Source organism: Tachyglossus aculeatus, chromosome 17 (genome assembly GCF_015852505.1).
Source record: "Tachyglossus aculeatus isolate mTacAcu1 chromosome 17, mTacAcu1.pri, whole genome shotgun sequence".
Classification (NCBI taxonomy): Eukaryota; Metazoa; Chordata; class Mammalia; order Monotremata; family Tachyglossidae; genus Tachyglossus; species Tachyglossus aculeatus.
Window position 1 is genome coordinate 22,688,925 of NC_052082.1, and position 269,382 is coordinate 22,958,306.

The following is a 269,382-nucleotide window of genomic DNA, read 5'->3' on the forward strand; positions in this document are numbered from 1 at the left end:
ATAAATTTTCTCCCACCATGGCAGCTGCAACCCCCCTGCCACCCCCCCACCAACACACACTTCACAGATCATCACCCTTTCCCCACCCTCAGAATTCTTTCTCACTAGCTCCCCTTCCTTGGTTTGAATGAGCTAGTTAGGTTAGTGAAGAGTAATGGATGCACAGGTTTATTGAATTTGAATTTATGCACAACTCAATGAGGCCAAAATATTTTTTTCCTACACTCCACACTCTAGCACTAATGCTCTCAAAAGAAAAGCAAAAATTTAGGGAGTTCTATGAAGAGAGGTAGTGTAATTCAAACGTTGCTCAGGGAAAAGTACTTACAAAAGCTGTCAGAGAATGAAGGAATAACCACTTATCCAGCCCGTGCTGAGTCTGCTTCCCTCGTAAATTCAGCTCTACAGCAATTTCTCCATGGGGCTCACGTGAGAGAAATGTAAGCAGATCCCGAACTTCATCAACCTTCAAATCATCACTTTAACTGTACTCCAAGCCTACAGTAGGGGAAAAGCAAATCAGAATCCCTGATGGAAGTTTAAACCTTGAATGTATAAAGCAGTCTTCTACATAGCTCAGAGCACTTCTCAGATATCACCTCATTTGTCTTCTCAAAATGATTGCCCCCCTTTCCCTACTCCTATTATATGCCAGCCGTTCCCTACATAACCCACCATTTTGTTTCTGAGCACCTTCACCTCCAGCTCTGAAATTTTTCATTTGAAAGCCACATTGCCTCCACTATATATTACAATTACTGCTTCTAACTGCTCTGCCCTCCTGCTCCAAACTGTGTTTCTGAGTATCTTTGATGCTTTGCTTTCTGCCCTCTCTCATCACCCTCATCTATACCGAGCCTGGGTGATTTCATCATCCATATTGGTTATTCTTATGGCCGTCCGCCTATTGGTTTAACTCTGCTGACCACTTCATTCACCCTACTTCGGCCACTTAACACTATAAACTCTCCCCGGGCCTCATACTCGCCATACACTATCTTTCTCCAAATTGGACGTACCACTCTCTAGCCTCAACCTCACCTAATCCACACACATTCCAAAGCTGCCCTCTTACACTCCCCTCTCTGATCACTCCTCAGTCCCATTCACTGGCTCTATTTCTGCTTCTCATAGTACTAGTAGTAGACACCATATTTCTTAAGTAGAACAGTGTCCTGAGCATTGGGAAATACTACACAGTTGAAAATTCATCATGGTCCCTGGGTGTCCCTTAAGGAAATTACAGTGAAAATAAGGGAAGTGAGAAGGGATGGCTGACAGACGCACAACTGACTATCCCACAAGACTCAACTTTTGGTCTCCATACTTTCCTCGCTCCATATTCCCACCCTTAGAAGTTTATCTGCACACACAGCTTCACTTCTGTTGAGAGGACCTCCCAATTTACCTCACCAGCCCCAACTTCGCTCCTGCTATGCAATCTTGCATTTCCTCTTGCTTAGGGGATGTATTCTCAGGGATATCTTGCCAGCAGCTCAAACTCAACATGTCCAAGACTGAATTTCCCATCTTCCCTGCTAAACCCATTCCTCCTCCTAACTTTCCTATCTGTGCTGAAGGGGTAGAACCACAGCCTCTACTCCATCCCACCTGTGCAGCACAGTTGCCTAAAGAAGGAGTCAGCACGTTAAGGGGTCCAAGCGATCCCATTTTCTGGAGACGGGTGAATTAGAGGGGTCTCGCTGACCTGCAGAAGCAGGGAGGGAGGCATCCATGAGCCCCTCAAGCCCCCGATTTCCCCCTCCTAATATCCCATGCTTCTCTACAGCAGCAGGACACCCATCTCTGACTTCTTGAGAAGTCTGTGGGAGTGTCTGAATATTTTAGGGTGTTCCCTTGCGGAGTCCTCTGGATGGCGGTCACTGGGAATGCCATGCTCTTCTTGCCACTGTATGACTGCTGCTTTCAATCGACCTCCAACATTCCCTGCTTTTCTTTTGTGCCCATGGCTCCAATGCCCTTTATGATGATTATCTGATCATCCTGTTCTTGTCTAATTCAATTTTCCTTCAAAATAATCCCTCATTGCTTCTCTACTGTTGCCAGCCACTGTCCTGATCCAACACTTGTAAATGTCCCATTCCATGCTTCTGCTCCCCTTATTATTTCTGCCCAACAATTTCCCCCCCACACACCAAAAAAAAAACCTCAGATACCCCCCAACTCACATAATGACCTCAACATGCATTAGGGTCTCTTTTTCAATGTTTTTAAAAAATAAATTTGCTTCTCTAAAATTGATGCAAGACTGCTTAATGCCCAAATCTTAGCTAGTGGTGAAGAAACCATAACGTCTCCAACTTTGATCCAGTGCTTCTTGCAATGATGTATAGGATTGTTTAGTTGTCAAATCACAATAGCTGCCTCTACAGGCTATATGTTACATCATGAAGTGGATGTAACCTGGGCATTCAGCACTCAATAAATATGATTGAATGAATGAATGAATACAGGATGTTATTTGATAATAGAAAAATGTTATAATTTCTCAGTCCTCCCGTCTCCCTCTCTATAAGCTTTATGAAGGTAGGAGTCACAACTTTTACTCTTATCATACTCTCCCGTATGTGTAGTACAGTGCTCAACATGTTACAGGTTCTGGAAAGCAGCAGAGCCCAGTTGGAAAGAGGACAGGCCTGAGATTCAGGAGACTTGGATTTTAATCCCAGCTCCGGCCTTTTGTGACCTTAGGAAAGTAATTTAGCACCTCTGGGTCCCATTTTACTGTAAAATGGGGATAAAATATCTTCTCTCTTCCCCCTGCGAGCCTGTTGTGGTACAGATATTGTGTCTGGTCTGATTATCTTGTATATATTCCAGCCCTTAGCATACAGTAATGAAATATATTAATGAATAATAAATGTTCTTAAAGTACTATTTATTGATTACACCTAATACCCATTTGTCATGATAGTGTATTTTTAAAAGACCAGATGAAATACTATCAGTGATAGGGGGGGCTAGAAAATAAGTGACTGGAAAAGTAGTAGTAGTAATAGTATTTATTAAGCACTTTGTGTGTGTGTGTGTGTGTGTGTGTGTGTGTGTGTAGAGCACTGTATTAAGGGCTACGAGAAAATACACATGTGAGAATTAGACATGGCTCCTGGCCTTCATCTATCTCGTGAAGAAGGAGGAAAAAGTCAAAAGTGTTTTGATTTGTCAACTCCATGGAAGACTGATTAGTCAGGTTCAGATTGCTAGTTATGATCCCCGACTCAGACCCAACATCCTGTACAATTTTAAAAATCAAAAGCATTTCAGAGTCCACAGCAGCTCACTGGCTAAGGAGAGCCATAATCATCACTGATGATGATGATGACAATAATAACAATGATAATAATAATAATAGTATTTGTTAAATGCTTACTATGTGCCAGGCACTATACTAAGGGCTGGGATAGAGACAAAGTAATCAGGTTGAACACAGTCCCTGTCCCACGTGGGGCTCACCGTCTCAATCCCCATTTTACAGATGAGGTAACTGAGGCACCAAGGGGTTAATAATAATAATAATAATAATGATGGCATTTATTAAGTGCTTACTATATGCAAAGCACTGTTCTAAGCACTGGGGAGGTTACAAGGTGATCAGGTTGTCCCATGGGGGGCAGGGGCTCACAGTCTTAAACCCCATTTTACAGATGTGGTAACTGAGGCGCAGAGAAGTGACTTGCCCAAAGTCACACAGCTGATAATTGGCGGAGCTGGGATTTGAACCCATGACCTCTGACTCCAAAGCCCATGCTCCTTCCATTGAGCCATGCTGCTTCTCTGAGGCACAGAGAAGTTAAGTGACTTGCCCAAGGTCACACAGCAGACAAGCAGAAGAGCCGGGATTAAAACCCATGACCTTCTGACTCCCAAGCCTGTGCTCTATCCACAAACTGGATTTATATAGCTCTTGTCTTCTAAAGGGCTCAGATTGTTATCAGGTATATAATCTGATTTATTCTTATGAGGTTCTTATGCTGCATCATGGCCTAGTGGAAAAAGCATGCAGCTGGGAGTCAGAAGACTTGGTTTCAAATCTAGACTCTGTCGCTGGCCTGCTGTGTGGCCTTGGGCAAGTCACTTAACCCCTCGGTGCCTTGGTTGCATCATCTATAAAATGAGGATTTTTTTTTTGTTTTAGAAAAACCTTTTCCTTCTCCCTCCCTAATGGGATGGGGACTGCATTTAATCTGATTTTCATGGGCTTGGAGCACAGTAAGAGCTTAAAAATACCATTATAATTATTAGGTAAGGGAAGTCAGGTGTTATCCCAATTTTTCAGATGAGGAAACAGAGACAGATGGCTCAAGTGACTTGTTAGAGGTCACACACCAAGGAAGAGGCAGAGCCAGGAAAGAAATCCACATCTCCCAAGATCTGACTCAGGTCTCTTTCTAGCACAAGGCTCCTTTCGGATTAGATAATGAAGCTACTGGTAGTCGGTTGTGTTTTAATCAGTGTTCATGGCTGTGGTCCAGAAGACTAGTCAAGTGACCAAAAATCCATCCCACATCATCGACATGGAAAGATAGTTTCTTGCATAACTCTACTGTACTCTCCCAGTCAGTGCAGTGCTCTGCACACGGTAAATCCTCAGTAAGGACTCTGATGGACTGTTGCATGTGTACCTTCTAACTGACATGAGGCTGGAGAAGGGAGATGAAGGACTGCAGTTTGGCTATTTGCCACGGACTCTGCTCCTCGTGACGGGGTCCCAGATTTGGGGATTACAGTTGGAGGGTGGAGAGAGAGGTTGGGGAGGGTCAGGATCACTGTCACCTCCGTACTCCGTTGCCTTGTTGCAGCAGCTATTAACTTCATGGGTGCTTCTGGAACTATCAATCAATGGTATTTATTATTATTATTAATAATAACAATAATAATAATAATGATGTTGGTATTTGTTAAGCGCTTAGTATGTGCCAAACACTGTTCTAAGCTTGGGTTAGATACAAGGGTCTCAGGTTGTCCCATATGGGGCTCCCAGTCTTAATCCCCATTTTACAGCTGAGGTAACAAGCACAGGCAAGTGAAGTGACTTGCCCAAAGTCACACAGCTGACAAGTGGTGGAGGTGGGATTAGAATCCGTGACCTTTGACTCCCAAACCCATGCTCTTTCCTCTAAACCGTGCTGTGCATAGAGCTCTGTACTAAATTTTTGGGAGAGTACAACACAATTGGTAGACATGCCCACAATGATCTTAAAGTAGGAGGGGGAGACAGCCCTTAATATAAATATTTACAACTCTATAAACTCTAGGCAGTGTGGCCTAGTGGAAAGAACGCAAGTCTGGAAGTCAGAGGATATGGCTTCTAGTCCCGGCTCTGCCACATGTCTGCTGTGTGACCTTGGGCAAGTCATTTTGCCTCTCTGTGTCTCAGTGACCTCATCTGTAAAATGGGGATTAAGATTATGAGCCCCATTTGGGATCGGGACTGTGTCTGACCTCGTATCTAGCCCAGAAGTTAGTACAGTCCCTGGCGCATAGTAAGTGCTTAACAAATACCATAGTTATTATTATCGGGGCCTGGAAATACTGAATACACACAAGTGGTCCCATTTCCAGGGTCCCAGATGGCAAGAGGGGGCAGGGGTAGAGAGGAGTCATTTTATTGCCCCAGACCCACACAAGCCTAACGCCGGCTCTGACCAGCTATCACAGCCACGGAAGCATCACCTCCTCCTTTCATTATTCCTTTACAGTACAGGATTCTTGGTGAATAAAAAAAAATTCCAGGCAATCAGAGAGTGTGCCCAAACAGGATGAAAACAGGGCCAGGAAGCCCCAGAAAATGTAAGAAAACAAGTCGGACTTTTCAAACCAAAGTGATGTGATGAAATACTGCTTCGCATCAGTCCCCTCAAGCCCAGAGATCAACGGGTTTAATGCCACCTTTTCCTTCCATTGTGCCACGGGGGTGATTTCTATGCCTGGGGAAGTCAAGCAGGCCTGAACCCTAGACACTGGGCTGTCATTCATTTGCCATGTGGCTTCAGTCACTCTCATGTCACTCTCTCCCCAGAGCCTCAGCACATGGGAGTAACCTTGTCTTTTAGACTGTGAGCCCACTGTTGGGTAGGGACTGTCTCTATGTGTTGCCAATTTGTACTTCCCAAGCGCTTAGTACAGTGCTCTGCACATAGTAAGCGCTCAATAAATACGATTGATTGATTGATTGATTAACCTAGCCTCCAACCTAGTGCATCCGCTCGTTCTGCAGATCGAGAGAATGTTCAGAAGTGTTTAGAGCTCCTTGAAATAAATACAAGAGAGGTTTATTCAAAAGAAGCATCTTTCTGTACAAGATAATTAAGGACCCATCTCTCAAGTTCTTTAGAGTCAGTGGACTGTAGATCTAGTATAACCAGTACTTTGGAAGAAGACAAAATTACTCGCTTGTGTTCCTTTTTCTATGCAGGCTGTAATCACTACTTACTTCTCTCGCTGGGAGAATGGATAAGATTTACTGTTGGGCTGCTTTAATCTATAAAGGAACTGACATTCAGAGCAGAATATTCTTGCTCCCCCAAAAGATATTTAGCCATTTCCTAGTGATTTCCTAGGGTAACATAGGCTACAGCTTCTTCTCAATGAGCTACAAAGAGCACGACGACCCATTCTTACAAATAATGGAAAAACAGAATAAACCTCCTATGCCAACCTGAACTGGTCAATTCTTAAGTTTGTCAATAATGTGTGGGTTTTCAACTGTTGTTGCCTTGGAAGGTCTGGCAAGAAACAGTTGCAGATGGGAAGCTCAGACAGAGATCTGCAAAGGCCAAGCTTCTGCTTTGAGTTCCTTGTGGGCAGAGATTGCGTCTACGGACTCAGCTGTGCTGTACTTTCGCAAGCGCTTAATATAGTGCTTGTGTACAGTAAACACCCAATAAGTACCATTGAAGACCAAAAACATACCCTTCCAAATGTCATTAAAGGTGACTGCGGTTCCCTCAGTAATTGGCAATGACAGTGTGGCTAATGAATGAAAATAAAAGGCAATAACTAGACAGGTGCAACCGTGATACAACCACTATGTGTCCCTCAAAATTGTGGCTGTATTGCGATGGGCTCGATGGTGGGGTACACTGTATTGTGGGGCACACTTTCCCATAAACTTTCATTCGATGCTTTAGGTTTGGTACCAGAACCAAGCTTGTCACGGCCTCATTTCTGTATGTTTCACTAACTGCAAACAAGCAATACACCCACAGACAAAAATACCCAGTCTCTGTCTGTATCCCTACCCTTATCCTACCTGCACCCTTCTAGCTATTACTCTCTCTGTATTGTGCTCCCACTTCCAAAGAATTACCTTGTTCTTTACTTTCCCAACTTCATCCCCTCACTCATACAGTCCCCCATCTTGGCATTCCTTCCCCACATCAACTATTGCTCTGTCTACATTCAAACTCTTAAAATCCCACCTCCTTCAAAAAGCCTTCCCCCATTAGTTTCTCCCTACCTCAAACCATTATTTATTACATTCAATTTCACTGCCCTAGTTGTAAATATTTTTTTGTTTTTCTTTCCCCATTAGAGTAAGCTCTTTGTGGGCAGGAAAGATATTCACTTTTATGGTAACTGTTACACTACACTGCACCGTGTGGTTCCTCAATAAAGAGCTGTTCCCCAGCACTTAGAAAAGTGCTCGGCACATAGTAAGTGCTTAACAAATACCATCATTACTATTAATAAATGCTACTGCTACCCACTGGGTAAGGCCAGCCTTTGATTGGTAGGCAAATTTTCATTTAATTACCTTTGACTATCATAGAATTGCTCAGAACCTTCTCTGGTCTCTTTCTGCATCACTGAAGCAGCTTTTTTTTAATGGCATTTGTTAAGTGCCAGGCAGTCCTGAGCGCTGGGGTAGATACAAGTTAATCAGGTTGGACAGAGTCTATGTCCCACATGGGGCTCTTAGTCATAATCCCCGTTTTACAGATGAGGCAACTGAGCCACAGAGTTTAGTGACTTGCCTAAGATCATGCCCCCAACAAGAGGCGGAGCTGGGATTAGAACCCAGATCTCTCTGCTTCCCAGGCCCGTGCTCTAACCACTTGGAAATATGGTTTCCCTTTGCCTTTTGCTCTGGCTGCCCATCCTTAAGTGCCTAGAATGGGAGACTCAAATCCTGGTGATGCTGATCTTCCTGGAAGAAGGACTCCTGCTTTGAAATCCAACAGCTTTCCAGCTGTTTCTCCTTAAGGTCATCAATGAGGTCCCTTTCGCATAAGGTTGAGTGGAACGTCAAATTACTTTAGGCCCTGGAATTCAGTAAGAAAAGGTTTCTGGCAGCAATAATAAAGTTTCAATTTGAAGGGTTTTGCAACAGAAAACAATCAAAGCTTCTGAAATTTCTATTGCTGCCCTACATCCTGACCCTTTAAAAATGGACCTCTTTAATGCTCAGTGCCTCACTTGATGCCTCTAAAATGGACTGATGGGTACGTTGTGTTATTAATAACCAGACCGATAGAAGAGAGAACTGCATTTCCCTCCCTTTCCTTGCCAGCAGTATTTTTTCCTGCTCCTAACCTCCTAAATGTTTGAGGCTGTGGTAGAAGACTAAAGGTTCATTCTATGGAGCCACAAGCCATTCCTTTTGCTGTTTTCCTATTTTGCTGAAGATTGTCCCAGGATTTGCCCATGCTTCTGCATCTGGATGCCAATCCTCTTGTGAACATTTGGAGGTGTTTCCTTCTATGGCTAAATCTATTGGGGAATACAAATATATCCATGCCATTACTGAGCACTTACTGCATGCTGAATACTGTCATAAGGGCTTAGGAGGGTACATCAGAGTTTGTAGACACGTTCCCTGCCCACCAGGAGCTTACAGTCTAGAGGGTGAGACACATTAAATTACAAAAGATACGTAAGTATTGTGGGGCTGAGGGTGGGGTGAATATCAAGTGGTTAAAGGGTACAGATCAGAGTGTATATGCAATGCAGAAGGGAGAAGGAAAAGGAGAAATGAAGGTTTAATTGATACAGGTAATTTATGAACAGGCTAGGTATTTAAAAAGCAAGCCTTCGTGGTATTTATGCTTCCAGGTTACTAAAATAGAAGGTTGAGGTTTCTTACTACTGTGATATTTGTTAAGTTCTTACTATGTGTCAAGCACTGTTCTAAGAGCAGGGGTAGATACTAGTTGACCAAGTTGGACACAGTCCCTGTCCTGCATGGAGTTCACAGTCGACGTAGGAGAGAGAACAGATACTGAATCCCCATTTTCCAGTTGAGGAAACAGGCACAGAGAGGTTAAGTGATTTGCTCAAGGCCACACAGCAGGTAAGTGGCAGAGCTAGGATTAACATTAGTAGTAATTATAATAATAACAGTTATAATGATAATAGTAATTGTGGTATTCATTAAGCATTTTCCATAAGCTGAGAACTGTATTAAGGGCCAGGATGGATCCAGGATAATCAGGTTCCACATGGTCCTATAGTTTATAATTTCACAATAATTATAATAATAATGATGGGATTTTATTAAGCGCTTACTATGTACAAAGCACTGTTCTAAGCGCTGGGGAGGTTATAAGGTGATCAGGTTGTCCCACAAGGGGCTCACAGTCTTCATCTCCATTTTTACAGAGGTAACTGAGGCCCAGAGAAGTGAAGTGACTTGCCCAAAGTCACACAGCTGACAAGTGGAGGAGCCGGAATTTGAACTCATGACCTCTGACTCCAAAGCCCATGCTCTTTCCACTGCACCACGCTGCTTCTCTGGAAAGGTGGTTTCTGATAAACTGATTGTACTAAAATTACCGGTAATATAGCTACATTGACAGATTCCCCGAAAGGGTAGCTGACTTCTACTTCATCAGAAGTAAAATGCAAGTGTCCACTCCCCAGTGACCCCAGTTGGTAACCAGATCATGCCTTCTCTAGCTCCCTCTTCCTTGCCCTCTTCAAACTTTAATCCCCTCCCAATGGCAGCTTTAAAAACGGTTTTCCTTGGGCTCTCTTGTACAGCCCTTTTGCCATACACACTCCCAGAACTTGGAACATAAGGGAGGCTAGTCCTGTAGAGTCACACACAGAGGCCGAAACAGGGTACGCATTTAGAAACACTGTAAGGGCAATTGGATTCAACTCAAAACATATGTCAAGAACTGCCTGCAGTAGAAAACACATTAATAGTTCACAAGCCCTTCCTCCGGATTACGGAGCCTTCACTAGCAATTCTCATTACCCCGGCTTGAAGCTCCATCAGCAGAGGGATACAAAATTATTTAAAACAGAATCTTTTAGGAGATGCTCCAACAAAGTTGCTATCAGGTACCAAATACGTATCTGACCATCCCAGAAAGACTCTCTCTTTCTCAAAATCCAGGAAAAAAGACCAGAAGGGAAACCATTATGAGGAAAAGGAAAGATCTCCACAGCCCAAATCTAGACAAGAATCTTTCACTGTGCCTCATTGTTTCTGAACAATATAACTCTATTAAAACCTGCAGTTTTTCAATTGAATGCATAACCAAAATTTAGAAAAGAGAATCAGTCCATGCAGGCTAAAAATATAGTGCCCTTTTACTTATTGTTTGAAAAAAACTGGAATGGCTTTCATCTGCAGAAAGAAAATGGTGTTTGTAGTAACAATAATAATGGTATTTATTACACACTATGTGCCAAGCACTGTACTAAATATTGCAATCAGATGAGATAATCCCTGCTGCATATTGGGAATCAGCCTAAATCGGAGGGAGAATAGATATTGTATCACCATTTTACAGTTAAGGAAACTCAGGCACAGAGGATTAAGTGCCTTGCCCAAGGTCACCCGCAGATAATAGATGATTAGAGAAGCAGCGTGGCTCAGTGGAAAGAGCACGGGCTACGGAGTCAGAGGTTATGGGTTCAAATCTCGGCTCTGCCAATTAGCTGTGTGACTTAGGGCAAGTCACTTAATTTCTCTTTACCTCATCTGTAAAGTGGGGATTAAAGATTGTTAGCCCCCCATGGGACAACCTGATCACCTTGTAACCTTCCCAGCGCTTAGAATAGTGCTTTGCACATAGAAAGCTTGTAATAAATGCCAGACCAGTGTTCTTTCCACTAGGGCAATGCTACTTTCCAATATAATCCCAATGTAAAGCTTAGCTTTCGTTTGTCATTAATAATTGAGTTGTCTTCTGCCAAGCAGAATGAATTCAGATATTATACCACATAGGCAATCATCTTCCAGAGAATGTGGTGCAGTCTAAAGTTCTGGGACTCAGACAGCTCATCCGAACATAATTAAAATGGTCTGAGAATCTACAGATTAACAAGGTACCGTGTTCTATTACATATTATTTTTAATCAAATTTTTCTAACTGCTTCGGACAGCATGGCTCAGTGGAAAGAGCTTGGGCTTGGGAGTCAGAGGTCGTGGGTTCTAATCCCAGCTCCGCCACTTGCCAGCTGTGTGACTTTGGGCAAGTCACTTAACTTCTCTGTGCCTCAGTTACTCATCTGTCAAATGGGGATTAAGATTCTGAGCCCCACGTGAGACTCAGACCATGGGACAACCTGATCACCTTGTATTCCCCCCCAGCCAGTGCTTAGAACAGTGCTTCGCACATAGTAAGCGCTTAACAAATACCATCATCATCATTTAAAATTCCAAACACAATATTCTTGGAGCCCAGGAAGTAAGCCTGAAACTTAAAATAGGATAAAGGAGAAGGGGTAAATAATAGCCTAAACCTTACAATTTAAGCTAAACCAGTCTTATAAATAAGCAACAAAAATTACAGCTCATCACCCTCAGGGAAATAAAATAAAATGAAATCAGCATTTAATTTTACTCAGCTGGCATAAATGGCTCACAAAATTATCCCAGAGGTGGACTTCACCAACCTTTCGGTTACATTCTAGTTTTTTGCTTATGTCAAAACACTTTTTTGACTGAATAAAACTCCTGAAGGGCAGCCTCAGTCTGTGCTATCAGTTTTGTTCTTCAGCGCCATACTGACGGGGAATGGGGAACTTACATCTACTGCACTAGTAGATGCCGTGGTCACTTTTGAATTGTCTCGATGCAATCAAATCAGATCAATTTGATTTGATAGAGCAATTACTCTATACAGGACACTGCACTAAGCACTTGGGAGCAGACAGTAGAGCTAAACACATTGCCTGCCTTCAAGTAGTCTGTAATCTAGCACAGAAGACAAACACTAAAATAAATTAAAGGTAGGGGGAAGCAATAGAGTTTAAACATGGATATAAGTGATGTGAGGGTGGGAGTTGTGATGAGCACAGATGTTCTTTAGGAGAGAAGGAGTAAGTGAATAGATGACGCAATCTGTGAGCCCGCTGTTGGGTAGGGACCGTCTCTATATGTTGCCAACTTGTACTTCCCAAGCGCTTAGTACAGTGCTGTGCACACAGTAAGCGCTCAATAAATATGATTGAATGTATGAGGTAAAATAAGGAGATGAGAAATAAGTTGGGAAATACTTCCTTAAAATGGGAACAGTACCACTCTAGACTGTAAGTTTATTCTAGACTGGGAGCCCACTGTTGGGTAGGGACTGTCTCTATATGTTGCCAGCTTGTACTTCCCAAGTGCTTAGTACAGTGCTATGCACACAGTAAGCACTCAATTAATACGATTGATTGATTGATTGATTGATTGTGGGCAGGGAATGTGTCTACCAATTCTGTTATATTGCACTCTCCCAAGCGCTTAATACAGTGCTCTGCATACAGTAAGCGCTCAATAAATGATTGATTGGTTCCTGTCGGAGTGCTTAGAACAGTGCTTTGCACATAGTAAACGCTTAATAAATGCCATTATTATTATAAGGGTGCAGGGTTGGGGGCAGAAGGGAGAATTCCAGGCCGGGGGCAAGGGGTCCACGGATGAGATGAGAGCAAGGTACAATGACTAAGTAAGTGGGTATCAGAGAGGCAAAGTGTTTGGGATGGACTGTAGTGGGAGAAGAGCTTAGAAGAAAAAGCACTGATGGAGGGGCCTTGAATCCAAATGATGGAGTTTTTTGCTGAATCAAGCAAAGGCATTTATTGAGTCCTTACTGGGTGCAGAGCACTGTACTAAGCATTTGGGAGAGTTCAACAGTTGGTAGACGAGCCCTGTCCTCAATAAGCTTGCAATCACAATATAACCATCAGAAAGCCCGAGGTCACCTATAGCACATGGGATTTCTAGGAAATGGCAGCCTGATGAAGGATGCCTTGCGGGGGTGGGATCTAAATGCATGCACCTTGTTTTGAAGTGATCCTTCTTCACCAGACAGAAGCAGCGTGGCACAGTGGAAAGAGCACGGGCTTTGGGGTCAGAGGTCATGGGTTCAAATCCCGGCTCTGCCAATTGTCAGCTGTGTGACTTTGGGCAAGTCACTTCACTTCTCTGGGCCTCTGCTACCTCATCTGTAAAATGGGGATTAAGACTGTGAGCCCCTCGTGGGACAACCTGATCACCTTGTAGCCTCCCCAGTGCTTAGAACAGTGCTTTGCACATAGTAAGTGCTTAATTAATGCCATTATTATTATTATTATTATTATTACCACATGGGTAGATGAGGGTATGGCAGAGGCCAGGCAATTGCTAGGATCCGGCATTCAAATCTGCCTAGAGACACAACTCTGGTGAGGTGCTGTACTGTTCCCTAGAACAACTGCCAATGCCTATGCTCCTGTTATTTCCTAGCTCCAAGTCTGTCCAGTGTGTGGATAGCTCAATTCTTTTCTTTTTTTTTAAATTTGGCTGGGATGGAGGGGTGCTAGAAGACTTGGAAGATAGCGGGGAAGGGGGAATGTATTTGCTTTTCTCAAGTGAGTATTAAAGATCCCCTCATCCCTTACTAAGCCTATAAATGTTGTATTCAGCAATAGCCTTTTTTTCATGGTATTTGTTAAGCGTTTACTAACTGCCAGGCCCGTACTGAGCACCAGGGTAGATACAAGTTAAGCAGGTTGGATGCAGTCCATGTCCCACATGGGGATCACAATTTCAAGCACCATTTTACAGATGAGGTAACCAACTTGCCCAATGTCACACAGCAGACAAGTGGCAGAGCTGGGATTAGAACCCAGATCCTTCTGACTCCCAGTCCTGTGCTCTATCCACTGGGCCACACCGTTTCCTATCTCTTACCAAAAGAGCGAGGCACAGTACTGTGTGCTGCTATTGAGGTATCAAGGAATACTTTGCTCTGAAACTATAGACTTTACTGATCCTTCCACCTCATTCAATAATACTTATTAAGTGTCTGCGTGCAGAGCACTGTCCTTAATTTGATATTATCTACCTGCTTGGGAAACAGAATCATAGAATTATTTAACATGATCCCTGCCTTCAAAGAGCTCAAAATTCCTGCCACTCAATACAACAGAAAATGTGTGGAAGGCCTCGTGCCAACTGCTAAAAATAGGACATGTCATTCCCCTTAACCACTGCGGTCTGAACAATGCTGACCTGAATGGCAAGAGACCAGAAGAGAGATAATAATAATAATAATAATGTTGGTATTTGTTAAGCGCTTACTATGTGCAAAGCACTGTTCTAAGCGCTGGGGGGAACACAAGGAGATGAGGTTGTCCCATTTGGGGCTCACAGTCTTGATCCCCATTTTGCAGATGAGGGAACTGAGGCACAGAGAAGTGAAGTGACTTGCCCAAGGTCACACAGCAGACCTGTGGGGGAGGTGGGATTCGAACCCATGACCTCTGACTCCAAAGCCCATGCTCTTTCCACTGAGCCACGCTGCTTCTCTATTCATTTACTACTTAAACTTTTCATTTACTACTAATTTATTACTACTACTAACTTTTCATTTACTACTACTACTAATTCATTTACTAATTAAACTGCAAGCCCCATGTGGGACAGGCATTATGCTCTGCCTGATTGACTTGCATCTACTCTAGCCCTTCAAACAGGGCCTGACGCAAATACCATAAAAAAGTAAAAATAGTTTATAATAAGTAATAATAGTTTATAATATTATGGACACAGTCTGTCAGCAGCATAGCTCAGAAAGAGCACGGGCACGGGAGTCAGAGGTCATGGGTTCTAATCCCGTCTCCGCCGCTTGTCAGCTGTGTGACTTTGGGCAAATCACTTAACGTCTCTGTGCTTCAGTGACCTCATTTGTAAAATGGGGATTAAGACTGTGAGCCCTACATGGGACAACCTGATCACCTTGTACCCTCCCCAGCACTTAGAACAGTGCTTTGCACATAGTAAGCGCTTAACGAAGGCCATTATTAGAGAAGTAGCGTGGCTCAGTGGAAAGAGCACGGGCTTTGGAGTCAGAGGTCATGGGTTCAAATCCAGGCTCTGCCAATTGTCAGCTGTGTGACTTTGGGCAAGTCACTTAACCCCTCTGTGCCTCAGTTACCTCATCTGTAAAATGGGGATGAAGACTGGGAGCCCTCCGTGGGACAACCTGATCACCTTGTAACCTCCCCAGTGCTTAGAACAGTGCTTTGCACATAGTAAGCACTTAATAAGCACTTAAGACTGTGAGCCCCACATGGGACAACCCCATCACCTTGTATCCTCCCCAGCACTTAGAACAGTGCTTGGCAAATAGTAAGCGCTTAATAAATGCCATCATCATCCTCATCAATAAATGCCATGAAAAAAACTTCAAACCAAAGGGAAATTGTGCCTAGAATGGAAGCTTCTATTGAGCAAGATCCTGTTCTAAACTGTCTTCATCTGAAAATTTACCCCAAGGGTAAGAGACAGTGGCTTGCAGAACTCAACTCTACAAGGAACTGTAACATTTCTTTTCAGAGCTGAACCTAAAACAATTATATATCAGTCCCCACAGTATCCTTGGTTCATTCTCTCTCTTTCTCTCTCCACACCCACTGCTCACCTTCGCTTTTAAGGCCAGGTTTCTGAACCACCCTTTGGCTGTAGCATATATGCTTGACCGAAGGGGAAGACAGGAAGATCAATATAAACATAGCTATAGTAGTCCAGACAGAAGGTGCTGCAAGCCAGGATCAGAAAAGTGCCAGAAATTGGACTTGTGATGAAGAAGAGGTCAGATTTGGTAACTGTGTGAATATGAAAGGCCCCCAAGTTATAACTGATATAGGAAGCGGGGAAGTGTTTTGACGAGCAGAGTCTTCCCATAAAGTTTGAAATACAAGAGTGAGGTAGGGAAAAGAATGGAGTCTAGCTAAATCTGAGTATTATCAGCAAAGAGGCTTCAGGAACAGGTGTACAGAAAGAGGAGAGCTGCCTGGGAATTTCATTTTAAGGATACCCTTAGTGAGTGGGACGATAAGGACAAACCTTTAAAATAACAATTTTCAAAGATAACATTCATTTTACCCCAAATCCCTTATCTCTATGAAACAAGCCACAAATAAAGCTATTGAGCATGCACAACTTACAAATTTGAAAGCCTTCATTTTTTAAGTGTCTAACTGCTGTGGTGACCAACTAGTGGTGACTCAGATTTGATTCCAGCCCGATTTTTCCTTTCCAAAGCTCACTCCCCTTTAAAATTCTGCCTGTCAACACCAAGCTCAGCATGGGAAGGCAAGCAGGTAGGGAATAAGGCAGTGGTTTTTTGTTGTTGTTGTTTTTAAATCTGGAAAATCTGTGGGATGGGTGAGTGTTTGTCCATTACGTGGACCGACAGAGCTTAAATTCAACCTACCTCTCATTTCTACGGCAAACACCATTTTATTGTAAGGATCCCAAGAACAATTATCCAATTGCTGTGCAAAGTTTCCCACTTTAAGGAAAGAGAAATAAGGAGGTATATACTACATTAAATGACACCAAAGCAATGACTACTTATGAACATAAAAGGCTATGACTACTAGAGTTCCTTAATTTTGCCTACATTTCAAACTCCACTGAGATCTATTTATAAACGATCAAAACCACAGGCTGACCAAGAATCCCGTGGGAGGCCTATAAGGAGTTGGTGTCACTTTCCTCTGCCTCATAAGCCCTGTAGTCATTTGCACCTTCAATTGGGCTTCCGCAGTCCTTCCTGTGGGCTCCTATCCTGAGCCTACATGAGTCAAATTCACCAGTTTGATCAACTTTTTTCTATTTTTCCCTCCACTAACTTCCCTACACCTTTAGGAATCACCACAAGGAAGACTGCAGCTCAACTTGGCTGAATTTAGCAATAATACTTCCGATGTTAAAGCCTTCCACTAAGTATCATTACACTTTGGCATAGTTCTATTTGGGAAAACAAGGTACGAATATATGTTCCACGTCTTTTGAATACACAGCACCTTCTATGAATACTGAAATTGCCCTCTGCTCCATCCATGCAATTATTCTCTTTTTCCCTAACACAATGAAACTACTAAACCGGTGGAATGTTGCCAGGAGCTTTCACCATAATTCAGAGGCAACTTAACCAAAAGGCACAGTTGAAACTGGTTTTTGGAATGAATGGGTTAGTTCAGGGACCGGAGCAGCTGAAGGCTGTGTACAATTAATGGCATTTGTCAACACCCGCAGCCTCCTCTATAGAACAAGCAATCTCTACATAGTGCCAGCCTCCAGCTTTGGGCACCTTAAGATCCACATGACCTGAAAACAAAAAGCAAGCCTGAGCCGTGCGCTGCAGAGCACAATGGCACATTTTAGTGACACTGGCATGGTTATAATGCAACCTCTAATCAATGACAATTATCTAGAACAATCCTGTTAACATTAGCACTGTGGCGGGTCACATAGGCTATCACTGCTTAGAGGTATAATGGATGTCTTTAAAAACAGGAAGGTTCTCAAATGCGAAACCCCCAAAAGCATGATATTTATACATAACCGCACTGACAATTTATCCTACATTCTTTTTAAAGTATAGTAAAAATATATGTAAAACCAATTTTCACACCCAAGCCCTTTCTTTCTAACTAGCTTTGCCTGAATCTTTCAGAGTTGCTCAATTAAGTTAATTATGCAGCAAATGATGATTTCAGCTGGCTCTGCAGACAGACAACACGAAGAGATCCGAGGAAAGTTTCATTAAATAAATTTATTTGTTAAAATAATTTAACTCCAAATACAACTGTTGTGTTTGCATCGAGTTCTATGTACAATTCTTGTTTTATTTGAAACATCAAGATTTTAACAACTGACATTGTTACAAAACGATAAACCGCTTTTCCACTTTAAATGGTCAGTTGTATTAGAGCTCAACAATTAACTGTGAAATATATTTACTTCACCTCTGGGAAACCCCAAATCAATAATGTTAAGTCTGGTTCCGAAACCCGCTGCAGTCATTCTTGAAACCCTGATCGAGAATTAACAGCCAGATGCACTAGACAGTAAAAAAACAAAACAAAATTCCCCCTCTTTAAACATTTGATCTGTTTGTTGAGGAGGAGGTCCACAATTAAAAACCTAACCAGTGTCAGGGCACAGACACTGGTAAAAACAGAAAATAAAAAAGAACATTATACACACACATACATATGTACACATACACACACATATACACACAGAGGAGACCCCTGAAAACAAAAATGCAGACATCTCTGGGCAACATTCTTGACTCAGGAAAGCAAATACCAGTAGTTTTCCCACAGAAAGAGTGATGGTAACCGCAGCATTGGGACTTAGAAAGGCTCATTTCTAGTAATACAAACCAAGGGGAGAAAGTGATCAAAGCACCTTTCAATAGCTCAGGAAATAATTCTAAATAGTAACACTTTTGATCAGCTGCTGGCTTGTTTTACTTAGGTTGAACAAAACATAAGCGAACAGTTACCATCACTATCACAGCTTAAAGGAATAAAAAAGTTGCAACATTTAAAAAGAAAAATCAGTAAACCTAAAAAAAAAACAAAAAGCCTGCCGTCGTAGAAAAGTACAAAAACTCTACAGGAACAGCTAAAGAAAGATGGGTCTTTGGATCAAACCATAATTTTTTTAAGGCATGTTAGAAATACTTTCACTTATAATAATTGGTAGTCTGATCAGGGTACAAAATAAAAGTGACCCAAGGCAGCCAACTTCCTCAGGATGGCCACCATTTCTTGTGGCCACTTAAGGTCACTCTTCTTGTCCAAATGCAACTCCGATTCACTCGAGTTCAATTATATTCACATCAGATGAAATACCAACAGTGCAGGACAATCTCCTTAGAGTCACACAATAAAGAGCACAAGAGCATTTACACGGCATGATGATGCGTGGTGCTTCGTCACTAAATACATAGGACTGTGATGAAAAACATGACCAGGAAGCAAATTCACTTCTTACTAAAATTTTTACGTTATAAGCCCATCCTACGGTTTTCTGTCACGGATTGTCTCAACTAAGAAACTAAAAGTTTTGCTAATCCTTTCCTCTTTACATCCTACTAGACCACTTGTGTAATAGAGTTCACTTTTCTTGCCTGCGTAAACAAGCCACAGAGAACCACTATGGACCTTGTGTTGATGATTCCAACTCTCAGCTGCTGGGGATTATTTTATCCAGGTAACTGTAAAATAAGGTAAGTCTGAGTAGTCGCAGATCTCACAAGTTCAACAGAATTTATGGAAATGCCCTTGGTTCAGTTGGCAAGGGGTGCTGCTCGCACTCTGAAGAAAAGCTGATAGTCTTGAAATTGTCTTATGTGCAAATATACGGTTGCTGTTTTATACGAACATGGTCCCGAGGGAAGGTGGTGGAAACTGCTAGAAAGAGAGCAACTATGGATTAGGGACATAAAAGGAAAAAAATCACGGCCCGATCTTCATGCTTGAAACCTTTTATTTCCTTGTGTGATGTGGATAAAGGATTACAGGCAGTCAGTTGCTGCTGGCTCTAGTCGCTTCATTCCTCTGTGCCTCAGTTACCTCATCTGTAAAATGGGGATTGATACTGTGAGCCCCACTTGGGACAAGGTCTGTGTCTCACTCCATTTGCTTGTGTCCACCCCAGTGCTTAGTACAGTGCCAGGCACACAGTAAGCGCTTAATGAGTAGCATAATTATTTTCTGCTACCTGAGTTTTGGTCAATCTATCAATCAGTGGTGTCGCTCGAGTGCTAACTGTGTGCCGAGCACTGTTCTGAGCACTTGTTCGGTTGTTAAACATTACCTGCAGTTTCCCTATAATGTGGAGTCTCCAAGAACACACCGCTGTGTTAAGGAAAACTTACATTATAGTCCTTGGCTCCATGTCCAATTCCGTGTGCATGGGTGCAGCTATTTCCTCCGACACCATCCTGTGCTGTAGCCAGAGACACATGCAGTCGTAAGAAAACGGTTCTCTAAATCGGCAGTTGGGTGAAAACAAGGGCTCTGGCAAAACGGAGTACGCTTCACCATCTATACGTTTTCTTATTTCAAGACACTTGAAATAATTCTAATAGTAAGTTACGTGAGTGGCGAGAGTAAGACTCTTCAGTCCCGTTGACACCACTCTCTCTGAACCTGTGCAAAATTCTACCATGTGTGCACAAAACCCAAACTCCACTCCTTCTTCTCACTCACTGATAAACATATGACTACAGCTCCTGCTCAGGATTGGGTAACCAAAGGGACACAGGCCAGGGATATTACAGTTTGGAAGGCCAATTTTATTTGCAAAGGTCCAGGCTCAAGGCAATTTTACCAGCATTTAAAATTTCAGTTTTGATTGAAAAAAAAAGAAAAAACCCTTCAACATGTGATTGTAAAACTTCCGAACAGGTATTCCTGTGCCATTAGCCATGCAAATGATTACTATTTTACTGTTATGATAAATAAATGTCACAACTTGAGCACCTTGTCAAAACAAAATTTTCATTCCCATTCTATCTGCCATTTCACTAATCATGGCTAAACTGTTGCCTGACAACCCTTGGGGGAGATAATTAAAGATAAATCTTTCCATTGGTTAATTATTTTTTCCATAATTTAGGGTCTCCTTTGCATCAAATAGTTACTCAATTAAGGAAGAGAGCTCTAAAATAGCAAACTCTGATTTTGAAGGATGGCTACCCAGTGATCACACCACAAACCATAGCCCTTGAAGGCAAGAAGGAATTTGTTGTCTATAGCAAACTTAAAAATGCAGACTATTTGCACTGTCCCATGAGAGGTTTCCACAAATGGGAACACCTGGATGCAACATGGCTTCATTTTCCTTACAAGATGGAACTAGTTTATCTACTACAACACTCCTTGTTAGTAAGGCTAAGCAATTTATTTTCATCACAGTTGCTTCCTCCTTGGTCGGTAACGACACTTCCTGCATTGTAAACAGAGGGTTTGTTTGGTTTTCTGGCCTGATCAAAACCTGAAGAGGTCCCCCATTTTCAGCAGCAAAGCGGATGATTTTACACATGCTAATCCCCAACTGTGTTTTCCCACCACAAATACAGACCTTTTTCTTTCAAGGATCAATGCAATGACATTGTTCCATGTCACAAAGTGAACAACAGTCTCAGTTTGGAAAACAAGTAATAATACACAGGCCTCAGAGAGAACTTCTCCCTGGGCTGCTGTGAGCAGTTCAACTGAAATGACCACATTTGGCTGAGTAAACCCGGCCAGAAAGTACCAACAGAAGCCCCGAAGTAGCAGACGGCAAAAGATATCTCCCTTGCAGATCTTCGAAAATCAGGATGGAATTGTTTAACTGGGAATGGTCATCGCAGGTCTTCTCATTTCTCCATCTAGACTGTTCCTAATTTATGCATGAGCCGCTACGATTTGAGACAACATCAACATAGCTTTCAATGAAATCACCCTGTAGATCGACTGGCTATGCCACAAAGTTGCAGGTGCGCAAGGAGATGGTGATGGAACTGTAGTTACCAGACCCAAATATATTCAGAGACAAGGATTGACATTCACTGCTCAGCTCTGAACGAGTATTGCTGCTTCACTAGAGACTCATTCCACACATCTTGCAAACCAGGCAGTAAAGCAGACAGAACTTCGTCATCTTACAAAAAGTGGACGATGGGGTCCGGGCTAGGTCCAGAATTTTTATGCTATTGGATGTTACATGCAGAACAGCATGGATCATCTTTGTCTGGCTGAGCTGCATAGTTCATCTGTCTGACAATTTCTGCAAAAAGCTCATCCACCATTGTTTTACTTTTAGCAGATGTCTCCATAAAGGGGCAGCCCCACTCTTCGGCCAGGGCTCGACCCTCATTCGACGAGACTTCTCTTTCACTCTCCAGGTCCACTTTGTTCCCTACCAAGATCACTGGCACTTTCTCATACCTACGAGGAAACAAAAGAAATAACAACAATTAAGACTTCTTCAAAACTGCTAAGTGGGCAAAGAGAATACCATGTTTATATCGGATGATGAGAGCACATTTCACATGTTTGCAAATACTGATCTTGGACAAGAACCCAAATTAGGTAAGAGTCATAGCTTACACACATCATGAAGGCCCACAGGGCTTTGCGCAAAACAGGTAATAATGCTGTTGATTATAAGCGTGACAGATGAAAATGGATTGTTCTCCTAGACCTGATTCACTTTGGGTAGTTCTTGTCCTCTATTTGCAAGTTCTGGAACAGCCTAGGCTTGCAAATATCGGGCAAGGATGGAATGCCTAAGGAACCCTTTCACTTAGAACTCTTTTCCAGGAATGGCTTTTGAGTCCAGCCTTTGTCCAACTTCAGAGATAAAAATCAAAACCCTAGAGGTCAAGTCATTAGTCCAGAGTGGCAAAGACTAAATGCAAAATTGAAAAACATATTCTTGTCTTCTTACTAATTCTCATCTTATTTGCACTTTTATCTCATTTCAAGTCATGTGAAAGCTTCTGCGTTTACACCCTGATAAGCAGTGACCAGGATACTTTCACTATGACTTTAGAAAAACTGATAAATCATGGGGAGAAAAAAATATATATTTTAGAAGACTCAAGATGTTACCATTAAAATCAAGTTAATTTCTCACTCTATCAGGTCTGGTAACTTAGAAATGAATGGGATTGGTGTATATCCTTCCAGGACTAGCTACTACTACTTGGAAGTGGATCATCATTATCATCAGTATTTACTGAGTGCTTACTATATACAGAGCCCTGTACTAAGTGCTTGGGAGAGAACAATTATAATGATATTGGCAAAATCTGGATCAACACTGAATCTAATACCTTAAACTGAGTAATGGTTGTTTTAATCTAATTAAGTATGTCAACTGGTAGCTGTTGGAGACAAGTGCCCTCAGACTTTTGGGCAATTTGTAAAGAAACAAAACATGCAATATTTTCAAAGAGTGGTCAAACAAGTTGTTGAACGTGAACCAAAGTCAAATAATAAATTAAATCATAACAACATTTAATCCTTATTTTTACCTCGATTAAAAATCTGATAATTATCCCCAAATGCATTTTTTTAAAATCCTCAACAGCTATCCTCTACATAAAACTTGATTAAGGTAGACTGGATATATCCCTATCAATATGTAATTCAAATTAATGGGCCATGTAAGAAATCATTTCCACACTTCAAAGAGAAGTTATTAAGATTTATTTTCTAAAATTCAATCTTGAAGACACTTGCAATGATACTAGAGTAACAAGTACAAAAGACCAGATGTAACAAGCCTGAAAATTCCTTGCCGGCCTCATTTCAAACCTTGATCTCCCTGAAAAATGCTTGCCTGACAGGATGACCTTTTATAGTATTACAAAGAAAATAAAACTTAGCAATGAAGGATGCTCTTTGCCTCTCCACGGAGTTAGGATTGTCCAAGCCTTGAATATAAGACATCACTTGTCCAGGAATAGACAGTTGGGAAACAGTGCAAACTACTCACCTTTCTGCTAGCCCAATAACATGCAGAGAGATACACTTCTCAGTATACAACTCAGGCTTCCCGATTTTTGTTTCCGGACAAGATTTACCTAGAATACTTACTCCAAGAACACCCTTTGTTAAATCCTTCTGGCCTGCTGGGCCAGTCCACTTCTTAACCTCACCTATGAAAGAGGTTATTATTAATTGCCCATCTTCTGATGGTGACTGCCTCCCATACTGACCTCTTACACAAAGTCCTGTTGCCTGTGTGTCCCTGCCAGCCTTGGGCTGAATTTTAGTGGATTCTGAATAGATTACTAATAGGTAGTGAATCTTGACAGTGCATAAAGCTGATCGATTAGGTGGATATTACTGCTGCACAATGGATTTGTCTTTTCTTAAAGTGTTTTATCAATGCTCTTCAGAAATACTTTTTCCCTTATTTCACATTGTAGATGTTAGCTCATTTCCTTCTACAGTTTATCTATACACATGTATAGCTCATTGCTTATATATTTAAGCAGCTGGCATAGTAATTAGAATGTTCTCGATGTAAACAGCCTGAACAAAGCAATAGGCAACAGAAAGTACAATCTGAGCAATTTCCTGCTACACCCACTTCTGGCCCTGATACTTATTTCACTCAACAAAGGAAGTATCCACATACATTGACGTCTTGCAAACCTTTAGAACGCAGGCTGCACCCTCCATGTCAACTGATGAACCTCATTATAATACTAAATACTCTGCTGTATTCTAATAGATTTCAATATTGGCTTAGCAATTTTTCTTTGTTGGGACTGTGGACTCTGCCTCTCGGAGCCTGACATTCTGGTCCTGTAGCCCCGGTATCCCACTGACTTTTGGTTTTGTTTTCATGTGGGCAGGGAATGTGTGTATGAACTCTGTTATACTGTACTCTCCCCCAAGCGCTTATCACGCTGCTCTCCGCACACAGTAAGCGCTCACTAAATACCACCGATTGACGTCTTAGTGTTTTATTTCTGCTAATGTATCTAATATAGCTCTGCTAATGTAATGTGAGTCCCACCCAGGGACAGTGACTGTGCCTAACTTCGAACTGTGTATTTTTTCCCCAGTGTTGGCACACAGTAAGCACTTAATAAACACTACTACTATTACCACTACAGGAAGCTATCGATGACCTTGAGCTCAATTCCAGTGTGTTCTTGTGAATAGAGCAGTTCTGGGAGTCAGAGGTCCTGGGTTCTAATTCAGGCTCTGCTACACACCGTTGTATGACCTTGGGCAAGGCACTTAACTTCTCTGTGCTTCAGCTTGATCATCTGCAAAATGTGCATTCAATACCTTCTCTCTCCTATTTTGACTGTGAACCCCATGTGGGACCTGATTACCTAGTATCTACTCCACTGCACAATACAGTGCTTGGCACATAGTAAGCGCTTAAATACCACTATTATTAATTCTCCGGTGTTTGGGTTTACTTTCTGGGATTGTTTAGCGCTTGGAGTAGAACCATCACATTAGGAATTCCTGGTCCAAAAGTTTGTTAACGCAGAAGGGAGAAGCAGCATGGCCCAGTGGAAAAAGCCCAGGCTTGGGAGTCGAAGCTCATGGGTTCTAATCCTGCCTCCATCACTTGTCAGCTGTGTGACCTTGGGCAAGTCACATCACTTCTCTGTGCCTCAGTTACCTCATCTGTAAAATGGGGATGAAGACTGTGAGCCTCACATGTGACAACCTGATTACCTTGTATCTACCCCAGCACTTAGAACAGCGCTTGGCACATACTAAGCACTTAACAGATACTAACATTATTATTATTAATGTTCCTCCTAATGTGCATTTCAGAAGCTAATTTAGGCACTAGGACAAAAAGACTATAGCACCTTGAAATATATCCTATTCTTAAACAGACATCCTCTGCAAGTTTTCCATTATATATTCCCTTCTGTTATTTGCAAAAATATACTAAAACAAGACCGCAAATGTTTTAAACATTTGTCAATTACATTGGTCTTTAAATTGGAAGTCCATTTCAGGCACTTTATAGATGCATGTTTATTTTACAATAGTTATGACAACAAACCAGCTAGAATGATGACAAATATGTATGTATTTGATGTCTAACTCTTTAAATAAGCAACTTTATTAACCTGGTATATTTTTATCCTGGCAAGAAAAAGTTATTACCAAAACATTAAGTGCTTACTTTAGTCAATAGTTGAAAGGTGGGTTTCATTACTTGACTTTCTACTAGGAGATTTCCTTTCTTAAATTCCAACAAGATGTATGCATATAAAGTTATGAGGCTAATTCTCCAGTTACATTTCTGGCATTCCTGAAAGAGGATTGTTTATATTATTGTTTATAAATTGTTTATATTAATATCTGCCTCTCCCTCTAGACAGTAAGCTTTTGTGGGCAGGGAAAATGTCTACCAACTCTATTGTACTCCACTCTGTCAAACACTTAGGAGAATGCTCTGCACACCGGAAATGCTCCATAAATACCCATGGCGATGATGACAAAGTTCTGTAAATGTTAGTTCACTTTATCAGCCAAACGGTCACCGATCAGAAGCCGTCTGCCTTCATCAGGAAGCTCTCTCTTGCTCAACTATATGTTTGAAGTCTGATCTCAAAACCTTTCTGCTTCCACCTGCTACCAATTTTATTTTTCACTCTACTGAGGAGTCCACAAGTATAATTTTTGAGCCCTGAAAATTGAATACTGAAATGATCTGGGAGAAGGTGGAGGGACCATTACTTCCAAACTGAGTTAAGTGTGGGAAGCTATTTGTTTCTTAAAAATACCAAGAAAATCACCAGTTCTTATTTAGGGCCATCTTCCCTTCAAAGAGTTCAAACCCCTTTTCACTTCACATGTAGAGATTAGTGATTGTTATTACTGTGTTTATGATGATGAAATGGAAACCAGAGCAGAGAAAAATGAGTTGTCTGTGGTCACAGTAATCAATCAGTGGCTAGACCAAGAATAAAACATACATAATTTCGGTCCAATATCATCTCAGATACACAATTTTAATGTTCTCGTTCCTTATCAAGTGCTGCCCATGTACTGAGAGTTGGTAAGAACCTTGACAGAGCCTAGGATATCCACCTGGCTCACACCTCTCCTGGCCCAACCTTTTCCCTGGCTGTGCCTAGCTCCAAGCATCAAACCAAATCAAAAGTTGAGTCTGAGGCCAAACTCGAATTAGGTCTGGGCTCATCGGAGGTGCTATGCTACTTCACCCCACTATTCCTGGCAGATTGTTACCCTGCCTCAGATATGGTAGTTTCCTCCGACGCTTCCTTTCTGCTGCCGTGCAGAGGATGTGATCAGGAAATTAGCGGTCGGAGCACACTTCAGGCCACCAAGAGCCACTTCCCATTCAACAGACTACTACCATTTTGCTTGTATCCACCCCCGCGTTTAGTACAGTGCCTGGAACATAGTAAGCGCTTAACAAACACAATAATCATTATTGTTATCGTTAATAGTCGGTTGTCCGAGAGCCGCTATGTTTAGACACACAAGAAGATAGGTAGAATATTAGTGATCAAGCTTCAGTCAGCCAAACATTAGGGTCTAACAATAAACCCAAAGATCGTAGTGTTAACTGGCAACGGAGAGCCTCACATACAGCCAAAGGTTTTCATCAGAATAGAGCTGAATTCCATCCCCAAATCATGATTCCTAAATGTCACTGCTTCCAATGGCCCCTCTAGGAAAAGAAGAAAACCAAATCAAGAAGGCTAATATGATCTTAGGGACAGTAACGAAATTGAATGATGCAAGAAAGTGACATCACAACTAAAATTAACCACAGAAAGCAGAGCCGGCTTCTGGAGCAATTAGTTTCTCAACATTCTCATGAGCCTTCTTTAATATCAAATGGCAAGATGGGCTCACAGTCAATAAGGTTCTGGAATGTAATTGGTGCCCATGCACTGAAATAATGCTCATTATAACACAGTTCCACTGAGTGGGGCATATGAGGTGGCATTGATGATAACACCTAAGCAGATGCTACTTAGCCAGGTGAAATAAATTAATTGTATTGTCCTAAGCAAGAGAGAATACAATGCAACAGGGCTCCCACCGTTTTGCATTTACAGTACCTTTTTTTAAAAGACTGTCAACAGATACTAACCTGATTTTCTACAATGCTGATGAAATTTCCTTTTAAGGTCTGTAGGATTGAGTCCTCAAATCTTTTACTGGTAAGACCATTTTTATGATGGCAGAAACAAGTTGGAGAACAAGCAATCTACCAGCTCTACAGATTGATTCACTCCATGCCAAGTTTTCTATTACATGTTCCTAAGCGCCAAGTACAGCACTATGTACTATGCACACAGTAGGGGTTCACTGCTGAGAAGGATGATGCTTACTGCAACACAGTAAGCGTTCAATAAATACGATTGAATGAATGATGAAGTTTCACTGAAAAGAAAGGCCAAAGGAACTTATCCGCTATTTTGCACACTCCCCATAAGCGCATTCTGATCAACTGATTTGCCTTAACCAAAATTTGAACCTTTGAAACTCAGTTTCTGCAGTCATATGAAAGGAAATCTTGCTCCAAAAAGAAATACAACTTTTGTTTTGTTTTCAGAGCTGCATATTATTGGCAGGCAGTAACTTTTTATTATCGAATAATTGCCTGTAATACCTCGAGGCCATAGTCAAAGTCACCTTAAGATAACACAGGTCAGAAACGTGTCAGCTTCTATGGTCAATCTTCAATCTGTACTTAATTTCCTAAAGCCACCACACAGCTAGTGTGACATGATTCTGATGCTGAAGACTGTCTCATGGCTCTCTGGAGTTAATCTACTATTTTGCCCTTAAGATTAAAAATCCCTGCTCATCTCTGTTCCTCTCACTCGAAGAAACAGTTGGGGAAGATAGAAGGGATTGGCTTTTTAAAGCATACTTACCAAATATACTTGAGCTAAATGAAAATAAAGGTTGATGCGTGAACTAACCCCTTAATTATTTAGTAATTTCCAACACAAAAACAGGAAGCAGGAAGGTATTGCTAGAAGACACCCAAAAACCTAAACAGGCGTTTACACGCAGAGAGCATCTGACAAGTGGCCTGGGTTCTAATCCTGGCTCCACCACTTATCTGCTGTGTGACTTTGGACAAATCACTTAAATTCTCTGTGCTTCAGTTACCTCATCTGTAAAATGGGGATTAGCACTGAGAGCCCCGGTAGGGCAAGGGCTGTGTCCAATCTAATTTGCTTATATCTATTCTAGTCTTGGTACAGTGCCTGGCATATAGTACGTGCTTAACAAATACCATAAAAAGTGGCAATTTTGTTGATGGGTGAACTAAGCCAATATTTGCAGAGCCCTCACTTTGAACAAATAACAATTTTAAACACCTAAGGACAGCTTCATGGCACAGATTGAGAATTTCATTGAAGGTAAAAATGCTCCTGCAATTTCACCTTTTTGGTAACTTCTATCTCCAGCATTTTTCTATATTCTGGAGCCTACACTTATAACTGTTCCTTCAAAATAGATTTTCCCCCTCCTTCCTTCCCACCCATAGGTTTGATTCCCCGACAACGCCACTGTCTTTCCTGTTCCATTTCTTGGCTAATAAGTTCCACTCCATCACTTTCTTTTACGATTCGGGGGGAAAAATCTATTTATTAACAACTTGCCTAATACCATTCATTTTCTCATTTCAGAGTTTTTCCCTTTTTGAAACCTAATGCTCTAGCCTGGAAGATTGACTGATTAATTGATTAATAGCATTTATTAAGCACTTACTGTGTGCACAGCGCCATACTAAGCGCTGGGGTGGATACAAGCAAAATGATGGTAGTCTGTTGAATGGGAAGTGGCTGCTGGTGGGCCTGAAGTGTGCTCTGACCACTAATTTCCTGATCACATCCTGTAGCACGGCGGCAAAGAGGAGGTGAAGGAGGTGCTGGGGGCTAATACTGCCATATCGGAGGCAGGGTAACAATCTGCCAGGATCTTTCTGATTTCTGGGGCGATCATCACCATCACTGACAGCATTGAATGAACTTCAACTATGTGCAGAGCACTGAACCAGGTGCTTGGACAGAGAAGGTCCCAGTGATAGCTAACCACTCAAGTGATAAAGCATTGTAACTGGCTACCAAGAAAGTGATGGTGTCTCTAGCCCTGGAGATCATTAAGAACAGACAGTCACCTGCTCTGAATGGTTTGGTCAGTCATCTGAATGGAGGCAAGGGGTTAGATTTCTCTTGCAGGCCTCAGATCCTATAAATGAGACCAAACAACATTCCCAACTCCAAGGAAGGGGCGGGAGAGAGAGAGAAAATAAGGGGGGTGGCGGGGGACAGGCAATAATTCTATGCAACCGGACAGCCCAGCGTGAATGACTGCTGGTTTAGTGAGCATATATTTCTGCAGACAGCCACTGGAAACATCTCCCCCAACCTGCATCCTCCCTCAAAAGGACAATCAGTACAGATACTATTTAGAATGATCAATTGTTTTTGTTATCTGAAACGTCAAACTTTTTCTTGAACTCCTGAAGTGCTGTTTTACTGTTGAACACTTTTAGTGCATGCATTTCCTGATAACTGTGGGTTTTCTACCTATATGAAATGTCTTGCCCTTGAGAAACAACTAGTTATGACTATTAAATCCTGACCCAAGGATAAACATCTATATTTGGAAAAATGAATTTTGATATGAGGATCCTATAAAAATGAGCAGTTTATTAGGTCCTTTTTAATCACAATGTTTACCATATAACTACATTTGTATTATGCAACTAATACAGTTTGTTAAATAATTAACAATTGTTATTTCAACTTAAGATCAGATCTACTTAGGAGATAGTTGGAAACAAAAATAACGGCCCCTGGTTTCCAAAAGAGAGCTACATTGCCGATGCTGACAGTCTGAAGAAGCGCTTCTAAAGCAAGGCAAGACAAACTTTCATTAAATTCTTATTTACAACAGCAAAAGGGGTTATGATTTACTTCATATAGTAAACCTCTATTGGAAATTGGGAGACTAGGGGATCGTTTCAGCACTAATAGAATGCCTTGATATGATAGATTCAAACATGAGATTAAAAGCTCTGAGGGTACTCGGTCTGCATAAAAAACGCTGAATAAGTAGCCCTAAGAGTCATTCTTATTCCATAAAATCATAAAGCAATTCACATTAGAACTCAATATCTCAGACTTAAGTCTAGATAAAAAAAGATATTCATGTGACAAATTTGTCTTGTACTCAATTCACTCAAAAAAGAATTACAGGACGCCCCCCCCCCCCACACACAAAAAAGGGCCTAATAATCTGTAGAAAATTTTTTAAGATAAAATAGCATAAAAGGATGGTCAGCTCTGCCATTTATTTGTAGGGGGAAAATAGTTCTTGATTTCACCATAAAAGTCTATTTATAGTAAGTGAATTCCTTTACCGTTCTTGACTCTTAATACCATTAGACTCGAAAAGTCAGGGACAGGTGTGCAATAGTAGGTATCTAGAAGGAAAGTTAGCAATGTTAGCTGATACATCTCCAAACCTTTAGGACAGGGGGCAAAAATGGCAACCACCATACTGCTCCTCCAAGCAACCTGCTGCCACTGCTGAAGCAAAATACTGGGCAGGATGAAATACTGGTTGGATCTAGTAAGGGCAATTCTTACATTCTTCAGTATATTCTTAAACTTGAGAGTGGTCACATGGAGGATTTGCTCTCCATCAGGTTTGTTTTATTTAACCTCAACTATCAGCAGCCATTAAATGGCTGGAAGGACAGTTGACAGGATGAGTGGGGCTCCTGACATACTCAGGCTTTGACAATTAAGGTAAATAATAGCATCAAGGGCAGATATAAAATAATCTTCTATTTAGCCAGTATACCCTTACCTAGAATTACCCATTCAACCATGTTATATAGATGACTTTGTTCTTTGTTTCTCCGGTCTTAATTTAGCTTTCCTTTCTGTTTTTCCATTTATCTTCCCTTTGTGTCTGTCAATAATTCGGAATAACGAATCTGTGCCCTGGTGAACATGTGCTGTATCCTCCCTATCTCCTTTGGAGGGTCCTAGCCAAAGTCAGTCCCTTTCTCCTGTTTTTTGAGAAATGGCAAACAAGGTATATAGCCAGAGGGCTTTCTTCAGGATCCTGAAATTGGTCCTACTCTAGGGACAGCCCTGACGAGGACTGGGGGGTGCGGGGAAAGCTACTAAAGTAGAGAAACACGGTGAAGACCTGGAGCTACTTCAGGCTTAGCTCCCCAAAGGTCATCATCACATCATCAATCGTATTTATTGAGTGCTTACTATGTGCAGAGCACTGTACTAAGCGCTTGGGAAGTACAAATTGGCAACATATAGAGACAGTCCCTACCCAACAGTGGGCTCACAGTCTAAAAGGTCCTCGAGGTTGGAATGGGCTGCCCCATCTCTGATCTTCCCTACTCCCTCCCAACTCCCCTCTCACCTTGATTAGATCTCCATCTCTGGGCCATGACTTAATTTGGCTTCCTGGACCAACTGGCCCATTGTTGGTCACGGCCTGTCCTATTTAACCTGCAACTTGAGAAAAATGAACCAAAGTAAACCTCTGTTCCACAGGCAGCTATGTTTTTATCTCCAGGAAATTAATTTTACTATTCAATGACTTTTTTCACACCTCTTCCAAAGCCTCTGGGAAAAAAGTATTTCCTGTTGTATCCCCGTGTTTCCTCATTTGTGTCACCAGGCACATGCCTGTATGTGTTCAGCCTTGTTCTTGTCGCATACTATCTCTGTCATGCTGCCTGCCCCTGTAGGTGGGCCCAACTTCAAAAGGTGCCACGGTGTCAGGAAGGGAAAGAGGAGAGGGGAGAGAGATCTTATTCCCCAGGACAAAATTTTCAGTCACGTGGGGGACAGGGTCCCAAACTGCCTGTTCTTCTAAAATAGCTCCTTCAATACTTAATAACTACTGGATTCTAAAAAAGGAAAGCTGTCCTTTTAGCTTAGAAAGTGTGTTTTGGTGGGGACATCCCCTCTCTTCTCATAAACTGACATACAACCTCTGTAAGCTTTGATTTCTTAAGTTGTTCAGTTGAAAAAAAATATCAAAAATCAGGCTTTGCAAACTTACACATATATAAGATAGCTCTGAATCGGCTACTGGCCGTCCAGATGTCTGGCAGGCTTTCTTGGAATGAGTCCTGGTCCTGGACGTGAACTGGTTTTCACTATACCCCATAATGAGACTTTGGCAACAGAGGATTCTGCTTCATGAAAGCACTTTCTCTAAGATAATGAGAGCCTTCAACTTTCACACAAAAGATTGGGCATAAAGTTGATCTCTACTTAGTCGTCAAAGCAGAATAAATTAACCCACTCTATTTCATTCAGTTGTAAACTTAATTTGCAGATTCCAAATCCTTAAAAATGACTTGAATCAAAACAACAGTCTAGGAGAAATACTACAATCTGCCAACTGCTCTGCTCTTTGCCTTTTCCTACTTTTCTCTAAGCTTCTGATAACCAGACAGGTCTTCAGGGGCTTACATTCTGTTTAAACTTTATATTGCTGTAAACAGACTGTACGATTTGAGTTGTCTTGTATAAGATCCAGGAGTTTCTACTGAGGTTGGCGATAGGTCCTAGTCACTGGGCTGATGGCAGAAAGGGAAGGCAGAGACTGGAGGCCATTCGCAAATTCCGGACCCCAAACTTCAGCCCGACTAAAAGAAACTAATGCTTCATCCGCCCCAAAAGAGGCTCTTGGTACCTGATACTGTTGCCAGAGGCTGTTTCAGGAGGCTGGGACAATAGAAAGTTCAGGGGTTTTGGACGGGGAATTATTGAGGAAGAGAGTAACCCAGGTGGAGAAAAAAACTCATTCATTCAATCATATTTGAGCGCTTACTGTGTGCAGAGCACTATACTAAGCGCTTGGGAAGTACAAGTTGGCAACATATAGAGAGGGTCCCTACCCAACAGCGGGCTCACAGTCTAGAAGGGGGAAGAGCATAGGCTTGGGAGTCAGAAGACATGGGTTTTAATTCTGGCTCCGCCACACTTATCTGCTGTGTGACCTTGGGCAAGCCACTTAACATCTCTGTGCCTCAGTTACCTCATCTGTAAAATGGGGATTAAGTCTGTGAGCCCCACATGGAACAACCTGGTTACCTTGTATCTACTCTAGGGCTTAGAACAGTGCTTGGGACAGAGTAAGCGCTTAACAAATACCATAATAATAATTATTATTATTAGAGTTGGTAGATAGGCTCCCTGCCAGCTCATGGCAGAGGAAAGAAAGAAAAGAAAGGTGCTACATCAGAACCAAGCAGGCTGAATAATCAATCAATGGTATTTGAGAGCTTACTGTATGTGAATAATTCTTAAAAGATCATAGGGTCCAAGAATTGTCAAGTCGAGAAGAAAACTATTGGGACTAGATTATATTTTAGGTTCTTTTGGCCTCATATTGATGCTGGCAGTCAATATCTTAAGTAAGTTTAAGAGAGGATTTTACCAGACCCGCACATCTACAATGCTCTTCCATAAAACACATTTTCATTATACATTTGGGATAAAATACACCTAAAAAAATTGGTTCCTTCTCACTGCCTGGAACTCCCTCCCCCTTCAGACCTTGGGCAGGGAACTTCCCTGCCAACTCTGTTATATTGTGCTCTTCCAAGTGCTTAGTAAAGAAGATTTGAAGGGCTATTAAAAGTTAAGGAACAGAGCAAAAAAGATGGGCCTATATTTGAATGTCTAAGAAAACAAAGATCATGACAACTGAAAGTTTTAACACATTCGTAGTGGATGGAGAGAAGATTGAAATAGTTGACAATTTTTCTCTCCTGGGATCGATAATCAATAATAAACAAACTAGCAACCAAGAAATACGCTAAAGATTAATGTTAAGAAGGCTTGCTTTGAAGAGCCTGGAAAAAGTCATGAAACGTGCTGACGTAACAATTACCACAAAAATACAAATGATCAACGCTATGGTGTTTCCAGTGACAATGTATGGGTATGAAAGCTGGACAGTGAAAAACCAGAATACAAAGAATGAAGATCCTTTTAAAATGTGGTGTTGGAGAAGGCTTCTGCGAATACCATGGACTGCCCGGAAAACAAACAAGTAGATTTTGGAGCAAATTATACCAAAGTAGTCTTTGGAAGTCCAAATGACAACTTAGATTAGCATATTTTGGACACTTCATCAGGAGGACTAATTCTCTGGAGAAGACACTAATGCTAGGAAAAGTCCAGGGAAAACGTGGAAGAGAGAGTAGCAGCTACATGGATAGAGACCATAACAACGATAATAGAAGACCATTAGAAAGGCTGCAGATTATGGCAGAGGAGAGGAAGTTCTGGAGAAAGTATATCCATGGAGTCGCTCTGAATCGGAAATGACTCTAGGGCACTAAATAATAATAAGTGCTTAGTACAGTGCTCTGCAGACAATAAACAATGACTGATTGATCTTCAAAGCCCTCCTGAAATCCCATCTTTATTTTCTTCTTCCCAGGTCACATTGATTTCAACAGGACACCTTGGCACTTCTGTACTGCTAACCTTAGCACTTGAGTACTTATTGATTTTCTTTACTATTTAAGCACTTATTTATTCACTTACCCACTTTCCTATTCTCTTTTTCCTAGCTGACAAGAAGGTTCTGTCTTCCTCCTTCACTAGACTGCAAACTCCCAGGGTGGGGGAACGGGGACACAATTGTGTCTTTAATTGCTATTGTACTCTCTGCACACAACAGGTGCTCAATCAACACAATGAACAGAACAGCCTAACATCTAATTGTACTGTAATAAACACATGTATAACAAGTAGAAGAAAAATAATCACTTCAAGCAAAATCTACACAGTATATGCTGTAAAAACAACAGTCATTCACAAAGGATAGCATGAGGATAGACAAGATAACACACGTCTACTAGCCAGATAAATTATCAATTGTATTGATTGAGCTCTTGCTGTGAGGAGAAAAGGGAAAGCTGAGGACCTTTAACAGAAATAGATGTTGGCTACAACTTTGATAAAGAGGGCTCATCTTCCCTGACTTCACTCAGGAGTTGGATTTGCAATCAAACAGCCCTTCATTTCTGATCTCCCTAATATGTCCACAGTCAAGCGACTGATGACATTACACCTGCCTCTCTAGTAGAATTTTGCCACTATCATTCACACACGATCCAACAATGCCAAGATCAATGACGAAAAATAAAAACTCCACATAGACTCATGGAAATGGTAACCATATCTGGGCAAGGTAAACAAATCTGGGCAAGTTAAACAACTGACTATTTCACCTCAGTGAGCATGTCAAATATCAACTTTTAATCAGCACAATTCTCCAATTCCCAGAAAACAGAAAGACGTCACAGAGACAGACAAAGGTTTAAAAGTGGCCGCTCGCCATTCACGTTGCTGGCCACCTGCAGACCGGTAAATTATTTCAGTGTCTTTAACACTGAAATTAAGATATTTGTTCAGCACACAGTGTAATCAAGCACTGTTCTAACCCCTGGGGTAGATATAACTTGATCAGGTCGGACACAGTGCCTGTCCCACTTGGAGATCACAATCTAAGTAGGAGGGAGAACAGGTATTTAAACTCCATTACTTTTTCCTGCCTTTACTTTATGCAGAGTCATGTCCCTAACTCTGCTATAGTCTCCCAAGCACTTTCTCCCCAGATACACAGTAAATTCCTTGAGGCTAGGGATTATGCCTTCTACATGCTTACTACATACAACAGATACTTAATAATTACTGATGAGCATTGGAGGCTGCTTTTTGATGTAGTTATAATACATCAAAAAGCCGTCTCCAGACTAGATGTCTGCAACGTATGGCGGGACAACTTCTATAGTGATATCTGACTTTTTGGAACCCAATGCCAAAGCAGAATATCCCACAGCACAGGGCACCGCTACTGCAAACTACTTTAAAGTTGTTTAAAGCCACCCGGCTCTTTGTTGCATGTCACGGAGCAGGTTGGCAACTGAGAGTCTGCCCGGAGCTCTCTGCTGAGAGGCGCCAATTCCAGGACATGGTGCCCTTCCTCTCAGAACCTATGGGATGGGCCTATGCCACTCAAACCACTTACCCCATGACATTTGGAGCAAGAATCCCTGCCCCACTCCGTGCTGAAGCACTTGTGAGCTTGGCAACTCTGCAAAATCGGGAGGGAAGGATGGAGGCCGGAGCAGGAGCAAGGGCCCGTCTTGGACACCCACCACAGGGCCCCAGAAGCCCCACACGCAAGTAGCTGGACCTGAAACTCATCACCGGCCGCAGGATGAGATGCTGTTCTGCTTCGAGCTGGAAAAGATGAGTACGCACTGGTTCCAGACGGCTCGCTCAGCCCCGGTGGAGGAGGTGAGAGTTTCCTATCCTTTGGGGAGTCTACGTGGTGAGGCAGGGGCTGTGACACTGCCGCCCATGCCCAGCTAGGTGGGCAGTCCCCACTCACAACCCTGGGGGGAGAAGGGAGTGAGAGGAAGGAAGGACAAAGGAGAGGGAAGAGTGTGACAGTGTCAGCCTCGTGTGTCTCTCCTCTCATCCCTCTTCTCTACTCCCTTCCCCAACTGGCAGCAGTATCTGTTGCTGCGAAGCACCTACGTGATGCAGTGGCATCACACTGTACCATGAGCAGTGTGACAATCACGTCATGCTCCAGCCCCATTAAAACAAGAAGCCCGGGCTGGGGGGAGAGGGTGCGAAGGCATTAATGGTTTATCCGACCATGCCACCGCCATAGAGGGTGAAGGCTGGGGTGGGGGGCAATGGCAATTTAAACTGCAGGGTGGGAATGAGACACGTAAAAGTTGAAGCAACAACGAAGCAAGCCACGTTATCATGGATCTAGGTTGTAGGACTGGGTCTTGGTAGATTAACAACTCAAACATTGCTGGTCCCCGATCTAAACCTGCCAAATGGTTCCATGAAAAAGCTCCTGATGAAGGACGACGCCAACAAGGGGCTCTGGAACAATACTGCAACGAGAAACCCCAACTGCAAGTCCGGACATGCCAAGTGCATAAGAAAAATTGGTATGGCAAGGATGAAAGACCAAGACAGACTTGATGAAAATGACTCTGAACACCAAGAAAACTACTTGGAAATAATACATTGTTAACATCGCGCTTCCACTGGAAAAGAACTAAAAGAAGGCCTGCTTGCCTGCGTTGGTTGGACTCTGAAGATCAGGTTAAGAATGCCAAATCACAAGTGGGTTACCGAGCATAAAGAAATCCAGGAATAGGCCAACTACACCAACTCATCACAGCATGGATGATGAGAACAGATATTGCTGTCTTTCTCAGAAGGAATCTTTAAAGAGGTGGTAACGATTACAAACACCTTCTGACCCTGCCTTCGACCGCTAAGGCCGAGTCCCTTGGAAACACAGAAAATCCGTCAAAATGTCAAGGCTTGGCCTTAACTCCAACTTTTGATTCTTGCAGAAACCTACACGAAAAGGAGGAGATGTAATGCTTAGAAGTCTATACAGGCTATTTCTGAATGTATCTATCCACCACTGAGGAAACGTCACCATTATCACTATCTTAAAGAAGAAAGGGGAGCAAATAGGATGGTGGAAACTACCCAGGTATCTCACTACTCTCCCCTGCCAGCAAGAGTCTAGCTAGACTCCCTCTGGACAGATAATTGATGAATAGAATTAATCGTGTCTTTCTTGATTCTCAATTTGGACTCAAACTAAAATACAGCCCAACACATTCAGACAAGTGCAGGGGGCAACACTACGACCTTCTATATCGTTTTCAAAGCTCTTATAAAAGCATTTGACAGAATCAACTGCAACTGTTACACAAACACTAAGAAGTTCACTCTGATTCTTAGGCTATTCTTCAGGAGTACAGTTTTAGTTGAAGGTGCCCTTCCCCATTCTTTCTCCATTACTGAATGAAAAAGTAGGTCTGGTCAATAGCGCCCTTCTCCTATGTTCATCATCATTATCATCAATCGTATTTATTGAGCGCTTACTGTGTGCACAGCACTGTACTAAGTGCTTGGGAAGTACAAGTTGGCAACATATAGAAACAGTCCCTACCCAACAGTGGGCTCACAGTCTAAAAGGGGGAGACAGAGAACAAAACCAAACATACTAACAAAATAAAATAAATAGAATAGATATGTACAAGTAAAATAAATAAAGTAATAAATATGTACAAACATATGTTGCTATGTTGCTTCTGCTTGTGCATTTGGATCGGGAAATCAATGGTACTTACTGAATGCCGTGTGCCTTCATTTCTGAAGATGATGCTACCAAGATCAGAACCTATCCACCTATGCAAGAATGGCTAAGGGGGGAAAAAAATGCATGCCAACATACTGCCTACAAGAGTGGTAGTCCCTTGCTGCTTCTATCAGGCTTATTACATTTGGGGTCTCTATTTTTGCACCAAAATCTATTATATTTTCCCAGAGCCAAGTACAGTGCTAGGCAGCTAAACATACAGTAGATTCTCAAAACACAAAATTGATTGATTTGAGTTTGTCTCTTGGTATCCAGATCTGAATGAAACTTTTGCTCAAAGAGCAATACCTCTCCCAACTGCTGCAGCTGGACTGGTCAGTCTGCTCCAGGAGTCTGACACTAGCCCACTGTTAATAACACAATTTTTGACTTTCTGCTTCACACTATGTTTACACAGTTTACTCTGCTCTCTCACCTCCCGTATGCTCCCTCTCACTTTACCATATAGGTGCTGCATTATCCTGTGGCCATCCATTTTTCTCTCATGTCCCACCTGGTGGACCTGGGGGTGTGAGCAATACTTCAATGCTGGGGACATGGTTGAGCCCCTGGACCCTATTGTTGGCAATCTCATACTGCCACTTGACACTGAGCATTATCCACAGATGGAGCTGGTGAAACTCCTCTAGCACAGGATGTGTCTTCTAAAAGAGGTCCAGGTCCCACAGCCGCTTGGGAGGTTGGACTCTACAATAGCCTTATACACACCCAATGATGAGGGAACAGAATCAATTAATTGTATTTACTGAGCACTTACTGTGTACAGAACACCATAATGAGCACTTGGGAGAGTACATCACTCTCATACTGCCCACAACAATCTTATAGTCTAGAGGGCACACAATCAAAAAACCAGAAAGACTTTTGGCAGGGTTACAAGACAGATTGTGGCAACAAAGTGTGAGAAGCAGCATGGCCTAGTGGAAAGAGCACGAGCCTAGGAGTCAGAAGACCCAAACTGTAATCCCGGCTCTGCCAGTTGTCTGCTGTGTCACCCTGGGCAAGCCACTTCACTCCTCCGGGCTTCCATTACCTCATCTGCAAAATGGGGATTAAGACTGTGAACCCCATGTGGGACACTGACTGTGTCCAATATGATTAGCTTGTATCTAACCCAGCGCTTAGTACAGTGTCTGGTAAAACACAAACCTCCACCTCCACGTGAATTTGAAAGTCTTTAAGACTTCTACTGTATTCTTCCAAGAACTTCAAACCTTGCCCAGGAAGTTTGAAAATACCACCCTTGCATGAGAAGATCAGCATTCAAGGAGGCAAAAATTGGAAACACTGAAAATGGTGACCGCATTAATGCATCAAAGGAAAATCTGTACATGGACTGCAGTTTGACTACAGATCTTTCTGCCGCACAACACAAGAATGTATCCGCATCACCAGTGGTATTTACTGAGTGCTTACTGTGTGCAGAACACTGTTTTAACTGCTTGGGAGAGTAAGCTACAACAGTGTTAGAGATACATTACCTGTCTACAACAAGCGTCTAGTCTATAGTCTAGAAAACAACTCGGGTGGTCTCTCATACTCAAAATTCCCAATCATGCTTCAAGCCTCGTAACCACCTATTTTATCACTCAGTATATTCATTCATTCATTCATTCAATTGTATTTATTGAGCACTTATTGTGTGCAGAGCACTGTACTAAGCGCTTGGGAAGTATATATGTTTGCACATATTTATTACTCTATTTATTTTACTTGTACATATCTATTCTATTGATTTTATTTTGTTAGTATGCTTGGTTTTGTTCTCTGTCTCCCCCTCTTAGACTGAGCCCACTGTTGGGTAGGGACTGTCTCTATATGTTGCCAACTTGTACTTCCCAAGCACTTAGTACAGTGCTCTGCAAACAGTAAGCGCTCAATAAATATGATTGATTGATTGATTGATTACAAGTTGGTAACATATTGAGTCGGCCCCAACCCAATAGCGGGCTCATAGTCTAGAAGGGGGAGACAGACAACAAAACAACACATATTAACAAAATAAAATAAATGGAATAGTAAATATGTACAAGTAAAATAGAGTAATAAATAATAATAATGCCATTTATTAAGTGCTTACTATGTGCAAAGCACTTTTCTAAGCACTGGGGAGGTTACACAGTGATCAGGTTGTCCCATGGGGGTCTCACAGTCTTAATCCCCATTTTACAGATGAGGTCACTGACGCCCAGAGAAGTGAAGTGACTTGCCCAAAGTCACCCAGCTGACAATTGGCGAAGCCGGGATTTGAACCCATGACCTCTGACTCCAAAGCCCACTCTCTTTCCATTGAGCCACGCTGCTTCTCCTCTGTACAAACATATATACAGGTGCCGTGGGGAGGGGAAGGAGGTAGGGCGAGGAGTATGGGAAGGGGGAGGAGGGGGAGAGGAAGGAGGGTGCTCAGTTTGGGAAGGCCTCCTGGAGGAGGTGAGCTCTCAGTAGGGCTTTGAAGGGAGGAAGAGAGCTAGCTTGGTGGATGTGTGGAGGGAGGACATTCCAGGCTAGGGGGAGGACGTGGACTGGGGTTTGACGGCGGGACAGGCGAGAACGAGGCACAGTGAGGAGGAGGAGCGGAGGGTGCGGGCTGGGCTGGAGAAGGAAAGAAGCGAGGTGAGGTAGGAGGGGGCGAGGTGATGGACAGCCTTGAAGCCGAGTGAGGAGTTTTTGCCTGATGCCTATATCTAGTCCCTCTTCTGTCACAAGAGGCCACCTTCACTATTCCAACCTCTGCTTCATTCACAGCTCTCCTCTGTAAACTCTGCCTCCTTTCTGATTCATCTTTCTTCAGTGAATGTGGTGAGAGACCCCTGACCTGAGTCCACTTTGTTTGCTCAGCTAGGCATGAACAGATAACACTGCTATAGCACACAATTTAAGATACTTTGGGTACTTCTGATTTGATGCGATATAAGCTGCATGATGCTTCGCAATTCATTGGACATATTAAATTTTATCTCTAAAGTAACATTGGGTTTGAAGAGAAAGGGTACCTACTGAAGAACAAAGAAGCACAGTTCTGGACATTTTTATGGGAAAATGTTTACATTTGTCTCCGAAAGGTTTACTGGGTGAATAAAGGACCCCTAGAGGTCAACAACTCTAGTCCCTGTCATCAAACCAGCCACTTCCTATTCTGAAGCAACGGCCAGATGTCTTCATCTGCGGACAACTTGCTTCCCAAATTTCCATTGGAAATCTAGTGTTAAACCACCTTTTCAATCACAATGTTTTAATCTTATATCTAAATTGAACCCTTCCTGCTTTCTTGATTAGCTGTATTCTTCTGCCTGCCTTTTGAGAGCTATTGGGAGGGGGCTTGGGGGGTGGGGGGGCAAGCGGGAGAGAGAGGGGCTCAAAATTATTTCTAAGTGCTTCCAATATTCCCAGCAAAGAAGGGTGCTTCTTCCTAAGCCATATTTCAAAATAAATGATCTTGGCAGGCATCATTTTCCTACCAAATTCCATTTCTCTGCAATTCTTAAAATATCCCTTCTGCATCGAGCACAAGCACCTCATAATTGAAACCCCACCAGTTCTCCCCCTCTTACATAATTTCCATCTTGCACTCTCCACTCAGCACACCTTCTTTTGTACCTTTCTCTAGGCTTTCCCATCTCTTAACTCCCCTCACACTGTTCCTCCAGCCTGAAATTCATTACCTCCCCAAATCCTTGGTCTTCCTTCTATTCCCACCATTTTTATAGGACTGTAATCTGTCTCATACATTAGACTGTAAACTCCTCAAAGGCAAGAAAAACGGGACTTCTTTCTGTGCCACTCCCCCCCAAGCCCTGAGCACAATGCTTCGAAGGCAGACCCGTCAATAGGCGCTAATTTAATACCAGCCACTTACTGTTAGTGAAGAGAGTGTAATGACATTTGTTCTAATATAATTGCTGCTGCATTGATTTGAAAAAGATAAGTGTTATACAGGGAAACACTGGTGAAGAGGAAAGGAAATACAAAGAAAATAAAAAAGATATCCCCCCCAAAAATGCTTAAATGCAATGTCCCTTTTGGGAACATGTTAATGACAACCCTGCTTCAGATTCTTTTAATAGGGATTAACAGAAAGACCGATAAAGATTAGTAGGTTATTAAGACCAGGAGTTAAAATGACAAGCCTACTTTGCTATTAAGGCATTATCTTGCTTATAAAGGCTCTAGGTAACCTCAGTGACCAGTCTGTTGTGGGCAGGGAATGTGTCTGTTGTTGCCTTGTAGTCTCCCAAGAGCTTAGTACAGTGCTCTGCACACAAAAGCGCTCAATAAATGCGACTGAGTGACTGACTGACAGCATCCGGCATTTCAGAGAGTGAGGATGAGGACTCAGTCCCTGACCATTTGGGCTAGGGATACTCCATCCTCCCCTACTCTCTTCTGGCTCTCCTTCACAGATGGTGCAATCACCAGAAGGGACCTGGAACAGGAACCCCTCTCTCAATCAATCAATCGTATTTATTGAGCGCTTACTGTGTGCAGAGCACTGTACTAAGCACTTGGGAAGTACAAGTTGGCAACATATAGAGACAGTCCCTACCCAACAGTGGGCTCACAGTCTAAACGCTCTCTCCAACACTCCAAGTATGGAACTGTATCGATAAGTAGCAGGGGTAGATAACCCCATGGCCATGAAATTTGGGGTAAGCTGGGGCACCTTCCCTTAGACTACCAACCAGGTTCAAATGGCAACTATTATGTATTGCTGATGCCTCAAGGAACCTAATTCTCTAAGTGCATCGTTTTAAATCGCTGTACTAAGTGCTCGGGAGAGTACAATATAACAATATAATAGACACATTTCCTTGCCCACAGTGAGCTTACATTCTAGAGGGGGAGGTAGACATTAATATGATGGATATCTACATAAGTGATGTGGGGCTGAGGGGTAGCAGGAGGAATGAACAAAGGGAGCAAATCAGGGCTACACAGAAGGGAGTGTAAGAAAAAGAAATGAGGGTTTCTTCAAGAAGGAAACTTGCCAAAAATCAGCCCTTGAACGTAGAGAGAGTAATTGTCTGTTGGATATGAAGAGCCTCCAGGCCAGAGGCCACATGTGGGCAAGAGGTTGGCGGAAAGGAGATCAAGGCACAGTGATTAGGTTGGCAGTGGAGGAGTGAAATGTGCAGGCTGGGTTGTAATAGGAAAGCAGCGAGGTGAGGTAGGAGAGGGCAAGGTGGCCGAGTGCTTTGCAGCCAATTTTGAGGAGTTCTGTTTGATGTGGAGGTGGATGGGCTACCACAGGAGGTTCTTGAGGAGTAGGGCAACACCCACTGAATGTTACTGTAGAAAAACCATCCAGGCAGCAGAATGAAGTATGGACTGGAGTGGGGAAAGACAGGAGGCAGGGAGGCGCCGATACAGCAATCAAGGTGGGATAGGATAAATGCTTGGATTAACAGGGTAGCAGTTTGGATGGCGAAAAATAGGGGATTTTTTAGTGATGTTGCAAATGTTGAACCGACAAGATTTCGTGACAGACTGTGATAGATGAGTAACTGTGGGCTGAATGAAAGGGATGAGTCAAAGAAAATGCCACGGTTTACAGGCTTGTGAGACAGGAAGGCTGGTGGTGCTGTCCACAGTTATGGGGAAGTCAGGGAGGACAGAGTTTGGGTGGGAAGATTAGGAGCTCTCTTTTGGACATGTTAAGTTTGAGGTGACAGCGGGGCATCCAGTTAGAGATGCCTTGAAGGCAGGAGGAAATGTGAGACTGCAGAGAGGGAGAGAGATCAGGGCTGGAGATGGAGATCTGAGAATCATCCACATAAAGGTAGTAGTTGAAGTCACGGAAGCAAATAAATTCTCCAACGTAGTGGGTGTAAATGGAGAATAGAAGGAGACCCAGAGTTAAACCTTGACGGGAACCCACAGTTAGGGTGTAAAAGGCAGCGGAGGAGCCCGAAAAAGAGACTGAGAATGACCGGCCAGAGAGACGGGAGAACCAGGAGAAGAAAGCGTTGGTGAAACTGAAGTTGGATAATGTTTCCAAGAGAAGGGGGCGGTCGACAGTGTCAAAGGCAGCTCAGAGTTCTAGAAGCATGGACTGGAGGCTGTTGGATCTGGCAAGGAAGAGATCATTTGTGATGTTTAAGAGGATGGTTTATGTGAAGGGGTCCAAAGCCAGACTGGACAGGGTCGAGGAGAGAACTGGAGGAGAGGAACTTGAGACAGCAGGTCTAGACAATCCGCTCAAGCCATTTGGAGAGGAAAGGTGGGGGGAGATGGGGCAATAACTGGAGGGAGTCAAGGGAGGCTTTTTTTTTTTAAGGACAGGAGATACCAGCATGTTTGAAAGCAGTGGGAAAGAAACCATTGGAGAGCAAACAGTTGAAGAGGGCAGTCAGGGAGGGGGAAGTGCTTGGATAAGGGTCACAGGGATGGGGTCGGATGCACAAGTGGAGGGAGTAGATTTTGAGAGAAGGAAGGTGATCTTTTGAGATACTGCTGGGAAAGATGGAAGAGTTGAAAAAGGGGAAAGAGGAAGGGACTTGGCAGGGGGGAGCATGGGAGAATTTAGGGAGATCACACCTGACAGTTTCAATTTTCTCAATAAAGTAGCCAGGTCATTAGGGACAGGAGATCGGATAGGCGGAAGGACAGAGGGCTTGAGGAGGGAGTTAAATATCTGAAGGGCAATGGGCCTGCGTGTCAATAAGGACGGATGCTACCCTCTTTTCCCACCAAAACCCCAAACAACAGGTACACTGAGGAAATTTAAAACTCTGATTAGAGAATTCATTCATTCATTCATTCAATCGTATTTATTTAGTGCTTACTGTGTGCAGAGCACTGTACTGAGCACTTGGGAAGTACAAGTTGGCAACATACATAGACGGTCCCTACCCAACAGCAGGCTCACAGTCTAGAAGGGGGAGACAGAGAACAAAACAAAACATATTAACAAAATAAAATGAATAGAATAAATATGTACAAATAAAATCAATAAATAGAGTAATAAATACGTACAAACATATATACATATATACAGGTGCTGTGGGGAGGGGAAGGAGGTAACGCGGGGGGGATGGGGAAGGGGAGGAGGGACAGAGGAAGGAGGAGGCTCAGTCTGGGAAGGCCTCCTGGAGGAGGTGAGCTCTCAATTGCGCAGTAATCAACTTTTACTTTTGAGCCCCTGTGCCAGCTCCATGGGGGGATATGGTGCCCAGTTTTGGGGTTGGGTTGCTAGCCTCCATCACCCCAGGTCTTTTTTGTTTGTTTGTTTGTTGGTTGGTTTGGTTTGTTAAGCACTTACTATGTGCCAAGCACTGTACTAGACCCTGGAGTAGATACAAGACAATCGGTTGGACATAGTCCTCGTCCCTGATAGTGCTCACAGTCTCAATCCCCATTTTACAAATGAGGTACCTGAGGCCCAGAGAAGTGAAGTGACTTGCCCAAGTCACACAGCAGACAAGTGGCAGAGCAGGGATGGGAACCCAGGTCCTTCTAACATCCAGGTTTCTACAAGACCCAGGCAGCCCATATTGGGTCCTTTTGACCTGAATTCTTTACAGCTTTCTGAGCCACCTCAAGATCTACCTCCCTTATTTTCCTTCCCCTTTTCATCCCCACACCTGGAAATGAAAAAGTTGGCACCTATACCTTTGAGTGAGATATTGAATGGGAAAGGACATCAAGTATTTTAAATATTCCTGATTTACATGATGTAATCTATTTAAAATAGCTTATTCACCATACTGAGTTTTGAGTCATGAATGATTAGGGGAATATATTTTTAACTGGCTTAATTATTTAGTTAACGAAATACAGCAAACCTTCAGAGATTTAAAATGCTGATTTCACCATACTGCCTCTGAAACGGTTCTAGAAAATTGCGAAATGAATAGTCAGAGTAGTTTCTAAATGATTAATAATTTGCTCATTTTAAAGTATTTATTTTGTGGTCCCTGGTGACCAACAACCATCCTCAGAAAAAAAGCAAGCTGCCCATTTTTTTTCCTGTTTTGTTCTAATTTTAGGAATTTTAAAATAATGTCCTTCATTTGGTCCTCAAGCCTGAGGTTACAACCATAATATATCAGTGTTTGCGAAGACAAGCTCTCAACTACAAATGAATGTGATCAGCTATTTTAAATACCACATTGTTCACTTTCAGTTTCTAGTGAAATAAAAATTGGTATATCACAGTGATATCAGTCTTTGGTGATAAGTGAAAATTCAAAGATGATGAGAGAGGTAATTCTACTATGGGTGGAGAAGTATAGAGATAAGAAAGCAAATAAACTACCCTCAGTTCTGCCAGAACGTGCGTTTTCATCTTTCAATTTGGATGAAACATTTGAAAAATTAGGGAAGACTCTTCCCACAATGCACATCTTTCTCATTAGAAAACTAGCCCTAAGTTGGCAAATGTAGTCTGGGGGTAGGAATACACTCCATTTACCCCAGCACTTAGTACGATGCTTGGAATATTCTAAGCGCTTAACAAATACCACGATTATCATTACTGTTTTAAGTGTTAGGGAGAAAGGGTTGCATGCAGGTACGTGGCATCGGAAAAGATGTGGCGGAAAAATTCCATCTTGGTTTTAACGCAAGATTCTTCAAGAAGCAACTCTGGCATTACAACAGAACTGACTGGATGCGTGTCTTTCCCAGCTCTTTGTACAGTATGCTGCACACAATCACTGATTACGCCAAGCAACGCACCTACAAAGGGGACCTGATAGTTTTATGACTACTGAACTAAGCTGGATCTTGTGCATCATAATTTGATCTAATACGGGTCTCTTGACCCAAAGCCTCTGGCTGATACAGGAGGCCAGAAACATATTTTCAAGAAACTCAACACCTTCCAATTAGGTAAGAAGGTTCGATGGAATGGTGACCAGAAACATACCCATCACAAAACGCACTTTTCACACCTAAAAACCCACTATTTCTTCTTAGCAAATAAGAAACAAGTATTTACCCCATTAGATCTACTTCATCTCACCAAAGGAACATTTCTTTATCTTCCTCCGTGAATCCACTCGGTCTGTTCACCTCACTTGTTTTCTGGAAATTCATCGGCTGCTCACTGTCAATCAATTCTATACCATAAAGTTCAAGCCTCAAATTGTAGAGAAGCCAAAAGCCGCTCTGCAGAAAATAACTGGGTTCTAAGGCAGTGTTCCTGCTGCATGGCCTTAAGGCCGAAAACCTGAAGTATGAAGCAAAACAGCCTACCAGACCTGCTGCTAACGATCATATTCCCCCCTTCACCTATTTCATCTCCCCAAGTTTTCATTTTCCTCCACAAACCTCCTTTCTAGCTCCCAGTTGCCATGGACTGAAGTCCAAGCTGGGTTGGTGGGCCTTAAAGAAAGCAGTAACAATAATAATAATAATGGTATTCATTAGGCACTTACTAGGTGCCAAGCACTGTACTGCGCTCCGGGGTAGACACAACGTAATCGGGTCAAAGCCTGGCTCTGTCCCAAATGGGTCTCACATTCTAAGTAGTAGGGAGAACTGGTACGGCATCCCCATTTTATATACGAGGAAGCGGGGGCACAGAAAAGTTAAGTGACTTGCCCAGGATCACACACCAGGCAACTAGCAAAGCCCAGAATTGGACTCCTGGACCTCTGACTCCCAAATGCTGTGTTCAAGCCCAAATCTACACCTCCAGCCCTGACCTCTCTCCTTCCCTAAAGTCTCGCATTTCCCCTTGCCTTCGGGACTTCTCCACCTGGGTGTCCCACCGACACCTCAGATTTAACATGCCCAAACCACAACTCTTTGTCTTCCAATCAGTCCATCAGTCGTATTGACTGAGCCCTTAAGTGTGCAGAGCACTATACTAAGCGCTTGGGGAAGTACAATATAACAATACATTCCACAGTCGCTGCCCACAACGAGCTTCCAGTCTTGAAGGGGAGACAGACATTAATAGAAATAAATTACAGATGTGCACATAAATGCTGCGGGGTGGAGGATGAACAAAGGGAGGAAGTCAGGGTGATGCAGGGAGGAGTGGTAGAAAATGAAAAGAGGGCTTAGGGAAGGCCTCTTGGAGGAAAGGTGCCTTCAAAGAAGGCTTTGAAGGGAGGGAGGGTATTGACTATTGGACACGAAAAGGGAGGGCATTGCAGGCCAGAGGCAGGATGGGGGCAAGAGGCTGGTGCAGAGACAGACGAGATACAGTGAGTAGGTTGGCATTAGAGGAGCAAAGTATGCGAGTAGGGTTGTAGTAGGAAAGGTAGGAGGGAGCAAGGTGATTGAGTGCTTTAAAGCCGACGGTATGGAGTTTCTGTTCAATTAGGAGATGGACAGGCAACCGACGGTATGGAGCTTCTGTCTGATGAGAAGGTGGGCGGGCAGCCCACCGGAGATTCCTGAGGAGCGGGGAAACACGGACTGACTGTTCTTGTAGAAAAATGATCTGGACAGCAGAGTGAAGTATGGCCTGGATCACTTTTCTCAAAGAAGTTCATTCCATGTTTCCCCACTCAAGACCCTCCAGTAGCCACCCCTCCACCTCAGCAAAAAGAACTCTCCTCACTATTGGCTTTAAAGCAGTCCATCAGCTTGCCCCCTCCCATCTTCACTTGCTGATTTCCCACTACGGCCCAACCTGCTCACTTTGCTCCTCTCACACCAACCTACAGGCTTACGCGTCGTGACTAATTTAACATCTGCCTCGGCCTCTAGACTGTTAGCTGCCGGTGGGCAGGGGACGTCTACCAACCCTGTTGTATCGTACTCTTCCAAGAGCTTAGTGCAGTGCTCTACACACACTAAGTGCTCAATAAGTACCACGGATTGAATGATTCTTTCCAGTGCGGCATACGGCTTCCCCAGGGCGTACTGAGCACAAGGCACTCGTTTTCTCGAGGCCTCTAATTCCACAAGAGATCAATAGTCCACTTGTTGCCTCGTTATCACCTGTCTACAAGTTTTGTTTTGTTGTCTGTCTCCCCCTTCTAGACTGTGAGCCCGTTGTTGAGTAGGGACCGTCTCTATATGTTGCCGACTTGTACTTCCCAAGCGCTAAGTACAGTGCTCTGCACACAGTAAGCGCTCAATAAATACGACTGAATGAATGAATCCAAAATCATCCAGTGAAAAGGAAGTCTGATGAACTGCGGGGAAGTGGCGATGAGGTTGATGAAGGACTTAATGAGACCGTGAGAGGAATTGGTATAGAAAAGGAAGAAAAAATGCCAGAAAGGTAGTAAATCGGAAAGAGGTGGCCCTGTGTCCCTAGATGTCATCTTGTTTAATTAAAAACTGCTTAGCTTCCATCTCGTTCAATATTTGTAAAATTCCACCCCAAGTCTATTTTCTCATAAGGGATTTATCAATATTATCATTCTACAATGGACTAATTAAATTTGGCAAGGGCTTTTCTTTTTAGGGAGACAACCTCAGTCCCCAAAATGTTCCAATTCTTTGGGTGTGACACATCTCAGCAGTTCCTCTTGGAAGGGACTCTGAATAGGAGAAAGCCTTTGGGGAATATCACCCACTTTAGAGACCATCTAACCTACAGCATTCTTGTTGAAGGGTTCAAGACCAAGAAACCATTTCCACAACTATAGAAGTCCACAAGATTCAAATCCCAAGCCGATTCAATGTATCAGGACAACAAGTTCTCAAAAATGCAAGTCTAAAGAGACTCAGTCCTCACACTACTGGCCGACTAGTGAGCCCGCTGTTGGGTAGGGACCGTCTCTATATGTTGCCAACTTGTACTTCCCAAGTGCTTAGTACAGTGCTCTGCACACAGTAAGCACTCAATAAATACGACTGAACGAAGAAGCCTGGAGGGTTAGTCTCCTCGACCTGTGGAAGTACTCCAGAGCAACGAGCAAACCAAACGAAACCAAACGATGAAACTAAACTGCAACTTCTACAGCCAGCCTTTACTGCTTCCTGGTACCAAGAAGTGTCACCGAGCCTTGGGTTCATTCAAATTTCAACAGAGGACACCATACAAGCAACTAGTAAAGGAGCGCAAAAATTAAAATAGCTTCCAGTTTGCCACAGTAGAAAGGGATGGAAAGGGGAGTGGGTTCGAAATGTCATAGGCATGGGATAGGGTACTTGTATACCTTTTTAAATTTGGAAATTCAACTCCTCCCTCTAATCCCGGTTCAGGGACACTAAAGTGGTTCCCTCAAAAAAATGGCCTCCACTTTCATCCTCTCCCTGTTGCAATTAACAAACGATCACCATCGGTGAACATTAAGATCGATTAATATCCGAGGGCCTATTGAATGTGTGAAATTCTACGGCACAGTTGGTGCTTGCCCATTCAAAGCTGGAGAGCCAGGCAGAGTTAGCTTTATTTAGGACAGATTCAGAATACCACTCAAAAGTGAACGGTTGTCAAACAAGGTAAGCCTACATGCCAACAGTGTGTACAGTGCTCTGCACACAGTAAGCGCTCAATAAATACCATTGATTGATTGATGCCAACTCCATGGGGGCAGAGAGGTAACTGCTCCGTGAATTTCCAACTGTGGGGAAGTAAAGCCACCGCTTTCACTGCCCACTTCTTCGGGCAGGACTCTCTGTCTCACTCATCCCAAATCCGTCACAAGGCCTAAGAGGTCCTGAGTAGGGCTGAAGTGAACTCGGAGGCTGCGAAGACCCCCAAAGGGGTGTCTGGCCCATTATTTCTTTCATGAATTCCAGTCATTTCCAAGCCCCTTCTCTCTCAGCCACTTCTCCTTTTCAACCCCCTACTCTCAAAATTCAAAACTGGCACCTATGAATGTAGGGTGCAAGCAGTGTGCCCCAATAAGAGGAGAGGTAGACCTGGACGACAAATCAACCCGCACAACTTAAGGTGTAAGCTACACTCTAGACCGCCTCACCCAACAAAATCATCAGCGACTCAAGTTGCGGAATCCACGATATTTACACTAAAAAGCAGGTAACACATAGCTTGACTAGCCTGGGTTTTAACTCTGATGGGATGACATTATTTATTTTACTTGTACATATCTATTCCATTTATTTTATTTTGTTAGTATGTTTGGTTTTGTTCTCTGTCTCCCCTTTTTAGACTGTGAGCCCACTGCTGGGTAGGGACTGTCTCTATATGTTGCCAACTTGTACTTCCCAAGCGCTTAGTACAGTGCTCTGCACACAGTAAGCGCTCAATAAATACGATTGATTGATTGATTGACTGAGAATAAGAAAACCCCCCCAAATTGGGAGCACGGATGGAGGCAGATAAACCTTTACAATATCAGGATTATTTCTGGTAAATTAACTTTCCATTTCTGAAAGTGATGAATAAATAGTCTTTTGTGGCCAGAGCGGCAGAAAAATAAAAAACAATGAAAACTTAGTGACCCTTTAGAGACACAAAGCAAAAGAATTATGTAGCATAATATTCTATTTGGAAAAATTTAAAAAAGCCCAGAATTTCCTGGCGCTTGTGTCACTTTGGGAAACTTCCCAACAATGGTTTCTTTTGAATTGGCCTTTTTTACACAACGGGACAAAACTACTCCAGAAGGTTAAGAAATCTCCGCTTCAGAGTCGTACGTGTGCCCGTCTGACAAATCTAATAAATAGCTAGACAGCTGCCACTCTAAAACCGACTGCCCTTATAGTGTGTATATATACATATATATATATATATATATATATATATATACACACACAAGCGCTCAGTACAGTGCTCTGCACACAGTGAACGCTCGAGAAATACGACAATGAATACTGAGTCTCTCCCCGTTTTAAAGCAACCCTGTTAAATATGCAGTTTGGGAATTACGAGGCCAGTAGGAGTTTCCTCGAAAATGCTTTAAAAAAATGAAAAAAAAGACAGAACAAAATGATGTTTGGGTGCCGAATGCAGCAAGGGTAATAAAAGGTAAACCCACCCGGGATGAAAATCATGATTATTCGCAGGAAACCAGCAACCATTCATCACACCAGTCGTATTTATTGAGTGCTTACTGTGTGCAGAAGAAAGCAGCGTGGCTTAGTGGCGAGAGCCCGGGCTGGGGAGGCCAAGGTCCTGGGTTCTAATCCCGGCTTCGTAGGGACTGTCTCTATATGTTGCCAATTTGTACTTCCCAAGCGCTTAGTACGGTGCTCTGCACATAGTAAGCGCTCAATAAATATGATTGATGATGATGATATCTACTGCGTGACCTTGGGCAAGTCACTTAATTTCTCTGAGCCTCAGTTCCCTCATCTGCAAAATGGGGTTGAAGACTGCGAGCCTCACGTGGGACAACCCGATCACCTTGTTCCACCCCACCCCCACCCCAGGCGCTTAGCACAGTGCTTGGCACATAGTAAGCGCCTTCATCGCATAGTAAGCGCTTAACAAAGACCATCGTTATTAATGCTGGATTACTAAACCCTGGAGTGGAGTTTTCTCCCTGAAATGTGACTTTGTCGGGGGGGGGGGGGGGGGGGGGGGGGGGGAGGAGAGGGAGGGAGGCATGAGAGCCCAGGCTTGGGAGTCAGAGGTCATGGGTTCCAATCCCGCTCCACCACTTGTCTGCTGTGTGACCTTGGGCAAATCACTTCACTTCTCTGAGCCTCTGTTCCCTCATCTGCAAAACGGGGATGAAGACTGTGAGCCCCACGTGGGACAACCCGATCACCTTGTATCCCTCCCCCCCGGCGCTTAGCACAGTGCTTGGCACACAGTAAGCGCTTAATAAATACCATTATTATTATTATTGTTATGACTATTCTCTAAGCCTCAGTTTCCTCATCTATAAAATGGGGATGAAGACAGCGAGCCCCCCGTGGGACAACCCGATCACCTTGTATATCTTCCCCGGCGCTCAGCACAGTGCTCGGCACATAGTAAGCGCTTAATAAATGCCACTATTATCATTATCATTCTCTGAGCCTCAGTTCCCTCATCTATAAAATGGGGATGAAGACTGCGAGCCCACCGTGGGACAACCCGATCACCTTGTATCCCTCCCCTGGCGCTCAGCACAGTGCTCGGCACATAGTAAGCGCTTAATAAAATGCCACTATTATCACTATTACTCTCTGAGCCTCACTTCCCTCATCCATTAGTAAGGACTTACTAAAACGCCACCATTATTGTTATTATTCTCCGAGCCTCACTTTTCTCATCCGTAAAATGGGGATGAAGACTGCGAGCCCCACGTGGGACAACCCGATCACCTTGTATCCCTCCCCCGGCGCTCAGCGCAGTGCTTGGCACATAGTAAGCGCTTAACAAAGCCCACCGTTATTACTGTTGGATTTCTAAGCGGCAGAGTGGAGTTTTCTCCCTGAAACATGACTGGGGGGGGGGGGCGGACGTGAGAGCACAGGCTTGGGGGTCAGAGGTCATGGGTTCTAATCCCGACTCTACCACTTGTCTGCTGTGTGACCTTGGGCAAGTCACTTCACTTCTCTGAGCCTCAGTTCCCTCACCCGTAAAATGGGGATGAAGACTGCGAGCCCCACGAGAGACAACCCGATCACCTTGGATCCCTCCCCCGGCGCTCAGCACAGTGCTCGGCACGTAGTAAGCGCTTAATAAAATGCCACTATCATTATTATTATTATTCTCCGAGCCTCACTTCCCTCATCCATAAAATGGGGATGAAGACTGAGAGCCCCACAGTGCTTGGCACATAGTAAGCGCTTAACAAAATGCCACTATTATTATTATTCTCTGAGCCTCAGTTCCCTCATCTAATAAATGCCATTATTATTATTATTATTACCTGTAAAATGGGGATGAAGACTGCGAGCCCCACGGTGCTCGGCACATAGTAAGCGCTTACTAAAATGCCACTATTATCACTAGTATTCTCCGAGCCTCACTTTTCTCATCCGTAAAATGGGGATGAAGACGGCGAGCCCCACGGTGCTCGGCACATAGTAAGCGCTTACTAAAATGCCACTATTATCATTATTATTCTCTGTGCCTCAGTCCCCTCATCCGTAAAATGGGGATGAAGACTGCGCGCCCCACGGTGCTCGGCACATAGTAAGCGCTTACTAAAATGCCACTATTATCATTATTACTCTCCGGGCCTCAGTCCCCTCATCCGTAAAATGGGGATGAAGGCGGCGAGCCCCCCGTGGGCCAAGCCGACTGTGCCTCGGTTCCCTCATCCGTAAAATGGGGATGAAGACTGCGAGCCCCACGTGGGACAACCCGATCACCTTGTATAGGGATAGGGATATAGGCTCACTTCTCTGAGCCTCAGTTCCCTCATCTGTAAAATGGGGATGAAGCCGGCGAGGCCCACGGTGCTCGGCACACAGTAAGCGCTCACTAAAATGCCACTATTATCATTATTACTCTCCGAGCCTCAGTTCCCTCATCCGTAAAATGGGGATGAAGGCGGCGAGCCCCCCGTGGGCCAAGCCGACTGTGCCTCGGTTCCCTCATCTGTAAAATGGGGATGAAGACTGCGAGCCCCCCGTGGGCCAACCCGACTGTGCCTCAGTTCCCTCATCTGTAAAATGGGGATGAAGCCGGCGAGGCCCACGGTGCTCGACACATAGAAAGCGCTTAATAAAACGCCACCATTATCATTATTATTCTCCGGGCCTCAGTCCCCTCATCCGTAAAATGGGGATGAAGGCGGCGAGCCCCCCGTGGGCCAACCCGACTGTGCCTCGGTTCCCTCATCCGTAAAATGGGGATGAAGGCGGCGAGCCCCCCGTGGGCCAACCCGACTGTGCCTCGGTTCCCTCATCTGTAAAATGGGGATGAAGACGGCGAGCCCCACGGTGCTCGGCACATAGTGAGCGCTTACTAAAATGCCACTACTATCATTATTACTCTCCGGGCCTCAGTCCCCTCATCCGTAAAATGGGGATGAAGGCGGCGAGCCCCCCGTGGGCCAACCCGACTGTGCCTCAGTTCCCTCATCTGTAAAATGGGGATGAAGACTGCGAACCCCCGTGGGCCAACCCGACTGTGCCTCGGTTCCCTCATCTGTAAAATGGGGATGAAGCCGGCGAGGCCCACAGTGTTCGGCACATAGTAAGCGCTTAATAAAACGCCACCATTATCATTATTATTCTCCGGGCCTCAGTCCCCTCATCCGTAAAATGGGGATGAAGGCGGCGAGCCCCCCGTGGGCCAAGCCGACTGTGCCTCGGTTCCCTCATCCGTAAAATGGGGATGAAGACTGCGAGCCCCACGTGGGACAACCCGATCACCAGGGATAGGGATATAGGCTCACTTCAATGAGCCTCAGTTCCCTCATCTGTAAAATGGGGATGAAGACGGCGAGGCCCACGGTGCTCGGCACACAGTAAGCGCTTACTAAAATGCCACTATTATCATTATTATTCTCTGTGCCTCAGTCCCCTCATCCGTAAAATGGGGATGAAGGCGGCGAGCCCCCCGTGGGCCAAGCCGACTGTGCCTCGGTTCCCTCATCTGTAAAATGGGGATGAAGACTGCGAGCCCCCCGTGGGCCAACCCGACTGTGCCTCGGTTCCCTCATCTGTAAAATGGGGATGAAGCCGGCGAGGCCCACAGTGCTCGGCACATAGTAAGCGCTTAATAAAACGCCACCATTATCATTATTATTCTCCGGGCCTCAGTCCCCTCATCCGTAAAATGGGGATGAAGGCTGCGAGCCCCCCGTGGGCCAACCCGACTGTGCCTCGGTTCCCTCATCCGTAAAATGGGGATGAAGACTGCGAGCCCCACGTGGGACAACCCGACCACCAGGGATAGGGATATAGGCTCACTTCAATGAGCCTCAGTTCCCTCATCTGTAAAATGGGGATGAAGCCGGCGAGGCCCACGGTGCTCGGCACGTAGTAAGCGATTCTGCGAGCCTCAGTTCCCTCAGCGCTGCTCCGCGCATAGTAAGCGCTCAATGAATACGATCGATCGATTGATCGATCGATCGATTGATCGATTCCCCCCCGCCCTCACCGCTTGACGCGGATGATCTGGTCCCGCATGGGCTTGATGTCCTGGAAGCTCTGCTGGTTGACGAGGCTGTAGACGAGGATGAAGCCCTGGCCGTTCTTGATGTAGAGGTCCCGCATGGAGGCGAACTGCTCGGTGCCGGCCGTGTCCAGGATCTCCAGCACCGACGGCGACGAGTCCACCTCGATCTCCTTGCGGTAGAAGTCCTCGATGGTGGGGTCGTACTTCTCGATGAACGTGCCCGTGACGAACTGGACGGTCAGGGCCGACTTGCCCACGCCGCCCGACCCCAGCACCACCACTTTGTACTCGCGCATCGTCGTCCCACGCCCGCCCCGACATAGACTCGCCGCCGCCGCCGCCGGACCGCCGGACCCGCCGGGACCCGCCGGGACCCGCCTCGGACGCGGGCACGAGCGCCGCGCGCCCGCCGGCGCGCCCCCGACCCGCAGTGCCGCCGCCCTCCCGCCCGCGCGGGCGTGCGCGTCCCCGCCCCGCAGGGCCCCCGGCCGCGCCGGCGTGCGCGCCCCCGCCCCGCAGTGCCCCCTGCCGTGCGTGCGCGCCCCCGCCCCGCAGTGTCCCCGGGCCGCGCGTGCGTGCGCGCCCCCGCCCCGCAATGGACCCGCCCCGCAGTGCCGCCGCCCGCGCGGGCGTGCGCGCCCCGCCCCGCAGTTCCCCCTGCCGTGCGTGCGCGCCCCCGCCCCAAAGTGTCCCCCGGCCGCTTGTGCGTGCGCGTCCCCGCCCCGCAGTGCCCACAGCCGCGCGTGGGTGCGCACCCCCCGCCCCGCAGTGCCCACAGCCGCGCGTGCGCGCCCCCGCCCCAAAGTGTCCCCCGGCCGCTTGTGCGTGCGCGTCCCCGCCCCGCACTGCCGCCGCCCGCGCGTGCGTTCCCGCCCCGCCCGCAGTTCTCCCTGCCGTGCGCGCGCACCCCCGCCCCGCGGTGTCCCCGGCCGCGCGTGCGTGCTCGTCCCCGCCCCGCAGTGTCGCCGTCCGCGCGTGCGCTCGGCCCCGCCCCGCAGTGTCCCCCTGCCGTGCGTGCGCGCCCCCGCCCCGCAGTGCCCCCGGCCGCGCGTGCGTGCGCGCCCCCGCCCCGCAGTGTCACCGCCCGCGCGTGCGTTCGGCCCCGCCCCGCTCTAGTAATAATGACCAATCGTATTTATTGAGCACTTACTGTGTGCAGAGCACTGTACTAAGCGCTCGGCAAGTACAAGTTGGCAACATATAGAGACAGTCCCTACCCAACAGTGGGCTCACAGTCTGGCATTTGTTAAGCGCTTACTACGTGCCAAGCACTGTTCTAAGCACCAGGGGGTTACAAGGGTCTCCCCCTTCTAGACTGTGAGCCCACTGCTGGGCTCCCCCGGGCCTGGAATGCCCCTAGTCCCTCTGCCCATCCGCCAAGCTAGCTCTCTTCCTCCCTTCAAGGCCCTGCTGAGAGCTCACCTCCTCCAGGAGGCCTTCCCAGACTGAGCCCCTTCTTTTCTCTCCCCCTCGTCCCCCTCTCCATCCCCCCGTCTTACCTCCTTCCCTTCCCCACAGCACCTGTATATATGGATATATGGTTGTACATATTTATTACTCTATTTATTTATTTATTTTACTTGTACATTTCTATCCTACTTATTTTATTTTGTTGGTATGTTTGGTTCTGTTCTCTGTCTCCCCCTTTTAGACTGTGAGCCCACTGTAGGGTAGGGACTGTCTCTATGTGTTGCCAATTTGTACTTCCCAAGCGCTTAGTACAGTGCTCAGCACATAGTAAGCGCTCAATAAATACGATTGATTGATTGATTGATAGGGACCGTCTCTATATGTTGCCAACATGTACTGCCCAAGCGCGGCAGTGCCGCCGGCAGCGCGTGCCATTCATTCATTCAATCGTATTTATTGAGCGCTTACTGTGTGCAGAGCACTGTACGAAGCGCTTGGGAAGTACAAGTTGGCAACATGTAGTGACGGTCCCTACCCAGCATTCATTCATTCATTCATTCAATCAATCGTATTTACTGAGTGCTTACTGTGTGCAGAGCCCTGTATGAAACGCTTGGGAAGTACAAGTTGGCAACATGTAGAGACGGTCCCTACCCAACAGTGGGCTCATTCATTCATTCAATCGTATTTACTGAGCGCTTACTGTGTGCAGAGCACTGAACTAAGCACTTGGGAAGTACAAGTTGGCAACATGTAGAGACGGTCCCTACCCAACATTCATTCATTCATTCGTTCATTCAGTCGTATTTACTGAGCGCTTACTGTGTGCACAGCACTGTACTAAGCACTTGGGAAGTACAAGTTGGCAACATGTGGAGACGGTCCCTACCCAACATTCATTCAATCAATCAATCGTATTTACTGAGTGCTTACTGTGTGCAGAGCACTGGACTAAGCGCTTGGGAAGTACAAGTTGGCAACATGTAGAGACGGTCCCTACCCAACAGTGGGCTCATTCATTCATTCGTTCATTCATTCAGTCATATTTACTGAGCGCTTACCGTGTGCAGAGCACTGGGACTAAGTGCTTGGGAAGTCCAAGTTGGCAACATCTAGAGACGTCCCTACCCAACATTCATTCATTGTCGTATTTACTGAGCGCTTACTGTGTGCACAGCACTGTACTAAGCACTTGGGAAGTACAAGTTGGCAACATGTGGAGACGGTCCCTACCCAACATTCATTCAATCAATCGTATTTACTGAGTGCTTACTGTGTGCAGAGCACTGGACTAAGCGCTTGGGAAGTACAAGTTGGCAACACGCAGAGACGGTCCCTACCCAACAGTGGGCTCATTCATTCATTCGTTCATTCATTCATTCATATTTACTGAGCGCTTACCGTGTGCAGAGCACTGGGACTAAGTGCTTGGGAAGTCCAAGTTGGCAACATCTAGAGACGTCCCTACCCAACATTCATTCATTCATTCATTGTCGTATTTACTGAGCGCTTACTGTGTGCAGAGCACTGGACTAAGCACTTGGGAAGTACAAGTTGGCAACATGTAGAGACGGTCCCTACCCAACATTCATTCTTTCATTCATTCAATCGTATTTATTGAGCGCTTACTGTGTGCAGAGCACTGTACGAAGCGCTTGGGAAGTACAAGTTGGCAACATGTGGAGATGGTCCCTACCCACATTCATTCATTCAATCAATCGTATTTATTGAGTGCTTACTGTGGGCAGAGCACTGTACTAAGCGCTTGGGAAGTACAAGTTGGCAAAATGTAGAGACGGTCCCTACCCAACAGTGGGCTCATTCATTCATTCATTCATTCATTCAATCGTATTTATTGAGCGCTTACTGTGTGCAGAGCACTGAACTAAGCGCTTGGGAAATACAAGTTGGCAACATGTGGAGATGGTCCCTACCCAACATTCATTCATTCATTCATTCAATCGTATTTACTGAGCGCTTACTGTGTGCACAGCACTGGACTAAGCGTTTGGGAAGTACAAGTTGGCAACATGTAGAGACGGTCCCTACCCAACAGTGGGCTCATTCGTTCATTCATTCAATCGCATTTATTGAGCGCTTACTGTGTGCAGAGCGCTGTACTAAGCGCTTGGGAAGTACAACTTGGCAACATATAGACGGGGCCAACGGCAGGAGGAGGAGCCCGCCCCGTTGCCAAGGAAACCCGGGAGGGCGCCCCCCACTGGACACTACAGGTCGGGGGCGGGGCCAACGGCAGGAGGAAGAGCCCGCCCCGTTGCCGGGGAAACCCGGGAGGGCGCCCCCCACTGGACACTACAGGTCGGGGCGCGCACGCGCGTCCCCCGGGGGCGGGGCCAACGGCAGGAGGAAGAGCCCGCCCCGTTGCCAAGGAAACCAGGGAGCGCGCCCCCCCGCGGCCCCACCCGGCACTGCAGGTCGCACCGTGGCTCTGTGGAAAGAGCCCCGGTCTTTGGAGTCAGAGGTCATGGGTTCAAATCCCGATCCGCCAATTGTCAGCTGGGTGACTTTGGGCAAGTCACTTCACTTCTCTGGGCCTCAGTTCCCTCTTCTGTAAAATGGGGATGAAGACTGTGAGCCCCCCGTGGGACAACCTGATCACCCTGTAACCTCCCCAGCGCTTAGAACAGTGCTTTGCACATAGTAAGCACTTAATAAAAATGCCATTATTATTATTATTATTATTATTAACTTCTCTGGGCCTCAGTTACCCCATCTGTAAAATGGGGATGAAGACTGTGAGCCCCCTGTGGGACAACCTCATCACTTTGTAACCTCCCCAGATCTTTGAACACTGCTTTGCACATAGTAAGAGCTGAATAAATGCCATCGTTATTATTAGTATTATTAGTATTTGTGCTACGCTCCAGGCACTTTTCTAAACACTGGGGGGATACAAGCTAATCAGATTGTCCCACATGGGGCTCACAGTCTTCATCCCCATTTTCCAGATGAGGTCACTGAGGCCCAGAGAAGTTAATACTGGCCCAAAGTCACACAGCTGAAAAGCGGTTGAGCCGGGATCTGAACCCATGACCTCTGACTCCAAAGCCCATGCTCTTTCCACTGAGCCATGCTGCCTTTCTGAATGAACAAGTGCCTCAGTTACCTCATCTGTAAAGTGGGGATGAAGACTGTGAGCCCCCGTGGGACAACCTGATCACCTTGTAACATTCCCAGCACTTAGAACAGTGCTTTGCACATAGTAAGCGCTGAATAAATGCCATCGTTATTATTAGTGTTATTAGTATTTGTACTATGTTCCAGGCACTTTTCTAAACACTGGGGGGATACAAGGTAATCAGATTGTCCCACATGGGGCTCACAGTCTTCATCCCCATTTTCCAGATGAGGTCACTGAGGCCCAGAGAAGTTAATACTGGCCCAAAGTCACACAGCTGAAAAGCGGTTGAGTCAGGATTTGAACCCATGACCTCTGACTCCAAAACCCGTGCTCTGTCCACTGAGCCACGCTGCCTTTCTGAATGAGCAAGTGCCTCAGTTACCTCATCTGTAAAATGGGGATGAAGACTGTGCGCCCCCCGTGGGACAACCTGATCACCTTGTAACCTCCCCAGCGCTTAGAACAGTGCTTTGCACATAGTAAGCGCTGAATAAATGACATCGTTTTTATTAGTATTTGGACTATGTTCCAGGCACTTTTCTAAACACTGGGGGGATACAAGCTAATCAGATTGTGCCACATGGGGCTCACAGTCTTCATCCCCATTTTCCAGATGAGGTCACTGAGGCCCAGAGAAGTTAATACTGGCCCAAAGTCACACAGCTGAAAAGCGGTTGAGCCGGGATTTGAACCCATGACCTCTGACTCCAAAGCCCGTGCACTGTCCACTGAGCCACGCTGCCTTTCTGAATGAGCAAGTGCCTCAGTTCCCTCATCTGTAAAATGGGGATGAAGACTGTGCGCCCCCCCGTGGGACAACCTGATCGCTTTGTAACCTCCCCAGCGCTTAGAACAGTGCTTTGCACATAGTAAGCGCTTAATAAATGCCATCATTATTATTATTGTTACAAGTCGGCAAAATATAGAGACCGTCCCTACCCAACAACGGGCTCACAGTCTAGAAGCGCTTACTAGGTGCCAAGCACTGTTCTAAGCGCTGGGAGGATACAAGGTGATCAGGTTGTCCCGCGCTGGATTCACAGCCTTCATCCCCATTTTCTAGATGAGGCCACTGAGGCCCAGAGACGTTAAGAGACTGGCCCAAAGTCACACAGCTGACAAGTGGTGGAGTCGGGATTAGAACCCATAACCTCTGGCTCCCAAACCCGGGCTCTAGCCACTGAGACACGCTTCTTCTCCAAATAATAATAATGGTATTTGTTCAGCGCTTACTATGTGCCAAGCACTGTTCTAAGCACAAATAATAATAATGGTATTTGTTAAGCGCTTACTATGTGCCAAGCACTGTTCTAAGCACTGGGGGGGATACCAGGTGATCAGGTTGTCCCACATGGGGCTCACAGTCTTCATCCCCATTGTCCAGATGAGGTCACTGAGGCCCAGAGAAGTTCAGAGAGTGGCCCAAAGTCACCCAGCTGACAAGTGGCGGAGGCGGGATTAGAACCCAAGACCTCTGGCTCCCAAGCCTGGTCTCTTGACAGTGAGTCAAACTGCTTGCCTTATCCCTTATCCGTTTTAGACTGTGAGCCCACTGTTGGGTGGGGACTGTCTCTATACGTTGCCAATTTGTACTTCCCAAGCGCTTAGTACAGTGCTCTGCACATAGTAAGCGCTCAATAAATACGATTGATGATGATGATGATCCCGACGCCTGAGGATGATACCCCACCCCCTCCCGCCGGGGACACCCAGACTGCTGTTCTCAGGCCTTTCATTCATTCATTCAATCGTATTTATTGAGCGCTTACTGTGTGCAGAGCACTGTATTAAGCGCTTGGGAAGTACAAGTTGGCAACGTATAGAGACGGTCCCTACCCAACAGCAGGCTCACAGTCTAGAAGGGGGGAGCCAGACAACCAAAACATATTAACAAAATAAAATAAATAGAATATGTACAAATAAAATGAACAGAGTAATAAATACGTACAAACATATATACATATATACAGGATACAGGCCCCGCCTTTTTCCTCTCCTCCTCCTCCTCCCTCCCTCCCTCTAGCACTGGGGTATATTTGTGCATATTTATTACTCTGTTTATTTGATTAATGATGTGTATATAGCTATAATTCTACTAAGCCCCTCCTTTTTCCTCTCCTCCTCCTCCTCCTCCCTCCATCATTTATTCATTTCATTCATTCAATCGTATTTATTGAGCGCCTACTGTGTGCAGAGCACTGTACTAAGCGCTTGGGAAGTACAAGTTGGCAACATCTAGAGACGGTCCCTACCCAACAGCGGGCTCACAGTCTAGAAGGGGGGAGACAGACAACCAAACAAAACATATTAACAAAATAAAATAAATAGAATATGTACAAATAAAATAAATAGAGTAATAAATACGTACAAACATATATACATATATACAGGATACAGGCCCCGCCTTTTTCCTCTCCTCCTCCTCCTCCCTCCCTCCCTCTAGCACTGGGGTATATTTGTACATATTTATTACTCTGTGTATTTGATTAATGATTTGTATATAGCTATAATTCTACTAAGCCCCGCCTTTTTCCTCTCCTCCTCCTCCTCCCTCCCTCATTCATTCATTTCATTCATTTAATCGTATTTATTGAGCGCTTACTGTGTGCAGAGCACTGTACTAAGCGCTTGGGAAGTCCAAGTTGGCAACATACAGAGACGGTCCCTACCCAACAGCGGGCTCACAGTCTAGAAGGGGGGAGACAGACAACCAAACAAAACATATTAACAAAATAAAATAAATAGAATATGTACAAATAAAATAAATAGAGTAATAAATACGTACAAACATATATACAGGATACGCGCTCCGCCTTTTTCCTCTCCTCCTCCTCCTCCTCCCTCCCTCCCTCTAGCACTGGAGTATATTTGTACATATTTATTACTCTGTTAATTTGATTAATGATGTGTATGTTGCTGTAATTCTACTGAACCCCGCTTTTTCCCTCTCCTTCTCCTCCTCCCTCCCTTATTCATTCATTTCATTCATTTAATCGTATTTATTGAGTGCTTACTGTGTGCAGAGCACTGTACTAAGCGCTTGGGAAGGACAAGTTGGCAACATCTAGAGACGGTCCCTACACCAACAGCGGGCTCACAGTCTAGAAGGGGGGAGACAGACAACAAAACAAAGCATATTAACAAAATAAAATAAATAGAACAGTAAATATGTACAAGTAAAATAGAGTGATAAATATGCACCTGTCTACATGTTTTGTTTCGTTGTTTTGTTTGTCTGTTTTTGTTTGAGAAGCAGCATGGCTCAGTGGGAAGAACCCGGGCTTTGGAGGCAGAGGTCTTGGGTTCAAATGTCACTCCTCCGATTGTCAGCTGACTTTGGGCAAGTTATTTCACTCCTCTGTGCCTCAGTTCCCTCATCTGTAAAATGGGGATTAAGACTGTGAGCCCCCCGTGGGACAACCTGATCACCTTGTAACCTCCCCAGCGCTTAGAACAGTGCTTTGCACATAGTAAGCGCTTAATAAATGTCATTATTATTACTAAGTCACTTCTCTGGGCCTCAGTTCCCTCATCTGTAAAATGGGGATTAAGACTGTGAGCCCCCCGTGGGACAACCCGATCACCTTGTAACCTCTTCAGCGCTTAGAACAGTGCTTTGCACATAGTAAGCGCTTAATAAATGTCATTATTATTACTAAGTCACTTCTCTGGGCCTCAGTTCCCTCATCTGTAAAATGGGGATTAAGACTGTGAGCCCCCCGTGGGACAACCTGATCACCTTGTAACCTCCCCAGCGCTTAGAACAGTGCTTTGCACATAGTAAGCGCTTAATAAATGTCATTATTATTACTAAGTCACTTCTCTGGGCCTCAGTTCCCTCATCTGTAAAATGGGGATTAAGACTGTGAGCCCCCCGTGGGACAACCCGATCACCTTGTAACCTCTTCAGCGCTTAGAACAGTGCTTTGCACATAGTAAGCGCTTAATAAATGTCATTATTATTACTAAGTCACTTCTCTGGGCCTCAGTTCCCTCATCTGTAAAATGGGGATTAAGACTGTGAGCCCCCCGTGGGACAACCTGATCACCTTGTAACCTCCCCAGCGCTTAGAACAGTGCTTTGCACATACTAAGCGCTTAATAAATGTCATTATTATTACTAAGTCACTTCTCTGGGCCTCAGTTCCCTCATCTGTAAAATGGGGATTAAGACTGTGAGCCCCCCGTGGGACAACCCGATCACCTTGTAACCTCTTCAGCGCTTAGAACAGTGCTTTGCACATAGTAAGCGCTTAATAAATGTCATTATTATTACTAAGTCACTTCTTTGGGCCTCAGTTCCCTCATCTATAAAATGGGGATTAAGACTGTGAGCCCCCAGTGGTACAACCCGATCAACTTGTAACCTCCCCAGCGCTTAGAACAGTGCTTTGCACATACTAAGTGCTTAATAAATGTCATTATTATTAATATTATTATTATTAGTAGTAGTAGTAGTAAGTCACTTCTCTGGGCCTCAGTTCCCTCATCTGTAAAATGGGGATTAAGACTGTGAGCCCCCCGTGGCACAACCCGATCACCTTGTAACCTCTTCAGCGCTTAGAACAGTGCTTTGCACATAGTAAGCGCTTAATCAATGTCATTATCATTATTATTATTAGGTCACTCCTCTGGGCCTCAGTTCCCTCATCTGTAAAATGGGGATTAAGACTGTGAGCCCCCCGTGAGACAATGTGATCACCTTGTAACCTCCCCAGCGCTTAGAACAGTGCTTTGCACATAGTAAGCGCTTAATAAATGTCATCATTATTATTATTATTACTAAGTCACTTCTCTGGGCCTCAGTTCCCTCATCTGTAAAATGGGGATGAAGACTGTGAGCCCCTTGTGGGACAACACGATCACCTTGTAACCTCCCCAGCGCTTAGAACAGTGCTTTACACATAGTAAGCACTTAATAAATGTCATCATCATTATTATTAAGTCACTTCTCTGGGCCTCAGTTCCCTCATCAGTAAAATGGGGATTACGAGTGTGAGCCCCTTGTGGGACAACCTGATCACCTTGTAACCTCTCCAGCGCTTAGAACAGTGCTTTGCACATAGTAAGCGCTTAACAAATGTCATCATCATTATTATTAAGTCACTTCTCTGGGCCTCAGTTCCCTCATCTGTAAAATGGGGATGAAGACTGTGAGCCCCCCGTGGGACAACCTGATCACCTTGTAACCTCCCCAGCGCTTAGAACAGTGCTTTGTGCATAGTAAGCGCTTAATAAATGTTATTATTATTATTATTGTCACTTCTCTGGGCCTCAGTTCCCTCATCTGTAAAATAGGGATTAAGACTGTGAGCCCCCTGTGGGACAACCTGATCACCTTGTAACCTCCCCAGCGCTTAGAACAGTGCTTTGCACATAGTAAGCGCTTAACAAATGTCATCATCATTATTATTAAGTCACTTCTCTGGGCCTCAGTTCCCTCATCTGTAAAATGGGGATTAAGACTGTGAGCCCCCCGTGGGACAACCCGATCACCTTGTAACCTCCCCAGCGTTTAGAACAGTGCTTTGCACATAGTAAGCGCTTAATAAATGTCATCATCATTATTATTAAGCCACTTCTCTGGGCCTCAGTTCCCTCATCTGTAAAATGGGGATAAAGTCTGTGAGCCCCCCCGTGGGACAACCCGATCACCTTGTAACCTCCCCAGCGCTTAGAACAGTGCTTTGCGCATAGTAAGCGCTTAATAAATGTCTATTATTATTATTGTCACTTCTCTGGGCCTCAGTTCCCTCATCTGTAAAATGGGGATTAAGACTGTGAGCCCCTTGTGGGACAACCTGATCACCTTGTAACCTCCCCAGCGCTTAGAACAGTGCTCTGCACATAGTAAGCGCTTAATAAATGCCATTATTATTATTATTATTATTGTCACTTCTCTGGGCCTCAGTTCCCTCATCTGTAAAATGGGGATTAAGACTGTGAGCCCCCCGTGGGACAACCCGATCACCTTGTAACCTCCCCAGCGCTTAGAACAGTGTTTTGCACATAGTAAGCGCTTAATAAATGCCATCATCATTATTATTAAGTCACTTCTCTGGGCCTCAGTTCCCTCATCTGTAAAATGGGGATTGAGACTGTGAGCCCCCCGTGGGATAAACTGATCACCTTGTAATCTCCCCAGCGCTTAGAACAGTGCTTTGCACATAGTAAACGCTTAAAAAATGCCATCATTATTATTATTGTCTGTCTCCCCCTTCTAGGCTGTGAGCCCGCTGCTGGGTAGGGACCGTCTCTATACGTTGCCAACTTGCACTTCCCAAGCGCTTAGTACAGTGCTCTGCACCAAATAAGCGCTCAATAAAGACGATGGAATGAATGAATGAATGAGTGAGTGGGTTCGGGACGGCAGCAGGCTCATCGCAGCCAATCAGAAGCCGTCTCCGGGTCACGTGAGGCGCCCCGCTGGCCAATGGGAGGGGAGGATTCGGCGCCGGGCGATGCGCGCCCTGCCTGTTAGCTAGGTAACAACCAAAGCTGCCCCCCGCCGCCCCATCCCCTTGCAGAAGGCGCGCTTCCAACCGGCCAATCATAAACGAGAACGTGCGTGACGACACTTCGGCTGCGGCCAATCAGGAAAGGGCCTGCGTCCGCTCCCGCCCCCGCCTCCTATCGTGCCCCCGCCGCCCACGGGCCTTCATTCATTCATTCAATCGTATTTATTGAGCGCTTACTGTGTGCAGAGCACTGTACTAAGCGCTTGGGAAGCACAAGTTGGCAACGTATAGAGACGGTCCCTACCCAAGAGCGGGCTCACAGTCTAGAAGGGGGAGACAGACAACAAAATAAAACATATTTCATTCATTCAATCGTATTTATTGAGTGCTTACTGTGTACAGAGCACTGTACTAAGCGCTTGGGAAGTCCAAGTTGGCAACATCTAGAGACGGTCCCTCCCCAACAGCGGGCTCACAGTCTAGAAGGGGGAGACAGACAACAAAACAAAACATATAATAATAATAATGATGGCATTTATTAAGCGCTTACTATGTACAGAGCACTGTTGTAAGCGCTGGGGAGGTACAAGGTGATCAGGTTGTCCCACGTGGGGCTCGTAGTCGTAATCCCCGTTTTACAGATGAGGTAACTGAGGCTCAGAGAAGTTAAGTGACTTGCCCAGAGTCGCATAGCTGACAATTGGTGGAGCGGGATTTGAACCCATGTCCTCTGACTCCAAAGCCCGGGCTCTTTCATCATCATCATCAATCGTATTTATTGAGCGCTTACTATGTGCAGAGCACTGTACTAAGCGCTTGGGAAGTACAAATTGGCAACATATAGAGACAGTCCCTACCCAACAGTGGGCTCACAGTCTAAAAGGGGGAGACAGAGAACAAAACCAAACATACTAACAAAATAAAATAAATAGAATAGATATGTACAAATAAAATAAATAGAGTGATAAATATGTACAAACATATATACATATATACGGGTGCTGTGGGGAAGGGAAGGAGGTAAGATTGGGGGGATGGAGAGCGGGGCGAGGGGGAGAGGAAGGAAGGGGCTCAGTCTGGGAAGGCCTCCTGGAGGAGGTGAGCTCTCAGCAGGGCCTTGAAGGGAGGAAGAGAGCTAGCTTGGAGGATGGGCAGAGGGAGGGCATTCCAGGCCCGGGGGATGACATGGGCCGGGGGTCGATGGCGGGACAGGCGAGAGCGAGGTACGGTGAGGAGATTAGCGGCGGAGGAGCGGAGGGTGCGGGCTGGGCTGGAGAAGGACAGAAGGGAGGTGAGGTAGGAGGGGGCAAGGTGATGGACAGCCTTGAAGCCCAGGGTGAGGAGTTTCTACCTGATGCGCAGATTGATTGGTAGCCACTGGAGATTTTTGAGGAGGGGAGTAACATGCCCAGAGCGTTTCTGGACAAAGATAATCCGGGCAGCAGCATGAAGTATGGATTGAAGTGGACAGAGACGCGAGGATGGGAGATCAGAGAGAAGGCTGATGCAGTAGTCCAGACGGGATAGGATGCGAGCTTGAATGAGCAGGGTAGCGGTTGGGATGGAGAGGAAAGGGTGGATCTTGGCAATGTTGCGGAGCTGAGACCTGGCAGGTTTTGGTGACGGCTCGGATGTGAGGGGTGAATGAGAGAGCAGAGTCGAGGATGACACCAAGGTTGCGGGCTTGTGAGACGGGAAGGATGGTAGTGCCGTCAACAGAGATGGGAAAGTCAGGGAGAGGGCAAGGTTTGGGAGGGAAGACAAGTAGTTCAGTCTTCGACATGTTGAGCTTTAGGTGGCGGGCAGACATCCAGATGGAGATGTCCTGAAGGCAGGAGGAGATGCGAGCCTGGAGAGAGGGGGAGAGAGCAGGGGCAGAGATGTAGATCTGGGTGTCATCGCTACTCTCCTTCTACAAATCATCCCACACACTTCTCTCCTCTAATACCAATCTTCTCACCGTACCTCGATCTCATCTGTCTCACTGGGAAGTACAAATCGGCCTCAGGCCACACAAGAAGAGAGAAAAGCCATGCTTATACTCCAATGTCTTGGCCCTCAGAGCATTGTGGGCAGGGAATGTCTTTTTATTGTTATACTTTACTCTCCCAAGCACTTAGTTTAGTGTTCTGCACACAGTAAGTGCTCAAAGCGACTGACTGACTTTGAAAAAGAGCTCATCACTCCTCACTATTGTGGAGCAGGGAGCTGGATAATGTAAACCGAAGGGGGCCTACCTTTGAGATAGATGGGAGTACTGCCCCGTTGCCATCATTATTCTGATCCAAATTAAATATGCTGTCACTCACCAGCTGCTCAATACCCTGGACTACAACTTTAAGTCAAGATGGTGAGTTTGCTTTTCCTCCCAAACTCTAACAAAATCATATGGTGGCTATTGCCAGAACTCATTGTAGCAACTGTAAATGCAGACAGGCCCAGGGTTGACTTGTATCTATTAACTTTGAAAAGGAAAGAAAAGAAAATACAGAAGTGTGAGTGTGTTTGGTTCAGAAAAGGAAGAGAAAGATAATTGCAAGGTAGGGAATTGAAGGGTATAGAAGCATTCCTCTCGGCAGGCCTTGTGGAATTGCTAGGACACGCTGAACAAAAGAAATTCAGGGAAGAAAGATTATGGGCAGTACAGGGGAACAGAGGGAATAGAATCAAAACAAAACTCAGAAGATGCCCACAGGCAAAAAATCGGGATGAATAGAGGAGATGGAGTATCTTAAATAACAGATTAAATAACGAATGAGAGAACAGATAGTGTGAAATAGCCAAGGCAGGTTTAAATAATCACGTATTTCGAAGGCTCAGCTCCAGGAGATGGGGGAAAGATGGGGAAGGCCAAAATTGAGACTCCAATATTGTCTTGTCTCATGCTAACGAGTCGTCTCCGACGCACTTCTCCCAGAACACGCCAAGTCCACCTGCAATAATTCTGGTAGTGTAATCATAGAGTTTTCTTGGTAAAAAATCCAGAAGTGACTTACCATTGCCTCCTTCCACGCTGTAAGTTGAGTCTCCATCCTCCACTCTCTCCCATGCTGCTGCTGCCCGGCACAGGTGAATTTTGACTTGTAGCAGATTGCCTTCCACTCACTAGCCACTGCCCAAGCTAGGAATAGAATGGGTAGGCCTCAGTTTGACTCTCCCTCCCATAGTCGAGACTCGTAGAGTACTGGATGCTCTCCAGGTGTGACCCTGACGGGGGAGACTCCAGTATCAGGCAGAGTAAAAAATTAGAAATTACCGGGAAGTTTTCCTTATTTCATTCATTCATTCATTCAATCATATTTATTGAGCGCTTACTGTGTGCAAAGCACTTGAGAGGTACAAGTTGGCAACATATAGAGACGGTCCCTACCCAACAGTGGGCTCACTTATTTCTCAACAAAAGGGAGCTGAGGCAAGAAATGGGAGAACACTTTGAAATTCTCCATTCATTGAAATGGACAAAATGAGTAATCACCTAGCTTGTCATAGATTATCAGTACATTCTGAATTAAAGCATTATAAAGTAGGCCCCTGATAGATGATATTGAGATAAAATAGCACGAGGCAACGGGTGAGGCGTGATTTTGCCATGCTCGCCAGCCTGTCTCCATGTAACTGTATACAACAACTTTTGGGATTTGGGGTTTTTCCCAAAATGGTTAGTTTTGTCAATAGGAAATTCTATTTCTAAAGCATTGTAGGCAAAAGAAAGAGGTATCATCATTTCCAAACATTTGGCAAAAATTCCATTCTCAAGTAACAGCAGTGTTTATAAATATAAATACATGAATTAATCAATCAGTTAATCTACCTAAGAGCAAACTGCCAGATTGGGACTCCATACTTAACTCAGAAAACAAGTTAAGAATGTTGCTTTTTTTTCCCTGTGATAGCAATTCTCATTATCAAAAACCCTGGAGTGAGTTTTTCAAAGATAATTAATTTCCTATTTTTCAGGATTCTATTCAAAACTTTCCCTCAGATTGTCTAAATACTGTATGTACTTATATGCAGTACTTAATCCGGTAAAATAACAGTGAGTGACAATGATGTCGAGAATTCTGCTAGTGATCTCATGACAATATTATATAAAAGAAAGTATCAGTCATGGTGTCATCTTGAAACCATCTACCCATTCCTCCGTTCCCACTGCATCAAGAACACAACTACTGGTCCTGAGAGCAGAGTTTACTAAATACTGTAATCAGAGAAGGCACAATTTGAAGAGGCCCCAGTGATGTAAGATGTACTTTATTTCTCTACCAAAACCCAGGGGACATCATGATAAATGGCCTCGACTAGCTAAATATAAACAGGTCTCAACAGGATAGTCATTGGGAGAAAAAAACACAGAAGAAGAAGGCATTAAAGTGCATGAAAGGTATTTATTGAGCACTTGTTGTGGGCAGGGCACTCTACTAAGTGCCTGGGAGAATACAGTTCAACTGAGTTGGTAGACATCATCATCATCATCAATCGTATTTATTGAGCGCTTACTATGTGCAGAGCACTGTACTAAGCGCTTGTAGGCATGTTCCCTGTTAATAAAGTAACAGTGTAGAGGAAGAGCTAACAGTCAAGAGGAGGAGCTTAAAACTCTAGAACACTAACTACCTCTTCAGCAAATGATTTCATCCCTAAAGCGTCAAGTAATAATGATTACACTTGGGAAAGATAAAGTAAAGGAAAAGGATAGGTCACCGTGAGTTCTGGAGGTTTTGCTCATGTATTTGTTGGAGGCTGGAGACTGGACCAGTTGACCTCGTAAGGTCTCTTCCAAGTCAGTGATGATGCACTGTCTTGGTTGCTGGCACTTTTTATTTTTATTTTTTTTTGAGGCTCAGTAGAGGAATGAATGGGATACAGTATACAACTAAAACACAGAGGCCATTATTGATGTGAAAGAGACAAGTGGCTTGACTTGATATATCATGTGGCTTGTAACATCATGTGTCCTTAGTATAATCAGTTTATTGTGCAGCTGTCTAAAATCTTTTAAGAAAAGACCTGGCCAAATTATTTTTTATCAATTTCCTTTTCGGAATGGCACAACCAAGGATTTGTAAACAGGATTCTTTCTGAGATACAAGCCACAGTGAGAGAAAACCTACTGACGCCCTCCACCTCCACTCTCCACCGCCCAGCACTTATGTATATAGTCTTACATTTTGTCGCCTCCCTTACCTGCAATTCAATTTAGGGCCTGTCTCCAACGCTAGATCATAAACTCCTCGAAAGCAAGAATTGTTTCAACTTCCTCCAACGTACTCTAGCACAGTAAGCCTTCAAAAATAGCATTGCTCGATTAATTGATGGAATGAGAAGCAGTGTCACCTAGTAGATAGCGCATAGGCCCAGCGCTTAGAACAGCGCTTTGCACATAGTAAGCACTTAATAAATGCCATCATTATTATTATTATAGGCCCGGGAGTCAGAAGGGCCTGAGTTCGGATCCTGCTTCACCACTTGTCGGCTGTGTGACCTTGCGGAAGTGACTTCACTCCTCTGTGCCTCGGTTACCGCATTTGTAAAATGGGGATTCAATCTTCCTTCCTGCAACTTTGACTGTGAGCCCCATGAGGGGCAGGAACTGTGGCCAACCTAATATGTTTTATCTACACCAGAGCTTAGCTCAGTGTCTGGTACATAGTAAGTACTTAACAAGTACCTTTTAAAATATAAGGATATGTACGTAAGTGCAATCGGGATGTGTAAGATCTCCAGTGTTTATTGGATGCAGAAGCATTGAAATGACATTGGTAAGGGAAGATAGGGTGGGGAAATGAATGATTAATCAGGGAAAGTCTCTTGGAGGAGTTAGGTTTTCAGAAGGACCTTGAAGCTGAAATTCAGGGAAGAAAGATTATGGGCAGTACAGGGGAACAGACGGAATAGAATAAAAAAAAAAACTCAGAAGATGCCCACAGGCAAAAATCGGGATGAATAGAGGAGATGTTTAATCTTAAACAACAGATTAAGTAACAAATGTGAGAACAGATACGAGCAAGGGGTCAGCAGCAAGAGAAGTGAGGACAAAGCACAGTGAGTAGGTTGACTTGAAAAGAGCAAACCAGGTGAGCTGGGATGTAGTGGAAAAGCAAAGGGGAAAAGGGGAACTTATTTAACCTCTCATTCAGCTCTCAGGAAAGTGTGAGAGCTGAATGAATACCTGAAAACCAAATGGCTGGGTTTCTGCATGATGGAGGAATAGGCAACCATCTGTGGCTGTTGAGAAGTGGGGAAATGTTTGCAGAAAGATGTTTTGGAAAAAATATCACGGCAGCAGAGTGAAGTTTTAACTGGAGAGAGGAAGAAACAGGATGCAGGGAGGGCAGTGAAAAAGCTAATGCAATAGTCAAGGCAGGGTACGGAAAGTACTTTCCCAGCACGGTAGCTGTTTGGGCAAGAAGCAGCATGGCCTAGTGGATAGGGCATAGGTCTTGGACTCAGAAGGGCATGGGTTCTAATCTCCACTCAGCCACTTGTCTGTTGTGTGACCTTGGGCAAGTCACTTCTCTGTGCCTCAGTTACCTCATCTGTAAAATGGGGATTGAGACTGTGAGCCACAGGTGGGACAGGGATAGCGTCAAACCTGATTTGCTTGTATGCACCCCAGCACTTGATACAGTACCTGGCGCATAATAAGTGCTTAACAGCGTGGCTCAGTGGAAAGAGCCCGGGCTTTGGAGTCAGGGGTCATGGGTTCAAATCCCGGCTCCGCCAATTGCCAGCTGTGTGATTTTGGGCAAGTCACTTAACTTCCCTGTGCCTCAGTTACCTCATCTGTAAAAAAAAAAAAAAGGGGGATTAAGACTGTAAGCCCCCCGTGCCTGATCACCTTGTAACCTCCCCAGCGCTTAGTGCTTTGCATATAGTAAGTGCTTAATAAATGCTATCATTATTATTAACAACTACCACTATTAATATTATTTGGGTGGAGAGGAAGGGATGGATTCTGGAGATATTGTGAAGGAAGACTTTACAGGATTTGGCACAAAAGTGAATTTGTAGGATGGAAAGAGAGAGAGGAGTATAATGCCAAGGTCATTGGGCTCAATAGATGGGGAGACTGCTGGCATTGTCAGCGGTGATCTAGGTCATGTCAGAAGGCAGGTTTAGTAAGCACTTTCTTACCCAGCATGTTGGAGAAATGGGAAGTACCATTTCATCAAAAATTCCAGTAAACTAAGAGTCAGAGCTCCCCAGGAGGGGCCTTTGTGTTGATTGTACAGAGGGCTGCCAATTCATCCATCAACCTGTGGTATTTACTGAGCACCTGGCTGTGTACAGAGCAGGGCCAGGACTGCACAGTTTGAATCAAGTCTGTCAGTCCAAGAACAGACTGAAAGCTCAGGCAGCAGTAGGGAGAGGGCACTGCCTGGGTAGTTGGCTAACACTTAGCAGTTTGGTAAAGATACAGTAGTTGGATTGTACTCACCCAAGCGCTTAGTACAGCCCTGCACAACTAGTAAGCACTCAATAAATATCAGATTGATTGATAGTAGTAGTAGTAGTAATTGTATTTACTGAGAACTTATCGCATACAAAGTGCCGCTATTGCTACTGGTGCTACTATTAATAACAATAATAATAATAATAATAACAGTATTTGTTAAGCTCTTACTATGTGCCAGGCATTGTACTAAGCCCTGGAGTAGATAGAAGATAATTAGGTCGGGCACAGTCCCTGTCCCACACAGGGCTAATGGTCTTAATTCCCATTTTACAGATGAGGTAACTGAGGCACAGAGAAGTCAAGTGACTTCCCCAAGTCACACAGCAGACAAGTGGCAGAGCCGGAATTAGAATCTAGGTCCACTGATTCCCAAGCCCAGGCTTTTTCCACTGCCATGCTGATTCTAAGCACAAAGCACTGCACTAAGCACTGAGACAAATACATAGGGTGGAATCAGAGATGGGGTCTCTTTTCCTCTGGGGGCTTACAATCTAAAAATAAAATGAGGGATAAAGGCTGGTCATCAGACACATAAAGACAGATGAAACAAAACACTAAGTCATCATGAAGACAAAAACAAAAGTGAGGAGGGTGCTTTGGTGGAAGAAACAGAATTTTTGTTTCTATTTTCTTACAATGAACTATGATGTATTCAGCGCATTGTATCTCCCTTCATCCCCATTAGACTGGATTTTCCTCCAAGGCAGAATACACATTTTTTACTCCTAATGTATGTTTCCCAAACATCTAGTTGAGTGTTCTGTGAACAGGTCCTCAAGCAATACTGTAAGCTCGTTATGGGCAGGTCACATCTGCTAACTGTTGTATTGTACTCCCAAATACTTAGTACAGTGCTCTGAACATAATGAGAGCTGAATACAAGCCATTGATTAATTGAATGTGGTTGACTGGTTGCACACTTCTCCTCCTGGATGGTTGGGATGGATCAACTAAAATTGCATATACCAGGAGATAACAGAAATGCTCTTTCTAAAGCTTCTGGGAAATAGGAAAGGGGTAAATCGATGGTATTTACAGAGCATTTACTGGGCAGGAATTGTCTCTCTTTATTGCTGTATTGTCCTTTCCATGCGCTTAGGCAGGGATTGTCTGTATTGCTGTATTGCTGTACTGAGAAGCAGCGTGGCTCAGTGGAAAGAGCCTGGGCTTGGGAGTCAGAGGTCATGGGTTCAAATCCCAGCTCCACCAATTGTCAGCTGTGTGACTTTGGGCAAGTCACTTAACTTCTCTGGGCCTCAGTTACCTTATCTGTAAAATGGAGATAAAGACTGTGAGCCCCACCTGGGACAACCTGATCACTTTGTAACCTCCCCAGTGCTTAGAACAGTCTTTGGCACATAGTAAGCACTTAATAAATGCCATTATTATTATTATTGCCCTTTCCAAATGCTTAGTACAGTGCTCCGCACACAGTAAGCGCTCAATAAATATGATTGAATGAATGAATCCTGAACGGGGTGGGGGTAAATCAATCAACGGTGTTTATTGAGCATTTACTGTACCAAACACTGTACTAAGCTCTTGGGAGAGTAGTAATAGTAGGAATAATAGAATAATAATGTGTTAAGCACTTACCATGTGCTAGGCACTGTATAAAGAGCTGGGGTGGATATAAGATTATCAAGAAAGACCCAATCCCTGTCCCACATGGGCTCACTATCTAAGTGGGAGTACAATACAGTAGGATTGGTAGACTTGATCCCTAACCACAAGGAACTTACAGACAAGAGATCAAATGTTAGTTAGCCCAGCTTTTGCTGCAGAGAAACACAGCCTGTTTCTGATACTGGAGCTTTCCAGTTGAGAAAATAGAGCTAAATCAGCTATTTAATCAGCTAATTCAGTTTAGTTTGGGTGGAGATATGAGTCTTGGAGAGAGGGCCGTTTAAAATTTGGATGCAGTTTGATTTGGGAAACATTTCCGACGTATGTTCTGTGAATTTCCTTTCCTCTTTCAAGGTTTCTGCGTAAGTTTTGAATGCCACATTTCTTGCCAGAATGCTGTGGTTTACCTCACTGTCTTGAGCTAGGATATGGTTTCCTAAGAGATTTTATCTTCGTATATTTGAAGTCAGCATGTCAGGTAGTTACTTTCTGGACATTATGGCAGCCTGCTTTACTTCAAATATGTTTTGCCCTTGATTGTTGAACTAACACATTTTTCCTAAAAAAAATTAAAAATACAACAGTAAACAATTTAAAGCAAAAGAATGCATGGTCATGGGAGAAACATGGATTCTGAGGGCAGAGAAATGTCCCCCTGATCTTAAGCACCAGAAGACAAGTGGTTTATAGAACCAATTTTACCTCTGATTTTATTTTTTCTTAATTCATATCTGACTTAGTTTATTGACTGGAATATGATTTGGAGAGGCGTCAGTATTGGCTTCACTTTTTAAAGGAGTTTTAATTTTTAAAATTTATATTTTCATCCAGGCTAGCGAAATTGGAATATAATTCTGACTTCATGCAGGTCAAGTCAACAAGTATTTATTAAGCACTCTCAGGGGCGTAGCCTTAGATTAAGAGCATGGAACCTCAAGAATTATGAACCATTCTGAAATATGGATTTTAAGGTACCTACCTAATGCGAAATATAAATTCAAAAATGTATTATCTTTATATTGATCTATTGAGGACCCTCCATCATCCAGGGATATGAATGGTTGTGTGGCTAAGGTCAGTAGCCCTGGCATCTTGAGCATAGTAGCTGGGAGTGTGCAGTATAGGATAGAGTGGGGTCAGCAGTGTGGCTCAGCGGAAAGAGCCCGGGCTTTGGAGTCAGAGGTCATGGGTTCAAATCCTGCTCCACCAATTGGCAGCTAAATGACTTTGGGCAAGTCACTTCACTTCTCTGTGCCTCAGTTACCTCATCTGTAAAATGGGGATTAATGCCCCATGGGACAACCTGCTCATCTTGTAATCTCCCCAGTGCTTAGAACAGTGGTTTGCACACAGTAAGCGCTTAATAAATGCCATCATCGTTATTATTATCAGGTGAGAATACATTGCAGAATGAATATCTAGAGGGAAAGGTGGCCGCAGTTTCAGTTTTAGGTAGAATTGTCCCAATTTGTAGGTCTAACCTTCATTCCAGGATGACTTGGGGGCCTGGATGGAGACCCCTCAGTTTTTTTTTTTTTTAATGGTATTTGTTAGATGCTTACTATATGCTAGGCACCATACTAAATGCTGGAGTAGATACAAGGTAATTAGGTTGGACCCTGCCAATATCCCATGTGGGTCTCATGGGTCTCACAGGCTTAATCTCCATTTTATAGATGAGGGAACTGAGGTACAGAGGAGTTTAGAGACTTGTCCAAGGTCACATAAAAGACTAATGTCAGACCCAGCATTAGAACCCATGTCCTCTGACTCCCAGTCCCATATTCTTTCTCCTAGGCCATTCTGCTTCTCAATTTTTCAGTTGCAATAGAAATGGGTCCAGGAACAGTGGCAGCTGTTGCTACTATCACAACCATCACCGCTGTAACTGAACTGGCCCTTATGGGGGTGTAAAGGAGTTTCCAATATAGTCAAATAGCGTATTTCTGATCAGTCAATCCATAATATTTATTGAGCACTTACTGTTTGCAGAGCACTGCATTAAGTACTTGGGAGAGTACAATAAAAGAGAGTTGGGTTGGTAGACATGTCCCCTACCCACAATGAACTGATCACCCTGGTTGTTCCTAGTCATTTCAGTCCATATTACACTCGGCTGCCTGGATCATTTTTCCACAGAATCCTTTAGGACATGTCACCCCACTCCTCAAAAAACTCTAGAGGTTGCCTATCCACCTCTGCATCAGACTAAAGCTCCTCACCATTGGCTTTAAAGCACTCCAACCCCTTGCCCCCTCCTACCTCACCTCACTACTTTCCTTCTACATCCCAGCCAGCACACTTCACTGTTCACACTGTGCTTCGACCTCACCTGTCTCGCCTCCAACCCCTGGCCTACATCCTGCCTCTGTCCTGGAACACCCTCTCTCATCAAATCCAACGGGCAATTACTCTCCCCCCTCTTCAAACCTTTAATGAAGGCATGTATCCTCCAAGAGGCCTTCCCAGACTAAATGTCTCAATCAATCAATCAATCCCTTCTGTGTTACCCTAATTTATTCCCTTTGTTTTCCCCCACCCCCAGTCCCAAAGCACTTGTACATATCTGTAATTTCTTTATTTGTATTGGTGCCTGTATCCTCCCCTATGGGACTGCAAGCTCTTTGTGGGCAGGGAGTGTGTCTGTTTATTGCTGTATTGTACTCTCCCAAGCACTTAGTACAGTGCTCTGCACACAGTAAGCACTCAATAAGTACAACTACCTAGAGAGCCCAGTTTAGGTACAGTCAGGAGATAGCCATTGCCCTGGAAACCCTTCCCCTCCCCTGGCTCCTGATTTGGTGTCTCCCCTACCACTCAGCTGGAGCAGAAATTCTAGGACTGGGTAGTTGTGGTGCTGAGAGTGGAAGCTCCCAGGAGACAGTGAGAGACAGGAGCAGACAGGAGAGGCAGTAAAGCTCCGGCAAATGTCGTGGGATAGCATGGCAGGATGCCAGCTGGGAGTGATGGCCAAAGAAGAGAAACTTTTCTCTGCCGTCAGTCCTGGCTCTGCCCTGTTTCCTTTCCCATCAAGTTGGCGTTATCCTCGACTCGTGTTTCTCATTCAACCCACATATTCAATCTGTTGCCAAATCCTGTCAGCTCAACTCAACCTTAACAATATCGCTAAAATCCTCCCTTTCCTCTCCATCCAAACGGCAACCATGTTAATGGCTACATCCTTGCCAAACGCTCTGCCTCCTGTCTCTCCCCACTTCTGTCTACACTTTCTTTCTGCTGCCCAGATCACTGTTCTACCAAAATGTTCAGTCCACATTTCCTCACTCCTCAAGAACCTCCAGTAACCACTGGAGGTTGCCCATCCACCTCTGCATCAAACAGAAACTCCATACCATCAGCTTTAAAGCACTCAATCACTTTGCTCCCTCTTAACATCGCTACCCTTCTACTACAACGCAGCCCAGACACTTCACTCCTCCAGTGCCACATCCTGCCTCTAGGAATACAGTAGCAAAGGTGTTCAGTAAATTCACAGTAGTAGGGTCCAAAAGTCATTCCTTCTCTTCCACAATCTAGTTCTGTCACCAAGATAAATCACTTGGACTGATGTCTTAAATGTTTACAGTACAGCTTTCCCATTTGCCTTTTCTTTATTATCACCCTAATTATGCTTCTTGCCCTCCCCCTTAAACCATGTTAGCTATTTAAAAAATAATTAACTATATTCACATAGAAGTAGCAGGTGGAAAAGATAAGCCCACTTTACCAATCTAAGGTTATTGCTCACTACCTTCAAATGAGAAAATGAAAAAAAGAGATATTCCTACAGAATTTGGTCTCATCATTTTCCCCAATCATCCTGAATTTGCCAATCAGCCAATCAATTGATCTTACTTACTGAGCACAATTTGTGCAGAGCACTGTACTAAGCACTTGGAAGATTAGAATGTAACAGAGTTGGTAGGCATGTTCCTTGCCCACAATGAACTTTCAGTCTAGAGGACAAGCTTATATTTTATACTTAGAAAGTTAATACAAAACTGCACTCTGTCTTGTAGTTGTTTTGGGGTGTTTTTTTTTTTTTTGGTGGGGGGAAGCTTCTGCACTTTTGTTTAGGTTTTTAGCCAAATTTTAATTATTTCCCATAAAAACAAGAAATACTCCCAGTTTCATCACTGAGAAATTTCTACTGGCCTGGAATCAAGTCAGAGGAAGTCAGCTTTCATACCAATGCTATGAAACAACTAAAATTACTAAAATAATTTGTGACAACATACATTTTGGCCTATGACACCAAAAAAACAATAGTCCAATGACAGGAATTACTGTATGAGGAAAGGAAGCCAATAATTGGGTTTTTTGCCTTACTTACAGAAGCCAATGGGACTAAGGGCAAGACACCTTGTAGTGTTTAAGCCAACTCTTGGTACGAGGCAATGAGAGGGATCGAAATTCGCTCTTGTGACCCAATTGGGGACCATTTGGTGTGATGCCGCAGTAGAGAGAGAAATGTATTGTCGGGAAGTGTTTTAGGTGAAGGGTCAAATTGGATTACAAAGCCTTATGGCAAAAGTAGTGCTAGTGTGGGGATGAAGCATGGTCTAGTGGATAAGACACAGGACTTGAAAAGGCAGAAGATCTGGGTTGTAATCTCAGTTCCACCACTTGTCTTCTGTGTGACTTTGGGCAAGTCACTTAACCACTCTGTGCCTCAGTTCCTTCAACTGTAAAATGGGAATTCAATACCTGTTCTCCTTCTACCTGACTTTGAGACCCATGTGAGATAAGGACTGCATATCTCTACTTGTATCTGCCTCAAGACTTAGAGCAATAATGAGCACTTTACTAATACAATTTAAAAAAGTGTTTAAGCCAACTGTTGGACAAATCAAAGGCCATACCTATAAGAAGGGCAGATGGGCAAGCCGTACTGATAAAACATGTGTGCAGAAGAGGGTGGAGAGAAGAAGTGAGAGAGATTTGCTTCAGTACCCACTGTTAATATCACACTGACATTGGGAATGTGATCAGGTTTGAGAGAGGCATGTAGGGGATGAGCATGGACTTGATGAAAAATAAATAACCAAAGGGGTTAGGGTTTTTTTTAATGTTTTAATGGTATTTGTTAAATGCTTACTATGTGCCTGTCACTGTACTAAGTGCTGGAATAGAAACAAGATAATCAGGTTGGATGTGGTCCAGATTCCACATGGGGCTCACAATCTTAATCTCCCTTTAACAGATGAGGTGGTAGGCCCAGAAAAGTGAAATGACTTACCCAAAGTCACACAGCAGAGTGATGAAGGCACAGAATTCAAACCCAGGTCCTTCTGATTCCCAGGCCCATCTTCTATCCACAAGGTCAGCATGACCTAATTAAGTTTCCAACACCTACTGTCCCTCAGATTACCCCTGTCTTTTAGAGCAACTTTAATGTCTTTTTTCATTCTCTTCTTCTTTCCTGACCTCTGGGGACTTCTACATCCACCTGGACAGGCCCCATGACAACAGCCAGCCATTTCTTTTGTCTACTCAACTCTTTTTCCTCCATCCCACCTCAGCCACACACCAAGTTGGATTCACAGTGGATTTCATCCTCAGAAATCATGGACTCTGAAACACCAATCTCCATCCACAGTCTCCTCAGTCAGTCAGTCAATAGTATTTAATAAGTGCATACTGTATGCAGAGCACTGTACTAAGTGCTTGGGAGAGTGCAATATAACAAACACATTCCCTGCCCACAACTAGTTTACAGTCTAAAGCAGGAAACCAACATTAATATATATAAATGAATTGCAGATATGTACATAAGTGCTGTGAGGGGGGCTGAATGAAGGGAGCAAATCGGGAGAGTGGAGGTAGGAGAGATGAAGGCAAGAAAGCAATTGAGGTAGGGAGGAACAGAGAACGTGAGCTGGGGAGGAGTAGGTGAAAAATGCTGATATGTCAGAGTAGAAAGGTTGGTGGAGCGCTTCAGAGCCAATTGGGAGTTTTTTGCTTGATGTGAAGGAACGGGAAAATCTGAAGGAATCAGATTCTGATTCTAAAATGAAAAAGCGTAGTCAGTTCTCTCTCTCCACCTGGCAAGCACTTAATACATACTATTCCTACTACTACTACCCCAATAAAATGTGTGTATTCACTATGTATTGCTGGTAGAATGCTGTTGAGGAATAAGGAAGCATTCTTCATACAACATGCATCTGTCCAGACAAAATGCATGGGGAGTATCAGAGATTGTCCGCTCCTTGAGGTAGGGATCATGACTGCCACCTCTACTGTACCTCTCCTAAATATTTAGCAATGTGCTCTCCCCAGAGTAAATACTCAGGAAATACTATTGATTGATTGATTGATGGCTCTACTAAGGTTTGGGTCTTGCCTTGTTTCTAGATCCCCTGGATTTGAGTGTTCAACTTAATTGGTAGGAACTTAAAACACTTCGGATAAACTTGAAGTTGACATCTTCTATTTAGTTTTAAAGGCGGGCAAAATAGAAGAGAGTGTTTATGAGGAGAGAAAGTGAAAATAAATAAATATTTTTCATAGATCTGTGAGTGCAAAATTTGCAAATTGTTATAAATGTATGAAACTCACCGAAAAACCTTCCTAGTCTTTCTGCTCTTTTCTCCTATAGGAACAAACCTAAAACCTATCTTTTGGAACATAATTTCCAAGGCCTAAAAAACAGATTTTCACTTCAATGTTTATTTACCCTACAGAGAAATCAGAAACTGGATATCAGTTTGCTCAAGGCACTTCGGTGGGTTTGTTGGTTCTCACGATTAAGTCTGTGTTTTAAACGATTCCAAGTTTCTGATAGTACCTGGTGGAGAAACTCCAAAGTTTTGGCAATGGATAAGAGCATCCCCATTTCATTAAAATAACCAGAAAAACCAAAAAAAAAAGGATTTCTTTTGTAATGTTGGCCTACTCCTGCAAAAAAAAATAAATCCAACAAGGATAACATGGCTACACAATAGAGCCTGGGAACTTCTAGCCTCTTGTGAAAATAGATAATCTGTTCCATGCAACAGAATTCAGCTTGTTTCCTGAGGGAGCCAGCTGCAAGAGAGTGGTACAGTATTTCACTTTTAAACACCCTTTCATCGAGAGAGAAGACAGTGGCACACAGTCACAAGGCTTACCCACAAAACCAATGAGAATGAAAACAACTCCCCAGATGGTACAAGCAGAAGAGTAACCTGAGGAATTGGATCCACCTTCACTCCAGTTAGTACCATTGGGAAAAAAAAAAGCTATCAGGCGCTATATTAAGCACTGGGGTAGATGTACATAATCAGGTATGGACCCAATTCATGCCCACATGGGCTCGTAGTCTAAAATGAAGTGAGGAGGTTTTAATCCCCATTTTTCAGGTGAAGTACCTGAGGCACAGAGGAAGGGAGGTGCCCTGCTGATGGTCACACAGCTGGAAGGTGACATAGCCGGGTTTGAACCCAGGTTCTCTAACTCACAGGTCTGTGCTCTTTCCACTAGGCCTCGCTGCTTCACCTATACTTGGCCAGAGGAGCCAATGTATTACATTTTCTTATCAAAACCCAATCAGAAAGATGTTTCCATATGCATTGAAAGAACACACAATGACCTCTAAGGGAAAACTCAAGAACCTTTAAATAGTTCCATAATTCACCGGAGGCCCTGATTATTTTAACAGGAATAAGGGCAAGTCAGGAGAATGGATTCAGAGAGAAGCTTGGATAACAAAAAATTGTTAATCGTGGCACGGAGACAGGAACACGCCATTAATTTCCAATGCAAACCTAAAGAAAGCTTCAGGGTATCAAGCACATCTCTAAAAAGCCTGCACTGGGAAAGAGATTGTAAGAAAGCATCCAAAGACATGAAAGCATGTATATCTCAGGGCTGGCTGCAGCAAATTATTTTCTAGAGAAAGCAGAATTTGGGAGGCTGACTATGACCTTGAGAAGGATTTTATTTCATCATTGTTCCTCTGGGTTTGAGCATTCTGGAGGGTTTCCTGGGGCTGTGGTAGAAAGAGCTGATTTTCCGCTAGATAAAGAACCCGGGTTGCCCATTCTCTCTTTTTCACACTGAGTGGGTCAATCTTCAGTATTCATTAAAGCACATTTAGCATCAAATTCCCCCTGTCCCTCTGCCAAGGTTCAACACCCTGGACCTTGTAAAACTGGCTTTATGTTACTGTACCAAATAATGGGCCGTATATCATTATTTTGCAGTTTGATTTCACTTTTTCATGACACTGAAATTCTTATGTACACCTTTTCACCAGTATTATTAAGCTTGTAACATTGATTTCTAATCTTCTAACAGCCAAGTGAAAGGATAGGGAATTATACTACTTCCTCCTTGTTGGATTCCCTATCTTCAGCCTCTTCTCCACGCTGCTTTACAAATTACCTTCTCAAAGAATCACTTGGAACACATCTCCCTCTTCCCCCTTCCCCACAGCACCTGTATATATGTATATATGTTTGTACATATTTATTACTCTATTTATTTATTTATTTTACTTGTACATATCTATTCTATTTTTTTTATTTTGTTAATATGTTTGGTTTTGTTCTCTGTCTCCCCCTTCTAGACCGTAAGCCCACTGTTGGGTAGGGACTGTCTCTATATGTTGCCAACTTGTACTTCCCAAGAGCTTAGTACAGTGCTCTGCACACAGTAAGTGCTCAATAAATACGATTGATTGATTGATTGATTCCCCCAAAAACCTCCAATGGCTCCCCATCTCCCTCTGCATGAAGCAAAGTCTCCTTACCGTTGAATTCAAGGCTTTCCACCGTGTTTACCTGTCTTACATATACGCTCCTTCACCCAGTACTGCCTGGATCACAGTTTTAATTCCTCCCAAGGTCACCTTATATCTGCACCTAGCTCTCAATTCTCCTTTTTTTAAAAGGTGTTTGTTAGGTGCTTACTATGTAGTCAGGCACTATACTTAGTGGTGGGTATATGCAAGCTAATTGGGTTATAAACAGTCTATATCCCATAGGTGGCTCGCAGTCTCAATTCCCATTTTACAGCTGAGGTAACTGAAGCACTGAGAAGTTAAGTGACTTGCCCAAGGTCACAGACAAGTGGAGGAGCCAAGGTTAGTAGCCAGGTCTTTCTGTCCCTCAGGCCTGTGCTCTCTCCACCCAGCCACACTGCTTCTCCTGTCCCCACCTCTTTGTTCCTGCAGTTCCCCCAGCAAATTAGCCCTTCCCATCTTTAAAGTGCCTAGAATCCCACCTCCCCCCAAAAACCTTCCCCAGTTGAACCCCAGTACCCTAAGGGCACCAGGAAAACACTCACCCTCATGAATAGTTTATATATTGTGTTCATACACTTATCTGAGCATTGTTATTTTTTCATCGTTTTGGTCTAGATGTGCTCATACCACTTCCTGTTTTATCCTGGTTCTTTGTCTGCTTTTACTACCTGAAAGTAAGTGGGTTTTTTGTCGCTCCTATTAAACTATAAGTCCCTTGAAGACAGGAAAAGTGAGTCTTACTTCCGTAATACTCTACCAAGCGCTTTAGAATGTGTTACAATGCCTAGTACTAATAGACTCTCCATTCCATCTCCCAGCCCTACTCACCTGCCCTGGACCCATGCCAGGCTGGATGTCCACTTGGTCCAGGGGTCAATAAAGTTCAGGTGGACTGGAAGCACAGTGGGAGGGGGAGCACCTTGGGTGAGCACTCCCCCGGGCTCTGGACTCAATCAATCGATCATATTTATTGAGCACTTACTGTGTGCAGAGCACTGTACTAAGCGCCTCACAGTCCTAGGACTGTTCTGCCTTTGCTTGTTTGCCCCAGGATCAAGAGGCCAGGGCAGGACTCAGAGCAGCACTTGGACACCCACCATACAAACCTCCTTCACAGTTCCCTCTGCCTCTGGCACAAACATTCAACACCGCAGGATTGGGAGAGACTGGAGTTTGCTCCCAGCTGTGGAAAGCAGGACACACACTTGTCCCTCATGATTGGCTACAGGCTGAAGGGGCAACAATCCAGCTCAGTGTGGGCAGAGATGGGTCTATTCTTATACTCTCACAAGCATTTAATACAGTGCTCTGCACACAGTAAGTGCTCAATAAACATCACTGATTGATTGTCTATCTAAGTACAACCTGTTTTTTTCCAGTTCCACCAACAGGCCCATCCTCAGGATGGGGTAACTGAGGCAATTCCTTATGCCCTAGTGGTTCCTTTCCCTCCTGGCAATTGCCACTCTAGAGCACTGCCACTTTTCAGGTGGTGGAAGTGGAAGACAGAGAGCAAGAGTCATTGCAGTTTTAAATTCTTGGTTTCTCTCAGGCCTGAATGGCCCCACCAACTGTCACCTCTCCTCTGCTGCTTCCTATAATAATAATAATGGCGTTTATTAAGTGCTTACTATGTGCAAAGCACTGCAGCTCTCCAGAATCCCACTTTGTAGAAGAGGATTCAGGGAGCACATAGCAGCCACTGCCCACATCAGACCCTGCGGAAGCTTAAGCAGCATGGCTAAGTGGAGAGAGCACGGGCCTGGGATTCAGAAGGGCCTGGGTTCTAATCCTGTCCCTGCCACTTGTCTGCTATATGACCTTGGTTAAGTCATTTCACTTCTCTATGCCTCAGTTACCCCATCAGTAAAATGGGGCCCTATGTAAGACATGGACTGTGTCCAACCTGATTAGCTTGTATCTTTTCCAGTGCTTAGTATAGTGTAAGCAATTAACAAATTCTATTAAAAACTTAGTTGAATCATTTATTCCCAGACTCATCCTACTTTTGAGCATAATTTTTGCCCCCTCAAAACAGGGGAGTAGCTGTAGCTATAAAGCAGGTTCATACAAGAATTATATTTAGCAATCATCAATCGTATTTATTGAGCGCTTACTGTGTGCAGAGCACTGTACAGAGTAGCAGGAAAAAAGAGGAGGAGGAAAGGAAGGGAATAGGAAGAGGAAGATAAGAAGGTACTGGAGACTGCATCTCTTTCTTCTACTGCACTCTCCAAGTGCTGCATACAATAGCCACTGAATGACCTCCATTCTCCCTTCCTCCTCACCTCCAGCTTGTGTGTATCAATGAAGAAACTCACTCCCCGGTGATAGCCTGTACCTGTGCTGTTAACACATTGACACTTCTCTTCTTCCTACTCCATCACATGCCACTAACACTGCTTAGAAAAATCATCTTATATTTCCTCTTCCAAAGTTAGGGCGGGTGGAAAGAAATTATGTGGTAGAGGTAAAAATGCAAGTAAATATAACATCTAGCAGTCCCTGTGGATCCAGCACTCTGCCAAACATTGCAGTAGGTATAAGATCATTAAATCAGGCAGTCTCCGTCACAGAGCTCACAGCTAGGTGGTAGGGAGAACAGGCATATTTAACCCCCACTTTGCAGATGAGGAAACTGAGGCACAGCCAAGTTAAGTGACTTTCCCAAGGTCACACAGCGGACAAGTGAAACAGTAGAATCTAGGTCTACTGACACTGGGTGCGGACCTCTTTCCTCTAGGCCATTTCGACTTTCACTTCTGCTCTCTAAATCCTCCACACCAACAGGGCCACTCCTCTAGGGCTTGTGCCTACCTCCCAGACTGAAATACAACCGCAAAGTCCCTTCCTTAGCTTGCCGCCGTGCGTTCTTTTTCAAGAAGGCAGAGGGTCACCTTTTGCAGACATAAGCAGTAACTCTGTGTCTCCTTTGGCAAATGGGTTTCATACCTGTCAAGAAATTTATTTCAACAATAACAAAGAAGGAAGTAGCTTTTAAATCTCCCTGATCGGCCAGGGAAATTTGCTCTCCCAGGAGTAAAAACAAAATTAAGGCTTTAATAATAATAGTGATGGCATTTATTAAGTGCTTACTATGTGCAAATCACTGTTCTAAGCGCTGGGGAGGTTACAAGGTGATCAGGTTGTCCCACAGGGGGTTCACAGTCTTAATCCCCTCTTCTAGACTGTGAGCCCACTGTTGGGTAGGGACTGTCTCTATATGTTGCCAACTTGTACTTCCCAAGCGCTTAGTACAGTGCTCTGCACACAGTAAGTGCTCAATAAATATGATTAATTGATTACAGATGAGGGAACTGAGGCCCAGAGAAGTTAAGTCACTTGTCACACAGCTGACAATTTGCAGAGCCGGGATTTGAACCCAGACCTCTGACTCCAAAGCCCGGGTTCTTTCCGCTGAACCATGCTGCTTTGAGAATAATCATCATTTTCACCACTGATTCGAGTCTTTTAACGTTCTCCTCCCGTGCTCTAGGCCAGGGCCTGCACTCTATGGCTCGTGAGCCGTATATGGTTCTTCTTGGAACCAAATGTGGCTCTGGAGCCCCCTTTGCCAGAATGGGGACAAGGTTTAGGATTAGGGTTAGGGAGGGTTTGGTGTGAGGTATTTTAAAATCATCAGCCAGGTTCTCCAATTAAATTGTAAGCTCCTTGAAGGCAGAGACAGGATCGTTTTATCCTTCATTTCTCCCACACCATGTAGTCGTATCTCTCCTTAGCACCACTCTACATATAGCAAACATTCAATAAATCCTGAGGGCAAACTCTTGATTGGCAGATGTCCCTCAAAATAGGCCGGTGGTTGTTAGGGTGAAAGAAGGTCAGGTTTTGAGTAGTTTTCAAGTTTATTCACAATGAGCCAGGTCCTTGGGCAAGGCACCAGAGTTTCCTCTGCAAAACAATCACAGTTGTCTGGGTCTCTTTCCAGGGAGTGCAGAACACTGGCAACACTTTTGGTCAAATCAAATGGAAATGGACACCGTCCCTCTGAGGAGATGAAGCTGCTGTATTTTTACTTCAACCGAGGATGAGGAAATGGAAGCTCAGAGAGGCAGAGTCAGTCATCGGTGTCACTCAGGATTCAGTTTGGCAGTAGAAATAGGCCCCAGGCAGCGTGGCCTAGTGGATAAAGCACATGCCTAGGAGTCTGAAGGAGCTGGGTTCTAATCTCTGCTCTGTCACTTGTTTGCTGTGTGATCTTGGGCAAGTCACTTAACTTCTCTGTGTCTGTTACATCAGCTGTAAAATGGGGACTAAATGTGTGAGCCCCATGTGGGACAGGTACTGTGTTCTTCCCAATTTTCTTGTATCTACCCCAGTGCTTAGAACAGTGCCTGGCACATATTAAGTGGTACTGATGCCTGTCTACTTGTTTAGTTTTGTTGTCTGTGTCCCCCTTCTAGACTGTGAGCCAGTTGTTGGGTAGGGATTGTCTCTATCCGTTGCCGAGTTGTACTTTCCAAGTGCTTAGTACAGTGCTATGCACATAGTAAGTGCTCAATAAATACAATCGAATTAATTAATTCATTAACTAATACCACAATTTTTAATTCTTGACACCTACTTCTCTGTTAGCCGTTTTGCTGCTTCCAGGAGCAGTGTGGCTTAGTGGAGAGAGCACAGCTTGGGAGACTTTGGTTCTAATCCTGATTTCCTACTTGCCTGCTGTGTGACCTCAGGCAAGTCACTTAACCCCTTAAGTCATCATCATCATCAATCGTATTTATTGAGCATTTACTGTGTGCAGAGCACTGTACTAAGCGCTTGGGAAGTACAAGTTGGCAACATATAGAGACAGTCCCTACCCAACAGTGGGCTCACAGTCTAAAAGGGGGAGACAGAGAAGAAAACCAAACATACTAACAAAATAAAATAAATAGAATAGATATGTACAAGTAAAATAAATAAATAAATAAATAGAGTAAAAAATATGTACAAACATGTATACATATATACAGGTGCTGAGTCCCTTAGCCATCCCTCAGTTTCCTCAGAGGTAAAATGGAGATTCAATATCTGTTTCCCCTTTCCCTTAAACTGTGAGTCCCATGTGGGACTGGACTATGACTGACCTGATTACACTGTATAAACCCTAGTGCTTAGTATAGTGCTTGGTGCATAGTAAATGCCTGAGGAAATACCACGGTAATTATTACAACCTTGTCCTTGTTCACAAGGACCAAAAGTTATATTCAAAGATCAATTTCCTATGGGAAATTCTGGTTCTGCCCTGAACATTCCCCGAGCACGCCTAATGTGAAACTTCAGTCACATATCTGGAGGGACTGCACTGGACAGATGATATTGGTTTTCAGAAATTATGAACCACTATTAGCTTCCACCTTGAACCCCCTTGGGACTGCCTGGGGGCAACAGGATGACTTAGTAGGATGATCAGAATCCCCCTGGGGCAGGGAGGGATTTAGGAGTCTCTCCAATCAATCAATCAATCAATCAATCGTATTTATTGAGCACTTACTATGTGCAGAGCACTGTACTAAGCGCTTGGGAAGCACAAGTTGGCAACATATAGAGACAGTCCCTACCCAACAGTGGGCTCACAGTCTAAAAGGGGGAGACAGAGAACAAAACCATACTAACAAAATAAAATAAATAGAATAGATATGTACAAGTAAAATAAATAAATAAATAAATAAATAAATAAATAAATAAATAGAGTAATAAATGTGTAAAAACATATATACATATATACAGGTGGAATTTACTGAGTGCACACTGTGTGCAGAACACTGTACTGAGCAGTTGGGAGAGTACAACAGTTGGTAGACACGTTCCCTGCCCGCAAGGTGAAGCAGCATGGCCTAGTGGAAAAAGCACAAGACTGGGAGTCAGAGGAGCTGGGTTCCAATCCCGACTCCACCACTTGTCCGCTGTGTGACCCTGGGCAGGTCGCTCAACTGTTCTGTGTCTCAGTTACCTCATCTGTAAGATGTCCAGAGTCCAGGCAGTCAGCTGCATGAGAACAATGCCGAACACCTCCACCTTTGGGCAGCAGCTGTCAATCAGATGCAATTATACAGGCAGAAGGATGTAATCTCTTGCTGAACTGCCACAAAAACACTTCTTTAAAATCCCTTCAATGCCAACTGTGAATGAGTAACCTACCGTTAGTGCAAATTAGCATCAGACATGGCTTAGTGGCAAGAGCATGGGAGTCAGAGGACCTGGGTTCTAATCCCTTCTCCAACACTTGTCTGCTGTGTGAACTTGGGCAAGCCACTTAACTTCTCTGTGCCTCAGTTACCTCAACTGGAAAATGGGGATTAAGACTGTGAGCCCCATGTGGGACAACCTGATTACCCTGCATCTACCCCAGTGCTTAGAACAGTGCTTGGCACATAGTAAGCACTTAACAAATACCAAAATTATTATTATTATTAAATATGATGCCCATAAGATTGTCTGGAATGCTTTCTACTTATTTTTCCATTTGCCCTGAGAAGACACAACCTATCCTATTCCTCTTTTGCTGCCTGGGCTATCAGGGTCTCTGCACTCATAAATCTCAAGTTGGTAGTGTTGGATGGTGGGAGGAGGAGTGAAGTTGTGGTGTTCACCTTTTGAGACATGATGGATATTTCATTAAAAATGTGACAAGTTAAGGACACATAGCAGAATTCCCCTAATCTATACACCAGTCTCAATTAAGTGGGAGCTAGTTAAATATGCATTTATTCAACAGTGTGGGTCTGGAGTTAATGAAACTTGTCATTTATTTCACCTGCCATTAAAGGATAACCATCCAACTCCACTCTTAGGTGTCTTCTTTTGCTTATTTACATGAATTATTTATTTTATGTCTGGAAATTTAATGCACACCATGGAACTGCAAATTACATAATCCATCTTGGTTTTTGAGGGTTGCTGTTTTAAAAATGTAGAATCAGGTTCAGCTATTAGTTTTGTTTATTAAACTGGTAAAATAAATCACGGCCCACCCTCTTGTTACTTCGGACAAAAATCTCAGATGCAACTAGTTCAAGGCACTGGAGGATAGGGTGGAAAACAGTTTAAATGGATGGCAAGTTAAAAAATGTTGTGTCAACTCTAGTTGTCAAGTTGAGAGAGGAAAGTAATTTATCACCTGGGCAAAGGCAGAAATAAGAACACACCAGCCGGCTAGATGGAAACGGTGACTTCAGGATTTTAAATGTCGTTCTGATACAATAAAATTAATTTAGGGTAACTTGGAGATGACTCCTATAAAAATGCAAACCTCGTCATCATCTAGAAACTCAAGGAATTTTACTGAGCTCCATTTGAGGCTTCCACCACTAGAAAGTAGCTTCAAAACTCCCAAATCGTGACATACGAGCAGGTGGCAGAAGCCTGGGGGTGTCTAGTAATCATACCTCTGTTACAGCTTCTCATCCCCGAATTCATCCACATGCTTCTTGAATGTTCTGATGGTTCCAGTCTGCCCAACTTCCTGGGAAATAAATTCCTTATGTTGACTAGCTATAAAATGACAAAGATGTGGCAGACAGGGTAATACCACCAGAGAGGGAATGCAAATGCATAAAACAAGATGGCAAATAGCTAGCTATGAGGAATGGCCGAAAACTGACTGCTGGTTATAACAAGTAGCAAACTGACCATGTGGCCTAAATGATCACATTGAGCTGCCTTCATGGAGCAAATCAGCTGGATCATTGCTCAATCCTCCACTTCATTGGGATGGAACAGGCAGGCTTACTGCCTCCCCGGGCCAGGAATATATCACTATAATTACTACAGCAAACAATAGTAGCATCCTTAAGGAAGAGTACCATAGTCCTGTTCAAAAAGGGTGCTATCAATAGTGAGACCACAGCCATAAGCATGAGTGTCTTTGGGAGAAAATCTGTTGCATATCTACACATTTTTTCCAGGACAGTGCGGTCAGACCCCATTTAATGGCCCTTGCAATTGCGTGAAAACTTCTCGGACACCGGTGGTTAGGGGAGAAAAATACGAGTAGGACACGCTATTGAGTTGTAGCCACGGTAGTGGTGATGGTTTGGGCTGAGCCATCCACACTCTGTTACCTGGTTCCCTTGTACCCAGTGCAAAGGTTTCTCGGGAGATCAGGTGCAGCCTGTGGTCACAGAACAAAATATTTCAGAGGCCTCCATGTCAGTGAGCATCATTAGGCCCTCATCAATCAATTGATCATATTTTTTGAACCTTTAATGTGTGCAGAGCACTGTACTAAGCACTCATGATATAATACAAGTTTCATCCATTTGGTAAGCCAGTCTTGAGTAAGATATGCCAAGTAGCTTAGTAAGGTTTGGGTGGGTCTTTTACTACTTACTATGTGCCAAGCACTATAATAAGTGCTGGGATGAACGTTTCCCAGTCTTCACGTTGACTTTATTTAAGGACAGCAGCCCTCTATGCTAGTCAGCATTTCACAGTACACAGCCAATAATCAACAGTTTCCCTGCAGTCTACTGCTATATCATGTAATTTGAGACTGTACTTCACTGTGTCTCTAAATTGTTCATTCTGCTCTCCTTCCAGTTCACTACAACAAAGCTGCTTCATTATCCTGCCTGGCCATTCTCCTCATATGTCCTACGAGGCCAACTGTGTGGCTATGAACATTACCTCAATACTGAACAGTTGACTGTATTCCAGGACCTCATCGTTTGTGATCCTGTTCTTGTATTTGATGTTGTTATTACAATTTCCCAAGAGTTTAACCCCTTCTCAGGGTCACACCTGAAGAGTTCCCAGTGCTCTACCAGTCTTGACTAAAGCAGGAAGGCACATCCATTCCATTCCTAGCTTGGGCAGTGGCTAGCAAGTGGAAGACAATCTGCTACAAGTTAAAACTCACCTGTGTTGGACAGCAGTGGCACGGGAGAGAATCAAGGGCAAAGACTCAAATTTACTGCACGAAAGGAGGCAATGGTAAACCACTTCCGCATTTTTACCAAGAAAACTCTATGGATACACTACCAGAACGACTGATGGAGATGGGGCGTTCTGGGAGAGATATGTCCATGGAGTCACTATGCGTCAAAGACAATTGGACGGCATAAGACAAGAAAGGAGTTTAACACAGTGCTCAACACACAGTAAGCACTCAATAAAAGCCACTGATGAGGATGAGGAAGAGTATGGCTTGTAGGTGACCCTGATGAAACTGCTCAATAGTTGAATTTGTCTTCTGTGGTAGCTATAAGGCCATTAATTTCTTGGTCCCTAGAGTGTTGTTCTGGTTCCGCTGCGTTGGTTTTATGTAGAGTATGAAAAATTAAAATGTTGTAATTCATTGCCTTTAATTCACCTAGAAGCTTGACCTCATCAGAACTCTTTGAAAATTATGGTTCTATCAATGGTCTATCTAGTCCAATATTCTGTCTCTTATAATAGCACAGAACAATGACCATTGTGATAGCTGTCCTCTTCCCACCCATCTGATAATCCTAAATAAAGGCTTAGTTCAGTACTCTGCACTCAGTAACCACTCAATATATACCATTGATTCATTTACCTATTTATGGTTTCTCCATAAATTGATTAAGCCCCTCTTCAAGCTAGTGATACTTTCTACCTGCAGAATTTCTCATGTTTCACACATTCCATTTGCTTCACATCCACTGCATTTAGAAGTCCATGAGCAGATGTGCCATGAATTAGAAGGAGAAGAACCCTGATTTTTGATTGGTTTCCTGTGCCCGTCCGTCTGATCTCCGAGAATGTGTAGGCTTGGCATTTAGAAGGGTCTGTTTTGATTCTAATTCTTCAGGCTTCAGTGGCCGTCTTCTAACCTGGGGTTGTGTGATTGGTGACCAAACACTTCATCTTCACCCAAACCGCCCTTTCTGTGATTTTGCAGTTTTTGCTCGGGTCCCCTTTCAGTCTTCATCTTTCCAGGCCTGGAAGTCTTAACATTTCTCCTCCTGTCCTCATGCAGAAGCTGCTCTAACCATGGACCATTCTGGTTGCCCTAATCTACCTCCTCGAACACTATTCATCCTTCCCAGAGCAGCAGGAGGATGTGAGAGTGGCCCCACGCAAACTATGAGCACCATAATCAATTCCTTCTCGTAGGTTTTTTAGTCCTAAAGTCTGTGTCACCAGACTGAGGTCGGCCTGTCATTTCTGACTGGAAACCCCATCGTATCTTCCAGTCAGGTTCAGGCAGTAGCCCATGAGCAGATATGCCATGAATTAGAAGGGGAAGAACCCTGCTTTTTGATTGGTTTCCTGTACCCGTCCATCTGATCTCCAAGAATGTGGAGGCTTGGCATTATCTTCTGATTCCTTCCTTATTAGCCATTTTCATGTTTCAGAAGTTAAAACAATTTTAAGCTGATCATTGTTTCATTGTTTTTAGAACCAGTTAGAACGAAAATAGCCATTTTGTGCAAAGGGCACAGAATGTGCTGTGTTCTTCGGAAACCCATTTGCTCTTGCAAAAGCATTGTTGAAAAGCTCTGCCAGGGGCCTTTATTTGACAGGCAGATACTTTGCAGGAAATGTGGATTGGAAAGCATTTTACTGACAATTATACCTTAAAATAAAGTACAAATTTATTTCCTTCACTAACCCTAGCAGTTTGGGCTGGGGGTTGTTATTCAAGTTCTTTTATGAAAGAGAAAACGGAGCTGAGCCAGAGTCTCAGTGTTCTCCTGCTTGCTCTCACCCAAGGCACCATCTTTTTCCTGTACGATTAAGGGCAAAGCTTTGGAAACTGAGAAGGAAAGTCAGTATTTTCCTTCTTTTGGAGCTGTAGGTAGGAACTCCCCTGACACCCTCGTTTCTGGGGTTGCTTTGAGAACAAACTACAGGATACTCTTTTGTTCCTTAGCATGTAACATGGACTGTAGCCCATATCTCCAACTCTCAGGTGGCCTGTGGGTTACTGGTACACATCCATCACGTGGGGGGTTTAAATTCTCTGTGCCTCAGTTACCTCATTTGTAAAATTGGGGTTAAATCTTCTTCCGTCAGGCTTAGATCAGGAGCCTTATGTGGGAGAAGGACTATGTCCAACCTGATTTCCTTTTATCTACCCCAGCACTTAGAACATTGTTTGACACACAGTAAGTGCTTAATGAATGCCAAATATTTAAAAAAGTGCTTAAGGGGAACAGACCCCACTGTATAGGCAACACAGAAGATGGTGCTAAGACAGAGAAGTGAGGGCTTAGTCAAGGAAGGCATCTTGGAGGAGATGTGATTTTAGTAGGACTTCAAAGATGGGGAGAGAGTCAGTCTGTTCATTCATTCATTCATTCATTCATTCAATCGTATTTATTGAGTGCTTAATGTGTGCAGAGCACTGTACCTGGATATGCAGGTAGAGGTGGCTCCAAGTCAGAGAGACTTTGAAGGCCAGAGTCAGTGGCATAAAAAATGAGATCAAAAGGCTGTGAGAAGGTTGGTGTTAGTACCTGCCATACGTAACTATATGTAACCAAGGATTAAATGCTATCATTGGATTTTCCTCCCTGGACAGCATACTGTCCCACGATAAAAGAGTAGGCAAAAACATGGAATACCAGACCAAGAACAGTAGCATGGCCTTTGCCAAAAATGAATCCTATAAACACTTGAGAAGGGAAAGGGCAAAATAATCTTGAGGCAAAAATACATGGAGTTCTCTGAATGGTTCAGTCTAGAAACTGTGGCTAATGGTATAATTGAAGTTATCTCTAAAATAAAAAAATACTTGCCCAATGAGGCCTTCAACTTCCTCTTTCTAAACCTTTTTCAGTCTCCCCAGTGCCTAACTTCAATTCCTCTAATACCCTCTTCCATACAATCCCACCGCATCACCAGTGAGTCCCCATTTCCCTCAGGAAAACCCTTCCACCACCACATTCCTAACTATCTTTGTTCCCTTACAACCTTCCCTTCATCCTCCCCTCCCTTCCTCCATTCTCCCCCTCCTCTGGGCTGCAGGCCTCCAGAAAACTGAGGAAGTCTTTCAACTGATCTCTGACTTAGTCGCAACTCTGAGCCAGTGGTAGGAGGAGAGAGATGAAGACATCCGATAACTGAACAGGAACCCTTTTCAACTCCCCTGAAAGGAAAAGAGATTTTTGTGGTTGGAATGAATCCCTTTTTCGTTGAGCTGACTGGGACACTCATGGCTAATAAAAAAGGCATTGCAATTACTTCAGCATCTATTCGGATTTGAAACCTTGTAGAACTGCACAAAATGAACTCAGATCATTTTCTTTACCTACCCAGACTTTCTGAATCTTTCAAAGGCTTTTTTTTTAATGCTTTCTCAATTCCTCCATTTCATAAAGTGACTTCTAGCCTTATGTCCAGCTTCTTTGGGAAGTACATCCTCTATTGGACCACTTCTTACTGTATCACTGTACAGCCAGAAATATATGTGTGTGTGTGTGTGTGTGTGTGTGTGTGTGTACAGGTGCATGAATGTAAACAAGGAGGAAAAGGAAAGAGATGAATTTATATATTTTGTCTTTAAGGCAAGGATCTTGGTTGTTTTCTTCCCAGGGTGGTCAGTCCCTGTAGATGTGTAGTTATGGAAGGAAATGAGAGATTTCTTACAGTACTCAGTAAAACTGCATTGCAAGTTGGTAGCTTGCTCCAGTATTTCATCTAATCAGTTTGTTCAAAAGTCACTCAGAACCACATGAGCAAAATTTTGTTTTTGGAATTTTCTCCCTCCAAGTGTTAGTAAAACTGAAACTCCCAGTTTCAAACCTGTAATTCTATTAGCAATCTTAACTATTTTCTTACTATTAGCACTTCTGACTTTTGTCATCATCCGTAAGACCCACCCAAAGACCTAATTTAGGTTTTTTTTTAACCTGTCTGTTTGTGTATCATTGGGCAGTGCTTACCTAAGAAGCAGAATTCCGTTTTCATCTTCTCACTCTGCAGCACAGATGAAATTCTGTGGAGTGGGGCAGGCTGATACATATGCTAATTCCTCAGGCTTAGCATCACTCCAGAGCACTTTACTCATTTTGTAAAGTGTTCAAAATCATTGGTACGTCTTCTAGGGTGTGTTCTTTCAGAGCGGTTAGCAAGAGCACCTAATTGATTTTTTTAAAGACTTTTGATGCTGCTGTTAGGCAGTTGAGTTGGCACTGAAAGGACTTGAAGTGTAGTTTAGCACCAACTTCTACTTCCCCTGCTGCATCCTTGGGCACACATTTTTTTTTCTTTTTTAAAATAGTATTTCTAAGCACTCACTATGTGCCAGACACTGTACTAAGCACTGAGGCAGATACAACATAATTGGGTTAGACATGGTCCTCATCCCAGATTGGGTTCAGTCTTAATCCCCATTTTACGGATGAAATAGCCGAGACACAGATAAGTTATTTTCCCAAGGTCACATAGCAGAGAAGTGGAGGAGTCAGGATTAGAACCCAGGTCCTCTGACTCCGTGGGCCATGGTCTTTCCATGGAGAAGCAGTGTGGTTCAGTGGAAAGAGCACAGGCTTTGGAGTCAGAGGTCATGGGTTCAAATCCTGACTCCACCACATGTCTGCTTTGTGACCTTGGGCAAGTCACTTAACTTCTCTGAGCCTGTTACCTCATCTGTAAAATGGGAATTAAGACTGTGAGCCCCACGGGAGACAACCTCATCTGCTTGTATCCCCCCCCCCAGCGCTTAGAACAGTGCTCTGCACATAGTAAATGCTTAACAAATGCCAACATTATTATTATTATTATTATTATTATTATTATTATTATTTCCAATCGGCCACACTGCTTCAAATGAAGAAAAGCCACTTAAGTCTCTTTGGAAAATTCATCACTTGGAATGACTAAGCCTTGGTGACCGCTGGCCCTCAGGATTTTGGCTGACCTTTGTCTGCAAGCCACGTGGGACAGGGACTGTGTCCAACCTGATTAACTTGTATCTACCCCAGTGCTTAGAACAGTGCTTGGCACACAGTAAACAAGTACCATTATTATTATTATTATCCAGGGTTTCAGTGCTGTTGGTGATTAGCAATCAGTTGTAGTGCCAGCAGCCCCCTGAGGACAATTGCAATTGTAACAATGTGCCACGTAGATACGGCAGAGTCTGTGACCGACCTCTGATTTGCATAAGAACCATTTGGTTAGTTTACAAATTGAGCCGGAACAGCAGAGGGTAACACATTTTACTATTTCTCCCACTGCAGCCGCTGCTCTGAAACCTGGAGAGATGAGCCACAGAAGCAGAGGAAACACATCTTTCTGCCTGCTCTGGAGCCTGGGATAATGAGCCTGGGAAGTGGAGGAAAAAGTGTCTTCCTTTCCATTCTAAAGCCTGGGAAAATGAGCCAGGACAGCAGAGGGAAGCACACTTTCCTGCTTCCCCTGCCACAGCCTCCAATCCAAAGCCTGAGAAAATGAGCCAGTGGAGGAGGCCTACAAGCCGCAGTCTTGGAAAATGAGCCAGGACAGTGGAAGAAAATGAATTTACCCCCTCTGTCAATCCGAGCTTCATGGAAAATCCCACCTCCCTCTTCCCCAGCCCCACTCCCTGCTCCACAGTCTGGCAACTTTGTAATTGAATTTACGTAAAGAGCCAGCTGAGAGAGTTTTTAAAGCACTGTTTAATGGGATCGTCTTGAAGGATTTTGCCTGGTTAACATTTGGTGGAGCAAAATCTGCCAAACCACCATGGATCCTGAATACAAAGGATGGTATAAGCCCAGCCTAAACGGAGACAGGTCATTTTTACCTCTGCTCAACTGTATCTTCGTTTCTGGAACCCATGGGATTACCTGAAGCCGCACAGGGCTCTAATTAGCATCTTTGAAAGCTTTGTAGACAAAGGAGTAATTGCACAGAGTCCTCAGAATGTTCTTCCTCTAGAAGTCACAGAGATGATTTCTTCTCTGAACAACATCGAGGAAGCGTCATGCAAATTAATTGCTCTAGAATTTGAATGACCAAGTAGTAATACATCAGAGTCAGTCATCTGTGCCAAGCCCCATACTAAGCGCTTGAGACAGTACATTATAACAATAAACAGACACATTCCTTGCTGGCAATGAGCTTACAGTCTAGAGGAGAAAGAAATGAAGGTTCCTTTTTCTTCTGCATGATCAGTGTTTGGTCAGTGTAGCTTGGAAGCAGAACCAACACATTACGTGGTGTGGGGAGGTAAATGTTTGAGCTTTGACAGGGCTCTACATGATGGAGACTTGAGAGGAAGTTTAAGAATGAGGTGACTGAACTTGGAAAAGCCACCTCAAGTCCCTCATGCTTCCCGTATCAGAAAGCTGCTTTGGGCTTCTGGATCAGGCAGTCTTCAGTTGAAATGAAGACTGGTTATATCGATCAATCAATCAATCGTATTTATTGAGCACTTACTCTGTGCAGAGCACTATAATAAGTGCTTGGGAGAGTACAATGCAACAGAATTAACAGACACTTTCTCTGTTCATAACAGGCTTACAGTGTAGAGGGAGAGACAGACATTGATATGAATCAATATGTAATTTATTTTATATAATTTAAAGATACGTATATAAGTGTCGTGGGGTTGGGGGTGGGGTGGCTATCAAGGTCACAGATCCAAGTGCATAGACAATACAGAAGGGAGAGAGAGCCAGGGAAAAGAGCTTAATTGGGCAAGGCCTCCTGGAGGAATGGGATCTTAATAATGATTTAAAGTTGGATAGAGTGGTGGTCTGGCATATGTGGAGGGGGAGGGAGTTCCAGGTTAGGGGGAGGATGTGAGAAAGGGGTCGGCAGTGAGATAGACAAAATCAAGGCACAGCAAGCAAGCTGGCATTTGAGGAGTACAGTGCGCGGGCTGGGTTGTAGTAGGAGATTAGTGAGGTGAGATAGGAAGGGGAAAGCTGATCAAGTGCTTTATACAAGCTGATCAAGTGCTTTATAGACAATGGTAAGGAGTTTCTCTTTGATGCAGAGGTGGATGGGTAGCCACTGGAGGTTCTTGAGGAGTGGGGAGATGGACGGAACATTTTCCTTAAATGAAAGATGCGAAACAGTGAAATATGGATTGGAGTAGGGAGAGATAGGAGGCAGGGATGTCAGCGAGAAGGCAGATGTGGTCTTCAAGACAGGATAGGATAAGTGCTCGGATCAGCATGGTAGCAGTTTTGATGGAGAGGAAAGGGTGCATTAGAGCAATTTCGTGAGGGTAGAACTGGCAGGATTTGGAGACACTGAGTATACATATATATATATATATATGGGGGGAACGGGGCCGTGTGACACATTCAGTGCTGATGATGCATCTGAGCTGAGAGGTTTCTGGCCTGTGCTTTGAGAATGGAAGAGAGCTTCACATCAGCAGATCATAGGAATTAGAGCCTCAGGATGATGATGAAAGTTCAGATTCTTTCACTCTTCTTTGCCACTGCTTTGGCTGCTCAGCTGGAGCCCTGAGCCAAAAAAATCTCTAACCTTTGATGCAAAAATTGCATGGCAATCGATCAATCATATTTATTGAGCCCTTTGTGTGGTACACTGTACTAAGTGCTTTGGAGAGTTCAACATAACAAGAGTTGGTAGACTTGTTCCCTGCCCACAATGAGGGAAAACCCCTAGGCTCTGGGCTGCTGCCTGAAAATAGAGAATTTGTGGTAATTAAACTTTATGAAGTCTAGGCAAATGCAAACATATTTCAAATATTTCTGTCCTCTGTAGATGAAACTTCAAATCATTCCACAGAAACATTTGAATACAAAACCATTGCCTTTACCCTCATATATTTTTCACTTGAAGATCCTTCAGTCTTTTAAATGACTATTTCTTTTGATGTCCTGTTAGATAAAAATGAAAGGTTGCAGTAACAGAGGGCATGTTTGTCATGGCAGATCTGACAGATTTTAAGTAAGGTTTGTGCCTTAAGAGACAAACATACCAATAGCTTGTTTTCCCTTAATTAGGGCGACATTTCTAAGTTAGTAACACTCAGAGAAGGTAAACAGATAAAACATGCTTGCTAATGAATTGCATTTTTACAGGATTGCAAGTTACGATCATCGATTTTTAGATCTTCACAGAAGCCTGGCCCATGGGGGAGTTCATTAAAAGCAATCTCTGTCTCCTGATCGTTCTAAATGTTGCCATTCCTCTACTTGAAGGTGTGTGATACTATAGGGAGACAGTTGGCATCTGGGACAGGGTGAGAAGTGGGAAGAGAAGAAGAGAGGGAGAGAGGCAGGCTCCAGGGCCTTTGGTCTCACGCCACCTCCTCACCCCACCACAAGTGTGTCTAAATCTTTAAACTCTGTCGCTTCCCCCTACCTGAAAGTCATCTTAATGTCTGTCTCCTGCTAGACTTTAAGTTCTTTGAGGGTGGAGATGTGTTTAATTACCCTGTTTTATACACTCCCAAGTGCTTAATAATAATAATAATTGTGGTATTTGTTAAGCTCTTACTCTGGGCCAAGCACTGTTCATTTATCCAGTCGTATTTATTGAGCGCTTACTGTGTGCAGAGCACTGTACTAAGCACCAAGTACTGGGACAGCTACAAGCTAATCACAGTGCTCTGCATACAGTAAGTGCTCAATAAACACCACTGATTGACTGAATAAATGGATGAAGAGCAAACTTTCCTTAACTCAGGTCTTTACTCCCCACAGCTCAGAAGCCCAGCCCCTCCATGGGACCCTCTAGAAGTTGAGGAGATCAGTGGTTCTTGTCTTCTCTTTTGTCTGGGAAAAGTCCAGGAGCACAGCAGCCTGCAGGGCCCAGAAACAAGCCACACCACCTTAGACCGAACCGAGTCAGAAGTAGCAGCAGCGGCACAGGTCTAGAGACTCAGGACTTTGTTGCTGAATTGTCCTTCACAAGCGCTTAGTACAGTGCTCCGCATACAGTAAGCGCCCAATAGTTACGATAGAATGAATGAATGGTGCCTATTACATGTTTTGCCGTCTGTCTCCCCCCTTCTAGGCTGTGAGCCCGCTGTGGGCAGGGAGGGTCTCTCTTTGTCCTTCCCAAGCGCTTAGGTACAGTGCTCTGCACACAGTAAGCGCTCAATAAATGCGATTAAATGAATGAATGATGCCTGTTACATGTTTTGCTGTTTGTCTCCCCCCTTGGAGACTGTGAGCCCGCTGTGGGCAGGGAGGGTCTCTCTTTGTTGCTGAATTGTCCTTCCCAAGCGCTTAGTACAGTGCTCTGCACACAGTAAGTGCTCAATAATAATAATAATAATAACAATAATAATAATAATGGTATTTGTTAAGCGCTTACTATGTGCAAAGCACTGTTCTAAGCGCTGGGGAGGTTACAAGGTGATCAGGTTGTCCCACGGGGGGTTCACAGTTTTAACCCCCATTTTACAGATGAGGTAACTGAGGCCCAGATAAGTTAAGTGACTTGCCCGAAGTTACACAGCTGACAGTTGGCAGACCCGGGATTTGAACCGATGACCCATGACTTCTGACTCCAAAGCCCGTGCTCTTTCCATTGAGCCACGCTGCTGGGGCTCAATAGATACAATAGAACGAATGAATGATGCCTGTTACATGTTTTCCTGAGACTGTGAGCCCGCTGTGGGCAGGGAGGGTCTCCTTGTTGCTGAATTGTCCTTCCCAAGCGGTTAGTACAGTGCTCTGCACACAGTAAGTGCTCAATAAATATAATTAAATGAAAAATGAAAATGAAACTTGAAAGGGGCTATTAGCCTGAGGGCTACAATGCCCTTAGATACTTCCACTCTGGAGCTACCTGCCATTGGGCTTGCCCTGAAACCCGTGTCAAGGCCAACTAAGGAAGCAGAAGCTCCCCTTCCCTGCTCCTCCTCTTCCCCTAACAGACGTATGGCGAGGGCTTTGGTTAGAGACCATAACAAGGCCGGAGGAACACCTGCTGAAGGGAAGTAGGGCTGGCACACGACGCTGGCATCCTCACCCCACAGGCAAATGGGTCACTCCCCGCCCGGAGGGAAGGCAGAACCCCTAATTCTAGTTTTCATTACACGGATTATTAAACATCTTTCACAATTTCTGCGGGGCGATTCCAAATTATTTCCAGTTGACGAAATTCAGAGCAATCACCGGAGTTTCATTCAAGTATCCACTTTGAATTTTAAAACAATTACCTTTTAGCTAGTTTCGCTAGCCATATTTCTATTGTCAGAGCAGTTCTTCAGCATGAAAGAAAGATTTGACTATTGTAATGCCTTTAAAATGCTTCTTTTATTTCATCAGTTGCACATTATGGAAATGAACTGAATATTACAACCAAAACACACAGTAACATGAATTGGACTGCTGTTTACATGGAAGATAGCAAATGAAGAATTTCTTTGACTTACTGAAAGATTTTATAGAAATGTCGGGGATACATAAATGGTAGAGGCAAATGATTTGGTGACGTGTTGTAACAAACACTCACTGAAAATCTATAGTGAAATGCTGCTCCCAAATAAGTGGAAATTCAGTTTCTTAACTACAGTGTTTACTGAATCAATAGCTCCTCTTAGATTCTGGTGATTTTGTTTTTGCAATTCAACAAAGTATTTAAGATTTATTTCATCATAATCAGACTCTCTTGAATATAAACCAACTTTTGGCAAATAATATTTATACAGAAAAATAGTCTTGGATCCTTTCAAATATGTAATTATTATATAAAATTACATCATAAATAAATAAAAATCAAAATCTGTGTACATATATTTGCACATGTAAATGCCTCCTCCTTATTGTTGTTTGTTTTACTTGTGGTCTAATCGTATTTTCTCTATTATAAATCACAAATTCTGGAAAATGTATACCTTCCTGAACATACATTTTCACATTAGGTCTGCCTGGTGGTACACCTGATATCTTCAATGCTTGATCATTAAAGGGTTGAAAATAGTGGAGTGATAATTGCCCTTTTAAAAAATTAATATCATGAACCATAATAAGGTCACTGAGAAAATGTTTAACACGTATTCTACAAAAATACTTGAACAATGCTGAGAACCTTCAGTTTTAGAAAGGTACAATAAGGTACCCAAGAGGTTAAATGAACCATTATTACAAATGAACGAAACCAACTTTGACTAATATAAGAAAGTTGGAGCGTCAACTACTTTGTTATGACTGAGAAAATTTACAAATATCAATAGTAAGTAATGATAAAATATTAACTGTCAAATTAACAAAAGGTCATGTACATTATTTCTGCACAAATTAAAACAAATGCAACAGTACAAGCACTACATTAGGATTACATTTGGATGTTTCTTTTCCTTAGGGTGTTTAAATCTACAGTTTTAATATTTAATGGAGAGTTGTTAGACAATTGACAACCATGAGCTAAGACAGCCGATACTTTCCTCGACAAATGATGTTACATGATTAGTGCCACTAGTGTTTAAATTAGGCAGTGATGCCAAGTTTAAAATATTTTACATTCAATCTCAAAGGTTTAAGTCAAAATACTGCAATCACTAATATGCTCACAAAGAAAATTGATGTTTTAAACAATCCCACTGAATATTCATTCAAAACAGCTGCTTTGTCTTTAAACAATAATTTAAAAAATATGCAGGTATATGATACATGTGCAACATAAAAAATGTGAAATATGAAATATTTGGTACAATAGTACTTAAAGTAAAATTTAAAACTAACCTTCAGAACAAAATTGAATTGCTCTTACCTTGAAGATCAACTATTTAAAAAAGTAAACAACATTAAAATCTGTTTCATCCATATATATGCATATATGCATGTATCTATATATAATATGTATGCATGTGTAGTATTAAAAATTGTTTTACATGTTTGAGACATAAAATATGCTTCGAAGGAAAATGTTTAAAATATCCTTTCCCATGTCATAATCGGTTGCAACCCTTGGAATCCAACTTTCAGATAATAAAGCAAATAGATTTTTTTCCCGAAACTGAAATTCTGCCTTCTTTCTTTGTAATTTATATAGTAAATTACATGAAATTCGCAGTCATATTTTCAGTGACTAAACTCAAAGCTACTTAAAATAGAATATTATACAGATCTCCTCACTTACAGCTTCAGTATTTTATGGTTCCTGTTTAAAGGAGATACTCATAAACAGGCACCTTGAAGGGGGAATTTTAAAGATTTATCAAGTACAATAAGTTACTGGCATTGACCTCAGTTCCTGCACACTGGATGTACTGTGACAAAATTTAGGCACTTCTCCAAAGTCTCTCTCTCGAAAAATAACATTAAAAATATACTTGTAAAATTATACTCTCAAGACTTTGTTGTTTGGAGGTATGAAGCTCATACCATGCATTTTAAAAAAAATATGTTATTCTAGAATTTCATGATGCAATGTAGCATCTCCAGACAAGCCTAACACTATGCTTTGATGCATCCACAGAATTTGTGCTTTAGCTTAGATTTTCCATAAAATTTTAGATCTCTAGGACTGGTACTTATTTTTCTGTTTTGTTCTCTTCCATCATTCCATCGCCACAATCATTTTCACATCTTGAATTTGTAAAGCACTTATATTTTTTTTCCAGAGCACTTTCATATCAGTTATTTCATTTTTATCCTTACAATATCCCTGTGAAGTAGGGAGTGGAAGGTGTTAATATCGCCATTTTTTACATCTAATAAAATTGAGCACAGAGAAAGTTTACATGGCTTCCCTGAGGTCACACACATACACACAGCAGGTTAGTGGCAGAGTTAGGACTAGAATCCAGGCCTCCTGATTCCCGGAACCATGATCTTTCTCTGGACCAAGCTGCCTCCATCTCACCAAATAGTAAACATCAATCTATCCTTTTCTCTCAGTGGGTGGAACTAAACTACAATAATTAGAATTAAAATTGAACTTGCTCTCACGGTACGTGTCAGTCAATGTAAACTAATTATTGCTAGTTTTGAAACGTTAAGAATCCAATGAAGCCGTTGGTTGGACTTTCTGCATCTGCTATAGCTACGGAGATAAGACAATATTCCTTGGACAGAAACCATGTTTGTTGAACTTTTAAAAGTAAACTTTACCCTTTGTGTATTTATTGAAACATCACAGCTGGTATCAGGTAGGTAACTATTTTAGGTTTGAATATACTAAGCATACCATATTTAATACTCATATATGATATAGCAGCACTAGCTTAGAGTTTGTGATCTGTCCATAAGAACTAAATCTTTAGCATGCAGTTTGTGGCAATTCTATAGAGGAGGAAACAGGATAGTATGTACAGTAACAATGTTTAGTTATTCTTAATGAGGCTTCTTGACAATCCATTCCGTTTCTGTTGATTACTTCAGAATGATCTATTAAAGAAAAGACAATCACTGTTAGAAAGGGCAATAATCGTGAGATGTATTGATCTTCTTTTATAAAAAACTCAACTGAATACTCTGTTTGGAAGAAAGCAATGCCTGCTGCCCTTACATTCTGCGAAAAGTTGTAACACACTACTTGGATGCAGAAGATGTTTTGAGTCATGACATTTTCAACTAAGAGGCGGTTTCTCATTCCAACATTATCTTCTACCCCTCCCCTGACTTGCCCCTTCCATCCATCTGCATTCCTCAGGCCGAGTCGAAATCAAGTAAGCATGTCCAAAAAGAGGTGTTATTTTGCCCTCAGATCTTTCTTTTGGGTGACTTGTCTGCATGTTCCCAAATGGAGTGAAAGAGCAAAAAAAAAAAATAGTTTGTGAATGGACATCGGACTCCAGCTTCAAGATTTCTTCCTTCGTAACTGGCAACAATTCCAGGAGATCGGTCACTGGAGCCTGCCACCAGTCCCTTCAAGGCTCCCTCCTGGAAATCCAGGCATGTAGGGTTTGGCCGAGGTTTCTAAACTCTGAACCCTACTTGTGGTACAAAGCAGCCTGGCTCAGTGGAAAAGAGCATGGGCTTTGGACTCAGAGGTCATGGGTTCAAATCCCGGCTCCGCCAATTGTCAGCTGTGTGACTTTGGGCAAGTCACTTCACTTCTCTGTGCCTCAGTTACCTCATCTGTAAAATGGGGATTAATCAATCAATCAATCGTATTTATTGAGCGCTTACTGTGTGCAGAACACTGTACTAAGCGCTTGGGAAGTACAAGTTGGCAACATATAGAGACGGTCCCTACCCAACAGTGGGACAACCTGATCACCTTGTAACCTCCCCAGTGCTTAGAACAGTGCTTTGCACATAATAAGCGCTTAATAAATGCCATTATTATTGTTATCGTTATTATTACAAAGGCAGTTGCCGGTCAGGCGAGACTACTACTCAACATACTGCTCATCAATTGCACAAAGGTGTGAGATCCTTGACCACCACACATACACAAAAATATTAGCTGTCTCAATTACTCACTTTTGAACTATTTTGTCTGGTAATCTGTCCATGTTAGGGCAATCATATAGGCTTAGAATAAGTGTCCGAGTGATAAATTTTATTGAGAACGTTCCTTTTTGAAACAAAAATTCAACTATCCATGTTCTGGGAGGGCTGTTTATCTTCTACTTTGCAGGCTTCTCCAAACTTTCTGCTGCTCCTGCAGGAGACAGAATCCTGGGCTGGATTCTGAACCAGGAATGACAGTGCTTATGGTCTTAGGCTCTCCGGAAAAACAATTGCTGTGTAGTCAAGGCCTTATGGTCAAATTGTTTCACAGTGGGAAGAAGAAGCCTCCTGGAAGAAGTGTGAAGGCTAGTCTCCTGGAATATCTAGCTATCCTCAAGGACCAGATCTCACATCCCTACCTTTTCCCTCCACATAGTTAACGGAATTTCTAACAGCCCTCATGGACCACTTATCTTTACGTCATCCCAAACCTTCCTTAATCTGCTAATGATTTTTGCGTGCGGAAAAACATTCCATATGCTTTAACACCTGTTGTGTCATGAGGAAGTGTTCCCTTTCATTTCTCTTGAAACCTGAATGCTATATAAGCACTTTGTTCTAACTTCAGTGTTTATCTTGACATTGAAAATATGATGTACAACAATTCATTTTTCAGAGAACACATTCAATTTACAGGCTGGCCTGTTATCTGTGGGAAAATTCTCCAGATGTAATCTTTCATCTTCATTTTCATATTGACATGTAATTGTTATGTGGACTATTTAATTTCTTTGTTTTTTGCCCTTCCACAGAGATTCTTGGCCATTGTAGAGAAGCAGCATGGCTCAGTGGAAACAGCATGGGCTTTGGAGTAAGAGGTCATGGGTTCAAATCCCTGCTCCGCCAATTATCAGCTGTGTGACTTTGGGCAAGTCACTTAACTTCTCCGGGCCTCAGTTCCCTCATCTGTAAAATGGGGATTAAGATTGTGAGCCCCCCGTGGGACAACCTGATCACCTTGTAACCTCCCCAGCGCTTAGAACAGTGATTTGCACATAGTAGGCACTTAATAAATGCTATCATTATTACTATTATTATTATTGTACCAAACCATGAACATATTACCCTCCTACTAGACTAAGATACTTAGGGTATTTATATATTAAAACGACATGCTGTAGGAAGTGTTTTTTAAACACATTTCATTCTTGCTGATCTTCAGAGCTATTTATGGAAAGTCTTACCTGTCAAAAATAAAAGCCTAAATAGAATAACAATTTTGATGCACCTAGGGAGAAAGCATTCTGCAGAAAGCATAGCAATGCATAAATCCCAGCCAAAGGTATTGTTAGCACGTGATATAAATGGGAAAGGGAATGCAGGAATTACACTGGCACAGTGTAGGTGTGCCTATGCTTGGGTCTCGAGTTGAATCTGGTAGGAAGTAGCCTTTTCATTCAATCATATTTATTGTGTGCTTACTATGTGCAGAGCACTGTACTAAGTGCTTGGGAGAGTACAATATAATAATAAACACACACATTCCCTGCCCACAATGAGCTTATCCACTGGCTGCAGTGACCACCAGTCCATGGAGTGTTCCCACCTCGGCCCCCTCAGAGTGCTGGCCCCCATCCTTCCCTGACTGCTGCAGGTCCCCCAAAGAACCGAGATCAAAATGCTTAACACAGTGCTCTGCACACATTAAGAGAAGCAGCATGGCTCAATGAAAAGTGCACAGGCTTGGGAGTCAGAGGTCATGGGTTCAAATCTCAGCTTCGCCAATTGTCAGCTTTGTGACTTTGGGCAAGTCAGTTAACTTCTCTATGCCTCATCTGTAAAATGGGGATGAAGACTGTGAGCCCAACGTGGGACAATCTGATCACTTTGTATCCTCCCTAGCACTTAGAACAGTGCTTTGCACATAGTAAGTGCCTAGCAAATGCTATCATTATTATTATTATTATTAAGTCTTCAATAAATACCGTTGATTGATTGAGGAGGCAAGGGGAGCCTCCCAAGTCTGTCCAGGTCACCTGGAAGGACTACAAAAGTAGTTGTGAGATGAGGCCAAAGAAGCATTGATGAATAATACTCCCCCCATCTTACCTCCTTCCCTTCCCCACAGCACCTGTATATATGTATATATGTTTGTACATATTTTTTACTCTATTTATCTTGTACATATCTATTCCATTGATTTCATTTTGTTAGTATGTTTGGTTTTGTTCTCTGTCTCCCCCCTCTAGGCTGTGAGCCCACTGTTGGGTAGGGACTGTCACTATATGTTGCCAAGTTGTACTTCCCAAGCGCTTAGTACGGTGCTCTGCACACAGTAAGTGCTCCATAAATACGATTGATTGAATAATACCATTTCCTTCCTCCTTCTTCCACTCCCTTTCTCCCCTCTGTTCCCCCTTATGTCTTCCTCCCTTTCCCTCATCTTCACTTCCCCTCTTTTCCTCCACATTTTATCCCCAAACTCCATCCTTCCTCTATGTTCTGTCCCAAAGCTCAGCCTCGTGCTCCAAAAGGAAAGGAGGTAACTCTGCCTGGATACTGATGGGAGATGGGGCTCCTCTGCCATTGCTGCTGGTTGCAATCCCGGTCCTGGTGGGGACCGCCCTCTGGAAGGCCCTGGAGTCAGCAGTTTCCTAAATTCTTGGACGACAGAGCTCAGGAAGCCTGGGCCTTGGGAGCCGGGAAGGGCCAGTGAGCTACCTGAGTTATTGCTCAAAATGCAGGTGGCTAAATCAGCTCTTCTCACCTATTTTCGCCCCAGTCAGATCTGTGGGACCTAGGCCAGGCTGGATGTTAGGGCCTCTGAATGGAGGCTTTGTATACACATTTTGACAGATGACATTGTGGGGTACTGCAAGCCAACTCCTCTCCTGCATGAAGGAGTTTGGGAGAAGTGGCCGTGGGGAAGAGAGGGGTTCCACTTCCACTATCTGGTTACAAGGGGATTCGAAGAACATCATTATGGCAGAAGTTAGGCTCAGGCACTACAGAAATGCAAGTGGCTCAATTTCTTTACAGGAGAATCTAGGTAAGGTGTAGTAACACTACTTATTATTATTATATTTGTTAAGCATTTACTGTGTTGAGCACTGTTCTAAGCACCGGGAAAAGTAATCAGTCGATCATACTTATTGAGCGCTTACCATTTGTAGAACACTGTACTACGCGCTTGGGAGAATACAATAATAACAATATAACAGACACATTCCCTGCCCACAAGGAGTTTACAGTTCAGAGGACAAGTTACTTAAGGTCAGAAAGAGTCCCTGCACCACAAGGGGCTCACAGTCCAAGAAGGAGGGAGAAAAGTCCTTAAATCCCCATTTTACCGATGAGGAAACCGAGGCACAGAGAACTTAAATGACTTGTCCAAGGTCACACGATAGGCATCCAGCAGAGATTAGAGATTAGTACCCTGGCCCTATGACTCCCAAGACCACGCTCTTCCCAGTAAGCTATGCCGCTCCTTATAGGAGTCCTATTAAACATTTGACGCAGGACAACATTTAGACAAGCAAATGTGACTTCCTCTCCTCTGCGTGGCACTAGTGATACACAGAATCACATAACTTGAAGACACTCAAAAGATAGAATCCAACTTTCCACCTCGAGTGGATTCACATAAACCATCTCAAAATTCAGTTATTTTCATCCAGTTATTTCTATCCAGAATGCATCGTCCACCTTCTCAAGTTTCTTCTTCAGTAATATGAATCGTATAACTATTGAGGAGATTCTACTTGACTTGACCAGTCTGTTGTGAGGCCCTTGAAGACTAATGTTAAAAAAAAACCATTTTTCTTCAAAGTCATACAGAAACATTTTGCGGTCAGAGTTCCCTGGGTTATTCTTGGCAAAAAAGGAAGGAAGCCAAGATGCTTAGGTTCTGGAGCTTCGTGATTCTAGCCTCAGGAGCAACCGGGAAATCAGGGCAGCCCACTACAGTGGCACAATCCTTCTGGCCCTTACCTCAGGCTGCTGCTGAGAAGCAGCATGGCTTAATGGATAGAGCTCAGCCTTGGGAGTCAGAAGGACCTGGATTCTAATTGCGGCTCCACCACGTCTGCTGTGTGACTGTGGGCAAGTCCCTTAACTTCTCTTTGCCTCAGTTACCTTATCTGTATCAGCGCTTAGAACAGTGCACATAGTAAGCGCTTAATAAATGCCATCATTATAATAATAATAATAATGGCATTTATTAAGTGCTTACTATGTGCAGAGCACTGTTCTAAGCGCTGGGGAATTTACAAGAGGATCAGGTTGTCCCCCGTGGGGCTCACAGTGTTAATCCCCATTTTACAGATGAGGTAACTGAGGCCCAGAGAAGGAAAGTGACTTGCCCAAAGTCACACAGCTGACAATTGGCGGAGCTGGGATTTGAACCCATGAACTCTGACTCCAAAGCCCGGGCTCTTTCCACTGAGCCACGCTGCTTCTCAGCAGCACCCTGAGGTAAAATTATCTGTAAAATGGGGATTAAGACTGTGAGCCCCATGTGGGTCAGGGACTGTGTCTAACCTAATTAACTTGTATCTACCCCAGTGCTTAGAACAGTGCTTGGCACATAGTAGGTGCTTGTTACTTGTTACAAATATCATTATTATTATTCCATGCTGAAGGTTCTCCATCAAAGCTTGCAACTGAAACAGAATTATAGGAAAAGGGTCAACTTGAAAATTTGAGTTGTTCCTTTCAGTCAATCAATCATACTTATTGATCAATTACTGTGTGCAGAGCACTGTACTAGCCACTTGGGAGAATACAACATAACAGAGTTGGTAGGCATGTTCCCTGCCCACAAAGGGTGGATTCTATCATGCTTTCGATTACTACCTTTCTATAAACTGTACTGTCTCTAATGTCATCCACCTCCAAAAGTTTCTGAGATCAAATCAGATGCTCTAATTCTGAATTTTAGGAAGCATCAGGAAAAAGTTTGCAACAGAAGGGAGCATTTGAAGAGCCTGTACTTTAGGGGAAATGCTTCTTTCAAGTTGCACCACTCTTTCAAGATATCCTCCTGAAAGATGTACATGTTTAAATTCTGAAAAGCATCATAATGGTGAAGCTTATGTTGCACATACATTGGGGTCAAAAAGCACCATGTTGGTGTGAACTGTGTCCGGATGGAACATAGTGAAGGATTGATGAGGTTTGTTCTCATTACAGATTGGACTGCCATTTCTGATTTTATGGGATTTGGACCAATTACTCGACAGTTGGGAGTGGTAAGATTCATCTGCCTGGGGCATCCTGTAAGTGGAGAAGGACTTTCTGTCATCTTCAGGGCCTTCCTTGAGAGCCTCTTTCTGTGGGAAAGAGGGCAGGAAAGAGGGATGCTCTCTTTCCATATCTCATCCAGGGTCATTTTTTTTCTTTATTTTTTATGTTCATTCAAGCATACTTATTGAGCGCTTACTGCTTGCAAAGCACTGAACTAAGAACTTGATAGCATTTGTTAAGCACTTACTACATCCCAGGCACTGTACTATGTGCTGTTGTAGATACAAGCTAATCAACTTGGACACAGATCACATAATAATAATGATGATTATGGTATTTGTTAAGCACTTACTATGTGCCAGGCAGTGTACTAAGTATTGGGGTGGATACGAGCAAAAAATGTTGGACACAGTCCCTGTTCCACATGGGGCTCTCCGTCTCGATCCCCATTTTTTGCAGATAAGGTAACTGAGGCACAGAGAAGTTAGGTGACTTGCCCAAGGTCACAGAATAGACAAGAGACAGAGCTGGGATTAAAAACCAGGTCCCTCTGACTCCTAGGGTCATGCTCTATCCTCTAGGTCACATTGCTCTTGTTAATTGAATCATCTCCCTTAATTAAGTCTGCACCTTTGAATCTAAGAACTTGTAGAAACAGGAGCTTTAAATATACCACAACTTTCAAAAAATACCACAACTTTCAAAAACATTAATAAAGTATATTTTGTTTTTAGAACGGGAAGGCTGCAGCTTCCTTTGAGAAGCTCAGAGTCTTGTTTAGATGGAAATCTGATTCATCCTCATGCTAATTTTCAAGGGGAAGTCATGCTGATTGTGCTTATTTGACCCTCACTCAGAAATAATAGGCACATAGTTTGCCGGGTATATCCACTGCAAATCAGCATTTTAAAAAAGAGTCCAAATAAAGCTCTTGCATATAGAAAATAATAATAATTCTGGTGTTTTTTAAGTGATTACTATGTGCAAAGCACTGTTCTAAGCACTGGGGTAGATACAAGGTAATCAGGTCATCCCACATGGGGCCCACAGTCTCAATCCCCATTTTACAGATGAGGAAACTGAGGCCCAGAGAAGTGAAGTGACTTGCCCAAGGTCACACAGCAGACAAGTGGTGGAGCCAGGATTAGAACCCATGACCTCTGACTCCCAAGCCTGGGCTCTTTCCACTTAGCCATGCTGTTCCTCTTCCTCAAAAAGGATTGTGCATTTCTCCCAGTGCCCATTTTAAAATAACAGTGCAGAAGGGCCGTTAGTGTCTTGCTTCTAATCACCAATTAATTAAAGAAAAACCGGGCACTCAGATCTCCTGACTAAATAACTCAATGCTTCCTCTGAAGTGTTGGCTTAAAATTCTACTCCACAAGTCCAGAATGTTGCTTTTGCCAGAGGTCATCCGTCCCATTCAGTCCAGAAAAGAACCCACTGCAAATGGAATTGCTGATTTGAAAATATATCTTTACTCTTTGGACAACTTTAAGAACCTGAAAATAGGCTCATTATATACTTTCACTAAGAGGAAAAGTTAGAGTGGAAAGAGCACGAGTCCAGAAAAGAACCCATTGCAAATGGAACTGCTGATCTGAAAATGTACCTTTACTCTTTGGACAACTTTAAGAACATGAAAATAGGCTCATTATATATTCTCACCAAGAGGAAAAGTTAGAGTGGAAAGAGCACGGGCCTGGGAATCAGAAACACCTGGGTTGTAACCCTTGCTCAGCCACTTGTCCACTGTGTGACTTTGGGAAAATCACTTAACTTCTCTGTGTCTCAGTTAACTCATCTGTAAAATGGAGGTTAAGACTGGGAGCCCCATGTGGGAAACAGACTGTGTAATAATAATGATAATATCTGTGGTATTTGTTAAGTGCTTACAATGTACCAGGCACTGTACTAAGCAGGGGTAGATATAAACTGATGAGTTTGGATAGAGTCACAGTCTTAATGCCCAGTTTCCAGATGAGGTAACGGAGGCACAGAGAAGTTAAGTGACTTGCCCAAGGTCACACAGAAGACAAGTGGCAGAGCCAGGATTATAAACCAGGTCCTTTTTGACTCCCAAGCCTGTGCACTATCCACTAGGCTATGCCGTTCACCACCTGATTAGCCTGTATCTACTTCAGTGCTTACTACAGTCCCTGGCAAATAGTAAGCACTTAAATACCATTTTTTTAAAGGAGTGGTAATGGTGAAACTACAAAGGAATTTAAGTTTTCCATTACTGGCAAGAGTCTAGCCAGTACTTCTGAACAAACTACCAAGGACATAATCGTCTTTGCACCTAATGAATTACAACGTGGTTTCAGATCTAGATGCACCACAGAATACAATAATAATAACTCCTCTACTCCTACTGGCAATAATAATAACAAAAATATTTATAAAGCACTTTAACTAAGCACTGGTGTAGATATAAAATAATCATCTGTTAAATAGTAACTGTCTACAAGGGGCTCACAGTCTAGGTAGGGGGTAGAACAGATACTGAATCCCCATTTGACAGATGAAGAAACTGAGACAAGGAGAAGTGAAGTGAATTGTCCAAGGTCACACAGCGGGTGAATGACAGAGCTGGGATTAAGCCCAAATCCTCTGATGTACTGTCCGGGCTCCTACGCTGCTTCTATGATCACCCTATACATAGGATCTTTCCAGGACATCAGTTACAGGAAAGGTGTCAGGGGTAACACCAAGTCCTTTATATACTGTTTTCAAACAATTTGCAAAACCATTTGAAATCATCAGTATACCAGGGTTCAGTAAATTGCTAATCAAATTCAAGAATCACTAGGCATTCAAGATTTTTAGGCTATTCCATGATGAGATTACTATTGTAATCTCTACTACTACTACTAGTAGTAGTAGAAGAAGTATACTTGCCTGTCGTGTGACCTCGGACAAGTCACTTCACTTCTCTGTGCCTCAGATTCCTGGTCTTTAAAATGAGGATTCAATACTCGTTCTCCCTCTGATTTAGACCATCAGCCTTATGTTGGGTAGGGACCATGGTTGACCTGATTAACTTGTATCTACCCCTGAATTTTGAACAGTGCTTAACCCATAGTAAGATCTTAACAAATACCATAATAATATTAACATCAAATGGCAGGATAAGACAACTCACAATGAGGTCCGGAATGCAGTCAGCCCACTAGAGCTGAAGAAATGGTCACAGCAACACAGCTCTGGTAGGGAGGACATGTAAAAAGCCTGGATGACAGCATGGGCTGACAGTCTTAATCCCCATTTTACAGATGAGGTAACTAAGGCACAGAGAAGTGAAATGATTTGCCCAAGGTCACACAGCAGACAAGTAGTGGAGCTAAGATTAGTCAGTCAGTCAGTTAGTCGTATTTATTGAGCACTTGTGTGCAGAGTACTGTACTAAGTGCTTGGGAGAGTACAAAATAACAATAAACAGACATATTCCCTGCCCACAGTGAGTTTACAGTCTAGAGGAGGAACTCAGAATCCAGGTCCTTCTGATTCCCAGGTATGTTTTGTATCCACTAGGCCATAAAGTGGCATAGAACTATTCTGTTTTGAGTGCAACACAGCAGACCAGCCCAGAGGGTAGAAAATAGGAAAGGAAATGCTTTTTCTGATCTAAGGTTGGGCGAAGATCAGGGTGCCCAGAGGCAGGCTTGAAAAGAGGCAGATCCTATTTGGGATAAACCCATCAGCATGGAAAAGATTTAACTTCACATGTAAGTAATATGGAAGGCTGTGTCAGTTACACATGGGTCATTTCAGTCATCTAGCAGTCATGGATGGAATCTCACCATCAGTAGGGTCATCGTCAAAAATAAGGTAGCTAAATATAGACGGACCATGCTTATTTTCTCCCCATTTAACATAACAAGAAACAGAGGATAAGATTGCTTTGACGGCCTTGTCCTGTGCTTGCAAGACCAAAATCAGAATTCAGAGCTCCTCACTCCTCCCCTAGTGTTACAGCAAATTCTCAAGATCTTGCTAATTCTACAAGTGGACAGATTTCTAGGAAGGGCTGGATGAGCTTTCAGAACTTTTCCACCCAGTGTTCTTATTGTCAAAATTTTGGCCACCTAAAAACACTTTGATGAATCACATAATCACAGGAAGATACACTGACATTTAAGAAAGATTTTAACTAGGTTGGAATAGTAGTTGTAGTACTAGTTATAGCAGTAGTAGTAATAATACTTTTTGAGCACTATCTGAGTGCAATGCACTGTACTAAGCACTTGAGAAGTCCAACAGAAGCACAAGGCAAGTTTCATACTCACAAGGGGCTTGCAGTTTGGATAAGACTGTGAGCCCACTGTTGGGTAGGGACTGTCTCTATATGTTGCCAATTTGTACTTCCCAAGCGCTTAGTACAGTGCTCTGCACATAGTAAGCGCTCAATAAATACGATTGATGATGATGGTAAAACATTTCCCAAACAAGAATTCACTTTTTTAATGGTATTTATTGAGCACTTACTATGTATCAAGGCACTGTACTAAGCACTGGGGTAGATACAAGATAATCAAGTTGGACACAGTCTCTGTTCCACATAGGGCTCAGAGTCTGAGAGGGAGGAGGATTTATTACCTTTTTTTTTATAGGTGAGGTAATCAATCAATCAATCCATCAATTGTTTTATTGAGCGCTTACTGTGTGTACAGCACTGTACTAAGTGCTTGGAGAGTACATTATAATAGACACATTCCCTGCCCACAGCGAGCTTACAGTCTAGAGGGGGAGACAGACATTAAAATAAATAAATAAATTATGGATAGGTACACAAGTGCTGTGGGGCTCAAATGGGGCAGGGATGAATAAAGAAAGCAAATCAGAGTGACACAGAGGGAGTGGCAGAAATGGAAATGAGGGTCTAGTCGGAGAAGGCCTCTTGGAGGAGACAGGCCTTCAATAAAGCGTTGAAGAAGGGGGAGAGTAATTGTTTATCAGATATGAAGAGGGAGGGCATTCTGGCCCAGAAGCAGGAGATAGGCAAGGGGTCATCAGCAACAAAGATGAGATCGAGGTATATTGAGTAGGATGGGATTAGAGGAGCAAAATGTGAGGGTTGGGTTGTGATAGAAGGGTAACGAGGAGAGGTAGGAGGGGTCCATGTGATGAAGTGTTTTAGAGCCAGTGGTACGGCATTTCTGTTAACTGAGACAGAGAGAAGTTAAGTGAATTGCCAAGGTCACACAGCAGACAAGAGGTGGAGTTGGGAGAGAACCCAAATCCTCTGACTCCCAGACTCCTGCTGTTTTCAGTATCCTTCTTTATGAAGGATGCCTAGGCTTGGAAAAGGGAATTAAATTGTTCAAATAAAAACTTATTTTCTTGTCAGATAATCTGCATTTAGTCCAACAAAGTCCTGAACTGAATTTTCAGTTCCCTTTCTTCAGAGAAAAAAGGAACCCTCCACAGGCGATAATAGCTGCAACCCACAACACTCAAGGACATAAGCAGTATGCTGTGAACATTAAAAAAAATAATAATTTCTATACCTTCTGGATTCTAGATGGAATAGCGCCAGGCACCAGCTGACAGAATAATGGCAGATGGTGCCCAAGAATGACTATAATTTCTATTGGATATTTAGAAGAAAAATCAACCTAGGTTAACTGCATCTGCTAATTAAGTGACACTAATTTTCATCTCAAATCATTTATGGAACATTCTGAGAAATTGAAAATTTTGTCAGATCCAAAGTGCCACAGAGTCACCAACCATGCATGTCCTCCCTCCCACCTGGACAAATTGGGAAAGTTGATAAGAGAGCATTTCACCCGATATACAAATGGGAGGTATACCGAGGAAAGCAAAAGAGCAATCAGGTATGGAATCAAGCGAAAGGGCTGAATCTCGACTCAAATCAGAGGCAATAGCCACTTTATAACATCCTCCTTCTGAAGGAGGGTTTGTGTTGTTCATCATTAAGTTTCTCACTTCAAGATGGCATCCAAAAAGCAGCATGGAGGGGAACTGTCTCAAATGAGTTGCGGACCACTCAACTTTCTTGAATCAAAAATTCCCAAGTCATGCCTTCTCCAAGTGACCAGGCAACTGATTTGGGGCATTTAACTGTGAGTCACACAGACCCATTACCACCCGGGGGTAGCTATTTCAGAAGTGCCCACACTACCTAAACAATGCAGGAAATTCAAATTACTTCTATTAAAAAGCTAAAGTTCTTGGCAGAGATTCTTAGTCCCTCATTTAATCAATGAAGAAAATGGAGCCCAGTGGCTCCAGTGCATCCAAACCACAAAACAATAATAAAAGGAGTAGAAGATTTAAATCAAATCCTCTCAGGAACATCTTCCAAATACTGATTTTGACAAACTTGGGGAAATATATTGGAAAGGGCTAGTGAGATATATCTAAAGCCTTGAGAATTAGATGGCTCAAAATGTATCAATTCATACAAAATTCTAGGTGCTAAAATACAAATAATTGGAACAAATCTTTAATTGTACAAATACATCTACAGTTCTAATTAATTGAACAAGCAAACTTATTTTCACTTTACACTTCTCTTTCTTTTTTAAATTAATTAATGATGGTATTTGAAAAGCGCTTACTATGTGTCAAACACTGTTCTAAGCTCTGAGGGAGATACAAGGTAATCAAGTTGTCCCACGTGGGGCTCACAGTCTTTAATCCCCATTTTCCAGATGAGGTAACTGAGGCACAGAGAAGTGAAGTGACTTGCCCAAAGTCACACAGCTGACAAGTGGTGGAGCCAGGATTAGAACCCACGACCTCTGACTCTTTCCACTGAGGCACACTTTTTCCCCCTGCTCTCTATCCACTGTGAAGATGGTGAAAACCTATCCAGGCAGAAGGGTGTGACAAAAAAGACAAGACCAACTGACACTATTTTCTTCACTGTTTCCCATGAGGGTAGATCCTTGCTGTACTAATAGGTCTGTGCCTTACTCCTGCCTTACTCATTGGGATCCTGAATTCACTAAGCCTTTCATTAAGAAGAGTAACACTTTTTCTAATTGTTGCCTATCAAACTTGTCTGTCTATTGCAGTAGTCTCCCAGCAGTCTTCTATTATGGTTCCTTGTTTGAGACGATTCTTCGTGTTTTTAAAAATAACTTATTCTACCCTCTTGTGTGCCCCCTTCCCGTTCATCAGAGAGCATTTCCTTGGGCATCCTGTTCTCATCCATTCTCCTCATATGTTGTGCTCAGCCGAGCTAGTTTGCTTTGAGTATTGATTCAATGCTGATCGGCTCGCTGCATTACAGTGAGTCATTGTTGGTAACCTTGCCCTGCCATTTGATGCTGTGTTTTGATTCCTAGATGATACAGATGAAGCTGTTTTAGAGACTAAAATGGATATCTTTTCTATCATATGTCCAGATCTCATGATCACTTAGGTGGCTCCTATTATGGCCTAATAAGCGTAAAACTGGTGTGAAGCTTCATGTCTCTACATCATCCAACTCAATCTCCCCACCTCCCCAAATCCATGTTTTCTACTTTGTCTATCTGCATCACTGAAGAGTGTACTATCTAGAGAGCAGATATCTTGTTAGATATTCTATGTTAGAATTAACTTCTTTGTTGCCAATTAAAATCCTGAGATATCTATGGATTTCCTGGGCATAGATTTGAGTGTTACCCTGTTTTCCATCGGAGCCAGGAACAGTTAATATTGGCACTGGGCAAACTCTATGATGCAATTCATAATCATTTACATGTCTTCTTCTGTATGTGCCTCAGGAACTTAGCCCCTGCTCCCGACATACCGGGTGTCCTTCATGCTGCTTCCTGGGAACCAGCACTGGCTCTCCTCCAAACCATCGAGACACTCCGTCCCATCCTGCCTTCCAACACCCCGGCAGGAAAGAGAAAAACAACTGCAGAAGGACACCTCCACAAATCCTTGAAAAGACTGGAGCATGCTACAGTGATGACTGTGTCTATGGGTGTGCTTTGGACTCTGAGCCATAGGTAGACTAAAATTATTCTCCTTTAGCCACAGGACCTTACTGAGTCTTGTTTTTAATTTACACATTTGTCTTTGTGCTTTATGTTGTTTTAAGGACTTATTGCTTCATCACTCCCGATGTGTCCGCCTCCGGTCCCTCCCATTTATATTAGATAGTGAGCTCCTGAGAAACAGGGACCATATCCAAATTCCAACTTATATATTATTTTACAGTGTTTAGTACAGTGCTCGTCACACAGTAAGTACTTAATAAATACTATTACAACAACAACTAATACTGCTACTACTATTCCATCCATTATCCTGGATGACTGATTAAAAGCCTTTTAATTTTACACATAGGCTGTTAGGTTGGAAGAACTGCCCAAGAGGTAGGAAACATTTGCTGACTTCAGCTTATAAATAGTGTATTTATTTATATTAATGTCTGTCTCCCCATCTAGGCTGTAAGCACACTATGGGCAGGGAATGTGTCCATTATGTTGTTATATTGTACTCTCCCAAGTGCTTAATACAGTCTCTGCACACAGTAATCACTCAATAAATACGACTGATTGATTCATTGCCCCCTCAAGCCTGGCAACGCAAAATAGATGGAACAGGTCTGAACCTTTAACATGGCCTTGCTAACCTACCTAGAGAGATCGGCAACAGGATATGCAGATCATCCTGAGAAACATAAACAGTCAGGGGTGTCAAAGCTGAGATCAAGGGATATTGGAGCCAGCACTACAAAAAGGCATTGAGGAAACTCTAAAACCCCTTGGCAAGAACTCAAGGATGATCAGCTGAACATGTCTTCTACCATCAGAGAGGAACCTCTGAATCATAGAAAACTGGCACAAAAGTGAAATCAGGGCTTTAGCTCCAATCTTTGAGAGAGTTCTTTCATTCATTCATTCAATCATATTTACTGAGAGCTTACTGTGTGCAGAGCCTGGAAAGTACAATTCAGCAATAGAGACAATCCCTGACCACAATAGTTCCTTCTACAAAGTCATGAAAAACTGCAAAGAGGTAATGCCCCCTGAAGCATTTTGATACTCACCCACATTCCCACAGCACTTATCCTTACACTCTACTGCTTCCTCTTGCTGTAATTTATTTAATGTCTGTCTTTCCCACTAGACTGAAAATTCCCTGAGGGCAGAGATCGGTAATGCCAACTCTATTGTACTGTTCCAAGCACACAGTACACTACCCAGTACATGGTAAATAATAAAAGTCATTGTTTGATTAATTGACTCGACGAATCAAATAGTCATGGAATTTCCTAACAATATTGGTGAACTTCTTAGGACATCTCTCTGTGTGCTCCAACACTGTAAGAATGACTGCAATAGTATTTAGTTGTCACAAAAATGGTAATTAAACATGATAATCAATGACGGTCAATGGTATTTATTGAGCATTTACTGAGTGCAGAGCATGATACTAAGTGCTTGGGAAAGTAGAATATAATAGAGTTGGTAGGCCTGATCTCTGCTAAGAAGGACCTCACATTTTAGAGGGGGATTTAATTGAGCGCATAACATAAGCCAAAGACTGTGCTAAGTTTCGGGGTAGATCATGGGTTATTTGGGTGAATAAGCATGTGTCCGGACAACAGATGCTTTGGTTTAAAAACCACAGCAAACAGTATGGAGCAAAGCTTTCAAGGACAAAGCAGTTCCATCCTTTTGACCTGCTGTTTTCACCTTTGATTTCAAATGTCTGGGAGGAAATTTATCAGACAAAAGGGTTCTAGTGGCCAAACCTAAGCCCTTATTTTTGACATCTTCCCTGGCCCTTAGTAGACAGGCATCAAGAGCAGGGGAAATGTTTGGGACGAAAATAAAAATTGCATGCTTTTATAAATACTGCCCAAGTCACCTAGTGATTCTTGTGTCTCCCCCAACCTACCCACCTTCTCTGCCACAGTTATGTAAAGTGCCTCAGTGTCTTTGAAGTGGCTTAATCCAAGTTCTCCTCCAAATATCCTGGGCCTGCCGTTCCTGAGCCTGAGGGTTATGCTGCAGACTTCTTAGACTTTTGGCTTCTCACACTGATCCTCTAATTGAACACATAATATAGAATTAGGAAGTCAAAACCATATAGGAACACTTGGGGGCAAATTTCCTTAGTGTATTTATCACATGGAAATTATAAGGATAGGTAGAAAATACAATTTTTTAATGGTATTTGTTAAGTGCTTACTATGTGCAAAGCACTGTTCTAAGCGCTGGATAAAGGGACCCATAAAGATATTCTGATGGCGTGATCATTTGAACCAAAGGACAATTCCTAGGAGAGTGGCTGTTTGAGTCCATTACCAAATTCGACTAATTATTTTAATGGAGAACAGGTTTCCTAGACTCAGCTTAAACTGAGGCCCTCGGAAAATATAATCAGACATGCCAGACCACTTCATTTCTAAGAAAGGGAATTGGGCAAAATATCCTCAACAATATTTCACAGCTATGTATAAAGTTGTTTATTCTGAATGGTTGCTCAATCCCCGAATAATCATTCTATCCTTGTGGAACAGCATTAACAAGTCAGCATCTGCCTTGAGGTGGCATTCAGCATGGAGAGAAAATGGGGATTCTGGAAATATTTGATTGGAGACAGAATGAATATGGGGGTTTAAAAAGAGGGAGGAACTCCCCTAGACTGTAAGTTTATTGTGGGCAAGAACATGCCTGTTTATTGTTGTATTGTACTCTCCAAAGTGCTTAGTACAGTGCTCTGCACACAACAAGTGCTCAATAAATACGATCAAATGAATGACTAAATGATGCAAAGGTTTCAGGCTTGAGAGACAGAGTTTGGATGTCCTAGAAGTCAGCCCTCACAATCATCAAAGTTCAGAAGTTGAGAAGTTGAGAAGCAGCGTGGCTCAGTGGAAAGAGCACGGCCTTTGGAGTCAGAGGTCATGGGTTCGAATCCTAGCTCCGCCACCTGTCTGCTGTGTGACCTCGGACAAGTCAACTTCTCTGAGCCTCAGCTACCTCATCTGTAAAATGAGGATCAAGACTGTGAGCCCCGTGTGGGACAACCTGATCACCTGGTATCCCCCCAGCACTTAGTACAGTGCTTTGCACATAGTAAGCGCTTAACAAATGCCATTATTATCGTTATTATTATTATTATCCAAATTTCCTGTGCCACTGCTGGATAGAGAATACTGGAGAAGCAGCATGGCTTAGTGGGTAGAGCACAGGCGGAGTCAGAAGGATCTGGATTCTAATCCCAGTTCTCCCACATGTCTGCTGTGTGACCTTGGGCGGGTCACTTAACTTCTCTGTGCCTCAGTTCCCTCATCTGTAAAATGGGGATTTGGACTGTGAGCCCAAGGTGGGACAAGGACTGTGTCCAACCTGATTACCTTTTACCTACCCCAGCACTTAGAACAGTACTTGGCACATAGTAAGCACTTAACAAGTACAATTATTATGATTATTATTGATTATTATTAATACTAGACTGGGCTACTGGCCTCAGTGTAGCCCAGTGATGGCACTGCATGTTAGCCAGGACCCCAGGAGACTCTTCCTGTCCCCCATTAATGAGCAATGCCAGTGGTCTTTGGGTACTGGCCAGGCTCAGAAATACCGGTTAGTTCCTGTGCCCCAGTTATCTAACCACAATAGATCAATCAATCAATCAATCGTATTTATTGAGCGCTTACTGTGTGCAGAGCACCGTACTAAGCACTTGGGAAGTACAAGTTGGCAACAAATGGAGACAGTCCCTACCCAACAGTGGGCTCACAGTCTAAAAGGGAGAGACAGAGAACAAAACCAAACATACTAACAAAATAAAATAAATAGAACAGATATGTACAAGTAAAATAAATAGAGTAATAAATATGTACAAACATATATACATATATACAGGATTACCTTTAGAGACATTCATTTGTTGTATGAACAGAGCTGAGTTGATTGCCTGGGTTTCCTGCCAGGCTGCTGCCAAAAGAGGCCTTTCTGCAGGCCACAGACCGACTGCCAGACCCAAAGAAAGAAAGAACTAAAACCCAAAGACCCAAAGACCCCCTGTCCTGCCTCCAGAGCACCCGCAGTTCATGTGAACACTGCAACCAGAGGGTGGAATGATTTTTGTCACTTCCTGCCTAAACAGTCAACCCTGCAGGTTTAAGTGTGGGCTTGTAATTTACAGTCCCTCGGCATGAACACGCAGATGAGTCTTTTGCTACATAAAAAAAAAACATCTTTTCACTGAGCATTCTCAATCACTAAGGTGAGGCCACAGGTCAGATTACAGGTGGCCAACTCCACCTACACTGCAGTGGGGTTCTTTAGCAACTTCCATTGGTGCCAATGAATCCCTCCCTGCATATTCTCAGGGAATCTCTGGCTACCCAATCCACATTATTGCTCTAATGATGAGGAGCTGGTCTCCCTGGGAACAGGGAACAGGGAGCATCCTGTTAATTATCATTCGGGCAAAAAAAAAAAAAGATCTGAAAATACATAAACAAATGAAAAATATGTAGTCCATGTTCTATTCAGTGGTGACTAGCGGAAAGAGCATGGGCCTCGAAGTCAGAGGACATGGGTTCTAATCCCAGCTCTGCCAAATGCTTGCTGTATGAACTCTGGCAAATCACTTACCTTCTCTTTGCCTCTGTTCTCCTATTTTACCTCTTACTTAGACGGTGAACCCCATTTAGGACAGGGACCGTGTCCAATCAAATTCACTAATATCTACCCCAGCGCTTAAAACAGTATTGGACGCCTAGCAAGCACTCAAGAAATGCCAGTTTAAAAAAACAACCTACAAGCATAGTAATATTTTGTAATCAGAATGAGTCTGAAAAATATCATCTCAAAGACTTTCTTACTTTAAAACAACATTAATTATATTCAGTCTATTGAAAAAAGGGAGCATCATATGGCATGCCAGATTTCTAGGGGACCTATTCCTCTGCACACCATTTCTAAGAGCACCATTTTTCTCACACTTTAAAAATCAGAAAAATCTGCTGCACCACATAGATAGAAGCCACAGTAAATTCAGCACAAGATTTTGGATCTACCAGTAGTCATGTAGTTGATTAAAACATGACCAGTATTCAGAGTCCTGAAGTATAAATTCCACAGCTTTGAAGAGAAGAGAAGCAGCAAGACCTACAGGAAAGAGCTTTGGCCTGGGTGTCAGAGGACCGGGTTTTTAAACACAGCTCCGGTCTGTTGTATGACATTAGGCAAATACTAACCTGTATTTCTGAGCCTGGCCAGTACTCAAAGACCACCGGCATTGCTCGTTAATGGGGGGAATGGGAAGAGTCTCTTGGGGTCTGAGCTAACATGAAGTGAAATCACTGGGCTACACTAAGCCCAGTAGCCCAGCCAGTGTTAACAATAATGATTAATTATTAATAATGATGACAATAATAATAATAACTCTGTGCCAAGCACTGTTCTAAGAGCTGGGGTAGATGCAAGTTGTCCCACATGGAGCTCACACTCATTCCCATTTCTCCGGTGCTTAGTAGCGTGCCTGGCACATAAGTACTCAACAAATACCACTAAAAAATAATAAAGAGACTTAAAACCCCAAAATCAACCAAATGCAAAAATCCAGTGACAGTACTAGCAGAAGCAGGAAAATTTACATTCTGGAAGTGATATTTTTCCACATATTAAGAACTGCATGAATGCTGTTCATCTAGTGTGATGACACTGCCATCTAGTTAGTTTAGAAGAAACAGTAATTCAGGTTTCAGACTCCTGTAAGATATGAGTTCTTTCAGTCTGTCACTAAATTGACATTGCTTTTTACAGTCACCATTCCTTTAAAGATTGCAAGAAAACGAGTGGGTTAAATTACCTGTTATGCACAGCACATGGTCATTCATTCATTCATTCAATCGTATTTATTGAGCCCTTACTGTGTGCAAAGCACTGTACAAGTGCTATTTACTGAGCGCTTACTGTGTGCAGAGCATTGTACTAAGCACTCGGGAGAGTAAAATATAATGATTATAGTATTTGTTAAGCGCTTACTATGTGCAAGGCACTGTACTAAGCACTGGGGTACATACAAGCAAATTAGGTTGGACATAGTCCCTGTCTCATGTGGGGCTCACATTCTCAATCCCCATTTTACAGATGAGGTAACTGAGGCCCAGAGAAGTGAAGTGACTTGCCCAAGCTCACACAGCACACCTGAGGAAAAGTCAGAATTAGAACCCATGACCTTCTGACTCCCAGGCCAGTGTTCTAGCCACTATATCATCCTGCTTCTCCTTAACGTAACGTAACAGACACATTTCCTGGCCACAACAAGCTTACAGTCTACATACAAACGGACAATCATAAGCAAAGCCATTGCTAGATCAAATCAATGATCACCTGTGAGCCAGCAAAGTCACAGGCCAATGGGCTAATGATTGTTTGTCTCTCCCATTCTACTGTGAGCAATAGAGTTGATGATACAATTCAATGAATTAATTAATGAATAACATGCTCAATAAATACCACTGAATGCATTTACGAATGAGTAAATCAGAAGGATATGTGGTTGAACTTTTTCTTCTGTAGTGAGGATGGCTTGCATAGAGCCATCCCCACTCTGCCACGCAGTTCCCCTGGGAGCAGCTGTACGTGTGACAAGATAGGTGGTAGAGGCTAGAGACACTTTCTGCGTCTCTGGTTACTCTCAAGCATTAGACACTGTGAATTCCTCCAATTTAATAGATAATTTTGAGTGAGATACTCTCACTGAGCTCTCCACTGGAAAACAAGAGCCATTAGTGTTGGTGGAAAAGACCAGCCCTGGGAACCACCCTCAGGAGAAGATGGTTACTATGCTATCGTCAGCTTTATAGAAGACACAAAGCCCCTGTAGAAGGCATTAGTCTCCTCTGGCCGCTGGAGAGCAGAAGGGGCAATTGTAGAAAGAGAAAGAAAGGTGAGGGTGGTCACCGAATCTTAGGTCAAAAGAAAGAGAAAGTAATGATGACGGTAACTAAAAGGTGAGGTTCTTCTGGGAAGAGTATAAACCTATGATGGCGGCAAAGAGAGCCGATCTTTGAGGGAAGATTTGGGGTGATCAGTCAATCGATTATTTATCAAATGCTTACTCTAATAATTCTGGTATTTAGCACTTGGGAACGAACACTACGATAGAGTCGGTGGACACGCTTCCTAACCACAAAGAGCTTACACTCTATGGGAAGCACAGTACCAATAGTATTTACTGAGTGCATCCTAAATAAAAGCAGCTGGGAGAGTACAAAAGAGTTAGTAGACAGAATCCAGGGGCTTAAGGGACTCTAAAGGAGCTGACCTTTGTAAAAGAGGAAGGACGATAGAAGAGGCTTCAGAATCTATTGCTGCTTACTCTTCTATTTAATAATAATAATGATGACGATTATGGTGATGATGATTAGAACCCAGTTTCAAGAATCAGAGGACAGGTTTTGGGTGGGAAGATATGAGTTCAGTTTCGGACATGTTAAGTTTGAGGCAGAGATGGCAGGAGGAAATACGAGATTTCAGAGAAAGAGAGAGGTCAGGGTAGGAGATAAAGATTTGGGAATCATCCCCATAGAGACGGTAGCTGAAACCATGAGAGGGAATGAGTTCTCCAAGGGAGTGGGTGTGTATAGAGAATAGAAGAGAGCCTAAAACTGAGATTTGAGGGTGTCAGAGGGTGGGAGGCAGAGGCAAATTGAGTCACAAGGCGAAGTCAAATGGAGAGACAATCTGGTAAATCCAGTCCATACTTCACTCTGCTGCTCAGATCATTTTTTTAAAGACATGTTCAGTCCATATTTCCCACTTCTCAAGAACCTCCAGTGGCTGCTTATCCACCGTCGCATCAAACAGAAACTCCTTACCATTGGCTTCAAAGCGCTCAATCACCTTCCTCTTTCCTGTCTCACCTCTCTGTTCTCCTACTACAACCCAGTCTGCACACTTTGCTCCTCTGATGCCAAGCTACTCACTGTACCTCAAACTTACCTTTCTCGCCACTGACCCCTCGCCCATGTCCCGCCCCCGGGTTGGTGGGGTCTCCTTCTTTCATCTCCTACAGACGATTACTCTCCCCACCTTCAAAGTCTTATTGAAAGCCCACCTTCTCCACGAGACCTTCCCTGACTAAGCCCTCATTTCCTCTTCTCCCACTCCCTTCTGCGTCTCCCTGATTTGCTCCCTTTATTCACCACCCTCCAGCCCCAGTGCACTTATGTACATATCCATAATTCAAATTTATATTAGCGTCTAATCCCCCTCTAGAATGTAAACTCATTGTGGGGATGGAATGTGTCTGCCAACTCTGTTAATACAGTGTTCTGCACACAGTAAGTGCTCAATAAATACGACCGATTGATTAAACTTAATCAGTGAAGATTGTCACTACAGATCATTTAGGTTCCCAAATTTTCTTTTCCCTCAATAGCAAGTCATAGGGTGTGAATAGTCGAGATAATCTCCTTACTTCCCCACTTCACTTTGTCAGTGTTAAAAACAACCTATAAATAGCACCAGTTTGACCCAATCCTCAGTATGTTTTCTCACTTTATGTGATGGGAGTTCACTCTCTCTGGGCAAGCAATGCTCTACAATGGTGAAACTAAGTCTCTCAGGTTAATTAGATATGAATACAAACAGTGCAACACAAGACATAGCTACATTATCATTTGCAGTAAACGTTAACTCTAAATAAGTGCAACCTGGCCGTAAATGCTTGCTAAAAACTAATAAAAAAAAAATAAAATTTGATGAATAGACATGAAAAAAAAAATTCTTTCCGAGAATTTTTTTTTTAAGTATCAGCACTCATTTAGAGTTTGGGATTCGTGGGGAAAATAAAGCTTTAAAAGGAGCAAACCTGATTGGCTGTAGCTGTTGCGGCGAAGGGGACACTTGTTGCAGGAGTTGTTGCTGCAGAGACAGTGGCGGACGTAGCGCTGTGCATCATGGGCACTTTCAGGAGGGGTACCATGGAAGCGATGAACAGGAGGGGGGGAGCATTATGGTAAGAGAAGTGGCATTTTGGCATGATATATATATATATCAGGGCAGCAAGCCATCAAGGGTTAAACCAGCAGATGGCATGCAATCACAAGGCAAAGCAAGGAAGCATGGGAGAGAAATAAAAAAAAAGGGAAAATAGCTTATTACAAGAACAATTAAAGGAAGTTTAAAAACATAATCAGTGATTCCCAGAAAAGCAAAAGCAGCTTAAACTAGGGGTGCATTTAGAATCTCAGTTCTAACCGTGGATTTTTCCAAATCATCCCTTATTTGCCCAGTAATAATGGGCCAGTCGTTCGAAAAACACAAACTTCAACCAAGTGAATGTAACGCGATTTTAATCTTTTGCCAATCTGTAAAACCAGAAACGGCTTAATTTTAGGTTTAAATGGGAAAGTGCCATTTTAAATAATGAATCTGTTCAAATTGAGATTTTCATTTACCAATTTCATTTCCTAGATGCATTTCTGCCATCTCATTTCAGAAATGAAATGTTGATTGGGCTGATGTGGTAAGTCATGAATTCATGTTTCCATGTGAGTCGTTTGCTTAAAGAGGAATGAATGTGGATTTCTGTCTTCTATGGGCCCTAAATCAGTGAAGTAAAATATCTTTGAATACAAGTACTAAGGTAGTTTGATATGACAACAAAACACATTATGTTGGGGTTAATGTCGGTTCGGTTTTAAAACGTCTTCTGAGATTGCAATGATTTGATGATTTCAGGTCCTATATCTATATCTATTATCTACTGAAGATAGGGCACAGCAAAGCTCACTCTCCATTGCTACATTTTTTTAAAGTGGAGCTAGTATAATAATAACAATAATAATAAAGGTAGTCAGACATTTACTTTCAAAAATAGTTTCGGAACGAGGAATGAAAATAAACACTTCTGGGAAACTCTGATAATTCTAACATATAGCAGAGAGGAGATATATGCACACCACTATGAAAGTTTAAAACACTGATGAAATTAGCCTGCTTTTCCAAAACAGTAATTTTTTTAAGGAAGCTTGACCACATATAACTATACCAAAAAAAAGTGTTCACTGAAATGCAGACTTCAATTAATGATTTTCCGTTACATTAGAGTGATTGTCTTAGTAGATGTCATACCCAAATATGTATAAATATAAAAACTTCACATAACTAAACAAGCTTTTAGTCCTGGCAATTTTCCAAGAAATATACAGGATCTCTGATACAGGTTTTCAGCAACAGAGCATATATACAGAATATAAAATATAAATAAAGAAGGTTGGAACCTACCAATACTGGTAGCGGGTGTCATGCACAATACTGACCCTGCGTGTCATGCAGTGGTAGATGGAAAAAAGTGAATAAAGGGAAAGAAAAGGGTTAGCTGCTTAGAGTTAACATTCAAAGTGAAATTCAACCACAACCAGAAAACAGCAGTGGTTAGACATATTATTTTAAGTTCATTCACAGTTCATACGGAATAAATGTACCCACATTAATTCAAAAGCTTTTACATGAAAATTAGTCCATGAAATCTAGTTGACCTAGGCTAGTCGTACGTAATTTATTTTAAAAATTGAAAATGCATTCAATAATCATAGCATTTTATATAATTATATTTTGTCTTTTTTCCAGGGGCTCGACATTTTTGATAGACATCCATCCATTTAAAGTAGTAAGAAGCATTTTGTGAATGAAAAAAACTGAGGTCTACAGGCCAAATGGCTGTGCAGAATCAGACATGGGACAAATTCTTGATGAAGCTAGAGACAGAATTCATATTTCCTGACTCCAAGGTCAATGTTCTACCCATTAGACTGCACTACCTGTCCATGTTATGACAGCCATTTTTCACTGAGCATTGTTCCACTTCTACAAGGCTGCCAGCACTGGGAAAATCTATAAGATCTCCTACGTTCCCAAAATCAGGTTCAAATTTCCATGACTAGATGGGGAGTGGCCTAAGATTCCCACTCCCTTTTCCATGTGTCCTGCTGCTCTTGTGATGACAACCTCGTCTTGGCACTCAGTAGCCCAGTTCCACTCCCAGTTTCCCACAGCAGCAGCTCTGCACTAGAAATTGGGATTGAGCTGGAACCAAGTTTGGAAGTAGCATTTTTCCCTCACAAGGTGATCTAGATGTGAACACCTAGGAGGAACAAAATTGCATGGATCTGGCAAATGTGAGACTAGAATGGAGATGAACTTTAAGGCTGCCATCACTTCTTCTCCATGTCCCTCAACTGCCGTATTCAGGGTTACTTAAGGAATGTCAAACATAGAATGATCTACCAGCCCTGTCTCTCTCTTCAAAACCAGAGAGGGTGAACTTTTAAAGCCTTAATTAAATGTCTCTTATTTGTTATGAGACTATCTCCTGTTAGCCACCAAGCCATTAATCTCTGTCGAATGATTCTTCTGTCGATAAGACAGTGCATGGATGATATTTACTGAGCGCTTACTGTATGCAGAGCACTGCACTAAGCAATTGGTAGGATACAATAGATTTGAGTTGGTAGTAACAGGCTCTGCATTCCAGGATCTTGCAAACTGGTGGAGGATCTTAAAAATCTTGTGGAGGAGCTTAAAATCTAAAGGATTGTCATCACCTTAATTTGCATTTAGAGAACTGGAGGCAGATAATTCTCCAAACCCTTCTACTACATTATTCAAGGTCTCTTCAGACTTATTGTGATACCTACCTCTATGCTGCCTTTTCAGAGTGATTCATAATCATCTGCATCTTCTTTGTGGGGTCTGCCTCAGGAGCACAGTCATCCAGGATGACTGTCTCTAAGGATTTCAATGACGTTCACAGCTTGCGGTTCAGAACTTGAAGCAATGTGGCTTAGTGGAAAGAGCATGGGCCTGGACATCAGAGGACCTGGGCTCTTATCCCGGCTCTCCCACTTGTCTCCTGTGTGACTTTGGGCTAGACACTTAACTTTGCTGTGCCTTAGTTACCTCATATGTAAAATGGATATTAAGACTGTGAGTCCCATGTGGGACAAGGACTGTGTCCAACCTGATTAGCTTGCATCTACCCCTGGCATACAGTGAGCACCTAACACGTACCATCAAAAAAAAGGGAATGATATGGTTTTCCCCAGTGTATCCAGAAACACAGCAACTTTCAGGTCCTTTGTTTATCTTTTTCTAAGTATTTTTGAAGCATTTACTATGTGCAAAGCACTCTCCCCTAATCCATTTGACAAGCAAATGCCAATTATTCAGATGATGCTATTTTTGTAGTTCCAGGTATTTTGTCTTTGCCTAACACAGAATTCCAGGAAAAAACCCTAGCCACTCCCAATGTGCCATTCCAAATGAAGGCTGCCTGCACTTGCTTGGACAAATCTCAAATTCTGACTGATAATAATAATAATAATGGTATTTGCCAAGCGCTATGTGCCAAGCACTATATGGAGGTGGTGTCTATATGAAACCATCAAGAATCAAACACAAAATTCGCATTGTTATTTTCCAAATCAGAGTTAAACCAAATACTCTTTTAGTAAAGAAAAATCCTGAGTAGAACTTCACCTGTGGCTAAAAGTTCTTGAAACAAATAACATTTGTGGAATAACACAATATTGATAGCTTGAAGCTCAAGGGCATTGAATATTAAAAATTGAGATGAAATCATTTTATTTGCTTTGGGTGGTTTCTAGAGTTATTTGGGGGAATACAGCTTACACAGATAAAAGAAAATCTGAAGCGAACTGTCATGAAACAAGCCCTCTGTTTTAGCAATGGTTTGAAAATGCAGAAAGGTTTGCTGTCAATAAAACCTTACATATTTTCATATGTAAATATGAAAATGAAGCATATTTTATTGCTGTCAATAAAACCTTACATATTTTCTTTCAAAACATGCATGGAAAAGGTATGGAAGCATTTTTAAAAGTTTAGGAAACATCGTAATATTTCAAACCAAGAGCTAATTTTGTAATCAGTTGTTTGACAGGGCACCCTGGCTTTTTTTATTTTACATTCTTTCAGATTCTGCATTTTCTGATACTCCTGTTAGTGCTCGTCTAATATAACTGTGGCCATCTGAGAGTCCACCATCATAAATAATTTAAAATTCACTCTGTCTTCTCCAAAGGCATGTCAGTAGAAGCAGAAATACAGGGCTCCTAGACACACTTGAACAATTCTAAATGAATCCAATAGATGGCAGATTTACACAGCCACAGCTAATATAATCTGCTTTCTTAATTATTGAACTTCATTCATTTAACCTGGTCTTGAAGTGGATATTCTTTGATAAGGAGTTGCATGTAAGATATATATAAAAATTGTGCATTCTTGATTGGATAATATTAGAATAAATTTCATATCAACGCCTTTGGAATGATGCGTGGCTCAGTGGAAAGAGCCCAGGCTTTGGAGTCAGAGCTCATGGATTCGAATCCCGCCTCCGCCACATGTCTGCTGTGTGATCTTGGGCAAGTCACTTAACTTCTCTGGGCCTCAGTTCCCTCATCTGTAAAATGGGGATTAAGACTGTGAGCCCCACGTGGGGCAACCTGATCAGCCTGTATGCTCCCCAGCGCTTAGAACAGTGCTTTGCACATAGTAAGCGCTTAACAAATGCCAATTATTATTATTATTATAATCCTTTAAGAGGGGGCTGTGAGGTGCTTATATAACTGTTAGAGAATAAAACCTAAGTAACTGAATTTTTGAAGCTTTTTTTTTAATGGTGTGTGTTAAACACTTACTGTGTGCCACGAACTGTACTGAGAACTGGGGTAGGTACAAGCTAACCAGGTAATGCACAGTCAATGTCCAATGTGGGACTGACAGTCTTACACCCCATTTTACAGATGAGGTAACTAAGACACAGAGAGGTTAAGTGACATAGCAGACAAGTGGCAGAACTGGGATTAGAACCCAGGTCCTCTACTCCTAGGGCTATGCTCTGTCCATTACAGTGCTTCTCCAAGTTCTGTCAAAACTTGAAGAAGTTCTGTCAGAAAGGACAGGTTTGGCGCTTAAAAGGCTTTTGCAATAATTTCAATGTGCAGTACTCATTCTGGTGTCTTCTTTTTCTTTTTCCTTTCTTTCATTAGAAGCTGGTAACCGGCATTGACAAATCTTAAAAGTGGCCAAAGGGACAAAATGCACTGGGAGAGGGAAGGACAGAGTAGCGTAGGAAAAGAGGGCAAATGAGATTGGCATGTGCCAGGCTCCCAAAGGGAGATGTTTCAGCCACTCTTCAGGGCCACATGACTGAGGCACAAGTCTTCTCAGTGGGAGATCTAAATTAGGAGTGGCCCCAGAGACCCAGAAATGCCATGTTTTAACTAAAGTGAGTCCTGGTATTCCTAGAGCTGGAACTATCAGAAACTGTCAGTGCATACATACTGCTGCTTCAAGAAAGCAAAGCTCTGAAACTCCTGCCCCTAGTAGAATTTCTATCCATCTTAAAACTTGACAAAGGTCAGAAGTCAACAACTGGTAGATTACTGAGTAGATATGCCTGCCAAAATAGAGAATAGATTTAATACACAGGCACCACCTAAAAGCATGTTCAAAACTACCTCTGGGGTTAACCGTTAGTAGATTATTGCACATAGTGTGGAATGATAATAACCGAAAGCACCAAATGGCGTTTATTTGGAAAGGCACACATGTTGTGGGACATTTCCTTTTTGGAAAACGAGCCGTTCATTTAAATTAGCCTCCATTTTCTTTTTCCTTCTCTAGTCTGTAGGATCTTTGAGGGCAAGGATCATGTCTACCTAGCCTTTTGTGTTGTACTCTCTACACACAGTAAGCGCTGGATAAATACCACTGATGGACAAGTTCAAAAATTCAAGACTGTCTGCGAGACCTTAAGAATACACATGTTCGATCTCGAAGGCAGTGGAGCTGGAACCAAAAAAGAGAGGATGGTAGACAGATTTACCTAAACCACTTTTTACTTTTCAGTGTTCCATGAAGAAACAGACCAACTTGCAAATTCTTCCTGTGATTGATTGCGTGAGCCCTGTTAAGCCCCAGCTGTAAATTTGGAGGTAATAGGAATTATTACCCTTAAAAAGCCCCTTTCCACAAAAAGCAACTGTGTGAAATGTTGGAGCGTATTTTTAAAATTAGCTTCTTAAGACTTGAAACAATTTGAATTCTATTCAAAGTTTTGTATTAGGATCCTCAAGTTCTTCAGGTGGAATTTCAAAAGTTCTGCAAATAACTCTTGGCGCTATGATTCGTCTCTTTGAAAGATGAGTAAATGCCCCCACATAACTTAAAGACATGAAAACAGCAATCATACAAGAACCAAATAAACACAACTGTTACAAATAGAGGGGTTCACTTACCTGTGGGAATAAAGGCAGCATGTTGCTGCAACTGGGCACTGGCTAAAGCCTGTTGATAGTGTAAGACACTGGGATTAAAAACTGCACTGGCCCCACTGCCTTTTTCAAGGGCTTGTCTCTTTGGTAAAGGGTGAAGAGCCCCAGGAGGAAAAGCCTATAAACAAGTAATTTAATAAGACTTGTGGAACAGAAAACAAATATTGTAATTCACATACAGCTCAAATACCGCAGTGTACTTTAAAAAAGAACGGCTAAAGGATGCCTTGCCATGCACTTTAATTCAAACAATAGCGGTGTGAAATGAGTGAGATTTTGTTATTGAGAGCAAAAGCATGATTGTATTAACCTAAAACTGTGGCACCACAACTATGGAGAAGAAAAAAAAACACTTTTAAGCAACAGAAATGGCATCTACTTTGAAAATTATTTAAAATAGTCTAGGGAAAAGGTGACAGTTGTAGGATTAATACCTAGTACTCTTTGTAACTAAAGGTAGTTTTCTGTGTTTAAAAGTTAAAGCTTATATTAAGCGTTTTCTTTATGGAAAACTATTGGCACTTGCTTCGGATGGGTTGAAAAGGTATTAAAATGCGTTAAGAAATCAATGAGTTTTCACCCTCATCATTTATGAAAATGAGATGACTACAGATCGCTCGATTTGAAATATGAATTAATAGGAATAAATGACTGTTTTCAACCGATGTTAAAAAAAGCAATACAAATCTCATTAGTTGGTTTTCTCATAGAGCTACATGCAAAGCGAAAGGTGAAAGGTCAAAGTACCAGGTCTACCGCTGCTTCGAGAGGTCGCTTCATTGCTTTGGCAGTCGACTGAGTCTTTTAATAACAGGCAGCGAGCACATGATGGCAGTGGGCCAATGGATTCAAGCGAATTAACATACAGGTATAACAGCAAGCAGAGGTGCGTCATGGGAACGGCATTGCATTGTGGATAGGTGAGAAGGAAAAAAATATTCTGAATGCAATATACAACATACAGAACACTACGCATGCACAACAACAGAAATGTTCTCTAAAAAATGAATATTACACCTTGAATTAGTATAGAAGCAAAGACGCACCTACTATACCTTAGTTAAAAAAGCATATAAGAGAGTAAGATATAGATGGTTGAAATTCAGGAAAGTTAAAGTAGCAGCTTGCACACACTATTAAGCATTTCTATCTTGCTTCACAGAAATGCGAAAATCGTAAGGGTTAAAGGGTTGACTCAGGACTTCTGATAAATTAGTTCTCCATTAGCAAAACTGAAATCTAGTAAAACCCCAATTATGGAAGTGTAAATGTTTTTATTTCACTTAGCCCATCTCTACGGAGACAAAGAGAAGATGAGATTTGAGCCAATCATTCTTTTTCAATGAATCTTTTTCATGAAAGATTCAGGTAGATAGAGTTTACTTTTAAATAGGTTTTGGATTCCAGATTTGTGTTCCGTGTTTTCCCCCACACCTAACCACTAATTTATCACCAAGTCCATATTTTGCACTCTAGTTGTAATAGTGGCTTGGGTGATCTCTTAACTTACCGCATTACACTGAGAAAACAGCACATTTTGCTTTACCATGTACCCATTTTTCAGAATTTCAAAGTTATCTGTGTTCAGGTAAATCTAGGCCAATTTTTTAGGAATGCTTACTGAGTGACATTAAAGAATAAGGGATTCATTGTGAGAAGAGGAATCAAGGCTAAAAATTGCACAAATTGTTAAAAGTCAGTGGAATATATTTAATTCGTAATCATACTTTATACTGTCTACCTAGAGGAGTACAAAAGAGGTTGGTTTTATTAGAAAACATCAGAAAATTTAGCTAATCTTCCCCCTGATTTTTGTAAAGGATTAATATCGCATGATGACCATTGTGAAAAAACAGTACCCCATAACAGCCAGAAAACAAAACAAAATTTTTGCTTAGCACAATAGGTAAATCCCCGAAGTTCATGTAAGATAGCAGGAGTTGGTTGGTCCCGCCTTTGGCTTCAAATGTGGAATAAAAGATTATGATCCCGAAAAAAAGTGGGATGAAGGGGTTAAGCCACTCCTGTTTAATGGAAGAATAAGGTGAAAAAAATCTCCCCAATTGTGTGTCGATCCTCAGGGGCCTGACTTAATAGCATGGAATGGAGATAAGCCGAAGGGGAGGGGAGAGAGGAGGGAGAAGAAACGAGGAGGGAAGGAGAAAGAGAGTGAGAGAGTGAGAGAGAAAGAGAGAGACTGCTTGTCTTGTCCCCACCATATACTGCAATCTTGTTGTGGGCAGGAAGGCAGCGGTGCTCAGTGGAAAGAGCACGTCTTTGGAGTCAGAGGTCATGGGTTCAAATCCCATCTCCGCCAACTGTCAACTGTGTGACTTTGGGCAAGTCACTTAACTTCTTTGTGCCTCATTTACCTCATCTGTAAAACGGGGATTAAGACTGTGAGACCCCTGTTGGACAACCCGATCACCTTGTAACCTCCCCAGCGCTTAGAACAGTGCTTTGCACATAGTAAGCGCTTAATAAATGCCATTATTATTATTATTACCAATTCTGTTATATTGCTATATTGTACTCTCCTAAGCTCTTAGTGCAGTGCCCTGCACACAATAAGACTTCAATAAATATGATTGTCCTGGAAACCCAGGACATCTCCTGTTGCTAGCATCAAACCAGACTGCTAAGGTCAGAGAGTGGCATCACAGAGAAGCTAGTGGTGCTCATCCCTGGGCTCTCCTCAAAGCAATTTTTCATCTCCAAATCACCGAAATAGTTCCCGGGTTTTTGGTCGGCCTTCCACCTCTTCCTCTTCAGTAACAGCTCACTTGGACAAAACCAAATGCTAACTAACCAACTGGATGGGCAATTGGTTGCTTTTTTGGAGAGGAAGAGCAGCAGGAGAATACTCAGTGAATGCTTACTGTGTGCAGAACACTGTACTGAGCTCTTGGAAGCTTGGTATTGCATTTGTTAAGTGCATACTATGTGTCAAGTAATGTACCAAATCCTAGGAGAGAAATAAATTAATCAGGTTGAACATAGTCCCTGCTTCAATGTAGGGCTCACAGTGGAAGAGGGAGAGAGAACATGTATTCAATCTGCATTTTACAAGAGAAAATAATGTTTTCTGGAGCAGGGTCAGTTCCTCCAATCTACCATTCAACATCTGCAGCGGGAATTTGTTGATGAAGCTTTGAATGAGGAGATCCATGTCCTGCCAAATTCTGGCTAATTAGAAACCTGAAAGCACAACTGGTCTTGCCCCCCTAGTGAAAATTCAACAAGTTGTCCTTTCAGAATGTAAAAGCTTAGCAGCCACCTCAAATGAACCTCTCTCTGGAGATCCCGATCTGACAGAGTGAGAAAAGTTCACTATTGTGTCCAGAAAGAGCAGAAAGGAGGAATGAAAAGAAAAAGAATGGAGATGAGGAGTAGAATGAGAGACAGGATCGAACAACAAAGAGAGAAAGCTTAGTTGCACGTTAATATTCTCATGAGAAGAAAATAACCTCAAACTAACATACGATGGCCAAATTGTTTTGATGAGCTATTTTGAAAGGAGAAAAATACTGAATCGGCACACACCCTTTAAAGTGTAAACAGCAGGGTGCTATAGGCTGCAAATCGTTAGAACTGTTATGTTCAAGTTTATATGTTTAAGAAATAAAAGCGTAAAAATCTGAGAACCAAAAAGCCTTTCTAGGCCAAAGCCTGATTGGCTGGCACTAAATCTTGCCTTTTAGTGTCCCGGAGTGCCACCATCTTGTTTTTCCTGATCCCAAAACAAATCAATAAAACATAGTCATCCGTCGGTTTCTCTTGCTGCCTCCCACGATTCCACATCCCAATTCCCAGATTCCAATCATCCTACATTTTCTGAGCTTGCTTGGGGGGGCGGGAGGGAAGCAGTGTGGCTCAATGGAAAGAGCATGGGCTTTGGAGTCAGAGGTCATGGGTTCAAATCCTGGCTCCGCCACTTGTCAGCTGTGTGACTTTGGGCAAGTCACTTGACTTCTCTGGGCCTCAGTTCCCTCATCTGTAAACTGGGGATTAAGACTGTGAGCCCCCGGTGGGGCAACCTGATCACCTTGTATCTCCCCAGTGCTTAGAACTGTGCTTTGCACACAGTAAGCGCTTAACAAATACCATCATTATTATTATTATTATTATTGTTGTTTGAAAAAGAAAATTCCAGAACCCACAGCCTTATGGAAGCAGCCAGATTTTCAGGCCAGAGAGTGGACGATTTTCACTTAGCTCTGTGTGTGGTCATTTTTGGATGTTAGTTTTCTGCCCGTGTAACCATTAATGTTTGGGCATGTGTTTCCGTGCCCCCTGATGTGCCACCTGTGCCCAGGTGTCCATCCAATTGAGACCCACTGCTTCATAGGCTGAGCCCCCGTAGGGCTCAACTCAGCGCTAGCCAGACTCAACTCTAGGGCCTGCTATAATGCACCCCAGGTAGTGCAAGTTCAAGGGACAAATCCTGAACTGTAAATAGTTAACCAGAAGCCATACTGTGGTGTCTGGGGCAGGATCCGGGCCAGCATTAGACTGCATTAGACTCTCCCCCTTTTAGACTGTGAGCCCACTGTTGGGTAGGGACTGTCTCTATATGTCGCCAATTTGTACTTCCCAAGCGCTTAGTACAGTGCTCTGCATTTAGTAAGCGCTCAATAAATACAATTGATGATGATGATGATGCAAGCTCCTCAAGAGCAGGGTATATACCATTTCCTCTATGGTCCTGAGATCCAAGTACATTGCTCTGCCCACCATTAGAAGCTCAATAACTGCTGTTGCTACTGCCGCTGCCAAGTGACCGCATAACGAGAGTTGTGCAGCACAGCCCTGCCACTGCTGGTGTGGAGGTCAGTGTTAGCTTAGTCACCGGCAGATTCAGGGCAGAAATGGCAGAAAGAATCCTCTCGAAGCGTACCCTTGTCTCGTGTAGGCTCAGTGTGTTTTCATCCTCCTACAACAGGGCACACGCCCCACTGAACATCTACTTTCAACATAAAAGTGGGTTTATTTTCTCCTGATGAGAAACCAAATGGGCAAATTTAAGTCCAGAGTTTTGGCCCTGAAATTTGGAAGGAGAGCAGGAAGTAGTGAACAAAGGCCCCTGAAAGCACTAATCACCTCATTGTGTCCAAGGGATTTATGTATTGTGCTGGAGGAGGTGTGCCAGGGAGGGAAACAAAAAGAAACTAATAGAGCAGTAGTCATAGCAAATTTCCCAACTATTGAGAAGGATGTGGAACGATAAAATATGCACTCAAACATTCCTAATGGGAGAAAAACAACAGCAGGGAAGAGGAGGCAACCCCAGGTTGAATAGGCTTTCACTTACCATCACGGTAGCAGCTGCGGCGGCTGCTTGAGCTGCCACTGCGGCTTGGTTGGCTTGGTGCTGAGCAGCTTTGATTTTGGCCTGCAAATGTGCAGGAGGGTGAAAATATTTGCATTTCTCCCTCATGCAACGACCCTTTATGTAATCCATACAAACGGTTACAGTGTTGTCGTTTGTATCAATCATTGTGCTGTCTGCAGGATGTGCAAAGCGGCAGTCAGTTTCTCCCCGGGCACAATTCCCTCGTTGGAACTCCCTGCACACCTGGAGTATTTGGGGAAGAGGAGGAATTCCAAATGGTGAATGGCCCTTTGTTTGGGGCAGGTGGAGATTACCCAATTCCAGAGTAAAACCATTTTCCTTTTTCATATTTTTTTCTACTCCATTTACCCCCCCCCCCGCCCCGCCAAAGTATTTACTTGTTTTTCTTTTGGTGGGGGAAATGGTGATTTTTTTTCCCCACAGTGTGGCCTAGAAGAAGAAGCACGTTCCTGGGAGACAGAGGTCCTGAGTTCTAATTCCCCCTCTGCCACTTACCTACTGTGTGACCTTGGGCAAATCACCTAACCTCACAGTGACTCAGTTCCCTCATCTGCAAAATGGGGATTCAATGCCTGTTCCCCCTCCTACTTAGACTGTAAGCCCCATGTGGGATCTTGATTATCTTACATCTACCACAGTACTTAGTACCTCTAGACTGTAAGCTTATTGTGGGCAGGGAGTGTGTCTGTTTATTGTTATGCTGTACTCTCCCAAGTGCTCAGTACAGTGCTCTGCACACTGTAAGTGCTCAATAAATGATTGAATGAATGAATACAGTGCTCGACACATAGTAAGCACTTAACAAATGCCACAAGTATTATATGGCCATCAAACCACCTTTCCTATTCTGTATGCCTTAAAAACAATTTTGCTAAAAATCAAGTTCAAGAAATTTGCTGCATCTGTCTTCCAGAACTTCATGGTAATACCATTTATTTATAGATCTGAAGTCTCACTATGCCAAATATGGTAGGCAAAGAGAACTACTGTATCACAACAGATAACAGAGGCACTATTACTGATCACAGCTATTGTATTTAAGGATATAAGGAGCAGTGGTGGTTAAAAAAACTTTTTGAATTTTATAAACAGCTGCAAAAACTTTACTGCAGCACGATCATGTCAATGGATGTTGATACCTAGGTAGCTAGGTATAGCTACCCAACGATGCTCACATACAGAAAGAGTAGAAAACAGAATCCGGAAAGCCAATATGTTTTCGGAGAGAGTAACAGACAGACGATGGCAACAATGAGAATCAACCTTCAGCTAAAATGTTGTGGTGGTGTCCTTACTTCTACAAGGCCGTGAGTTCTATTATAAGAATTACAACAACTGTGGCATTTGTTACACATTTACTGATTGTCAAGAACTGTACTAACTGCTTCAGTAGATACAAAATATTCAGGCCAGGCATGATGGATGTCATAAAGGAGGGTTTGGTGGATCTAGAAAGCTGGCAGGAGTAGAAAATCTTGGCTGCAGGAGATATAGAACCCAATAGTGTCCTATTATTGGCACTGATACAAAATGACAGGTACCAAAACAGTACACTCAGAATCCCAGCAATGCTCACAAGAGCATAGCTCTCTTGAAGGACATGTGTAAAGATCCAGATATTAAGTTTTAAAGCAACATTACACCCCACGTAGGTCAAGTGCATGAGCACAGCACGGAATTAACTTTAAACTTCTGTCACTCCTGCACGTGTAGATAAGATCACAGTATCCGTAGCATCATCTTTAAAAAGTGAAGGACGCTATCAACTTTGGAGAGTCTGGACACTGGACAGACCCTGAAAATTATTCCTGGAGGACTTGCTAGAAGCAGTCCAACACACTTCATATTTTCCCAAAAGGAGAACAATATTCCAACTTTGTCATCTTTTGAAAAATCTGGTGTTCCCAATCCACTGGATTGCAATAGGGTCATAAAGAATTACCACACTTTTTCTAAGCTTCTTCTGCTTAGAGTACAGCATTCTAAATGGGATTATTAGTCTAATGATGAGGATGTTCACTATTGGAGTAAATAAGGGATTAGTTAGGATATTCTGTCTCAGGAAGCACATAAAAATGCCTAGTCTGTATTTGATTGCAATAATAATAATTATTATTATTGTGGTATCTGTTCAGTGCCAACCACTGTATTATGCACTGGGGTCGATACAAGATAATCAGGTCAAACACACTCCATAACCCACGTGAAGCTCACAGTCTAAGTAGAAGGGAGAACAAGTAAAATTGTAAAATTGCCATTTTACAGAAGAGGAATCTAAAGCACAGAGAAGTCAAGTGGTCTTTCAAAGGTCACCCAGTAGGCAAGTGGTGGAGCTGGGATTAGAACCCAGATCCTCTGACTCACAGCCCCGTATGTTTTCCACAAGGCGACAGTGTTTTTCAGGATTCACAGATCTGGGTATTATTGTACAATGCACTGCGTAGGTAACAGAAATCGGTGCAACTGTAATAAATGTCACAGGAATAACAAGATGAATAAATGAATTTTACAGCACAAATTCAAGGAAAACCTCTACAAAAACTAAAGGGGCAAGAGGACAGCTGGTTAGAGTCACAACTGCAGAAGTGTGAAGTGTTCATTTTTAAAATATTTTACACGATCATTTTGTGGCAACCTTTCTGGAAGTTTACAGAAAATCCCAAACACCAGCCTACATTGCACTAACCTACATCCAGGTTTTCTCCAGTTGACTAATGTCCTAACAAGAATGCACCTGAGGACACAAATAAACCGAAGACTTACAATGCTAGGTCCAGAAAAGTTATTTCTGTTTTTTAAGTGTATGCCTCTAGTGGGTTGCATCTTAGCCTCGCTTAGAGAAGCAGCGTGGCTTAGTGGAAAGAGCCCGTGCTTGGGAGTCAGAGGTCATGGGTTCGAATCCTGCCTCTGCCAATTGTGAGCTGTGTGACTTTGGGCAAGTTACTTTACTTTTCTGGGCCTCAGTTACCTCATCTGTAAAATGGGGATTAAGACTGTGAGTCCCACTCACCTGATTACCTTCTATCCTCCCCAGAGCTTAGTACAGTGCTTTGCACATAGTAAGTGCTTAACAAATGCCGCCATTATTATTATTATAGTATATTTCCTACTCTTCCCCAGTACTGATTTTCCAGGAGACCTGGTAGGACATGAAAGAAAACTCCTTTTCAAAGACACACGCTTTAATCCAGAATGTATTTTAAATACCTCTAGTTTGTCTGTCCGAAGGAGTTTCTGAGAAGCTGCTGAAGCAGGGACAGTGACAGGTGAACTTCCAGGAACAATAACAGGTGTGGAGGGTAGAATTTCAGTAGGAACTAGTCCCACTCCTGGGGTGACAGGTGCTAAATAAGGTGCAAAACTAATTGCCGTGTTTGCTCCAATTGCTGGACCAACAGGAAACGTGGGCTGTGAAAGGAAGATGACATATAGAAATGAACAAGAAATGAGTGGTTCTTTATCAAACACAAATCATTTTTGAGGAAACTATTACAAGTGGTCCAGTGAGTCACTGGTACATGGATCCAGCTGCAGAATAATAGCAAAATAATTCTCTATCCCTCTCTTTTTGTCTTTCCCGCCTTCTCCATACCTTCTGCTCGTGTTTGGACTTAATCTTCTTCCCTCTCCTCCCTACTGTGTGGAGAGACAGCCCCCAGTCTACAGACTTTATCCACATTAAGCTAAAATGGCATACTGCCCCTCACTTAACACTCTCTCCTCTTTCATTATGCTGGATAATAAGTTCCTTGTGGACAAGAATTATGTCTATTAATTTGATTGTACGCTTGAGATTTTTTCCCATTTGTAGGCTCTTACAAATACTACTACTACTACTGCCCACTGTAGATGCTCAATAAATACTTTCAATTCCTTCTCCAAAAAGCTAATTGGAAGGCCTCACTCTTACAAACAAAAAATTAAAAAGTGAATTGCAAATTGAGTACCTAATCTTTACATATTCCAAGTGAATCAGAAGTTGAGGCTATGGACCTCAAAACCCAGAGTACTTCCAGTGAGACCCTTTCAAACAAAATGGAGGAATTTTTTTTAAGTATTCCCCGAAAAATATCATTTTACCGTAGCTAGAAAAATTATATTGCTGAACTGATATTTTTTAAATCATACTGTTAAGCGCTTACTGTGTTCCTGGCAGCATTCTAAGTGCTGGGGTAGATATAAGGTAATCAGGTTGGACATAGTCCCTGTCCCACATGAGGCTCACAGTCTTAATCCCCATTTTACAGATGAGGTAATTCAGGTACAGAGAAGTTAGGTGACCTGCCCTAGGTCAAAACCCTACTGAATGCTCATCTCCTCCAGGAGGCCTTCTCAAACTAATCTCCCCTTTTCCTCTGCTCCCCCTCCCCTCCCCATCACCCTGACTCGCTCCCTTTGCTGTACCCTCTTCCCCCCAGGACTTGTATATATATGTACATATTTATAATTCAATTTATTTATATTAATGATGTGTGTATATCTATAATTATATTTATTTTTCTTGATGCTATTGATGCCTGTTTACTTGTTTTGATGCCTGCCTCCCCCCTTCTAGATTGTGAGCCCATTGTGGGCAGGGATTGTCTCTTTTGCAGAATTGTACTTTCTAAGCACTTTGTACAGTGCTCTGCACACAATAAGTGCTCAATAAATACAACTGAATGAATTAATGAAATACACCCGACAAAAGGATGAGCTGGAATAAGAACCCAGGTCCTTCTGATTCTCAGGTCCATGCTCTATCCCCTAAGCCATTTTCCTTTTCATATTTCAAATGGGCAAGGGAAGGAACAATAAATCATAGATAGGTTAGTAAATTTCGCTGCTCTTCATGGAACAGAAGAAAGGCAAGAGGCTGTATGGAAGCATTAGGTCCTGACTGGGCTAAATACACAATCACATTAAACAGTCCCTGGGTCAGCATTTGCACACTGAGCTCACAGATCTTTAAACTTCAAATCTCAAAATTTACTTTGAGGAAAAAGTTAATACGTGCGATCTCAGAATGAAACATAAACAATATTTTACAAAGTTAATTATCTGTTTTTGTATGCGCCCTTTCCCAACCCTATAAATCGTAACGATAAAATAGCTTTTTATAGCATCTGAAAACTGTAATTTGGTTCCATCTAAAACATTCTAGACTCTTAAAGCAACTGTAGGCTGTTCCGGGTGAATTAAAAAGAGATCTTATTTTCAAAGGTCATAAACATCCCCATATGAAAAATGAAGTTTCAGGAATATTTATTTTTATTTAATATAAAAGATGACTACTGGTGCAAATACACGAGGGGCCTTCGTTTTCCCTGCTACTCAGCTTTGTGTAGCCAAAGAGGCCTTTACATTGCCAACTACTGGATATCCAGGTGTTACTTCAGTCCTAATGAAGTTCAGCAATGTTTGTCCACAGTCTGCCTATTTATATGGGTAAGAAATTTAAAAATCTCTTCATAACCAACTTTTCCAGAGTTCCCATTTTCTTCAGGAACTTGAATTTATTTTATCCTAATTATGCATCCTACTCTTCATTAAAAACAAGCATGGCCAAAATAGTGAGGCAAAACTGAATCTATCAAAGGAGCTTTATCATGAGCTTACTGTGTGAAGGAAACTGTATTAAGCACCTGAACAATGGAGCAGTAACACACAATCCCTCTTCTTAAAAAGAGCTTACAGTCTCACAGAGGAGCTTACGTTTAAGACACGTGTTGTTTTTATTAAATCAAAGAAAAAAGAGATTTAATGCAAATCTTTCATTCAAGTTCATCCACTAGCCTTCCTCAAGGAAGAAACCAGGGTCAGGTTCTGGCTACATGGGGGTTCTGGGAAATGGAAGCTAGAAATTTGGGGGCTAATTATGGGAAGGGAATTAATCTGTTTATTGTTGTATTTTACCCTTCTAAGTGCTGATCAGCTGTGTGACCTTGGGCATGTCACTTAACTTCTCTGTGCCTCAGTTACCTCATCTGTAAAATAGGGATTAAATCTGTGAGCCCCACATGGGACAACCTGATTATCTTGCATCTACCCCAGTGCTTGGAACAGTGCTCGGCACATAGCAAGCGCTTAACAAATACCATCATTATTATTAGTAGTAGTAGTCGTAGAGTGCTCTGTACACAGTAAGCGCTCAATAAATACGATCGACTGACTCTTCTCCTGCCTAAAAGTGGGTGTCCCTCTTGGCCCATTCTCTTCCTCATTGCCCTCCCAGACCCACTAGTTAAAGCGGTGGAGGTAAGGGGAAGAATAAAAACATAAAGGTGCTGTTGAGTTAAAAAGTAAGTGCATAAGCAATATCATTATTGGGTTAGAACAATGATGCACTCTGTCCAGCATTCCTTCTCTAACACTAAGCTTGCAAGAACCATATGACTTTTGCCACTCTTGGCACCAATCAATCATATTTATTGAGTGCTTACTGTGTGCAGAGCACTGTAAACACTTGAGCGAGTACACTGCTACAGATTTGGAAGACATGTTCCCCATCCACAAGGAACATCAATTCTAATGGTTAGAGATCACTAACCTTTTCCTCTAAAACTCTAGCACTTCCACCCATAACCTGTTACAGATCACCGTCTGCCAAATCAGCTTCCCACTTTTCATCTGACAAACTAAATCCTCCACCTTTATTTCCAAAGTGTAACTGGGAGGATATTCCTTCCCATACCTATTTTACATTCTCTTCTAATTCCCAATTCAATCGAAAAAGAAAATAACAGTATTTTATGGTTGTAATCACAGAAGGTACCTAGAAGAAAGAAAAGAAACACTCTGCTTTAACAAGTATCATAATGAAAACAATAAAAAAAGGTGAACAGAATGTTCCTAGAAAACAAGTCAGAGAAGAAGAATGCCTAGAGTTGACTTGTTTCTTTTAGATTCAGCTTCACCTTAATTTCCTCCTGTGGATTCCCACCATTTCATGTTCATTTCTGATAAAGTGAACTGAACACCACCACAAGAACCCTGAGGCTTCCTGCAGACTCAGACATTGTTAAAGTTTCTACTCACAGAGCATAGTCTGGTTAACGGTGGAAAGGAGAAAAATAAGGGGAACCGGGATTATAAGGCATAAAACTGGGGAGATGATTCCCCAGCCCTCCTACGGTTCATATGGGGAACTTGGCACTCTAATATAAGAAAGAGGTAGTTTCTCATTGACATTGTTCAGCTAACTCTAACTTTTCCAAACATAAAAATAATATCTTCACAGGTCAACCACAGCTGTCTGCTTTCTGCTTCTGTAGAGATTTCAGATGATAAATGTGACAAAACATTTAGAGTAGTAATAGTAATAGTGATATTTTTTAAGCGCTTACTATGTGCCAAAAGCTATACTAAGTGCTGGGGTGGATGCAGGGAAATGGGGTTGGACACATTCCCTGTCTCATGTGGGGCTCACCAGTCTCAAGACCCATTTTATAGATGAGATAACTGAGGCCCAGAGAAGTGAAGCGACTTGCCCAAGGTCACACAGCAGACAAGTGGCAGACCTTCTGACTCCCAGGGTTGTGCTCTATGCACTCCATCATGCCGCTGCATTCAGATCAATACATACTACACCCTCCAATAGAAGACAACACCTGCAGCAGAAGAGTGAACTCACTACTGGATGAAGTGGTGTTCCTGGAAACATGAATTGCATCTGCTGGGCAAGCATGGCTGCCGCAGTTTTTTGCTGAATCAGATTGTTCCTCCCGTTAATTTCCAGTTGTGTTTTCAGATGTGTTGGTGGATGGAGATACTTGCAATTCTCTCTCGAGCAACGGCCCTGGAAAAGAAACATTTTGGCATTAGAACTTTCTCCTAATCGGTTGGAAAGACAAATAATATTTCCCGACGAATATAAGTATTCAACTGAAGCAGGGAGGAGCGAACTACAGGATCATGCTTCTGTGCTGGTCCAGTCTGATTGTCTTGAGAGCTACAAAAAACACAAACAAAATGAATAGCTGACAAGGTATCATTATAAACACATAATTAAGTCTGTTAATTAGACTGATGGGCACAATTTTAACATCAAAAGAACCTTACATTTAAAAAGGTTGCATTTTATTTTCACAACCCACATATGCCATTTTATTTATCTCTCAGCATCCCAAATATACAACAGTAATGATAAAACAATGATAACAATATTTGTTGATTATGTGCAAGCACTGGGGAAAAAACAAGATAATCAGTTGAGTAACTGGGTTGTGAACCTGTTGTGGGCAGAGAATGTCACTGTTTATTGCTGTATTTTGCTTTCCCAAGCGCTTAGTATAGTGATCTCCACACAGTAGGTACCCAATAAATATGATTGAATGAATGAATGAGTAGACCAGGCAGGGGTGAGGTGGAAGAGTGTACTGAATGATTCCCAGATATCAGCGACATATGGAAAATAAGTTATTTTGGTTTAAGGGTTATTTTTCCTTACCTTTTATTTGATATAGAAGTCCTCCCCTCACATCATCAAAAAACAAGTATAAAGAAGCACAAGCTAACATTTAAACTGGTCTTTATCCATTATCAAAGTAAACATCGAATTTGCTTGCTTTCATCATTTCTCTCTTTCTTCGGAAAAAAGTCTTAAATTATGAAGTAATGACTATAAATAAGCCAATCTACAGATGGCTGCTTTTTAACTGAATCAGCCTTGTGCATATTAAACAAACACCCTTACAATCTTAACTTAAATACAAAAGTATACAACATAAATTTCTGGGACACTGTTAGATTGTAAGCTCTTTGAGGGAAAGAATTGTGCCACGTTAGTAGAATTTACTGAACCACTCACTTAATACAGTGTTCTGCACACAGTAGGCACCCAATAAGTACTATTGATTATTTCCTAGTTTATTTCAAATGTACACTGAGAAACAAATTAAGAAAGGATTGCTACTACTTAGGTAATATGTATGAACACCTTCATTTTTACCAGTATAATTAAGCAAAGTGTAGGAAATAGTTGTCTCCTCACCATAGTCATATGTACTTTGTCAGGAATTGAGCACTTAGTTTTTACCAATTTTAACAACGTTTTCCTTTTTATTGGTCACCACAGTCCACTGACTTTATATCTACGTGAGAAATCCACTGACTTGAAGTCCACTGACTTGAGAAGCAGCATGGCACAGTGGAAAGAGCCTGGGCTTTGGAGTCAGAGGTCACGGTTCAAATCCCAGCTCTTCCAATTGTCAGCTGTGTGACTTTGGGCAAGTCACTTAACTTCTCTGTGTCTCAGTTACCTCATCTGCAAAATGGGGATTAAGACTGTGAGCCCCCCGGGGGACAACCTGATCACCTTGTAACCTCCCCAGTGCTTAGAACAGTGCTTTGCACATAGTAAGCGCTTAATAAATGCTATCATTATTATTATTGATCAGTTGGCTGATTGGTTCAGGCTATGTAAGGCTCTAGTAAGGCAACCGTCTATATACAGAGCAATTTACTCACCTTGACTATGAGAATGACATTTTTCTGACTGAAATAGACTTTCAAAAATAAGTGAACACTCTTCAAGGTTTGGACAATACCTTTTTTGTTTTTAATGTAGTTCCTGGACTAGGTTTGTGCAAGCTTGTTGAAGGCAGATTTGAGTGAAGAGTTCCTGGCCCAACTGAAGCTGCCTTCTTCAAAACAGACCAGTGTTTCATGCTTGAAAGAAACACTAATGGGCATTCTCCTTCCATGCGTAGGCTTCGACAGAATGTCTGGGCATTCCTTCCTCACTTTGTCCAAGCTCTCAAGGCAGGTCAATGCCTACACCATAAACTTATAGTAGGCTGTTTAGCACTCCTGGGCTAGTCAGATTGAGGACCATGGTTAAAATCAAGTTAGAATTTAAGCAGAATGATAGTGATAATAGCAACAACAATAGTAATTAATATTATTATGGTCTTTGTTTGGGGGCACTTTTTTGTTTATTGTTGCATTATACTCTCCCAAGCGATTAGTACAGTGCTCTGCACACCGTAAGAATGAATGAAATTGTTAAGTGCTTGCTATATGCCAGGCACTGTTCTAAGCACTGGGGTAGAGACATAATAATAATAATAATGATGGCATTTGTACATATTTATTACTCTATTTATTTATTTATTTATTTATTTTACTTGTACATTTCTATCCTATTGATTTTATTTTGTTGGTATGTTTGGTTCTGTTCTCTGTCTCCCCCTTTTAGACTGTGAGCCCACTGTTGGGTAGGGACTGTCTCTATGTGTTGCCAATTTGTACTTCCCAAGCGCTTAGTACAGTGCTCTGCACATAGTAAGCGCTCAATAAATACGATTGATTGATTGATTGATTGATTAAGCGCTTACTATGTGCAAAGCACTGTTCTAAGCTCTGGGGGGATACAAGGTGATCAGGTTGCCCCGCATGGGGCTCACAGTCATCATCCCCATTTTACAGATGAGGTAACTGAGGCTCTGAGAAGTTAAGTGACTTGCCCAAGGTCACACAGCAGACATGTGGCGGAGCCGGGATTCAAACCCACGACCTCTGTCTCCAAAGCCCGTGCTCTTTCCACTGAGCCACGCTGCTTCTACTTAGTAATCAGGTTGGACACAGTTCCTGCCACTAATGGAGCTCACAGTCTTAACCCCCATTTTACAGATGAGGTAGTTGAGGCCCAGTGAAGCTAAGTGATTTGCCCAAGGTCACACACAGCAGACAAGTAGCAGAGCTGGGATTAATACCCAGGTTCTTCTGATTTCCAGGCCCGTGCTCTATCCTCTGGACCATGCTGCTTCCCCTGTTGAACACTTACTAAGTGCCAAGCACTGTACTAAGTGCTGGAGTAGATATGAGATAATCAGGTCATGAGAGGCAACATGGCCTAATGGAAAAAGCATGGCCTGAGAGTCAGAGGAACTAGGTTCTAATCCTGGCTCGGTCGCTTGTCCACTTGGTCTTTTGGCAAGTCACTTAATTTCTCTGTGCCACGGTTACCTCAGCTGTAAAATGGGGATTAAGATTGTGAGTCTCATATGGGACAGGGACTGTGTCCTACCTCATTATCGTATATCTACCCCAATACAATACTGGTACATATTAAGTGCTTAAAAAATACCATTAAAAAACTTAAAACAAGAGGTCAGCCACACAGACCCTGTCCCACATGGGGCTCACAATAGGAGGGAGAAGAGAATGTATTCCCCATTTTACAGCTGGGGAAACTGAGGTACAGAAAATTAAATCATCTGCCCTAAATCACACAGCAGGAGCAGCATGGCATAGTGGATAGAGCAGGAGCCTGGGAGACATGGTTCTAATCCTAGTTCTGCCAATTGTCTGTCACGTGACCTTGGGTAAGTTACTTCTCTGTGCCTCAGTTACCTCATCTGTAAAATGCGATTTGAGACTGTGAGCCCCATGTGGGACAGGGACTGTGTCCAGCCTGATTTGCTTGTATCCACCCCAGCGCTTAGTACAGTGCCTGGCACATTGTAAGTGCTTAACAATTATCACTATTATTACTATTATTATTATTGACAGAGCTGGTATTAGGACACAGGTCCTCCAACTCCCAGGTCCTTGCTCTTTTCAACAAGGTCACAGTGGTTCATTAAGATAAGACCATTAAGATGTAATGTTACAGGGACATTGTGGCATATTTAACAAGATGAAAGCTAGATAGAAGCAAATATATGGCACGGAGACTTAGGAGGGTGAGAGATTGGAGTTGTCAGAACCACACAATGTGAAATTGCTGGCTGTGTATTAAAACAAATGGAAATTTGAACTGAGAAATGACAGCAGAGAAAACTAGGGTGGAAAATGCTATAATATGCTATTACCTACTTTTAGATTTCAGCCATTTATTGCAAAGCACAGACTCCAAATCAAAAACTTGGAAAATAAACACGTTTTCCAAGATAATCTGCTTCATTTATGTAATCTATGATGCCGCTAAAATGGAAAATTCAACTAAAATACTGCTGCAAGAAAAATAAAATCATGAGTAGAACACTATTTATTAAAAGATTCAGAAATAGTTTATTCTTCTGAAATATCTTACAATTCCAAGAAAACCTTTAGTTTACCAAGAGGTAATTATTAATAATAATATTTGCTAAATGCTTACTATCTACCAAACACTGGCTAAACAGTGAAGTAGATGCAAGAGAATCAAATACAGGGTCTCTGTCCCTCATAGAGCTCACAGCCTGAGGGGGATGGAAAAGAGGTATTACGTGCCCATTTTACAGGTTACAGAACTGAGGACCTGAGATGCTTAAGTGCCTTGCCCAAAGTCACACAGCAGAAAAGCGTTGGATCCAGGATTAGAAGTCAGGTCTTCAGGTTTCCAGTTCTGTGCTCCACTAGATTGTATGCTCCTTGAGGCTGGGCCCTGTGTCTACCAGCTCTATCATACTTATCCAAGCTCTGCATAGAGTAAATACTCAATAAATACCATGAGCCATTTTTCTACTAGGCAATCCCTTCCCTGCCAAATCTCTCATAAGGCCCTGCATTACTGAAATTTTTACTCATTGGCCTCCCCATTTCAATTCTATCAATCAACCACATTTATTGAGCACTTACTTGTGAAAAGCACTGTGTACTAAGTGATTGAGAGAGTACAATATAACAATATAACAGAATTGGTGGACTTTGGCCTCACTGAAATCTTAGCCACTGTTGCCTTCCTCCGCTCTGCTCCATCCTCAACTCGTACCATTTCCACAGCTTTGTGCCGCTTCTCACTGAACGTGAATGTTCATTACAGGCTCTCTAACAGCTGGCCCTACCCTAGCAAATGATGCTCAAATTCTGATATCATCAACCCTCCAGCACACAAGACTTTTCGTCATTCCCAACCTTCATCTGTTCTCTCCACATCAGAAGTTTAACCTTGCACTTGGCACATAGTAAGTGCCTACTAAACACCATCCTTATAATTCAGCCCAACAAAACACGGGTATCAATCCTGCAAAAAGTGTATTTACAGCCTCCTTCCAGACACAGACCACGCTAAAACAAAACATCAAGGGAATAGAAGAGGCTGAACATGTTTGAATTTATTTTAAGTAGCTTGATTTTCATTAGATGGTTGCCTGATTTTCATTAGGCTTACACTATTTCTTTCAGGCCCTAGACATGTGGGTATATTTTTCTGGTTGCTTCAGAATTCCTTTAACACAGTTACTGGCATCAGAAGTTAATTTTTCCAGGAAAATTGAACATATTTAGACCTAACAAAGTGAATGACAAATCGAGCTTTATATAACTGAACTTTTTCCATTAAACGCAAAAAGAATAAGTGCCCTGCCATGTGCTAGTCATTCGAAATGGAAGATAAAGCAACTAAACGAAAGCATATCAAGGGACTCAATATTAGAAGGATACTTTAAACTTAAAATCACCAGAGCAGCCTTCAAAAATGAACGGGTACGACCCAAGGATATCGGACACGAATTTATCTCACGCAGTTTTCTTTGATTGGTAATTTAGTTCAATTTATTTTATAATACCTTTTTTTCCCTCTTTTTATGAGCAGCACTCAACGTTATTGATGAGTACAGCCGGGAGAAGATGGGGAGGTTAAGGCGTAGAAGCTGTGGAACAGGATGAATGGATTGAGTTTTCTATCATAAATGCAAGGTGAGGCTTGGAACAATCACAAAACTTTGGAACTGAGAACCTGAATGAAGGACTTCATTAATAGTACTAGGGGGTTATGCAATGCCATTTGAATTCTCTCTTTGCTTGCAGTCAGGTTTCTGACCGAGCAGTGGGGACAACAACTGATGAGGAAGGCGAGGGTCAGTGCATTAGCAGGTGAGCACAAGAAGTATACATTCATTCATTCATTCATTCAATCGTATTTATTAAGCGCTTACTGTGTGCAGAGCACTGTACTAAGCGCTTGGGAAGTACAAGTTGGCAACATGTAGAGACAGTCCCTACCCAACAACGGGCTCACAGTCTACATGAGGGAGACAGACAACAAAACAAAACATGTGGACAGGTGTCAAGTCGTCAGAATAAATAGAATTAAAGCTAATTGCACATCATTAACAAAATAAATAGAATAGTAAATATGTACAAGTAAAATAGAGTAATAAATCTGTACAAATATATATACAGGTGCTGTGGGGAGGGGAAGGAGGTAGGGCGGCGGGGAGATGGGGAGGAGGAGAGGAAAAAGGAGCCATTGTCCACCAGGCGAGATTCAGGGATTCTTCAGTCAGGAATCTACCGGGATTATATGTTATTCCCGTCTATGCATTCTTTCCCAGCACTTATTATAGTGCTCTGTACACAGTAAGTGCTCAATAAAATACTGATAGGAGTGAAGCTTCCATTCCTTCTGGCTGTTTCACCCCACATAGCTGTGAGGCCTGGGTCAGACTAGGGGGATGGATAGGATAAAAAAAAAAGAGGTGTCATATGGCAGTGTTGTAGGCAAGAGGTGTTGGAGAGGGAGATGGTAAGGGAAGAAACTAGGATGACGTGAAGGGAAGGGACAGAGCAAGATGACCAGAGGGGAAGGGAGAAGACAACCCATTCCAGGATATTCTCCAAATCAGTCTTGAATCTTAAACATGGGTCCAGAACACTCTGAACCCCATTTTCCATTCAATCATTAATTCAGTCATATTTATCGAGCACTTACTGTGAGCAGAGAACACTACTAAGCACTTGGAAGAGTACAATATAACAAGAGAAGCAGCATGGCTCAGTGGAAAGAGCCCAGGCTTTGGAGTCAGAGGTCATGGGCTCAAATCCCGGCTCCACCACTTGTCAGCTGTGTGACTTCGGGCAAGTCACTTACCTTTTCTGTGCCTCAGTTCCCTCATGTGTCAAATGGGGATTAAGACTGTGAGCCCCCCATGGGACAACCTGATCCCCTTGGAACCTCCCCAGAGCTTAGAACAGTGCTTTGCACATAGTAAGCACTTAATAAAAGCCATTAAAAAAAAGAAGAAGCAAACACATTCCCTGTCCACAATAAATTTACAGTCTAGAGTGGGAGACTGTATAATATATAAATATTATATAATATATAAATAAAATATTATATTATATTATATTAATTATAAATATAAATAAATTACAGATATGTATATATCCGTATGGCTGGGAGGGGTGATGAATAAAGGGAGCAAGTCAGGGTGATGGGAGGGAGTGGGAGAAGAGGAAAGGAGGATTAGTCATGAAGGTATGTGCCTTTAATAAAGCTTTGAAGGTACGGGGAGTAATTGTTGGATTTGAGGAGACGGTGTTCCAGGCCAGAGGCAAGACATGGGTGAAAGCAGGTGGCGAGATCGAGGAACTGTGAGAAGGTAGGCATTAGAGGAGTGAAATGTGTGGGGTGGCTTGTAGAGGAGAGTAGCGAGGTGAGGTAGGACGGGGCAAGGTGATTTAGTGCTTTGAAGCCAATGGTGAGGGGTTTTCGTTTGATGCGGAGGTAGATGGGCAACCACTGAAGGTTCTTGAGGAGTAGGGAAACGTCCTGAACGTTTTTGTAGACAAATGATAATACTAATAATGGGATTTGTTAAGTGCTTACTATGTGCCAAGCACTGTTCTAACAGCTGGGGTAGATACAGGGTAATCAGGTTGTCCCAAGTGGGGCTCACAGTTTTAATCCCCATTTTAGAGCTGAGGAAACTGAGGCACTGAGAAGTGAAGTGACTTGCCCAAGGCCACACAGCAGATAGGTGGCAGAGCCGGGATTAGAACCCACATCCTCTAACTCCCAAGCCCGTTCTCTTTCCACTGAGCCATGCTGATCCAGGCAGCAGAGTGAAGTATGGAGTGGAAAAGGGGAAGAGCATTTTTCTGTGGCTAGCGAGAGCTTTAGATGTTCCTTCATCTCCAGAAAAATGGCCAAATCAGAGTTCTGGCTGAGAAGTCTTGTTACTTTCCTTTCAAATTACCATCCAGAGCCTGACGTTTCAATAGACTCCCAAAATACCTTCTATTACTAAAGCGGAAGCCCTCCAAAACAGTGAGGATCTGGCCACATGCAAAGACTTGACACGTCTCAAATATCAATGATGTCATCACACTACTTCGGATAATGAAAAATTGCCAAAACCCCATGACCTGATGGAAATCGCACATACCCTCCCACTACACACCCTGCTTAACCACTCACACATTGATTGCTCTATCTTCCGCTCCTATCTCTCGACTGTCCCATGGCTCCAGTACATCTTTTGAAATACTGCTTCATTATGTCTCTAAATTGTTTCTTATCTTTAGGATGTAAATTACTAAAGGCAGAGACCTTGTATTTCACTTCTATTTATTCTCTAAGTACAGATCTCTCTCTTCCTCCCTTCAAGGCCCTGCTGAGAGCTCACCTCCTCCAGGAGGCCTTCCCAGACTGAGCCCCTTCCTTCCTCTCCCCCCTCGTCCCCCTCTCCATCCCCCCATCTTACCTCCTTCCCTTCCCCACAGCACCTGTATATATGTATATATGTTTGTACATATTTATTACTCTATTTATTTATTTGTTTTACTTGTACATATCTATTCTATTTATTTTATTTTGTTAGTATGTTTGGTTTTGTTCTCTGTCTCCCCCTTTTAGACTGTGAGCCCACTGTTGGGTAGGGACTGTCTCTATATGCTGCCAATTTGTACTTTTCAAGCGCTTAGTACAGTGCTCTGCACATAGTAAGCGCTCAATAAATACGATTGATGATGATGTAGCATGGCTTCCCAACTCTGCCACTTGCCTGCTGTGTGACTATAGAACACAGTAGGTGCTTAACCTGTACCATTTTTAAAAATGGCTCTGCACTATCAAGTAAAAACTTCTCATTATTGGCTTCAAAGCTCTCCATCACCTTGCCCCTTCTTACCTCACCTCCCTACTCTCCTTCTACATCCCAGCCCGCACACTCCGCTCTTCTGGTAATAGTAATAATGATGGCATTTATTAGGCACTTACTATGTGCAAAGCACCGTTCTAAGTGCTGGGGAGGTTACAAGGTGAACAGATTGTCTCATGGGGGGGCTCACACTCTTCATCCCCATTTTACAGATGAGGTGACTGAGGCACAGAGAAGATAAGTGATTTGCCCATAGTCACACAGCTGACAATTGGCGGAGCCAGGATTTGAACCCATGACCTCTGACTCCAAAGCCCGTGCTCTTTCCACTGAACCACATTGCTTCTCACTGGTTCTTCTGGTACTAACCTTCTCACTGTGCCTCGTTCTCACCTGTCCCACCATCGACCCCTAGCCCACGTTCTACCTCTGGTCTGGAATGCCCTCCCTCCTCACATCCACCAAACTAGCACACTTCCCCCTTCAAAGCCCTACTGAAAGCTCACCTCCTCCAGGAGGCCTTCCCAGACTAAGCCCTCCTTTTTCTCTGCTCCCTTTGCTCCACTCCCACTCTCCACCCCATAGCAGTTGTGTATGTATGTACATAGTTATAATTATAATCCTATTTTTATTAATGATGTATATATATCCCCCCACCCTACCTCCTTCCCCTCCCCACAGCACTTGTATATACTTGTACAGATTTATTACTCTATTTATTTTACTCGTACATATTTACTATTCTATTCATTTTGTTAATGATGTGCATATAGCTTTGACACCTGTCTACATGTTTTGTGTTGTTGTCTGTCTCCCCCCTTCTAGACTGTGAGCCCGTTGTTGGGTAGGGACTGTCTCTAGATGTTGCCAACTTGTACTTCCCAAGCGCTTAGTACAGTGTTCTGCACACAGTAAGCGCTCAATAAATACGACTGAATGAATGAATGAAAGGATAAACACGACTGAATGAATGAATGTTGGAGAAAATATAAGGTATGTCTAAATCAAAATGGGAAGGTTAAATATGCACGCAGTCAAGATATTCATTCTGAGAATGGTCCAGTTTTTGAAGAGGAACATGGAGCCGACCATGCTGATTCACTGATGAACTTCAAACCACTTCCTCAGACACCTCCAGCAGAGAGATGGAAAACTTTGAAGGGGAAGAAGATAAAATGCACTTGGATCTGTACCCTTTGGGAATTTGGTATTCATTCCACCCTCAGCCCCAAAGGACTCAGATCCTGCAGATCCATAAATTATGTATTTACATTAATATCTGTTGTTTTCTTTCAACTGTAAGCTTGTTGTGGGCAGGGAACATTTCAACCAACTCTGTTGTATTGTACTCTCCCAAGCACTTAGTACAGTGGTCTGCACACAGTAAGCACTCAGTAAACACTATTGATGGATGGATTAATATAAATAAATAAATTATGGGTATGTACATAAGCACTGCGGAGCTGAGTGGGTGAAAATCAAGTCCTCGAAGGGTATGGGTGAAAAAAAACCTAAAGTCAATATAACTTGATCCCATATTGTTACTTCAACACCTCTTCACCTGTGCACTTGAGTCCTCACTGCCTAAATACATAGGTACTTAATCTATTCCCCAAGATAGCACGTATGTCCATCTCTTTAATCTCTATTGTTTTCCCCTATCTGAAATGTTTTTTAATAGCTATCTTCCCTGCTAGAATGTAAACTATTAAGGGCAGAGATAATGTCTTCTAACTTCATCATGCTCTCCTGAGCACTTTACTAAGTGCTCTATACAAAGTAGGTGCTAAATAAGTATTCCTGATTGACTGATTATTCTATACTTATCAAGTGACTACTATGGTGCATTTCACCAAGTGGGTGCTCAATAAATATTCCTACTACTACTTCTATTATCAGATTGGGTAGGCATTTAAAGATGCCTTGGTGCCACACCCAAATCTAATATGAGTCAAATTTACTCAATCCTTGATGGCCATCACCTTCTGCTTCCCATGCCACTCCAAAAAGAGCTTGAGCATCTAATTCAAATACCTCCAAATGGTTCTCTGGATATGCATTTCTATGAAAATCAAGCCCAAAGAAATTACCAGTGAGAAGCTAATACACTAAATTTCTCCTAGGCTCATTGCCTGATATCATTTAGGACCTGGGTGCACTCTCATTGAAAAATAAGAATATAAATTAAAATAACACCTATGAAAAACAGGCTCAGAGTGGGGAAGAAATCAGGTAACAAATGTTTAAAAATTATGACAAAAAAAACCCTACCAACAGCTCACGGTGTTGCTTCTGTGGTTCTTAAGGCTGCAGATGTCAGCTGCCATCAGATGCATCATCTATTTCTAGATGTGTTTGACAAGGAGGTGAACATTTTTGCCGACTAATAGAATTTTTTTTAAGTCCATCATAGTGTGAAATACAGAGACTGCTACTGGTGAAGAAGCTGCTTTCTTACCAGTTGTTGTGGAACACTGAAACTCCATCTTTTAAATATTCTGTTCCAAGACCAGCTGTTCATCTAATTCTGGGTGACTATTCACTGTTGTGACTATTACTCTTCTTACCTTTAGGACAAAGATACCTCAAAACCTAGGAACTCATTTCACCACCACCTTTTTGCAGATGCCATCCCATTCTGTCACTCAGCCAGGGGGCCAACCCCAAATTTAATTTGCTAAAATTGAGGGTGAGGAACTGAATCAAATGCTCTAGTCTGTGGATCACTTGGGGAGTTTGGGTTAGAGCTGAAGAGGAGGAGCTGTGAGATTTGGCTTTGATTTAATCTTCTGATAGAGAAGCAGAATGGCCTAGTGGAGAGAGCACAAGCCTGGAAGACAGAAGGACTTGGGTTCTAATCCATGCGCCTTCATTTATCTGCTGTGTGACCTTGGGCAAGTCACTTAACTTCTCTGGACCTCAGTTACCTCATCTGTAAAATGGGGATTGAGACTGGGAGCCCCACATGGGACAGGGACTGTGTCAAACCTGATTTGCTTGTAATAATAATAATAATAATAGCATTTATTAAGTGCTTACTAAGTGCAAAGCACTGTTCTAAGCGCTGGGGAGGTTACAGTGTGATCAGGTTGTCCCACAGGGGCTCACAGTCTTAACCCCCATTTTACAGATGAGGTAACTGAGACACAGAGAAGTTAAGTTGCCCAAAGTCACACAGCTGGCAATTGGCGGAGCCGGGATTTGAACCCATGACCTCTGACTCCAAAGCCCGTACTCTTTCCACTGAGCCACACTGCTTCTCTTGTATTCACCCCAGCACACAGTACAATGCCTAGCACATTGTAAGTGCTTAACAAATGCCATTGTGAAAAATGATAGTCTTTTAAAAAATTAGACTTTCTAGAGTTTGGATCCAGACTGCTATCATTTGGGTACTGCTATCATTTGCTATCTACTGCTTTTGAGCTACAGTAACCCATTTCGTTGGATATGTAGAGACAGTGGTGATGGCTGCTGTTTAGACATATTAGTTATGTGGCAGTAGATACCTAAAGTCCAACTGCTCCCCTGCCAGTGGGTCCAGGTCCTTCTGAGGGAACCCCCATCCACTGTTCCCCAAACACCATCATGGGATAAAAATTGGCCGATGATGGAAAGTGGTGCCAGACTGAAGAGGAAGACAGAGTTAAGAGTCATGAGGAATTTAGTAAAGAGTGATTTCTACTGTGATTGTTTCTCAATTGTTTATTTTATTCTCCCCTCCACTTTTTTTCCCTCTGCATCTCATCTTAGACTATGAGCCTTTTGAGCACCCAGAAATGAATCTGAATCAATAACCAATGCTTCATACATTTTTAAGTATATAATCAATGTTACTGATGGGTTACTTGCAATATCAATCAATCAATGGAATTTACTGAGTGTTATGTGAAGATCTGTAATCAATTTATTTTTTTACTAATGTCTGTCTCCCCCTCTGGACTGTAAGCTCATTGTGGGCAGGGAATATATCAGTTTGTTGTCGTACTGTACTTTCCCAAGTGCTCAGCAGAGTGTCCACACAGTAGGCTCTCAATAAATACGACAAGGAAATGCAAAGCACTGAACTAAGCTCTTGGAAGAGAACAATACAACAAAACAATTTCCATCTTATTAGTAACCTGGAATGTTTGGCTGGACTCTAGTTTGACTAGACTCACTGTAGGCCTAGAATCAGAATCTATTCATTACATCTTCTAGTGCTAGATTTCTAATCCTCTGTAATGACTAATTTAGGTATTATTTTATATCTAAATAAAATGATTTACAGGAACAATAATTTGTAGGTCAGCCTCAACTCTATGATTAGATGAGTCAAAGTGTACACATAGATAGCTTTCTCTTTCTCAAAAATCAAACACTAGGCTCCCGCTAATTACAGCACTTACTGTGGTGTCCATTATTCAAATCAGGGAGAACAAATGGATAATGAGGACTTAGTGAAAAAAAGTTTAAAGTCACTGTCTATCTAGAGTAGAAAAAGTGTCTTACTGAATACAGTATTCTAAGATAAATGAGTTCTATTCAATTCATCAACCATAGTTACTGAGCACTTACTGCATGCAGAGCACTGTACCAAGTGTTTGGGAGAATACAATGTAACAGAGGTGCTAGGCACTTTCTCTACCCACAAGGAGTTTAGAGTCTAGAGGGGAAGAGAGACATTAAAGTAATTTATGGATGTGTATAAGAACTGCGGGGTTTAGGGTGTGTGAATAAAAGGTGCAAATCCAGTACACAGATCTCCCCCTTCTAGACTGTTCTCCCCCTTCTAGACTGTGAGCGCATTGTTGGGTCTCTATATTTTGCCGACTTGTACTTCCCAAGCGCTTAGTACAGTGCTCTGCACACAGTAAGTGCTCAATAAATACGATTGAATGAATGAATAAATGAATGAATGATGCAGAAGGGAGAGGGAATAGGGGAAATGAGGCCTTAGTTGAGGAATGCTTCTTAGAGGAGATGTGATTTTAATAAGGCTGAGGAGGGTGATGGTCTGTCAAATATGAAATGGGTATGAGTTCCGGGCTGGAGGCAGGAAATGAGCAGGGGGTCAATGGTGAGATTGAGGTGCAATGAGTAGTTTGGCATTAAAGGAGCAAAGTGAGTGTGTTGGGTTGTAGTAGGAGAGCAGCGAGGTGAGGTGAGAGGGGGCAAGGTGAATGAGTGTTTTAAAGCCAATGGTAACGAGTTCCTTTTTGACACAGGAGTGAATGGGCAAACATAGGAGGTTCCTGGGGAGTGGGAGACATGGACTGAATGTTTTGTTAGAAAATGATCCAGGTAGCAAAATGAATAATAGACCGAAGTGGGGAGCGACAGGAGGAAGAGAGGTCAGTGATGCATCAGGGGGTGATGCAGTAGTGAAGGAAGAAGAGATAAGTGCTTGGATCAATGTGGTAGCAGTTTCTAATGGGCAGAACATTCTTATTTTTGTTAAAAGAACCAGGGCAACTATCTCCAGAATGAAGATAATAGTCAGGTGGATGCTTGCTCCCAACCACAGAGAAATAGCACTGGAGGAGGGGAGAGGGAAGGGTTTTTATGGTACTTTTCAAGCAATTATTACCTGCCAAGCACTGTACTAAGCATTGGGTAGGTAGAACAGTGCTTTGCACATAGTAAGCGCTTAACAAATACCATCATTATTACTATTCTACAAGTTAATCAGTCCCATATGGGGCTCACAATCTAAGGAGGGAGAACAGATTTTACAGTTGAGGAAACTGAGGCTGGAGAAGTTAAGTGACTTGCCCATGGTCACATAACAGGCAAGTGGTGGAGCTGAAAATAGAATCCAGGTCCACTGGCTCCCAGGCCTGTGTTCCTTCATAATAATAGTGATAGCATTTATTAAGCACTTATTATGTGCAAAGTATTGCTCTAAGCACTGGGGAAGTTACAAGGTGATCAGGTTGTCCCATGGGGGGCTCACAGTCTTAATTCCCATTTTACGGATGAGGGAACTGAGGCACAGAGAAGTTAAGTGACTTGCCCAAAGTCACACAGCTGATAATTGGCTGAGCCGGGATTTGAACTCATGACCTCTGACTCCAAAGCCCGGGCTCTTTCCAGTGAGCCACGCTGCTGCTCTTCCTTATACTAGGTCACCTACTTCCCGTTAACTTGTTCGTCTTTGACTCTGCTGAACAACTCTACTGCCAGCTTTGGATGTTTCCACCATTGTCTGCTCTGCTATCCTACAGTTATCAACTAAATATGAGTCATTAAAATTGTCACTAGCCATTTCCAAATTGCTCATTCTTGCCTATGAGCCCTATTATGTATTATGGAAGGGTACGGTAGGGAAAAGGGCTTGGGGGCTGGACATAATAAAATGGGATGGAAAAATCCCAGCTGAGTACTCAAACCCTGCACTGGAGGTTCACTGGAGCTGGATAATAATAATGATAATAATGTTGGTATTTATTAAGCACTTACTATGTGCTAAGCACTGTTCTAAGTGCTGGGAGGGATGCAAAGTAATCAAGGTCATCCCACGTGGGGCTCACAGTCTTAATCCCCATTTTACAGATGACGGAACTGAGGCACAGAGAAGTGAAGTGAGTTGCCCAAAGTCACCCAGCTGACAAGTGGCGGAGTCGGGATTAGAACCCATAATAATAATAATAGCGGCATTTGTTAAGTGCTTACTATGTGCAAAGCACTGTTCTAAGCTCTAGGGTAGATACAAGGTATCAGGTTGTCCCCTGTGGGGCTCACAGTCTTAATCCCCATTTTACAGATGAGGTAACTGAAGCTCAGAGAAGTTAAGTGACTTGCCCAAGGTCACACAGCAGACATGTGGTGGAGCTAGGATTCGAACCCATGACCTCTGACTCCCAAGCCCGGGCTCTTGCCGCAGAGCCACGTGGATATTAGTCCATTCCCTCCATCAGCAGTTCATTTCACTATGACACTGATGAAATAGACTATTCATGGTTAGAAAATGGCTGGGAAATGTAGGACCGATGGAGGAAGGAATCTAAGGACCTGAATCCTAGAATAGGAACCTGGGAAGCAGCATAGTCCAGTGGAAAAAGCACAGACCCAGGAGTCAGAAGACATGGGTTCTAATCCAGGCTCTATCACTTCTTTGCTGTGTGACCTTGGAAAAGTCACTTAACTTCTCATTGCCTCAGTTACCTCATCTACAAAATGGGGATTAAAATTGTGAGCCCAATGTGGGACAGGGACTGCGTCCAGCCTGATTGGCTTGTATCTATTCCAGTGCTTAGTACAGTGCCTGGCACATAGTAAGCGCTTAACAAAAACAATTAAAAAAAAGAAACCTGAAACCTCCCCTCATGGAGCCATTCTGTGCTGCTCTACTACATAAAAACCCACCATTTGGGTATTTGTTATACATTCACTGATGATAAAAATAAGGGCGATGATGAGAGAGAATGATGGTGCAGGAAGGAGAAGGAGGAGTGGTGGAGGAGGAGGTGGAGGAAGGTAACTTGAGAGAAGACTTTTCCTTCCATTTTTAGGTTTCTAAAACAGTAGGATGGTGATGAAGATCCATTCTGGATTTTGATGGAAGCTCACGTAGGTGTCTCTACTTAAATCCAAAGGACATCTAGGAATAGTATTGAAAAATTATTTTAAATGTTCTCAATGAGATCCCTAAAATAAAAATACCACCAAATATACTCTTCTTCCTCCTAATTATGTGAACTACAGTTTCACTAAAAATTCCTTAAATGTACATAGCACCTTTCTTCCAAGTAGCTCGAAGAGTTTCACGTGTACCCCTTCATTAAAGAGAATCTTTATTCAGTGATGAATGTGGGCAGCCTACCAAAGTTAAAAATGTAATTCTAGCTTTCCCATCTATGGTCCTTATAGGCACAGCAACATCCCTTGAGAGCTTTGAGAGGAAATAAATTCTTTTATTACCTCTGCTTCTTTGGTTAACGCAGGTTTGGGCCTCTCCCTCTTGGAAGTTCTCTACCCTGTTTGTTGCTGTTGTTGTTTTATTTCGTTTTTATGGTATTTGTTAAGTGCTTACTATGTACCAGGCACCGTACTGCGATAGAGTCAAGACAATCAGATTGGACAGAGTTCATATCCCTCATGAGGCTCAAGTCTAAATCTCCATTTTGCAGATGAGGTAACTAAGGCACAGAGAAGTTAAGTGGCTTGCCTAAGGTCACCCAGCAAACAGGCGGCGGAACCAGGTTTAGAACTCAGGTCCTCTGACTCTCGCACTCATGCTTTTCCCACTAGATCACTCCGTCTGTATGTTTGACGTTAAAACATTTGTTCTACCTTCCCACTCTGGTACTTAAGTTGCCCACTCAGCCTCACTTCTAAGCGCTGTGACTGTTGGCATGGTAGGGGTGGCCGGAAGGGCCAGATGGATGATCAATCAATCAATCAATCAATCTTATTTATTGAGCGCTTACTATGTGCAGAGCACTGTACTAAGCGCTTGGGAAGTACAAGTCGGCAACACATAGAGACAGTCCCTACCCAACAGTGGGCTCACAGTCTAGAAGGGGGAGACTGATGACAGAGTAAGCCCCAGTCCCTATCAACTGATCTTCCCCTAGGTGTTCCACAACCCACAAAAGAATCTTTGAAACTACTGGGAACAACTGCACTTGCATGATATTTAGTATATTTGCAAAAAGGAGAAGATACAGTCCCTTCCTTATGCCAAATGAAATGTCCCTCTGCAGGCTTACTCCAGCCTACTTTCCCCTCTACCTAGGTGGGAAAGTTAGACTGAATGTAAGCAGCAGTTTCCATATTATTCTCTACACCATTAATCAATTCTGGGTTTTCTACGATAAAATGGGATATAAAACTAGTCTGGCAACTGAAATACAAAAGGCAAAAATGTCCACTGTTATTAGTTCCAATACTGGTCCCCCACAAACCTTTTATCAGAGCTATTAAGAAGCAGTATTGTACAATTTGAATTTTAGCTCCTTTCATTTCCTCAGCTCACTCCCTGCTGGGGGTGTTAATTAGCAGTGAAATGGCCAAAGGCAGAAAATGTGGGTTGACAGAATCGGTCACTGACTAAATGCAATTTCCATTTTCAGAAACCAAAGTAAGAACTTTAGATCTTTCCCTTACAGTTTCAACCCGTAGCATAGAAATGTGTCATTTTTTTTTTGTTTTTGAAGATGATACGCTCCAATCTGTGCATACAGCCCTGTTTACCCCAAATAGTGTCTTTGAAATGTTTGACTGTCCATTGGTCTTCTATAGAAGAGATTTTTAGAACTGAATTCTTTCTCTTCAATTCCGAGCCCAATTCAGTTTACCACATGTATTTAATGATAATAATACCAATGATGGCATTCGTTAAGCGCTTACTATGTGCGAAGCACTGTTGATATAAGATGACCAGGTTGTTCCATGTGGGGCTCACAGTCTTAATCCCCATTTTACAGATGAGGTAACTGAGGTTCACAGAAGTTAAGTGACTTGCCCAAGATCACATAGCAGACATGTGGCGGAGCCAGGATTAGAACCCATGACCTCTGACTCCCAAGCGCGTGCTCTTTCCACTGACCCATGCTGCTTCAGTCTAAATTTCAGTCTAAATTCAGTGTGTGAGGGGACCTCGATCTTTTTTTTTATTGTGATTTCTTCATCGTCACCCAGCTTGCTCTATATTTCCACTGCAGGGTTTACAGGGCCTCTGTTTTATAATCATGAATAGCTGCAAAGTGTTGTTGAGACATTTATTACTTTCTTTCGAGTAGTTTTTAATTTTCTCTGAGTCATTTCCACCGATCCCATCCTGATGGTGTCTCCTTGCCGTGCCCAATCTTGAGGGCTGCCTAATGACAGTATTAGAGGCAAGAGTAGTCGCTGTCTTGAAGAAGCAATCATTTTATATATTCATTTATACTTGCGTAGCTGGGATTTCTGGCTCCAAAAGGGCTGCTATAATGTCACAGAATGTCTTACAAGTCTCTTTATCGTACAAAAGGGACTATGGACTAGCATTGGTTGTATCGGTAGCTTCATTTTGGACATGTAACAAAAACTATGGTATTTGTTAAGTGATTACTATGTGTCAAGCACTGTTCCAAGTGCTGGCGTAGATACAAGGTAATCAGGTTGTCCCATGTGGGACTCACAGTCTTAATCCCCATTTTACAGATGAGGTAACTGAGGCACAGAGAAGTTAAGCATCTTAAACTCAAGGTCACACAGCAGAGAAGTGGTGGAGCCGGGATTAGAACCCAGGTCGTTCTGATTCCTAGGCCAGTACTCTATCCATTAGATAGAGAAGCAGCGTGGCTCAGTGGAAAGAGCCCGGGCTTTGGAGTCAGAGGTCATGGGTTCAAATCCCGGCTCCGCCGATTGTCAGCTGTGTGACTTTGGGCAAGTCACTTAACTTCTCTGTGCCTCAGTTCCCTCTTCTGTAAAATGGGGATTAAGACTGTGAGTCCCACATGGGACAACCTGATTACCTTGTATCTACGCCAGCACTTGGAACAGTGCTTGACACATAGTAATCACTTAACAAATACCATAGTTTTTGTTACATGTCCAAAATGAAGCTACCGATACAACCAATGCTAGTCCATAGTCCCTTTTGTACGATAAAGAGACTTGTAAGACATTCTGTGACATTATAGCATTCTGTAAAATGGGAATTAAGACTGTGAGCCCCCCGTGGGGCAACCTGATGACCTTGTAACCTCCCCAGCGCTTAGAACAGTGCTTTGCACATAGTAAGCGCTTAATAAATGCCATTATTATTATTATTATGACACAGCTTTTCTGTTTAGGGCAGTGGGAAGAGCAATTCTCCACCTGAGGTGAGGAGTGGGGAGAGCAATTCCCCATCTGGGGTGAGTCCTATTTTAATCAGGGTTGCTCAGATGCCCAGGGTGTCACCGAGTGCTATTGCTGTCTCACTAAGAGACTGAGTAATGGATATCTGGACCTGTGAAAGACTTGTATTTTGCGTAGGGAAAAGTGCCAGGAGGAGCACTTGAGTTGTTTTTCAGCACTGATGATGGTTGGAGATGAACCGTCGACGAACAGGCTCCCAAGACTAGGAAGAGAAGCGGCGTGGCTCAGTGGAAAGAGCCTGGGCTTTGGAGTCAGAGGTCATGGGTTCAAATCCCGGCTCCACCACTTGTCAGTTGTGTGACTTTGGGCAAGTCACTTCACTTCTCTGGGCCTCACTTCCCTCGTCTGTTAAATGGGGATTAAGACTGAGCCCCTCGGGGGATGACCTGATCACCTTGTAACCTCCCCAGCGCTTAGAACAGTGCTTTGCACATAGTAAGCGCTTAATAAATGCCATTATTAATATTATTATTATTTCAAGATGGTTGTTTGAGGCTGGGGAGCTGCCCATGGCCATGGGACGGAATTCTCCTGGGCACCCTCTGCAGCCACCTGCCACCATCCCGCAGCCAAGTGTAACGAGACCAAAGAGAGCAGAAACCGGTTTCCCGGGTTGCAAGGGGCCTCTTTTTTAAGGCTTTTTAAGGCTATTTGTCATTGTTCACCATCTCAGTGTGATCTCCTCAGCATAACATTGTCAATGCAAAGACTTTATCCATTTAGAGTTTAAAATCCCCTAGCCAAGCCAGTCCATCCCGATTCCTCCCTGAGATAATCATAATTCCTTCTTCTGTGAAACAGCATGGCCTAATGGAAAGAGTCTGGGTCTGGGAGTTAGAGGCCCTGGCTTTAAAATCCCTCGTCCCCCTCTCCATCCCCCCACATCTTACCTCCTTCCCTTCCTCACAGCACCTGTATATATATATATATATATATACATATATATTTGTACATATTTATTACTCCATTTATTTATTTTACTTGTACATATCTATTCTATTTATTTTATTTTGTTAGTATGTTTGGTTTTGTTCTCTGTCTCCCCCTTTTAGACTGTGAGCCCACTGTTGGGTAGGGACTGTCTATATGTTGCCAACTTGTACTTCCCAAGTGCTTAGTACAGTGCTCTGCACACAGTAAGCGCTCAATAAATACAATTGATTGATTGATTGATTCAAACATATTTATTCTATCCCACCTCTACCACTTACCGGCTAGGTGACCTTGGGCAAGTCACTTAAGTTCTCTGTGGCTCAGTTCCACCATATGCAAAATGGGGATTGAAAACCTTCTCTCCCTCCTACTTAGACTGTGAGCTCTGTGTGGGATCTGATTAACTTGTGTATACCCTAACACTTATTACAGTGCTTGGCATATAGTAAATGCTTAACAAATATAACAATTATTATTATCTTAATTGCCCCATCTCCCTACCAGTTCCACGTCCCCTGTACTTACTCGGATCCCCTCAGCATCTCTCTCCCATGACTCCCGCATCAGAATGCAAAAAAAGTTTAGTTTTCTGTGATTGATCAGAATTTATTTTGTAATTCTGCAGCCCTTGAGCTCAGTGAACATTTCTTTTGTGATGTGGACAGTCAAGTTGTCCTTGGTTTTCCACTGTAGGCTCAGTGTATTATTCTGTTGCTATACAATTTTCATGGACACCTCTTTTCATTTATTCTACAGATGGTGCTCGGTGTATATTTTAGATCCACAGGCAACACTGCCATCCACTTTCTATGCCGTTGTTGAATGTGGTACTCAGATCCACTGGGAAAACTGCTTGGCTCTTTGAATGATTGTTTACCAAAGAGGGAGAGCCAAATATCTGTGCTTATTTGCCCCTGAGCAAAGCTGTCTATGAAAGTGTGGATAATGATAATCATAAAAATAATAATAGGACTTGTTAAGCACTTACTATGTGCCAAGCACTGTTCTAAATGCTGGGTAGATACAGGGTAATCAGGTTGGACACACTCCCTGTCCTATATGGGGCTCACACTCTTAATCCCCTTTTTACAGATGAGGTAACTGAGGTCCAGAGAAGTGAAGTGACTTGCCAAAGGTCACACAGCAGACATTTCTAGACTGTGAGCCTGTTGTTGGGTAGGGACCATCTCTATATGTTGCTGATTTGTACTTTCCAAGCGCTTAGTACAGTGTTCTGCACACAGTAAGCGCTCAATAAATATGATTGAATGAATGAATGTGGCAGAGCTAGAATTAGAACCCAGGTCCTTCTGACTATCAGGCCCGTGCTCTATCCACAAAGCCATGTTGCTTCTCACTAAGTCACACTGTTTGAGGATGGAAAAAAGGAAAGGGTGACAAAATAAATGTATAAATCCTCAAGTCTAAAGGACTTTCGTATCATCACAAACATCCTTATAATTTATCATTTGGCTCCATGATAAAAAAAATAATAATTATGGTATTTGTTAAGTGCTTACTATGTACCAAGCACTGTTCTAAGCACTGGGGTAGATACAAGGTAATCAGATTGGACACAGTCCCTGCCCCGCCTGGGGCTCACAGTCTTAATCCCCGTTTTACAGATGAGGGAACCGAGGCACAGAGAAATTAAGTGACTCGCCCAAGGTCACACAGCAGATAAGGGGTGGAGCTGTGATAAGAACCTATGACTTTCTGACTTCCAGGCTCCTGCTCTATCCATTGGGCCATGCTGCTTCTCCATCCTTTCTTCTTACATCCCCATTGTGTTCCTCTTGCAGAGGATTGACTGTGTATCCCTTAAGAACTTTGATATGCACCCCAATCCTACAATAGTTAAGTAAATAGTCTTAACCTCTTATTATTTCCCGTATTCTTAATCTATTGTACTCTCTGTTTCCCCCGTAGACTGTAAGATCCTTGTGGGCAGGGATCATCTCTACCACTCTGCATTGTACTTTCCCAAGCGCTTAATGCAGTACTCTGTCCACAATACGCCCTTTTAGACTGTGAGCCCACTGTTAGGTAGGGACCGTCTCTATATGTTGCCAACTTGTACTTCCCAAGCGCTTAGTACAGTGCTCTGCACACAGTAAGCACTCAATAAATACGATTGATGACGATGATGAGTACGCGCTCACTAATTATCATTGATTGATTAACTGAGTGAATGGGGGATGAGTATGCAGAGCCCCATCAAGCAAAAGACTCTAGCATCACTACCAAACATGTGTCACCCCCACCTTCTCCTTGAGCCAAGGCAGAGTTGACCACTCAGGCCAAGCCTCACTGGTTTGTTTTAAAATCTCACTTAATCAGTACTTATCCTACTTATTGAGCACTTAACCTGCTCCTTGCAGAGCACTGTATTAAGCATTAGGGAGAGTACAGTGAAGTAGTTCCACCGGCTCCCCACCCTGAAAGAGTTTACAATCTAGCCTGTAAGGCACACACACGCATTATACAATTACATTGAATATATAAATTGAGATCTTTAAACATGGAGGAGACTTCCAGCTTAAATATTAGCACAAACTCTTCCTCAATTTACTGACTACTGAGAAAATGCCTCAGGTTCTCAAAAATGCCACCATCATTACCTTCTTCAAAGAAAGAAAGCAAAAGCAATGGTAGGCAATTATCGAGGTGTCTCTTTGCTCTCTATGGCCGGCAAGACACTAGACAGGATCCTCCTGCATTGACTGCTATAAAATATCATTTACCAGATGATCCCAGATTACAATGAAGCTTTAGACCATAGCATGACACAGTGGACATGATCCTTCCTGTACATCAGATATGGGAGAAAGGCAGGGGAACAGAGTCACGACCTCTGCAAAGTTTTCATAGGTCTTACCAGAGCATTTGAGCGAATCACTTAACATAATTTATTTGTTCCTCGGTTATCTCATCTGTAAAATAGGATTTACATGATATTCTCTTCGTCTTAGACTGTGAGCTCCATGTGGGACAGGGACAGCATCCAACCTGATTATTTTGTATCTACCTCAGCACCCAGCTTGGTACATAGTAAGCCTAACAGGTACCGTACAACTTAAGAGATGTCGCCTCAATAGGCAGCTTCGATAAGGAGACATCAAGCTGAGAGACATTAATGACAAAAGTTGCACTGGGTGATGAATCAGAGGGTTCTAGTTATTAATCATCTAGTCATGTCAGAAAGTGGAGTGACTTTGTGGAAATTTCATTGGCCTAAGAGTCAGAAGGACATAGGTTCTAATCACGGCTCCACCACTTATCTACTGTGTGACCTTGGGCAAGTTACTTTTTGTCTCTGGGCCTTAGTTGATGAGGATTAAGACTGTAAGCCCTGTGGGAGAGAGACTGTGTCCAACCTGTTTATTTTGTATCTACCCCGGTGATTAGAACAGTGCCCAGTACATAGTAAGCGCTTAACAAATACCATTAAAAAAATAATCATCATCTACTAGTGCTTAGAACAGTGTTTGTCACATAGTAAGTGCTTAACAAATACCATCATCATCATCATTATCTCTTTGCAAGAATGTCAGTTGATGCGTTATTAGTTGTCATTACTGACCCCTCATCCCCCCTCCACTAAAGAAAGAGTAAAGAACTTCAACAAACCCAACTGCTGGTAGTAAAATCAATCAGTCAATCAATCATATTTATTGAGCGCTTACTGTGTGCAGAGCACTGTACTAAGCGCTTGGGAAGTACAAGTTGGCAACATATAGAGATGGTCCCTACCCAACAATGGGCTCCCAGTCTAGAAGGGGGAATGATCATTCCTACAGAATTCCTACAGAATGATCATTGCTACTGAAAGAAAACTTGCCAAGAAACTTCCTAATTAACAACACTTTCTTCAATTAAGGCAGTTTCCAAATCTTTAGAGATCTAGGCTTCTTTATTTGTTCATTGGAGTTCTCCAATCAATACAGTCACATGAAAAATGGCCCCTAAATCAACCCCATGTTGAATTCATCTTAAATGCATCTTACTGTTCATTCTTTCCCAGTATTTAATATAGGGTTCTGCACATAGTAAGTGTTGAAAAAATACTATTGCTACTACCCCACCTACGACTTTGGATTTTTCTTTAATCAATGTTAAGTATGGTTCCTCTGGGCCCAGAACTGGAAAAAAAACCAAGTAATCTGGTATAGCCTATAGCCAGACCAGCTTAGAATAATAATAATAATAGTATTTTTTTAAGCACTTACTATGTGCAAGCCTGTTCTAAGCATTGGGGTAGATACAAGGTAATCGGGTTGTCCCATGTGGGCCTCACAGACTCATTCCCCATTTTACAGATGATGTACTTGAGGCACAGAGAAGTTAAGTGACTTGTCCAAGATCACACAGCAGACGAGTGGCAGAGCCGGGATTAGAATCCATGTCCTCTAACTCCCATGGCTGTGCTCTTGCCACTAGGCTATGCTGCTTCCCTATAATAATAATAATAATAATAGTAGTAGTATCTTATCAGTCAAAGTTCAGCAGACCCCATCTCAAACCAACACTGGAGAAGATGGAACAACCCAGGTGAGGGTGACTGCACTGCTAATGTCAATCTAGTAACATATCAACCTCATTCCGTTTGCACCAAGGCCAAAATAAGGATATTAATGTCCCAGTGGATGTTCCAGCTCAACTGGCACTCACTCCCACCCCAATCCAGTAGTTCACTGTAAAAGTACAATGTCCTCCCCTCTAGCTAAATGCCCTAAGGACTCAATATGTGAATTTAGCAAATTTAACCTGCTTTTATGAAAAACACTGAAGAAATAATAAAGGTGTGAAAAGCAAATATCAACTCCTCCTTACCCAGTTGTATTCATATTTTAAATATTACAGGGAAAAATAATCTCACTTTGTCTCTGCAAATTGAATTTAAAGGTCAAAAGTGGACATGCACATTGTTCAGTTCCAAGAATTCTGAGAACCAGGGAACAGTTTTTGTCATAGTTCTTTCTTTTCCTCGCCCCCAGAATGAAACTTCCTAAATAGGTGAGGTATTCATATCACCTCGTCTCTTAATGATTACACTACAAACTGGGAAAAGGTTAGGAATTTTTGAAGAAGTACTAACTCATTCAGATCAGTTTGATTCTATACAATAAATTACTGCTCTCTGAGGGCAGGGACCTTGTTTTACTAGCTTGCTGTTGTAAATTCTGGAAGTACCCGGGAGAGGACTTTATAGTGATAGGAGCTCAATAAATATTACTGATGATGACCGATGATGTTCTGACACATTAAATCTTAGCAGAGCTGTCCACTCTTATTAATTCCTTATTTAAGGAGAAGCTGGACTAGCTCGCTACAGTATAACTGGATTTGTTTCAACATGAATACACAGTTCTATAACATGTGTTTTCACTCTGCATTTTAGCTTAGTACAGTGCTCTGCATACAGGAAGCACTCAAATACATTTGAATGATTGACAGAATGCTGGGAGATAATTAAGGAACATACTTCTGACATTCCATCGGTCAGCTGTATTTATTGAGCACTTCCTATATGTAGAGCATACTCCCAAGAGTATTCTCCCAAGCACTTAGTATGGTGTTTTGCACACAGTAAGCTCTCAGTAAATACAACTGAATGAATGAATGAATGAATACAATATAACCATGTGACAGACACATTCCCTACCCACAGTGAGCTATACTGCCTAACAGGATAGAAAGCGATGCCATCTTTTGGCTCCACCCTCCATCCTGGGCTACAGCCTCTCCTTCAATCTTCACAATCACTCTGTTGCCTAAACCTTTCAGTTCTTCCTCTGAAACATTTCCCAAATGCTCCCGTTCCTCTTTTTCAAACTGCCATAACACTGGTCCAGGCACTTACCCCAAACTTGACTACTGCATTAGCCTCCCCACCTCCTCCCTCCCACACCCCCCACCCACCTTCTATCAGGTGATTTCATCTCTCCCCTCTCCAGTTCATATTTCATTCGGCTACCTGGATCATTTTCCTACATCACTGTTCTGAGCACACCTCTCCAATCCTTGAAAACCTCCAATGGTTGTCCAACCTGTCAGCATCAAGGAGAAACTCCAGATCACTGGTTCTAAAGCACTCAATCAGTTCTCTCCCTAATACTGAACGTTGCTTACCCCACAATACAACCCAGATCACATGCTTCAACCTACTCATTGGGCTTTGTTCTCATTTCTCCCACAACCAATCTCTAGTTCACACTCTCCTTTCAGTATGTACGCTGCTCTCCCCATCTTCAAGATCTGTCTGAAATCATATTTCCTCCAGGAAGCCTTCCCTGATGAGTTTCTTATCTCACCACCTTATCTCCATCAACTCCAACTACTACTTCAGGACTTGGGTACTTACACACCCACCACCTCAGCAATCAATCAATTCAATCAATCATATTTACTGAGCATATACTGTGTGCAGAGTACTTGGGAGAGTACAACATAACAGAGTTGGTAGACACATTCCCTGCCCACAACAAGTTTACAGTCCAGAGGGAGAGACAGACATCAACATAAATAGATTACAGTACATAACTGCTATGCGGCTGTGGAAGGGGTGTTTAAAGGTGCAAATCCAATGATGCAGAAGGAAGTGGGAGAAGAGGGTAGACATGAGATAATTAGGTTCACATTCTAAGTAGCAGGGAGCACTGGTGTTGAATCCCCATTTTGCAGATGAGAGAAGTGAGGCACAAAAAAATGAAATGACTTGCCCAAATCACACAGTGGGTAAGTGACAGAGACCGGATTAGAACCCAGGTCTTCTGACTCCCATGCTCATGTTCTTTCTACCGGGCCACACTGCTTCCTTTCACTGAGTGTGCAGCATCACACATGTGTACAGCATCAGGCCCATTGAGAGTTCTATAATGTGAGGTTCCAAATGTAATATTCACCAAAAAGTAACCACTACAACACAGGAGAACTGAGAGTACTTGTAATTTGATAGGCCTTCAGGTATTTTCTTGGCTTCTCCATTTGATATTTAAGAAAAGAGAAAAGATGCAGGAGAAGCAGCGTGGCCTAGTGGATATAGTATGGGCTTGGGAGTCATCAGGACCTGGGTTCTAATCCCAGATCCACCACTTGTCTGCTGTGTGACCTCGGGCAAGTCACTTCACTTCTCTGTTCTTCTTCGGTCCTTCTTCAGTTACCTCATCTGTAAAATGCGGATTAAGACTGTGAGCCCTCTGTGGGACATGTACTGGGTCCAACCTGACTAGCTTGTATCTTCCCCAGAGCTTAGTACAGTGCCTGGTACATAGTAAACACTCAACAAATACCATGAAAAGGGACTACAGTATTTCTCGGTAATAGCCAAAAGTCTACCATGAGGCCATGATTAGATAAGTAGGTAAAATGCTCCACTTAGAAATGGAGTGGTTAGTTGCCCAATATCTCCATGCACAGAGATGAAGCAGCTGTGTATACAAACAACTATTACTGAATTTAATTCAGCAGATTTGCCTAATTTCCAAAGTGCAGCAACAGTCCTGGTACATTCTGGAAATGTGGCGCAGAGCAGAGAGATGTGTTCTTAGAAGGCTGACAGGGGAGTAAGTGAAAAAACAAATCAAATTGCTACAGATAAGATGATAGAAAAAGTTACAACTACAAAAAAAAATGAAAATAGTTGACAGCAGTGGACAAAAGGGTAAACAGTAAAGTTTTTTCCAACTGAATACCCTTTAACTTCCTTGATTTTTTCAATCACAAAAGATTTCAATCCTAATATTGTAAAACCCGGCATCATATAGCTAGTCTTTGTAAGACTACAAAAGAGAACTACATTCACAGCAAGTTGCTTACTTATCTCTCATCATTGTACTTCAAGATTACAGACTCTGGCTCACAGCAGAATGTTACAACTTGAAACACTTCCATAATTACTAGGATACGTTGTTATGCACCACTGAATTTGCCTTTATATTATTAAGAATAAACTCCAGAATCTCCTCACCCAAAGAGCCATTGCAGGTGAATGAAAAAAGCAATCCATCCTTCTTGATAAATGATTCAATCATCATTTTAAAAGCTGCTTTTTTCTTCCTTATAATCCCAAGGTAAATTCAAGGAACTGAACTTCATGGAACAAAGACCACGCAGAAAAAGGAAGTCATTCTCAAGCCACCGGTGGTCATCTCATCAAATCCAAAGTGTTCACTAGCACAGGATGCAGGGCTGAGGACTCTCAGAAAGGGTTAAAGTATGGTCACTACCTTCCAGTTGCTTACAGTCACAAACCAACAGCTCCAAAAATTATAAAAATACGGATGGCTTAATTTGTACCAGGGCCCTCAGAACTGACACTGTTCTCATTGCTTACTGTCCCAAGTGCAGTGGCTTGGGAGGAAAACCAGAGAGCCAAGGGAGGCTTTAAGGAACATAAATTCCTCCATTTTTCAGACAGATATCCACAGAAAAGCGGTCCAATGAAGCATCTTCCTACGGCAGTATGGCAGCACTTTGTCCTGGAAGCAACTTTAAGGATGACTTGGGCCTGCCAGGGTTAATGGTGCTCCAGATTTTCCTGGTGCACTCGGGAATTTAAGAGGGAAATAGTGTAGCTGGGAAGAGGTGTTGTCTTCAAGGAACATGTCTACCAAACTCTGTATATTGTGTTCTCCCAAGTGCTTAGTACAGTGCACTCCACACAGCAAGTGCTCAATAAATACATTTGACTGATTAATTAACATACTCCCATGAAGGTGCTAACTGAAACCACATGAGCAGATGAGTTCCCTGACTGAACGAGAGCCCCAGGATGCTTGACATCTCTGAGAATTAGTGCTAGAAGAAGAGAATCAATGGGATACCGAGCGGCCAGGCAGAAATGTGATGGTGTGGCACAGGGAAACAGCAAGGCCTAGTGGATGAAACATGGGCCTGGGAACCAGGGATCTGGGTTCTAATCCAACTTGGCCACTTGCTCGGCCATTTGTCTGCTGTGTGAACCTGGGCAAGTCACTTAACTTCTCTATGCCTGTTTCCTCAAATGGGGATTCAATACCTTTATCCTTCCTACTTAAACTACGAGCCCCATATGGGACCTGATTATTTTGTAATTACCCCAGTGCTTAGAACAGTACTGAGCAAAAGTAGGGAAGAAATAGTAGATGAGATTGGGCAGGCTGTAAAACTAGAACAGGAAGATTTCAAGTGACACTTCAAGAGTCTGGATTAAGACTGACCGTTTGAAGGTTGGATTTGGAAATTCTCCCTTTCTGGGACGGAGGTATTTCCACCCTAGAGGGTGTTAAAGAAGTTAAGCAGATTTGAGCGAGAGATACTATTCTTAGATTTCCAAAACCCCTGGACTAGGAGGTAGGGAATATTATCTTGTGCAGAGAACTGACTAAAATGAAGGAAACAAAAGGGAAGGGATGAACAGCCACTTTTCAAGATGGAAAAAGAAAAACTGTGGGATTCCCCCCAGGTCTATGATAAAAATAATTTCCCTTAATATATGCAGGGAAATCTCAAGTTTGCAGCTTAACATATCACTCTGTTGGGGATAAACTGCAAAAGACCTCGCAATGTTGAGTAAATGAACAGAAATGTGGCAGATGAGCTTCAATGTGTGCAAATCCAAGATATTGCACCTAGAGACCAATAATTCAAATTGCAACTACAAGATGGTAAGCCCAGAGTGATCTGTCACGGTGCAGGAATCTTAAAACGTTTGTGGGCTATTTCTTAAAATCACTGGTTCAATATGTAGCAGACGACGTAAAGATCAATAAAATGCCATGCATCATCAAGAAGAACACAGAAATGAAACAAAAATCATTTTGGCCATTATATGAAATGCCCACACCTGGAACACCGTGTTCATTTCTGATTGCCATATCTTAGGAGGTACCGGGAAGGACAATGAGGGAGTTGGACAAACTTCAGTAAGAGGAAAGACTAAAAAGATTACACATTTCAGTGTGGGAAGATGAAGTGTTACAGGGGACATGAAATCGGTTCTCAGATTCAAGGAGGCTATAGAGATGCACTTGCTCACCATCCCACCCTACCTGGGTGAAGGGCCCTTCACTAGTGCTTGAAGCTGTTAGTTGTGTAGGCTGAAAATATCAGCAGATTCCAGAGGAGTCACGTTGCGAGGCCGTGTGGCCTAGTGGATAGAGCACCAGCCTGGGAGTCAGAGGACCTGGTTTCTAAGCCCAGCGCCATCACTTGTCTGCTGGGTAACCTTGGGCAAATCACTTAACTGCTCATTGCCTCAGTTTCCTCAACTGCAAATGGGAATTCAATACCTGTTCACCCTCTTATTTAAAGTGAGATACAGGGCTTATGTTCGACCTGATTAACTTTTATCTACCCCAGCATTTAAAATAGTGTTTGACATTAGAGTAAGCACTTAACAAATAACATTAAGAAAAAAGTCCTCTTTGCCATCATGGTGTTCCTTCCAGCAGCCAAAACCAGAGTACCGGGCTGGCTGCACCTCTGTCAGCCAGTGATGGCCCTGATTATCTCTCATGTTCTAACCAAACTGCGAGCCCTAGAATGCACTGCACTCTGAGACAACCATGAAACAATCCCAACTGTCATCGACTTCACTCCCTCCCCATGTCATATTCTAGACTGTGAGCCCGTTGTTGGGTAGGGACCATCTCTATATGTTGCCGATTTGTACTTCCCAAGCGCTTAGTACGGTGCTTTGCACACAGTAAGTGCTCAATAATACGATTAAATGAAATGAATAGCCCCCTCACTAAAAGGGTTTATGTCCCCTAGGGCCCAGAGAAGCAATACCCCTCCATGTCCCCGTCACTTATGGGCATCTTTAATCTCCTACCCTAGATTTGAGGCCCTGCACCAGGTAAACCAGCCCTTCTTCTCTCCCCCACCAAAAAAAACCCCTGTAGAGACAGCCTTAACACTTGAACCCAGAAATGTCACATAGGAATCACTACCTCTGGGAGAGAGGCGAAACGGGGATGGGAGGGCATAACGGAGTCTACTTATCTCCCCTATCAGAAAATTATAAAACCTGTGGTATTTGTTAAGCTCTTAAACTATGTGCCAAGCACTGCACTATTCGTTCAATCATATTTATTAGGCACTTACTAAGTGCACAAAGCCCTGAGGAAAATACAAGATTATTGCGTTGAACACAGAAAAGGGGAAGCTAACCCTTAAGTGACTGGGCAAATGCCCAGATTCCCTCTAGATCAAACAAACCCTGATTCAGACACCCACTTTCCTGTTTTATAGGTCCGCATGGGCTGCTGGAAACTGCTTCTGAGTTAAAGGCTCGGAGCAATCGCCAACATTTGTAGAGTGAAAATGGTCAGTCTACTGAGGCTGTTGTTAAGTCCCACAGACCAGACCCAAAAGATCCAGGAAAAATTTAACAGAAAATCCACCTTGGCCTTCCTTTCATTTCTTCTGACCAATTCTTTCTTTAATTGGAAAGTCTGCTTTAGGTGCTCAGGAGTGGTTAAAGTCCAGAAACACTGAGATGGAGTTTCAGAGGGAGATTCATTCATTCAGTCGTATTTATTTTAAATCAACCCCATGTTGAATTCATCTTAAATGAACCAACTTTTAAAGAAAGCAACAAGACACACCTCTTGAAAAAATAAAAATAGTCACAGTCCAGTACCATGAACCTTATAATTTTGTTAGCCTTAAACTTGTTTATTTTCAGTTTCTGCTAATACCTTGCACAACTTGCCCACTATTGTGTTTGATATCTAGTGCCAGATGACATTTTTAAGCATAATACAATTATTCCAGCATTCAGTTGAGTGGCCTGCAGGCTAGATCACAAACAAGTTGACATTCATTTTCTGAAACGGAGCAGTCAATAAATGGGTATGCATTTGTGTGCTGGATATGCAACTGGTTTTGATGAACAGTAATAGTAAATCTTTCATTTCTTCTTAAACTAAACTGAATCACATCAATATGTTGGAAATTGTTAGTTGTACATATTAGTTATATAAGATTCTAAGGTACTTAGAAAAAAAAATAGACAAATGGCACCAATTATTCCATTAAGTGAATTTTCCTGAAAGCAAACTACTGACCAGAATTTGGTAAAGGAAAACTCTAACAAAAAGAAAACTTCATAATGAAAACAACGTTAAAGTGAAGGAAGAGTTATTGTGAGGCAAAAATGATCTAAGACTGAAAACAAAACTTTCTGAAATAACATTCAATTAATGCACATTTTTAATGATTCTGATTATTTCATCTTGGTGCTTTCCTTAGTATACTGCAGTATCCAAACTCCTGAAAACAGTAATAGACAACATATTGCTCAGCACTCTGCATACATTGGGTCACACTTGTGGTTTATCACAGGAACAAATGTTTTTCATTTTCACTTTGCTATCTGTCAGATTGCAATGATCCATTCAAAATGGCATTTATAATTCATCTGGGTCACGGTAATTCTTGGCAATGAAATTATTGAGAATAAATACATGAAGTGATTTTCCCTATTATAGTGCCATTTATCCAAATATCTTACACTTTCAAATATCAACTGAGCCTCCCAGATACAAGAATTTTAAAAAATACTTTCTCCAATCTCACCGAAATCATTCCTCAGTATACTGGCAATTTGTATTTTTTATACACCACTTACTGCAATGACACATAAGCAATTTAACAATCATTAAGATGGTGGAAGAGAACACAGTGTCACTATATTGTCATCACTCATACATAGTGAATAAAGACTGAACTTTTCAACTTGACTCCTCATTTTTCCTATGCCGCTGCTACTGACATGCTAGACAATGCAGGTATTTTTTCCTAGCCTAATCATGCAACTGCCAATTCTCTTTTTGAATTTTCTCTTCAATTCCCAGTGTCAAATAGTTTATTGACAAATTTCTCATTTTTCTCCTACATTAATTCTGAGTCCACAGTATAGGAGAAACGTCAGAATGATATTCTGAGTCTGCACAGCCATCTTTCCACCCACATTCTGAAGCAGCATGTGGTAGTGGAAAGAGGATGGGCCTGGGAATCAGAAGATCATGGGTTCTAATCCAACTCGGCCACTTGTCTTGTGTGTGGCCTTGGGCAAGTCCTTTCACTTCTATGAGCCTCAGTTCACTCCTCTATAAATGGGGATTGAGACTGTGAGTGCTGCGTGGCCCAGGGACTGTGTCCAACCTGATTCACTTGTATCTACCCCAGTGCTTAGTACAGTGCCTGGCTCATAATAAGTGCTTAACAAATACCACAAATATTATTATTATTCTTCCAATTATTAATCAACGGTATCCACTGAGCATTTACTATGTTCAGAGCACTGTACTAAGCTCTTGGGAGGGTACAATGCAACAGAATTATGTTAGTTCTCTTCAAATTCTCCAGTTCCCTTTGGTCTTCAGGCTTGGCCTCATTTAAGTCTATTCCTCCTTGCCCATATCTTTCCCCTTACCATCTTGCTTTTCTTCATTCCCTCTAACCATGTTCTGTCTACCTTCATTCCTATCTTTAGGCATGCCCCTATTCATCCTAAGTAGAAAATAACATCCCCTTACTAATTATCTTTCCTTTAAATTAATTCAATCATATTTATTGAGCATTTACTGTATGCTTACTGTACTAAGTACTTGGAAAGTACAAGTCGGCAACGTACAGAGACGGTCCCTACCCAACGCCTTCTCCCAAGTCCCTTGCCCATGGATCTTGACTACTGATTCTTCCACCATGAAAAATGGATCAAGCAACAAATATCAAAGCAGATGCTTCTTCTCTCTCAAGGGATACTGAGCACACATGAGAGCTGTGTGTCATGATAGTGGGAGGCTTGAGTGAGGATAGGCAGAGAACTTGGTGCTTAAGGAGATTCTGCCCCCAGACTGGTTCCCATTTAGCACAGCTCAGAGGAACACTAGGATGTGCAAGGTGGGTGGTGGCTACAAACAGTGGCATCAGGGACTGGTTCTCCAACAGTAGTAGTCTTAGCATGGAAGACTAGACTCATTAATAATAGTATGGTTGAGGTAGTGAGGGTCCAGGTCAACTTGGATGGAAAATCTCCAATGTCTAAACTAATCACACTAATCTCCCTCCCTTACCTTATCAAGCTTTTATTGGGTGAATAAAGAGTAGCAAATGGAAAGATGGCATTGCTATTTCAGCCTCTGCTAAGGTCACTAGTGTCTACAGCATCGTTCTGCTCCAAGAAAGTGCTCAGCGAGCGATGACGGTGACATTGATAAATTAATCAATCATATTTGTTGAGTGCTTACTGGCTACAGAGCACTGTACTATGCACTTGGGAGAGCATGATATAACTGAATTGGTAGACATGTTCCCTGCTATCAATGAGATTACAGTTTACAGGGTGAAGGTAATGAAGGTGATCATCATCATCAATCGTATTTATTGAGCGCTTACTATGTGCAGAGCACTGTACTAAGCGCTTGGGAAGTACAGATTGGCAACATATAGAGACAGTCCCTACCCAACAGTGGGCTCAGAGTATAAAAGGGGGAGACAGAGAACAAAACCATATTAACAAAATAAAATAAATAGAATAGATATGTACAAGTAAAATAGAGTAATAAATATGTACAAATATATATATATATATATATGATTTTCATCACCTTCCCTCTCCTTACCACTCACAGAGATGCTCATGAGCAATGACATTAACAAAAAACTGACAGGAGTAGGGAGAAAGAGGGGAAGTAAGGAACTTAAAAATCCATGAGCTGAAATGCACTGTAAGGACTGCATAGTAAAATACTGAATTGCATTGTGTAGATGGCATAGTGAAATACAGACTCCAACCATACCTTCATGAGACTCCTTTTTTTAATATTGTGTGTTAAGCACTATGTGCTGGAAACGGTGCCAACTGCTGGGATAGATACAAGCTAATCAGGTTGGCCACAATCCCTGTCCCACATGGGGTTCACAGTCTTAGTTCATATTTTACAGATGAGTTAACTGAAGCACAGAGAAGTTAAGTGACTTGCCCAAGATCACACAGCAGCCTTGTGGAGGAGCAGAGATTTAACCCAGGTCCTTCTGACTCCTGGGCCCATGTCCTCCCCATTAGGTAACACTGCTTCTTGACTAAGTAAAACTAGGTTCTCCTCAAAATCTAAAGCACTGAGGTTTCTTAACAGTTTCTCTGCTTTCCCTCAAATCAAAAGGCAAATTCCAGACAATATCACTGAGGAAGTGTTGAAAAATGGCTGAGCATAACACAACTACATTACCAAATTCTCAAAGTGCCCAAGGTCAGAATGGAAGATCAGCTTCCAGTTGCCTAGGGGACAGATCTGGGACAGGCTATATATTCCCCTGAAATGCAGTTTCACAATCCAAGTTGAATATAGATGGTCCCTACGGAGATTAGGTCACTAATGTAACTTCTGAAAGTGGGCATTGACAAAATTCCTGAAGGCCCCGCAATCCATCCCAGCTAAGACAGAAATCTCATCGTTATCTTACTTCACAGATGGGGGTGGGAAGTGGGTATGGGGAGATAGAATTGTGCCTGGCAAACAGAGAGGGGGGGCTTCAAGGAGAGATTACTGGGTTTTACAGGGGGAGCACGTATAAGACCCAACAGGGCTTCTTCACCTGCTGTAAAATGAATTTATTCATTACATTCTGGATGGCTCCTAACAGTGTCTCTCCACCTAAGACAGGCGTGGTCCCATGCCACCACTGAGGTCCTTTCAACCTCAGTAATCTCCCTGAGGGTCGCCAACTATGTAGATCCACATGTTTGCAATACAGAACAATGGCTAGATTCTCTCCAAGGCCCACATTCTTCCCTTTTGTAAGTTAAATGTAACAAGGTACAATCCACTAGGATATCAGTGCGTGTCGTAGGTTTGCTAAATCCCTGAAATCAAGGTTGACTTTCACAAGTCATACACATAGATGTTCTGGACATATGTGAAGATTAGTTTCCTCAAACATGAGCATCATCTTCACTGTCTACATGTAATATTATAAGGTTGAAAAAGTGGTGGGCCGCCTCAGAAAATGTACTGGATTTTAAAATATCTTAGTCACAGTTTCTATGACAACCAACCTCTACTCACTTGTGTATTACAGAGTCTTTTGTACTTGGTCACAGGAGGGTTCCAGAGGTTAGGGGCGTCAGAAAGATGACAATTCAGCAGACTTGAAATGGTGGTCGGGGGGGTGGGGGAGTGTGTGTGTGTATGTGTGCACGTGTGTGTGTATGTGTGCACGTGTGTTGTGGGGGAGAGGAGCAGAAGTGCAGAGGGAGAATGAAAGGAGGATCAAAGAAGTGAGATCTGGTACAGTCTTAATCTCCATTTTACAGATGAGGTAACTGAGGCACACAAAGAAGATGAGTGACTTGCCCAAGGCCACAGAGCAGACAACTGGTGGAGCCAGGAATTAGAAAAAAGGTCCTCTTACTCCTCGGCCCATGCTCTTTCCACTAGGCTACACTACTTCTCAGCATTCATACCTTCTCCTAGACACCACTTTTTTGTTTGAGCCACGGGAGCAAACAGTGATTGTGACCATGAAGTGTTATTGCGGAAGTTCCACAAAGACCCAGGCAATTACTGCAGAGGATATAGAAGTTGGTCCAATCTGGTACAGTCCATGGGATGTTATTCTTCTGCCTGGGGAATGGTAATAAATAGTAATAGCATTTAATAGTAATACTATTTTTTTAAGTGCTTACTATGTGCAGAGCACTGGGAGAGAGAACACAGGTTGGACTCGGATCCAGACATTGTCCCTCAAGGGGCTCACAATCTGTAAGGGTCTTTGGAGAATCAATCAATCAATGGTATTTATTGAACACTTACTGTGTGCAGAACACTGTACTAAGAACTTGGTAGAGTATAATACAATAGAGTTGATCTGTACCTTTACTGTGAGCCCATGCCCTAAGCAATGTTAGCAGATAAGTTCCAACTCAGAACCCCTGAAAAGTGATTTGAAATTCCTTTACCTGACTTTACGCTGTAATGATAAATGTCACTAAACTATTTTTAATAATATTTAATACTTGAGGAGTTGTAATATGAAGATGTGTTTGTTCATGAGATTTCTCTTTAGTGAACAATTTGTCCAATTTAAGTTGAGCTGCAGCCTTAATTTCCTGACAGAGTACCTGCTACCAGGCTAAAACCTCCTGAAACCTCCTCACATCTTTGAATTCCTCGCTCCATGAGTGCCTTCTAATTCGATTATATTTAAAGATTCATCAACTTCCATGAAAACTGATGAATTTTTTTTAAGCTTTTGTGGTGATGGAGAAAACACAGCATATTTCATCTATTTTGCCATCTTCCAATGATACAGTGGATTAGTACAGCTCTATTCTATTTATTTTATTTTGTTAGTATGTTTGGTTTTGTTCTCTGTCTCCCCCTTTTAGACTGTGAGCCCACTGTTAGGTAGGGACTGTCTCTATATGTTGCCAATTTGTACTTCTCAAGCGCTTAGTACAGTGCTCTGCACATAGTAAGCGCTTAATAAATACGACTGATGATGATGATGATGATGACATCTGCTCAATAAATAGCACTCATTGAATCAACAAGGTTGATAGGGTCTTCAGATCACTGTTTCCTCTGAAAGAAACATTGCAGCTAAATCATCTAATTTTAAAATATGTGGCATTTGGTTACCTGTTCAAGTATCTCTTCAATGCCTTGAAAGCCTGACACAAACTATGGGCAAAACTTCCTCCAGAATCCATTCATTGCTAATTGTTTAATTTCAGGCCTCAAATCACTCCATTTTAAATGCTATAGTGATCATTCATTAAAGATTGGGCCAGCTTCAATATCATCTGCAGTAATTGCCTGGGTCTTTGTGAGACTTCCATAATAACACTTCATGGTCACAATAACTTTGCTCCACTGGCTGAAACAAAAAAAAATGTTAGTGGAAAGAACACAGGCCTGGGAGGAAGAGAGTCTGGTTTCTAATTCCTGGCTCCACCATTTGTCTGCTCTGTGACCTTGGGCAAGTCACTTATCTTCTCTGTGTGCCTCAGTTACCTCATCTGTAAAATGGGGATTAAGACTGTGAGCCCTTTGTGGGACAGGGACTGTGAACAACCCATGACCTACCCCAGTGCTTTAGGACAGTGCCTGGCACATAATAAACTCTTAGTAAATACCATTAAAAATAAATGAAAATATCAAAGATATCTAGAAAGGAAATATATCAAGTTAACAGCTGCACAATCCAAACCTTTTCAAAATCACCAAGTCAAATGAATTTGAATTACAAAGAGTACTGAGTGAAGGTATTCTGAAAAGAGTACACTAGTTTTTGTCCAGATTTCTTGGAAGAAACTTGCAGTGGAAATTGGCACACCTCCAACTAAAGAAATCTTAATGCAGTCTCAGGACTTTTGTCTGAGAAGAACAGAAATCAGAATGGCAAACAGATGACCATTTTCAATTCTAAATCCAGATGAGAAAGCCCTCCCATTAATTTATGGCACTATCTTGCATAAAGTCCAAATATTGCGAAAGGATGTCTCATGTCCCAAGTTAAGGGAATGGCCTAAAGAGTACTGAAACTGACCATCCGATTCTATGACTATATAACAAATGATTATAATAATACTAATAGTACTTTTTAAGTGATTACAATATGTCAAGCACCGTGCTAATTACTGGAATGGATACAAAATATTCAGAATGGACATAGTCCCTGTCCACATACAGCTCATAATCTAAGATCGAGGGAGAACACGTAGTTTACCCCCATTTTGCTGATGAGGAAACCAAGTCACAGAGAAGTGAAATGACTTGCCTAAAATCACAGAGCAGAAAAGCGGTAACTCTCAATCCCATGTTCTTTCCATAAGGCCTTGCTCTTGACATTTCACAAATGTTATAGTTGGCTTTGGGGGCGGGGGCAAATTGGTAATGGAAATAGCATGGGCTGAGAGTTGGAAGACCTGTGTTGTAGTCCTGACTCTGCCCCTGGTCTGCTGTGTAACCGTGGACAAGTCATTTAATCTTTCTTAGTTTCCTCATCTGTAAGTGGAGACAAATTCCTGGTGCTCCTGATTCAGCAGGGCTGTGAGGATAAATGAGATCATTAATGTTGAAAGTGCTTCATAAAATATAAACACTATCCAAAAAATAAGGTATCCTTGAAAGTATCAGCACCACCGTCATACTTACCATTAAATGGAAATACAAGATAACCCTGAACAGTTATAATAATGCCATTCTGAAATGTCATCATGTTATCAGCATTGTATACACTTCCATGAAAATATCTCATCTGAAGACGACATTAATAGCCAGCGTCTTAGGGGATCAGAATGAGAAGAGAAGGTCATAATTCAGTTTTATTAACATGAATAATTTGCTTTGACCTGATTTTCCTTCATCAACACTGATTTTCAATGATAAATTGCCACCATTGTACAAAAGATTTTTGAGAGTTGGATGAATACGATTTAAAATCATGCACCGAAAATCCAGTTCAGTTCATTCTGCCATAAGTCAGTAAGTGGTGTTCTGGAATTTCATTCAAGTAACCATTGATTCAGTGGGAATTAGTGGGTTTGGGGTAGATGATTTGAAGACACCACCATGACTTTTTTTTATATACACATGCCTATGTTACTGTTATGTCCATCACTAGCAGACTGCTTTATGCTTGTATCACTTACTGTTCTTTTACTGTATTAAATACTGTGAACTTGCAACACACAAGGATACACAAATTACTGTAGGAGTACATTAAAACTGAGGCAAAATTTTAGAGGTATAGCAGCATCAGCTCTAGACTTACACCATACAGACATGCATAATCTTTTAATCAATCAATCATTTTATTGAGCGCTTACTGTGTGCAGAGCACTGTACTAAGTGCTTGCACTGTACTAAGCGCTTCTGTTTGCACACTTATGGATTGTATTTTATGTAGATAATGACTCCTGTGGGAGACAGTCAGTCTCTAATATATCCATTGGGTTATATCCAAATTATGGAATGAAAACCCGTGTTGTAAGAGAATTGACTGTACCTAAAGCCAAGATCATATTCTCCAATTCAATACTGGGCAATTTCCAATCTCAACTTTAACTTAACTCCCCAAAACACTCAGTTACATGACCCAAAGTGAGTCATTTCCACTTACCAGGCAATTAGCCATAGGTTCAAATTTTTGTCTCCTAAAATAGTCTACTTCAACAATTTCAAGACTTATAATACAAATCATTCTCTCACATGGTGATCCCTAAAACTATTCCCATTTTGCTTGGTATGGAGGAGTGAGTGGTGAAAGGGATCTGGATCTGGAATTGCTGTAAGGAGCTCTTTGGCTTCCAACTCCCAAGTCCTCAATCATTTCACTCTACTTCCAACTCCTATGGCTTCAGAGCATGGATCAAGCGCTTAGTACAGTGCTCTGCACACAGTAAGCGCTCAATAAATACGATTGATTGATTGATTGGGCCAGGTTGCAGCAGCCGGAGACCAGAGGAGTTCACCTGATAGCCACCCCCACTGCCTACATTACAAAAGTTACCTCTGGTGGCCTGTCGAGCAACAAGGTGGACCTTGTCACTCGGTGTTCCCACTGATGATGCGATCACCCTACAACCTCTCACCCTTATATTTTAGGATAAGATCAATTCTATCTGAAGATGCAATCTGGATAACTGATTAATCATGAGCTAGTCAGATGGGCATGCCAAAGACTAGTTCACACTGGTCAAAGTCAAAGATTACATTGGGACTTTTTTTATTGTTTTTCTTGACAAAATAATCAGAATAATACACTTGAGTACTCATCATGTAATACGTTCTTTGAGAGATAAAGTTCAGTCACTTTGGAAAGCAGTTCTTAGAGATATTTTCCATGTCATATTAAATTTCTTAAATGATGAATAATCCATTATAAAAATTTGCAATAAATGACAGTTGATAATCCTATGCAAGCAGTAAAACAATTAGAATGGTGAGGGAACAAACACTTTTGAATTGAACAACTCAATCGAAGCTCCATATTTGGAAATAAGACCTCTTAAATCAGACTGACAGACAAATCTGGAGACCTAAATGTGACCACGTACTCGACATATTTTATTAGTATTTGGTGGTTTAAATTATGGGATTTTTTCCCCCCAACTTGACACACGTGTAATATAAAACATCTTGGCTAGGATTTAAATTGAAATTTTCAATTTGTAATGTAAACTGGCAAGGTTAGAAATTTAAATAGACAAGTGACTGAGAAAATTTGTTTTTAGAAGGTTTCAAGCAATTAATCAATCAATCAATAATATTTACTCTGAGTAGAGGACTGTACTAAGTGCTTGGGGGAGTAAAGCACATTAAATTGGAATAATAATAATAATAATGGTATTTGTTAAGCACTTTCTATGTGCTTAGCACTGTTCTAAGTGCTGGGCTAGATACAAGGTAATCAGGTTGTCCCACATGGGTCTCACAGTCTTAATCTCCATTTTACAGATGAGGTAACTGAGGCACAGAGAAGTTAAGTGTCTTGCCCAAAGTCACACAGCTGACAAGTGGCAGAGCCGGGATTAGAACCCACAACCTCTGACTCCAAAACCCGTGCTCCTTCCACTACATTCTCTGCCCACAAGGAGCTTACAGTCTGGAAGGGGAGACAGACATTAATATAAATAAAGCATGTTCCAAAATCTTCCCTTCATGATTATTTCTGTAAATATCTTAACTGGTCTTTCATGGTGAAACAGTGGGAAAACTTTCTGTCCATTAAAAAGACTAAATTGTCACTGACCCTTGTCTTCTATGTTCGAGAACCAAAATTATTGTAGTTCATATTGCTGCACGATGATGCCACATATCATAATAATTTGAAAAGAATGTCCCAGTTCTATCAAAGATATGCATAGCATAAGAGTTTCAATAACATTTTCCAGAATTCTTACTTAAGCAGTCGCAAATGAAAGGATCTTCCTATAATCAGTGCCTTCAATTTGCATCGAAAATCAAGCCCAAATCATGCTAATGAACAAGGAGGGAATCTACAAACTCTCTAAACAAAGCCTACTGGGAAATACTGGAATACATTTAAATCTCTTCATTATGCATTAGCAAAGAACTCATCCAGTTTTAAATTTCCATGGTTTGATAATGACATTTATAGACCCAATAACACACTCACTGTGTGTATGTGATCCTACTTGGTTACCTGAGGGAAAGTATCCTTTGTTTTTAAGAATAAACTAAATTGTTAATAAAAAATTAAGTCAATATCATTTTTCTGTTCTTTTAATTTGGTCTTATTTATTTCACCTTATTGACCATGCTGTTTAAAAGAAGGTTATTTATTCCCACTAAACACTATGTATTTTTTTTTCAAATTCCAAGGTGATTTCCAACTGCATTGGAAAGAGTACTGATCTCAAAATTGGCCCACAAAAGCAGACTTAAAAGTCTAAACCAGTGAGTCCTTAGTCCACACCCTGGCTTTCAAACGAACATTTGACTATCCATACTCCTCTCTTCAAACAAGGCCCAAATATTTTTAGTGAAATTGCAGGAAGAATGAAGATCCTGGAAACCAGTGTTTTTAAAAATCCTGCTCTTCATTGAGCATAATATGAAACATACACTTGGAGAGATCGGACCTTAGCTTGATAAACTATAGCAACATGAATGCAGTATTCTATTGTGTTTGTGTTAATTTAAGTAAGATATTTATCTTCAACTATGATAAAAATACAGTCATACAGTCATAGTTCAAAAGCTTGGGTGCCAAAATTTTCATGACAGAAATAAGTCATCAGTCTCTCCTTAACCACAGATGTGCTAATCAATCAACCAATCAATCAATAGCACTTATTGAGCATTAACTATGTGCAGAGCACTCTAATAAGCCTAGAGAGAAAGTGAAATGGAGTTGGTAGACACAATTTCATATCTGATAACAAATGTTTTTTAAAAAAAACATATATGACCAAATATCAAACACATTTCTACTTCAGGATAACATAACTAAAGAGTAGCACGTTTGCAGTGATTATGAGTTAGACATAGATGCAAGTTTAGTATTTAGTGAGTACATGCAACTCTCTTCCTTACCTTTAGGGAATCAAAGCAGGCAATTACCCGGCCATTTTCAACCTGGCAACTTTTGGGGGGATGCGCAAATTTGCATTCCTCATCAGAGCGTGAACAAGTTCCTCTCTGAAACTGTCTGCACACTTCTAATGTCAGCCATTTTGTATCTCTCACAGGAGCAACGTTCAAAGCCATGATGAAAAAGTAAATCAGATTTTGTGAATTACTATTAAATGAATTACGTCCATTCAGTTTCCAAAAACTAGAGGTAAGAAAAAAAAATGTGTACAGCTCAGCCTCAAAGAAGTAATAAATTGCTTAATGGAGTCCAATGTGCACAAAGCAGAGCGAGAAAAGACAATCTATCAGCAAGCAGTCACTCATCAATCAACATGCCCCACTTGAAGACCGTGGGCTGCAATAAAAACCCGTTCAGTGTCATCTCTGGCTGTAAAATGTCTGAGTCTCTTGATTGTTTCGCTGACACCACTGTTTTTAATAAAGTGACTCCAATGTAATGGCACTCCTTGATAGAATATTAGTTCTTCGTATGCTGTTGCTGGTATTGATTACAACGGGAAAAATCACACAGTCAGCTGTTCAAGTTCTAGCGGTTATTTTTTCCTTCTGTCTTTTTAAAGTTGAAGTCAAGCAACTGGCACACTGAAACGGTTGAGGTATCTTCTGCCATACATAAGGTCAGGACAATGGGTAGCTGGCAGAGAGCAAGCTTTGAAAATACAGACAGACGTGTAGCAGCAGTTTCCAGCAAAAGTGACTTCACATAGGCACTTTTAAATCATGAACCTGACAAAATATAAATAAAATATCAGTTTTTTATCCAACTCCATTTAAATTCACACTTCTAAAAGTCATCAACTCCTTTTACCTAGAACCTGAAAATATGAAACAAAAGGGCTCTGAGAAAAACAAAAAAAAAAATGTCTCCTTCAAAAAGTTCTGCCGGACAAGTGGAATAATCACTTGAAATAATTGTAACAATAATCTAGGCAACAGTCCAAAAATTAGGCACAACTCAAACAGATAAATGAGGCAGACAAAATAATTAGGCATTCAGATTCTAAAACAATTCAATTTAATGTGTTTAGCTTCTAAAACAATATATTAGATCTACAGTTTCCGATTTATTTCAAATAAACTTCCTTGGAAAACACTGTTGAAATTGTTATAAACAGTTCTTTGTGATCCATTCTATTTTCACCGTAAAGAAGCTACCAACACAATGGCTAATTCCGGTCCTCCTTTTTCCATAATAGTTTTTCTCCTGTAAATTTTTTACAGAGGCCAAGTCTACATTACCTAAGGATTGTGAAGAATTGAGGTATATTTCCAGGTAACCATTTTTTCCTTAATTATAAGATTTTTCAAGTGATTTTTCTCATCCAAATTCTCTAGAGACTCAATTCTCCTCTTCATTTTGTTCAGACACCTAATATTCTGTGTCATATGATACAAATAATGATAAAGTAATTGTTGAAAATAGCTTCATTTTATATTTCATTGATCAACTTTTGAGAAATAGACCACTCTTATTCAAAGAAAAAAAATCATATGCAAAGTGTCTAAGACGAGTCAATAATCACTGGTAGGGCTATAGCTGTTTCAAATAATTATTTTAGTTGTGTGATTGGATAAAAAAATTCCAAACTATCTTTAAAAATGAAGTTTACATTTTAGGTACATTCTATTAGACCAAGGAACTACATTGAAATCAAAGTAAAGGATTTTGTGCTTAAAAACCAAAGCACAAAATGATATAAATTTAGATTGATTAGTAAAATCATTAAAGCAATTAGTATAACATTCAGTTTCTCTGTACTGAGGTAATTATATTTGTTTTTGTTTATCTACTGAAATTAGTGAAGAACACCTGTGTCCCTTGTGCCCCCTCAACTCAATTACAGTGGAATTAAGTGAGCTATTTTTTTTATTTTTTGTTTATTTGGGGGGAGGTTTTTTGGTGGAGGGGTGGGGGAACCATGGGAAGTTACGCTTGGCTCACTGAGCCACCCTAACACCCATTCAGACCAACCAGCTCAAGCTAAAAAATTAAAAAGAAATGTTATTTTTCAAGTGAATTACCTTTACGGTGCTAGCTTTTCTACCTTTCTCCCATCTGATTCAAATCCTTGATCAAATCTGGAAGAGATCGGTCTTTGAGAGAGCTATCAATCAACTGTATTTATTGAGCAGTTACTGTATGCTGAGCACTGTACTGAGCAGTTGAGAAAGTAGAATACAACAAAGTTGGTAGACACATTCCCTGCCCACACTGGGAATGAGGTAATATTTGCCCCATTGTGATATGCTCTTGGTTAATCTACAACTAATGCCTGGATTTGACATATTTTCATTCATTCATTCAATCGTATTTATTGAGCACTTACTGTGTGCAGAGCACTGTACTAAGCGCTTGGGAAGAATAATTTGGCAACAAATAGAGACGGTCCCTACCCAACAGGGGGCTCAATATTTTCTGTCTTCATACTCCAAAGTGAAGAGTGTGAGGTAGTTAGAAACTAAAGCATGAGAATATTTCTATGGGATTAAAAATAGGGATTAGGTGACATATATTTTAAAAACCACAGACAGACCTTTCAAAACATAAACAATGACTTTTGTATTAAGGACAATATTTGTATAATGTAGCACTTCACCTTCCATTTTTCAAAACATGAATATCAAATTCCATATTGAGGATGACTATTCAGACTGCAACAGGTTTAGTGTCATTAAGCTACATAAATGCATGATCCTCAGCTAAAGTCCATTCTAAATTGATTCTACTGAAAAGTGGTCACCTGTTCTCTGATTGGAGAGAGTGAGGGAGAATGGCTAAGAGGGGTTTTTTTTTTCCCTTTTTCTAAGAGAGAAAAATTGCTTCTCTGGGATATTTTTTCTAAGACTGATTCCATGGGAGGGAAATTTCCTTAGTCTTGGTCTCCTCATAATAAATTTATTTAATGAAAACTTACTGTGTACTAAACATTTAGGAGAGTACAACAGTTAGGAGCTTACGGTAGAGTTGGTGGACATGATCCTCATCTTTAGTTGGGGAGACGGACATTAAATGAAATCAAAACTAAGGGAACCAACAGAGTATAAAGAAATGTATGTAATTGCTTTGGGGATGGGAATGAGGTGCTTAAAGGATACTGATTTAAGTCCATAGGTAATACAGAAGGGAGAGAGAATAGAGTGGGGAGATGAGCGACTAGGGAAGGTTACCTATAACAATATAATTTTAATAGACCTTTGTAGATGAGGAGAGTGGTCATCTTTCAGATGTGAAGATACAGTGCTCTGCACACAGTAAATGCTCAATAAATACCATTGATTGATGAAGGGGAAGAGGGTTCCAGGCAGGGAGAAGAGATGAGGACATGAGCAAGGGATTGACAGTGAGAAAGTACAGTATGTATGCTTTTCTGTGGGCGTGGGGGAGGGAGGAAATCAGGGTAGGATGCACGTGGGTGTTTATCACCCTCGACTATCGTTCATCACCCTGCCACACCCACTCTTGCCTCTCCCACTTTCCCTCTTTCCACGCAGTCAGGCTCCTCTCCCTGCTCTTTTTCCCTCCACTAATCTCAATCCACTGGCCCTGCTCCCATTCATGTCCCTTCCACCTCAAAATCCCATTCACTGTCCCCTTCTATGCTTCAGAAAATAGGGTCACCTAGTGTTTAGAACAGTGCTTAGCCCATAGTAAGTGCTTAACAAATACCATAATTATTATTATTATTAATGTAAATTGGAAATGAAAAAGTGTAGGCAGTACTGAAGGAGGGCCAATAGTCCAGGGAAAATGAAGCAGAGAGTACAACTGATCTTGCCTGAACATTATGGGCCTTGCAGTGAAATCCTGCTGGCAGAAATCTAGTCATCACAGTGACTTCATCCATTTCATACTCATTCTCATCTGCTTTAGCTCTGCCTTCTCCTCCATCTGGAAACAATACTTCTCCAACTTGACTCCCATCCCCACTTCCTGTGCCAGCTATTTCAGACTTTTAACTCCAACTCCCTCTTAAAACTCCCATCTCTGACCTCTAATGGGCTTGCCACCTATTTTGTCAAAGAAAAATTAAAACCATCAGGTGTGATTTCCCTAAACTTTCCTCTGCACCTCCCCAGCCCTGTTCTCCTCTTGTCAATCAATAAATCAATCAATCGTATTTATTGAGCACTTACTGTGTGCAGAGCACTGTACTAAGCACTTGGGAAGCACAAGTTGGCAACATATAGAGACAGTCCCTACCCAACAGTGAGCTCACAGTCTAGAAGGGGGAGACAGAGAACAAAACCAAACATACTAACAAAATAAAATAAATACAATAGATATGTACAAGTAAAATAAATAAATAAATAAATAGAGTAATAAATATGTACAAACATATATACAGGTGCTGTGGGGAAGGGAAGGAGGTAAGATTGGGGGATGGAGAGGGGGACGAGGGGGAGAGGAAGGAAGGGGCTCAGTCTGGGAAGGCCTCCTGGAGGAGGTGAGCTCTCAGTAGGGCCTTGAAGGGAGGAAGAGAGCTAGCTTGGCGGATGGGCAGAGGGAGGCCATTCCAGGCCCGGGGAAGGACGTGGGCTGGGGGTCGATGGCGGGACAGGCGAGAACGAGGCATGGTGAGGAGATTAGCGGCAGAAGAGTGGAGGGTGCGGGCTGGGCTGTAGAAGGAGAGAAGGGAGGTGAGGTAGGAGGGGGCGAGGTGATGGACAGCCTTGAAGCCCAGGGTGAGGAGTTTCTGCCTGATGCGCAGATTGCTTGGTAGCCACTGGAGATTTTTGAGGAGGGGAGTAACATGCCCAGAGCGTTTCTGGACAAAGGCAATCCGGGCAGCAGCATGAAGTATGGATTGAAGTGGGGAGAGACACGAGGATGGGAGATCAGAGAGAAGGCTGATGCAGTAGTCCAGACGTTGTCCCCTCTTTGACCCCTTCCTTCCCAGCAACAAGTCACGAGATCTCCCACCTTCTCTTAAAATCCACCCCCTCCACCTGCACCTCCAACTCCATGCCTTAGTACCTTATTAAAACACTTGCCTTTTCCCCCTTCCTTCCATTTCAGTAGCTCACTCCAAAGCGCCCATCCCCACTGCTTTCAAACACACTCATATGCATCCTCTAGTCTAAAAAAGCTCTCCCTTGACCCCATGGCACCCTCCACTGTGTCCATCTCCCTCCTACCGTTCCTTTCCAAATTCCTCCAGCAAGTTGTTCACACTCACTGCCTCCACTTCCTCTTCTCCAGTTCTCTTGACTCCTTGAAATCTAGGTTATGTCCCCTCCACTCCATGGAAACTCCCCTTTCTAAAGTCACCATGACCTCCTTCTGGCCAAATCCAAGGGCTTCTACTCCATCCTAATCCTCTAAGCTGCCGACCATAATACAGACCACCTATTTCTTATTGAAATACTATCTAACTTTGGCTTCACTGGCACTGGCTCTCTTGGTTTTTCTCCAATTTCTCTGGCTGCTCGTTCTCAGTCATTCAGTCATATTTACTGAGCGCTTACTATGCTTACGATGTGCAGAGCACTGTACTAAGGCTTTGGGAGAGTACAATATAACAATAAACAGACACATTCCCTACCCACAACAAGCTTACAGTCTAGAGGGGGCTCCTCCTCTGCCTCCCACACCCTAACTGTGGAAGTCTGTCAAGATTCAGATCTGGGTCCTCTTCAATACTCCAGTTCCACTCACTCACTTGGAAAACTGATTCACTCTCACAGCTTCAACTGCTAAGTGGATTATTCCCCAATCTTTCTCTTCAGCCCTGACCTCTCTCCTTCATTGCACTCTAGGATTTCCTTTTTCTTCTTCTTTATGGTATTTATCAAGCATTTAACTATGTTCCAGGCACTGTATTAAATGCTGGTGTAAATACAAACTTATCTTCTTGTCCCACATGGGCTCACAGTCTTAAGGCTGATTTTACAGATGAGCTAACTGAGGCACAGAGGAAGTGAAATGACTTGCCCAAGGTTACACAGCAGACAAATCGAAGTGCCAGGATTAGAACCCAGGTCCTTCTGACTCCTAGGCCTGTGCTCTATCCACTAGGCCACTGCGTCCTGTCACCTTATCGACTCATCTCTCTCATTCCACCCACATATTCCAAATGCTTTAGTACAGTGCTCTGCATACAGTAAGTGCTCAATAAATACGATTGAATGAATATTCAATCCATTCAATTCAATTCAATATTCGTAGAGAAGCAGCGTGGCTCAGTGGAAAGAGCACGGGCTTTGGAGTCAGAGGTCATGGGTTCAAATCCCGGCTCTGCCAATTGCCAGCTGTGTGACTTTGGGCAAGTCACTTAACTTCTCTATGCCTGTTACCTCATCTGTAAAATGGGGATTAAGACTGTAAGCCCCCTGTGGGACAACCTGATCACCTCGTAACCTCCCAGCAATTAGAACAGTGCTTCGCACACAGTAAGCGCTTAATAAATGCTATCATTATTATTATTATTCAGTCTGTGACCAAATTCTGTAGGTTCTACCTTCACAATGTCTCTGCAATCTTCCCCTTTCTCCCTGTCTACACTGCTACCATGCTGATCTCAGCTGTTATCATACCCCACCTTAGCCACTACGTCGGCCCCCTCACAGATATTCCTGCCTCCCGCCACTCCACTCTTCAGTCAACACTTCACTCTGCTGCCCAGACCAATCTTCTCAAAAACTGTTCAGTCCACATCTCTCCTCTGCTCAAAACCCTCCAATGGTCGTCCATACATCACTGTATCAACTCCTTGCCATCACTCAATCAGCTCTTTCCTTCCTACCTTACTGAAATAATCCCTTACTACAACCCCATATGCACACTTCGCTCATAGAACACCAACCTACTCACTGTACCCCCATTTCATCTGTCTCGCCACCAATCCATCGCTACATCTTCTCCTTGGCGTATAACTTCCTCCACTTTCATATTTGATAGACTACTATTCTCCCCATCATCAAAAATCTTAGTAAAATCATGTTCCCTCTGAGAGGCCTTCCCCATATAATCCCTCATTTTCCCCCACTATTCATCCTCCCCTCTGCATCACCTGCATCCTCACAGTACTTGTGTATATTTGTACATATTTATTACTCTATTTATTTTATTAATGATGTTTACATAGCTATAATTCTATTTATTCTGATGGTTTTGACACGTCTACTTGTTTTGTTTTGTTGTCTGTCTCCCCATTCCAAACTGTGACCCCGTTGTTGGGTAGGGACTGTCTCTATATGTTACCGATTTGTACTTCCCAAGCGCTTAGTACAGTGTTTTGCACATAGTAAGTGCTCAGTAAATACGATTGAATGAATAAATCACCTATGCACTTTATACTCAACCCCTCGGCCCACTCATAGCACCTATATATATATATACTGTTATGCTCTGCAATTTCCTGCATCTTTAATGTATTTTTAATCTCTAACTCCCTCTCTAGACTATGAGCTCATTATTCAGTGAATGTGTCCACCAACTCTACTATTTTTTTCTCTCTCAAGCACCTAGTATAGTGTCCAGCATACAGTAAGCAGTCAATTGATACTACTGATTGATTGATATCTAGTGCCAATATGGGAGTCAGGAGATGTGAGTTCTAGTCCAAGTTCTACCACTTGTGTGCTGTGTTACTTTGTCTTAGTTTTATATCTGTAAATGGGGATGATCAGATCAATCTACCTCTGTCTTTCATAAATATGTGACGATGTAGTCTTCAAAGAAATGTGATGACCTTTGAGAAAACTAATGTGAAAGATATTTGGCAAATAACTCACCCTGTTAGGCTGCGAGGCCAAGTAGAACAGAAACTGTCCAATCAGATATTCTTGTATCTACCCCAGTATTTAGCACATGGCCTCCAATAGGTGCTCAAAAAACACAAAAATAATCATAATAGGGATAATGATAATCATAATGTGCTAGACAAATTCCCAAGACTTTCCCTTCTGGGGAGACAAGTCTACGTCATATACTATTTTGAAGTAAGTATGCTTTCTAAAAACTGTCACTGCAATGAATGGAAAGAGATATTAGCAAAAAATTACTCAAATTATTCATAATTAAATTTTATTTATAAAAACACAGATTCCCCAACTCGAAGTTAGTTGAATGGATAAGGTAATCCTACAAAAAATGGAATGCAATAAAATCTCTATCACAAAATAGAATGGAATTATTTTGTGAGAACAAATGGGAGCCCTTCCTATTGTATTCTTGTAAAGGTGCCTTAAATTATTCTCAGGGCGCTTCTGGGAGCAATGGAAAAATTTACTATGCACATATTTTTGGTTATTAAGGGGGTCTTTATTATTAGGAAGTTTTATAGTACTAATAGAACAAAAGATAAAACCAAACATTAAGTTTAGTACCTAAAATTTCTCACTCAAGCTTAATAACACCGAGGGGGGAAAGCAATTCAATTTTTAAAGAGAAGGGACTACAAATCAATCTACATAGTTCTGAAGCAATTACCTTGTGTTGATCTTCAACATATCTGTATTCAAATTATATTCATTGCTGTCTCTGTGTTCTTAATCCACGGGTTTATTATTCAGTTACGGGAATCTCTTGTTACAGGAAGAACAGTCAAAAACAGTTTCATTATGTGGCATTTAAACTCAAAATGTTATCTGCCAGTGTTGCTCATAGCCCACAGCCTGGAAGATCTAGGGCTAGCTGAAAAGGCAGGTAATGCCACTACAATATCACCTTTCCCTCACTGGGAGCTCTGTCATGCCACCCAAAGCAGAATCCATTATCTTCCTCTCCCCTTTGCCCCACTCCTGCCCCAGAGGCCCCATAATAATAATAATAATAATGATGATGGTATTTATTAAGTGCTTATTATGGGTCAAGCACTGTTCTAAGCACTGGGGTAGGGACACCCTAATCAGGTTGGACACAGTCTATGTCCCACATGGGTCTCACAGCATTAATCCCCATTTTACAGAAGAGGTAACTGAGGCAAAGAAGAATGAAGTGACTTACCCAAGGCCACAAAGCTGACAAGGGGCAGAGCCCAAATTGGAACCCCTGTCCTCTGATTCCCAGGCCCTTGCTCTCTCCAACAGGCCAGGCTGCTTCACATCTACCATTTACCCCCTCCCTATTATGATTGGAATTCTCCTCGCCTGACCAGGGTCCAAATTATTCTCTTCCATGTTCTCAGACACAATTCGATTCCCAAACAGTTCTCATACTCCAGTAGGAGGGAAAAGGGATACTAGAAAGTGTGAAAAGCAAGAGGAACCAAGCAGTATGGATGTGATTGCTAGCGTTTGGGGTGGAAAGGGAGAGCGGTGTCCTACAGTCCTGGTGAAATTTCAGTAATGATAATAATAATAAAAATGATCTGACAATAAACTGAAAAAATATTGGGCGGGAAAGGCGAACATACTCTCCAGCCCCTGCCTTTTGTTTTGGCACTAGCAACTCGGAGGATGAATCTGAGTCAAGGCACCCTCACTCAGTATCCAGGTTCCAGCTCCAGGAAAATTAAGGGTAAATGAGTGGTCTCTGGGGAGGCGGAGGGGGTGGTTGGAGGCCTTGCAGCGGGGTGGGCAATACCTGGTTGTACACTACTTTCTTCCTCTACTTCCTCTTCACTAGCAATGCCGAAATAGAGCCGTAACAGACCTAAGAAAGGAAAGCATCGCTTTGTGAAACCACCTCTAAACAGATCAACCTTGGGAAATTCACCAAACCATCAGATCTCTGTGTCTCTGTCCATAAAGTCGGATTAGCCTCATGATAACCTTTGTCCAATATGATTGACCTATTTCTACCCCAGTGCTTACTACGTGACCAGCACTTTGCGAAGTGCTTAAGTCCATCATAATTATATCTAGACCAAACTTAAGGTTCCCGAAGTTAAAGTGTAACCTAACGTGCTCTACAGTGGTAGGACCTGGACCTTACAAAGACACACATCCAGCTCCTCGAGCAGTTTAATAGGAATCATTTACAGGCCACACTCCATATCAGATGGTTAGACAAGATCACAAACAATCAAGTTCTGGAATGTAGTCAAGTCTCCTGGCATCAAAGCTAAATTGGCCTTAACACAACTCCTCTGGATGGGATGGATACCTGAGGCGAACAAGTGACACCAGGTTACCCAAACAACTGTTGAACTTGGAGCTGAAACTAGAAAACCAAAGAAAGGAAGGTAGAAAAAACATTTGAGGACAAGGTTACACAAAGCCCCTTGCTGAAAACTGGGAGTCCATGACAGAGGAGAGATCAGCATGGTGCATTGCTATCAGGAAAGGAATGGTTCTTTTCGAGCAAAATCTTCATGAAGAGCAAGAGGCAAGAAGGCAAAAGAAAACTGTGCCTGGAGCTACCAAAATAAACGTGACAACAGAACAAAGGACAAACTTTTTGTGTGCACAGTATGGCTGGAACTGTGGTCTTGTGTTAATGTCTTCAGACACACACACGAGGTGAACTTCCCTGTCACCATCTTCGAATAAGAATAAATATATTTTAGGCAAGGAAAGCTTGCAAGCCTTGGTTCACCCCTGCAGCCCAAGGACTCCTACTGCATGTAAAGGAGAAGTAACGTGGCCTAGTGGATAGAGAAAGGGCCTGGGAGCCAGAAGGACCTCGCTTCTCATACTGGTTCCACCACTTGCCTGCTCTGTGACCTTGGGCAAGTCACTTCACTTCTCCATGCCTCAGTTGCCTCATCTGTAAGATGGAGATTCAGACTGCATGTCCTACGTGGGCTGGGGACTGTGTCCAACCTGATTAGTTTGTTTCTACCCCAGCGCTTAGGGCCGTGCTTGACACATAGTAAGTGCTTAACAGATATCATTGTCAATACTATTATGTACACCTATGACAGTGAAAGCTGTGTATTCTGAACCTTTAACACCCAGGAGATGTAATAACCAGCGGTTCCGTTATTCTCCTGTTATGTGCCAGTCCCTTTCTGAGGGCCAGTTCCCTAACTTAACATGAGGATCCTAATGCTCACCTAGCAGGAAGAAGTCCCTACTCACTCTTCCTGCCATGGTAGGGACTTTATTAGGGTTGCGGGCTAATACATCTTGAGCTTGCCCAAGTAGCTTTGCTGCCACCATCCTGGGGCTTAGACTTAGAGACTTAGAGAAGCAGCGTGGCTCAGTGTAAAGAGCACGGGCTTTGGAGTCAGAGGTCACGGGTTCAAATCTCAGCTCTGCCAATTGTCAGCTGGGTGACTTTGGGCAAGTCACGTAACTTCTCTGTGCCTCAGTTACCTCATCTGTAAAATGGGGATTAAGATTGTGAGCCCCCCGTGGGACAACCTGATCACCTTGTAACCTTCCCAGCACTCAGAACAGTGCTTTGCACATAGTAAGTGCTTAATAAATACTAAAAGAACAAAACAAACAAACAGTATCCTCAGAAAGCACAGGAAACATTTTTGAGGTTCAGCTAATGTGGGTGGGCTGCTGAGATTATAACCTCCTTCAGGGTAGGGATCGGTTCTATCTATTCCAGTATACTCTCTCAAGGGCTTACTATAATACTCTGCACACCGTAAGCACTCAATAAATTGATTGGGAGCAAATGTCAAATGCTCAATACTTTCCCTGCTTAATAAATTTTGGTGAAATAGCAGATTCAATACAAGCACACTGTTTACACCCTCTCTTTGATTATAAGCAGATAACTGATTTTTCCAGGCAGAATTGTTCTGTGCTGATGTAACCTGGCTAGTAATGGCTGTCAGACACATTGTAACTTTCCATCTGTGATGGGTCTTGAAGAGTAAATGACTTCCAGTGCTGGAACTTTCTGAAACTTTCTTCCTTGAATGTGAGAGGGACCAGCCAGCCTCAACCATCACATCCAAAATACAAGAGCCAGCTGTCATTTTCATCGAGTGATTCGAAGGATAGATAGAGAATTGTGATTTCGTCTTCTTGGAGGACACCTCCGTCAAAGAGAGAATGAGTTTCCAGAGATCAGGATCTGTTTGGGAATTGGTTAAGTCAGCCTGAATGCATTCTTCTGAGCCTTTTGAGGTAAGCTCTCCTCTGAACTTCATGATGATGGTATTTGTTAAGCAGCTACTATGTTCCAAGCACTGTTCTAAGCACTGGGGTAGATACAAGCTAATCAGGTTTCCTACGTGGGCTCACAGTCTTAGTCCCCATTTTACTGATGAGGTAACTGAGGCAGAGAGAAGTTAAGTGACTTGCCCAGAGTCACACAGCTGATATGGGACTGAGCCGGGAGTAGAACCCACGACCTCTAACTCCCAAGCCCGGGCTCTTTATCCTAAGCCTTGCTGCTTCTCTACCAAATGATGAGGGCAGAGCAGAGAGAAATCCTACCAGTCAGATCAAGGAAGTCTTCCATCAGGAACAACGGTTGAGCTGTAAATCTTCAGGGTCAAGGATCTTGTAGGAAGGAATTGCTTAAAGAGCTAGTAATTTGTGGAGCACCACAACACTTTCTCCCCTCTGCCAGTCATGTTCCCACTGGGGAATGTGCACATGTGCTCTTTGATCCTCTTAGCAAGCTACAGGCAGAATTGGGGCTGGAATCCAGGCCTCCTGATTCCCAGAGCAGCGCTCTATCCACCGGACAAGGAAGAGTGTTGTCCATGGCAATATCAATCAATCAATCGTATTTATTGAGAACTTACTGTGTGCAGAGCGTACATAGCGCTTGGGAAGTACAAGTTGGCAACATATAGAGACAGTCCCTACCCAACAGTGGGCTCACAGTCTAAAAGACTGCTGTCTCATGGGACAGGATTTTCAGGGACTGTACCCATCAAATATGTGAGCATTGACACTTCCGAGTCTTAACTTATTTGTCAGCATCCTCTTCCTAGGATAACTCACCCTGGAGGAGTGAGTTAACTGGAGGAGAGTTCACCTCCTCCAGGAGGCCTTCTCAGACTGAGCCCCCTTTTTCCTCTCCTCCTCCCCATCCCCCCCTGCCCTACCTCCTTCCCCTCCCCACAGCACTTATATATATGTACATATTTGTTACTCTATTTTACTTGTACATATTTATTATTCTATTAATTTTGTTAATGATGTGCATATAGCTATAATTCTATTTGTTCTGACTATTTTGACACCTGTCTACATGTTTTGTTTTGTTGTCTGTCTCCCATTCTAGACTGTGAGCCCGTTATTGGGTAGGGGTTGTCTCTATATGCTGCCAACTTGTATTTCCCAAGCACTTAGTACGGTGCTCTGCACACAGTAAGCACTCAATAAATACGACTGAATGAATGAATGAATGTACTCAACAAGCCTCTATCACCAGAGAAGATAAATTGTTAGGTTGAGATAAGCCTTCCTTCTATTTTAGATTATTGCCAGTGAGCAAACATCGTTACTATCCACAATTAATATCAATTGACCAAAAAAAATGCCAGCAATAAAAATAAATTGGCTTGGCAACTGTAACCATAAACTAAGTAGCCTCCAAGTGTAACTGTGGACTTATTATTATATATTATGATTAAATATTGCAATTTTCTATCAACACCTGTTCTATTAACATCTTCCTCCTGAGACACCATGTGCTCTCTCAGCAACTTCCTCTGCTGTATTCCAGCCCTGGAGGATAATTATCCCATTGTTCCACTTCCATGCTAAAACCCAGTTTTATTATTACTAAGCAACAGCACCCAGTTCTGAGTAACCATAGTAACCAGGAACTGCTACCTTCAGGCAGATAGCACAAAGGCTGGTGGCAGGGAAAATAATAATCCCATGTTGTACCTATAAAACATCTGTTCTGACAACAGCTTTTGAGGTGGAGAATGTAACTCTTCCCATTTCGTAAATGGGAAAAACTGAGGCACAAAATGTTTTCTTACTTTCCTAAAGATAGGCCATGGAAGTTTTAAAGTTTCAATTTTATTCTTTCTCAATTAATTCTTTTAGGCTGGCTTTGCATTCCAAACTGGACTACATATTTCACCTAAATTCTATTTTTTTTTTTTTTGCTGGGAAGATAAATTATGAAACTATCAGTGTTCTTTTAGGTATTTTTAAGTTTTAAGAATGATAGGTGGGCTTAGCTGGAAAATTAAAAGCCTAGCATCATACATGTGGTACTTGGAAGAAGACAAAAATGTTATTCCGTCCTTATTTTCCCAACTGATTTATCATATAACTATTTTCCCCACACTTTCTGCAATTGCATTTATTACAAATTCAGTACCCCTAAATATGTCTAATGGCTTAGAATTACCTAACTTTAAGTAAGCTTGCTGACAGTCCAGCTGGCAAAGTGTGTAAATCATGCTGATCCTTACTTGCTATCTACTTTACATGAAAATAATAATGATAATGGCATTTGTTAAGCATTTACTATGTGCAAAGCACTGTTCTAAGCGCTGGGGAGGATACAAGGTGATCAGGTTGTCCCACGTGGGGCTCACTGTCTTAATCCCCATTTTACAGATGAGGGAACTGAGGCACAGAGAAGTTAAGTGACTTGCCCAAAGCCACACAGCTGAAAATTGGTAGAGCTGGGATTTGAACTCATGACCTCTGACTCTCAAGCCATGCTCTTTCCATTGAGCCACCCTGCTTCTCACTAGAACCTTATATGTTCCAGTGAAATGTTTTTATGGTATCAGTAATTAAAAAAAGAAATTAAACATTATTTTGTCCTGTAATTAGTGCTGTTTTTTTTTTAATATATCACTGGAGAAAGCCATTTAAGCAACCAGAAGAATAAGATTTATTTGAATCATTTTGTGCAAAATGTAAAAATTTCCTTACAATCTGACAAAAATCTTACTAGTCTAAATCTAAAATTTACATTTAAAATGTTGGCTTTTAACTCCAATTCCTATTAAGGTAGTCACTGCTCTTTGAATATTGGACTGTCTCACCTTGGTAATATTCAAACTAATTTGTTTGCTTTGTAATTTTAAATACTATTCACTTTGAATGATAATTAGGATGCCAGTTGAAAATAAATATGCTATCCACTCTCCTATTTTCATGCTCTTCGAGATCAGAGCACATGATTATATAATATGCATTCTTCCATGTGCCTTTGTCATTAGGAACACAGCTCTCAGTGCTCAGCATCACTGGCATTTATTTGGGAAAGCCCTCCTTTTGTTCATTTAATCATTTGTACATATTTGTTACTCTTTATTTATTTATTTATTTTACTTGTACATATCTATTCTATTTATTTTATTTAGTTAGTATGTTTGGTTTCGTTCTCTGTCTCCCCCTTTTAGACTGTGAGCCCACTGTTGGGTAGGGACTGTCTCTATATGTTGCCAACTTGTACTTCCCAAGCGCTTAGTACAGTGCTCTGCACACAGTAAGCGCTCAATAAATACGATTGATGATTTAATCATATTTATTGAGACTTACTGTGTGCAGAGCACTATACTAAGTGCTTGGGAGAGTACAATATAACAATGAAAAGACATTCCCTGCCCACAATGAGCTGAGCTTACAGTCTCCTACTCCAAGAGCCCTTCCACATTTAGTTTTTCTACGCAATTATATCCACCCAACTACTATTCTAGGATTTGTGCCAAACAGGCACATATGTCTTCACAATCACCTCCTCCTAATCACCTGTAGTATTTTGGGATGTGCCCTATTATCTAAGTGCTCATTCCTTCAAAAATCTATTTTCCTTCTTCTTATCACACAGGTAATTCTGATACCTATTCCTCCTGCTTGACTGAAAGGTCCTGAAGGCCAGACATCATGTCTAAAAATTATATTACATTATCCCACTTGCTTAGCACGGTGCTCTGTATATGGAAGACAGTTAGTAAATACTAATGATTGGTTGAATGAATTCACACCAGAACTTTTGGTTCCAGCACTTAATTTTTTTTAATGGTACTATTAAGCACTTACCATGCATGACCCAAGCCCACTGTCAGGGTACACCTGGAGAGTTTCCAGTACTCTATCAGTCTCAGCTACGGGAGGGAGAGTCAAGCAGAGGCATACCCATTCCATTCCTAGCTTGGCCAGTGGCTAGCAAGTGGAATTCAATCTGCTACAACTCAAGGCTCACCCATGTTGGGCAGCAGCAACATGGTAGAGAGTCGAGAGTGGAGCTGTGCGGAAGGAAGCAACGGTAAACCACTTCCGTATTTTTACCCAGAAAACTCTGGAGATGCACTACCAGAACGATTGCAGGTGGAGAGCCTATCTAAGTACTTGCACACACTTTTCCTCCTCATATGCACCATTGAGAAATTGTCACAGAATTTCTAAGACACCATTGTTATCACCATCTTCAATCAATCATATTTGAGTGCTGACTGGGTGCACAATATTGTGCTAATATTCTAGTACTAATATTCCGCTAATCTCCTCACCGTACCTCGTTCTCACCTGTCCCGCCATCGACCCCCGGCCCACGTCATCCCCCTGGCCTGGAATGCCCTCCCTCTGCCCATCCGCCAAACTAGCTCTCTTCCTCCCTTCAAGGCCCTGCTGAGAGTTCACCTCCTCCAAGAGGCCTTCCCAGACTGAGCCTTCCTTCCTCTCCACCTCGTCCCCCTCTCCATCCCCCCATCTTACCTCCTTCCCTTCCCCACAGCACCTGTATATATGTATATATGTTTGTATATATTTATTACTCTATTTATTTATTTATTTTACTTGTACATATCTATTCTATTTATTTTACTTTGTTAGTATGTTTGGTTTTGTTCTCTGTCTCCCCCTTTTAGACTGTCAGCCCACTGTTGGGTAGGGACTGTCTCTATATGTTGCCAATTTGTACTTACCAAGCGCTTAGTACAATGCTCTGCACATAGTAAGTGCTCAATAAATACGATTGATTGATTGATTGATTGATTACTAAGCATGTAGGAGAGGCAACAGATATGTTGGTAGACATGTTCCCTGCCCACAAATTTACAGTTTAGAGGGGGAGACAGATGTAAATAAATGATTATACATTAATTATATAATATAAATAGCCATATTTATTAATCAATAAATATATTAATATTTGTATATTGTATAATTATAACATATAAATGTATATAATAATTTATATCCATAAATTTTGGGTCTGTACATAGGTGCTGTGGGTTTGAGGGAGGGGTGAATGAAGAGTGCAAGTCCAAGTGCAGGGAAATGCAGGAGGGAGTGGAAAAAGAGGAAATGAGGCTGGTGAAACAGGGAGGACAGTGGTGCTGTATACAGTGATGGGAAACTCAAAGAGAAGACAGGGTTTGGGTAGGAAATATGTTTTGGATGTCTATCAGGACATCCAAGAAGACATCCTTCTTCAAAAAGTAGGACAAAAAAAAATCAGATTGTGGCAATTGCTGAGGTATCTGATTCCCTCCAATACTAGCAAGGTACTAGTCAGAGGCCTCCTGGTTAGGGTCCTAAAGAACATTGCCTCCTGAAACCTCATGGAATCACGATGTAACCTCAGATCAGAATGTGGCACAGCAGACATGATTGTTGCTGAGCGCCAGATATAGGAGGCTTGCAGACAATGGCATTGGGGTCTCTATATCATTTTCACAGACCTTACCAAAGTACTTGATGTCATCAGAAAATCTGAAACTCAGAAGTTAGTAGGCAAATTTGTATGGTGCTCTGTACATGGTACATGCTCAATAAAATGATTGACAGAGTGATAGAAGAGGAAGGAGAAATTCAAATCAACCAATTTTGTGGCTGAAGCATGAATACCAGGCTAAATTACCAAACTTAGGTCCACAGAGATGTAGACCAGCCTACTCTATGCCTGTCAGACCCAGAGACCACATAGCCAGCTGCTTGGGCAGCTCCTTCAGTGTCATTCATGGACCCTACTCAATATCTAAAATATCTAAATATCTCCCCCTTCTAGACTATGAGCCCGCTGTTGGGTAGGGACTGTCTCTGTATGTTGCCAACTTATACTTCCCAAGCGCTTAGTACAGTGCTCTGCACACAGTAAGCACCGAATAAATATGATTGAATGAATAAATGAATGAATCTAAAAGATAAGGGCACGGACAATGAAATTTTGGAATAAAGCAAGCCTCCTAGCAACAAAACAATGCTCACCTTAACAGAGTCCTGCTGGATGGGTCACCTGAAGAGAATGTGTGACCCCAGGAAGTCCAAACCGCTATATGGAGAGCTGAAATTGGAAACTGAAAGGAAAGAGGGCTGAAAGAAAGGAGGGTAGAAGAGATGTTTTAAGGACACTGTACAGTAAAATCTCCCTGCTGAAAACTGGGAGTCGATGGCTGATATTAGACCAGAATAGTGCGCTGCTATCAAAAAAGGAGTGGGTGTTTTTGAGGAAAAGTTTTATGAAGAACAAGAGACAAGGAAGAAAAACATAGAACAGCACCACGTGCTGCAAACAGTGAATACAATAACACAACAAGGGAAGCAACATGGCCTAGTGGCTTAGCTGTTAGTGGAAAGAGAATGGGGCTGGGAGTCAGAGGGACCTGGGTTCTAATCCCTGCTCTGCCACTTGTCAGATGTGTGACTTCAGACAAGTTACTTAATTTAGTTACTTCATCTGCAAAATGGGGATTAAGACTGTGAGCCCCCCGTGAGACATGGACTGTGTCTAACCTGATGAGCTTGTGTACTCAGTGCTTAGTATAGTGCCTGGCACATATTATTTCTCATCAAATTCCATTAAAAAAAAAAATGGAGAGCCTTGCGGTACCCACAATATGGCCAGGGCTGTGGATACCAAATTGGCCTGTTCAGCTACACATGCACTCAAAGGTGTACTTCAATGTTGTGGTTTCTTCTTCAAAGACAACGGACAACCAACTTGTACTTCCCAAGCGCTTAGTACAGTGCTCTGCACACAGTAAGCACTCAATAAATACAATTAAATGAATGAATGAATGAATGAACCATCAAGTAATACAAGTTAGAATGATCGTTGATGAGCAAAAATGTTGCCGTTGTGGAAATTTCACTAGCATTTAAGATTAAACAAGGTAACTTGGGAACACCATATTTTAAAGTTCTAAGAAAATTCATTCAAATATTTCCCTCCTGTGCCAGTGTACTAAATGCCTCATTTCCATTTGTTTAAATACTACTAAATAATTTCTTTGGCAAACTTGCAAAGTATACTTGATAAAAAGAAAAAAAATACTACAGAATTCAATCTCAAACTAGACTGTAGAAAAAGTCAGTGGCAAAGCACAGATTAGAATCTACTGACCCCAACACCTACATTATGCTCACATTTCTTCTACTGCTGCAACAGTGGAGGTTGAAATGCCACTTTTAGAAATGTTTCTAAGTTTACTTCCTCATCAGTATTCACTGGGCTCTTATTATGTACAAAGTACCAGACCAAGCAGATGATAGCAATAATAATAAAAATAAAAGATACTGCCCCTGCCTGCAAGGACCATAAATCTAACAGATAACACACTTTACAAATAAAACATAGATCTTCAAATGAATCCCATTTTGTTCTCCTAAACATTTTTAAGGTAGATTCAACTTTATTGGGTTAGCACACCCAAACATTCAAGATCTTGATAATAAATAAGAGTCATGCTCAAAACTAAAAACAAGTAAACAAGCAAATCCTCAGAGTCGGCATCATCGGTAATTATTAAGTGCCTACTCTGGGCATAACTTTCTTTTTTAATGGCATTTGTTAAGCACTTACAATGTTCCAGGCACTGTTCTAAAGACTGGGGTTGATAAAAGGTAATCCAGTTGGACACAGATCCTGTCCCACATAGGGCTCACAGTCTTAATCCTCATTTTACAGATGAGGTAAGAGAGGTACAGAAAAGTTAAGTGACTTGCCCGAGATCACACAGCAGACAAGTGGCAGAGCTAGGATTAGAACCCAGGTCCTTCTGACTCCCAGGGTGTTGCTTTAAGCACTAGGTCATGATGCTGGAGAACGTGAAATAGACGTAAACATCACACTCCCTCTCCTCAAGGGGTTTACAGTCCGAAAGGATCACTTTTGATTTTCAATTAAATGTGATTCAACTTTTTTAGAAACGTTTCTAAAATTGTCAGCTCAGAGGATTCAAGTCATTGGTCCCAGAAAGGTGTGCCATCATGTTTCTGAGTTACAAATACCAGTTTCATTAATGAGGTACTCAGACACTGCATGCCATTATTACCAATCATTTTGGATCACTTTCTGTCTAGGATTTATGGCATCTCACTTAGACCTTAACAGACTGAGTGCATTGAGAAGAAAATCTGTTAGATTCAGTATAAAACTTTTTTTGTGGCATCAGAATGCTGATACCTGTGTCTATCAGATGGATAAAAAAATTAGAGCACTTGTGAAAAGCCATAAATCCAAAGATTACTTGAGCAATAAAATTGTATCTACCAGCAATGTTTCTGAAACTGACCATATATAACAAAACTGAAATGAAAACTGCCAAAAAATATTATTGTGCCCTTTCACAAAACTGTAATTTTAGTTGAATTTTCCTTTTAGGTCCTTCTTATTTCAACCTGTTTCTGAGTTATAGGCCTTGTTGCATGAAAACTGTTCAATGATTCACATTTTTTCCTATAAACCAACTCGAACTGGTTTGCAATAAGAAAGTTTAGCTTTTAAGGTGAGCTTGAATTTAAACAAATGACTCAATATACAATAAGGCTCTGCTAGAGAATCGTTTGAGTTGGGTCTTTCTGGGAGAAGAAAAACCCTGACATCTCAGTTCTACTTCTCCCCAATATTAAGCATAATAACTATAATTCATAGTCATTGAATATTTTACTTTTGCTAGACATATGCTGTTCTGAAGTTACCAATGTAACTTTCATAGAAAATTGGTCACTCATCAGTGGGGTTTGGAATTCCCGTTGCTATATGACGAACAAGGAATCCTTGATAACTATCTCAGGAGCCGCAGATTGCCTGTTGTTGAAATAATAATTCATTCATTCAATCATATTTATTGAGCGATTACAAGGTGCAGAGCACTGTACTAAGCTCTTGGGAGAATACAGAACAACAACAGAAACATTCCCTGCTCAAAGTGAGTTTACAATTGAAGTAGTATTTTGGTATATGTTTACTTACTATGTGCCAAACTCTGGGCTAAACACTGGGATAGATACACTAGAATCACATCAGACACAGTTCTTCTCCTAGGGACTCAAACGCTGAGGGGGAGGGAAAACAGGTGTTCTATCCCCATTTTCCAGATGAGGATACTGAGGCAGATAAAGTAAGGCATTTACACAAGGTCATTACAGAGACTTCGCACAGCCAGGCTTAATATTTCAAACTGATTTTAGACAAAGGTCACTCACCTTGGCCAACTCCTATAATGGAGATATAAATTCTAAAGGAAAAGTCAATATTAGATCCTATTCCATTTTCACCTTGGCACATTATGCTGTTTTATGGGCAGAGTTAAAATGTACCAAGGTTTGATTTCTCCCAAATAAGGCTATGAAACAAAGACTGCTTCTTTGAACAAAATGTATGACCTAGTAAAATAAATAAACCGTTTATTTTTTTTTGTGGGAAAGAAGGCAAATTAAAATGCTACTCAGGAACAAGGAGCTTTATCCAATTTAGACATAAGAAACATAAGAGACCGTGCTCTATCCATTAGAGTTTATACAGTAACGGTATACCTTATTATGCCTAACATTATTTTGCTTAACCATACATTTAGATTTTCTGTTTCTTAATAAATTAAGAATTCTTCCTGACTTTACTGAATTCCCGAATGTCCCCATAAAATGTAATCTAATAAACATATTGTTGGCCACCATCCAAGTTTTCTGTCTAGATCTCCCAAATGTAAGTTTTCAAACTGATGGAAATGGTTTACAGAAAAAGTTCATTTTAAAAAATATTTAGCTTTAATGTGCAGATCACCTGTACACACATCAGGATTTTACCATTACAATGCCTTCAGCCACTGAATCAGTCTTTCCTTTTTTATAGTGGTATTTTCTAAGAGCTTACAATGTGCCAGGCACTGTACTAAGCACTGGGGTAGATAAAAGTCATTGAGACTCTGAACCCTATGTGGGACAGGGACTGCATCCAATCCAATTTACCTATTTCCACCCCAGTGCTTAGTATGGTGTCTGGCACATAGTAAGCACTTAACAAATATCACAATTATTATTATTGAAACTCTGAGTTGGAGGAGCTCATTAAAAGAGAAGCATATGGCCTAGTGGAAAGAGCACAAGTCTGGAAGTCAGAAGGACATGGGTTCTAATTCCAGCTCTGACACTTATCTACTGTGTGACCTTGGGGAAGTCACTTAACTTCTCTGTGCTTCAGTACATTTGTAAAATGGGGATTAAGACTGTGAGCCCCATGTGGGACAACCTGCTTACCTTGTATCTACCCCAGCGCTTAGAATAGTGCTCGGCATATAGTAAGCGCTTAACAAATACCATAATTATTTATTTATTACCCCAGCTCTTAGTACAGTGTCTGAAACATAGTAAGCACTTAAATACCACTAAAAAAAAATGTAATCAAGTGATCAAAGTGGAATACTTATTTGGCTCTAGCTGAGCTTTGGCTGCTCAGTGATTATTAATGGGATCAATCTCCTTTTCCTTTCATACAGTGGGAGCTGGCCCCAGGAAGATTGCAGATGTGTGTAAGTTAGCAAACTGAGTGGCTCGTTTGGTACATATCCAAGGTTAATAAGACGTTGGTGAGTTTCACCTGGATCCTCAATTAATCATATCTGTTGAGTGTTTACTGTGTGCAGAGTGTGTGTGCCTTGGGATAATGGGATACAACAGAGTTGGTAGACACAAGGAGCTTCCAGCCTAGAGGAATAATAACTGTGGCATTTGTTAAACTCTTACTATGAGCCAAGCCCTGGAACAGAAACAGCGCAATTAGTTCAGAAACAGACCCTTTCCCACTTGGAGCTCACATTCTAAGGGGGAGAGGTAGCAGGTATTTATTGAGCACCTACTGTGTGCAGAGCACTGTACTAAGCACTTGGAAAGTACAATTCAGCAACAGAGACAATCCCTGCCCACAGCAGGCTTACAGCCTAGAAAAGGGGAAACAGACATGAAAACAAGTAAACAAGCATCAATAGCATCAATATAAATAAACAGGATTATAGGTATATACACATTAAAACAAGTAAACATGCATTAATATAAATATAGAATTATAGATGAGGTAGCTGAGGCAGAGAGGAGTTAAATGACTTGCCTAAGGTCCCACAGATTCCTTCAATCGTATTTATTGAGTGCTTACTGTGTGCAGAGCACTGTACTAAGCACTTGTGTGGAGCTGGGATTAGGACACCCTGCAGCACTTCTGTCCAGAACTGTAATTTATTTATGTTCAATGTCTGTCTCCCCCCTCTAGACTGTAAGCTCATTGTGGGCAGGGAATGTGTCTCCTGCTGTATTGCACTCTCCCAAGCATTTAGTAGAGTGCCCTGCACACAGTAACTACTCAAATTTGATTGAATGAATGAATGACCGACACAGATCCTTTGCCTCCAAGGCTCATGATGGTTCCACTGGGCCACACTGGTTTTCAGTGAGAGCCTTCTCCTGGCAGAGAGTCCCCAGGGACTGACCCTCACTGGCATAAACTTCCAAGCATCTACACTTATCCCCCGTCATCCCAAGTCCCAAGAATGCTGTAGAGGCTCAGGAGTGAATACCACTAAGATCCATTTGGCATCATCCATTATCATCAGAAAGCAGCGTGGCTTAGTGGAAAGAGCACAGGTTTGGGAGTCAGAGGATGTGGGTTCCAATCCCGGCTCTGCCACTTGTCTGTTGTGCGTGACCTTTGGCAAGCCACTGAACTTCTTCGGGCCTCGGTTCCCTCATCTGTAAAATGGGGAGTAAGACTGCGAGCCCCACATGGGACAACCTGATTACTCTGTTTCTACCCCAGCGCTTAGAACAGTGCTTGGCACACAGTAAGCACTGAGCAAATACCATTATTATCATCCTGAAGCCAGTCCTGTGGATAAAGTGTTGGCTTTTTTAAGGTTGGAAGAAAGCTCAACAATATCTACCTTTTTAGTCCCAGAGTTAAGGCAAGCACCAGTAAAGGGGTCATTTTTTTTTTGAGCCAGTAAAAGTAAATATAAAGGTATCTTAGCAACAATCAATCGTGGATGAAAATGTTTCATTATGAAAATCAGAAAATCAAAAGCAACCAGGAACAGATTCAGGGAATGTGTTGTTTCTTTCCATGGAAGAAACCCACCCCAGCCACAGGATGAATCAGAAGCCTTTAATATTCAGCTTTATATACTGAAGTGGGAACATGCCTTTCGAGCTAGTGGTCATTCTCACAAAACAGCTCTAGCAAATTGAGCAAAACCAGCAGAAAAAAAGCAGACCATCAAATCGATCAATCAGTAGAATTAATGGAGAACCAATTATGGGAAGAGCACTCTTGTTTACCAACTTTGTTGAACTGTACTCTCCCAATCATTTGGTACAGTGCTCTGCACGCATTAAGTGTTCAGGAAATTCTATTGATTGATAGGTGGTGCAGAAGTGCTGAAGTGCCATCTGATGGGATATAAATTGAGGAGACTGGAAGTTAATCTGGGGCAACTACCTGTGGAGGATGCGATTTCAGAAAGGTTTTGAAAATGGAAAGCTCTAGCCAAGTCAATTTTCAGGGGAAAAGAGTACCAGGGAAGAGAAAGTGCAACAGGAAAAGGTTAGAAGTGGGGAGGGGAGACCAAATCACAATGAATAACTTATTTTTAGAGGAATGAAGAGTGGGAGAACAGAATGTATAAGTAGCAGGAGGAGAGCTAATTGACTTTAAAGCCAATGGTCAGGAGTTTCTACTTGATACCCAGATGACTAGGCTGAGGTGTTGAGGTTTTTGAGGAGTGGGAAACATGTGCAGAATACATTGTAGAAAAACAATCCTGGCAGTGGAGTGAAATATGGATTGGAGAGAGGACACTCAAGAGATATGGGGCTCAGCAAAAGACTGATGCAGGAGTCAAGAAGGGATATGAAAAGTGGTCGATCCCAGCATTGGGGCCATTTGGATGGAAGGGAATGGGTGGATCCCGAAATGCTATGGAGGAAAAGCAGACAATATTTGTGACCAACTGTATATAAAGGATGAATCAGAGGGAGGTATTAGGATAATGTTAACATGGTGCACTCCAGAGATAAGGACAACAGGGGTGTTGTGAACTGAGATGGGAAAGTTAGGTGGAGGAGTGACTTTGGAAGAAAGGTGAGTTCGGTTTTGGACATATTAAATTTACTCCATTCTTAGGCAGGCAGCATCCTCGAAAACACTTGCAGGTTTTGTTTTCAATGAGTTGATGTTTCCATTGAAGAAACCGCAAAATTTCCTTTATCCTTTAAATCCAATTTTCATGATTTCCTTCTTTATTTTCCTTTTCTCATTTTTATCTGTGACTCTTAATTGTAGTTCCCTCCCTCATGCTGACTAGTTTTCCCCCTCATCCACATTGATATCTTTAAACTTTTTCTAAAGTATTACAATTCGACTAGACCACCTTTCCCTTTGGTAATTTTCCATATCCCCTTATAATCAATTCCATCATTCTCTTACTTGATTCTGTTTTCCTGGATAATATGCAATTTATCACTGTCTCAGAGAGCAAGGGGTCAGGCTGAGTAACACTCTCACTGTACCTGTAATATTCTGACTAATTCCTTCTGATGCCCATTAGTCACAAACAGAAGAATGAGCACACACTTTGTTCCTTATGTCATCGGGACTCCTCCAGGCCCCCACTAAAAATCTGAAAGGATTCATACATCAGAAACATTGGAGCCCCCAACACCAGGCCGTAGCAACCGGCTGCTACTCCCCGACTCCCACCCAACTTGCCATTAATATTCCCATAAACCAGGCGACAGCATGTGAGCCTCTTTCAATTCTTAGTACACTGGCAAGGAAGGTCGTGGCTGTGATTAAAGCTGTGCCTTTTGTGATTGAAACTGAGCCATGAGAAGGCTGAAAACCTGCTTCTCAAGCCAGAGTGCTCTATTGGGTTTTTTGTTGGTTTTTTTTATGGCTTTTGTTAAGCGCTTACAATGTACTAGGCACTGTACTAAGCGCTGAGGTAGATACAAGTTAATTGGGTTAGACACAGACCCTGCCCCACATGGGGCTCACTGTCTTAATCCCCATTTTACCGAGTAAAGGTAACTGGGGCACAGAGAAGTGAAGTGACTTACCCAAGGTCACACAGCAGACAAATGTTGTGCAGCATGGCTCAGTGTAAACAGCACAGGCTTGGGAGTCAGAGGTCATGGGTTCTAATTCCAACTCTGCCACTAGTCAGCTGTGTGACTTTGGACAAGTCACTTATCTTCTCTGTGCCTCGGTTACCTCATCTGTAAATTGGGGATTAAGACTGTGAGCCCCATGTGGGACAACCTGATTACCATGCAACCCCCCAGCGCTTAGAATAGTGCTTCGCACATAGTAAGTACTTAACACATACCATCATTATTAAATGCCATTGTCATATTTACTGCCATCCTTGCCCAATTTATTTTTATCCTTTAATTTATCCTTAAGTAAATGTTGTCGACCACTTTCTTCCTGATGCTTATTCTTAGACTGTAAATCCCTTAGATTTAATTCTCATCTCTGTATTTTCTTAAGTGCTTAGTGTAGTGCTTTGGTGCTTAAAACTATTACTACTACCTATCCAATCAATAAATCAGTCAATGGTATTTATTGAGAGCTTACTATGGCAGAGCACAGTACTAAGTGCTTGAGCTAAGCTTTCTTTTACCAGTTAGAAAAAAACCCAGCAACCTACCTGCTGACTCACGACCAATGAAGGGCTGAAGAGCCCCCATAATACGCTAAAATTATTCAAGGTACAAGGGCTTTGAAAGATTAACACTGAAATGGTTAAAAAAGGGGGGAGGTTATGAATAAAAGCTGGTGATAAAGAGACTGTGCTTCACATACTACTGGGTTGTTTATCCTTCTCATTTTCTCTAAATGTCTCTCTTTCTGAGTATTTGTTGCCCTTATTTCCTCCCTGTTTGCTGATAAAATGAACCATCCCAGTTTCTTCCTCATGCATGTGTGAGAAGAACAAATGTGTTAATCTGATTGCTGAATTTAAGGCAATTCTTACTTCTTACTTCACAACTTATTTGTTAAAATTCCATCACCATCTCTGGGCTCTGAAGTGCAATGAGATCTGTGACATTTTTATCACCCGCAAATAGGTCATTATAGATAGGGAGAAGTAGAACCTGGTTCTAGGAAACTTCTCAGAATACATTCTTCAATATAATACTTGGGACAAGGACCCCTCATAAAACCAGTTTCCTGCTCTCCAGACCTTCCCCTCCCTACCCAAGCAGTGAGAAGCATAATGGCCTAGTAGAAATAGCACAGGACTGGAAGTCAGAGGTCCTGGGTTCCTATCCCAGCTCTGCCAAATACTTGCTGGGCAACCTTGGGCAAGTAACTTAACTTCTCTGTGCCTCAGTTCTCCTGTTCTCCCTCCTGGCCTAGTGGAGAGAGAATGGATCTGGGTGTCAGAAGGACCTGGGTTCTAATCCGAGCTCTGCCACTTTTCTGCTGTGTGACCTTGGGCAAATCACTTTCCTCATCTGTAAAATGGGGATTGAGACAGAGCTGTAGGTGGGACAGGGACTGTGTCCAACCCAATTATCTTGTATCCACCCCAGCACTTAGTACAGTGCCTGACACATAGTGCGTAATAAATGCCACAATTATTACTATTATCATTATTATTATTACTTAGACTTCATCCTCATGAGGGACAGGGACTGTGTCCAACCCAATTAACTTGTATCTACCCCAATACTTAGAACAGTGTTTTACAAATACCTTGAAACAAAAAAATGTGTGAGGCTTCACACATTCCACTCAGATGAGTTAGGAGAGCAGGGTATCTGGTTCTTGATCTGGCTCCCAACAAGTCAGTGGTACTTATTGAGCGCTTACTATGTACAGAGCACTGTACTAAGCACTTGGAAGAGTACAACACAACAATTAGCAAAAGCATTCCCCTCACATAAAGAGCTTACAGTCTGGAGGGGGGAGACAGACATCACTATGAATAAATCATGGATAATATATAATTTCAAGCTTGTACATAAGTGCTGTGGGGTTTGTGGTAGGGAAAATATCAAACGTCTAAATGTCACCGGTACAGACAAGGCAGAAGAGACAATGAGTAGAGAAAAAGAGGGCCCAATCAGGGTGGCCTCATGGAGGAGATGTGACCTTAAAAATGCTTTGAAGGTGGAGCGACTGGTATCTGGAGGGGGAGGGAGTTCCAGGCTAAGGAGAGATGGTGGGAAGCATGGCTCAGGAGAATGAGCACGGGCTTTGGAGTCAAAGGTCATGGGTTCAAATCCCAGCTCTGCCAATTGTCAGCTGTGTGACTTTGGGCAAGTCATTTCACTTCTCTGCGCCCCAGTTACCTCATCTGTAAAATGGGGATTAAGACTGTGAGCCCCCTGTAGGACAACCTCATCACCTTGTAACCTCCCCAGTGCTTAGAACAGTGCTTTGCACATAGTAAGCACTTAATAAATGCCATCATTATTATTAAAGAGATGAGATATTGGGGCACAGCAAGTAAGCTGGGGCTGGAGGAGTGGAGGGTGTGGGCTGGGCTGTGGTAAGAGGTTAGTGAGGTCAGAGAAGATGGGGCGAGTTGAATGAGTGCTTTAAAGCCAGTGGTAAAGAGTCCTCCAGCAACTCATGAATTCTTCTTCAGACTGGGAGCTCTCCAGTTTCACAGCTCTCTGATGTCAGAACAGCCTCACCATCCCACCACTGTACCTAACCAAAGCCTCCCTCCAAATAGGATCAAACACTGCCCTCCAATAACTGTATCTCACTGCTGTTTTTTAACAATAATAATAATAATGATAATGGTATTTACTAAGCACTTACTATGTGCAAAGCACTGTTCTAAGCGCTGGGGAGATTACAAGATGACCAGGTTGTCCCACGTGGGGCTCACAGTACTAATCCCCATTTTACAGTTGAGGGAACTGAGGCCCAGAAAAGTTAAGTGACTTGCCCAAAGTCACACAGCTGACAATTGGCGGAGCCAGGATTTGAACCCATGACCTCTGACTCCAAAGCCCGGGCTCTTTCCACTGAGCCACACTGCTGCTTCTCTTTATCATCTTGGACTGTTGGTTGAGCAATGCATTATTGATTTGGTTTCCACTGTTAACATTATCTGGGTCTGTTTACCCCACTTTAGACTAGGAGACCCATCCCTTGGACTAATCTGTTTACTTGGTACTCACCACGATGCTTAGCACAGTGTTTTGCACCTACTCAAAGCTGAATAAGTATCATTACCACTTCTAATTTCCCTGATGCCTAGTGACAGACACTGCCCATAGGGGCTGACTCACTAGTCCTAGGCAGGGCTATGCTAACACCAATCCAATAAAATGCCTTCCCAAGCATTTCTTTGTTTTCTAATAATAATAATAATACTAATGATGGCATTTGTTAAGCGCTTATTATGTGCAAAGCACTGTTCCAAGCGCTGAGCAAATGTTCCCCCAAACCAAAACCATTACACTCCAAGGAGAAAGGCTGCACAATAGCTTCCCTTTAGAATCACATTCAACTGTCACTAAGCCTGAACATCAGAATTTCTGCCAAATGCGTAAACTAAAATTTTCTGGTAGTTTAGGCCAATTGCTTCTAGTCCTGCCCTTGGAGGAAAAGAAGAAAGTGAGGCTTTGGTTTTCAGAAGGATGGCCTCATTTTCAGCATAAGAACCCTCAGTATAGGCACGGAACATGTCCACTAATTCTGTGGTATTTTACTCTCCTAAGTGCTTAGTACAGTGCTCTGCACATAGTAAGTGCTCAATAAATTCCATTGATTGACTGATTGACCCTACGAAGTCTTAATTACAGCATGGTTGAGGCTAAGCAGCCTTATGGAGATGGTATCTATATGCCATTTGTTTTGGAAAGGGCCTTTTTCTTTGGAAGAGCAGCGGATGGGAAGATGGTTTCAAAGTCGGACCATTTCTGGGATTGCCATTCCCAAAGCAATCCCTGCTGACGTACCACTCATCAGCAGAACCATCATCGGGATCATCATGACTGACATTTTCAAAGGTTTTTATTGTGTATACTCCTCTCACTAGAAGAGGAAAAATCTGCCAGGTTGTGGCATTTCAGTACCTATTAGCCATGACTGCCTAAGATCAGTTGGAAAATTTACCCGAAATTCCTGACTGTCTCAAAAGGCTTTATTCCATCACACCTACTAGGCAGTTAACATTAGGAGAATTTCTTGCTAACACTTTTTGTCACAGTTCAGCATGGTGGGAATCAAAATTGTTATGTTGAGCTAGGGCAGAAGAGATATTTTTGTAATAAGACTGCATTCTCCATTGTGCCTTCTGATGACAGGTTAACAATCCACTAAAATTAAATACTGAATGTCAAAATGTTGAGATACCGATACAGTTCATATTAAATCGCTGACTGTCCAATTGTGAATCAAACCAGCTATTGACACGGAAAGAGTTTTCTTCTGTCAAACCCAACTCAGCACAAAAACAATCCTCTTGCTGTTCCGAGAATGGGGAAGGGTGGGAAGGATAAACAGTGCTTCATTGCTTGTACCCTCTTGCAATCAATCATATCTATTGAGCACTTACTGTGTGCAGGACACTGTAATAAGCACTTGGGAGAGTACAACACAATATAACAGAAACATTCCTTGCCCACAGCGAGCTTACAATGAATGTGATCTAGTGGAAAAAGCATGGGTGTGGGAATCAGAGGACCTGGGTTCTAATTCATTCTGCCACTTAAGTACTGTGTGACCTAAAAACAAAAGGCTGTTGTGGTTTAGGGATTCACTGGCCTAGATTTGCTGATAATGAGGTTGACAGGTGAATTTCAATTTTGGAAAATACAGACCATTGGAATTTGTCCATGATTGACTTTCGAGACATAATTGTAAACAATGTGAGACTTTCTATCTTGAATGACAGCTGTGTGGTGGAGACACATCCTCTATCTCTGTACCTCAGTATCCTCACCTGTAAAATGGGGATTAAATAACTGTCCTATTTCCCTCCAAGACTGTGACTGTGACTATATCTGACCTGATTATCTCAGATCTACTAAGTACAGCATTTGGCAGATAATAATAATAAGAATAATTATGGTATTTGTTAAGCACTTACTATGTGCCAAGCCAGTAAGATCTAAGAGCTGAGCACTGTTCTAACTCCCAGGTAATTATGGCTTACAAAATACCATAATTATTATCCTCTGCTCAAGTGCTGATCAACCACCCTTCTACACTCAAATGGAAACTTTTTTCACTAAAAGAGCAGGCATTGATTTTAGCCTTTCAGCACACTGGATAGTAAGTCTCTACCTGATGGTGGGTCAGTTTGGGCCAAGAATCCCACCCAGAGCCCCATACCCAGGAGCCCAGATGGACATGGGGTAGGGGCTAGTACCCCTTGTGCCCAAAATTGAAATGATCCATCTCTGCTCATCTAAAGATAAAAAGGTCATTGTGGTCTGGGGGTTCACTGACTTAGATCTGATGATAATTGAAGTTACAAGTGGATTTAGATTTGGGGAAAATATAGCCCACTGGATTTTTTCCATGATTGACTTTGGGGATTTTTAACTTTAGACAATGGGAGATTCCCTAAACTAAATGACAGCTGTGTGCTAGTGATTCCTTCCTCATCTCTCACTTACCACCCACCCAACTCAACGTTTGGAGTGACCAGAGGTCTGCAGGGACAAGTTGGGGTTTAGGCCTACTAAAAGGTGGAAAAGAAAAAAAAGCAGCTATCTGTTGTGGCAGGGTTTTTCCCATCAGTGTTCAGTATGAAAGCATAAATCATTCTCCTGGCGATCACAACCATATTAAAATCATATCTCCTCCAATAGCCTTCCCCGTCTTAGTCCTCATTTCCTCATTCTCTCTTCTGCATCATCCTTGCAGTTGGGAGTTGTACCCTTTATTCACCCCATCTTCAGACCTACAGCACATATGTATCTATAAGTAATTTTAATGTCTATTTCCCCCTCTAGACTATAAGCTCCTTGTGGGCAGGGATCACACCTAGCAACTATGTTGTACTGTACTTTCCCAAGTGCTTAGTACAACTGCACACATCAACTGCTCAATATATACCATTAATTGAACTTCTACTTTGAGAAAAACATTGTAAAACTACTTTCACCTAAGGTGGAAAACTGTTTTGAAACTGCCTAATCCACACAGACCTCACCAGTATCAATCATTAAGAGAAACTTCTTATCCAGTATTTTAAAGTGCTTTTTTTCCCCAAACCATTATCTTTTCAATATTTCTAACCCTCTGCTTCGGGAATAGAAGCAATGCTATCATTCACATCTAGAGAGAAAACTTGAAACATCATTAAAAAGGCAAAGGATAAGGGGTTTATCCCAGGAGGGGGTTGGGGTAGAGGTGGGGAGAGGAGCAGGAAAAGTCATTTCAAATAGGAGAGAAAAGATGGAGACAAAATAACCTACAAAGAACTGGACACCTATGGATGTGGGGAGAGTTGGAAGAAACCCATGTGAACTGATGAAGCCTTCAGTTAAATCCCCTACAACTTTAGGCTGCTAGAAGGCATTTTCTCCAACGAGTCAGGACCCCAGGCCATTTACACAATCCAGGGCTTCTAATTTTTGGCCAAACCAGGAAGAAAGCCAGTCTACCAAGGTCACAGGACAAGTCGTCAAGAAGTCTGAGAAAATCTCAGTCTGTGGTTTGAACTGTAACTAAGAAGATGCATTTGACTCTGACTTTTGACTTTTCTATAGCCCATGATCTTGGGAAAGCAAAACTTTAAAGCAAACTAACCCAGTTTTTTTTAAGAACTCACCTCCTGACTGCCCTTCACCAGAAGCATGGGGGTGATGAGGGAGGCCGAACCCTCTCAGAGAGTGCCTGGGTGAGGAAGGCGAATAGCTGGGTCTATCAAGAACACACTGAGGAGACTCATCCCCCAAAAGACAATCACTAGAACAGAATCACTAGAACAGAATCACTAGTGCAACTGGGAATAGGCATCCGAAGGACCCGGACCCTAATTCTGACTCCGCCACTTGTTTGCTGTGTGACCTTCGGCAAGTCACTTAACTTCTCTGTGACTCAGTCACCTCACCTGCAAAATAGGGATTAAGAATGAGAGACCCAGGTGGGACATGGACTGTGTCCAGACTGATTAGCTTGTAAAATGGGGATGAAGACTGTGAGCCCCACGTGGGACAACCTGATTACCTTGTTTCCTCCCCCAGCGCTTAGAACAGTGCTTTGTACGTAGTAAGTGCTTAACAAATGCCACCATTATTATTAGCATGTGCATACCCCAATGCTTTGTACAATGCCTACAACAGTTCAATGCTTTATACAATGTTTACAATTGTAAGCGCTTAACAAAAACCATGAAAAAAAAAAGTGATGTGACCTAGGAGATACGTAAGTTCCTAGATGGCAGGGATTGTGTTTACTTAGTCTGTTTAACTCTCCCAAGCATTCTGCACATCCTAAGTGCTCAAAATACACCATTTGATTGAGCACTGGTATAACCTTCCTTTACCCTGAAGCCAGCCACCACCTCCTGCACAGAATTCCTGCAAAGAACCCTGGTGCTTTTTAAAATACCATAAGGCTCTAAAAGTAGTTGATCTATCCCTATCTCCACTGAAACCCTAAAAAGGACCAGACTTGGGTTTGGGCCAGAACATGCAATTCAGCCAGAAACCTAAAAATCAGGCAAAAATTAAACCTGCTTATTTCATAACATAGGCTTGTTATGCTTCCTTTCTCTGGGGTTAAGGCAGGACAAATATGTCATCTAATCTCATGTCATGCTATGCGAGCTCAGTATGACTTTCCAACATTTCGACACGGTCTTATTATCTTGGATGCCATAAAATATGCCTTAGAAATACAGCTCTAGATCAAGCTGCGTTACAATAGCTTTGTGACGGGGTAGAATTTGTGTAGGTGGCTGGGACACAGAACCGGGGTGAGGCTCGTGCTCAGGAGCAGCAGTTGTTAGTGTCCTGCAACCTCGTGGCTTCGGCTGGGCTGCTGTGAGGAGAGGAGGTGGGGGGAGGGGAGGAGGAAGGTGGAGGGACACAGAGGCAGTGTGGAAGATGAGTAGGAAATGAGAATAATACATTTGGCAATAGCCACCATCTTTAGACCAACAGCAAAGGTAAGGGTTATCACTGCTGCTATTCTATTTTGGTTCCCTGCTAGTGTTTATCACAGAGAATCAGTGAAAAACCTTGGAATAGGCTAGATCTTTTTTTTGTAAGTGACATGATGTAACATGAGGCTCTTTCATTCATTCATTCATTCAATCATATTTATTGAGCGCTTACTGTGTGCAGAGCACTGTACTAGGCACTTGGGAAGTACAAGTTGGCAACATGCTCTTCTTACTGCATGACTTTATTACAACCCAGCTACACACTTGACTCCCTTAATAACAACCAACTCACTGCAGCTCACTCAGCTCTCTCACTGCCAACCTGTGGCTCAACCCTTTCCTCCTGCTTAGAACTCCCTCCTCAATCACAACTAACAGACCACTACCCCTCCCGACTTCAAAGCCCTATTAAAATCACAACTCTAGGCTCTAGGAAGCCTTCCATAATTCATCTCTCCTGCAAACACAGCTCCATTCCTTACTGTGTCACCTGTACACTTGAGTTCTTACCCACTAGACCCTTAGGTACTCATTCCACCCTCCCAACCCCATAGCACATCGTATCCTTATACTTGATCACTTTTCCTACTTAAATTTTAGCATCCGTCTCCCCCATTATACTGTAAGCTCCTTGAGGGTAGGAATCACGAATAGTTACTTTATGGTCCTTAGTATGGTGCTCTGCAAGTCCCATTGATTGACTACTTGAATCCACATACCATCACCCATGTGGGCTGACTTTCTCAGTGGCCACCACCATGTGGAAATTGTACAATTCTATCATACTATGTAGTGTAATTGCCAAATATTTTGATTTCTAGATAGCTTATATAATCCAGATCAAGCCCAAAGAGCCAGCACAGTTGTTCTCCAAGAGAGCAGGACTGTGTTCACCTTAACCCCTAAAACAGAGTATCAGATAAAATCCCTGTCCTCCAGGTGCTCGCAATCTAATGAGAGACAGACACAAAACAGTCTGCAGGAAGAGGAGGCTGGAAAGATAGATATGTGGAAAATCTAGTACTTAGGAATGGAATCAGAAAAATCAATATGTACAGAAGTGTTACAGGAGGTTGTGAATGCCTAAGTAATGAGGCGGTACAAAAATGCTAGCTCACTTCCTCTTCCCCCTCATCCCCGCTCACACACAGGCAGTTTGGTTCTGTGTTGGCACAAATGTTTACATTTACTTAAAGGTTGGCTAGCAGTGCAGTTTGGCTTGGGATCTGAGACTACTCTGAGCTTAATTTTTGCCTGGGCTTGTGGGACCCTATATTCCTATATGCCTAAAATAGAGCACAACTTCCCTCCACCACCTAAACTTCTCTTAACAGTCAACAATGCTGCCACTTTTCCTATCCTTTACCTCTCCATCTCCTTCAACTTCCATATTCAGTCTATTGCCTTGACCTTGCCTTGCCCCCTCCTACCACAACCCAGACTGCACATTTCGTTCCTCTAACACTAACCTTCTCACTGTATCTCTATCTCATTCCTGAACACTCGCCAATTCCAACCTCTGGCCTGGAATGCCCTCCCTTCTCATATCAGACAGATAATTGTCCTCCCCCTCTTCAAAGCCTTATTGAAGGCACATCTCCTCCAAGAAGCCTTCCCTGACAAAGCCCTCCTCTCCCACTCTCTTCTGCATCACCCTGACTTGATCCCTTCATTCATCCTCCTTCCCATCCCCACAGCACATGTGTATTCGTCTTTAATTTATTTATTTATGTACATATGTATGTATGTATACTAATGTCTGTATCCCCCTCTAGACTGTGAGCTCAGTGTGGGCAAGGAATGTGTCTGTCTGTTGTCATATTGTACTCTCCCAGGTGCTTAGTTCAGTAAGAGCTCAACAAATGTGATTGAATGAATGAGTGAATGAATGTATTGCCAAATCATATTTGTTTTTCCTTTTCAACAACTTCAGGGTCGGTTCCTTCTTCCTCATCCAAAGGATCACATCACGGTCCACACACAGTTCATATCATGGCATTGCTACTGCATTAGCTTCCTGACCTCTTCCTATCCCCCGTTTCACCTCCCTCCAATCCATACACATTTCACTCTGCTGCCAGAATCACTTTTCTAAAGCATTGTTCAACCCATTTCTATTCAGTCCTCAAAAATCTCCAGTGATTACTCACTTCTCTCGACATTCATTGGCTTCAAGACACTCCCTCAACTCTCCCTCCTATTTAACCACTCTCTTCTCCCACTACACTGAAGATCAAGCTCTTTGAGATTCCTAAAATAGTCTACTTATTTTGCTTTATTATTGTCTTCCCCTCTACCAAACCCTTGCCCACACCTTTCCCCTTCCTGGAGCTCCCTCCTCATTCAAATCGAACAGACCACAAGTTTTCAGATTCCTTTTAAAATCACATCTTCCTCAAGAGGTCTTTCTCAAATAATTTCTAATCTCTTCAGGCATGGCATAGTGAATAGAACACAGGCTGGGAGCCAGAAGGTCATGGGTCCTAATCCCAGCTCAGCCACTTGTCTGCTGTGTGACCTTGGGGAAGTCACTTCACTTCTCTGGGTCTCAGTTACTTCATCTGTAAAATGGGGATTGAGACTGTGAGCCCCATGTGGAACAGGGACTTTGTCCAACCCAATTTGAACCCACCCCAGCACCTAGTACAGTGCCTGCCACATAGTAACAGCTTAATAAATACCATTAGTGTCATTATTATTATTATATCCCCTCAGCTGTCATCTGAATACTTGTGAATGCACAAGTACATATCTTACATCTGTTATTGCTTAAGAACTAATCATATACATATTCCCTTTTTCTCTTTACTCCTAATTGCAAATTATTTTAGCATCTGATAGACTGGAAATTTCTTGAAGGCAGGAAACGTATCTACTATCTCTATTGTATGCTTCCAAATATTTAGTATCCATCAATCAGTGGTATTTACTGAGCCCTCATTGTGTGCAGAGAACTATATTAAGCGCTTGGGAGGGTTCAATAAATGAGGTAGACATGAATGCTTTATTACAGTGACATAGTATGCATTCAATAAATACTACAGATTGATTAATACTGCCTTCGCTGCTAACCAAATTACCTTACAAAATGTTTTGGTCCCTGACAAAGGTGGGTTAGTGGTAAGTGATGAAATCCATTGAGGTACTTTCTTTTCAGACCATCAAGATATATTTTAATAAAAGTCCTTCAAAGGCAGGGACCATGTTTTCCCTTCTATTTAGATTCTGCAAATCCCTTCCCAGTAAGCACTAAATAAATGTTTTTGATAATGACAACCATTGAAAGTACCCAAATTAAAATGATTGAATGCAAAATACTTTGAAAGAGCAACCTAAATATATCCAGCGTTTAGAACAGTGATTTGCACACAGTAAGCACTTAATAAATGCTATCATTAGTGCCCCCAAGATTATTGCAGAAGTAGCAAACCAGCAGCGACTGCTACTACTCTACTACTACCAGCAGCATGGCTCAGTGGAAAGAGCATGGGCTTTGGAGTAAGGGGTCATGGGTTCAAATCCCGGCTCTGCCAGTTGTCAGCTGTGTGACTTTGGGCAAGTCACTTAACTTCTCTGGGCCTCAGTTACCTCATCTGTAAAATGGGGATGAAGACTGTGAGCCTCTCATGGGACAACCTGATCACCTTGTAATCCCCAGTGCTTAATAAATGCCATCATTATTATTACTACTCATTGTAGTCAATCAATTACATTGATTACTTACTGTGTGCAGAGCACTGTACGAAACTCCTGGGAGAGTACAATATATTAGAGTTTGTTTTGTTTTCTTTTGGGGGGTGGGGGGAATTATGGTATTTCTTAAGGGCTTGCTATGTGCCAAGCACTGTACTAGAAGCTGGGTAAAATACAAGCTAATCATCTTGGACACAGTCCATGTCCCATGTGGGGCTCGGATTATTAATCCTTATTTTGCAGATGAGGTAACAGGCAAAGAAGTTAAGTGACTCATGCAAGGTCACACAGAAGACAAGTGGCAGAAGTGGGATTAGGACCTAGGTCCTTCTGACTCTCAGGCCCATCCAGTAGGCCACACTGCTTTTCTATTTGGTAGAAGTTGTTGGTACAGCTGGGAGACATGTTCCCTGCCTGCAAGAAGCTTGCAATCTAGATGGGGACACAGACATTACAGTAAATTATGGATACGAAAACATAAGTGCCGTGGGTCTGAGGGTGGGTGACTATTGAGTGCTTAAATCTAAGTGGAAGTGTGATGCAGGAGAAGGAATAAGTGAAGTGAGGGTTTTAGTGAAGGCATCTTGGAGGAGATGTGATTTTTATAAGGCTCTGAAGGTGGGGAGGTTGATGGTTAGTCAGATACAAAGCAGGAGGAAAGGCTGGCCCAGGACAGCCCTGTGATATCCCCATCCCTGCCTCCACCTACTTGATTAAACACTCTTTTCAACCAGGGAAGGATTTGGGGTGTGAATCCCATGGTTCACTAATATGCAAACTCCAACTCACAAGAATCTGCTGAGTAGAAGCTGAACTTTTACTCAAAGTAAAGTTTCACTACCTCAAAGAATGGCCCACCCCTCACTGTGGCCCACAATTCCATTGAGAGATTTCTGGACAAGCTATATCAGACCTCACAGCGTGGCTCAGTGGAAAGAGCATGGGCTTTGGAGCCAGAGGTCATGGGTTCGAATCCCAGCTCCGCCACATGTCTGCTGTGTGACCTTGGGCAAGTCACTTAACTTCTCTGAGTCTCAGTTCCCTCATCTGCAAAATGGGGATTAAGACTGTGAGCCCCACGTGACACAACCTGATCACCTTGTATCCCCCCAGCGCTTAGAACAGTGCTTTGCACATAGTAAGTGCTTAACAAGTGCCATCATTATTATTATTATTATCTAAAACAGCATAAGTAAATACCCTTATTTTGAAATCCTGACTTTATCCATAAGGATTAAAAGTCATCAGGCCAAGGCCCAAATCTTTATGTTAATTTTTTTTCAGCCGCCTATCAAAAATGATGAATAATCCTCAGACTAGTCACTTCTGGTGTGTGAGACAGGCCTGTTTATTGCTATACTGTACTTTCCCAAGCGCTTAGTACAGTGCTCTCACACAGTAAGCACTCAATAAATACAATTGATTGAATAAATGAATGAATGAATAAGACACATGACTGATGGCAGGTTGCGCACGTGGAGGTCCACTTTGGTCATTCAGAAGCAGTTGATGGCTCTAGTCTGTCAGCTCATTGTTGGCAGGGAACATGATCATCAACTCGATTGTACTGTACTTTCTCAAGTGCTTAGTACAGTGCTCAGCACATAATAAGCGCTCAGTAAATACCACTAATGGATGGAATGTAGACGACCTTACCATGGACATTTCTCTTTGGTTGCAGTCATGGGTCTGTGCTCCAGGACTGAACATCCACAGTCCTGACATGGGGCAGGCCAGCCTCAGCCTCACATTTCCACACCCCTGCATCAATGGAGGGAGCCCTACGAGAGGCCTGCAGTACATTACTGCTCTTTCCCCAGCCTCCTCTGGATAGCTCTCCAGTGCTGATTTCTCCACAGAGGATCGCCTTGTTGCTAAACTGTACTTTCCAAGCACTTAGTACAGTGCTCTGCACACAGTAAGTGCTCAATAAATATGACCGAATGAAGGAATCCATTTCCAGCACTTAGAACAGTGTTTTGCACATAATAGCACTTAACAAATGCCATCATTATTATTATTGGCCATTCATTTGAGATGACCACTCGATCGAAGCTAAGCTCTGATCGTTGCCGACTCAGAACTAGTGACCCCACTAGGTCAAAGGACCTCCATACTCAAGGCACCATCTCACCATACTAGGTTGGCTATCTGCCTCACATGATGCAGGGGGAAACCAGTTGAGTTGCTTCAGTTTGTGCGGGCCTCCCTTCCAGGTAACCACATTGTGATGACAATAGCATGGTATTTTTCAATTCTAAAGTCAGTACTTTAGTCCTCTTCTGATGTAATTGCTTCATTCCTATAATGATTCCCTCAGAGATTCACGTTCTATTCTTCCAATCCCTTTCTCTCATCTTCATGATCAAACCTGGGAAAGTTGAAGGATTTCCCATAATCTCCCTCTCCATATCATGACTCAGGCTTCTCTTACCTATCCATTCTATAGATAAAATAAACAGAAATGAAACTTACAATTTATTTTAATGTCTGGTTTCTCCCTCTGTCACTAGCCTGTAAGCTCTTTGAGGGCAGGAATTGCATCTACCAATTCTATTGTATCACACTCTCCCAGCCACTTAGTACAGTGCTTTCCACACAGTAATCACTCAATAAATGTCATTGATTTCACTCAATAAATGTCATTGATTGATTGATTGCTACCAATTGCCCATAAACAAAGTAGTTCCAACTGAATAGTCCCCTCTAACGGGAGAACCTGGGTAATAAATACAAAGTAGTTTCTTATCCATGTTTGTATTCTGGATAAAATCCTCTAGGCTGCAAGCTTGTCTGCTAATTCCATTGTATTGTACTCTCTCAAGCACTTAGTACAGTGCCCTGCACAGAGTAAGTGCTCAAAAATAGAATTGACTGATAAGCCGTTCCCTGTCTCCCAGAGCTACCCCCGCCCCCACCACACAAAAGCACACACTTGTCCTCTCACTTCTCCTGCCCATCCAGAACATTCCAGGTCACAACATGGAGCAGAAGCCAAGGTACTTAGGAACCACCAGGTCTCCCAGATCTAGACTGAAAACCTCTCCATCCCCCAATCTGGCAAACAGGAGCAGAGCTGAGTGAAGGGAGATGGTGAAGAGGATTTGGGCGCATGAAAATCATCACCACCGCATAAAGACTCCTGAGGATAACTCGTTTTAGAATAATCAATGAAGCATGCAGTCAATACAGACAAACTTTTCTCCCATTTCCCACCTATTAGAGAAATGAAACCCTACAGCTGAGACAGGCTTGACAGGGCTAATGAGGCTGACCAGAGCTAGAGGACCAAGATCCACTGGTGGGGAAATTATCTAAGCTTTTCTGAGGGTGCTGCCTTCTCCAACTCCCAGGAATACAGCCTCACCCACGTTTACATCCTAATTGCATTCATGGAGCCTGGGGTGGGGGGTGTTCAATACCTCTTGACATCTGGTTAGTAGCAGCAGGAACAAAAAGGCCCTGAGGACTCTGGGAAAGGTAGACGGCAGAGCCAGAAAGAGATAAGCGATTCAGGGAGAAAATGAGGGCAGAATAAATTCATGCTAGTCCTGTGGCTGGTGATCAATCAGTCAATAAGTCAGTCAATAGTATTTATTGGGTGCTTATTGTGTGCAGAGCACTGTACTAAGAGCTCATAAGAATACAATATAACAAAACAACAGACACATTCCCTACCTACAATAAGCTTAAAGTCTAGAGTTGGGAGATGGACATCAATATAAATAAATAAAATCACAGACATGTACATAAGTGCTACGGAACTGGGACGGGAGATGAATAAAGGGAGCAAGTCATGGTAGCACAGAAGGGAGTGGGAGAAGAGGAAAGGAAGGTTAGCCAGGGACAGCCTTTTGGAGGAGATGTGCCTTCAATAAGGCTTTGAAGGTGGGGAGAGTCGTTGTCAGTCGGATGTAAATAGGAAGGTTGTTCCAGGCTGGAGGCAGGACGTGGGTGAGAGGTCAGGGGCAAGAGATGAAATTGAGGGACAGGTGAAGGGAACACTCATTCTTCTACAAGGAACTTAAAGTGACTCCTCTCCTCCCCTCCCTCAGCTTTAGAAGCCCACTCTGAAGTCCAGGAATTTTGTCTCCTTTCATGTAGGCTGGGCCTATGGAGATAGCATTGGGGGTAATACAGGGCCTCCTGTTCATCCTAGTGGAAAGAGTATGGGTCCGAGAGTCAGAGGAGCTGAGTTCTAATCCTGCTCCACCACCTACCCGCCGCTTGATCTTGGGCAAGTCACTTAACCTCTCTGTGCCTCAGTTACCCTATCTGTAAAATGAGGATTAAGACTGTGAGTCCCATGTGGGACACATAAATGTGTCCAACCTTGTATCTACCCCAGTGCTTAGCTCAGTGCCTGGCACCCAGTAAGCGCTTAACAAATACCATAAAAAGGGCAGAGAGACTGGAGTCCAAGCCTCTCTGAATCATGATCTTAGTGAACCCCACCAGCCCATAAGGGCTCCAGAAAGGTGGACAGCAACTGGGATCATGGCCTCATCCTCTGTCCCAAAATGCCCATACAAACATATATTTCGAAGGGAAGTAGAAAAATGTATAATAATGATAATGATGGTATTTGTTAAGTGCTTACTATGTGCCAAGCACTGTCCAAAGCTCTGGGGTGGGATACAAGGTAATCAACATTGTCCCACGTGGGGCTCACAATCTTAATCCCCATTTTACAGATGAGGGAACTAAGGCACAGAGAAGTGAAGTGACTTGTCCAAAATCACACAGCTGACAAGTGGAGGAGCAGGGATTAGAAGCCGTGACCTCTGACTCCCAAGCCCGGGCTCTTTCCACTGGGCCACGCTGCTTCTCTATTCTAATGTCTTTCTATTCCTGGGACTGCATGCTCCTTGAGGGCAAGGCTTGTGTCTACCAATTCTGTTGTATTGTACTTTCCCAAGCCCATAATACAGTGCTCTGCACACAGTAAACATTCAATCATTACCATTGATTGATTGATTAATGTAAAATAAAATAAATATAAATATAGAAAAATTTCCCTACCTCCCTTCCAATTTCTGGGTGAACTTCACAGTCTGTAGTATCTTCTTCCATGTCCAGTGCTACATATATTCTCAATTAACATTGTCCACAAAAATGTTGGGCTATTTGTATTGGCAACGCCTCAGAGTGATAAAAGTAGACTTTTGTATTTTCTGAATTTAGGTTAAAGAAGGATATTACCAGGCCTAGTGGACAAAGAAAGGAATTGAGAGTCAACTGATCTGGATTCTCGTTCCAGCTCTGCCACTTGTCTGCTGTGTGACCTTGGATAAGTCACTTAACTTTTCTCTGTGCCTCAGTTTCTTCATCAGTGAAACGGGGATAAAACACCTGTCTTCCCTCTTAGACCATGAGACTCACATGGGCAGGGATTGTGCCCCACCTGATAATCTTGTAGCGGGTCTACCAGACTCAGGGCAGAAAAAGACTGAAAGTAGAGCTGAGATCTTGGCTTCTCATTCATTCAGTCATTTTTATTGAGCGCTTACTGTATGCACAATATTCTACTAAGCACTTGGGAAAGTACAGTATAACAATAAGCAAACACATTCCCTGACCACCTAGATGATGAGCCCCCTTGCTCCCTGCCAGCAAGACATCAGGATGACTCCATCTAGAGTCACTGCTGATGCTATTTAAGCCCCCACATGCAGAGCTGTCTCCAAAACCCTTCCCAACCTGGAGCCACCATCACCTACCCAGCTTGGGCCAACCCTGGACCCATGTGGGTCTCTGCCACATGGCTGATGATAGTGATGCCAAGCCAGGAAGGGGACCTTTCTGGCCTGCAGGACTTAAATAGCCTCCAGGGTGACTCTGGCTGGCTTTGGGGCTGAGGGTGAGAGGAATCACTGGCCCAACCCCACAGCCCCAGGAAGACAAAATCAATCAATCAATCAATCGTATTTATTGAGCACTTACTATGTGCAGAGCACTGTACTAAGCGCTTGGGAAGTACAAATTGGCAACACATAGAGACAGTCCCTACCCAACAGTGGGCTCACAGTCTAAAAGGGGGAGACAGGGAACAGAACCAAACATACCAACAAAATAAAATAAATAGGATAGAAATGTACAAGTAAAATAAATAAATAAATAAATAAATAAATAGAGTAATAAATATGTACAACCATATATACAGGTGCTGTGGGGAAGGGAAGGAGGTAAGATGGGGGGATAGAGAGGGGGACGAGGGGGAGAGGAGGGAAGGGGCTCAGTCTGGGAAGGCCTCCTGGAGGAGGTGAGCTCTCAGCAGGGCCTTGAAGGGAGGAAGAGAGCTAGCTTGGTGGAGGGGCAGAGGGAGGGCGGAGGGGCAGAGGGAGGGAAAACAACCACGTCAACAGAAATGGAGGAGAAAAAAGGGCAGCAGAGGATAAGTTCATTCATTCAATGAACACTTGCTGTTGGTCCAGGGGAACTATTCCATATTCCACCCCAAATTTGCTTCCACTCATGCTCAAGAAGAAAAGTTGGCACCTCTGGCCTGGATTCTTAATAATAATAATAATAATGGTATTTGTTAATTGCTTACTATTTGTCAAGCACTGTTCTAAGTGTTGGGGTAGATACAAGGTAATCAGGTTATCCCATGTGGGGCTCACAGTTTTAATCCCCTTTTTACAGATGAGGTAACTGAGGCACAAAGAATAATAATAATAATAATGATGGTATTTGTTAAGCGCTTACTATGTGCAAAGCACTCTTCTAAGCGCTGGGGAGGTTACAAGGTGATCAGGTTATCCCACAGCGGGCTCACAGTCTTAATCAGAGAAGCAGAATGGCCCAGTGGAAAGAACATGGGCTTGGGAGTCAGAGGTCTTGGGTTCTAATCCTGCTCCCCCACATGTCAGCTATGTGATCTTGGGCAAGTCACTTAACTTCTCTGAGCCTGAGTTACCTCATCTGTAAAATGGGGATTAAGACTGTGAGCCCTACGTGGGGCAACATGATCATCTTGTATCCTCCCCAGTGATTAGAACAGTGCTTCGTACATAGTAAGTGCTTAACAAATGCCGACATTATTATTATTATTATTATTAATCCCCATTTTACAGATGAACTGAGGCACAGAGGAATGACGTGACTTGCCCAAGGTGACACAGCAGACAAGTGGCGGAATCAGGATTAGAACCCACGATCTCTGACTCCCAAGCCCGGGCTCTTTCCACTAAACCATGCTGCTTCTCTAAGAGAGTAGGAAGGATAGATTTGGTGGATATGAGGTAGGAAGCAGTTCCTTGCATGGGGAAAAGCATGAGGAAAGTGGTAGGAAAGGTAGCCCGGAGCTTGGTAGGGCTGAAAGGTTTCCTTAGGAGGAGTGACGTATGAGCTGTAGCAGAAGACAACAGGGGGTCAATAAATCAGAATCAACTGGAGGAGTCTCTTTATTAATCAATCATCCAGTTGTAAGTCAGCAGCACATTTCGAAATTAAAAAACAACCAAAAGTCTTTCCCCTTAGTCTCATTATAAACAGGAGGTGAGAAGGGAGAAGAGGAAACTGAATTGAATCTATTAAATCCAATAGAGCAGATCCCTCTCAGGGGTCTTAACTCTTCAGTTTTGTTTTGTTTTTTCAAGGTATCTGTTAAACTCTTATTATGTGTCAGGCACTGTTCCAAGCGTTGGAATAGATACAATCCAGATACAGGCCTGTCACTCATGGGGCTCACAGTCAAGTACCGGTACTGAATCCCTACTTTGCAGTTGAGGAAACTGAGGCACAAAGAAGTTAAGAGACTTGCACAAGGGGGAGAAGCAGGCAAGTGGGGGAGCTGGAATTAGAACTCAGGGCCTCTGGTTCCCAGGCATGTGCTTTATCCACTAGGCCAGGCTGCTTCAGTAGCCCTATTCACTCTTGCGTGGACTCCTGATCTTGAATTTCTATTGAGCTACCATGGAACTTGGACTGATTCCAACATCTGGGATAATGGGCATGTTTTCCCAAACAAACATTTGAAAGAAAGTGTTCGGTCAGTAGCACAATATGCCGGGCTCAAAAACTACAGGGTTCTTTCTTTACATCTCACAAACCCTTTCCTGTTTTATCCTCTTCATTGCCACAAACTTATAACAAGGCCGAAAAGTAGTATTCTACTGTAATGTTTTCATTCACAGAAAACCTCATATCTGAATACTCTTATTTTCTGAAGAGTCTCCAACACTTGGGTTTTGTTTTTCAATTTAATCAGAAGCGTGCCCAGAAATAGCGCATAAACAAAAGAATGCAAGGGGTTAAATAAACATCACTTGCCATTATTCCTCAGATTGTTTCACCATCCTGGTGCTTTATTCTAGTGCACTTAAAACATGCGGCCTCTTAGGTCAGTTTCACTGTAGCCCAAGGATCCCACCCACTTAAAAATCTAAGATTAGAAAGGTAACTAGGGTTGTTTGGCTCATCTTAGAGACGAAGACACTGACCCGCAGTGGTTTGTCCAAGGTTACATAATCCATTAGTAATGGAGCACAGCCTGGATTCTGGCACTCCAGTCTTCAATCTGCTCCGATCATATCCCTCTCCTAAAAGGCGGATCGCTAAAAACAAACCCCCAGGCTGATTGCAGGTGGCTCTGGTTTTTAGGTATCTGGTATGGACCCCCATCCCCTGCTGTTGCAAACTTGAATGCCTTGTCCTTTCCGATGGAGGAGAAAGCAATCAAAACGGGGATGATACGTGCCCCACTTATGGTATGCTTCCAACATAGGTTCCTTTGCCTGCCCAAGTAGCTTATAAGCTTGCTCAAGGGCACGGACTGGGTATTTCCCCCCATTCTGAGTTCCCGAGGGCTTCAGATGGTGTTGTCTACACACTGTTTATGTTCAATACATTCTACTGTTGTTGCTGCAGCTGAATCATTTGTTACTGTATCAGTGCCACTCAGACGTGGGCAGCTCACCTCAACCCCAACTACTGAGTCTGAAAGCAAAGGTGGTAGCTGGGGAAGATGACGGGGCTGGGACATTACTATAGAGTAGGGGATCAAAATAGGGGAACCCCTGCTCTCTGACAGCCCCCCTAACCTGGACACAGGCTCCCAGTCTGCTCCAGTGGCCAGACAGACAGGAGTTGGCAATGCCACCCCAACCCCCTGCTCCCGGGGTTCCCCGATCAGTTCAGAATTTGGAATTTAGAAATGCCTTGAGGACATAATTTAGAACTTCTCCTTCTTCCTAGCCAGGATGAAAGATTCTTCACCAAGGGCTTGAATGAAAGAAAGGACAGCAGAGATACTTAGAAGATGACGTCAGAACTTCTCTTCTGGGCTAGTGTCCTGTACGTCTCCTTGAAACTAAAAACAGAGTCTAGAAGAATCTCTGTGTCATTGCACTTATTTAAGAACTAGCCTGTTCTGACCTGATCAATTAATATAGCTTAAGATGTGAAATTATTTAATTTACTAACAGAAAGAATCCTATTTCAACTCGTATCTTTCATCTTCCTCTCTAACAGAAAAAAAAACCAGCCAATTATCTATCACTGCCTTTTAAAGTGACTGTAAATCTTGTTTATTTTTTTTTCTGAATATTCACTGCGGTCTTTTTGTCCAATTCCAGATTCTATTCCTTTCAGCAATGGTAACTATTCTGAATATATTACTCACTTATTGTAAACAAATGCTTTCCAAGCCTAACAATAAGATACAAATTACCCACGGCTGACAGGACTGAAAACAGGAAGGGCAGTGAGAATTCGGTAATACATGCCCACTCCTCTTTCTCTGCCAAGTGTGTTAAATATAAATCTTGTCCATCATTTCCTGCTGCTAGTGTTCTGCAAGAAAGTTGATATGGTTCAGCATAGTGAAAACATGGCCTTAAAAGCCAGCCGGCTCTCATTCAATTATTCTGCTGGCTGTGTGTGCTTATTAAAAATGCATAAAGATCAGATAATTGCAGTGGGCACTATTAACCCAGCTTTACCTTTTTTATAAAAAGGTTCTACTTTTAAGCTGGAACCAAAAGCTGAGACATGCCCCAGATATAAATGAAATGTAAACACTGCACTTCAGAGGAGAAAACTTAACAGGAACTGCCTCGGCTATGTTTTTAAGAATTTGCTTTGTCGTTTCTGCTAATCAGAGTGGTATCAGTTCACTGTCAAGGTGCTTGATTTCTACTAAATAGGCCGCGGTGCTCTGGGTCGGACATGATCACGATGACTGTTTACAAGACAGGCTTTCCAATGAGAGGTAAGTCTTCAATAGTGTAGAGACGGGAAACCTTACTGGTTCTGCAGCAGCAACTATTCCTACACGAATCTCCTCTGAAACTATCACCTGTCAAGAACCCAAATCAGCTCAGAGGACTTCCTGAGAGGCCAACTGGCGGGTTTATTTGGGAAAAAAATTACAGCTCCAGAGGACCTCCAGGTTATCCATCATCAGACTCTGCCTAGTCTGCAGGATTACATGCAAGTTTCTGGGCCATTTTTCCCCTCTCCAAGCAAAAGGTTACATAAAACTCCAGATCCAACCTTTGCACCGGAGGCACCCCTGTTTCCTTGACTTCCAGAGGCAGCACACATGGTATGCAGCACACTGCAGCAAACTCTGAAACATTCAGGAAAACACAGAACCCCAGTGCTCCTACCTTGTCTAGCTCCGTCTGGTCTTCACATTCACACAAAGCTCAGGGATGTGGGCTAAGAAGGAGTGAGCAAGCCCTTCCCACCGCCTCATGCTGGAGGAATGGGCAATGTAAACAGTTACTGTTCCCTGTTTGTTGTCCTCGAAAAGCTCCTGCCTCTTCTGAGAATGCTTCCCCTTGGATGATGAAGCAGAGAAACGGTCTAAACTCTGTTGCTGTATGACTGCAGCCCTCCCTCCCAGCTGCTCCCACCCCGCAGACTCTAACCAATCGGAAGCCTGTTCGTCAGCAATCCCGGCCTGAAACTGCTTCTAATCAGCTGACTGACAGGCGGCAGGGCACTTGCAATGTGTAAAAAACAATGCGTCCATCCTAATGAAGAAGGAATTTCCCTCTCAGAAGACAGCAGTCATTCCAGAGAGAGAGAGAAAGTGGCACATAATTGAAAACACAGGAATCCAGGTAGCTTACAAAAATTCCTTTGCGAGGGACCCTGATGCTTTTTATGTGTGGGAAATACTTTTAAAGAAATGCAAACCCTTGCTAAATAGAAAGTATGCCTAATGGAAGTAAGTGCTTCACCTATTTTACAAAGGATTTGTTTTAAACTCCATGGTTCTGATCATTCATCTAACTCATTTTATAGATGTCAGAGCGATTGTTGAGCTGCATATTCAGAACTGAAGTGGTCTCCGCAATACATCCGTTTTTCTGTATAGCATCTGCTGCTGCCACAGCTAATTGCTGTAGACCGTATAGCTTTCATCTAAGTTTTCAGACCGGTAGCTACTGCAGAGGAGAACATTTAGCAATAAAAATGGTAACTACGCATCACCCTTTCATACTTTTAGGGTAGTTGGGCCATAACAACCTTTGGTAAAACTTGATGAATGCTCTCCATTGTCTCTGAGAGCCATTTAAAAATAATCAAAAGATGATTCTTACAGTGGAGATGTATTTCCACATCTTAAATACTCCCAAACAGGCATCGCACAGAGGGGTCAAAATAAATCCCAGGTGCCATCCCACCCATATCTCTAGAAAGGTGCCAGTATTCCTTGACTGGAGCAGACAAAAGAACAACAAGAAGATGAGCAAAGCTATATGTCAAACTAATCAAGGCATTTTCATGGCTCTGATACTTTGGAAAAGACATGGAGTCCGCCATTGTCTTTGCTATGCATATGAATTGGGGCAGAAAAAGTAAGAATGATGACGTGACTAGAACAAGACAGAAACAAAATGTCCATTCATCTGAATGGTCTAACCCAAAGCGCTATTGTTTAAAAGCAACTGGTCAGTGAATCAGAAATCAAGCAATTGTTTGTGAGGAAGCTCGTCTTATTTTTTGGATAGACAAAACATTGCCAGACAAGGTTTCTCAACCTAATAGCTATTTCACATAAAAAATATTTTCTCTCATAGCTCAAATAATCTATTTAATTGTATTATTTCTCTTAATGTGATTCTTTAAAAATGAATCAAATATAGATGAAGTAGGACAAAAGTTATAAGAAAGTCTACAGCCAAATTGCATTAATTAAGTGTCGGTCAATGGATGATTTTTCTGGAGGGCAGAAATGCAGTTATGGGGTTAGCCAACAACAGCACTAAAATTAAAAAATGGACTCTGAGACACATTGTTTCGGTTTTTTATGGTATTTGTTAACTACCCTGGGATAGGTACAAGTTAATTAGCTTAATCATAGTCCCTGTCCAGCACTGGGCTCAGTCTTAAGAAGGAGGGAAACCAGGTATTTAATCCCCACTTTACAGTTGAGGAAACTGAGGCACAAAGAAGTCAAGTGACTTGTCCAAGATCATACAGCAAGCAATTAGCAGAGGAATCGGCAGAGATGGGATTAGAACCCAGGTCCACTGATTCTCAGTCTGGTGTTGGGAGTCATGTAACATAACCTGTGGAACCCGTTAGAGTCCCCTTTTCCAGGTCTATTCTTCCTCTTTCTCCACCTCCTTCACCCCCTCCTCCTTCTCAGCAAAGATCACTGTGGTTACTGGGGGTTAAATGGCTGCTTCTGAGCTAATTCCCAGAGCTGTGTCAGGTATCTGTCTGGCCGGGCCATGGTACACTGGAAACCTCCAGATTTCACCCATGAAGGCCAAAGGCAACCCCACAGCCAAACTCCTGGAGTTATACCGGCTGCTGAGTTTGGGGCTGGTTCAGCATAAGCCAGGAATTAAGAACTTCACTGCAAGTCCCAGACATTGGAGTTCCTGCTCACCCATCCTGGTGTGGAACAGTGGCCTCTGCACCTGGGCCATGGTGGAACAGTTTTTCCCCAGCAGGGCCCGAGGCCAAGGGAGGGAATGGAGGATGCTGGAATTGTTAAGAGACTTCCCAGCAGCTTCTGCTCCTCCTCCCTCTCTCTTGTTTCCACTATACACCCTTCTTTTTCTACTCACTTCCTTTTCTCTTTATTCTTTTCCTTGCTTCTCCTTTTTGCCTCTCTGATTTTCCCCTTTTCGGCCCATGCCCAGAAAGGCATCCCATTACGCAGAAGGCCCTCTCCTGCCTGCTGCAGCTTAGTGGTGTGGGGAAGCAGGTCTGTGCCTGTAATTGCCTAGGGGACCTAGGATCAGGGTCACTCAGCAGGTTCCACTGCCAGACTCAGTTACAAAACTGGGACAGATTCAGCAGTCAAAGGTCCCCATTTCTTCCCAAGAAACCATGTTGAAGCCCAGACTAAGTTGATCAAATTTTCCTGTCTTTAGAGTGGAGTGGAGGCAGAATCTCTTGTGTGGGGATCTCAGAGGGAAGACATCTAAGTGAAGGGACTGGGAGATAGAGAATGACAGAGGACCAGAGAGGAAGACATTGGAAAGCTGAGAGAATCAGGAGGGCAAGAATAGGAAGAACAGGGGTGGCAGATATGCACAGAAACACACACACCCACAGACACAAATACAAACTTCACACATGACCAACTGCAGCTAAGTGGGTAAGCCCCTCTGACAGGGCACCGAAACACAGCTATGAGATCCCGCTGTGCCCTAGGAAGGCTGAGCTATTTTGGCACGTTTTCAGCACAGAAAGAGACGCCGCCAATTTGGGCCATATTGGAAACTTCCACTATGCAGCCCGGAAACGGTCTTTACTGACAATCTGCTAAGAGGTGCGAGACCTCCAATAAATATCCCATCTCTACTGTCTATGGGAATGTCAAGCTCGTATATGGAACAGTTCTCTCCTTACTCGTGAAACATGTAATCCCTGTAGGCGGTAACTATAGCGGGATGGAATAATGGAGGCTACTGCCTCGCCCACTCTACTATTCTGGTCTCTGATGTGTTCCAAGAGCATTTGAGAGAGTCCAGTCTTCGTGGTCCCTTCCCCCTTAGGTTCCTTTGACCTTTTTCTTAATTCCCTGCTGCTCTCTCAAGCTATGCGATTGTGCTTCCAAATCCAAGCCAGCACAGGGAGGATGGAGCAGAAGAAGAGTAATCTGAGAAGAGCCCATCTCTAGAACTGTGAGGTCAACTGCCGCCACTGGTGTCCACACCATCCAATTAACTCAGGTTCTTCCTCTCCATCTGCTGCCACCAGTGCTACTGCAATCAGCTGCTGAATCCTTTTGTTGGAAGATTTCTACACAGAGTAGTAGACCAAAGTAGGGTATTGGATTTTGAATGGTTTTGAAGAGATTGAGGAAAATAGGTTGAAGACCACAGAGTAAAGTTTTTGGTTGTTGTTTTTTTCTTGTCACACACTTACAAATAGCCACCATTTAATTGACAGGATATGTGTGTTGATTTACCCATAGCTTAAACTGCTGAGCGCCCTAAATAGAAGCGCAGCTAATCCTGGCCATCTATTAAAGTGTCAAATTCATACTCAACTTAAATAATAAATGTACTCAATATAATCAACCACCTAAACTTAGGTATGTATTTACATAATTTTGACTGTTTATCAGGAAGTACTTGGCTTATGTTTTGACTCTCATTCCTTCAAGAGTAGTGACTGCACTGAAGGTTTCATTTTCAAATGTTTTGGGGAAGAAACTTCCTCTAGCACCTTACGTATTTTTAAAAGAAGGTATTTTTAAATTTAACAAAAGAGCAAAACAAAACGTTTTGCCAAGTGGGAATCTTGTTTAGCAACGATTGACACATACAATACTCTGTTCAAAAAAGACAAATTTGTAAAAAAAAAATGCAAAAAGTTACAACCCCTTCCTATTCTCTCCTATACTGACCCACTCTTGATTTTTGCCCCCACCCCTGGATCCATGGAGGAGAGGCTACCAATGTTTGGGTCACTATTTGTCATGGATCCTGTGTTCGTGGTAATTGTCAAATTTGTTGAGGGCATTCAAACCTTGGATTAGCTGGATCACACCTGCTCAGGAAGTTTGCAGGGAGGTTCCCTCCAGTTCTAGGCTTGAAATGACAACCCATCCATTTCAGAAAAACTAAATTCCAGTGGACAATTCATAAATTCCAACCCTCCCTACTGCAAAGTTGTCTCCACTGTTATAATAATTGCGGTATTTGTGAACCGCTTACTATGCGACAAGCACTGTACTAACTACTGCAGTAGATATAAAATAATCAGGTCCCAGATGGGGCTCATAATTCTAAGTAGGAAGAAGAACAGATATTGAATCCCCATTTTGCTGGTGAGGGTGCAGAGAAGTTAAGTGACTTGGCCAAGGTCACACAGCAGACAAATGGCAGAGCTGGGATTAGAACCTGGAGTCCCCGACTCCCAGGCTTGTGGTCTTTCTACTAGGTCATGCTGCTTCCCTCATAGTGCAATTCCAATACTGAACCCACCTCTTGCTTACAACAGGGTTAACCCTGCAGTCTCCACCACCTGCCCTGCCCCCTGCACCGACTGAGTGCTATTTAAAGATCATATATTGGGTGTCTTCTCTGCCTCCTACAAAATATGGTAAATAAATGGTAAATAAAAAGCCAAGGAAAGAAAGAAGTTGCCCTAAAAGATTTACTATGACTCAAAAATGAAGTTCCACATAACCAGTCTAACAGAGCTGGGGTGATCTTACTCAAATTCATCAATTTCCTGTGGAATTAGTCCAGAGGCTAGGCTCTCTAAAACTAATGTTAATGTTTACAGATTAATTGAACTCTTAACAACTACAGACATTCTTTATAACAGCTCTGGCCACAGTCAGGAAAACAACTTTTTTTTTTCAGAAGAGCTGAAAGCTATTAATGATTTTGTAAACACAGTATTTTATCCAGTTCTACAAGAACGAATATGAGCCACCATTTCCAACTCAGCCAAAGCCGTGTTCTCAAAGTGTTCTGTTCTGTGTCTTTATGGACTTAATTCAATTGAGAATTACAATTAAGCAGCAGTGGATGCATATTATGCATCGATACATTTTTATGACACATTACTGAATCACAGAGCAGAATTATAAATTCTATTTAGGTCAGCTATGAAAATCAACAAAATTAATGAGCTTTATTATATCAGCTTAGTAAAAGCCACACTGACTTAACTATTTACTAAGTCCCAATCCCATCAGAAACAGATGTCACTTTATGACAGACGATATTCTGAGTGAGAGTTTCCCCTCGTATTGGGATTGATATTTAGATTGCTTACTATAAACTGTAGGACTCATTCTAGGGAGGTGGAATGAGAGTGAGGGCTGGAAATTCAAGCAATATCTCAAGAGTTTGAAAGAGAAGAGGGAAAGATTTAATTTCTTTATAAAGACTTCTTCAACATTTCTTGAAATAAAATTCAAAGGAGTCCACAGGACTCCTATTTACAATTCAAAAAATTTCACTTTCTTTTCAAATCTGCTTCTAAACCTCTCTCACCAACCATTCCTGTTCTGGCAAAGCAGCCTCTCCAGCCATGAGTACTTATGATATGCAGTGACTCATTTTTTCCGCACATTTTGAACACTATAGCTTAGTCCCCTTGTTTGCATCTGTACAATAAAAAAGGCATCCCAGGATGATGTTTCTTGTATCACTCCGAGAATTTGCTCAGAGTCAGATCCTCAAACTTCTTAGCCATAGGCCACTATAAAATATCAAGGTATCTCAAGAGACAGGGTTATTTTGCTAATTCTTAGAAATAGGAGACTGCATTTTAAAGGAGGTGTTGAAACATTAAATGAGATCCATTTTGCAAGTAAAGGATTTGTACAGAAATAAGCTTCTAAATGCTGAGTAGGAGCTGTAAAACTGGGAGCAGAAGCATAAATAAATATGTCTCTTGGCTCTCCCTAAAGTAGTAAACCAGATATCTGGATCCTAAAGAGTGTAGTCTAGTGGAAAGAGCACAACCCTAGAAATCGGAATCTCTGACAAATCACTTTACTTCTCTGGGCCCCAGTTTCTTCATCAGTAAAATAGGGTGCTAGCAGTACTTACTTCTCCATATCTCATAGGGATGTTGGGAGGAAAGAAATGAACTTAGTAACCTGGAATCTCTTTTGAAAAATAAGAGGACTCCACAGATTCAAAGTATTTTCAAGTGACTTGACCAAGGTCACACAGCAGCCAACTCGCAAAGTCAGGATTGGAATCCAGGTCCTCTGACTTCTAGGACCGTGCTTTCCCCACTAAGCCACATCTCTTCCTCCATTCTTGATTTGCAGGCTGCCAGTGGTTCCGGATTGTCTTAGCTCTGCTTGGATCATGTTCAGGTCTCATTTCAAATTCTGATTTCAGTTCTCTTAGGTGTATTGCTTTTCCTCCCCTACTCCAGCTGAAGCCATTTTCAGAGTTGACAAACATCCTCCTTATCATTTTAGGACTGACCACATTTGTTCTCCCCTGTAAGGCTGGGCCTCTAAGTTTTACCCACAGTAGTTGTACACCAGTCCAACAGTCATATGACCCACTGATGTTTTTCTAGAAGCTTTTACAGCATATATACCCTATATGTACATAAATGGTGTTATTCCATTTGACATAAAATGAAGGACAGTTGACAGGGCCATGCTTATGGAAGTTCAGGCCTAAAGCTCACCTGTCTTAAGGGGTCACATATCACCTGTGTCATATTAATTCATTCATTTAATCGTATTTATTGAGCGCTGTGTGCAGAGTACTGTACTAAGCGCTTGGGAAGTACAAGTCGGCAACATATATGACGCTTTACATATCATTATGAGGTGACAGCTCTCACAGAGTGGCTCATCATGCCATGACATACTTCTGCACTCAGGACCTAATGCCTTGTCCCTTCAATTTCTCCAGACCACAGCTCTCACAAGCTTCAGAACCCTCCTGAAAACACACACACACATGCATGCATACACACTTCCTCTATGGTTTCCCAATATGGTAGCAAGAGTGGAGCCAAGAGTAGCCTGGGCAGGGGAGGGAGGGGCACTCTGGTTTATAGCTGGAAGAAGTGGCACTCTTAAAGTCTCTGCTGCAGTGGGGAACTGAGAGATACGGGTGGCAGTGGTGCCACCATGGTGGGGGTGTAAGTCACCAGTGACAATAACAACCACAGGAAGGCAATACCAGGTCACGCTGGAGGTGTGGGAAATGAAGGTGGAAGTGTGGGAAATGAAGGTGAAGGTGAATCTTAAGTGGCCCTCTTCTGTTTAAATCCCACGAGCACCTGCGTTCATCTGGCCCTGATAGTTGACAATTCTATCTTGGACACACAAACTACAGAGCAGGGCAGAAATCTCAGTCGTCACTCAGTTGACTTCCTGAGCTGAATTGCAGTCACAGGAGAAGAGGGAAATAAATCTCCAAAGGGGAGAGGTTATCATCCCTCCGGTGCCTATTTCCTTCATTTTTCTGCCCTCTAACTTCTTCATTCTTAGGAGACAGTGATGGATCTTGGGAACTGAATCACTCAAGGGCTTCATGGAAGAAGTGAGTTGTAGGACACATTCTCCATTTTTAAATCCATTAGCTTAATGAACTAGAAAAAGGAAATGTTTTTAGGTCACGCAGGGATGAGTGAGGAAAAAAAATGAGAGATAGTTGACAATAAACTGAGCACTGCAATGAATCCATGATGGAGAGAAGGAGAAACTGGGCAGACATAAAAGGATAGAAGAAAATTTCTTTATATAATAATAATAATAATGATGGCGTTTGTTAAGCACTTACTAAGTGCAAAGAACTGTTCTAAATGCTGGGGAGGATACAAGGTGATCAGGTTGTCCCACATGGGGCTCACAGTCTTACTCCCCATTTTACAGATGAGGCAACTGAGGCACAGAGCAGCTAAGTGACTTGCCCAAGGTCACACAGCTGACAATTGGTGGATCCGGGATTTGAACCCATGACCTCTGACTCCCAAGCCTGTGCTCTTTCCACTGAGCCATCCTGCTTCTCCCAGGTCCTAGCTCTCCAACAATTCAGATCGGTATGGCCCCACCTCAGTACAAGGTGTACTTAGCCCTTTTTCTGAGACTTGTGGGTGGCTTTGAGAAGAGTCAGTGGGGGTTAAAGAGAAATATCACGTGGAAAACTCCTTATTTCTTCTTGGAAGCCGCCGCCTTCTTGGGCTTGGCGGCTGTCTTTGGTTTCGCAGCCTTGGGCTTAGCGGCTTTGGGTTTCACCGCCTTCAGCTTGGCCGGGCTCTTAGCTGCTTTCTTGGGTTTAGCGGCTTTGGACTTTTTCAGGATCTTGGTCGCCTTCTTGGCTGACACTGCCGCCGGCTTCTTGGCTTTCTTCGGGGTCTTTTTCACAGACTTCTTGATACCAGCTGCCGCTGGCTTTTTGGTCTTCTTTGGAACTTTGGAAGGTTTTTCGGTTTAGCCGAGGCCACTGCCTTCTTGGCTTATGGCTTGGCCTTGCCTTCGGAGCCAGCCACCTTCTTGTTGATCTTGAAAGAGCCCAAGGCACTGGTGCCTTTGGTCTGCACCAAGATGCCTTTGGCGACCAGGCTCTTGAGCTCCAGCTTGATGTGGCTGTTGTTCTTTTCCACGTCGTAGCTGGCGGTGGCCAGTGCCTTCTTCAGGGTGGCTAGAGACACCCCATTGTGCTATATCTAAGGAAGGTGGAAAGAAGGGACCGATCGAGGAAGAGGATTAGCTCCTGTCAAGTGGGGAAGTCGAAGAAGGATTTGTATTGCTTATTCATTCATTCATATTTATTGAGAACCAGCTGCATTCAAAGGACTATAATAAATGCTTGGGGGAATAAAGTACAGGTGTACACATGATTCATCTAAGTGTTGTTCCTCCTTAGAAATGTGGCTGAATTGTGAGTAGCTATGTCATGGGACATGTTTTCCCATAGACTTAATGCAATTTGTTAGGTTCCATTCCAGAACTGACTCTGACAAAATGGCTGAGCTCTACAGGTAAGTTGGCTTTGCTCCTTCCCCTCCCTGTTCCTACAAACATCCCTAACTCCCCTGCATCCCAAATTCAGCCCCCCCGCTTCCCTGTCTCCATGGCTCCTCTCAAGTACTCCGGTATTTTTTTCTATTCAAAAGTCAATCACTGCAAGTAAATCAGCTTCCTTCCTGCTCTAAGGCTGGCTCCAACCCTCTCCCCACCTCTTGGATTGCAACTCCCCTCCACATTTCCCATCCCATGGCTCCAGTGGCGTCTGGCACTTCTGCCTCCTATCGCTATGGAGACCAGTATCATGCCCTCCTCATCAGCAGCTATTTGTCCCTGTGTCAACCTAAGAAATAATGAAGTCCAATAACAAGGATATAGGAAGGTAGTCAGGTTAAGGAAGAGACTTGGAGACCTTGGATGCCTCAGTGTCCTTCCCTACTGAGTTAGGGCGAGAAGAGTGACCTAGTGGAATGAGCACAGACCTGGGAATCAGAGGACCTGGGTTCTAATCCAAGTTCTGCCACTTGTCTGCTATGTGACCTTGGGTGAGTCACTTGACTTCTCTGTGCCTCAGTTTCCTCAATTGTAAAATGGGGATTCCTTACCTGTTCTCCATCCTACTTGGACTGTGAGCCCCATGAAAGACAGGGACTGTGTCTGACCTAATTCACCTATACCTACCCCAACGTTTAGAACAGTGTTTGACACATAGTAAGCTCTTAACAAATACCATAAAAAAGAGTGCAACTGTCTGATCCTGGGGTAGTAGAAGCACCAGTATGAATAGCCATATTCTTATTGTTCAGTGGAATGTCTTTCCAAGAGCACAGTACCAACAAACATCATGTTGTCACTTAACATTAGACCGTCCTGAGCAAATCAGAATTTCTAAGGAAAATTATCAGCAAAAAATATCACAGGCCTAAAGAAACATAGCCATTAAGCAGATAGATGAAGCTGGAGTGAGTCAAGTCACTCTAAAAAAGCATTCATAAGAAACAATATTTGTAAAATGAAATGTATTTTTGGATAAAGATAGAAAGCAAGATATAAGGATCAATGTGCATACATTAATAAATTACATAATTTGGTTTATTTATGCCTTGCCATAGCTGATTGAAAATAAATAGAATTTGGCAGCAATGTGGTATCAGAGACCAGAGCCCGGGAAAAGTTGTTCTAAAGATAGGAGAAAGCAGAGAATGATACTGCACTAATTTGCAGTCAAATAAATTCAAGTAGAAGCAGACATAAAAGAAAGACATTCCCCTTAGCATTGGGACAATAAAAACAAATGAGACTATCACATTCCTTATAAATGATGGACAACAGTAGCAAAAGATGAGCAGACTGTGTTGCTGCTCTCAACCCTAAGATAATAAGTAATCAATAATCTGTCCAGGAAAACTGAAAGACTGAGAAATCACATATTTCCAAGTGGCTCAACTGATCTGCTCATATTATTAAGAGGAAAATGAGGATGTCATCTATCATTATTGGATTAAGTATAAAAAATGGAAACTTGTCAACTTCAGGGTATAGTTTGGCTTGGTTACTTATGTCCACATTAGAGAAATTTTTCATGCTTCACTCATCATACACCAGTCACTCAATTTCAAACTCTGTCACATATTCACTCATCAAATCCCACACACACAAGAGAAGCTAGACAAGCCGTTTTGCCTGGTGGAGAGAGCACAGCCTGAGAGTAAGGAGACTTGGGTTCTAATCCAAATTCCCCCTTTTGCCTGCTGTGTAACCTTGGGCAAGTTACTTAACTTCTCCATGTCTCAGTTACCTGGTATGAAATTTGGATTCCCCCATTCTCTGCTACCCTCCCATTTCCAGACGGTGCCTCTGTCAATAACTGTATTTATTGAGTGCTTATTGTAGCAGAGCACTGTACTAAGGACTTGGAAGAGCACAATTTCACTCTTTCAATCATGCAGAACACTGTCCTAAGCACTTGGGAGAGTACAAAATAACAATAAGAAGACAAATTCCCTGCCCACAGAGAGCAATAGTTGGTAGACACGTTTGCGGCCCACATATTTCAGTGTCTGGGCATGGAGAACCAGGGCAGGGCAGAGCCTTACCAGAGAGTTTTTCCAAGAAAGTTGTGTGAATTATGGGGTCACAGAACTGACTCAGGAAACCCAGGTTTGACTCTCATCTCCCCCATTGGCCTAAAGGATGAGTTTAGGCAAGTCCCTGAATTTCTCTGGGACTCAGTTTCCTCATCTGTAAAATGGGGAGACTCAATCAATCAACCAGCATGGCCTAGTGGACAGAGTACAGGCCTGTGAGTCAGAAAGACCTGGGTTCTAATTCTGACTCTGCCACATGTCAGCTGGGTGACCTTGGACAAGTCACTTCACTTTTCTGTGCCTCAGTTCCCTCAGATGTAAAATGGGGATTAGGATTGTAAGCCCCATGTGGACTCTGTCCAACCTGATTAGCTTGCATCTACCCCAGCACTTAGTACAGTGCCGGGCCCATAGTAAGCACTTAAGTACCATAATAAAATAAAATCAATCAATGAGTGGTATTTATTGAGAGCTTACTGTGGACAGAGAACTTAAGCACTTGGGAAAGAAATAGCAGATGCGTTCCCTGTCCACATATAGATTATGGGCCCCATATAGGACAGGCACTATGTCTGATCTCATAACCCAGTATCTACTCTAGATCACAAAGGTGTCCCCTCCAGAGAGGCACTGGGGATCATGGATCTCACAGCCCTTTGAGATGGACTCCCAAACTTGTTCATTTCAGGCTTCTGCCAAAACCTGAGAGTTTCCATTTAGCTCAGAGAAGACCCAAAATGGTGTGTTCTGGAATCATTATCTCTTTGAAGCCTGACCCCTCATAGTCTTCATCTTCCCTAAAATCCTTACCCTGTTTTTGTCTGACACTCAAAACAAATGCTGCCTCAATGCTTTTGCAATAGTAAGTGCTTTAGACTGTAAGCTCATTATGGCCAGGAACATGTGTCTTAATTCTATCAGATTGTACTCGCTCAAGAGCTACAGTGCTCTGCACATAGTAACTGCTTAACAGACACAATTAATACATGCCACTATTATTTTTTTCTATTACATCATCACATGAAGCTGTTCCATTATCCAGAAATTTAATTACACAGCTTTCAAGTTGAGCTCCTTCTGTCTGTCCATTTTAGATCATCAGCTCCTTAAAGAACATGTCCACTTATTTTCGTTGTACTTTTCTCCAGAACCTAGCACACTGTGGGGCACTTATTGTGATTTTATCACAAGTTAGCTTGTAATTTTCTCTTTAAGTCACAAGCTGTTTCCTGTTTCTATATGGTGAGTTGCAGTTTTAAGCTCTGATTTACTATTGTCACTGGACTCCCTGTATCCACACGTATACTGGCATTGACTCCATGGATAAGTGGAAAGGGTTGCAAAGATGCCAGTGGAAATGAAATTATGCTTGGATTTTCATATCACGTGACCCACAAGGGGCTCACTTTTTAATAATAATTATAATAATGACATTTAAGCACTTCCTGTGTATCAAGAACTGCTCTAAGCACTGGGGTAGATACAAGGTAATCAGGTTGTCTCACATGGGGCTCACAGTCTCAATCCCCATTTTACAGATGAAGTAACTGAGGCACAGAGAAGTTAAGTGAGTTGCTTAAGATCACCCAGCAGACAAGTGGCGGAGCTGGGATTAGAACCCATGTTCTCTGACTCCCAAGCCCAGACTATTTCAGGTTGGTGCCATTTTCAGTTTATCTCCCACATAGATCTTAAATGGTCACCGGGACTAATGCAGCATTGCTCTGTGGAAAGAGCATGGGCTTTGGAGTATGAGGTCATGAGTTCAAATCCCGGCTCCACCAATTGTGTGGCTTTGGGCAAGTCACTTCACTGTGCCTCAGTTACCTCATCTGTAAAATGGGGATTAAGACTGTGAGCCCCACATGGGACAACCTGATCACCTTGTAACCTCCCCAGTGCTTAGAACAGTGCTTTGCACATAGTAAGCATTTAATAAATGCCATTATTATTATTATTATTAAAGCTACACCTCTCCCCACATTCCTATAGCAGGTAGCCTCCAAATCACCCATTCACTTGCTTTCACAGACATGTGTATCTTCTAACTCTTACAGTGCTTAGTACAGTGCTTTTGGTACATAACATTTTATTATTACTATTATTATTATCCCACCCAGCCAACCATAGTATTCACCTCTCTGGAATCTCTCCATAGATCAGCTTCACTTCAAGAAAGTGACACCTGATACATTTAGTAACTTGAAATGTATTATAGTTAAGCTCTCCATGGAAATGTTCAAGTTTCATGGAAAGACCTTTGTCCCTTTGCAACCTGTTTATTAGGTTTAATGTTTGCTTGTTTTGCATTTGTATTCAATGCTCATGAAGGAGGCTGACAATGCCAATTTAATTCACACCTAAAGGAAAAAAATGCACTCTTGAAAACAAACCTGGTTGTGTATATACATAGACCTAGATAGGAATAAAGTTCAGTTCAGTTAATTAATCAGTCATATTTACTGAGTGCCTACTGTGTGCAGACTGAATGCTTACTGTGTGCTGAGAACTGCAGTAAGCATGTGGGAGAGTATCCTATGACAGAGTTGGTAGACATGTTTCCTGCCCACAACAAGTTTACAGGCTAGTGGGAGAGACAGACATTAATATTAATTAGAAAATTACAGCTATGTACATTCATTCATTCATTCAATCGTATTTATGGAGTGCTTACGGTGTGCAGAGCACTGTACTAAGCGCTTGGGAAGTACACAAGTGCTGTGGGGCTGACGGAGGGGTAAATAAAGGGAGCACAACTAAGAACAAGGGTGACACAGAGAGGAGTAAGAGAAGAGGAAATGAGGACCTAATTGGGAAAGGCCTCTTGGGGAGTTGTGCCTTCAAGAAGGCTCTGAAGGTGGGGAGTGTAATAATCGTCTGTCGGATATGAAAGGACCAGAGGCAGGATTGGGGTGAGAGGTCAGCAGACAAGATCGAGGTACAGTGAGTAGGCTGGCGTTAGAAGAGTGAAATGTGTGGTCTAGGGCGCAGTAGAAGAGCCCAGAGGTGAAGTTGGAGAGGACAAGGTGATTAGTGCTTTAAAAGAGTTTCTGTTTGATGCAGATGGGTATCCCATGGGGGTTCTTTTAGGAGTGGGGTAACATGAACTGAACTTTTTTTAGAAAAATGATCCAAGCAGCAGAGTGAAATATGGACTGCTCTCCCCACTTTCAAAGCATTACTGAAGGCACATCTTACCCAGGAGGCCTTCCCATCTCCCACTTCCTTCTGCATCACCCTGACCCACTCATTTTGTTCCCCCCAATCCAGCCCCTTAGCATTTATGTATATATCTGTATTTATTTGTATTGATGTCAGTCTCCCCCAGTCTAGACTGAAAGCTCATTGTGGGCAGGGTTTATTATTGTATTGTACTCTCCCAAGTGTTTAATATAGTGCTCTGCACCCAAGTGCTTAATAAATACCACTGAATGAAGGAACGAATGAGAGGCAGGAGGCTGATACTTTTAGACTGCGAGCCCACTGTTGGGCAGGGACTGTCTCTATATGTTGCCAATTTGTACTTCCCAAGCGCTTAGTACAGTGCTCTGCACACAGTAAGCGCTCAATAAATGCAATGATGATGATGATACTATAATCAAGGAGGGATAGGATAAGTGCTTTGATTAAGGTGGTAGCAATTTGGATGGAGGGGAAAGGGTGGATTTTAACTCAACATAAATATCTGGCCAAGAGAATAACTGACGATCTAAATGGCAAAAATTATGGAGGGGGAGTTATTTAGAAAGATCAAGGAGCAACATGTTTTAATTCTATCAACAAACTGAATGAGGTATTTCAGGAATAAATAGTGTTGTTCAGAAAGTTCAAGGACTTATTCATCAGTTGTCAGACTTGGTTCCTTGTTATTATGATGTTTTGCGAGATGGTCAAATGAGGTAACTCATATAGTATGATTATGTAACAGAAGCCCATTACCAAATGTGAGATTCAACTCAAATGAATCATAACAACTTAATAGATCAGTTGGGAAAATGCTATAATGTTCAAGAAACTCTGAAACACAGTTTCATAGCTCAGTTCAAATGGATTCAAAATTATTTAAAATGATTTTCCAGCACTCTAATACAATGAAATGTAAAAAAAACCCCAACTGTTCACATTTCTTTTTATTATGTATAATTTTGGAGGGAGAGGCAGATATAAAATTAGCTGCCTGGGCTACAAATGCATGAGCCCCTCGTTGAGTAGGGATCTTCTATATGCTGCCGATTTGTACTTCCCAAGTGCTTAGTACAGTGCTCTGTACACAGTAAGCACTCAATAAATATGACTGAATGAGTGAATGAACTGAATTTACATGCAAACTGTGGAAAGGATTGTCAGTGGAATATCAGTCATTTTGGCCACATCATTAAGTGTGGATACGATCTCATAATCAGTAGCATCATTTTCAAACACTGGATCAATTAAATGGTCATTTTCTGTAACCACAGGCTCATCATTTCATTTGATCCTCCTTCCACATTCCATGTTGAGTTGCCATGCACTACTCAAGCACAGCTGTCTAAGGGTGGATGAATTAACAGGCCAAATTCTGAAATATACCAGGGACCCAAAGCATAACTATCCACTCTTAAGATAATAAAATCAGTCATTCATCATTATCATTATCAACAACAACAGTAATATATTTAGTGAAAGTCTAATATTTGCCAAGCCCTAAATTTGGCACTTAGAAAATTTACAGAAGTATCACAGTCCCTATTATTATTACCAAATACTGTCTAGTGGTTTCCGATTCATCGCAACTCTATGGATATATTTTCTCACAGTCCCTACTAGTAGTTATAGTATTTATTGAGAATGCACTGGATTCAGTAAGGTGTACTAAATGATTGAGAAAGTATGAAACAGTACTGTATCCCCTACCGTCAGAGAGCTTAAAGTTTATGATCTAATTAGGGAGACAGGTAGACACAAGAAGATACATACAAACACACAATTAGTTAAGTATATTTGAGGATAGAAAATATATACAATTATATTTTCTATCCTCAAATTGAATGTGTATGTATACAGTGTTACACACACGTTTGGTGTATGTTTTGTGTATATATATATATCCAAATGGAGAGAGTGTGTGTGTGTGTGTGTGTGTGTGTGTGTGTGTGAGAGAGAGAGAGAGAGAGAGACACACACACACACACAATTCTTCCAAACTTCATTTTGTGCCGTGGAGAGAAACAGAATGCTGACTGAAGCATATAGACTAATGATGCATCCCAGAATAACACTGCTTATGGTCTTAAATTAATATCAAATATATATGTATATACACACACACACACACGTGCGCACAAAACTATGTATATGTATCATGACATGAATGCTCAGGTAAATGCAGAAGATGGTATGATGGGAACAGCAAAGGAAAACTTGGCAAAACTGCAGCAGGAGGACTTTGCCAATGTTGATCCAGTGATTCAGATAGAATAAAGAATTGGTCATGTGTAGTTATTGTGTCACCAGCTTGATCTGGAGGGATCCCAGATGAGATTTAAGCTTCCCCAAATAGTGTAAGTCATTCTGTACTTACTCAGATAACTGGGAAGCTGTGCCTATCTCTCCCACTACTTCTACTTCCATAGACAGTAACTAGATCCAGGAAAGGAAAGGATGTTACTTTTTCCCCTTAATCGTCTTTCCTCCTTCTTGGTCTCACTGCCAGAAGATAAAGGCAGCACTTCTGCCCATATGTACACCCCATCACCAAACACAACTGACACTAGCCCCCAGTTCAAGTTCAGAGGGTCGCTGGAAGGTAGAGTTCACTAATAGATTCATGAAAATTTTTCGCATACTTTCCAAGATGCTTTAATTCCAGCTCTTTTTGAATCCCTTTCTCTGCTGCCAACTTGGAGTTGTGCTGGATTGCAAGGGCTGAGCTCTTGCAACTATCCCAGAACCTGGGTCCCTGGTCCGGATGAGTTTGGATGACCTTTCTCCCCAAAGCCCCCCAACCCACACACCCAGTTCTGTCTCGTTTCCTGCCAGAGACTTCCAATATACTGACTCCTTCCAATATTCTAAAACTTTCTTGCCCCATTTGTTCTCCATACCCTATCTTCTTTTGACACACAAATAAAACACCACCCTCTCCACTGAATTCAACTCCCTTGCTCCGTTGTTTCTCCAACGATCTTGTGCCACTAATCCATAATCCTGGATCACCTCCACAGTACATTTCCTCCTTTCCTGTGCTTGACCTGCAGTGTTGTTGGTGGAAATCCAGATATCCATCTGACTCCGTCCACCTTTAAATTCATTCTCTCTCATTTCAATCTGGCTCTCTCCTCTGCCTGTCAACAATACTTCTCCTTCTTAATTGATTCCCACACCCACTGCCCCCACCAGCTATTCCAGACATTTAACACTTTCTTCAAACTTTCTTTCCCCCAGCTCCCCACCATCTTTTTACCCTAATATTTTGACCACATTATTCATTAATGAAGTTGAAAATATCAGGCGTGATCTCCCCAAAATCTCCTCTGCAACTCTCTAATCACCCTCTCCTCCTCCACCCTCTTTGACTCTCCCTACATTATCTGCAGTATCTCAAGAGATCTCTCACTTCTTTTCAAAAATCTACCCCCTCCATCTACTTCTGACCCCATTCCTTCACCTGGTATCAATTCACTTGCCCCCTGCCTTCTTCTCTCCTTCTCCACTATCTTCAACTATTCACTCTCCAATGGCTTCTTCCCCACTGCTTTCCCAAGTACTTACATATCCTCTAGCCTAAAAAACCCTCCATTGACACCACTGTTCCCTACAGTTATCAACCCAACTCCCTCCTACCATCATTAATAATAATAATGGTATTTGTTAAGTGCTTACTATGTGCCAAGCACTGTTCTAAGTGCTGTGTTAGATATAGGATCATCAGGTTGTCCCACATGGGGCTCACACTTTAAATCCCAATTTTACAGATGAGGTCACAGGCACAGAGAAGTTAAGTGACTTGTCCAAGGTCACACAGCAGACAAGTGGTGGAGCTGGGATTAGAACCCATGTCCTCTGACTCCCAAGCCTGTGCTACTACTTCTTGAGAGAGTTGTTTACCCTCATTGTCTCTATTTCCTCTCCTCGACCCACTTCAGTCTGGCTTCTGCCTCTTCATTTCACTGAAACCACCCTCTCAGAGGTAACCAGTGACCTTCTTCTTGACAAATCTCACAGCCGCTATTCTATCCTAATCCTCCTAGACCTCTCAGCTGCCTTGGACATTGTAGACCACCTCCTTCTCCTTGTAACTTTATCTAACCTTGACCTCACTTCACACTACCCTTTCTCGGTTCTCCTCCTATCTCTTTGACTGATCCTTCTCAATCTCTTTTTGCAGGCTCTTCCTCTGCCTCCCACCTTTTGACAGAGGGGTTCCCTCAAGGTTCAGGTCTGGGTCCCTTTCTATTATCTTCCTACACCCTCACCCTTGGAGAACTCTTTGTTCTTATGGCTTCAACTACCATCTCTATGTGGATGACTCCCAAATCTTCATCTCCAGTCCTGACCTCTCTCCTTTGCAGTCTCACATTTCCTCCTGCCTTCAGTACATCTCTACTTGGATGTCCCAGTGACTCCTCAAGCTAACCATGTCCAATACAGGACTGTTCATCTTCCCACCCAAACCCTGTCCTCCCCATGTCTTTCTCATCACTGTAGACAATACCACTATCCTTACTATCACCCAGCCTGTGTCTTTGTCCTTGACTCTTCTCTCTCATTCAACCTATGCAGTCAATAATTCACAAATCCTGTTGGTTCTATCTTTCCAATATTGCTCAAATTCACCCTTTCCTCTCCATCCAAACTGCTACCACATCAAAACACTTATCCTATCCTGCCTTGACTTCTCCATCAGCCCCCCCGCTGACCTCCCTACCTTCTGTCTCTCCCCAATGCAGTCCATTTTTCACTCTGCTGTAGGGATCATTTTTCTAAAAGTATGTTCTATCCTTATCTCCCTAGTCCTCGAGAAATTCCAATGGCCACCCACCTACCTCCACATAAAACACAAATTTCTTACCATTGGCTTTAAAGCACTCATTCAGTTCACCCCTCTCCTACCTTACCTCGTTGATCTCCTACTATAGCCCCGACTGCACACTCCTTTCCTTTAGCACAAAATTGATCACTGTGCCCTGACTTTATTCATTCATTCAATCAATCATATTTATTGAGTGCTTACTATGTGCACAGCACTGTACTAAGCACTTGGAAAGTACAATTCATCAATAAAGAGAGACAATCCCTTATCTATCTCACCACAGAGCCTTTTTTCTACATCCTTCCCCTAGCCTGGAACTCCCTCCTTTCCATATATGCCAGACCTCCACTCTCACTACCTTCAAATCCTTATTAATGTCACATCTAATTCCAGAGGTCTTTCCCAATTAAGCCCTCTTTTCCCCATCTCCATCTCCTTTCTGCATCATCTATGGACTTGGATCTGTGACCTTTGGGCATTTGATATTCACCCCACAGCACTTACATATCTATAAATCATATATCATAATCGTTTACTTGTATTAATGTCAACTCCCTCTCTAGACTGTAATACACTGTGGGCAGGGAATGTGTCTATCAACTCTTTTGTACTGTACTCTCCCAGAAGCTTAGTACAGTATTCTCTCCAAAGTAGTCACTCAAATTCCACTGTTGTTGATGATGATGATTAGCTTCTCTGTGCCTCAGTTTCCTCATCTCTAGAACGGATATTCAATACTGGCTCTCCCTCCTACTTAGACTGTGAGCCCCGTACAGGATAGGAACTATGTCCAAGTTATTATCTTTTATCTACCCCAGCGCTTAATATAGTACTTAACATTGAGTAACCACTTAACCCTTATGTACATACCCTTAAACTCTCCTATTTCCCCATCTTTAATTTCTTCTAATATCTGTCTCCTGCTTTAGAGTGTAAGCTCCTAGTGGGCTGGAATCACATCTACCAACTCTGTTGTATTTTTCCTAAGCACTTAGTACAGTGCTCTGCACACAGAAATTATTAAATAAATGCCACTGATTGACTGGTTAGAAAATACTACAATCATCATTATCATTATAATTATTAACAGTTGACCAGACTTAGAGTAAGATGCTACTCCAAGATGCCCCGAGTAAGGAGTAGGAAATGCTATGGTTCAGGGGGTTTCATTGGCGCACCCATAGGAGTCACAGGGAGTAACCCAGATCTGAATGTCTGGAATAGGGATTAGCATTGCACTAAAGACCAGGGGAAACCTGGGGGCAGGGTGGAGGTGCAGAAAAGCAGCATGGCCTAGTGGATAGCCCTCGAGCCTGGGAGTCTAAACCTGACTCCACCACTTGTCTGCTGGGTGACTTTGGGAAAGTCACTTTACTTCTCTGTGTGTCGGTTACCTCATCTGTAAAATGGGGATTGAGACTGTGAGCCCGATGTGGGACAGGGACTGTGTCCCACCCGATTTGCTTGTATTTCCCCCAGTGCTTAGTACAGTGCCTGGAACATAGTAAACCCTTAACAAATACCAAAATTATTATTATTAGGGGCTTGGGAATTGGGAAACATTTTTCACCCTTAGCTGCAGGTGCCTTCCCATGGTGGGTTTCCAGAGAACTCATAAAGAATTATGCATAGTGGGAGGAAGAAGGGAAATTCCACTTTTCAAACTTCCCCTTTCCTTCTTCCATTGCTCTAAGGACTCCCTCCAGCAGGATACATTTCAGGCCCTGGGAATAATGCCAGTTCCCTGGGCCTTGGAATCTCTCCCAGTACAAATTAACCACTGATTATTATTATGATCATATTAATAGTGATAGTAATGACTAAGGTATTTGTTAAAGCCTTACTATGTCCCAGGCATTGTACTCTCCACAGTGGTAAATACATATAGCTGATCAGGAAGAGTTCCTATCCTCCATGGGATTCACAGTTTAAGGGGGGAGATAATCATCATCATCATCAATCGTATTTATTGAGCGCTTACTGTGTGCAGAGCACTGTACTAAGCGCTTGGGAAGTACAAGTTGGCAATATGTAGAGACAGTCCCTACCCAACAGTGGGCTCACAGTCTAAAAGGGAGATCAGGTATTTTATCCCTATTTTACAGATGAGGAAACAGAGGCACAAAAAGTGAAATAACTCATCCAGGTCACACAGCAAGGAAATGACCATCAGGATTAGAACTCAGGTCTCCTGAATCCCAGGCCTGTACTCTTCCCACTAGGCAACATTGCCTCTCCCCCTAGAATCAATCAACATCCTCCCCCCATTCAACAGGTCATAAGTCTTAGTAAATTCAAACACTTCCTGAAATCCCACCTCCTCCAACAAGCCTTCCTGATTAACTCCCAATCAATGCAGCCCAACATCATCTCTGGCACTTATTTATAGCTTTCTTTAGCATCATAATCAATTGTAGAGTTGACTATTTACTCCAGTTGCTCGATTTGGAACTATTTCTGTGTCTGTCTCTCCCATTTAATAGTAAACTCCTTGTGGGTAGGGAATGTATCTCATGTCTGTTGTAATAGTAATGTTGGTATTTGTTAAGCGCTTACTATGTGCCAAGCACTGTTCTAAGCGCTGGGGTAGACACAAGGTAATCAGATTGTCCCACGTGGGGCTCACAGTCTTCATCTCCATTTTACAGATGAGGTAACTGAGGCCCAGAGAAGTGAAGTGACTTGCCCAAAGTCACACAGCTGACAATTGGCGAAGCCGGGATTTGAACCCCTGGCCTCTGACTCCAAAGCCCGGGCTCTTTCCAATGAGCCACGCTGCTAAGTGTTTAGTACAGTGTGATGCACCCAATGTGTATTCAATAAGCACCACCATCATTACTAATACTCATAGTGGAAGCAGAGTGGAATTAAAAGCTATGGTCTCCAGTTTCCCTTCAGCCTTTGAAGAGCGATCAATCAATAATTGTATTTATTAAGCACTTACTTTGTGCAGAGCACTGTGCAAAGTGCTTGGGAAACTACAACACAACAACAGACATTCCCTGCCCACAACAAGATTACATCAGCATATTCTCCTCAGAGCTAATGTCTGTTTCTGTTTTAAATGAATAGCTATCCTATGACAGAAACTCAATTCAAAAGGTAGATCCTGGGACAGGTTGTTTGGACAAAATACTTCTTAATGATGCTCTGGGCTTTCATTTTTCTTTCTTCCTTCAGGTTTGTGAACAAAGGCCCTGGAAATCGTTCCAGGACACTCCATCCCTCAGCCAGGTCAGATGGCTCATTTTCAGAGACTTTCAGGAAGGAGGGCTGAGTTATAGCTCCCACCACCTGGGAAGGCCAGTTGGAATTTGTTCTTGGTCCCGCTCACAGGGCAAGTAGAAGCAACACAAGATATGCCCTGAGACAGGTGGCCAAAGCCCCACGCCACCTCACATGCTGCTGACACTTATGGTTTGGGCCCCTTTGCACAAACAAATACCAAACATTAACATTCCCATCAAGTCAGGCTATCTGCTAACATCTTTTCTTCCTCCAGGTAACCAGTCATGACTGAAAAAAGCAGGTGATGCACTGCTCTCACAGCTGGGCTTGCTGGGCATTTATTTCCCCAAGGAAACATCAATAAAAATTTGCTGTAAATTGTTTAAACAATATCATCTTTGTCTCGCTAAGAGGTGTTCGCATTAATTCAATCTATTCACTCATGCATTTTGCAGCTATACTGAGAGGGAGAAAGAGAGAGAGAAAGGGACTGTGTCCAACCTGATTAACTTGTAATAATAATAATAATGATGGCATTTGTTAAGCGCTTACTATGTGCCAAGCACTGGTCTAAGCGCTGGGATAGATACAAGGTCATCAGGTTGTCCCACGTGGGGCTCACAGTCTTCACCCCCATTTTACAGATGAGGTAACTGAGGCACAGAGAAGTCAAGTGTCTTGCCCAAATTCACAAAGCAGACATGTGGCGGAGCCAGGATTTGAACCCATGACCTCTGATTCCAAAGCCCGTGCTCTTTCCACTGAGCCACGCTGCTTCTTCCCAGCGCTTATATGCTTTGCACATAGTAAGTCCTTAAGTGCCATAATTGTTATTATTACTAAATCTGCTTCTTTCTCTTTTGTGGACTGAAGATTGTTCCCACTTACCCCTATTCAGAGATTTAACTTTATTTTAACAACAGAGATGATGTGCATCAGAAATGAAGATAAGTACAGCTTCACATGCCCATGGCCTATGAGAAGTAAGGGTAGGTATATCTCAAATAGGGCAGGGAGCCTAAAAGGAATGAAATATATTCTTGGCCTTCCTCAAAATCTGTTTAGATGTGTCCTCATAAGAACTTGTCTCCATAGGAGCGTGGGGGAGAGAGGAGGGGAGGAAGGTGGGTGTGTTTGCTGCAGGAGGATGCTTGTGAGAAGGAGTGGAACAAGGACACAAGGATGACTTGGATGCAAACAGGGCAGAGAGGCAGCATGGCCTAATGGATGAAGCACGAACCTGGGAGTCATAAGGACCTGGGTTCTAATCCTGACTTGGCCATTTGTCTGCTATGGGATCTTGGGCAAGTCGCTTCACTTCCCTGTGCCTCGTTTACTTATCTGTAAAATGAGGATTAAGACTGTGAGCCCCATATGGGATGTGGACAATATCCAACTTGATTAGCTTGTATTTACCCTAGCACTTACTGTGCCTGGCCCATAGTGAGTGCTCAAAAAATACCATTAGAAATAAAAGGGGTATTAATGCTTAGGTGGCTAGTGTTCACACGCAGAATCAAGTAGACTTTGTGTGAACTGATTAAGCTTCCTGCTATTTATCCCACCACCTTCCCTCCAAACTAGTCACAGTAAGAGACAGAAGTGCAGAAGTGGGGCTGTAATGATTAATAATAATTAATATTTAATTTACAGATGTGGAAAATTATGAGGGATAGAGAAGGTACCTTTATTTCCTATCTCTCAAAACAAGGGCTTCATAAAGACTGGGCTATCAAGAGGCAAGTTTGAAAGCAGAGACCAGACCTGTGCAGGACAAGATACAATAGTGTCACAAGGATCTATCTTTATGTAAAATCAACGAGAAAGGAAGTTTTCTCTCCTCGTTGGTCTTTCTAGCTACATTTGCACATGTGGCTCTCATCACCACTAGTATCATCTTGAAATATGAAGCAGAGCTATACACAGAAATATGGTACATATCTTCTTGCGTAAAGGCTTTGCAAGTAACCAGATACCAAGAGTCAGACTTGAAAAGAGAGACAGATCCTGTTTAGGATAAACCTATTAACTCAACACAGACATATTTTTAGTGCAGCCAGAGTGTTAAGGAATATTAGTCATGCTCTGATCTTTCCAGTCACTTTTGCACACACGGATTCATTCAATCGTATTTATTGAGCGCTTACTGTGTGCAGAGCACTGTACTAAGTGCTTGGGAAGTACAAGTCAGTAACATATAGAGACGGTCCCTACCCAACAATGGGCTCACAGTCTAGAAGGGACAGATAAGACTTTACCATCAGTAGTGTTATCTGTGATAAGGAAGAATAACTATATATATGTATATATATAAATAAAATAATGATGGTATCTGTTAAGCGCTTACCATGTGCAAAGCAATGTTCTAAGTGCTGGGGAGGTTACAAGGTGATCAGGTTGTCCCATGGGGGGCTCACAGTTTTAATCCCCATTTTACAGGTGAGGCAACTGAGGCACAGAGAAGTTAAGTGACTTGCCCAAAGTCACACAGTGACAGTTGGTGGAGCCAGAATTTGAACCCGTGACCTCTGACTCCAAAGCACGTGCTCTTTCCACTGAGCCGTGCTGCTTCTCATCTACACACACATATATATATATATATATATATATATAAAATTTTATACCTCTCTACTTATTTCTCCTACTATAATATGTGTTTTCACTACCTGTTTTGTCTGTAATATTATTCTAGAATTAAGGGATGTCCATCCAACAACATGAACCTATTCGTAAAATATAGGGTACTTTGGTGTCAGAAGAAAGTTCGTGTCCTGCGAACGGGCCCAGGTGTCCGACTTTGAGCACGGTGAGGGTTACGACATGAGTTTAATGCAGGGCTTTGTACGGTCCCTCTAGACTGTAAGCTTACTGTGGGCAGGGAACGTGTTATATTGTACGAGTGCTTAATACAGTGATCTGCACACTAAGTGCTCAATAAATGCGATTGATTAATTGATTGACACCACCCATTATTAGAGAACTGGGTGTACCTCTATCCTAATTCCTTCAAAAATATGCTCTATGAGATTTGTCATTTCTCTTCAACAAGGACAGAAGCTGGTTAACTAAGCTTTCTTTAAAACTGGCTGGATACTGAACACTGATTGAACAGAAAAGAGGCTATTCACATAGCAACAATCTTGAGAGGCATTTTTTCCTCCCTCACTCGCTGTCCTCTCACTCTTTACTTTTCTCTCAGATTTTTAGTGGTCTGAGATGGGTCAGGTTTAGTGTACTTCTGGGGATTTCTTTCAGTTCAGTCAAAGGAATGGAAGTGTCGAAACTCAATTACTCTTTCCATTCTAGTGTTTTTCCCTTTATTCTTACTTATTCTCCTACAGATATTTCAATCCTAGAGAATTATTTTTATATTCCTGTCAAAATCCTGGAGGTTCTTTTCCACCTCCACTCCTTTCCTTGGGCCCACTTTGTTCCTTCCTCTCTTCGGAACTCAAAAACTCAGCTCTTTGGAAGCTGGTTGTGCTTTATTAACAATGATAATAATAATACTGTGGTATGAGTTAAGCACTTACTATGTGCCAAGCATTGCACTCAGCGCTGGGGTAAATACTAGATTTGCAGATTGAACACAGACCTTGTTCCACGGTCTAAAGAGGAGGTACACTGAATCCCCATTTTACAGATAAAAATAGAGACACAGAGAAGTGAGGTGATCTGCCCAAGGTTGCACAGCAGGAAAGTGAGGGAGCTAGGTCCTCCGTCTCCCGGGCCTGTGATCTTTTCACTGGGCCCCTCTCCTTAAAAATCCTCTGCCCAACTGAGTTATAAGGTGCAATGAATCAGTGCTCTGTATTTAGTGCTT

At 42.5% G+C, this 269,382-nt stretch overlaps 2 protein-coding genes across 9 annotated transcripts; both read right to left on the bottom strand.

Moving 5' to 3' along the window:
• Nucleotides 1-20,525: 20,525 nt before the first annotated feature.
• Nucleotides 20,526-57,262, bottom strand: RAP2A (RAP2A, member of RAS oncogene family). The gene is made up of 2 exons (XM_038759126.1): nt 56,873-57,262; nt 20,526-22,185 (listed from the first exon to the last, which is right to left on the bottom strand). The coding sequence occupies exons 1-2, from the start codon at nt 57,184-57,186 to the stop codon at nt 21,948-21,950; spliced, it is 552 nt and encodes a 183-aa protein (XP_038615054.1). The 5' UTR covers nt 57,187-57,262; the 3' UTR covers nt 20,526-21,947.
• A 47,580-nt stretch (nt 57,263-104,842) lies between these two features.
• Nucleotides 104,843-243,138, bottom strand: MBNL2 (muscleblind like splicing regulator 2). Of its 8 annotated transcripts, XM_038758739.1 has the most exons (13): nt 242,962-243,138; nt 212,508-212,612; nt 202,951-203,045; nt 195,759-195,896; nt 194,460-195,245; nt 150,465-150,629; nt 146,060-146,260; nt 142,811-143,074; nt 138,247-138,300; nt 137,464-137,617; nt 132,425-132,460; nt 131,007-131,101; nt 107,845-107,936 (listed from the first exon to the last, which is right to left on the bottom strand). In XM_038758739.1, the coding sequence occupies exons 5-13, from the start codon at nt 194,631-194,633 to the stop codon at nt 107,922-107,924; spliced, it is 1,158 nt and encodes a 385-aa protein (XP_038614667.1). In that variant the 5' UTR covers nt 194,634-195,245; nt 195,759-195,896; nt 202,951-203,045; nt 212,508-212,612; nt 242,962-243,138; the 3' UTR covers nt 107,845-107,921. The 8 variants fall into 8 exon arrangements, with proteins under 8 accessions (XP_038614663.1, XP_038614665.1, XP_038614670.1 ...); XM_038758735.1 differs by lacking the exon at nt 131,007-131,101 and having other exon boundaries at nt 104,843-107,936; XM_038758741.1 differs by lacking the exon at nt 138,247-138,300 and having other exon boundaries at nt 242,962-243,137.
• Between the last annotated feature and the right edge of the window lie 26,244 nt (nt 243,139-269,382).

Coding starts and splice junctions, on each gene's coding strand:
- RAP2A (XM_038759126.1), bottom strand. CDS start 57,186: ATGCGCGAGTACAAAGTGGTGGTGCTGGGGTCGGGCGGCGTGGGCAAG. Junction 22,186..56,872: donor CAGATCATCCGCGTCAAGCG/GTGAGGGCGGGG, acceptor GTTTCCTCGTAG/GTATGAGAAAGTGCCAGTGA.
- MBNL2 (XM_038758738.1), bottom strand. CDS start 194,633: ATGGCTTTGAACGTTGCTCCTGTGAGAGATACAAAATGGCTGACATTA. Junction 137,618..138,246: donor TCGAAGCAGCGGTAGACCTG/GTACTTTGACCT, acceptor ACTTGTTTATAG/GCTTTTCCTCCTGGGGCTCT. Junction 107,937..132,424: donor GACACCCGCTACCAGTATTG/GTAGGTTCCAAC, acceptor TTTCTTTAATAG/ATCATTCTGAAGTAATCAAC.